Source organism: Periophthalmus magnuspinnatus, chromosome 22, assembly GCF_009829125.3.
Source record: "Periophthalmus magnuspinnatus isolate fPerMag1 chromosome 22, fPerMag1.2.pri, whole genome shotgun sequence".
Lineage (NCBI taxonomy): Eukaryota > Metazoa > Chordata > Actinopteri > Gobiiformes > Gobiidae > Periophthalmus > Periophthalmus magnuspinnatus.
The window spans coordinates 21,878,177-22,137,827 of record NC_047147.1 but is presented as its reverse complement, the minus strand read 5'-3'; the positions used below and the strand labels follow the sequence as shown (position 1 = coordinate 22,137,827).

The 259,651-nt window shown below is 40.4% G+C and overlaps 11 protein-coding genes across 21 annotated transcripts; 6 read left to right on the top strand and 5 right to left on the bottom strand.

Annotated features, from left to right (window-relative positions):
- Positions 1-12,553: 12,553 nt before the first annotated feature.
- Positions 12,554-72,585, top strand: luzp1 (leucine zipper protein 1). 2 transcript variants are annotated; one of them, XM_055231081.1, is made up of 9 exons: positions 12,560-12,934; positions 42,980-43,032; positions 53,411-53,546; positions 54,141-54,515; positions 55,731-57,891; positions 58,436-58,950; positions 60,344-60,493; positions 68,690-68,906; positions 70,260-72,585. In XM_055231081.1, exons 4-8 carry the CDS (start codon positions 54,384-54,386, stop codon positions 68,903-68,905), a joined length of 3,174 nt encoding a protein of 1,057 aa, XP_055087056.1. In that variant the 5' UTR covers positions 12,560-12,934; positions 42,980-43,032; positions 53,411-53,546; positions 54,141-54,383; the 3' UTR covers position 68,906; positions 70,260-72,585. The 2 variants fall into 2 exon arrangements, with proteins under 2 accessions (XP_033844302.1, XP_055087056.1); XM_033988411.2 differs by lacking the exon at positions 53,411-53,546 and having other exon boundaries at positions 12,554-12,934.
- Positions 72,586-77,081: 4,496 nt separating this feature from the next.
- Positions 77,082-100,809, bottom strand: kdm1a (lysine (K)-specific demethylase 1a). 3 transcript variants are annotated; one of them, XM_033988260.2, is made up of 21 exons: positions 100,755-100,809; positions 98,814-99,110; positions 96,963-97,131; positions 96,335-96,468; positions 96,174-96,252; positions 96,005-96,097; positions 95,371-95,477; positions 95,187-95,268; positions 94,056-94,150; positions 91,909-91,926; positions 90,554-90,696; positions 89,469-89,559; positions 89,253-89,387; positions 87,116-87,189; positions 85,445-85,556; positions 83,541-83,673; positions 82,508-82,695; positions 80,623-80,737; positions 79,752-79,879; positions 79,454-79,600; positions 77,082-78,662 (listed from the first exon to the last, which is right to left on the bottom strand). In XM_033988260.2, exons 2-21 carry the CDS (start codon positions 99,084-99,086, stop codon positions 78,453-78,455), a joined length of 2,526 nt encoding a protein of 841 aa, XP_033844151.1. In that variant the 5' UTR covers positions 99,087-99,110; positions 100,755-100,809; the 3' UTR covers positions 77,082-78,452. The 3 variants fall into 3 exon arrangements, with proteins under 3 accessions (XP_033844151.1, XP_055087109.1, XP_055087108.1); XM_055231134.1 differs by having other exon boundaries at positions 96,335-96,462; XM_055231133.1 differs by having other exon boundaries at positions 96,963-97,128.
- Positions 100,810-101,523: 714 nt separating this feature from the next.
- Positions 101,524-111,716, top strand: tmem30b (transmembrane protein 30B). Of its 3 annotated transcripts, XM_055231035.1 has the most exons (9): positions 101,570-101,650; positions 101,726-101,819; positions 103,457-103,658; positions 104,858-104,965; positions 105,792-105,899; positions 107,933-108,023; positions 108,112-108,249; positions 109,370-109,576; positions 110,373-111,716. In XM_055231035.1, the coding sequence occupies exons 3-9, from the start codon at positions 103,467-103,469 to the stop codon at positions 110,549-110,551; spliced, it is 1,023 nt and encodes a 340-aa protein (XP_055087010.1). In that variant the 5' UTR covers positions 101,570-101,650; positions 101,726-101,819; positions 103,457-103,466; the 3' UTR covers positions 110,552-111,716. The 3 variants fall into 3 exon arrangements, with proteins under 3 accessions (XP_055087011.1, XP_033844163.1, XP_055087010.1); XM_055231036.1 differs by lacking the exons at positions 101,570-101,650; positions 101,726-101,819 and adding an exon at positions 101,524-101,563; XM_033988272.2 differs by lacking the exon at positions 101,726-101,819 and having other exon boundaries at positions 101,533-101,650.
- A 797-nt stretch (positions 111,717-112,513) lies between these two features.
- dync1h1 (dynein, cytoplasmic 1, heavy chain 1) lies at positions 112,514-152,390 on the top strand. Of its 2 annotated transcripts, none has more exons than XM_033987906.2 (77): positions 112,514-112,784; positions 114,310-114,397; positions 115,265-115,438; positions 116,219-116,474; positions 117,064-117,250; positions 117,625-117,896; positions 118,036-118,263; positions 118,643-119,296; positions 119,538-119,960; positions 120,521-120,700; positions 120,945-121,094; positions 121,186-121,332; positions 121,404-121,544; positions 121,623-121,799; positions 121,882-121,992; positions 122,073-122,192; positions 122,274-122,513; positions 122,593-122,748; positions 122,832-122,945; positions 123,071-123,181; positions 123,258-123,467; positions 123,954-124,100; positions 124,172-124,338; positions 124,414-124,587; positions 124,660-125,014; positions 125,104-125,298; positions 125,395-125,677; positions 125,765-125,865; positions 125,946-126,105; positions 126,174-126,414; positions 126,490-126,673; positions 126,770-126,982; positions 127,506-127,744; positions 128,269-128,425; positions 128,817-129,041; positions 129,848-130,078; positions 130,729-130,869; positions 131,267-131,500; positions 131,899-132,105; positions 132,362-132,483; positions 132,552-132,717; positions 133,200-133,363; positions 133,607-133,736; positions 134,262-134,395; positions 134,783-134,897; positions 134,972-135,133; positions 135,614-135,828; positions 135,995-136,199; positions 136,273-136,446; positions 136,774-136,893; positions 136,980-137,100; positions 137,872-138,067; positions 138,325-138,442; positions 138,696-138,911; positions 139,350-139,562; positions 139,970-140,097; positions 140,507-140,807; positions 141,249-141,399; positions 142,025-142,278; positions 142,571-142,705; positions 142,786-142,880; positions 143,049-143,223; positions 143,327-143,402; positions 144,343-144,503; positions 145,077-145,188; positions 145,728-145,788; positions 145,870-145,993; positions 146,150-146,263; positions 146,652-146,822; positions 147,049-147,266; positions 147,569-147,672; positions 149,013-149,221; positions 149,767-149,920; positions 150,461-150,603; positions 150,712-150,880; positions 151,277-151,401; positions 151,980-152,390. In XM_033987906.2, exons 1-77 carry the CDS (start codon positions 112,535-112,537, stop codon positions 152,106-152,108), a joined length of 13,923 nt encoding a protein of 4,640 aa, XP_033843797.1. In that variant the 5' UTR covers positions 112,514-112,534; the 3' UTR covers positions 152,109-152,390. The 2 variants fall into 2 exon arrangements, with proteins under 2 accessions (XP_033843797.1, XP_033843796.1); XM_033987905.2 differs by lacking the exon at positions 137,872-138,067 and adding an exon at positions 137,624-137,819.
- A 2,428-nt stretch (positions 152,391-154,818) lies between these two features.
- LOC117390374 (uncharacterized) lies at positions 154,819-158,817 on the bottom strand. 3 transcript variants are annotated; one of them, XM_055231107.1, is made up of 5 exons: positions 158,642-158,817; positions 158,528-158,583; positions 158,029-158,103; positions 157,689-157,781; positions 154,819-156,888 (listed from the first exon to the last, which is right to left on the bottom strand). In XM_055231107.1, exons 1-5 carry the CDS (start codon positions 158,667-158,669, stop codon positions 156,394-156,396), a joined length of 747 nt encoding a protein of 248 aa, XP_055087082.1. In that variant the 5' UTR covers positions 158,670-158,817; the 3' UTR covers positions 154,819-156,393. The 3 variants fall into 3 exon arrangements, with proteins under 3 accessions (XP_055087082.1, XP_055087083.1, XP_055087084.1); XM_055231108.1 differs by having other exon boundaries at positions 158,029-158,100; positions 158,642-158,807; XM_055231109.1 differs by lacking the exon at positions 158,528-158,583 and having other exon boundaries at positions 156,192-156,888; positions 158,642-158,770.
- Positions 158,818-159,665: 848 nt separating this feature from the next.
- wdr20a (WD repeat domain 20a) lies at positions 159,666-166,370 on the top strand. Its single transcript, XM_033988093.2, has 4 exons — positions 159,666-159,950; positions 161,171-161,353; positions 161,421-162,746; positions 164,417-166,370. The coding sequence occupies exons 1-4, from the start codon at positions 159,687-159,689 to the stop codon at positions 164,468-164,470; spliced, it is 1,827 nt and encodes a 608-aa protein (XP_033843984.1). The 5' UTR covers positions 159,666-159,686; the 3' UTR covers positions 164,471-166,370.
- Positions 166,371-169,080: 2,710 nt separating this feature from the next.
- On the bottom strand, positions 169,081-182,304 carry LOC117390570 (MAPK/MAK/MRK overlapping kinase-like). Its single transcript, XM_033988330.2, has 12 exons — positions 181,974-182,304; positions 179,246-179,360; positions 178,220-178,309; positions 177,813-177,883; positions 177,516-177,594; positions 176,963-177,011; positions 176,381-176,559; positions 174,077-174,178; positions 172,626-172,799; positions 171,800-171,953; positions 170,679-170,867; positions 169,081-169,169 (listed from the first exon to the last, which is right to left on the bottom strand). Exons 1-12 carry the CDS (start codon positions 182,149-182,151, stop codon positions 169,092-169,094), a joined length of 1,458 nt encoding a protein of 485 aa, XP_033844221.1. The 5' UTR covers positions 182,152-182,304; the 3' UTR covers positions 169,081-169,091.
- A 67-nt stretch (positions 182,305-182,371) lies between these two features.
- Positions 182,372-206,394, top strand: LOC117390603 (ribosome quality control complex subunit NEMF-like). The gene is made up of 32 exons (XM_033988366.2): positions 182,372-182,550; positions 182,659-182,727; positions 184,258-184,360; positions 184,441-184,566; positions 185,355-185,503; positions 185,815-185,882; positions 185,995-186,084; positions 186,497-186,570; positions 186,642-186,712; positions 187,411-187,486; positions 187,956-188,096; positions 189,939-190,147; positions 191,328-191,486; positions 192,591-192,654; positions 192,779-192,867; positions 192,978-193,081; positions 193,604-193,666; positions 193,745-193,857; positions 194,945-195,002; positions 195,081-195,139; positions 195,538-195,661; positions 196,919-197,213; positions 198,805-198,847; positions 198,927-198,976; positions 200,169-200,322; positions 204,003-204,080; positions 204,512-204,709; positions 205,083-205,118; positions 205,232-205,338; positions 205,540-205,583; positions 206,094-206,173; positions 206,245-206,394. Exons 1-32 carry the CDS (start codon positions 182,492-182,494, stop codon positions 206,320-206,322), a joined length of 3,231 nt encoding a protein of 1,076 aa, XP_033844257.1. The 5' UTR covers positions 182,372-182,491; the 3' UTR covers positions 206,323-206,394.
- Positions 206,395-206,404: 10 nt separating this feature from the next.
- On the bottom strand, positions 206,405-216,301 carry klhdc2 (kelch domain containing 2). The gene is given in 15 exon segments (XM_033988205.2): positions 206,405-208,536; positions 208,538-208,628; positions 209,111-209,163; positions 209,264-209,351; positions 209,792-209,864; positions 209,936-210,045; positions 210,296-210,354; positions 210,428-210,508; positions 211,400-211,483; positions 212,215-212,296; positions 212,375-212,487; positions 212,962-213,079; positions 213,151-213,230; positions 214,527-214,821; positions 216,233-216,301. Coding segments are annotated over 14 exon segments (1,299 nt in total). The 5' UTR covers positions 214,743-214,821; positions 216,233-216,301; the 3' UTR covers positions 206,405-208,485.
- An 18,312-nt stretch (positions 216,302-234,613) lies between these two features.
- Positions 234,614-247,719, bottom strand: pole2 (polymerase (DNA directed), epsilon 2). The gene is made up of 19 exons (XM_033987767.2): positions 247,607-247,719; positions 246,689-246,789; positions 245,260-245,335; positions 245,102-245,179; positions 244,051-244,144; positions 243,902-243,976; positions 242,429-242,512; positions 242,300-242,356; positions 241,739-241,787; positions 241,117-241,189; positions 240,210-240,382; positions 239,287-239,376; positions 239,146-239,200; positions 239,015-239,074; positions 238,731-238,808; positions 236,206-236,314; positions 235,612-235,788; positions 234,803-234,870; positions 234,614-234,727 (listed from the first exon to the last, which is right to left on the bottom strand). Exons 1-19 carry the CDS (start codon positions 247,675-247,677, stop codon positions 234,709-234,711), a joined length of 1,587 nt encoding a protein of 528 aa, XP_033843658.1. The 5' UTR covers positions 247,678-247,719; the 3' UTR covers positions 234,614-234,708.
- Positions 247,720-248,120: 401 nt separating this feature from the next.
- Positions 248,121-256,474, top strand: LOC117390606 (kelch domain-containing protein 1-like). Of its 3 annotated transcripts, none has more exons than XM_055231171.1 (14): positions 248,121-248,240; positions 248,483-248,596; positions 249,317-249,387; positions 249,796-249,913; positions 250,279-250,391; positions 250,469-250,556; positions 250,630-250,713; positions 251,178-251,258; positions 251,331-251,389; positions 251,602-251,711; positions 252,406-252,478; positions 252,636-252,720; positions 253,794-253,846; positions 255,150-256,474. In XM_055231171.1, the coding sequence occupies exons 2-14, from the start codon at positions 248,489-248,491 to the stop codon at positions 255,286-255,288; spliced, it is 1,182 nt and encodes a 393-aa protein (XP_055087146.1). In that variant the 5' UTR covers positions 248,121-248,240; positions 248,483-248,488; the 3' UTR covers positions 255,289-256,474. The 3 variants fall into 3 exon arrangements, with proteins under 3 accessions (XP_055087146.1, XP_033844260.1, XP_033844261.1); XM_033988369.2 differs by having other exon boundaries at positions 248,480-248,596; XM_033988370.2 differs by lacking the exons at positions 248,121-248,240; positions 248,483-248,596; positions 249,317-249,387 and adding an exon at positions 249,551-249,712.
- Positions 256,475-259,651: the final 3,177 nt, after the last annotated feature.

Sequence of the window (259,651 nt, the reverse complement as noted above, 5' to 3'; positions counted from 1 at the left end):
ACCTGTGCTCTGGGACTATTGGCTTTGTAATGTTGCAAAGGATTATGGGATTAACCCTGATGAGGCATTGTGCATGAGCAGAATGGCACAATATCAAAGCAGCAAGACACTAGTCATACCAGCACTTCTAAAAGCATTAAATGGTACCGGGGGTGAGTCGGAGAATAAAGAGTACTCAAACATGCGTGCATCACTCTAAATACAACTTCAGCAGGTAAACGAGAAAGAAACAAGAACATGGTTAGCAATAACATCTGGATAAATTAAATTAGATGTTTTTAATGGTCAAAAAAAGGATTAAAAACATGAATCGTTATTGTGTGTCGGCTTAGCTCTCCGCAGAACTGACTCGTAACTTGGCCAGGTAACGGACAAAACAATTAGTACTTGCCATCAAAGGTACAAAAATACAAGAAGTAGAGCAAAGTTTTAGTGAGAATACCAAAGTTTGAGAGAAAGAATAGGGTTGGCAGTGCTGTCAACAAAGCAAAGGGTGGATACTTTGAGGAATCTATCTATTGACCAGTATAAAACATTTAGCGTTATTTAGCAAACGTCTGGAAACTGTGGTGGATACTTCAGTCACCATTCCATAGTCTGAGTATTTTCATTATATTACATTTATTAATTAAAATATACATAGTTTAAAAGTGTTGTTTAAATCCATTTTGTATTTTTTCTTGAGTTTTCAGATTGTCTTTTTTCACAGTTTGCTAATGCATCACCATGGTAACTGCTGAACATTCCACCATAGATATGCATGCAGAACACTTACTCACCAGTGCACAGCGTCAATTCCAGGCAAAACAACGTTTCCATGGAGATGAGAAGGTTTTGGGCCCCACACTAAAAACATAGTGCTGATTTAAGACGTCTGTTATTGAGACACATATTAGTTAATGTCTGTCTAAATACATTTACTTACACTTGTTTCTTTTGAGTTGCCAGATAAAAAAAACGGAGCAGGAGGAGGGACGCCCTTATAAGGACTTGGAAGAGCTCACCTGGACCAAGACTAATGTGGACCAAAACACTTTTACGTTTATTATTCACTGTTATTATGTTTTGTATAGTTGTAATTTTTTGTGTCATTATTACTTTGCCTAAGTTAGTAGTTGAAGTTTACCTTTCAGGGTAATACCTCCCTCTTGTGTTCATTTTGGGCTAGTCCTCTTGTATCTCTGTTCTTTTGTCTAGGACGCGCTTATATCGGTCCTAGTTTTTAGTTCTGCTCTGGTTAAGTTGACCCCAGTCGGTCCCATCTTTTTGTTCATATATTTTGTTTGTCCCTGCCTTTCTGTTCAGTCCATTACACAAACGATTAACAGTAAAGCGTAAGGGGGAATGTCTTGCCCAAGGACACAACACAACACCACAAAGGTTGGACCTAGGATCAAACTAAACTCCCCAATTTGAATGTTTTAAATCCAGGTACACAAACCCGTTGATCACATTTGAATTGAGCAGTGTGCTAGAATGTATAGTCTTGTTCTGTCTTGTTAGAATTTTTCTGTTCTAGTCCATCCAAAGACCTGGTTTAGTCCTGGAGGTACTTGGAACGCAAATTATTTATTTAATGAAGTAATAGTTTGGTATGAAAGGCAGTGTTGTAGATTTGTGTCAGATCCAAGAATCATAGTTTTGATTGTTTTAGAGGAGACGTGTCAGAGCTGGTGCCGAACAGGTATGTGGCGTCTGGAAACTGGGCCAAAATCCTTATAGTTTAAAGCGCTTAACCCAGAATTTTATGATGGAGTTTGCTTTATAAAGGTCTTATATTATGCAAAATTAACATTCGTGAGCTTTAAGTCGTGTTATAATGTTGTTACCTCCTCAAAAATATACCTGGAGTTGTGTTTTGTGTTTTGTGTGTCTAAGTAACACTTTATTATTAGTCTGTCTACATCTCCAAAGTTCAAAATGCTCTATTCCACCTTGTGATCTCATGAAGTGGTAGTTTTAAAGTTAGCAAGTACCGTTTATCTTTAGTTCAGTAGAGATTGGCAGTTTCACGACTGAAATTATCCAAATGATTCTAGTGAAGGTGTGTGGAGTTTAAAAACACAGTGGAGCACTTCCTGTATTACCACACAATGACATCACAAGGTGGAACAGAGTGTTGTAAGTTTGAGAGAAGAACTCAGCCTAAATATGCAGGGTTAAACATGTGAGAATGAAAAAAAAAACACAACTCCAGGTCTGTTTTTGATGAGGAAAAAACATTATAATACAGATCAGAAAATAGCATAATCTGGTCCTTTTTTAACTGTCAAACCGCACATTTGTTGACCTGGTTTATGGATAATATCTCTGTAATTACTGGGTCAATCCAAGCGAAACTAAAACTGGCACAAAGTTCGACGTCTTGTCCGTCAGTATAAATGAACTAAAGTCTTATTATATATTCACAATAGCTTCAGAAAGTGGTGCCATTCTTCAACCCCTAAAACGTGATTGTTGTCAGTTGAAAGGACTTTAAACCGTGAGATTAATGTAACAAGTTTGTGGATCCAATCCCAAACAAAATCTGAAATGACGACATCATCGAATTCTAAGACATGAACGCAGCTTATTAAAAATACTTAAGTTACATCAGACTGGAGGTAGGAGAGCCAAAAGCACCCCAGGACCTTCTTGCAGTGAGGTGAGAGTTCTAACCAGTCCTCACTCCTACACACACTTATAATTACTGCTGTGAAATGATGCGCCGCAACTAAAACACAATTCAGTCCATGTTTTGTTATATCATATTTTGAATTTAAGCCATTTAAACTTATGAACAAAGGTGTGTACTCAGACATATTTACGCAAAGTATTTTTTGACACAACGCTTCTACTTATTCTAGAGTAATATATTTGTTGGTGTTAAGGCACTCTTATTCGAGTAAAAGTTGAGGTGACTCTTTCCCACTGTCTTCCCAAGTCTACAAGTGTCAAAAGCTTTATGTTGACAATATGAAATGATCTATCAAATTATAAATCTGTTGCCGTGGATCCAGAATACACACTTTTCCAATACAAAGATGTGAGTCTGGTTACCGGTGAATCTCCTCATGATTGACAGGTAGATTAGATCAGTGACACGCATGGTCCGTCTGTACAAACAAACATGGCTGCTTACGAGGAAAAAAGTAAAAGAACGTCACAGGGGACCGAAAAACTGTGGATTTCTGCAGAATCAGTGAGTGATGACGAAATGATAGGTGGCCAATGAAATCTTTTTTTCACACGTGTCACTGAAATAAACCAGTTTGTAATAGTCCAGTGAGGTTCATCTGGTTTTACATCCATTTTCCAGACTAAGGTTTTGTTTGTTTTCATACCTGACAGTTTGGGCTGCTCACTCGCACTCTTCCACAGTGGTCATGTGATGTTGTTGTGACGCGTCCGGTCAGCTGATTTAAACAGGTTTTGGTGCTGTCTTCCTAGGACGACAGCGCCATCTGCAGTCCGATTTCTTCAGCACAGTATCCAAGGTGTGTGAGAGTAAAAAAGGCCCCTCGTCCCGGTTTATAGTCCAGTGGCTATGTTTTTGTATGTCAGTTGTCTCTTTAATCCAGCGATGATGTTCGTTGTCACCCGGGATAATGTCCTGAAGAAGTCGAACTGCAGATGGCGAGGTCGTCCTGCCTTTACCGGTAGGAAGACAGCGCCCAAACCTGTTTAAATCAGCTGACCGGACACGTCACAGCAACATCACATGACCGCTCCGAGGAAGAGTGCGAAAAGAGCAGTCAGGTATGAAAGCAAAGTCAATCTTGGTCTGAAAAAAGAATAATCAAAATAAATAAACAAATCTGATCGGGCGGTGACATTTGAGTCCAGCTCGAGGCGTGGCAGAGGGAGTGGTGACCAGACTGATGCTGCATTCATTTGATCTCTGAAAAAAAATCATAAGATCCGACCTCTGACTCGGAAAAAAACGAGCTTGAACACAACTCGTGGACGAAACACATTTATATATCCCAATTAAGTAAGGATTAAACAAGGAAGCATGCGTTAAAACAGTGTAACGCGCTGCTTTGAGTTGTTTAATCTGCTTATACCGTGATCCCACAAGGAAAACAGTTCATATTTAAACGTGACAACCTTTAGTCAGTTTAGTCGAGGAGTGTCAACCACATTTTCAACAAGGGCCATATCAGCAAAATGGCTGCTCTCAAATGGCCGGATGTAAAAATCAAAGTACTTTTTTAACTTTTTAATTCACTGTTTCTGTATATATAGCTTATTCAAGTTACAAATATTGCATATGTATTTGCCTAGATGTAAAAATATGGCTGTATAACTGTGTATCTCCTGATAAAATGACATTTTAAGACCATCATACCTTTAATTTACCCTGTTGGGGGCCACATAAAATGATGCAGAGGGCCACATTTTGCCCGCGGGCCTTGTGTTTGACACATGTGGTTTCATCCATGGATACAAAAGGCATTAGTTTTTTAGGTTTTAGATGAAGCTAGTCCCTCTTAATGGTAGTCTATTTGGTTACCTGTTGCTATGGTGATGCTCACAGCGTAGTGATATTGCTGGGTTTCAGACAATCACAACATTCTATAGGCCAATATGGGGGCAGCTAAAATTAATATTGTTAAAATGCAGCTTTTTGTTGTAATACAGTGAGTTCTTGGGTCTGGTCAGTAATAGAAATGATCAGGTTCAACATTTGTGAATTTGTCTTTTGGATATTTCAAAAGCTCAATGTAATCAATAGGGAAATCTGGGAGTATGAAGTCATCACGTTATATAATCTGTAAACGACCAACAGAACAGTGATTAATTGTTGACTACCTGTGCGGTTATATAAAAATAACGCATGGCAGTTAGCGTTAGAATTCTCACTGACCATGGTATAAAGCCAAATAACGGACTTTTATTTTAAGTCAAAGTGCGTTGGTTCTCCTACACTTTTTTTTACCTTGGATTCTTCACACTTACTGACCCATCGACATCTTTACCTTTCTCATTTGTTGAGAGGGATTTCTAACTTCTAACTTTTAACTTTTTATGTGGTAAAATAGTAAACGATCACATTTTTAAATCCCTTTTTTCCACGTTCAAGTCACTCAAAGCACTTTACATCAAGAAACCGTGCACCCATTCATATAGCAGCGTACACAGACACTGGGGACGAGGTGGGTTAAGCGTCTTGCCCAAGGACACAACAACAGTAATCGTCTGTGGGAGCTGGAATCGCACTGTCAACCTGAGGGGCAATGGATCTGACCGCTCTACTGAAGATACCAATGGAGCTGGATTCGAACCACCAACCTTCGGATCAGTGAACACTCTACCAACTGAGCTATTTCTAAGTAATTTGCCAGTAAGAAACAGCACGTTCACTCACATGATCCTCCCATCACAACAATGCAGATTTTATAGATCGCTCCAGTGAATCAAAAAAGAGAATCGGGTTGAAGGTATGCTGATGTTTGTTATTGTCGTTGTTGCTCGAGCGTTCCACCGCTGCTCTCACAAACACTCAGATTTTGGCAAGCCGGATCATCGTAGCTATCTCTGAGATTCTGAGATTACATGAGTGTAGTAGTTTCCCCAAACACTTCTACCTGAGTGATATCTTGGACTACTACTCTGTACTTTCTACTTGAGTAATATTCATTTGAAGTAACAATACTCTTACTCAAAGTGCATATGACTACTACATAACTTCACTGAAACATAGCTAACATGCTTATATTTAAGATTTTACTACAACTACTACAACTTACTTCTATAACATCTTGCTAAATTGTGGTGATGTTTATAATTGTACTTCCTGGTTGGACATGGGTGGCACATGTGACATATGTAGAGGGTATTCAATGACTGTTACCTATAGCAACAATAATGTTAACAGGGGCCAAACCTTGTGTAAATTGCACAATAGTTCGATCAAACTAAGAAAAATTAGAATTTCAAGTTGTATGTGACATCACACAGCACTGCCCTGATTATAGAAAAGGTGTGTCTGACTATAAACACCTAGCTAGTAAAGGTATCAAATAAAAATGTACTTAAGTAAAAGTTGAAAATTTACTGTAGGGGTATTGTAGTATTTCACACAAGTGTTTTAATTTGAAGTAAAAAGTGTAAATGCAGAGATACTGATAAAAAAACAAAACAACATCTTGGTCAACAGTTGCAATACAAATCAATTTCTTATTTTTTCTAATTTTTGTGTGAATTTTAAGTACCGGTATTTATTATTGTTTGCTCAAAGTCAAAGCTTGAACTCAAAAACTTTAGTAAAAAAAACAAACAAACAAACAACACTCAAATCATATAAAAAGTACATTTTACTTTTGATTGTTTATAGTTTTACTTCCTGGTTGGACACGAGTGGCAGATGTGACATATGTAGAGGTAATTCCATGACTGTTCCCTAGCAACAATGTTAACTAGGACCGAAACTTGTTAGATTAGATTAGACTAAAACAAAAATTTAATTTCAAGTATTAGGTGACATCACACAGGACTGCCCGGGTGTTTCTGATCACAAACACCTGGGCGGAGTTTGAAGCATGGATACCTGTTAGACAACTGTTCCTCATATGTCCAGATGCCGCTACACCTCCCCCCTCACGCTCCCTTTTAGTCCTTCAGATACTTTCCAGTTTCCCAGCTTTATTTGAAATGCAATTGTGGGCGGAGTTTAACTTTAAATTGCCTTTGCATTTTAGTTGGAATTTTCCGTGTGGATGACATGGATAGAGGTAGTCTGTTTTAAAACTCACCCCTACTTCCTGAATTTTTGTACTTTTCTTATCTACTTTCCTCCCCACAAACTGCCACTTCACTGATGTAAAAGTATGATAAATATTTACCGCAAGTACTGTCCCATCAAACAAAGTCATAATTAGAAAAACATGAAAACCTGTTAGATGCACTTTACTTTAAACTTGGCACTATTGACAAACGACTGCGGCTAACGACATGCCCACACACCGCCCTTCTGCACGCTGCCTGGACATGTCTGGCTGTGCCCGTAGACCGCTTCGTTTGGCGCTCCTCGTTGTCACTTCTCTACCGAGTCAAATCTCCTGACCGTAATCGCTGCTATCTGGTCGAGCCTGTTCTGCACTCAGGAGAAGGCATGGGAGCACTCATGTGGAATAATGCCCCACTGTGGGAATTTTCGCCTGCCTTTGTAACCGCGTCCTAATCCTCACGTGAGCGGAAACACTTTCACAACCAGCACCAATGTTTTGACACTGCAAAGATCTGAGGCTGAAGTGACTTTGGGAGAGTTGAGCCGATGTTGTTTCTTCCCGGGGAAAAGCTACGCTAACGCTACATTGTAAATACAGACAGAAAACATCAAATATGAAGATTTTCACTCCTAAACTGTGTATATGGTGTTTGAATAGCATTATCTACTGTTCCTAGTCATTTTTGGAGGGGAAATTTGGTGCAAACTAGGTACATTTGCAGCTTTGTGTTCAGAAATTTCAAGTAGTTGGTGACATTACAAAAGACTGCCCTGATTAAAGCCAGGCGTTTCTGATTACAAACACCTGGGGAGGAGTTAGACCAATCGCACTGTACCTTAGTCCCAGTCCCCGCCCCTTCTCCCCCATCGCTCTACCCTTTAGTCCTCAGTTTATCAGCTCTATTTGAAATGTGTTTGTGGGCGGAGTTTGGGCGTTTTGTCCCACTTTAACCAATGTTGTTTCTTCATAGGAAACAGCTACGCTAACACTAAACTGTAAATACAGGCTGAAAGCATCAAATATACTGTATGAAGTAAGATATGTGGAATTATGTAGCAAGGAAAAACTACATAAATAGATCTGTCCACGCACTACAGGATAATTTGCCCGATTTAGATCCTGATTTGCACGACTTCAGGGAGACTTTGGAGCCTTGTAAATGGTCAATAGTCACATTTTTATACAGCACTTTTCCAACTTCAAGGCACTCAAAGCGCTTTACATCAAGGAACCACTTACCCTTTCACACACACATTCATACACCAGTGTACGCAGACACTGGGGCGAGGTGGTTTAAGTGTTGTGCCCAAGGAGACAAAGACAGCATTCATTTTTTGGTAGATGGAATCGCACCATCAACCTGTAGATCAGTGGACCAACACTCTGTCGGAATTGTACTACTGTAATCTCTGCATCTTATTATGAAACATGATGTCAAAGCTCCACTCTGGTCTTTGAAAGTTGTGAAAAGCTCTTATAAACTCATCCTGGTGAATAATTAGGATGCTAAAAATGCATACGTTAAGTGAGGAACAAGTTTGAACCACTGCAAACTGTTTAAAATGAACTAGTTCTTCAATTTATGTCAGTAACCCAGAAGTAAAAGTTCACAATTGTAGGGTTTTAATATTTCTACTCGGGTGCTATTCCAATACAAAGGTCAAAGATCATGCTAACAGGCAGTCGCTGTTCCCCTCCCTCCTGATGATCTCAGAGCGGTGAATGGAGGACTGTTCAAACGGACACATTGGATCCATTGAGAAAAAAAAAAGTGAAACAGTTTAGACTTGCATGGTTCTTATCATAATCATAAACCCGAAACATTTTCACTAACATAGCTGAGTAATAGCCCCGCAATAAACCAGCAACACAATGCGCTTTTGTGTGGCTGGGTGAAGCAATGGTATATATGGCAGCTCTGGGTCTGTCGCACTTCAAAATGTGTTCAAAATGTGTATCACTGTGAATTGAGCTGTACACATTAGCAATCTGGAACGTGTCTCACCGAAAGCAATCAGAAAACGTGAAATATCATGATGATTATTTGAATGTAATTGGTTGAAGAGTCAAAACAGCAGAACTAGTGGAGCTTTTGTTACATTCAGCTGAGAGAAAAGCACAGACATCTTCCCTGTCCACAAATGCACACAGCTTCTGCACGTTTTTCATGAACAAAATACTCCACGTTGACACTAAAATGATTGGTTCTCGTGAGCAAATTTAGGCCTAGGTAGCCCCGTAGGATTATGTAGATTAAATAATAAAACAAAATAAAAGCTTGTTGGAAAAATCTGGGTTTTATTATGCTTTTATATGATTAATTTCGAGGCGGCGGGGAGTTCTGTCTCAATGGACAAGTTGAAGTATCTCAGGGGTTTTGGTCTGGTATTGAGTAAGACCTGGTTCAGTCCTGGTTTAGTCCTGGTTCACTGAGGGAAGGGTGCAGCGTGAGACTGACAGGTGGAGCGTCTGCCGTGATGCGATCGCTGTGTTGGACTGTTGTGGTGAAGAAGAAGCTGAGTCCAAATGCAAACCTCTTCATTTATTAGTCAATCTACCAGGTATGGAACAAGCTCTCCTGCCATAAGATCTCGTGAGACAAAATTGGCACAAGATTGAGCACACGAGGAATGATGTCAGATAATAAAAGGATTAATACTGGTGAGTTGCACCTGCTGTAGGACTTTGAGAGTACCTAGAAATGCAAAGTGCAATATAAATAAAATTGAGAAGTTGTGGTTTTAAAAAGCAGTGCAACAAAGACAGCAAAAATGTAGAAGAAACAGGCCAAATTATTCAAATTGTTAAATAATATTATAAATTATGATTCAACAGTACTGGATGAGGTACTCACTTGTTACTTAAGTAAAAGTACACATACAGAGAGAAAGAATTGCTCAAGTAAAAGTAAATTTAGAGTTAAAAGTGAAGTATTTCACACAAGAGATATTCATTTTAAAATGTTAAATGTAGTGATATTGACTAAAAATGACACATATTTTGGTCGACAGCAACAAAACGAATCAGCTTCTTCATTTTTCTTGTGAATTTTGTGTATTTATTTTTGTTGCTCAAAGTTTGAACTCAAAAACTTTACTCAGGATGTTTCCACGAACATGGTAAAAATAACCCCTCAAATCATATGAAAAGTACTTTTTACTTTTCAGGCCAGTTAAAAAATGTAGTGGAGTAGAAAGTACAGACACTGCTCTCAAATGTAATAAAGTAAATGTAAAAAGTATCCACTGTAAAATGTACTTAGGTAGATAGTAGATACCTAAAAATTCTACTTATGTACAGTACTTTACTACTTCCACCTTTGTGCTTCAAGTTAGGTTTTATAAATTGCTAATGTGTTTGCTTGTCTCATCTTGTGGGGTTTAGCTTGAAGCGTACAGGCCTATGTAGGGCAGTTAGTGCGAGTATGATAAGGTCTACGGGGAAGTACAGTATCTTTTATGACTCAATATTTTATCATAGCTATTTTAGAAGTTCAGTTTCATGACATGTGAAAACAAGTGGTTGCCATATCAACTATTAACCATAAGACAAATGAAAACTAAAAGAGGCGTGGTTGTATTGTACATGTGATATTGTGTGAGTGTGCTGGGGTCAGAGAGTGTACATTATGGATTCTTGCTTTTGTCGAGCGAAGTAATTGCATTATATAAATTATTTCTGTAAATCAGGGACCGCAGATGGAAACTAGCTCAAACTAAACTTTAGCCATAATCTGAAACAGGCCAGTTTTTATGAGCTTAAAGCAGACCTATTATGCAAAATCAACTTTTTCGAGCTTTTACCTCCATTTTTTCACTCAAAGTTGTATTTGGAGTGGTTCGTGCAGGTCTGAGCAATCTTTAATCGCTTATTTTCAAGACGCCAACCCGTTTTCATCGCCACCACGGCAACGCCAGCTCTCGTTGGGCACTGCAGTTTTCTGACGAGGAAGACAGTGGACTTGTTTCTTTTATTAAGCTGCTTTAGATCAATATTGCCTTTGTGGCAATATGTCTGCTTTAAAAACATTTATTTAGCATTTATTCATTTACAGTGCTGTTATTACACGGTATACCTTAGACAACATGCACTTTTACTGCGACTGGGCTTGCCTCTCCTCAGACCTGACCTGTCGTGGTGTTGGGGTTTCGCTTGTCTCCATGGAGATAGACAAGTTGAATGCCATATGGTGGAAGATTCTAGGTCAAGCAGTAGAGACGAGTAGGTGACATAGCTCCCACCGCAGTTTTGAAGCAACAAAGTTCTTTTCCATTAAAGCCACAGTGTGTTATTTTTTATCCAACAAAATAGACTAAAATGAAAGTATGTTTCTACAATTTCTGGTTGCTCTGAAAAACATATGTACTTATTGTGAATGGACTTGCATCTCCACAAACCTAACTCTTACTTGGTTTGCTTGTTTCCATGGAAATGTCATTCCTTTCGCTATAATATTCCGCAGTATGGCATAAAACTCATCTATTCCCATGGAGAATGTTCAAAAGTGTGGTTTTAACTTTCTGTTTCCATGGAATAATCCAGGAAGTTAGGCTAAAGGTGCACTAACTGCTGTTGGAAGGTACACAAGTATGATAGTGCTTTGCCTGGCCTGTAATGTTACACAGTGTAGCATTAAACATAAGCCATTACAGGTGTTTCATTGCGCAAAAATAGGCTACATTGAAGAACTTTTTTTTACAGTGAGCAGTGTCACCATTCCATAGATCTGAACCTCGGCGTTTCCTGCTTGTCTCCATGGTGATAGATAAATTAAATCCAGGAGACGCAGATAAATGGTTCCCAAACTATTTTGTTTTTCTCTTGCGTACCCCAAAGTGTTGTTGTTTTGTTGTTTTTTTTTCCTCTTACAGTTAATACCAACTATTCTTTTTCCTTGTTTAAATTTTTTCCCCCCAAAATCATCCGACATAAACATATCATTAGGAACGTTATAGATTCAAATACTTTTCAATTCCATATTTCTTTAAAATCTGAACTCATTCCAAGTGCCCCCTCGCAAGTGCCCTTATGTCCCAGGTCCCCCTACCCCTGATTGGGAAACACCGAGGCCTACCTGACAGAAAAGTAATAGCCACCCTACACCTTTAAAGGGCCCATATTACTCAATTTTCTGATCTGTTTTATATATAATGCTGTTTCCTCATCACAAACAGACCTGGAGTTGTGTTTAGTTTCCTTCTCTCAAACTGAAAACACTCGGTTCCACCTTGTGATGTCATGTGGTGATACAGGAAGTGCTCCACTGTGTTTTTAAACTCCATTCACTAGAAACATTTGCATGATTTCCGCTCTGGATTTGCCAATCTCAACTGAACTAAAGGTAAAAGGAGCTGTTGACTTGAAAACAACCGCTTCGTGACATCACAAGGCGGAACCAGAGTAATAATGCTGGGTGACTCAAACTTCTGACTCAACGTGTGAATGAAACAAAACACAACTCCAGGTATGTTTTTGATGCGGTAACAGTATTATAGCATGACTCAAAGCTCACAAGAGTCAATTAACTGTAATATAGGACCTTAAATGGCACTGTCCCATATTTAATGAATAAACATAAGCCTTGCCAGACATAAAGGTTACGCAGCACCTTACACCTTTCACACTAATATAGACCAAGTAGTTTTACTCCTAAACTTTCTTCTCTACTCTGCGTAAAGTTAAATTCTAAGAAATCCAAACGTAAGTCACTGCAGGCGCGTTTATTACAGGCTGTTTATGTAGGCGCACTATTCTCAGACCGCTATATTTGGACGAGTCTCATTGAAATTCAGCTCGAAAACCCGCTGCCCTCCGCGTCCAGGCCGCCTCCACTTCGTCCACAGGAGCCGAGCGAAGCGAGAGAGCCAGAGAGAGCGAGCGAGAGGGGCGGAGAGGCGGGCCCTCGCAGCCGGGAAGGGCGTTCTCTTTGCGGTCAGACCGGTCAGAGTCATCCCCAGGGGTGGGTCCTCCTCCTCCGGCAGCCCAGAAGGAAAAACCAACCCACCTTTTTTCATTGTTAAGAACGCGGTGGAATGTGATAGTTTGATGCGAGAAAAATAGCGGAGGTGAAGTGAAGTTCGCTTTGGGAACGGGGCAAAACCTGCGCTGCGCTTCGGGCCGCGTCGGAGGATCATGCGGCAAACGCCAATCCCGTAAAACTGCACAAGTTGTGGATTTACCGCTGTGCTGTCGGAGCTTATTGTTGGAGCAGCTAAAGAAAGGTAGAACCCTCGTTTGTTTTCTTGCTTTGAATAGCGGGTATGTCAGTGTTGGAGAGGGTAAGGGGAAACGCAGCGGTTTCCGTAGAGAGGGGGGACCGACTACTGCAGAAAGTCAAGCTGCGGCAAGTTTCCTCCGCCTCCTGATCGAGTCCGAGCCGAAAGAGAATGTTCAGGTGCTAGTTTTGTACAGGAACTTTGCCATTTTGTGCATACTTGTCGCTGCGCACTGGTGTGGAGCAGTGCGTGTGTTGCGCATCGACTGCTCACCAAAATTCAGGGATTTTACATCAGGAGGAATTAAAGGGATAGTTCTGATTTCTTTTATTTTTTTTATTTTTTTTTTTCTGGAAGTGGGTCTGCAGTACAGTTGGCAGCGCATATGAGCAGTTTGGAGGAGCAGACAGCAAAGTCATGTTCCTAACTGTGTCTGAAGAGCAGGGCTGCAACTATTATTGTAGCAGCACCAGTCAAACCATTATCTCTATTGTTAATTGAGACGTTTTAAAAGGCTACAAGCTATTTTCTGATCTATTTTAATGTTGTTTCCTCATCACAAACAGACCTGGAGTTATGTTTTGTTTCATTCACATGTTTAACACACAAATCTTGCGTATTTAGGCAGATTTCTTTCTCTTAAACGGAAAACACTTTGTTCCACCTTGTGATGTCATCATGTAGTAATCCAGGAAGTGCTCCACTGTGTTTTTAAACTCCACACACCTTCACTAGAATCATTTGGATCATTTCAGCCCTGGAATTCTTAATCACTAATAAACAAAAGGTAAAAGGAGCTGTTAACTTAAAAACTACTACTTCATGACATCACAAGGTGGAACTGAGCATTTTGAGCTTTGGAGATGTAGACAGGCTAATAATAAAGGGTAAGACCTAACCAAACACATGTGAATAAAACAGAAACACAACTTCAGGTGTGTTTTTGATGCGGTAACAACATTATAACATGGCTGAAACCTCACAAGAGTCGGTTTTGCGTAATATAGGACCTTTATTAATGCGGCAGTCTTTGTTATAAAAGGTATGCGTTTTGGAGTCTGCATAGTTCAGATAATGATTACAGTGCTCAAAATATGTTTACAATTATATTTTATGCGTTATTACTTCTTGTATCTGTACTGAAATGGTTATATTTGCTTTTTTGCATGTATGCTTATAATGTTACAGTGACGTTATCAAATGAAGTTGTGCCTATCTTGATTTCGTCAGGCTATCTTGGTACATTGTAGATAATTGACATTTAAAAGTTCCTTGTAGTCTATACTTGGGCAACACTAGAGCTGCTCTTCGGTCTATAGACGACTGTTAACTGTTGAAATTTTGCTTTAAATGCGTAACTAAGCGTAGAATTTGCAACATCTCTTGGGGTGGGTTTGCCAACTTGTCTTCATTGGATGTTATTAATGCCGCAGTGTGGAAGATTCCCGGCCAAGCATTGACATCGCCGTGGAGACAAGCCGGTGACGGACTCTCCACGTGAAATGTCAGGGTTTCGATACTTTGACAACCCTTATTTGATATTTGAAGATCGTCCAGCTTTATGGTAGACTATTTGTTGTTGAATTTGGTAACACAGCAGACCTACAGTTCTAAAAACATGTTTTTAACTTTATGGCAGAATCATTTGTACTGACTTTGGTCCTGAAGATTAGATTTGGTATCTCAATTGGAGGTCATATGTGCAAATTTTCATCTTTTCTTAAACCACATCTGTAACTTCTAACAGTAATTAGGCTGGTTAAAACACACCAAATTAAGATTTTTACACCTACAAAGCAGAGGTTGGAAGTACTAGGTTACATCTGAGTGAATTTGTACTTACAGTTAACCTACAAGTTGTGGTTACTCTTCCCACTGTAGGTTTTATCTTAACAACATTCAATTTGTTTTTTTTGTTTTTTTTTTTGCACCGCTCCTTCAGAGTTTGTCCTTCCCTCAAAAGCCTTTTTACTTTTACTCAATAATAATACTAATAATACATTGGGTGTATATAGAAAGATTTTACACTGCGTTATTCATCCACTCCACATTTGCTGCTGGTAAAATACTATGTTCATATAGCCAAGATCAGGACGGTGAAGTGTCTTGCCTCAGAACACAACAGCAGTCTGCACTAGAGCCACTGAGGCCACACTGAAGCACCTGGTATTCCCAGCGGTCTCCCATCCTAGTATTAACCAGGCCCAGCCCTACTAAGCTTCCAAGATCCTGTGAGATTGGGCATTGGCAAGCAGGTATGACCACACACGTCACATGAGTTATTTCTTGAACCACTACTTTCAGCCACTACTTAATATTATTTTGAAGTATCTCTTACCTAAAATTTGTGACTACTCTGCTGCTAGAAAGTGATGTAATTGTAAACATTCCCAGATTACAACCTCTGTACGTGCTGCACTTATGCCAGTATTATAGTAGTGTTTGTTTAGCCCCTGTCTGTACCTGTGCATGCCCGGCCTCAGCTCCTCCACACAGAGCCCCTTTAGCCCGTGCACTAACACACGGCGGCTAACACAGAGCGCGGTGTGTGCATCCGGAGAGCTAGCGCCAGTCGCGGTGTGCCAGGTGGGGCTCGTAAAGAGGAACAGGGAATGGACCTGCCCCGACCTGCCCCCAGCATGCAGCCGATGAAACGCAGTGCACAAAGTGGCTGATGGTTTTCCAGTAAGACTAACCCCTCCTCCTCCTCTTCCTCCTCCTCCTCCTGCTGCTGCTGCTGCTGCTGCTGTTGCTGCTGTTGTTGCTGCTGCTGCTGCTGCACACTGTACCAGCTCAGAGCTCAGGAGGTTTCTAAAAGGAACACTGCACTTTTGTAAATGATGGGAAACGTTTGATAAAAAAGTGCTTGTCTAATGCAAAATCTCACTTCTGCTGTTACAACTGTCACATCTGAACCTGTGTCTTAATGAGCTTTAACCTGCAGATAGAAACACATACAAGTTTCTCTCATTGTCAGTTTATGGACAGGCCTCATGTGAAACCTCAGAACCACCAGAATTCACTCACTGAGCTGCAGAGGCTGTACTAGCACTGATTCATGATTGACTGCAGTTGTTGGGGTTTAGGTAGTGACCATTCAGATCAGAGAGAGGCATTTTAGGTTTAAACCAACTAGATTTCAGCACTGAAACTGGCAACACAAATGACAGACTCATGTGAGGCTCATTTTGCCAACCAAAACACCAAATTATAACATCGTGTTCAATGTTTTTGTAATTAGTATTGGTAAATAGTATCGGTAAAATCTATATTGGATTTGAGCATGTTTACCTCATATTTGGGCACATAAATAGTTCATGATTATGGAATTTAAAATGTTACATACGGTTCCTTAAATTGTTTAAAGATGGGGATGGAGATGTTATACGTATTCCACAGTATGGCATTCTAATTTGCATTCAACCAGTTACACGTTTGTATTCCTAAAAAAAACCATTGATTCTTACTGTAAGCACGGTCACCTCTCCACAGATCTGACCTGTAACCTGGTCTGTCCACTTGGCCACTCTCCAGAAAATAGTCTGCTCCACTTTGGGTGAAACCAAAAGCTGCTCATTATGGGTGTCCGATGAGGGCTTAAGCAGCACAGCCGGATTATAGGGCCTGGCTAACAGACTGCACCAGAGAGGACTTTCAAATGTTTGTGGTGTGGAAAACCAGGGCAAAACAAGCCTGGGATCCAGAATACAAACTTCTCCAGTACTTTACCAAGATGTAAGTCTGGTCGCCGGTGAAGCAGTTCAGATGGGCGGGATTGACAGGTGGATTAGCCAATCAGGGACACACACGGTCTGTCTGTATCAAAACAAATATGGCTGCTTAGAAGGAAAAAAGAAAGGTTTGGTTCTGGCTCGAGACTTGACGGAGGGTGTGGGGACCAGACGGGCATCACTCTGTACAAAAAATACACAGAGATCTCAGCCTGGACTTGCCAAACCTGTCAGAAAGCTGTCATTGCTTCAGAATAATTATAGATATTTTATAGAGGAAATTATGGTATTTGAATATTTTTTTGGGACTGTTCCAAAATTACGTTTATGCTTCAATTTCAATATGTCAGGCCTGTCACGATAACAAATTTTGAAGTATGATACGTTGCTGAAGTAAATCTAGACGATAAATGATAATATTGAAACCATCATTAAGTAGAAATATCCTCCAAAAAGAGCAGCAATAAATAAAAATAAACAGAATGCAACACTTAAGTACCGTATTTTCCGGACTATAAGTCGCACTTTTTTTCATACTTACCAGGGGTGCGACTTATACTCAGATAAAAATGAAATAACTGAAAGATATAATTTCACATCTTTGTTATTGTCTGTATTATTATTGCATCTACTACTCCTGTACCAAAATTTCAACATTACGGTAATTTAAAAGACATCTGAGAAAGGCTGAAGAAAAACGCCTCCAAAAGAATAAAATAAATATAAATATAAATGTGTTACGTTAGCATGCTGTACAACTATTCAGCCTGTTGTTCTCTATTTTATTGTTATTATTATAGCTTACATTCAACAATAAAATGTCTGTTCTTCGTCTTGGATTTTGTAAAATAAATTTCCCCAAAAAATGTGACTTATAGTCCAGTGCGACTTATATATGTGTTTTTCTTCATTATTATGTATTTTTTGCCTGGTGCGATTTATACTCTGGAGCGACTTATAGTCCAGAAAATATGGTAGTTATTTTGTATAGGGTATATAATGAGTCATAGATGTTCATATTTTAATCTTCAGGGAATCAGGGAAAAAAAAAAAAAAATCCTGGTAGAAATAAAAAGTACCCACGATAAGTATTAACCCCCAAAAATTGTTCTATCTATCAAGTCTTTATTTTCTTTATATTTTATTTTTAGTTCAGTTTATCGATAGGCCTGTCTCGATAATTACTATATCAGAAAGGCACATTTTTCATATCATATTATAGTAATAAACGTGGTCAGTTACTATACCAAGATTCAGTGCAGCAGATCCCGGTCTGTAGGCTAGCCCGTCTGCGAGCTGGTGTCTGGGTCAGTCTACACTCCACATCCTGCGCTGTCATGAATCTATACGGGATATTTTTAGGCTGGGACTCTCCCTGTGGCCGCGGTAACCCCCCAGGCCTGGAACGGAGCAGAGAGGATGCAAGGCACACAGGAAGGGGACCGCAATGATGGTTAAAAATGCATTGTCAACACAAAATAGTTATAAACCTCAGGGCCACCACAGACTGTTCAGGAAAGATCAGATGTTAGCTCGTGTGATACTTTGGTTTAGCTTGTCTATTTGCTTATATGGTTTTGTGCAGTCCTTATCATAATGTTAACAGTGTCTCCAGGCGGAACAGCGGTGGAAAGTAGGACTGTCACGATAACAAATTTTGAAGTTTGATGCATCGCTGAAGTAAATATAGACGATAAACGATAATATTGAAACTCATTGTCATAGACGCAAAAACCCCAAAAGCAGATTTAAACCACAAAAACTATTCTAAATCTACAATATTGTTAAAAAATCATGAGCTGCAATAAATACACAGCAGAATGAAACACTTCGCATCTGTAATGACACATAGAAGTTAATATTGCAACCTTTTACAGCTTAAATCTTATCGTATAGACAAGAAAATAACCCAAATTTGGATGTAGCAGTGGCAGTCTGTGTGCTTATTATGGGATTTGTCTGTTGGCTAGAGCTGGAGAGACAGGAGCTAATGAACTAAACAAAGCCGTTTTCTGTAGGGACCATCACCACTGCTGAGGAGGTGCAGCGGCTCAGGTTGGATTAGAAAAGACTTCATGAGTTATGGAAGATAAGCACTGTTGCCATGTGCAGTTAACACCTCAAACCACATATTATATTCTGAATCGACAAAAGTCCTGAAAGTGTCACCTTTTAAGGACACACATTATGCATTATAGTGTTGTTGGCGTTTAAACGTGGACTTAAATAGGCTTAAAAACATTGTTGGGTGTCTACCCGTGGCGCAACAATCCTGGGAATATTCAAACCGCATATTCTCTGAGGATTACTGAAACCAGCATGAATTAAGCGAAATGCGACTCCAGTTTAGGGTTGTCAAAAGTATCGAAAATCAGATACTAAAACTAGAACTAGCTGCTCAAATTGTGGGTGTGTACTAGTATGTGTTAGCTGAAAATCGCATTCTATCGTCTAAATAAAGACGTTTTTATTATTATCATGGTATCAGAATCAATATTGAGCATCGAGTCTATTCCTTAGTATCAAGATTGAAAAGTTTGACATTCTAGTATCGTGACAACACTGGTCTAGGTATGTTTTTGATGAGAGAATATTGTTATAAGCTAAGTTGTTGCATAATTTTTTTAAACGGCAAGCTGTAACTCATGAATGGGTCGACCGCTCAGAACATGACACATTACCTTTATCTGTTCTTCCGTACACTCGTTATTTAACTCTGTCGAAACATGAGGGCCTTTAATCGTTTAGTCGTTTAATCGATTAATCGGTCAATGGTGTGTTAGTCAGCCTATATGTGTATTACTGGACCCACTGCTTTATTTCGATTATTTAGGATAATATGGACAACAGCAGAAAGGAGAAGTGAGTGAGTTTATATTGTGGTATTTACATGTAAAAACGCAGATTAAACTCATGATTCACAAGTTCAGTTTGTCTTTATAAAAATACATTGCTTCCTAGTACTTTTTCTGCATAAATAGTTGTTTTTGCATGAACTCCCCCTGCAGGTGTAGTCTTGTGAGTGCAGTTTGGGTCAGATACATAGTGATACATAATAGATTTGACAGCTTTTGCCACACCCCCTTTTTAGTTGACTAATCAATCGGCAGCACAGAATTTCTTTAGTCAAAATATACACGCACTAAAGCTAACAACCCAAAAAAGCGTGAATCATCGACTCTTTAACGAGGGGTATTATGCAAACTGTATTCTTTACGCTTTCTACCATGTTATAACCTTGTTCCCTCATCAAAACCATGCCAGAAGAGGACATTTTCAGCTGTTGAGTATTTTAGCGGTCTCTCTCGGGCCTACGTCATCCATACTCCCACATGACAATTCTTCATAAATATACAAAAACATGATACAAAACTGTACACAGCAACTTGACAAATTGCTACAATATGCAGTGTGTTAGCAGTTAATACCTCGTAGAAGCGTAATACTCGCTCTTTAAAGTGAAAAAGGGGCATCCTGCATAAAACTAATGCCATTGTTGTGTGTGAGTCTAGTCTGTATGCCCTCTTCTCATGTCTCCTGTCTGCTGCCTATCTCTTGTCCAGTGTTAACGGACTGTGTGGGAGCAGGTCTTGTCTCACTTGTAGTTGACGTGTCTCCTCAGTGCAGGCTTGACTCTGTAAGTGTGAGTGTCCTCTCCAATCTGTCAATCTGAGATCTCACTTCCCCAACTATAGACTGTATAAAGGAGTGGACTGAGGGACTGTGACATCACCCACAGCGTTCGGCTCCAGTCAAATGAAGCTCATCGAGGCTAGCAGCTTTAGGGGCGAATTTGGAGCTGAAATCCATATTTGAAACTCCGACCGCAAGTATCGTGGCAACCAAAGAGCCAATCTGGAGCGAGGCTGTTGAAGGTAACGGCCGTTCCCGCCCACACCGCTAGTTTAGCAGGAAGCAGGCACTTAGCGACAGGTTTGATTGACAGAATTGCTAACGCCAGCAGGAGCGACCTTGGGGAAAAAACGCACCTGATTTGTCGGTTATTAATGTTCATATCTGTATTTACGTACACAATAGCGAAGTAAAAATACGAAGGAGACTGCGCCAAAACCTGTTTAAATCAGAAATGTAAATCACACATCAACCAAGCCACTAAACAAAACTATAATTCATAAACGCTGCATGTCTGTGTTTGTCGTTCTGTTGTATAGGGCAAGTGCAGTGACTGACACAAGTTGCGACGAACCAGGAAGTTGGCAGAGAGTCTGGGAGATAATTTAATCTCTCACCAATGGAGAGCCAAGCAGCCCTCTGGTATTTTTATAGACTCTTATAAAACATGTGCTTATGAAATGACTCCTCTAAGAACTTTTGTCATATTTTTTATCATGTATGCAAAATTGTGATGTTCAATCTCGGATACGGAGGGAAAACCCCCGCTGTGTAACCTTTCAACCGATACACTGACGATAATAAAAGCCTTATTTCATTGCACAAGTTTTTACTGCTCAAAAGTACCTTAAAATACATCTACTCTTACTGTGAGCCCCTGCAGAGACGTGACTTGTAAATCGGATTTGAGAAATAAACACCTGCAATAAAATAAAGGCTTTTGAGAGGCGGAAAAGTTACGCAATGGGGCTTTAATAATGTTGGATCTTTTTGTGTTTTGTTATTAGCCATCAGCAACATTTGATATTTAAAAAAAAAAAAAAAAAAATTAATACAAGGTTATTTGGTAGCTGCCACACAAATAATTGATAACATATTCCTTGTTTAAAGTCACAGTATGTAACATTTTAGACGAAGAATAGACTAAAAATAGAACTGTTATTTGTATTTTTTTTATTGTGTTTTTGTTTATTGCACTAAAAACCAGAAAAAATTTGCTTCTTTACTCTGAGCGGGCTTGCATCTCCACAAACCTGACTGGACTAGAACCTCCTCTTGCCCGTTTCTATGGAAATGTTGTTCCTTTGACTATACTCTTAAACAGCATGGCCTAAGACACATCTATCTCCACTGAGAATGTTCCGAAGTATGGTTTTAACTGACTAACTTTCTGTTTTCATAGAATTATGCAGATGATATACTGACTCCAGAAACTTGCATAGGGTTACTTTAAGATGTAAGGTAAAGGTACAGTATGGAACTTTCTGGAGATAGCATGTCAGCTGCACCTGATTCCATGGAAACAGAAAGCTTCGGAACAATAAACCATATATTTTTTAGCAATTTTTGTGAGCTATACTCTTCAATTCACTTTTATGACGTTTTTACTGCATCGATATTATTCAAGTTTTGGTATTGAAAAAATGTGTTCCTTACTCAGCCCGACCCCTTTCATGTAATCTTGTGATTTTGATCATTCATAACGTCCTGGCTGTAATGCACAATTCATATTCCAAGAATGCGTGTACCTCCACCTTCCTGTCAGGTCCGAGAAAGTAGTACCGAGGAAACTTCAAACACAGTCCAGACACAGGAGGCCGGGACTCTTTTTTTTTTTTTTTTTTTTTTTTCCTGTAAATTCCTCCGCCTTGGATTTATTTTGGTAGGTGTTCTCATATTAGTGTTCGGGCCAAAACTTCCCGCCTGCATGCGATTGTTATCTTGTCCCCCTCCCTCCACCTCGCCGTCCCTCCTTACCCCTGTCTCTCAAGTATTTTTGGAACTTAATGAAAAACCGAAATCCAAAACCACGTATACCCTTAAAAGGCACGTCTGGGTCAGCTGGGTGGAAACTCTCGCTTATTAAACGTCCTTAACTGTCTCTCGTCTTTTTTTTTTTTTTTCGTGAGCGCAACCTTTCGGGCGTTCGGTACAGGAATGCGGTGGGTTTCTCAGGGGGAGGAGGAAGACGAGGAGGAGGAGGAGAAGGAGGAGGGGGGCATACTTGGCATAGCTCAGGAGCCATTCCAGTCTGGTTCAAGGTGCTTTTGGGAGCAGACGGAGGAGGGAGGAGGGAGGGCGAGAAAAAGTACTTCCTGTTTGGCATGTGGTGGAAGGGAGCTGGAGATCAGAAGTAGAGGGGCAGCAGCGGACAGTTACGAAGTGAAGATGTGAGCACTGTACTCCGTAGTCGTTAGTTATGTAATGGAGATACAAGGATTGTCAAATAAACAGGTATGAACAGGTGCTGATACGGAAAAACTGTCAACCCAATCGACAACTCCCGCAACTCCCTATTCCAATTTTATCACGATTCAAATGCACTTTGTATTTTTTTTATTGCCTTCAACTGGTAGATAGCGTCATTGGCTTCTTCTTAAAGTTCATTCTTCCCTCTGATTGGTTCAAACCAGCTGCCATTCACTCAGAGCCTAACCAATAGGAGGAGTGCATGGGAGGAAGTGTCTTGTGTTTGATTATTTTAGCTTTCAACCACGTTATAATGTTCCCTCATCAAAAACATGGCTGAAGAGATTTTAGATGTCATCCATGCATGTTTGAGTAATCTAGCAATCTCTCCCAGGCCATATTCGAACCCTCCGTACGCTTAGCTGCAAGATTCTGTGCAATACTCTGTTGTGTTAAGTCAGGGGTGCCCAAACTCTTTTCACTGAGGGCCACGTCATGAAAAATAACACGGAGGGCCACAGAGAAGTAGTCAATACAGTGGATAATTTAGATTGGTGCATTTAACATACTTTAAATAAGGCTTAAAATATTATTATTCGTCTGTATGACAATGCAATGTGATGTTATTTAGGTTATAGTTGTAGGATTACTGAAATTTGCTATAAAAAGGTACTGATTATGATCAATTGGGCCACTTAAACTGAAGGCGTGAGGGCCAAAAAAAATTGGTCTGAGGGCCGCATTTTGCCCCCGGGCCGTAGTTTGGGCACCCCTGTCTTAAGTCAACCAAAGATTTGTTTAGTTGACTACAGCACTACCTCTGATTTAGGTTTGCGATTTAAACTTTAATAATAGATTCTGTCCAAAGTTCACCGTCTGAAATATGAACTGACAAACTAAAACAAGAATCACATTTCAGAACATGTTTGTACACATCTAAACTACAGGGTTAGCATCTTTTTTTAAGCAGAATAAGCCAGGAGATTTAGTTGTTTGCGAAGGAAATTGTGGCGTTTCAAAAATGGCTGCGTTCACGATTTGCTAATTGCATCCATTTAAGTTCGATGGTGATTAATCTACGTGAACACACCTGTGAAATTATGTTTGTTTTGGATCTTTTGTACTGCCACAATAGTAGGTAAAGAGGACACTTCCAGTAACAGCTCACACACTGGACCTGTTTAAACAGTACATGACGCACACACACTCAAGTGGAGCCATTCACTCTTATAATTACTCAGTGCCAACTCTTTTAGTAGTAGTAGTATGTGTTCTGATATGCTCGGCCCTTTGTAGAACAATACTGCAAATAAAGAAGTCAAACGATGTATAGTAATGCCAAATGTGTGCAAATTTTCTATGCTATTTAAAAATGAAATGTTGATTTTAAAGGAAATACATGCAGCCTACACTTGGAATTTAAAAAAGTACTACTATCACAACAGTGTTTTTGTAATTAAGAATGAATCGGCATTAGAGTTGTTATCAGTAAAAGTTGTATTTCCTTTGAACATGTTTACTCAGACGGGCCAGTTGGGTCATGTGTATGGAATTTTAAATCTTACATACATAAAAAATATTAACGCACATCGTTTCAAATAATGTTTAAAAGGTTTACATCAATTTCCCTTTTTTTTTGTTACGTCCATTGTCTTATACTCCTATTCTATAACTTGACTACAGTCCATGTGTGCCCACAGTAGTACCAGCAGTAGTATTTGTGTTTGTTGGTCTCTGTCTCTAGTACTTAAATTGTACTCTGAAAGTTTCCACCTCCACAGGCCTGTCCGTGCGGAGCCTGTCATTATCCCCCAGCCGGCCCTCTTTCTGACGTGGGCTGGGATGGCACACGCGCAGGGTCAGCTGGAGGTCCTGGGTGAGTGCTCTGGACACACACATATTTTCACATTGAAGATGGAACAGTAACTTAACCTCACAGAATTATTGCAACTTCGTGTCACAGTCCAAAAAACATTGGACATGATGGCCAAGTTGTTTAATAATTATTGTAATTTGGGGTTTTGGTTCTCAAGTTTCTCATTTGGGTTGCCAGGTTCAATGCTGAAATCCAGTTGGTTAAGGAAGAGACTCCATACTCAATACTGACTCCGATACCACGATGATAATAAAAAAAACCTATTTCTTTAGGTAATAAAATGTGATTAAATGGTAGTACTTTCTTTTCTATTCCTATGTGTCCTTATATCTGTGTAATCCCTCAGTCGTCCAGTAGGTTCATAGTGGTCCATAGGTGTATACTAGTCTATGTGTCTTATACTTGTTCTGATACAGCTCAAGATCATTCTAAAGCTGTTCAGTAAAGGTTCATTTCTGTTCTGTTTTTGATTTTCGATACTTTTGACAACATACTGAGAATGAGAAAACGTGTATTAGTCCTCCGTCTGCCGGTTAAGGCTCTGGCAACACAGGTTCAGTTGTCATTGTAGTACTTTTTTACATACAGTTCCTAAGATATTTTGACTTGATTCAATGTATTTCTTACACTAAATTATTTAAATGGAGCAAGAATATTGTTTTATTGAGCGTGGGGCTGTGAAAAGTATAAAAAATTACATACATACTACGATTTAATGTTGAAAATTACATGCTATTGTCTAAAGAAAATGGTATCAAAATTGGTATTGCGTATCAAGTCTATTCCTTAGTATCAAAATTGAGTCCATTTTGACTATTTGAGTGTAGTTTTCTTGGTAAAAAACATTTTTATTTCTTCTCCTATACTCCATTCACTATTAGTCCACTGTTGTATTTATACACACTAGTCCGACCTGTTTTCCAATCTACAGGGCGTCTTAAAATAAAAAATTCCTGCACGCGATTAATTGTGTCGTGATCAGAAAATATGCATGTTGTCATAGAGGACTGCGTGGTCTCTGTGGTCAAAAGTATCGAAAATCAGACGCTAATCGCCCACGGACCGCTATGGAACCTACTTGGACGGCTGAGGGATTACACAGATATAAAACCACGTGCTGATACTTTATTACGGATTATTTATGTTGTGATCAGAAAATATACAGGTTCTTGCAGGGGAATGTGTGGTCTCCATGGTAACCCTACCCCCTCTCGCTCGGTCACTGCTCTGGGACAGGGGGGAGTGACGCAGATGCAGTTGTAATGTGTTTCTTTTTCCTTTTTGACCTTTCATCTGTCTGGCGTTGGTGTGACTTTCCACGGGACTACCCTTTTCTTTGCTTCTTACATCAGCTCTTGTTTTATAATGTTTGTGTTGGCGTGAAAAACAGCCAGTTGCGATTAGGTTTGCGATTTTATGTTTTTACGGTTCTGAAACGTGTCCAGGTGAATTGACGAAAAGGCTGAAATATGAACTGACAAACTAATACGAGAATCACATTTCAGAGCGTGTTTGTGCGGATCGAAACTACAGACTTTGCAGTTTTTATGCAGAATAAAACGGGAGTTTGATGTTTGTGGAGGAAACGATAAGCTCAGTGTGTCTCAAAGATAGCGGTCACTTTTACTAACATCAGAAAACATGAAATAAACAACCTATCAAAACTCAAATTAACAGGAAGTAGGAAGGACAGGAAGTATCGACGCTAACTCTTTCGATTTTACTAATTGCGTCCGTTGAAATAGCACGTTTTGTTTTGTTATACATTTTTCTGAGACTTTATTATTGATTCAACAAAATAAGGGCTTGTTCATATATTTTTATTTGTCACAATATTGCATGTGTACATTAGTGGTACTATGTGGTTGCTTGGTTATGGTTAAGCAATTCCCAAGTGTGATTATGAGTAAAAAAGTAAAGTTATAAACCTAAAAGAAAATGCCAAAGTGGATAAAAAATTTCAACTATAAAAAAAAATATATATATATATATATATATATATATATATATATATATATATATATATATATATATATATATATATATAATATTCTTCACTTGTTTTTAGTAAAATGAGTAGTGTGAGTAGTTGCAATTTTGAGTACTTTTTTAGTACTGATCTAGTTTGAATCCCGCTCTTGAAAACATAAACATTGTTACCACTTTTTTAAAGGCCCTATCACAATAATCACTATATCGACCTATCGTTCAATATATGAAACATGAAACAATATATTTTGGGGCTCAATATTTATCTTGTATACTGTTTCTAAAATAGGGAGATTTGGGGTATTTCTCTTGTAATACAATAAGATTAGTGCTGTATAGGGTTGAATAACTAATGTCAATGGCTAATTATTGGTTTATTCTGCCTTTTATTTGTTGCAACTCAGGCCTTTTGAATGATACGGTCTGGGATTATCTTGCATTATTATTATTGAGCCAGTTAGACAAAGTAGTTTCAATATGATCATTTATCACAATATTTTTCTGGCGCAATATATTGCGCTCCAAATTTGTTATCGCGACAAGCCTATGTATTTTTCCATGGCTGATGCCGATACCCCAGGGAAGACCCAGGACACGCTGGAGGGACTATGTCTCTCGGCTGGCCTGGGAACGCCTTGGGGTCCCACTGGAGGAGCTGGAGGATGTGTCCGGGATGAGGGAAGTCTGGGAGAACCTGCTTAGACTGCAAGACCAAGAACAGGACAGGAACAGACATTTTATCTTTAAAGGCAAGTTATAATAATAATAACAACAATAAAACAGAGAACAACAGTCTGAATACATGTATATTTATTCAGCAACATGAAGAATAGACAGAACTTTTTAACTTATTAACAGCATAAAAAACAAGCTAACAAGTTTACTCTGGATCTTACTCCAAATAACTAAATCCATTGAATTCTTCATCCTCTGTGTCACTTCTGAACAACGCCGCCAACTACAGGGTAGATGAAGTGTTGCTTCCACTCCCACGTGGCTGTGTTACTGATACACAAGTGCCCTCGTTCAGTTGTCAATGTGACAATAACGAAGATGTGAAATTATATATTTCAAATAATTCAACATATAAGTCGCACCCCTGGACAAACTAAGAAAAAGAGTGTGACTTATAGTCCACTTGTTATATAGATGGAGGCCAAACTAAATATCGACCTCTGTTGGAGATTTAAGGCCAATAGTTGATACCCTACAAAGTGTAAATATCGGCCTGATGTATCAGTAGTTATATCGATCTATCTCCAGTTCAGAATGCATAAGGTAAGTGAGGAATAACTTTGGACCACTGCAAACCGTTTAAAATGAACTAGTTTTGTTTTTCATCATTTTAAAATGGTAAAAATCAGGTGGGCCTACTTTTAAACGTAGTTGTCAAATATCATGTTATTTCTACTATCTTGCCACCCTAGTTGTAACCTTTGTAGACAATGCATTTCAAAGCCTGTCTGAACTGGGCTGTGCGAACCTGTCCTCCCACTCTTGGTTTTTACAGTGCACACAGACCCCGGCGGCAGTGCTATTTTTGGGACCCCCGCGCCCCCCTTCCCCTTCACCGGGCCCACTCCTCGGCTCCGGTCTTCCCATGATGCGTGGCTGCAGCCTGGGTGGACCCCGTGCCAACTAGGTCTGTGGAAGTCCTTCTCATGCTAGCTCCGTCTGCACCCAGAGAGAACAAAAACATTGGTTGGAAAAAAGTAAAGTTAAATTGTAGCTTGAAGCAGTGGGCTGGAAATGTTTAAGTTCTAAGGCTTGGTCCACACCTGTTACTGTGATCGTTAAATGGGTTTGTTTTCGTTGGCGCTAGGCTAGTCTCAAGTGACTGCAGGTTAAAGGGACTATCTGATTTTCCCCCCCCCCATGTATTTGAGCAAAATGCGTCTTACACCAGTACAGCTATATTGTATGAGCAGCTCTTGGACCTCTGCAAACTGTAGGTGAGATTTTGATTTAAAATTTCATAAACTTGACCTAACTGTGTCCCCAGATATGATAAACATCTTCAGATCAAATATAACTTTTACTGATAACAACTGTAATGCTGATTTATTCCTAATTACAAAAACATTGGACATGATGGCACATCTGAATAGTCACTACCTAAACCCTAGCACCTGCAGACAATCATGAATCAGTGCTAGTGCAGCCTCTGCAGCTCAATGAGGGAATTCTGGAGGTTCTGAGCTTTCACATGAGGCCTGTCCATAAACTGAGAATGAGACAAACTTGTATGTGTCCTCTGTCTGAAGGTTAAGGCTCTGGCAGCACAGGTTAAGTTGTGATTGAAGTAGCCGTAAAAATGGTAAGAGCAGGCTGTATATAGTTCCTTTAAATGTAACAGTCTTTGATACTTTGAATAACTGTTTCTTAAAGTGTTTTGCTTATGTTTAAGATTCATTTTAATATTTTTAAGCCATTGTTTACTACTTGCACAATGTAACCTTCCACTACTGACTATAGAACACAATATAGAATTAAAGTACTGTACTTAAGTAGAATCTTTAGGTATCTGTACTTTATTTAAGTAAATTTTATAGTGGGTACTTTTTACTTTTCAGTTCAGTTAAATAATGTAATGGAGTAGAAAGTACACATATCTGCTCTCAAATGTAGTAAAGTAAAAGTAAAAAGCACTTTTCATATAATTTGAGGGGTCATTTTTACCATGTTCGTGGCAACATCTTGACTAAAGTTTTCGAGTTCAAGCTTCGACTTTGAGCAAACAAAATAAATCCACAAAATTGATAAGAAAAATTGAGACATTGATTTGTATTGTTACTGTTGACCAAATATGTGTCATTTTTAAACAGTGTTACTACATTTAACACTTCAACAAATTAACAACACTTGTGTAAAATACTTTTACTATTTGCTCTTGAAGTACGTTTTTAAATGGGTACTTAAATACTTTTACTTAAGTAGATTTTTTTCATGTGAGACTTTTTACTTTTGCTTGAGTATTTTTTTACTTCTGCAGCTGTACTTTTTAAAAACTTTAGTAACAAAATTAAGTACTTCTCCCACCGCTATCTATTGTAATGTTGCTGCCTGATTCTTTTTTATTGTAATCTTTGAACTCCAAATGGCACAAATGTCTGGATGACTATTTGACCGTGAGAATCCATGGCATTATCCTCACAATTCCACTCATACTTTTACTTTAAATACATGTTCTGAAATGTGATTCTTGTATTCCTCAGTCAGTTCATACTCCAGTCTTTTAGTCAATACTTCTGGACATGTTTAAAATGTGAACTTTGACCAAAATCCCATTACTAAGAACACGTAGTCACTAACCCTGCAATTAAATATTTTCTCAGCCCTATAAGGAAGCAGCATTAATCATTATTTGTGTTGTTATCAGATGGGAAATACCCTGACTGTCTTCATCTTAATGTTTTATCTAATAGTCAAAAGTTAATATTCCAGTGAATGACTGAAGAGCTGTATCCTGTGAGTAAACCATGACATTTGATATGCTAACCAGGAGCACTAAATTGTATCAAGTGACCTATTACAAAATAATAATAGATCAGTTTTTTACTGTCAGATTGCAGATGTGTGGACCTGGTTTATGGTTAATATCTTTGCAATTACTGGGCCTATCCTATATACTGACGTTTTCTGTCAGTATAAACAATTACTATAGCAAAAGTGAAATGATTTTTTTTCATGGTAGCTTCAGGAAATAGTTCCATTATTCAACCCCAAGGACGTGACTGTTGACAGTTGAAAGGACTTGCCATGAGATTAATATGACAAGTCTGTGGCTTCAGTCCCAAACAAATTATCTTCCACTTTGACTTTTGATTATGATTAAGCACATGGCTCTTAATCTTGTCTCACAGAGATGGAAGTTGCATGTTCACATCTTGCCAGCTTTGTTGCGTCATAGCCAAAACTCCGAACTTCTACGCAGTTTTTAATCCCATAAACCATCACTGGAATCGCTCTACGGTCAAATTTAGTTCACGTCAAAGGCATGGCTGTGTTAGCAGAGTATTCTCAGGGTATAAGGACGTGATTTGTTTTGTTTTTTTAAGCTAGAACACGTGAAATGGTTATCCCAAAGTGGCCAAGAGCATGGAGCATGTTTAAAAGAGAATTAAAGCCATAAGAATGCAAGGGTTTCTTAAATATCAATACAAAATAGCCCAAATGTATTTAGAACACCAGATTAAAACATGTCATTCAAACTCATAAAATCTCTTTCCATGAAGTCCTGATTCTGATTCTCACCTTCAGGTTGGAATCCCTCTCTCCCAAAGTGCTCCACAACCTGTTATTGTGAAAGCCTTCATTTTCTCATGTCTCACATTGTCAAATACCACACATTTTTGGAGCCAGCCTTCCACTTTCTCTGTCTTCCTTTTTAAAGTGCATACGACAGGTTTTCATGTTTTTCGAATTTTCACTTGGCTTGGTGGGATATCAGTTAAGTGGCAGTTTGTGGGGAAAAAAAGTTGTGAGGAAAAGTACAAAAATGCAGGAAGTAGCTCTTAAACAGAATCTCTCTACCTATGTCATCAAGACGCCTTTTATTTTTATTATGTGTCCTTGTTTACATTGTGGTTGCTATTGGTAACAGTTATAGAATTACCTCTACATGCGTCGTATCTGTTGTCCATCTCCAACCAGGAAGTGAAATGATCAATTCGAAAAAACTTGGCAAAATATTTAATACAATCTTATATATAATGATGTTAAATGCACTGGACTCCACCAATGAAAACAAATTATTAACAAGCAAATATTAAGTTGACAAGACTGTGTCAAGCGTCATACTTTATTGGACTAAATCTGGATTAAAACCTGGTGCAGTGGTTTTATTTTATTTAATTTTTTTCTGTTTTAAATAATCGTAAAACAGAACAAGTTAATTTTGAACGTTTGCAGTGGTCCAAAGTTATTCCTCACTTACCTTATTCATTCTGAGGATCCTAATTATTCACCACAATGATTTAAAAAGTGCTTTTAACATCTTTCAGAGAGCGAGGTTTTGTGGTAACACGCTGATTCTCTGGCAGCAAACAGCAGACTTATTTTGACCCCAAGAGCTGCTTATACAATATATCTGTACTGGGGCAAGATGACTTTTACAGGCCTTGTGAGTATAATGCCATACTGTGCAACATTCCAGGCAAAATCCACCTTTTTAAAATTACATTCATATTAAAAAGTCATATATATTTGAGATGCATGCGTTCAATATTTTTCAGTAACAGTAATTTGGTTCTACATAGTGCAGACTGCCTGATCTGTTGTTTTTCATGCTTTGTGCTGACCTGATACTTTGTGTTTGTGTGTTTTGGGTGAAGCGCTAGTGTGTCCTTGGTCAACATAGCGCCCTCATGAGGTCGTGTTGTCTCTTGCGGTGAGATCCCAGCAACATGGAGCTACAATAGTACTAGGAAAGTTATACAAGTTAAACGGGTTGACGTGTTTGATGATGTCATAATTTCAGATGAAGGGCAGGGGGCTATAGAACTCTGCGGGAGATTCACTGTTTTGAAAGACGTAACAAGACACAAATGCTGAACCTTACCACACACTTGTCATTATTAATCTCATGGCTTAAAGTCCTTTCAGCTGACAACAATCACGTCTTTTGGGTTGAATAATCGCACCACTTTCTGAAGTTATTGTGAGTGAAGTATTTCTATTTTGTTTGTTTATACTGACAGATGAGGTTGAACTTTGTGCCAGTTTTTGTTCCATGTGGATAGGCCCAGTAATTACAGAGATATTAATCGTAAACCAGGTCAACAAATCTGCTATCTGACAGTTAAACAGCAAATTCCATCATAGCCCTCTGACCTGTCGCCAGCTCTGTTTAAAGTGCACATGACAGGTTAAACTACTCATCACTCTAAAACATAGTAAACAATTATATTTGAACAAAACTAGTTGTTTTTTAGTTTGACGGTTTTGGTGAAGTTTATATTTTTACTTCCTGGTTGCACATGGGCAGCAGGTATGACATATGTAGAGGTAATGCTATAACTATTACCTAGCAACCATAATACTAACAAGTGCCAAAACCTGTCTCAAATTGAGCAAGTGTCTAACTGAAAAACAGTCAGTTCTTTATGATCAGATTGTGTTAAAACAAAGCTCTAACTCGATTAACAGCTTCAGACAGAGCAGTGCCCATGGTTAGCGTCACCCTCCAGGGAATGTTGAATGTGGATTCAGCAACAAAGTATCAATTATTTTCTGTGTATGTCTGTTTTTGCATTTCTGCATTCTCTCTTAACCAATAATCTCACTGCACTGTTCCTCCTCAACTGTAGTGTACTGGGAGCCGAAGTGAGCCAGACCGCAAATTTCCCTCCTCTGCCCCTGCTCTCTGGGTGGACTTAAGTGAAGAATGCGGTTTGAATACTTGTACTTTTTATCTGCAGTGCCAGTCCCAGCCCTCTGCACTGCACCGGCTTCTCAACAACATTGACCTTAAAAGGAAACAATAGGCTGCTATCAGTTGACAAGTTTGTTCAGTGACGTAGTGAGGTACAATTACTTACATTTACCCGAGTTACTTTAGGAAGATATCGGTGGTGTCATATATGGTAGTTTTGTCATATTGATACTTTGCAGCTCATATCATCAACATTCCCTGGGGGTTAAAGCTAACTAGAGGCACTGGTTTCACTGAAGCTCTGTTACTCAAGTTAAACTTTAATATGAGCTTTGTTTTGACACAGTCTGATCAGAAAGAACGGACTTAGAGCTGCAACAGGTGAGCTGATTTGTGCTGTTAAACAAGTCCCTCTCAAATAACGTTACAGACACACTCTAGCTAGGACTGGCCAACAGTCTTTTTAGTTGCTCACCTTTTTTGCTGAAAATTCCTAAACAGGACTATGAACTCTCGTATTGATCACAAGCTCCTGAAAATATGTAAAATATGTTTACATCCATTTGTCTGTCTTGAGTTTTCAGACAAACTTATCAGACAGTGTTTACTAATGTTTGCATTGTGTTACCATGGTAACTGCTCAGGATTTCTCCATAGACATACATGCGCCGACCAGAGTGATATCATTGCAAAGTATCAGTTGTACTTGAGTGATATTGAGTTATTAAGTGATATTGATATTGAGTGATATTGAGTTATTAAGTTTCGATACACTTTTCTGGATGTTCCAGTATGTTCCCTCATTATTAGCTTACTCCTAGTTGTATTTCAGTGGATTTATGCTTCATTTCCTGCATTTTGGGCTTGAGTGCTCACTCTCTACCCCATACATGAAATCAGTCAAAATTTGGGTTCTATTCCATGTGTAAGAAGATGCAAAAAATTCCATCACACATATGAGGTATTAATTATGATTTGCCAGCATGGCACAATTATTCCTCACAAACACATAAAAATAGCTTCTACACTCACATTTTTTGTCTGATTGGATTGAGATTTGAATCACTATACTCGCTGCCACAATGGTACTACAGCTCCGCCTATAGGGATGCACAAAATCGACTATTGGGCGAAACTTTGACAAACAGATTTTCTGCATATTTTCCCTGACTCTAAAAGTTAATGAGTGCACTTACATGTGCACAAGTATCTCGGTTATGAGCCTTGTTCTGGATATGACGTTTACATGCGCTCAGAGAAACCAAGGCACTCACATCCCTGTATACACGAGGAATCTGAGTATCCTGATATTTACAGGGGTAACTATGGTTACTATGGCACAAGTATGGCAAGAAGATAAACATATAGCAACTTGGCTAACTTGGATTTTTAGCCTGTTTACAAGCACAAAAGGGTCTATATACCTACCCAAATACAGGCAGAACATGCAGAAACTCCACATACGCCATATCCGGTTTGGGAATTGAACCCTGGACCTTCTTACTGTGAGGCAAAAATAACACAATTTTCACGTAACAGTGTTGAGCCTTCCCGTTTGTGGTTGTGAGAAATGAACTCTGGGCTGCTGAAGACATGTGGCTGTTTTTATAAGTGCAGTTTGTGTGTACAGGACAGGAGCCAAAATGTCACCCCTGCCAGGTCACCATGGCAACACACCACGACTATTTTGTTTACACATATAACAAGTCTACTGTTTTATTTTACAGTCCCCAAGTTGAATGAAATAAAGTCCGGCCAGACATTCTCCGGACTAATTGAGGTAATTTTGGTCGTCTGGTCGTCTGGGAAATGCATCTGTGGAATTGGAAGCATGCATTCTTTAGTATGTATCGTTGATCAGCCAATAACACCATGTTCATGTGGTTTAGATGCTCATAAAGTCTTCATGACAGAGTACAGGTACATATTGTTTTGCAGATAAACCATGCAGCACAGTGTTGTGGGGGAATGTGCATTGTTTGATGGCTTTTAACAAATTGTTATATCGCTTTCTTACTAAAGCTCCAGAGAATGCATTTGACCCATTGACAAATCTGCCTGGAGTGGGCTACAGCAGTGCAGTGACTGGGCATCCATCTCCAAATCTTGAGCTAGGTTTGGTTAGAACATCCTGTTGTTCATGGTTCATGTGATAAAGGTCCCACCTCCTTGTTGTAAAGTATTTAAAAGGCTTAATATAACATGAGACACATTGCTTTTGAACTCCTTTTGACATGGAGGAGCAGCGGCTATACTCTGAGCTCCCCACCTGTTGCATCCAGCTACTTTGGGTGAAGGTATGTTTGACCGCTGGTGTTCAGGATCTCTTCCTCTCAGTCACACAGAGCTTGAGGTGATTTCATATTAAATATAAATTAAACTACAGCATGCTACAGTATGTATTCATCTACATACAAGATTATCTGAGGTGAAAATCCAGCCTCTTTTCTATTGGCACGGTTCACTTGAGGCCTTGGTGTGGGTCTGTTTGGTGTGGTTCCCTCCAGTCAGGTTGCGTTTCCATGCTCTGCGCATTGCTTCATCAAGGGGCAGAGCTCTGCAAGGTGAGGCTCTGACTTCACCCAAACATAACTAATGTTTTTTTAATAACAAAAATCAAAATCATCTTAATCAAGGTCAGTTTCAGAGATTTTGTAATTCCAAAAACATGCCTGGAGTTGTGTTTAGTTTTGTTTCATTCACACATGGGGCTGTTCCACCTTCTCATGTCATGTGGTAATACAGGAAGCGCTTTAATGTGTTTTTAAACTCCATAGACCTTCACTAGAATCATTTGGATAATTTCAGCTCTTGGAATTAACTTGAAAACTACAGTTTCATGACATCACAAGGTAGACCAGGGCATTTTGAACTTTGAGTAATCCTGTTATTAGTCCATCTATATCTCCAAACATGTGAATGAAACAAAACACAACTTCAGGTATGTTTTTCAGGAGGTAACAGCATGATAACATGGTTTAAAACTCACAAGAGTCAATTTTGCGTAATATAGGACCTTTAAGACCAGTGGAGACACATTCAGTTCCTATCAGGTCCAAAGTAAACCTCTAGAAACAAAGATAATGCCTATAGAGGTTGTGCTAACCAAAGCTAACGTCTATAGAGGTAGTGCTAAGGTTGGTTGAGGTAGTGCTGAGTTTGCAGAGGGTTAGGCTGCAGCGCTAAAGGGTTTAAGACAGGTTGGACCAGTTCTGAGTGAAATTAAAGCTGTACGATTTTCCCAAGTGACACCTAAAGACGAATGTTACTCCACCTTCACCAGATGCCGGAATGCAAATAACAAGCACAGGAATGTGGATTAAAATCATTAGTGAGATATCGCACAGACGGAGAAGGTAAGAAGGGCCATCTTGAGTAACATTAAGTGCTTTTCTATCACCGATTTCTAGAGCTGAACGATTGGGGTCATAATATCTAATTGCGAATTTTTCTGACAAGCATTGCGATCGTGATGAGATTTGCGATGTGTATGTTTGTTTATGGAGGATATTATGGTATGTTAAAAACTGCAGCTGTTTCACTTTACGATTGATCTTGTAGCCTTAACCATTTCTCCTATGTCTGGGTAAGGGTCACAGACATTTTGAGCTCTTAACAATGGCAAGGTTATGTTAAGTCATACTTTATTTTCCCCATAAGGATGTTTGCATTTGACCCATCATTCCATGCCAGAGTGGTAGATAAACTTCACAATACACTCTGTTCATTCAATAAATGCCAGTCAGTTGGAAAGTTTTAAAAGTGACAATCAGGCGATGCCACCAGACCAAGTTATAGGTCTGTTCTTGTGGAAAGGTGTGCACTCTAAGTAAGAATGCATGTACGCCAAGGTATTTTTGAGCAATAAAATCATTGTAAATGTGAGATAGATTAGACTAATAGCATACTGTGGACCATACCAGGCAAAACAATAACATTATGGGGGAAACATATTCATTCCCCTGGTTAATCTTGGCTTGTACATAATTTGTGTTGGACATTCCTTGACTTCCGAAGCAGACAAAACAAGGTGGGACCTCTGCATTGGACCTCATAGCACACACATACAGACACACTTACATGATGGGTTTCCATGCTTTCTGGGGACGTAACATTGACTTCAGTTCAATTTCCATGAGACTCATCCTAACCTTAATAGTCACTACAAGCCAAATTTTAACTTACACTCCTAACATAACCTGTTTTATTCCATATCTGAACTTTAAACTACGGATGCACCGATATGAAAATGACAGTGGTGGACCGTGGCCTCGGGACCTAGCCCAGCTGCGCATATTTACAGATATAACATACAGGTGCCAAAGTGACTGTATACAGCCTCTCAGCCCGTGTGCTCACCTCCGGAGGTGCGTTGGAGGAGGCGGGCCTGAGTTTAATACATGTAGAACACACACACTGCTGATTCTCCACAATATTTAGTGCTTTTGTTGACTAAGCTGGCTTAAGTTACTATTTTAAATGCATAAAATACCCATCACAGTGCACCAGCTGATTGATATGACCACAAAAAATGCACACGCCAAGTCAGAACACACACGCACATCACCGTCAACAACTGGACACAACTATCATGGATGTGTTTTAACGTTGTTTTCTCATTAGGCTATTATCCAAGTTACTGCACGTAGACCGTACACTAATACCAATGCCTCACTTACCGCTGTCACCATCCAATGGTTAATCCAACCATAGAAGTATAAATCCATGAATCCAACAGCCCCTTCACTCTGTGCTTCGTGCGATCCATGTGTCAGTAAATCCTTGACTAGTAGCTCGCTAGTTTTAGATTCTCTTCTGAACATTTCATGACTGGCTTGGGTAAAAAACATAAAGCCCCTCTTTGAAAAATAATCCCATTATTTGTCCAAAAAGAAAGTCCAAATGAAAGCATCTTTTTCTTTCAAACTCTGTCAAAAGTGAAACAGACTAAGCCAGCGCTATTCACTCAGTCAAACAAACATCTGTGTGCAATAAGTTAACTGTGTTTGAAGGAAATAAGGGCCATTTTCCATCCTTCCGCTGGTATTGGTTAATATGGGGTATTAGCAGATAGTTAGTCAGAGTATCAATATCTGTATGCGAATTGAAAATCAGGATTGGTGCAGCCCTACTTTAAACCATGTTGTTGATCGAATAATAAAGAATTTACGTCTTGGGGGCTTGAATTTTGTCCACATAAGTGAGGCAGGTCCCCATGATGTGAGTATGTGTACATATTTGAGCCTCCACAATGTGACAAATACCCGTCCGCACTCACACACAGACGGAGACCCTCGTAGCACACACATACAAGCGCGTACACACAGCCTTCTGCTAATCACACACAGGAAACGGGCTCCAGGAAAACAAGGGCTGAGCGTCTTCCAACATGAGGGATGTGCGTGGTGTAGGGTATCATGGGCTAAGTCAGTGGATACTCAGACTTTACATACCAAATACTGTAGACTGTTTCCCCAGAAAAAAATAAATATTTCCCAAGTATCATGTGTGAAGGACAAAAATGAGCCAGGGTTAAACCAGGGCAAACGACTCCTTTTTATGTAAGAGCTGCTACAAATGTGCAATTTTCCTGTCTTTGCACTGCTATCATGATTGTTGTACGTAACCTAGAGAAACCTTAAACACTTATTGTGCTTGTGTCTCCTATATAGCGTTAATCTATGCTGGACTTGTTTCTTTTATTAAGTCGTTTAGATGAATATTGTGATTTAAAATGTGCAAATTATAACATAATGATCCACAGGTGTCATAGATTATAACTATATAGCAGACACAAGTGCAATATGTCTGCTTTAAAAGTGATTTATGTAACTGATCAGGTGGAGATTAAAGGTGAAACCATTGCTCTGCCTCATGTGTTCCGTAGTATAGCATTAAACTTATCCACCTCCCTGGAGATGAGCAGGTGACACCAACAGAAACAGTTACAAGTCAGATCTGTGGAGAAGGAAGCCACGGACTTTAAGAATGCATGTTTTTCGTGTTTTTGTAGGCAATAAATATAAGATAGATATGTTTAATGTTATGCTGTGGAACATTCAAGGCAAGGCAACGACATCTCCAATGAGACGAGCAGGCGGTGGACTCCCCCATCAGAAAAGTTACATAGTAATTCTTAACCGTTTGCTTTGTGTAAAATCCAGATGTGATTTTCATTTTTGGCTTTCAGAGCTGTTGGTGAATCGAAGTGCTTAATGCTTGTGTTAATGTGCGAGTGCTAATACAAACAGGGTGAATATCAGGCGCCTTCTCTTCAGACTGAGATACAGGTGTAGAGCAGAAAAAGAGTTTATAGTGAGAACGGGAGAGGCTGAGTAAACTTAGTGTTAGCTCTTCTGCGTAAATGACATGCTAGCTCTGAAGCGTAGGAATGTAACGGGTCTATAGAATCTGAGCACTATATGTTTGAGTTTAAAGGAGCAGAACCAAGACTCAGCCTGATCTGAAAGTGATGCCGCCTCTTGCTTGTCTTAATACCACACCGTGAACCAGACCTATTCTGCAAAATCGACTTTTCAGAGCGTTTAACCATGGTATAGCTGTTTCCCTTCTCATTTCCCTTCTTGAAGTTGTATTTGGAGTGATCGTGAATCGTTAATCACTTATTTTCAAGACCCCATATACACACCCACTGCTCTACACTTACTTCGTGCTCCAATTATTATTTTTTTTATCAGTGATACTAGTCATTTTGGTACAAATGGGAAAAAAATGTGCTCCTTTATAGCGTGAGGGCCTGACATTCCTCTAGTCCAGGCATGTCCAAACTATGACCATTTTTCTTGGCCCTCAGCCTTTCAGGTAAATTGTCCCAGTAGGGTACTTGTTAAAATAAGCCTCTGGCCCTTAATTGGCCCTCTGCTTCGTCTGTGTTTTGATATGCGGCCATTGATGAAAAAGTTTGGACACCCCTGCTGTAGTCGAATGGTAATATATTAGACAATGTGAATGAAAGTGATTTAAAGATAGGATAGTATGCAAAATAATTTTTTTTGAGCTTTCTACCATGTTATAACATTGTTGCCTCATCAAAAACATGCCTGAAGAGGTTTAATGTCTCCCACACAGCAATTCTCCATAAATATAGAAAAGCATGATACAAAACAATGCTGCAAACTACAACTTCACAAACCTGATGCGGTGGTTTCATGAACATGTTAATACGTTCAGCCAATATGTAAATTTCAAAACAATGCTGATCTCAATATGGTAAGGATTTTTGTTCATGTCAAACAAGAATTGTACAATTGTATATCTCCTTTTTGTGCATTCGGTTTGTGAAGACTTCCCATGAGACACTGCACCCTGCCCATCTCCAAAACTTCAGTGGTTTCCTCCATTGTCTCCCGAGCTTATGTTATGAGTCAGCCTTGTAGCTGTTCACTTGCACTTTGCCCCTCACCCCTCCTCCCCCTCCCCAACCCAGTGAACACACACAAACATTATGGTCAGTCAGTGGTCAGCCGCGGTATCCTGTTCTATCCTTCTCCAGCTTTTTCCAGTTTCTAGTCCTACGTTTGCAAAGTCAGTCATTCCCAGTTCGATGTTTAAGAAAGCTTATTGTGCTTGTGTCCGCTATGTAGTTATAATCTACACACCCGTGGATCTTGTTATAATTTGGACATTTTAAATCGCAATATTCATCTAAAACGACTAAAAGAAACGAGTTTGCTGACTTCACTGTTAGAAAACCACGGCGCCCAGTTCGAGCTGGCGTCACAATTTGTACAAAAATGACTACATGACGCTGCCGATTCCTACACATGTCACAGAATAAGAAAGTAAAATTCAGGAACAAAGTAAGTACAGAGCAGTGGGCGTGTGCTGATAGCGGTGAAAATGGGAGTTGACTGGCAATATGGAGTCTTGAAAATAAGCGATTAAAGATTGCTCAAACGTGCACGAATCACTCCAAATACAACTTCAGAGGGTAAACCAGAAGAGGAAACAACTATAACATGGTTAAAAGCTCTGAGGGGTGGGTGAAGTGTCTTTCCTGAGGACACAAGGACAGAACTTGGCCCGAGCGGGAATTAACCAAGCCCAACCAATTAGAAAAACGTGGAAATGCGTCATCCGTGCATTTTGCTTGTAACACGTGGAGTGTATGTGGGCCCATAGCACAGTTGTTTTTTGTACTCAGCAGATCAATGTGTTTGGCCGTTGTACAAGGCTCTGGAACACCTCCTGACTCAGCACAAGCCTTCTGTCCATGTTTGACGCTCGTAATGGCTTTAGCAGGAGGAGGAGGATGGGAGGAGGGCAAAGGAGGAGGAAGGGGGGGATAGAGAGGGAGGAGAATGGGGACAGGGAGGGGGGAGAGCTGGAGAGATGGGGGGGTGAGGAAAAGAGGAGAAAAAGTGAGAGGTGAAAGGGGTAGAGAAAGGGAGTGGAGAGGAGGAGGGGGAAGAGAAAGGGAGGGAGAGAGGAAGGAGGGAGGGGAGTGGAAGACAGGAGGCGGCGGGAGAGAAGGGAAGGAGTGAGGAGAGTTGAGGGGAGAGAGGAAGGGAGGAGAAGAGGGAAGAGAGGGAGAGGGAGGGAGGAGAAGGAAGGAAGGAGAGCAGGAGTGAGGAGAGATGGAAGTGAGAGAGGAGGGAGAGAAGGAGGATAGAAAGAAAAAAGATGGCTAGACTGTGTTCATCAAGAGAAGAATGGCTTACAGATGTTGGTCTTGATCATCGCAGTCTGGTCACTCTGGAGTTTTTGATTTAGTTGATATTCTTAGAGCTACATTTTTGAAGTTCTAACTATGTTGTACTGCCGTTTCCTCATTTATAATGTATATAGAGAGGTCATGGTTCATGTGAAAGCTCAAAACCTCCAGAATTCAGTCACTGAGCTGCAGAGGCTGCACTAGCACTGATTCATGATTGTCTGCAGGTGCTGGGGTTTAAGTAGTGACCATTCAGATCAGAGAGAGGCATTTTAGGTCCAAACCAACTGTTCTGCAGAGTTTTGTGTCCGCTCCAGTTTACAGGAATGTTGCACCCCCTTCTCCCTCTCTCTCCCTCTCTCTGTATCTCTCTCTCTCTCTCTTGGTGTCTCTCTCTCCATTTCGCTTTCCTCTGTCACTCTTCTCCTTTCTCGTTATCTCAAACTCTTCCTCTTCATCCCTTCATCTGTCTTTCTTGCTCTCTATTGCTCTCTCTGATGTTCTCCATTTCCCTCACCTTCTTTCTTCCTCCCATTCTTTCTGCTTCCACAATTTCCCTTTTTCGTCCTCTCTTGTTCTCTTTCTACCCCGCTTCCTCCACTGCCCTATTTCCTCTCCTCTCTCACTTTCTTCCTCTATCTCTCTCTCTCTTTCTCTCCTACACATATCACACGTATCTCGCTTTGTCTCTCCCTCTTTCTCTTGAACTCTCGCTATCGCTCCTTCTCACTCTTTCTCTTAATCTCTCTATCTCTCTCTTTCTTTCCCTCCCTCTTTTTCTCTCCCTCTCCCATTCTCCAAATTCACTCCAGATTCGGCCCTTAAACCCGGCTTGCCCACATTCATCCAGACATATGGAATGCTCCTGTAGTGGAATTTTTCTTTCTTTTTTTTTTTTCTTAGGTTGGAAACACGCTGCCATCCCACCATCCTGCCCTCCATTTTGCCCTCCATCATTTTACCCCTATGATAATGATGATAACTCCTCTGTTGTATGGGAGCTCAATGGACCCTGTGTATCCTAGCCAAAGCGCGCAGATAGGGCAGAGCTCGTCCGGTGTTAGCTGTTACCGCTTACCGTGTGGCGGCCATTGTGAGCCCCGAGGAGAGGAGGGGAGGAAGGGAGGAAGGGAGGAGGGGCGTGTGGTTTGTTGGTTTTGCGGTCAGATGAGGGGGCGGCCATGTTGTGTATGATGAGCAAGGTTGTCAAAAGTATCGGAAATCAGATAATGGACCACTATGGAACCTATTAACCTGAGTTATTTTTGTATTGTTTTGTGTGTATTGTATTTTGTATTGTGAAAACACTAATGATGAGTACGATGATTGATATCTGTGCTAACCCATGTCCCTCTGGTGTGTGCAGGATGAAGGCGGGGCTAGCGACGGCGTGACCAGTGGAGTGAGAGGAGTTCAAATGTGAGTCATGTCTATGTCTGTTTGTTTTGGCTTCCTCAAATTATTGTACGGGAATATGTCTAACCCAATGTAGTGTTGTAAAATTTCTTACCATATAGTTTTATATCTGTGTAATCCCTCAGTGGTCCATGGGTGTATACTAGTCTATGTGTCTTATACTTGTTCTGATACAACTCAAGATCATTCTAAAATTACTCAGGAAAGTTTCATTTTTGTCCTGTGAAAATGTGACTTTTTTAGTATTGATATCTGCTCAAATGAATATCTAGTTTCGATATTAGTTTTAGTATCCTTCTCCTCTTTCTCTCTCCTTCTCACCTTCTCCTCTCCTCCTTCTCTCTCCTTCTCCTCCTCTTCTTCTTACCTTCTCCTCTTCCTCTTTCTCCTACCAGCTGATCTTCTTCACTCTTCTTCACCTCCTCTCCCTCTTTCTGTCTTATTTCCTCTTCTTCCCTCCTCCTCACCTCTTCTTCCTCTCTCCTTCTCCTCCTCTTCCTCTCACCTTTTCCTCTCCACCCTCTTTGCCTCCTCTTCCTCTCCTCTTCTCGCTTTCCCCTCCGTCTCTCTTTCTCCCCCCCCACGTTTCCCTCTCCACCTCCTCTTCTCCCTTGTCCTCATCTCCTCCTCTCCTTCTCCGTTATGTGTTACCCTCTCCTCCTCTTCCTTCCTCCCTCACTTAATTCTGCTCCTTCCACTCCTCCTCCCCCACCCCTCCCCCACCTTTCTCCTCCTCCCCCTCCTCCTCTTCCCCTCCCCTCCTTCGGCTTGCTTCCTGTAGCTGGACCCTGGGCGCCTCTCTTCCTTCCTCTGTCCTCTTTAGTGGCACCGACTTGTAGTTTTGTAGTGTTGTGTGTGCGTGTGTGTGCGTGTGTGTGTGTGCGTACGTATGCATATGTGTGTGTGTGTGTGTATGTGGGTGTGGTGGGGACATGGTCAATATGTGCCCAGGGCGTCCTATCGCGGTTTACATAACTTAATTAAACACTTATTATATTCTACATCCTGGCAATATCAATGGTTTTAGTGGTGATAGGCAAAAACGCAGTGTCGTTAAAACACATACCCGGAGTTGTGTTTTGTTTCATTCACACATGTCTGCGTAACACTTTATTATTAATCTGTCTACATCTCCAAAGCTCAAAATGCTCTGTTCCACCTTGTGATGTCACAAAGCCGTAGTTTTCAAGTTGTTCTTTCCATCATATACTGAACAAAGTTGATATAGTAATTATCGTGAATGACCTAGACAGAGACTTTGTTAATCTTAAAGGCCTGCTATGTAACTTTTTAAGTAGGGTTTCTGACACCTGCTTGACTTTACGATGCGGATGCTTGCTTTAGGAAAATCCCCAGAAAACCATGAATTGTATCGTAAGCGGGGTCACCTCTCCACAGACCTGGCCAGCAACATGGCCTGGTTACATCACCTGATACACGATAAATGTCTCTGGTGTAGAATATAAAGCCCGCACACACACACACACTCACACATATATACACACACACGCACACACAGGCTCCTCTCTGCTGCGTCACCTCTGCAGTAATCCACTCGATGTGTGCTCCAGACCTCTCACTCCTCTGCTCGCCCCATCCGTCACTCTCCTCTGGACACAGCAGTCAATGAGAAGGAGGAGTGCACGACGCAGAGTATATCGAGCGTTCTACATAAGTACTGCATAATACATGGATTAGTCGGACTCTAGATGTTGTGAAGTGACATGTGAAAAGATGATTGCGAATACAAGTGCGCAGGTTAAGAGGTTATCGCTTACGGATTCACTCGGAGCCTGCACTAGCACTGGTTAAAGAGGGGGTACTTTATTTCTCTGGCGTATTAACACATTTAGATCGCCATGTTACCTTTTATTGTTTTGAAAATGCTGTATTCACCAAAAACAACATATTAACATGTTCTATAACTTTCACATTTGTTTTTGATTTTCTGAATCCCTATTGCTCTCTGTGCTAAGTCACTCCCCCTTCAGTGCGGTATCACAACACAATCATCAGGGTGCATCCCGCTTATGAAACTTCTGCACATCACATCAGGTTTGTCAAGATGCTGCGTACAGCTTTGTATCATGTTTTAGTATATTTATGGGGAATTCTCGTGTGGGAGCATGGGTGATGTAGGCTTGTGGGCGGAGCTTCATATAGGATCTTGCAGCAACTCTGTACGGAGTGTTTGAATAGTGCCCGGGAGAGATCGCTGCAATACTTAAATGTGCATGAATGACATATAAAAACCCATTCAGGCATGTTTTTGATGAGGGAATGTTATAACATGGTAGAAAGCTCAAAAAATAGATTTTGATTGGCTGCAGGTGCTGGAGTTTGTGTAGTGATGATTCAGATCAGAGAGGCATTTTAGGTTTAAACCAACTGGATTTCAGCATTGAAACTGGCGATCCAAATGAGAGACTTACGTGAGGCTCATTCTGTTTCATTAACAACTTTACCCATCAACTTTGATTTCAAGTCACTTTAAATTGTATATTAAAGTGGGAGTAAACACCTAAACTCCTCCCACGACCACATTTGCAATAGATCTCCTGGAGGACTAAAGCATAGAGTAAGGGAGGAGGAACAGGGTCTGGAAGTATAAGAAACATAAGAAGCTCCACACCTACAGCCAGGTGTTTGTAATCAGAAACACCTGGCTGTAATTAGTGCAGTTTTGTGTGATGTCATATAGCACTTGAAATTGCAGTGGCCACGGGAGGCAGCACACTCTCAGTTTTGGACCATTTTTGACCAGAAAGTTGCAAAAAGTTTATTTAGGCTGTGTCCGAATGTCCACACTATTCCCTAGTTGGGGCACTTTTTAGGAGACACGCCATTGCCCAGTTGATCAGAAAATGGTGCACTCAAAATTTCCCACAATGCACCTTTGAAAAGTAGCGAGCGTCAGTGGTCACTAGATGGGTCAATGCAGACCACAATGAGTTGGAAAAACAGTGCAGCGACAGGTCTTTAACTGGACACAGCATGACAAAATAAAACCAGTCGTGTTGCTGTACCGCTGCTGTATAAAGTTGCTAATGTTAGCTGCTTACTTTAGCTTGAGCTGTTGGCAGAGCGATATTCCCACATCTCAGATTAAAAAAAGAATAATCTAGTCCGTTTACATGAAGTACAGCTTGACAAAAACGTGTATGGTTATTATTAGTCCATAAATAGTTGTGTGCCTGTCAAATCTGATCATTATTTATGACAGAAATCAAGTTTTGTCAGAGCCCACATCACTTTTTGCCACTGTTCAATGCATTAGAATATGAGTCTGTAGCTCTATCCAGCTCTGCAGCAGTCTGTGTTGAACCGCAGTGTGCTCCTAGTGCCAAGGCCGGTGCCAATGGAGCTGTCCTAAACTGTGCCAACTGACCAGCTTATCTCAAGTGCTGCCCTGTGCAGTGGAGGGCCCAATCAGAGGGGCGTAGGGCGAGTGTTGAGGGCTCTACGAGGAGGAGTGTGAATGAACAAGGGCACTTAGTCTGCTGTGGGGCTGTGTGAGAACTGCAGTCTAGCACCACAGAAGGGCTCAGGGGGGAGAGAGCAGGGAGGCAGGGAAGAGGAGTGAGAAGGGATAGAGAGAGAAGGAATAAAGAGAGGAAAAGGATAGAGCAAGAGAGAGAAGAAATGGAGAGGGGGTAGGGAGGGAGAAGGGATGGAGAGAGAGGGGATGAGAGAGAGAGAGGGGATGAGAGAGAGACAGAGAGAAGGGATGAGACAGAGAGAAGGAATATGAGAGGGATGAGAGAGAGAGAGAGAATGGATGGGTGAGGGAAGGAATAGAGAGAGAGAGGGAAGGGAGGGGGGTAGGGAGAGAGAAGAGACTGAGAGAAAGAGAGAAGGCGAGAGAGAGACGGGATGGAGAGAGAGAGAAGGGATGAGAGAGAGAGAGAGGCTGCAGGGGGGGTGAAGAGGAGTGAGAAGGGCTGGCGAGAGAAGGCATGGTGAAGGAAGCAATAGAGAGAGGGAAGGGGTGGAGAGAGAAAAAATGGCGGAGGGTAGGGATAGAGAAGAGATGTAGAAAGAGAAGGCATGAGAGAGGGAGAAGGGATGGAAAAGGCTTAGTAAGGAAAGGGGAGTAGGAGAGGAGAGAGGAGGTAGAGGGAATAAAGAGTTAGAAATAGTGAGGAATGAGAGAAGGATGAACAGGAGAGAGGAAGAATGAGTGTGTGGAAGATGGATGGATATGATGAAAAAATATTGGAGGATTTTGTCCTTGGAGTGTCCTGTATTGCAGTGAGGAGAACAAATACATGAAACCATAACTATAACTCATCTTATGTTGTGTAGCACTAGGGCCTATAGTGTTAAATACAGTACTGCAACTAATACTACTGCTTATTCTACTACTACTACTACTTATTCAACTACCACTACTACTTTCTACTACTACCACTACTGGTTAATACTGCTACTACTACTACTACTGCTACTGCTACTACTTACTCTACATATATTACTACTACTATTACTGCTGCTACTGTTGCTACTGCTATTACTACTACTACCCCCGTACTGGCCCCCCGTCCCTGTGCGGGCCCCTGGTCTCGTGTGGAAAAGTGTTGCATGTTTACAGTGTCATGACCTTTGACCCTCGGAGGCCGGGGGACACGCCGCAGAGGGATGAGGAAGCCATTCACAAACATACACACATGGGACCAGGGCTGGAGGCGACAAACACTATTTTACAAGCAGGGTTTTCTATAATTTAAATAGTTTTTTTTCTGATTAAATATAGCAGAATTGACTCTTGTGAGCTTTAATTCACGTTACAATGTTGTTACCTCCTCAAATACAGACCTGGAGTTGTGTTTTGTTTCATTCACACATGTTTGAGTCACACTTTATTATTAGTTCTTGAGAAAATGTCTGTGTAATCCCTCAGTCGTCCAAGTCTGATCCGTAGTAAAAAAGAACTGACGAAGACGGCTTGGATGAGCATCAAAATGTCTTCATTGCTCTTTATATCAAAGGCAGCGCTGCACACCACATGCTTTTTGTTTTGATAACTTCGCGGACTATGACGAACTTTACACATACCCACTGCGTGATGTCATCAGACGGCTCTCTCCACAAGTCCAGAAACGTCAGTCATGAGCTCACGTCTATTTTTACCTGTGAAAGAGGAGTCCATGACATCTTCAGGATAACGTTTGGACACTTTTAGCAGTTCTAATGATAGCGAGTGGTACCAGGCGTAATAGAATCATTTCTCCAGATAGCAGCTGTCTGTCGTCTGTTTCCGGATGCTAAGGGTTTTAAATGGAGAATCACATTTACAATATACACTACGCTCCAGGCTTCTGCTTTGTATCAACTGAACAGACAGCACTTCCTGTTGTCCCAGTACAGGTTTCTGATTGGCCATATTAAAGAAATTAAAGAGCATATGACACGTTTTCATGTTTTTCTAATTCTGACTCGTACCTGGGATAGTACCTGTGCTAAATAGTTTTACATCAGTTAAGTGGCAGTTTGTGGGGAAAAGTTGAGAAGCATGCAGAAGTACTTATTAGTCTAATAATATCTCTAGTGCAAGTTTTGGTATTATGTTGACATTATGGTTGCTAGGTAACAATTGAATTACCTTTGCATATGTCATATCTACTGTTCAACCAAGAAGGCAAATTATAAACTTCACTTTTCTACTATCTAGTGCATCTTTTTTAATATTATATATGTTAAGTATTAAAGACAGGGTACTTTACTTCTGTGAGGTATTAACTGCATATTTAGAGCACCATGTTACATTTTATTGTTTTGAAAATGCTATATTTGGGGAAAACAACATATTAGCATGTTTTTATAAGTGTCACTCATTTATGACACACTTTGATCCCTGCACTAAGTGACTCCCCCTTTATCACAATACAATCAAAGGATAAGGAGGATAAGGATAGGGAGAGTTTGAATAGGACCCGAAAGCGATAAAATGCTCAAACATGCATGGATGACATCTAAAACCTCAAAAAAGTTGATTTTGAGTAACACATCCTCTTTAAGTACAAGTATTTCTGAATCAAAATAACATAGTTCAATACTGTGAGTGAGGCAGTTCAAATGAGGCTAAAACAGTAGCTTTTATTTTATGACAACTTGCGCTTTTTTAAAACTTGTAATCTGGTACAGCGCCTTCAGCTACTATTATCAAACCGCTCTGATTCCTCTCTATCTTTACCATAGAAAACATGTGTTAGCAGCTCCGCCCTGTACATGTGCAGTGGGATGGTGGTCTGGTGGTTCTGTGATTAAGTTGTTTGGGTTCCCAGCGGGTGTTTTTCCAGCTCTGTTGGGTCCTGTTATTCCGGAGCGCGCTGGAAAACATTTAGGAAGCAACATTTTTGGGACTAATTGGACAAAGCCGACAGTCATAAAGAGCTGTAAATGGGATACTGGATGTTGTGCTGTAGGAACAATGGTAGCTTCCTGGTTATGGAAAAACAGAGCGTTTCTTTGGTGGTATCCATGGGTTTCAGAATGATGAAAATGTATACTTTAATTGGTATGGCAACAGTCCTGAAGTATTTGAGCAAAATGTGTTTTTCCCCCAGTACAGACATATTGTATAAGCAACCCTTGAGGTCAAAATAAGTCCACGCTTTACTGTCTGCATCTAATTACAAAGTGGAAGTGTGCAGTAGCATGCTAGTTGTTGTTGTTGTTAGCTTTACCATCACAGCAAAACTCCACTCTGGTCTCTGAGAGTTGTGAAAAGCACTTATAAACTCATCATGGTGAATTTAAAAATGTGAAAAACATTACGGTATGCGGAGACCAGAGCGTCACAGTAAACCTAACAACAACTAGCATGCTAATGATGCACTTCCTGATTATCAAACAGTTAAACGCTTTATAATTAGATGCAGACAGTACACAGATGACCTATTTTGACGTCAAGAGCTGCTTATACAGTATCAGGTTTGCGGCTAGGGGTACATATTTGGAGGATTATCTCAGTTTCAATGTCCTGATTGGGGAAACCAAAATAGAGTATAGAACATGGAAACTCCACACAGAAAGGCTTTTTGGGAATCGAACCTGAGACCTTCTTGCTTTGAGGCATGACCAATCATTATGCCACCATGCCATAATGCATTAGATCTAAAACTGCCATCAGAGAGAGTCATTTGTCCATTGTCCAGTGTTTGTTCAACCCCCCTCTTCCTCCCCCAGTCCCATCAGCCAATCAGGCGTGTTGATTGGCTTGGCACGGTCCAACCAAAATGTGCCGCACCACTTTAGCTTTGCACGCACACCCTGTATCTGCTCCTCTGACCCTCTCCTCTGCATCCTCTGTTCCTTTGACCCTCTCCTCTGCTTCCTCTGCTCCATCTGACTTTTCCCTCTGATTTTCTGCTCAATCTGACCTCCTCTACATCCTCTGCTCCATCTGACCCTCTCCTCTACATCCTCTGACCCTCTCCTCTGCATCCTCTGCTCCTCTGACCCTCTCCTCTGCATCCTCTGCTCCTCTGACCCTCTCCTCTACATCCTCTGCTCCTCTGACCCTCTCCGCTACATCCTCTGACCCTCTCCTCTACATCCTCTGCTCCTCTGACCCTCTCCTCTACATCCTCTCCTCCTCTGACCCTCTCCTCTACATCCTCTGCTCCTCTGACCCTCTCCTCTACATCCTCTCCTCCTCTGACCCTCTCCTCTACATCTTCTGCTCCTCTGACCCTCTCCTCTACATCTTCTGCTCCTCTGACCCTCTCCTCTACATCCTCTGCTCCTCTGACCCTCTCCGCTACATCCTCTGACCCTCTCCTCTACATCCTCTGCTCCTCTGACCCTCTCCACTACATCCTCTGACCCTCTCCTCTACATCCTCTGACCCTCTCCTCTGCATCCTCTGCTCCATCTGACGTGTTATAGCCATGTTATAGTTGTTTTCCCTTTTTCTCTCGGTGTATTTAGAGTGATTCATGGATACTTGTGTAATCTTTATTCTCCTGTATTCAAGACATCATTGCTCCCATCTACCCTGGTTTTCACCTCTACCAGTACACAGCCACTGTGACGTACTCAAATGAAAAAAAAATCCGCTATTCACTAGTGTCATTGTAGGTGCCGACAACTGAAGGATCTTTGTTGTGATGACATTTACTGCGATGTCAGCTTCCATTCCACCGTTTTCTAACTTATTTTCCTTTTATTAAGTCATTTTAGATCAATATTGTGATTTAAAATGTCCAAAATCTAACCTATGACACCCGTAGATCATTATTTTTCTAATCACTATACAGCAGACACAATATGCCTTCCGTAAAACGAGAAAATCCCAAGCTCAAACCACTAGCCCACCTCAAAGTTCTCAGCTAATGAAAACATGTGCTCGACACTTCATAAACTACTGTGCTTGTGTAGAGTGTAATCCTCCTCTGTGTGAAAGTAGACAGTTGGCTTCCTCTAAATCACATGTTCAAAGCTATAGGTCTCTACTTATTAACATGACAAGCTTTACGGGCTTAGTTGATCTTTTTACAACCCAAAATCTTATTACAAGTTATCTGACAGAAGTGGCTTGCAGTTTAAAGACTTGTCGACATGGCTCCACTGTTGTTTTTCAGTGAGCGGTGCAAAGTCATATTGGTTAGCACTTCCTCCTCGCAGTAGGGACGTTGCTGCTTCAATTCCATATGCATTGAAAGTATGATACAAAAATATAGGTCCATCTGATTATAAGAACCTTAAAGGACTCTCTGTGATCTGAATGGTCACTACCTAAACCTCAGCACCTGAGCACCTGAATCAGTGTTAGTGCAGCCACTTCTGGAGGTTCTGAGCTTCCACATGAGGTCTGTCCATATACTGAGAATGGGGAAAAAATGTTGTCTCTATCTGCAGGTTAAGACACTGGCAACCCAGGTTCAGTTATGGTTGTACCCTTTTTGGAAGAGCGCAGGCTGCATACAGTTCTTTAAAGGTTATTCAAGAAGGTTTTTTTCAATCTTCTTGACTCACACCACACATTTTTCATTAAAAAGATTCCACCCTCTAAAATATAACCAGATTTAGAAAACAATGGTGCAAAATCGTTCTTTCTATTTGGCAATGTTAGTTTTCTGCTTTCTCACCTGGTTCCGAAGTTGCTCAGGACACTCACAAATGGTATTATTTAATTCAATGCATGTATGAATTAACCCTGGCACACTGGGTCAAAATCAATGCATTTAGGTTTAAACCAACTGGATTTTAGCACTGAAACTGGTAACCCAAATGAGAGGTTAATGTAAAGCTCATTTTGCTTTCTAATTGGATTATCGTCTTGAGAACCACAAACATCTTGCCCAATGTTTTTGTAAATAAGAATAAATCAGTATTACAATTGTTATCAGTAAAAACTATATTTGATTTGAACATGTCTCGGGGAAACAGATGGGACACAGACCTCTTTTGCAAAATTGTTTTCCCTCACCATTTACTCACCCAAAGTTGTATTTGGAGTGATGCAGGAATGTTCGAGCAATCTTTAACTGCTTATTTTGCTGATCAACTCATGTTTTCACCATCACCGGTACATGCCCACTGCTCTGTACTTACGTCGTTCTCCAGTTTTATATACTGAATCGGTGATACGCGCAGGATTCGGAAGTAGTCAATTTGGTACAAATGAAAATTAAAAATCCGCTCTTTGCCGTGATGACATTTATGATAATGTCAGCTCACAATGGGCATCACAGTTTTCTACTGTAGAAGTCAGCTGGCTTGTTTCTTTAAGTTGTTTTAGATATATTTTGCACATGGCACATAGATTGCACATCAATTTGAACTATATAGCAGACACATGCACAATAGTTCTTCTTTAAAATCAAAATCTTGCATACAGTTCCAGTTAAAAGTTGTTGAGTTGTCATAGGCATTCTGGCTTACCCCATTAACCTAAAACATGCACATTGCACAATAGGCTAATCTTTCAGCTAGATACTCCCGACCAAGATCCTGGCTCAAGATCTAGAGATGGGACTTGTAAAAGCTTGTTATTGTTGTCTAAATAAACCAGCACAAAAGACCTTGACTTCCTGGATTCCTTTGTTTCACCAGCGTACAGAATCTTTGCTCTTTTCTGCGGTTGAAGTGGAGGTGAACTGATGATGTGTGCAGGTCTGTCTCCCATGGGTGCTCGTGAGTGTGTGGGGTCATTATTATATGGGGGAGGGGCGGAGATTGGAAGCAGGAAGTGAAGAAAGCCACATCTAAATCATGTATGAGGTCCAAGTGAGGCCATTAGTCTAGTCACGGTACTAAAATTTTCCATTTCGATATTGACGAAAAGGCTGTGATACTCGATATGGATTTCGAGACCGTATTTATTTATTTGTTTATTTGAGTGTTTTTCTTAAATATCTTATCTTGCTTTGAGCAGGCTTGCCTCTCCACAGCTCTGATCTGTAACTTGGCCTGGTTGAGTCACCTGTTTGTCTGCATGTACATGAATGGGCTGAATGCCATTCTGTGGAACCTTCCAGTCAAAGCAACACCATCACCATCTAGTCAAGCAGGTGGCGTACAATTGACCAGAAAATTTGCATAGTGTGGCTTTAAATTGCGCTTAAATTGTGATGGCAAAGTAAACTGTAGAAATCTATTGTGTGTCATTGTGTATTTTTGTTCTTTAAATGTCCGTGCTGTAGCAGGGTCAGGCAATTATGGTGAGGTTGTGGTTGCTATGGTGATGACTTTGTACACACATGGGGGTGTAAAATATGTTCTTTCAGCAGAAGGAGGGGCAGGGTGGATGCTGAGGGGGAGGGGGCATGAGGAGAAGGACACAGATCTTAGACTGTCCCCTCTGCATCCTCTGCTCCTCTGACCCTCTCCTCTGCATCCTCTGCTCCTCTGACCCTCTCCTCTGCATCCTCTGCTCCTCTGACCCTCTTCTCTACATCCTGTGCTACATGTGATCCTCTTGAATGTCTCCATTGTGAATTGGGTTGGTTCTTCTGGGTGCTCCGGTTTCCACCATCAACTTTAAGCTTGTACATTTAGCCATTCCTCCAGCTATGTACCCCTGACCAAACCTAGCTCAACATCTGGAGATGGGTTGTTTAAGCTCAAAGTAAACTATTTAACAGTGTGTCTTCTCTCCTCTCCAGATGACCGCCCCATCGCCTGTACTCCACTCTGAGGGACCTTCGCCTCACAGCCACACCCAGTAACAGAGGAGCAGCCCAGCAACCTTCATGTGGGACGCTTCATCTCCGTAACCAGGCAACACCACCACCCCCATGTGGACCTCCCAACCGCCCCGCACCACCTAACCCACGCAACACACCCACCACCTCCACCCCGCCTCCACCCACCCGCGCACAGGCAGAGGCAGGCCAGTACAGGGCAACATGTCGGAGCATAAGGACATGACCCACCGACACCTCCGGCACAAGCTGCAGAGCCTGGGCCGGCGCCTGGACGAGCTCGAGGAGGCCACCAACAAGCTCCAGAAGGCCGAGGATGAGCTGCTCGACCTCCAGGTAACGTGGGACAATCAAAAATGTTTGATATTAAAGGAACTGCATGCAAGGTTTTGATTTTAAATTTCATGACCTGTCTTTGTTCCCACATATGAGGTAAACATGTTCAAATCAAATATAGCTTTTTCTAATAACAAATGTAATGCTGATTTATTCTTAATTACAAAAACAATGGACATGATGACCAACTTGTTAATGTTTGTTTTTTTTGTTCAAGGAAAAAAAAACCTCAAGGCTTTAGCTGAATGAGAATGAGTTTCTCTTTTGGGTTGCCAGTTTCAATGCTGAAATCCAGTTAGTTTGAACCTAAAAGGAATTGTCTGCCAATCATTAATCAGTCAGTGCCAGTGCAGCCTCTGCAGCTCAGTGAGTGAATTCTGGAGGTTCTGAGCTTTCACATGAGGCCTGTCCATAAACTGAGAATGAGAAAAAAAAAAACTTGTATGTGTCTCTATCTGCAGTATAAGGAACTGGCAACCTAGGTTCAGGTGTGATTGTGATGTAATTTCCAATATTTCCACATCCTTAAATTTTATAGTACTTCAGGGGCCTTGAAACTCACTTTAAGAACAACTGCTTTATACCTTTTTATGAGAGCATATGTGTACTTGGATGACATCTCAGAATGTAGTAAAAATGGGGAATGGTAGGACAGGCTCAAGAATTTTGCTTGGAAATTCAACACAACTTAGCAGCTTACAGAGTCTGTTTTGGGTGATTTCATAATTCCCAAACACTTTCAGTTTAAAACAAACATTGTCCATGCAAGATATGAAAAAGTCATAAAGGGAATACTCATGGATACTGATTTTACCTTGTGTTGTATCTGTTTGGCTTTTCTGAACATGCAGTTAGACATACATGCACACTCAGTGAGAGAAAATATTTGCGTATTTACTGAGTGGGACCTGCTTTCCATGGAGATGTCGTTGTTTTGCCTGAAATCCTCAGTGTGGCATTAACTTGTCTATTTTGTAACTTGCATTAGTTGGGTATCCTCCTTAAGTTCATGAGATTTCAAAGTTTAATGTGATACTGTGGAACTTTCCAGGCAAAACAATATCATCTCCATGGAGACAAGCAGGTGTGGGACTATTCACCAGAAAAGTAGCATATAGCATAGCATATTAGGAAGCTATGTTTTGTATATAGTTTTTTTTTTGCCATTGGTTAAAAAAAAAATAAAAAAAATACATGTTTGTGTTTTGTTTGTAGGACAAGATCATTCAGGCTGAGGGCAGTAACTCCACCCTCCTCAGCGATGTGGAGACTCTCCGGAAACGACTGCTGAAGATCCAGGGCAAAGATGAGGAGGTCCGTAAGGCTGAGGACCTGTGCCGGACTGTCCGCGAGAAGCTGGAGGAGGAGGAGAACCTGACCAAGGAGCTCAAAGCCGAGATCGAACGCCTTCAGAGGAGGATGGGTGACCTGGAAAAACTGGAAGAGGCTTTTGGGAAGAGCAAGTCAGACTGCAGCCAACTCTGCCTCAGCCTGAATGAGGAGAAGAACCAGACCAAGAAGCTGTCGTCTGAGCTGGAAGCACTTAAGGCCCGTGTGAAGGAAATGGAGGGTTCTGAGACTAAACTGGAAAGAGCAGAGCAAGCTTTGTCCATGGAACTTGAGAAGCTTAAAGGATTTACTCACACATTTATGAGCGATCGTAAGAAACTTTTGGAAAAGCAAAGGGAGGATGAGAAGATAATTTTAAAGTTGACAGAACAACTGGAACAGCAGAAGATCCACTTGGGGATTTCAGCGGATTCTGGCCACCCAGACTACGTAAGATCTCGTATTGAAGATGAGCTCACCTCTACCAGCATTCTCACGAGTAAGCTAGCTGCACGCAAAAAGAGTCTGGACTACTTGAAGTTGGCAGACGGGAACATGGTGAACAAAGCACAGAATGAAAAGAATAGTTTAGAGGGTCCGCAGGAGGAGGACAACAAGGTCAAAGAGCTTACATTGGAGGTGGAGAGACTGAAGAACCGTCTCAAACAGTTGGAGATTGTGGAGGAGGACTTGAAGAACTCGGAGTCTAAAAACGGGGAACTTCACGAGAAATTTCAGATAGAACGGAACCGAACGAGACAGCTTAGTGAACAAGTGGAACAACTCCGGACCCAACTGTGTGGAAAAGGGCTTGGCAATGGAAGAGCCAACAGCAAAGTTCTGGAAAATGGCAAAGCTGAGAACGAAGAGATCATCAGTAAAGTTGGATTCAGACAAGAGAAACCCAAGTGTCAAAGAGTGACAACCGTTGCCGAACCAATGTCACCCAAACATCGCAACAGGGAAATGTCTCCTCAGCATAAGCGGGAAACCAAGCTCAAGAGCCTATCTGAAGACAATTCTCCTAAAGGTAGTAGGAGACCACAAAGCCCTCTGCATAAAGTGAGGAGGACCCCGAGAAGCCCTACCGTTACATCTGATAACGGCCTGAAAGAAAGTTCATCTAGACTACCCACGTATACCTCCATGAATACCTCTCAGAAAGTGTCAGTACTGAGTCGCTACCCTCCAGCCGCTAATGACCAGAAGCCTACAAAGTCCGGCTACAAGCAGCAAGATGGAGACGCCAAGAAGGTTCGTCCAGAGAAGTTTTCAAAGTTGTATGTTGGAAGTGACAGTGAATCGAACAACTCTGACATAGTAGCAGAAGGTAACGTTAATAGTAATGTCATGTCAGAAAAAGATATAGCCTCCGATCAAGAGTCTACAGAAACCATTCAGGAGTCTGTCTCTGTATCCCTTACGTCAAGCATGTCCAAAGCCAATGGGTCCTACACGGCCTTCCGATCACATGTTTCTCAGCTGTTAGGAGCGGATCAAGGTTCAGAAGGGCATTCATCTGCATCTGAAACAGAGTCGACTGGTTCACGACCCTCGGAGCCAGAACCAATATTGGAAGCCACTACTACCACGGTGAGCAGTAGAGCACCAACTTCTAAAATCTCAAGATACACCAACGACACACACTCAGAATGTTCCTCCTCAAGAAGTTCTTTTGACGAAGAGCTCCACAACCGCACCCACCTATCCGAGGCGGCGCCTCAGGGAACTCCACAAACCCTGTCAGGTATAGAGATCCAGAGGGTGTGCAGTCCCAGGGAGGCACTGCGGTCTAAGGCGGTGATCAAACCAGCCATCGTTGAGATTGACCGCAAGGAAATGCTCATCTCAGAACCGTACGCTGCGAACGGCAAACCCAAGATCTCCACCAAGCCAGTATTGACCTCCACCAGTAAAATGACTAGCAGTATCACTATCTACCCCAATGATCCCAGCTCATCTAGGACGAGCAGCCGCAGCAGTAGCCTATCCAGTGAGCCTATGCCCACCAAGGAGCGCCACACCTCCACCAGTAACTTCCTCATCAGTATGTTTGCCTTTTATTTATAATGTAGAATGCAAATAATCTTGCAGCCGTAGTGCAGTAGTTTACAAATTGTGCTACTTCCTGTTTTGTCCTTTTATAGAACTGGTTAAATTAGGGATGGGCTGATACTTTTTTGATAGTTCTGACAACAGTACTTAGCTTTTAAGACCTATAGCGGGGCCCACAAATTTATCTTCAGTTAACGTAACAATCACATTTTTCACTTTTGTAAAAATGATAATAATATATATTTTATTGGGATATAAAATAATTAGTTACATGTTTGTGTAACATACACCCATATAACGTACCATTTCCATTTTGACTCATTGTTCAAAAAGGGCACACAGAGATGGGGAAGTGCAAAAAGAAGGATTGACATCAGAAGATACCGATATCAAACTCATCAATTTCGACCAATACTGGAACCAATATATCATCCATCCCTAGTTTAAATCTAGTTGTACTTTGAAAAATCAGCATTTTATTGAGTCCACTACAGTTGTTGCCCTGATTGTTGTTGTCTTTATATTGTCATTTCCAGGCCCCAGCAGTGACCATCACGGCAGCATCTCAATCCCGTACGAGATCTCCATCCCGAAGAGCGACCTCACCTTACGCACCAGCCTGGACCAGGACTGCGAGGAACATGAGAATTCTCCTTCTGGATCCAAACCTCACAATACTTCTACCACCACCAGCCACAGGTGCTACCAACGCAACGCCTTCAGCCTGCAGTCCACGGACAGCTCCAGTGCAGACTTTGACTCTGACGCTTGCTTTGAGACCAGCAGCAGCAGCATGGTCACAAGCTGGAGGAGAATGAGCCAGGACACTCCACCAGACATGAAGAATGTGACTGTGAGGAGCACCTGGAAGAACAGGGGGTCAGGGCTAGCGGAAGAGGGCGGAGCTGGGAGAGCAAAGGGCGGCGTCAGAGGCATGGCGGATGGCGGATCGGAGGACGAAACCGAAGTAGCGACGTGGAGGGCGTACCGGGCAACTACTGTGGATACGGAGGACACGACACAGAGGATGGGCAAGCCTTCTCCTGCCGAGGTGAGAGAAGAAAGATGCTTAAAGCTGCGGTAGCCAGTAAAATTTGTGTTTTCTTCCAAAGAGTATATTGTAAAATACATCTGTCTGTAGCTAATAATAAAGCATTTTTATTTCTCATGAAACCGGAAGTAATACTGCATTCGTGTGGTCAGGGAACACGCTTCCACACCTGATGTCAGCTGCAGTGTGGAGATAGATGTAAATTATCTCGTGTCAGTTTTTCGTAAATGTTTGGTCTGCCATTTATCTCTATCATAAGAGCAACAGATTTGCACAAGAAAGACTACACATTAGTTACTATTTAATTAATTAAAAAGGGGGAATTGTGCACAGCTATTTTCTACCATGTTATAATGTTGTTCCCTCATCAAAAACATGCCTGAAGAGGTTTAAAATGCCATCCATGCACGTTTGAGTATTTCAGCCGAGTATTCTCTCTGAGGCTCTATTCAAACCGTCCTTATGGTTAGCTGTAAGATTCTGTACAAGGCTCCGCCCACAGGCCTACGTCATCCATGCTGCCACACGACAAGTCTCCATAAATATACAAAAACATGATACAAAACTGTACACAGTAACTTGACAAACCTGATGCGATGTGCAATAGTTTCATTAGTGGGATGCAGCTGATTGTGTTGTGATGTCACTGTGAAGGGGGAATGACTTAGCACAGAGAGCAAAGGGAGGGGAAACTCAGAGCGTCAAAAATGAAGTGAAACTTATAAAACATGTTAATATGTTGTTTTTGCCAAATACAGCATTTTCAAAACAGTAACATGGTGATCTAAGCATGTTAGGTGTTAGCAGTTTCCTCATAGAAATAAAATACCCCCCTTTGTTGTTGTTAACTTTTGACAAAGACAACAACAAATCTTACTGGTTAGCTCTATTAAATGCTGTTAAAGAGCAGATGAAGGAAGGAGTGGGAAGTGGGAAGAAGTGGGAATTTTGACTTATCACCTCAGAAACTTGAGCACCTGAGGACCACATGGATACAGTATAAGTGCTGGAAGCAGCTCTCTGATTCCCTGCACTTGGGCGGTCCACCTCAGTTTTAACAATGTGCCAAAGGGTTTGTGAGAGTTAGACAGACTTAAATACTTACTTTTTCCTTCTACTGTGTGAAAATCAGGTGCCCCAGCTTTAAAACAGATTTATTATGCTAAACTGTTTTTTTTAACCACATTAAAATAATGCCTCCTAATAAAAATATTACTTAAATAAATGACTTTATGTTTCTGTTTCTGAATATGCTGATCATCTATGAAATAAAATGTTAACTTTCTGAAGTATTTTGTTTCATCATTAAAGCTACCACCTGCCTGTTTGCATGGAGATACATCAGTTAAAGTCATATTGTGAAACATTTAAGGTCGTCTCTTCTGTGTGTTAGATGTACATGCGGAGGATCAACCATACTAAAGACCCAGAAGACCCAGCAGGGACCCGCAGAGCCAAGCACTCCCAGAGCTCAGAGTCCTCCCTGGGCCGGAGCATCCCCCACGCCCCTGTCACTGCTCAGTCCTGGGGCAGACCGCACACGGTAAGGAGCTCATGCATGATACTGCTACCAGGGAGGGTCTGAAATAGATTTTTTTGAGCCAATACCGATACCTGATATTTGTCTTGTTGCTGTGGGTGATTACCAATATGCGCAAAGCTTTATTTGAACACTTTAGAGAGAAGAAATAACAGCGCAAAACATACAGTCTCTTAAAAGTTTGTGGTGAAAAAGGGCTTTGGGAAAAGAAATGTAAATCGGCCCTACATATCGGCCTTAAAATATCAACAGAGTCTATTAGCCATCAGTTTCTCTGGTCTCTAAACAATCAGGATCGACTTCAGCCAGGAGAAAACCCTTATCGGTCAGTCTCTATTTCCGAGTGCTATACACAAATCTGGTGTGAGCTGGTTACAATCTGGAAAGACCCAGGAGTGTACAAAGACTGAATAAAATATTGGTGCTGATTTTTTTTTTTTTTTTTTTTAAATGATTTAGCCCTATTTCCTGGTTGACTTTCAGCTCTTGCAGATGAAATGAATTATAGTTGGACGCACACTCTTGTCCAGCCTGTGAATCTATGGACAAAACGCTGAGTAAGCATTCTCTTTATTAAGTTCTGTACCAAGAAAACTGCTATCTACTCCAAACGTGGGCCAAACGCTACAATGCCGACTAGTGCTAAGCTAAGCTCTGGCGTTCTCTTTAATGCTAGGCTGGCCCACTGGATGCTTAGAGCAGCAGTTTTATTCCTCTTCTGCCCAAAAGCACAGAGGGAGCAGGGTGGGGCTGCAGTGGAGAATGGGGCAGAAGAATGCATTAACAGACCTCAAGAAAGTAAAAAATAGACTCTGCACACTCTACTGCCCAGGGATATACGAGGCCAAATAACTATATGACTGTATGTATAGATATTAAATGTTTTATCAGAGTTTTAAAACAACTTGTGGCTTTCTTTGTTGGCGGGTTGGATGATATTGAATAAAAATCTGAAAAATATCACTTTATACACTTGTTTGAAAGATTACAAAGAAACTACAGAATAAAGGCTGGAGTTCTAACAAAGGATACATTTATTTACATCAGTACAGGACCCAGCACCCAGAGACATGAACCCCCAAGACACTGTGATAGTGTCCAATCTGGCCATTCTTCTGTTGTAGGGAGTATTATACCACTGATGATGCAGTGCTGTAGCTCACTACCAGCTCAGTGATGCATACTGAGCTGGTAGTGAGCGCCCTCAGAACAGCTCTGTTTTTACACCTTTTTAAATAGCTTATTATAGGCAATAAACATCTATTTTGTATATATTCAACTATATGTAGGGGTGGACCATATACCAAATGAATTAATATCACAATTTTCTTCAGTCTGTCAGAGTCGGTTTTATTTTAAGAATGATTCATGTAGACGTGGCATCTTTATATTGCTGTGGAGAGGTAACTAAAGGCATGTTCTGAAAGTTCACACTTCATTGCAATTGGTTGAATCCACCTGTCACATGATGAGGTTGACCATTAGGAGGATCCTCGACTTGGGGGTAAAAAGTGTCTGTTAGTACAGAGCTGTAGAAAATGCAGTAGAAAATGAGTGAACTACGATGTGACGATTTTATCAAAATAGTACATCCATATCACCATAGTATTCAGCCCTAATCTGTATGTTTCAATGCTGAAATCCAGTTGTTTTTAACTTAAATGCCTCTCTGTGATCTGAATGGTCACTCCCTAAACCCCAGCACCTGCAGCCAATCATGAATCAGTGCTAGTGCAGCCTCTGCAGCTCAGTGAGCGGATTCTGGAGGTTCTGAACGTTCACATGAGGAAAACTTGTTTGTGTCCTCTATCTGCAGGTTGTACTTTTGGGCACGTCAGCATCACTATTGCAGATATAAGTTAACATGTATTAAGTATATATAAAACAACAGGTCAGATTTTTACATAAAACTTCCTGTAGAGTGCGCTATTAGGACGGCAGCTGCCCCTCAAGATTACGGTGAAAAGTAAAAAGTTGAAGTGTGAATGCATTCTTAAATCCCCCTTAAACTTAATAAATTAAAGCGAGACTGCGTAACATTTTGGACCAGCCACCACCAGGGCAAGTTATGAGCCTGGTCTAGAAAAAGCAAGCCTGCTATTCATAATAAGGATGCATTTTCAAGGTATTTTTAAGTAATAAAAACATCCATAGTGAAATACAGCTTTTGTTATAGCTTTGTGTTTTTGGGGGGGATTTAATTTGGTGTTTATTTGTGTCTAGACAGATGGAAATAGCCCATTTAATTCTTCACATCACAAAAGATTAATGATTTGTGGAGCTTGCCAATAATTCGTCTTCTATTTCGGTCTGAATAAAACTTGGTGCATGTCAGGTATGTGCTGACAGTTTGATGAAGTAGTCAGTAGTATGGTAGGATGTTTATGCGTGATTGCCACGGAGACAGACGCACACATGCTAGCTGCTTTAGCGTCAGTCATCACATAGGGTCATTAATAATCCAGCTCTACTTTATCTGTAGCCCTTTATGTTCACAGATACTTGTATGCCAAACACGGAGGAGGCAGAATTCACAAGTACACCGTAAGAAATACCAACTATGCTTAATATGTCCGAGCTACACCATTCCTCATAGGACCATATTTTATTACAAAATCTATGGTTAATGCGAGATCTGTATTTTATTTAAAAGGTCTTTTTTTCTTTTTTTTTGGAAACACCAATTCAGACCAAAAAAAGCCAGTAACATTCAAACAATCTTTCGTGCATGTGTTGAAGTAGTTTTGTTGTCAAATGTCATATGCATCCTGGAGCTTTAGATCAATACTTAATCTACAGACTGATTGCTCTGGTCTTGAAGCAGGGTACAGCACCTTTAACATCCAGCCCTGACAGAGGTTTTTTGCGATGGTAAAGCTAACAACAACAAGCATGCCTGATTATCTTACAATAAAATGCTTTATATTCAGTTGCAAACAGAAGACAGTGGAAATATTTTGACCTCAGGAACTGCTTATACAATATATTTGTACTGGGGCAAGACCGTTTTTGCTCAAATACATGGAAAAAGTCAAATTCAGACAGAAGTTTCATAGACAGAAAGGCACTATGAGCTATTTAAGGACAACACATATATAGAAAATATTCAACATGTTTTTGGAAAATGTTCACCAAACCTAGATTATTGCACATGACAGGTTAATAATAATGCATTGGATTTATTTAGCGTCTTTCAAGACACCCTTTACAGTGCAGTATTCATTCACTCCACATGCGGTGGTGGTAAATTACTATTGAAGTGAGGCTGCCAATCTGCACCATCAGCCCCTCTGCCCACCACTAATCACACCACATTCATAGTAAGCAATGGGGGTGAAGTGTGTTGCCTAAGGACACAACAATGATTTCCAATAGAGCCACTGGCACCTGGTATTCCCAGCGGTCTTCCATCCAAGTACAAACTTCGAGATCAGGCTTTGAGAAACCTGTACTGCCATAAGGTTGTGTTGCCAAAATATTCATATAAATCTGAATATTGTGCTGTAAAGTGAATTATTTTCGAGGGTTTCTTGAAAAAGAGATGGTGTAACTCAAGGGGCCATCCACAATAAATGAATAAATAAAACAAATACAACTTTACAACCTTTTTTTTTTTTTTTTTTTTTTTAAATATACTGCCTCACTTGCAAACTAACTTATGATCATACCCAGGATTAAAACATGACCAGACCAAATATTAACCAAGGCTGTACTAGTTTTAAAATGCAATTAAACCAGATCTAAAGTAGGACTAATCCCCACACATTTAAGCGTAATGCCTCACCCATAGAGTATAATCAAATTCTACCATATGAATTTGTCCTATTTCCACACTTTGCCAATAATCAGTGGACATTTCGGATGAGGCCGTCCCTTTAAGCCCCTGCAGCGGTGTATTGATTATGTGTCTGTTTTTAGTGTCTGACGTCGATATTGTCATTTGTGCTGGTCAATAGGAGTCTTTGATCAGATAATGAAGGATCACAGTTGTAATAAGTGCCAATATCCAATGTTTCTGATCGCATCTAAGCGTCTAATGAAGGTGGTATTGGACAGGAGGACTGTGGGGTCACACTGTTACATTAAAGAAGACAGTGTGCTTTTTTATTATTATGTTATCCATATCTAGCCAGGTGAGCGAAGGGGCATCTAGGGTCACTTACCTGAGGAAAAGTTGTGGTTTCAGTCATTAAAACATTTGTGTTTCTTGCAGCGCTCCTTCAGATATGATTTAACTTGGCTCAATCCTTTGAAAATACCAGTTTGTGCATTATTTAATTTTGATTTTGATTCATACATGGACTTCCAATTATAAATCAGATATTACTTCCAGACAGTTACTTACAATTACTTTACCCACCTGTCTGCGCCTGTGATGGATAGAGTACTGAAAATGTGTACTTGGTCAAAAGTACAGTTACATTTTGTTCTCAATTACTATTACTACTGCCAAATTACATGAACTTCAAATAAAAAATGAGATGTAACCTCCAGACAGTTACTCATACAGTTATTTACTTGAGTAGTTGTCTCCCCAAATATTTTTTTAATTGCTCTGTCTACTTGAACGTGTGCTCATGTGTATTGTTTTGAAGTAACTTTACTCTCTACTTTACCCCCCCTTTGATTGTACCTTGGGTTGGTCCTGCTCAAAACCTAACTCGGAATTCAGACAGCCACATGTTCACTCTTCTAAACTCCACAAACCCGATCCAAAATGAAAATAAACTCAACATAGTGAGAGTTGGACGACCTAGCATTTCCTCAAACACACATGGCGGCTTCGGGCTTGTATAATGTCAGCTTTCAGACCATAATGAGTGACTGCTGCCTGGACTTTCCACGGCATTCGGCTAATTGCTTTTAATGGGGCCGTGCTGAGCTGCTCGTTTTCGGTCTCCACGGCGACAGGCAGGAAATCAGTCACCGGCTAAATCTGCCAAAGGGGCGTGACTGCTGAGGTCACTTCCTGTTGCAGAGCTGGAGGAAGCGTGCCATGTTGTCCTTTTATGGTAAGGCTGGGTAAAGCTGGAATTCTCCAAAGAGGTGGTTTAGGAGTGTGGAGGATTGACATGATGATGTAATGAGCTAAGTTGGCAACTATGAAGATGTTATAATTTAGTTTTTAACCACAACATTATGAGCAGCAAGAAAGTTCCAATTATAATTCCCGTTCCAAATGTGGGTGAAGTTTTGGGATTATTTAATTAAAGGAACTGTATGCAGCCTACTTACTTACTGTGAAAAAGCTACTGTAATCATAACTGAGCCTGTGTTGCCAGAGCTTTAACCTGCAGATAGACACACGTACAAGTTTTTCTCATTGTCTGTATATGGACAGGCCTCGTGTGAAAGCTCAGAACCTCCAGAATGAACTCGTTGAGCTGCAAAGGCTGCACTAGCACTAATTCATGATTGGCTGCAGGTGCTGGGGTTTAAGTAGTGACCGTTCAGATCAGAGAGAGGCATTTTAGGTTTCAACCAACTGGATTTCATTTTTGAAACTGGCAACACAAATGAGAGACTCATGTGAGGTTCATTCTGCTTTCTCATTAGATAATCGTCTTGAGAACCAAAACACCAAATTATAAGCTATATTTGATTTCAACATGTTTATCTTGTATCTGGGGACAGAGATGGAATTTAAAATCAAAATCCTACATACAGCCCCTTTAAAGAATCCTTTCTGTGTGGAGCTTGTGTGTTCTCCTTGTGTCTGGATGGGTTTCCTCTAGCACTTACAACTATAACTTTCAGGGATATTATACCTTTGCCTGGAATATTCCACAGCATGGCATTAAACTGATGTTTTTTTTTTGCCAGAAAAACATTCTTGGAAAATAAGTGTTCTTTCTGCCTCCTTGAAGATGGATATGTTTAACGCTATACTGTGGAATATTCCAGGCAAAACAATACCGTTTCCATGGAGAAAACCAGAACTGAAGAAGCGGCTTGGATTAGCAGCAAAACGTCTTCACTCCTGCAACGATTTGTCCAGTTGACAGATTTAAATTTTCGCTATCCACAGACAAAATTTACATAGTTTGCCTTTAATGACCTCAGATTTTTCAAGTCAAGCGCCCCCTACAGAACAGTGGCCCTCACAGCCCCACGCCTCGCTCTGATGATGTGTTTATGAGGCGTAATGGTACAAATCTTCTGCTGGTGCAGTTCTCAGCTCTGTGCCTGCTGTTTTATCGCTCCACTTAAAAACAAACACGGGCAGGAGGGGGCGTGGCTTCAGTTCAGAATGTTAGTCTGGGTTCATCCACTTCTAAACAAAAACGCAACATGAAAACGACTTCATGCAAAAACTGGAACTGGTTTTACGGGTCATATTATGCTATTTTCTGATTTATTTATTTATTTGATTGGGCTAATGAACAGATGTGATAAAATATGAATGTAAACGCACCGGATTATAGCCAAAGGGTAATTTCCATCCGTTGTCCCATGTTGTTGATCTGTGTTATAATGCTGTTTCCTCATCACAAATATGCCGGGAGTTATGTTTTGTTTCATTCACACATGTTTAACACACGCTCCTTGCAACAGAAAACACCCTGTTCCACTTTGTGATGTCATCTGGTAATGGAAGTGCTCCACTGTGTTTTTAAACTCCATACACCTTCACTAGAATCATTTGGACAATTTAACAAAAGGTAAAAAGTAGCTGTTAACTTAAAAACTACCACCACATGACATCACAAGGTGGAACAGAGCATTTTGAGCTTTTCAGATGTAGACAAACTAATAATAAAGGATTATTCAAATGTGTGAATGAAACAAAACACAACTCCAAGTATGTTTTTAACAACATTTTAACATGGCTTAAAGAGGGGACATTTTACTTCTATGGGGAATTAACTGCTATCACATAACCTATTTGGATCACTGTTACCTTTTATTGTTTTGAAGATACAAAATTTGCCAAAAACAACATATTAACTTGTTTTATACATTTCACTTTCATATTGACACTGAATCAAATGTCACTCTCCCTTCACGGCGCTATCACATTACAATCAGCGTGCATTCCACTAATGAAAGTCTTGCACATGGTACCAGGCTTGTAAAGCTTTAGCGTATTGTTTTGTATCCTGCTTTTGTATATTTATGGAAAATTGTCGTTTGGGAGCATGGGTGACGTAGGCTTGTGGGTGGAGAAATGGACCAATCTTACAGCTAACCATAAGGTGAAACCTCTTTAAGCATGTTTTTGATGCGGGACCAACGTTATAACATCGAAATAAAATAGATTTTGCATAATTCTTCCTCTTTAAAATTCACTATTTTCGTAATATAGTACCTTTTAAATCAAGCTCGATTTGGAATCTATTTTATCTCCTTTATATATTCTTTTCTTTTTTACATCGTACTCCATAGTCCCTGATCGGGTTGCGCTGTAGTGGTCCAAGCCGTGCTGGTTCATGTCAGGCCACTTGTTCCCCTCACAAAGGCTGTTTGAGTGCTCTCCCCTCAGCCGTGTCCGCACTGGGCCACGCCAAGCCGGAGTTTCACGCTTCATTCACGCACATTCGGAGCGCTCCCAAACTCACCGCTACTATCTGCGATCGTGTACAAGTTCCATCCAGAAAAGTCGTCCAAAATGTTCCGAGTCTCTGTGGCAGTTTGACAGGAATGAGTCCATATGAAAAGCAGCTGGTCTAGTCTTACAGGGGACTGGTGTTTCAGGGACAAGGCCAAAAATCTGCCTGAGTCTAGAGGTAGTGCTGGAGGTCTACAGAGAGAAATACGCTAATCTCAATGTGGACTGACATAATCTGAGGCTGTTTGAACACGGAGGGAAGGGAGGGGTAGTATGCACGAGGGTCCTTTACAGGTGGAGGGAGCATGCATGGGAGGAGGGGGAGAGAGCGTGCACGAGGAGAGGGAGTGTGAAGATTTTGAACTATGCAGGATTTGCAACGTGAAGCCTTCAAATGAAACTAGAGAATTTTGAACAATCGTGCACTATTATGATTACTATAATCATATCATTACTAGTGTGCTTCAGTTTATAATTTATACTCACAACAAGGTCTAAGTTATTACATCAGCATTAGTTGTGATACCAGACGTGTATAAAAAAAATAACACTCAGAATAATGCACAGTACCTGCACAAACCTAGATCTGTAACTATAGATGTTCATTTTGTATCTGCACATTCAATAAATAATAAAACTGTCTCTTTCAGCCTGCTGATGCACCCGAGGCCAGTGTGAGCGCCAGCCACAGCCCGGCCACCTGGAGACGACCTCTCCCCAGCACTGATGCACCTCCCCTGGGCAGCTCCAAGACGCCAGGGGCCCCCTCCTCCAGAGCTGAGCTGTGGGCCAGAGGTCAAGGATCAGGGGCCCGCACAGATGGGAGGGCCCGGCCCTGGAGCCAACGGCACACTGAGCATCATTGAGGTTGGTACTACTGACAGACTGCTTTAGACTGGATTTCAGGTGGTGCACAACATGACAACGTAATGTGGTGTTTTATTTAACTGACCAAACACATTCAGCAAAGTTATCAAAGTCCAAATGTGCCTCAAAGCTGCACAAGTGATATGAAGTTTAAGGATCATTTAAAGGTCCTATATTTTGCTAAATTGACACCTGTAAGCTTTAAGCCATGTTATAATGTTATCTCATCAAAAACATACCTGGAGTTGTGTCTTGTCTCATTCACACATTGATTATTCCTTTATTATTAGTCTGTTTATATCTCCAAAGCTTAAAATGCTCTGTTCCATCTTGTGATTACAAAACTAAATATGTGCAGGTGCCATAGGATAAAATCTGTATAAACATCAGTCAGATCTGACACCTTTAAACCATAGTATGTAACATTTTAGCCAAAAATAGACTAAAATATATCCATCTCCACAAACCTGACTCTCATTTCCTGTGGCCTCAGTTATCAGCCACAGCAGCAGGCCAAATATCGGACGTCGGTATCGGCCCATCCCGACGTGCCACCTCCAGAAAGATACATACTCTACCTTTTTTCGATCACTACTACTGTATTTCCTAGTAGAGTAAAATGGTTTGAAAGTCCCAGTATTCGTCTGACACACGGTCTGTTCCTTCCTCTGGACACTACAGAGTTCTTCAGACTGGATTAAAGCACTGCGGGTTATTTACTGCACAAAGCTACTCCTCTGTGAGCCAGCAGCGCTCTCAGCATTTAAGGCCTCACTCTGTCCAGTCGACACAAGCAGTATGCAGCTAACGCCTAATGAACACACAGCATGCTTTTGAGGGGATTCCAGGTAAAGCAAACCTCCATGTTGACAAGGAAGTGGAAGACCCGCCACCAGAAAACTTACATAGCATATCTTTAAGCAGTTAGCGGTTTGTCATATATTTCACAAAACTGACTCTTGTGAGCTTTAGGCCGTATTATACTGTTGATACATCATCAAAAACATACGTGGAGTTGTTTTTTGTTTCATTCACACGTTAGTCTGTCTACTTCTCCAAAGCTCAAAATGCTCTGTTACACCTTGTGATGTCATGTAGTGGTAGTTTTCAAGTTAACAGCTCCTTTTACCTTTAAGTCAGTAGAGATTGGTAATCCCAGAGCTGAAATTATCCTAATGATTCTAATGAAGTTGTATGGAGTTTAAAAACACAGTGGGGCACTTCCTGTATTGCCACATGACATCACACCACAAGAATGCATCATACATGTTGTTTAAACCTGATGGACATTTGGAAGCACAAACAGATAATATTACTACATTCCTTATAGCCATATTTTGTTTTCTCTTTCAGATCTCTATCCGTTCCTCTGTGGTAGAACATTGATCAACACGACTGTCTACACTCTCCTAATCTCCAGACATCTCCTCCTGGCCTGACCTGGACTTTGGAGCTGGACTTTGGAGCTGGACTTTGGACCTGCTCTCTAGACTTGAACAGTGAAGTGCCTCAGGACTGGCTCTGTCTCCTCTTCTGCTCTGTGGATGTATCATAATGTAACTCCAGACTGACAAGGGAGAGGCGGCACGCTCAACAATGCAAAATACACATCTGTACTCAAGCTCAAATCACTTGCATTCAGAATATTAGATTATTATTTATTTTCAAATTAGGTCTAGTTTTATTTTATTTCTTTCACTGTGTATATACAAAAAAGTGAAATTATCTCACCATACAGTTGGCTACATGTTCTTGTTTTAAGCCGAACTCTTATGCTGGGAAATAAAAATTATTATTACATCATGCAGATTTAACTTTGAACCACAGACTTTATATAGAAGTGGACTAAGGGACGCCATACTCTTCCAAGCCAGTCGAAGCGGGCCGTTATAGCAGCTAGTTTGCAGCCAAGCTCCATATTTGGAATTCCAAGTGCATGTTTCTGAAAAGGGCATGTACAGTCAACAACCTCGCTCCTGATTGGGTCTTTGGTTGCTATGATACTCGTGCTTGGAACTCCAAATATGGAACTTGGGTCCAAATTCACCTCTATAACTGCAAGCCTAACTGCTTCATTTGACTGGAGCCGAACACTATGGGGGATGTCATACTCCCTCTGTCCAACTTCTATATACAGTCTATGGTCCACACCGCTGGTTTGGCAGGAGGTGGGTGCTTAGCAACAAGGCGCAATTCATGGGTTTCAGATAAACAATTCCTTCCTGATTTGAAGGACTATGCGAGGACCTTTCCCCATTCATAAGACATTATATTTTGATTTAAATTATGTAACTGCTCCCATGCTATTTGTGGCTGTAGGCTAACTATGTCCACTTACATACAGTCTATGGTTTTGTCACAACTACTTAAATCAAGATTAATACTCTGAATACAAGTTATTTGACCTCATTTCCGTATGTCATTTTGCAGTGAAGATATTACAAAATCAGACTTGTGTTTTATGCTGAGAATCGGACCACTCGCCTTTACCCGCTCTAAAGGATGTCGGATGTGACCAAAAACTGCTCCCCGATCATGTTTACTTCGGAACATTTGAAAGGAAATGGATTTTTATTTTTCCTGGACGTCTCATGTGCATATTTTAATCTCTTTTAACAGTGTGGATAGTTCTGCAGACTGGATGTATTTGAATGTTGGGGAGATGTTTGCATGTTCCTGATGGAGAGCACTTATGGAGGACAGCGCATGCGCCTGGAGCTGTGGACAGATTTTAAAAGTATCTGGACAATCATCCATGTTCTCCCATAACTGCTGGTTTTATTTTTCTACTGTTGTTTTCATGTACAGATACTACACTGCAAAATATCTACAGGAGTTGGAATGACTTGGATTCACGATTTCTCTGGATTCGAAGAGTTGAGACGAGTGAATGGATTCAGGATTTTGGCATGGTAGATTTTTTTTTATTTTTTTTTGTGCCAAAGGAACAATATTCTCTTGTTATTCCAAGTGGAAAGATGTAGTATAATGACACCAGCCAGCAATATCTTAAAACAAGTAAAGTAAATAGAACTAGTCAAAACTACTTAAAATGGGATTAATTTAAGTTATTTTAACTCCTGTAAGTGTTATTTTAGCAATGTAGCTTGCACCAATCAAACTGCAATGTATAAAAAGCTTCTGCTTCCTGGTGCTGTGCCTCCTCACTCAGAAACTGAGGAGAACCTGACGGACTGTGGAGCTGCAGTTGCTCAGGGTGATGGAGTTGCTGCTACAGTTGTCCTGGGCTATGAGGCATCTACTGCAGCTGCTCTGGGCCAAAGGGTTTCTGCTGCAGTTGCCTTGGGCGATAGGGTAGGGTGTTGCTATAGTTGCTCTAGGCAACGGCATTGCTTCTGTGGTTGCTCTGAGCACGGGGGTGGCAACTGTAGTTGCCCTCGGCAACGGGGCTGCTGCTGTAGTTGCCCGGGACGACAGGGTGGCTGCTGTAGTTGTTCCGGGCAATAGGGTGGCTGCGCTAGATGCCCTGGGTGACACGGTTGCTCCGGGCAACGGGGTGGCGACTGTAGTTGCCCTGGGTGACAGGGTTGCTGCTGTAGTTGCCCAGGGCAACAGGGGTTGTTGCTGAGGCTTGTATCTGACGGGGTTCGCCGTGCGAATCTGCATCGTGTTTCTATAAAGGTGTATTATTTTATTAGAGCATTAAATATATCGACCTAATTGTTTGGATGTGTCTTTCATTTCTTCTGCAGAACATTCCAGGTCTTGTGTCCCAAGAGCCTCTAAACAGTCATAAAAGTCTGATACATAAACAAACATGCAGGGATACCTAACATGCTCCTAATGCCTCACCACACACCAGCTATGCTTGTCCTGCAGTGGACTGAGCAACGTGTCCAGCTTCCACTCTATCGTCACCATAGTCTGAAATATTAATGCACAACATCTGGTGTTTTCAAAGGATAGACCCAAAAATTTAAGTCATATTTGAAGGGGCGCTGCAAGAAACACACATTCATTTCATATTGTCAACATAAAGCTTTTGTCATTTGTTGACTTACTCACAGTGGGAAGAGGAACCACAACGTTTACTCAAGTAATTGTTACACTGCACAATATATTGCTCATGTAGGAGTGAAAGTATGCTGTTACAAAAGTACTAGAAAATGAGTACTACTCACTTCTGTCATCTATTCATTTTTATTCATGCCCCATTTGTATGTCCACAGCCAGATTTACCCACAAGTCCCTATGGTTTTGTTTCTGCAGTTCCCAGTTACCATTTCCGCACTAAGCCCTCGTCCTTATTCTACTATCCTTTTGAATTTTTTAAAGATTCTATGGGGATTGTGTAAAGTTTTACTGAGGTCCTGTCAGTGAAGTGATGGGCAGCTCCCTTGGCGGCTCTGAGGTCAAAGGTCACGGGCGCCATGGCTGCTCCCGACACGGATCTGGTATGTGCATTCTGAGCTAGCACGGATGTCCACTTGTGCTAGTTCTGGACGTGCTCAGATCACTTAGAATGTCAGGGCCGTTTTAGATCGGAAGTGGGTGAAGTAGGCCCCAGGTGCACCCCCTGACCCCCGACAGTGTCCCGTTCTGGGGGTCGGGTTTCCCACCGCCCCTCTGTCCAAGTGTGAAGGCCAAGAATAGACCTATAGTGCTAGCAAGCTACATATTCTGCTATTAGATTTTTTAAGCAATTTTATATTTCTCATTAAAACAATTTCAGAAGTTGTGCTTGATTTTCTCTCAATGACTGAATAAGATGAAAAATTAGGACTGTTGCCATAGCAATTAACAATATTAAGTTGGGGGGAAAGTAGCCTAATTAAATATACTCACATTATTGTAATTGAGTCGATTTTGGGGGATAATTTCACTTTTTGAGTACATTTTTAACCTGTACTTGTACGTAATTGAGTAAAATTCTCTCAAGTAATCCTAATCCTCATCGTTTTGTGTGAAAGCATGATATAAAATTACTCAGTAAAAGTACTCAGTTTTGTTACTTAAGTAAATGTACAGATACAAAGGTAATAACTTACCCAAGTAAAAGTATCACATGAAAATATCTACGTAAGTCAAACCTGTTTAAAAAATTATTTAAAGAGTAAAAAGTAAAGGTATTTGTAAAGTGTTGCTTGTTTATTAAGGTTTACATGTAGTGATACTGATTAAAAATGATACATATTTTGGTCAACACAATACAATACAATACAAATCAATTTGTTAATTTTTCATATGAATTTTGTGTATTTATTTTTATTTGCTCAAAGCCGAAGCTTGAACTCAAAAACTTTAGTCAGGATGTTACTACAAACATGGCAAAAATAACTCCTCAAATCATATGAAAAGTACTTTTTACTTTTCAGTCCAGTTAAAAAATGTAGTGGAGTAGAAAGTACAGATACCTGCTCTCAAATATAGTGAGGTAAAAGTAAAAAGCATCTACTTGCATCTAAAATGTTCTTAAGTAAAATACAGATACCTCAAAATTTTACTGAAGTGTAGTACTTTACTACTTTTCCTTCATTACGTTCCACTACTGGACCATTCACCAGAAAAGTCGCTCAGTTTACAGTTGTTCAGTAAAGTACACTCTAGGGAGAAACCTAAAATCCACTGATGACTGGATGGGCCCCTCAGACAAACATACGCTTTAACGACTGTACCTCGCTGTACCAGGCCCCAGGTGCACTCGCTTCAGCCTGGAGACCTCTTGCCTCCCGGGGGAGCGTGCCTGGATGAGTCCTTAAGGTGCTGTGTATATTAGTGGTATGTATATAACTAGTGGTGAAGACAGCTGAGGAGTGTTGACATGCAAATATGTGGAGATGGATATGGACGTGCTAAAGAGCTAAAGGGCACAAACTGATACTTCAGGAAGACATGACAACTATCTACAGCAGTAACTAGGTCTTTTAGATATGTTTAATGCCATACTGTGGAATATTAAAGCCAACAATAACAACCCATCTGTCTATATCTATCTCTCTATCTATGTTTCTATCAGACAGGTGTGTAATGTGTGCATAGGCCAAACATAAGGACCACACACACTGTTATGGAAAGTAACGTTCTCAGATTCATCATATAAAAGGCCTGATGTCTGCGATGTTCGGAGGAGTGTAGAAGATACGAGTGGTGCTATAATAAAACTTTTGTATGGTCTACATTTTTATGTGCTATTTTTCAGTAAAAACTAAAATTAAGATTTTACTTTCATCAAAATTTCATAGTAATAACAGACTATGGAGAAAAAACAACATAAAAAACAACACAAACAAAACAAATCCGGCATCTCCAGGTTTTAGTGAGAGGTAATAAAATAAAATAAAAGAGTAGAGAAAAGATTAGGTAATAAAGTAGATTAAAGGGCCCATATCACCCTATTTTCTGATCTATGTTATAATGTTTCCTCATCAAAAACATACCTGGAGTTGTGTTTTCTTTCATTCACACATGTTTAACACATAAACTCAAGACAAGATTTAGACAAGAGTTATTCTTTCAGATGGAAAACACTCTGTTCTTCTGTGTTTATAAACTCCATAACAGTGAGGTTGCTGGGCACTATTATGCACAGAGCCTATTCCATAACTGTATTTAGCAACCATAAACATGTCTAAATTGCACAATAGTTATGATTTGACAAATAAAAATAAGCCACAACACTTTTATTTTATTGAATGAAGGTTTAAACTATCAGAAAAATGCCTTCCTTGTGCATAAATTGTCTCTACTTTTTGAATAGAGTTTTCTGTATTGATGACATGGTATTCTGCTTTACAACTCAGCGCTACTTCCTGTATTTTTGTACTTTTCCTTTCAACTTTTCCCCCACAAACCGCCACTTAACTGATGTAAATCTATGATGAATAGTAACCACAGGTACTATCCCACCAAACCAAGTCATGATTAGAAAAACATGAAAACCTGCCATATGCTCCCTTGTATTCAGACTTTACAGTGACATTTGAATAGCATTATCAACTGTTCCTAGCCATTTTGGGGCAATTTTAGTGCAGTGTACGCCTTCAATAGCCTCTGCAATTTCAAGTAGTTGGTGACATCACATATGACTGCCCTGCTTACAGCCAGGTGTTCATAATTTGGCTACATCACACTGTTCCTTGTACTTCCAGACCTTGCCCCTCCTCTCCCCTCACTCTCCCCTTTAGTCCTCCAGGTACTGCCCAGTTGAGCAGCTCTATTTGAAATGTGGTTACGGGCGGCGTTTAGGTGCTCAGTCCCACTTTAAAACCCTGACTCGACATGTGGCTTCGCCCTGTCCCGGCGAGGAGGAGGTTAGACCAGCTGATATAGTGCACTATAAGCAGAACCCACAGGGGATAAGAGATGTTCAGGTACACCGCAGGAATGCTTCATCAGCACCCAACTTCTAATAAAACTCCCTAACCTGCTTTATTGTCCCTCCTGCAGCACAAATAAATGTTCTTAAAATAATACCTTACGAGGAGATTGGTCAAAGATTGGAGAACGATTTGGTTGCTTTCTAGAATCCAGAACGAATCATATGCTGTTATGTACAGCTAAAATGTACTGTTAAAATGCTACTTTCTGCATCTAATTTGAAAGCGTTTTATTGTACGAGAATCAGGAAGTGCGATTTAGCATGCTAGTTGTTAGGTTTACTGTCACGGCAAAACTCTGCTGTGCTCCGAAAGTTGTGAAAAGCGTGTATGAACTCAATTAGGATGTAAGGAGCAACTCTGAACCACTGCAAACCATTTAAAATGAACTAGTTCTGCTTTTCATTTTTTAAAGGCAGTACAAATCAAGTACAGTGCCTTTAATATATCAAATTACTGGGCCTATCCATGTGAAACAAAAACTGGCACAAAGTTCAACATCTTCTCTGTCAGTATAAATAAAAGTGAAATGATTTTTTTTCACAATAGCTTCAGAAAGCGGTGCCATTATTCAACGACTTGATTGTGTCAGTTAAAAGGGCCAAGCCATAAAAGTAATGACAAGTTTGTGGAGCCAATCCCAAACAAATAATAAGGTTCAACATTTGTGGATCATGAGTTTGGAGATTTCTTTCAAAACAGTGAATCTCCCATAGAGTTATACAGGCCTCTAAACGACTCATTTGTAAATTAGACGTCAGTGCTGCAGATTGGTAGCTCCTTTCTTTCTGTGCCCTTGAGCAAAACACTGTCAACTGCTTAGAAATTAAAAACAGAGCAGATTTTTATCTTTTAATAGCAAAACAATTGACAATATAAAATATCTGTGAAGACTTAAGACTTAATAAAATACATAACTGCTATAGCAACAAAAAAATTCACAGATCTTCCACACATATGTTCTTCTTTTCAGCTTGGAGCTATTTTCACTATACTCTTTAATCTAACATAACAGGGAAAAAAACAAAAAACTTAGGCTTTAAAGGTCCTATATTACACTAAATTGACTTGTGTGAAGTTTAAGCCATGTTATAATGTTGTTACCTCCTCAAAAACATACCTGGAGTTGAGTTTTGTTTCATTCACACATGTTTGAGAAATCCTGTTATTAGTCCATCTACATCTCAAAAGCTCAAAATGCTCTGTTCCACTTAGTGATGTCATGAAGCAATAATTTACTGAACAAAAGGTAAAAGGTAGCTGTTAACATAGAGACTGGCAATTCCAGGGCTGAAATCATCCAAATGATTCTGGCACACACAGTGGAGCACTTTCTGTATTACCACTTAATGACATCACAAGGTATAGTGTTTTCTGTTTGAGAGAATTAAGAATGAAATAAGGTCACTCCAGGTATGTTTTGATGCGGAAGCAACATTATAGCACAGATCAGAAAATGGCATAATATGGGCCCTTTAAAGGACACATATTATGCATTATTTGTTTTGTTACCTTTGCTTTGGACATTATTTTAAATTCTAAAATATGAAATGCCAAGTATAAAAGTGGACATTATGTTTCAGCTTCAGCGCTCCCCATGGTAACTCCCTCTGCTGCCAGTAGATGGAGCTGTACATACTTCTGGAAGCAGAGCAAGCGGTCACTGTTGGGTTGTGTGATGTCACGTCTCGGTCCAACGCTAATGGAAAAAATGAGATATGTTTACAATTTCCCCTTTTAGTGACAGCGCATCTCGTGTTACCCCAACACGCTAATGTAAGCACACAGTTGTAATGAACCAGATTTGATGGCATAAATGCTTCAAACAGCAATGATTTATGGACTTAAAAATGGTGCAGGGTTTGTACCTGTGACGCAATAATCCAGGGAAATTCAAACACTTATTTTCTGATACTATGCAGAGGATTACTGAAACCAGCATGAATGAAGAAAAGCACAACTCCAGGTATGTGAACAAGGGAACAATGTTATAACATGGGTAACAGTTCAAAAAAGGTCAATTTTGGATAATATGTGTCCTTTAACATCCAGCTAGAGTTCATAGTATTAAGACAACCGAGAAGGCCTCTGGAGCCAAAACAACCCAATTGTAATGCCACGCTGAGGACAGGACCATTCACAAGTTCATTTTATGTTCCAGTCCATAGATGGAGTTTGAATGGTTAAGTCTTTTCCAGTGTTGTAGGTGTTAAACAGCAGGAGCGGGTGGAGCTTGAGGAGGGTTGGCTGCAGCGGGGGCGGCGGTCGGCGTGGCTTGTCGGGGCAGGGTGTACATGGCTCCCAGGAACTGGTCAGCGATTCGACCTGCCTCCCGGAGCCCGCTGAGCAGAGCGCCGTGCACTGTGGCCGGATAGTTTCTGATGGTGTGCTCCCCTGCGAAGAAGAGGCGCGGTACGGGCTGTAGGGAAACAGAAAATTATGAGCATATACAATATTAAACTTAAGTGCAATTAAAAATATTTTATTTAAATAAGAATAATTTAATTACACCTAAAGCAGGCCTATTCTGCAAAATTGAATTTTCGGAGCCTTTAACCACGTTGTCGTTTGGAGTAATTCGGGCATGTCTGAGCAATCTTTAATCACTTAATTTCAAGACATCATACTGCTGAACAACCCCTGTTTTCACCACTACTAACATAAGGCCACTGCTCTGTACTTTGTTCTCCAATTAGATTTTTGTTAATCTGTGATGCGAATTTGGCAGTGCCGCACAGTCATTTTTGTACCAATGGAAAAAAAAAAAAACTCAGCTATTTTCTACTGTGATGTGCAACTATCCACCACTGGTGCACTTTGTTGTGATGATGTTTACGGCAACATCAGCTCTCATTGGGCACTGCTGTATTCTAATGCGGAAGTCAGTGGACTTGTTTCTTTTATTAAGTTTTTTTCAGATGAGTATTGCGATTTAAAATGTGCAAGTTAAAACAATGATGCACGTGCGTCATATTATATTATAACTATAACATAGGCTTGAACAATATGTTTTCTTTAAACATAGGCTTGAACAATATGTTTTCTTTAAAGAACACATAGAACTCTTAGGAAACATAAATGCTAAAAGAGCCATGCATTTGTTGTGAACACAATTTAAAAGCAGAACCAGTCCGGTGATGGAAGTCCATATTTTTACGTGTAACGCAGCTGGCAAAGAATCCCGTGGGGTGTAGTGTAATAGTGTCATACCTGTGAGGCCCCTGGGATGGCAGGCCCCGGTGTGATAGGCTGGGCCATCAAGTCGTAGTCGTTGCCAGAGGAGCCCGCTGCTACGTACGAGTAGGACCCCCTTGCCCAGGGGTCTGCACGCCATCGGGTCACCACTGTCTCCTTAGGCTGAATACACAGAGGTAATGCTATTTAAGGGCACAATATAAAATGCCATATGTGGACACAAAGTTAACTAATCATAAGACAACAGGACTAAGCAGGCAAGGTCATTGTGCAAGGTATTTGTAAATAATTGTTAGTGTCACATAGAACGTACCTGTGGCACTGCACTGCTCCCGAAGATCCCCTTGAGAATGGCCAGACAGCGGCCTACGATGACATCATCACTGATGTTCTCCATGATCCCAGCCGCCTCCCCTGCCATCAGGGCCAGCAGGATGGGAGCTGAGGAGGAATAAAACGCAAGGTTACCCATAAACCAACAATCATAACCTTCATACCCCAACACTACCACCACACCATCAGAGCCAGGAGGATGAGAGCTGAGACAAGCTTTATCCATAACCTGTTACTAAGTGATCACCTTAAATTTATAAAGCACTTTTCTGCTTTCAAGGCACTCAATGCACTTTACAATGCACCACTCAACCATTCACACAACAGTGTATGCACTGGAGGCGAGGTGGGTTAAGTGTGTTGCCCAAGGATACAATGGCAGTATTCATCCGCGAGAGCTGTAATCACACCATCAATCGGTGGGTCAGTGGATCTACTGCTCTACTAATCATGTTTATGTTAAGAGGAGAATTTGAACCCCCAAACTTCAGATCAGAGGACAAGCACACTACCAACTGAGCTACTGCCTGCGGACTACTGTTAATGACAATACACATGCCACCTTTGTCAGAAATATCTTATATAAGCTGTTGTGTCCATGTGACACAAACCATCAACAGAGATGAGGGAGCCTTTAACTTGGCTCACACATGGGACCCACCTCTCCAGAGACACCACATGGGGGCAGTGGTCAGTCTGATATATGTGCCAGTCTGTCAAACTGACCAAGCCTGGGAACAACAGCTGATAAGAGGCACATCACCGATCAGGAGACACCTTTTGCAGTTTTGTCTTGTTAGAAGGAAACAGACGCGCTACCATCTTGTTTCATTCATGCATGGCAGCTATACCTTTGTAGAGGTTCCAGAAGAGGAAGAGCTCTCCTCGGCTGGCTGTTGTGGAGCCCACATGTCCAAACAGGTTCACACTGGGGTCCCAGAAGACACGGTCGAAGCACAGCACCACCTGCACACACACACAAGTTGGGTTTCAATGCTTCTCAGGTACATTACATTGACTGATCCTAACCTTTAACATAGTTGCCACTTGCCTAATCTTGACCTAAACCATAACCCATTATAACCCATACCTGAACTTTAAATCATGCTGTTGATCTAATAAAAGATTTGCATCATGGGGACCTGATTGTTATACACATTGTGGGGACACACCAACACCAAGGGGACGTGTGTGAAAGGTATTTTTTCCACACAATATTCCATCAGCATTCTTCCCATTCAAATCGCACTGTGGACACTAGAGTGACTGAGCAGTGCGGTAGAGCTCCCTCTGCTGGACCTGACGCCACACTTTAGATTGTATAATGCTGCAGTAGTCAGGGAGATGGAGGGCAGAAGTGACGCAGGACAGTCTCCCAGGACGCACATGCACGCACACACGCAGAGAGCTGTGGTACATATGTCTGAGAATAGCAGTGTAAGAGGCAACGATATCCAAATCTCATGGTACAATATTATTTCAGTATGAACCTCACGGTACGATATTTATGGCGATATTGTGGGAATGCTCACGGTATCATAGAAGGGTAGAAGGGTGCTGCAATGTGAACGGCCTGATGTAGTTAAAATTTAAGAAAAAAGGAACTAAAATGAAACTAAACTAAGTTACGCTTACTTGTGTTGCAATTTTGTAGTTTTAACACTTTTTCTGTAAAGCACAACACAATGTCTTTATTCAGTTTTATTTATTGTGTAGACAAGGGAAGCTTGCCTGTATTTATTTATATTATAGTTATTTTGTCAACATCAGAAAACACATGAATCTTGCTCTGATCTGCAGCATACTTGTACAGCGCCTTAACTGGACTCTATTTTTGATGAATTTGAACTTAGGGATGTAACACTTGCTTGGCAAAATTACTATTTATAAATTGGATCAAAAGTGATACCCACATACTAATCGATATGAAAAAAATAAATCTCCCTAGTTTCCATTCTAGTTATCAACACTGAAAAAAAATCAAATAAAAAATAAAAAATGTACACAGTACAGATGACAAAATTTGACTATTCCTGAATAGTTTGTAGTAGTTCTGAAATGGTTCTAAGAGCAATATAGAAATAATACAGTTTGTGTTGAAATTTAAGTAACATTCCATTGCCAAAAAGTTTTTTAATGTCATTCTGGTATGAAATTGGTATCAAGCCTTAACAAAGTATTAGCTCTGGTACAAAAACTAAAGCCAGCTGGCACCCCTGTAGCTAAGCGTAAGTGCTGAATAAGTGGGTTGTTGTAATAATGATTTGAAGGAGAAGTCATTAGATTAAATGGTTCAGAGGTCTGGCATAGGTCCTGATCACTGCAGGTGTCTGAGGCATTTAGGGTTAGTTTTAGAATACTGCAGTAGACTGAGTATTGCATCTTGAGAAATGCATTAGTACCAGATTTGCGGTGCAAATAGGACTGAGAAATATGAATCACAATATATGTTTTGATTATCCTGATGAAAATATTCAGACAGTATTATGGCAGTCCATCAGAAGATGGATGAAATTTGCAGAATCAACCAAAAATAAATAATGAAGTGTAAAATGAACCCCAAAAGAGCAGAGATATGACTTTATATCCTTGTGTGGGAGATTACACGGTGGCTTTCTGTTCTTTATCAAGTATCTTTATTTAATAGTTTTAATATACACTTAATGTCCCCTTTAGCACATCTCAAACCTATAGCCATCCATAGTTTGTATCTGGCCCACACATGTAGAGTCCCACCTTGTTGAGGTTGCCGAAGCCCATCCTCTGGATAGCGGAGGTCTTCCATTCGGGCAAGGGGGGCACAAATTGCACAGCGGGGGGCTGCTGTTTGAGCACGCCTAGAGGCAGTGTGCACAGGACCGCGTCACACTTGTAGATGAAGGTCTGAGTGGTGGAACGAGTGTTCACTGCGATCACCTCACAGCCTGCACACAATAAGTCATACATTTAATGTTCTCCATTAGACCTGTCACAATAACACAATTTGAAGAACAATATATTGAATGCAATTATGCCACTGACATGAAAACCCAAATGCAGGATTTTCCTCTAAAAAACTATTCTATACACAGTATTGTTAATGAACATTAATTTTATTGCAGTATTGTTAAACACTTAAGAGTCATAAGTTATTTAGTCAACCCTCTAAATCTGAAATCATAGCACAGAAATACAACAAAAAGTTCCCCACTAGTACAAAGAACAAGTACCAAAATATTGACCCCCAAAAAGTATTACTCTATCTCTCTTGTATTGAACATGTTTGACTGGCCTTGTCCCAGAGCGATTCAGCGATTCACAAAAAGATGTTTACTAATTCCAAGTTTGTGGCACTGTGAGACGAGGCCAAAGCTAGCGTAAACACAAACCTACGTCCAGTTTATAGTCAGCTTTTTCTACATTTATTTCACTTCTCTGCACTTCAAGGCCGCGTGTCAGCCAGTCTTTATGTGGGTTTGGCTTCCTTCCAGGGTCTTCAAACGGGCTGGTACGATTCACTTTAGACAGTTGAGAGTGACACTTTCAGACTCCAAAGCATGCCCATGGTAACGACAACAGAATGTTATGTATAAATTCTGCCAACGCTGTAGTTTAGACATCAACAAGATGTGAAATCTGAACTGCACAAGAACTAGTACAAGAATCCCGTGCATTTCAGAACATGTTTACAGAAGTCTGAACAACAGGGTTAGCAGTTTTTACACAGAATAAGAGCTCATGAAGACACAGGAAGGGCATCTGACACAGGGATCTGGAGAGTTGCACTTACCAGAGGCAGTGTATCGGACCTGTCGTACTGCTGTGTTCAGTTTGATGTCCAGCCCCTCGGCCAGGGCCACGGGGACACACGAGTAGCCGTTTCTAACCGTCAGGTGGCTGCCCGTGAACTCAAAGTCATCGTCCTGAAGAGAGGAGAGGACAAAGGAAGACACAGGATTTTGAGTTTGAATAGATAAGATGCATTCATGTGACATCACAATACTGTAGAATCTCTATGGTTTAAACAGAGGTGGAGGACATGTCAGAGGTCTATGACAGATAGCAAATTTCACCAGATTGAAGATGTGTTGACCTGGTTTATGGTTAATATCTCTGTAATTACTGGGCCTATTCACATGAAACAAAAACTAGCACAAAGTTCAATGTGTTCTCTGTTAGCATAAATAAATAAAAAAGTTAAATGACTTTTTCATAATAGCTTCAGAAAGTGGTGCCATCACTCAACCCCAAAGCTGTGACTGTTTTCAGTTGAAAGAACTTTAAACCATAAGATTTACATGACAGGTTTGTGGAGCCAATCCCAAACTAATAATGATAAGATTCAACCTTTGTGGATCATACGTTTGGATATTTCTTTTAGTGAATCTCCCACAGAGTTGTAAAGGCCCCCGCCCTCCAAACTGATATATTAAAATTTGATGATGTCATAATTTCAGATGATGTTGTATGAATAATTACGGTAACAGGTGATAGCTATATAGAAATGATCAAGTATATTCATAATAGGGTTCTCAAAAGTATCAAAGTCGGATACGTATCAACTCATTTGAGCAGGTACTAAAAGTCACATTCACAGGACTGAAACAAACATTTCCTGAATATCTTTAGAATGAACTTGAGCTGGATCAGAACAAGTATAGCGTAAACACAGACTAGTATACACCCATGGACCACTATGGAACCTATCTGAACACTGAGGGATTACGCACATTTAAGGCCACATGGTAATATAAAAGAAAGTACTATGATTTAATGTTGAAAAACACATTTGATTGTCTAAAGAAACAGTGTTTTTATTATTATAATCATCATCTTGTATCTGTATTGAGTATCGAGTCCATTCTTTAGTATCAATATGGAGTTTAAAATTTTAGTATTGCGATACCCCAGTTCATATATAGAAAACAACGAAGTTCAAATCTGTCAACTGGACAAATTGTTGTAGGAGTGAAGACGTTTTGTTGCTCATCCAGGCCGTTTCTTCAGTTCTGGTCAGAATGCTGGTGGCCACTGCCTTATATCTATCTCAGGGAAGGGGGCTAACTACACTGAAACTGTAAACACCTATTGTCTCCAGTTTCATCTGAAACTGTCCTATTCAGCCCTTAACGACCCTGCTATTGTTCTCATTGTTCTGGGTCTGAGGATGGAGTTATAGATGGGGGAGAGATTATGTCTCAGACCCCCATTTCTGTTTAAGGAAGGATTCTCTTTCCTAACAAAAGTAGCCAGAGAAAAGAAATGGTTTGAGAAAGGAGTTAAAGAAGCTAAGATCTGAACTTCACTATCTTCAAAGGAGTGGTTAGTGGCTTTGAGATGGAGACGTACGGCAGACTGAGGTCCAGAGGAGCTCTCCCGCTGGTGTTGGTACATTCTCTTATAGAGTAGCTGTTTAGTTTCTCCAATGTAACGCTCCCTGCACTCTTCACTACACTGAATGGAGTAGACCATGTTGCTTGTTTGTGGCTTCTCTCAAACTAAAAACAGTTTCTGTGGAGTAGACTACATTACTTTGTTTATGGCTCGGGGTTTTGTCCTTAGGGTGTTCATATAGAAAAAAAAACAAGACTGGAAATGGAAATTGTGAACCATAACAAAAAAGATTTCCCATGGATTTGTCTGAAACCCAGAGCGCGGCATGCTGGGACATTGGACAGTTGCACAAACCCGTACCTGGTCCCAGTGTTTGAGGGAGAGGGTGGAGAGGGGCGTGGCGTTAGCAAACTCCAGGTTAGCAAAGTGCCAGTCCAGGATCTGTCTGTCCCGCGACGACAGGTACACATCACTGAGGCAGAGGAGAGGAGAGTTAGACTGGTGTGTGCAGGTAGAGCAGGTCATTTTTTTCAATTCTATTCATTCATTTTTGTATTGATAGCTTCACCCCTCAAGGGATGTTTATGACACCTGAAGACACTGCTCTGTCTGAAGCTCTGTTACTTATGTTAGACTTTAATCTGACCTTTGTTTTAACATAAAGAACTGACTTGGCTGAAACAACAGGTGAACTGATTTGGGCTGTTAAACAAGCAAAAAAAAAAAAAAAAAAGTTACAAGCTAGTAAGCATTAGCCAACAGTTTTTCAGTTACTTACAAAATGTCTTATTTAAATCCATTTTGTGTCTGTCCTTGAGTTTTCTAAAAACATATTAAGCCGTGTTTGCCAATTGTGTCACCGTGGTAACTGCTGAACATTTCCCCACAGACATACATACAGCCTCCCGACCTCTTTTGCAGTCTAGTTTTATTTTATTTTTCACCTTGCGCAATAGCATCTTAATTTAAGTAACTAAAAACCATGTGGAGGATCTGCAGATTTGAAGTTGCTCTTTTAAAAGGTAAATGCAGTGTCTGATTCACAAATAGATGAAAAAACACCAAACACATGAGCTCCACAGGACATACTGCTCTGTGCACCAGAGCGTGACCTGAGTGCATTGGTCAAAGCTGCTCAGACTGGCTTTAGTGGTCTGGTCAGAGGTGAGGGGAGAGTGAGTGAATTAATGCTTTTTCTTTTAATTGTAAATTAAAACAATCAGTTGGTGTGTTCTTTATCATTTAATCCGTGTTTATAATGGGGAGAGATGACACATGAGAATGTAATGGGGATCTGGCAGGAATGCCAGTGCCCAAGGAAAATTTTTAGGCACATGTGTATCCAAATTGTTCACACTCTGGAGCCCTGAGGATTATAATCATGTAGAATGGTAACAATTTTGGATATTTACAAAAATTTGGCCACAACAGGCTACATGGTTTTATATATGGGATTTTTAACACTGACAACAGAACTTTGCAATTGAATGTAAAGATTCGAACATATTAAAAGGAGTTTTTGTAATTTAAAGTGCATATCCACTTATTTCTAATTCTGACTTGGTTTGGTGGGATAGACCTGTGGTAAATATTTATCATAGTTTTACATCAGTTAAGTGGCAGTTTGTAGGAAAAATGTTAAGAAGAAAAGTACAAAAATACAGGAAGTAGCGGTGAGTTCTAAAAATTCCATCCAAAATGCAGGAGCGTTTCATATGCAAGGAAGGCAATTTTCTGACCGTTTAGACTAATGAAAATAAATGATAACACCGGTATTTTGTTAAGTTAAGCTTAATCTTAACTTTTGTGCAATTTAAACATTTGGCCCTTGTGACAAATGTTAAGTTATAGAATTACCTCCACATCTACTGCGCATGGCCAATTAGAAAATAAAATAAAGACTAGGTAAATACCTAAAGACTATGTTTGAGTGAAATGAAAAGTCTGTCATGTACACTGTAAGGTAAATTGGAATAAAATGTAATTGCCTGATTTTTTGCAGAATAGGCTATAGATGAACCCTGGTGTTACCTGGGGGGGTTGGCCTCCAGCTCCTGCAGCTTCTCCTCCAGCTTGGCCTGGCTCTCCACCAGCTCATCGTACTCCTGCACCGTAACAGACAACACAGAAGATCAAAAACATGCTTATGTGCAACTATGTGCACTTAGTGAACTATACAATAGATAACATATGCCTTGGAAGTAGTACAGTTATATATTTTATAGAAGATCTCGTGTTTGTGTCTGCTTATAATCTACAGGCATACCCCTGCATCACTGTGTTATAATTTTTATGTTTTAAATTGCAATAATCATCTAAAACGACTTAATAAAAGAAAAATGTAAAGTAAGTAAAAATGTACCAAAATGACTATACAACGCTGCAGAATCCTACATGCATGACCGATTAAGAAAATAAAAAATTGGAGAACAAAGTAAGTTCAGAGCGGTTGGAGTATGCTGGTGGCAGTGAAAACGAGAGTTGATCAGCAATATGGAGTCTTGAAAATAAGCGATTAAAGATTACCAACAACCACCAACTGATTTGTGCATGTTTGAGCAAAGATCTAAACTACACATAACAACGCATCAAGTATAAATCAGATACACACACAAACACCTTTATTGGTTAGCCATTTTAAACTGACTCCTAAAATGTCAATGCTCAAATCTACAATGATGTAATGTTGTCATCATTAAAGAGCCTGTACCTGATTTTTTCCTCATGTATTTGCACAGAATTAGTCCAGCCCCAGTACAGAAATATTGTATAAGCTGCTCTGGAGGTCTAAATAAGGCTGCTGTGTGCTGCTGTCTGCATCCAATTATAAAGCGTTTTATTGTCCAATTAGGAAGTGCCGTTAGCATGCTAGTTGTTGTTAGCTTTACCCTGAAGTAGTGAAAAGCGCTTATAAACTCACCGCAGTGAATAATTAGGATGCTCGGAAAGCATTAGGTAAGTGAGGAATAACCACCACTGCAAACTGTTTAAGTTTTTAAGACAATAAAAATCAGGTACAGCGCCTTTAAGTGGCTTAGTCGCTCCCATAAAGCAATCCACACACCTACGCAAAGTTGCCCACCATCAAAATATTTTATCTTTGAGTTGTGCTTAAACCTACGCGCCACCATATTTAGTCTTCAAATATAACACAGAGGCTACACATTCCTCCACCCTCTGACAGTGAGTGTGGATGGAGCCGTGGTAGCTCCAATAGCAGCTGCCTGTAGACCTACTCAAGACCTGGATCCAAAATACACGGCATGCAGCAGTGGAGGTGATTTATATGCTCCAAAAATAAGATGGTAAACCTCATTCTAATAATACGCTGTAACCGCATTAAACCACTTAAACACAGGTTGCCAGCGCTCACATAGCTTTGACCCAGTGGCCCATTTTAAACCAGGGACTGGAAAATAGGCATTCTACTAGGGAGTAATTTGAATTTAAGACTTTTTTTAATGCGATGTAAGATGGAATTTTGTTTGATGCTCTGATTTCCCAGCTACCTTTGCTCCCTGTGCTACATCAATCCCCCTTCAGATCACATTATCACATCCCGCTAATGAAACTACAGCACATTGCATTGGGTTTGTCAGGTTGTAGTCAAGTTGTAGTATTGTTTTGTATCATACTTTTGTATATTTAGGGCTGTGTGAGAGGATGAGTGGTGTAGGCTTGTAGGCTGAGTTTAGGTTAGGATCTTAGTGCTAATGATAAGCAAAGATCAAATAGGGCCCGGGAGAGATTGCTACATTACTCAAACATGCCATCTAAAACCTCTTCAGGCAAAAGGGGTATACTGCAAAACTTTGTGAAGCTTTCCACCGAGTCAATAATCTACATAATAAACAAATAAATCTAGTTTTAAATGGTGCCATGTTGCAACAGGCCAACTTAACTTGCCAGCACCAGGCCAAGTTACATGTCGGATCTATGGAGAAATGACCCGGCTACAGCTGTATCGTACAAGCAGTTCTTGACGTCAAAATAATTCTGTTGTGTTCGAGAAGAAGGATGTGCACTGTTAGCTTGCTAGTTGTTTAATTAGAATGCTTAGAATGCATAAAGTGAGGAAGAACTTTAGACCACGGCAAACTGTTTAAAATGAACTAGTTAAGTTTTATACCAAATGATTTTCTAAAAAACATGTACTCAAAACTCTTACTTTGCACAGTGCTGTGAGGTCGCGGTGTTTGCTCTTCACCAGGAACTCTGCGGTGATGTCCCGGGGAGGCTTTACCTCGCTGGCCTCTTTGTACTGCTGGTGGAGTTCTTTGACACGCTCCTTTGTGGACACCATCTTGGGAAGGTCACAGAATGCAGGTGTTAACATGAGTCGATAAAAAAATCTATACAAGTGTGTTTAAAATGGCAGACTGACTTTGTTGAGGAGGTCTCGCAGCTCCTCCTGTGTTTTGACGATCTTCTTCCAGTGCTCGATCTGCTCATCTTTGACGTGTTTCTCTTGGAGTCTAAACAAAACAACAGCAACAAATACCTGCTTGATTCATGCGTTATCATGTTGCAGTTAAAGGTTTACGGTGTTACTTTCTGGGGGTATCTCGGTATGGCATTAAACACATCTGTGTAGCGTGTAGTTCATTTTGAGCTCAAAGTTGCTCAAAATGACCTTGAAAAACATTAATTCTACTATGTGTAAACACATCTCTCTGCAGATCTGAACTTGGACTAGTGGAATGACCTGCTTGTTTCCATAGTTATGTGGTGCTTTTAATGAAGATTTTTAATGCATTTTAGCATTACTGCCTAGAATTACTGTAGTTACAATGTAGTTTTATTATAACCTGTTTTTTCATACACTTTCTTGTGGTAGTTTGACTTCTCATTGTTCATTGTTCAATATATTGTATTTTAGCAGCAAAACTTCTCATATTCTCCATTTAAATGAACAGGATTAAAGTGCATATTACAGGTTTTCATTTTATTCTAATAATGGTCTTGGTTTGGAGAGTTAGTACCTGTGGTAAATATTCATCATAGTTTTACATTAGTTAAGTGGTAGTTTGTGGGAAAAAGTTGAGAAGAAAAGTACAAAAATACAGGAAGTAGTGGTGAGTTCTAAAACAGAAGCCCTCTACTTATGTTATCAACACGGGAAAGTCCATCCAAAATACAGAGATAATTTACGCACAAGGAGGGCATTTTTCTGACAGTTTAAACCTTCATTTAACAAAAGGTGTTGTAATTAGACTAATAAAAGTTGGGTAATTTAGACAAGTTTTGGAATCATCTCTACGTATGTCATATCTTTTGCCCAATTCCAACCAGGAAGTGAAATTATAAACTTCACCAACATAAAAATGATGTTAACCATGTTTTCATGAAATGAGTAGTCTGTCATATGCACTTTAACTCACCACAACAAGTGCAGATTAGAGGCATTTAGAGGCAAAAGCGGGTGGGGCATAATGAGATCAACAATGAGGAGAGCAGAGTGATACTGACTGGATGACCACTTCCAGGGCTTGCCCCAGAGATACGGGCTTGTTGTTGAGGAAGTTGAAGTCCAGTTGGTGGCTCAGGTAGGACGTGGCCTCGAGCAGACGGTTAAACTCCTGCTCCACCATCTCGTCCTTCTCCTTGGGCACCTGAACACAGCACACACTATCTCGATTACATGGAAAAGATCAGAGGAGATGAGGAGAGGGAGAAAGAGAAGCATGTCACACTACAGGCTAAAGCTAGCATGTTGTTAGTCCAGGGTCGGAGGAAATAGACACGCTGGCTGAGGATGAAGAAGGATTTGATTGGCAGAGCTGTAAAGATGGGTGTTAGAGACAGTAAATGATAGAACGGGGAGTTGGCTCAAAAATATTTAGAGGTAGGCCTAAAAAAAATCCTCCAGTAAAACATATTAATGAATATGGAATAAGGTACATTTGATTCATATTTTGTTTGTTGTTTTCCTGCAAGATTAGCCGCAATAGAATTAAAATCAGAATGGATGCAATTAGCTAATCTCAAAAGCTACAATACCAAAGTACCAAATTTTCCTCCACAAACCAAATATCCTGCCTTATGCTGCATAAAAACTGCTAACCCTGTAGTTTTCTTGTATTGGTTTGTCAGTTCATATTTCAGTCTTTTTCAACTTTGGACAGAATCCTATTATTAAAAACCACAAATCTAATTGCAATGCTTGTCAGAAAAATGCAATTTTATATTTTTCCAAAATAGTTCAGCTCTGGTTTGTAGATATTTAAATCACAGAGACTTTCAAAACTGACAAAAAAAATATTACATTATAGTAAATTTAATACATCAGTTTTAGGTTATCGACCCTCAACCGGAGCATTACATTGTGAACGCATATTATAACGATATTCAAAATTACAGTTACAAAACTCCCTGTAAATAATCATAAAAATACAGAAATGTATGATATGAAACAGAAGAGTCAGTGCAGATATGTGAAAAAACAATATCTGTAAGTGCCATATTGATCAAATAACAGTTCCATAGAACATTTTATGGAAATTTCTTTCCGAGTTTGAATTGGTGTACCCCAGCAACGAGATGCAATATGGCTGTTTGGTCTCGCAATAGGATGCGAGTGCCATTACATAATGTAGTTCAATGTATTTAGTATCATAGAACTGTGTGCGTGAAAGGACAGTACAGTGGTAGCAAGTCAGTTAAAAGGAATTATCAACATTTATGAAAAATCATGAGAAATACATATGCAGCTGTGTAATGAGCGGGAACTGCATGGAACTGGCAAGATGATGGAGGGATGAGAATCAAATGAAGGGATGAGAATCAGAAGGACGGTAAAATAAGAGAAATAAACCCATACATACACTGGTGCACCTTTCCCCCTTTAGCAGTGCACCCACAGATGAACACGGAGCCAGGGGAGAGAGACAGAGAGAGACACATAGGTTAAGTACACACATCTAGACTGGATTTTCATGCATTCAATATATTTCATTATATTTTTAGACACCTTATCATTAGTAACATTCCTGCAGTTGTATTTTGTTCTACTTGCGCTGTTCAGTTTGAGTAGGCCTGCCAGTTTAAACCAATCTCCCTCTAGAGCTCAAACTGTTTAATCCCACTTTATGATGTCATCAGGTGATAATCTAGACATGCACCTCTGTACATTTTAAGTTTGCACTCCAACTCACAGCTAGCTAACCAATGTCTTTACTAGCAGGTATTGCTTTGTCCTCATTTGAAACCTTTCTGGTAGAGGGTGTTCATCTTCATTACTTAGAATGTTCCACAGTATGGCATTAAACTTGTGGCTCTCTCTCTCCATGGTGACAAGCAAAGGTTATAGGTTAGCTCTGTGGAGAAGCAACCCCACTCACAGTGAGAGTGCGCCTGTGATCAAATGAACTAGACGGATACTTTTAATGCCATACTGTGGAACATTTTAAGGAAAAAAATAACGTTCCCATGGAGACAAACCTCCCGCCAGAAAAATTACGCAGTCCCTGCCATCACATATTCTTTTACCATTGCATAGACTTTTATATGGTTATGGGTAATTTTTCTCAGTAAAATACACTGCAGTTAGCTTACATGCCATCAAATGAAACATGCTAATGCTACCATACTAATAAATAGTGCTAGCAAACATAAACTGCACACAAAAAAGTCTAAAGGCCTGACCTAAATTTTTCCCCTTGTATCTGAGCAAAAATTGTTTTCGCATCATTACAGATATATTGCATAAGTAGCTCGTGATGTCACATTAAGTCCGTATCCAATTTTAAAGCTTTTTCTAATAATCAGGAAGTGCACCATTAGGAAGCTAGTTGTTAGCATTACCATGGTGGCAATGATCTCTGAAAGTTGTGAAAAGCACTTTAGAACTCATTGCTGTGAATAATTATGCTCTGAATGCATAAGGTAAGTGAGGAATAACTTTGGACCACTGCAAACAGTTTAAAATGAACTAGTTCTGTTTTTCACATCTTTAAGACGGTGCCTTTAATCATGTGTTCTCTACTGCTGGAGGACAACTACCATTTTCCACAGCAAATTTGGAGAGAGAGAGAGGGCACGAAATGTCTGCTAAATATTTGGGACGATGTAATCAGTTGCTGGTAGGAAGTAAACAACACCAGGTCCTAGTTAAGCGTGAAACGTAATATGGCCGCACAGGAAAACTGAACTCCTCACATTCCATTAGGCTCCTGGGAGAAAAACGTGCCTGACCTGAGTGATTTGGACAATTAGGCAAATAGCTTTACCAGTTAACAAAAAAGGTTATTCTTGGATAAAATGCTCAATGTTGTTTTAGCTCGCTGCGGGAGGACAGCGGCGACAGTCACTACGGTTACATGCACAAAACTCCAACTATGTTTACTGTCTGATTATTAGGGCTGCAGCAAGTGATTTAACTTTTTTTTATAAGTCAACAATTGTTAATTTTGATCTGGAAAATGGTTTTATCCTTAAGATAGCATCAATATTTTTCAGGGATTCATTAAAAAATGTGGAAAACAGAGTTTGCAGTGATCCAAAGTTATTCCTTGCTTACCTTGCATTTTGGGCATCCTAATTATTCACCATGATGAGTTTATAAGCACTTTTCAATACTTTCAGAGACTGGTAATGCTAACAACAACTAGCATACATTATATCTGTACAGGGGTAATTTGTAAGTTCTCCAAGTCACTTTTGAAATATTTATTGGACTAGTCAACTTACATTTTTTTTGCGAAGTTCTAGTCCAATTTCTTGTCTCTACATGCAGGTTTTAAATTTAATCCCAAACTGAGGAACATACCAGGTAGAGTAATAACATCTCTGTAGAAGCAAGTAGGTGGCAGACCCTCCATTAGAAAAGTTACAGAGTCTTTTAATTTGTTTTTTTTGAATATAGGAGGACCAAAATAATGAAAAACAAGCTAGAGTGTATTGTTCAGAGTAGGTCAGTTCTCCCGTCTTTGCCCTGCATGTAAACAAAGTGAAGGGGCATGTCTGTCCTCACCGCCTGTCCATTGGCTTCATACAGGGGACACTTCTGCTTGATTTTGGCCAGCTCCATGTTGACCTGCTTGCTGACCACCGCCATGGGGTTTCCTCCTGGGTCCAGAGAAATAATATATGAGATTGGGTTAGGATGAACCGGTTTTGCAGTATGAAACATTGCCCTCTACAGGAGGATGTGCATATTGACAGACAGAAAATCAGTTCAAGTGTCAACCTTGCCTACAGTTACATCTATTACCCTATAAACTAAGACAATTGTTCTATAGTTTTACAGAAATTATGTAGACACAAGAAGCAAAATTTGGGTTAGTGTACCAAGGTTCTTTACCCTTTAATGGACTGAAAAGTCAATTTAAGGGTAGAATAGGTTTAACCACATTATAGTTGTTTCCCTTCTCATTTACCCTCTTGAAGTTGTGTTTGGAGTGATTCGGGCAGTGAACAATCTTTAATAGCTTATTTTCAAGACGCCATTATGGCAATCAACTCCTGTTTTCACCACTGGTACACACCCACTGTCCTGCACTGACTGCATTCATGTTTGTTTATTTTACATAACTTCTGGCAGCATTGTGTAGTCATTTTGGCAAAAAAAAAAAAAAATCCACTACTTGCTAGTGTGATCTGCAGCGATCCATCAGAGGTGATGACAACTACAAGGCTCTTTGTTGTGATGTTTACAGTTTTCCTTTTTTCCGAAACTGAACTTGCACCCTTTAGCGTCTCTGCTATTGAAGCACAAATTCAAATTTTTCACACCAAGTACCACCAAAGAAAAGATTTGCCTATAACAGGACTATTACAGGTCTAATCTAGGGGTAAACCAGGTCTAAAAGTGGACCACAAAATTTCCACTGTATTTCTAAAGAAATGATCCAAGGAAGGACAAAACGTTATTAAAATTAACTCTAAATTAGGCAAACCCAGAAAATGTCCAAGTACAACCAAAAGGAGCTCACGTACCGCCAGTGTAACACAGTTTGAATGCACTGTGACACTAATTAATGAACCATTTTATGAATGAAGCAGAGTTTGATATACAAAATCACTTGTTCCTCTCTTTTCAAAAATTGAACTGGCGTACTTCAGATTCAATACTATTGAAGTACAAACTGAAATGATTTCTTACCGAGCCCAGTGACCACCATGGCTCCCAGATCAGCCACATAGTTTCCCTTCCTGAATGTGGCCACTCTGCCTCCCACACGATCCTGGCATAAGAGACAGAATTTTGATTTTCTGTATATTCCTCTATAAAATACTCATAACGATAATAAAAAATTTCATTATAATAGTCTTGTTTGACTTCTTACTCTGGCCTCTAGGACAGTCACATCCATCCCAAAACTTTGGAGCTGTCTGGCTGCAGCGAGACCAGACACCCCTCCTCCAATCACAATCACCTTTCCAGTCTTTTTAGCTGTGGGGGAAAAAAAAAAAAATGTATAAAAAAGTTATGATTAAAAAAAGGGTATTCAAAAGTATATAAATTCAACTGAAATATTCAAATGTAGGTCAAAGACACGCTTGAATAATCAGGAGGTTTGCTGAAGTTGTAACTTGACCATTGTGTTACATTTCTATGGGGTACCAATTGCTAACATGTGACATATTTAGATCTCCATGTGACCTTTTATTGTTTTGAAAATGCTATATACAAAACATTAAAATGTTTAATTAGTTCCAGTTTTTAATGGTCCAAGTCCCCTGTCCCCTTTCTCTCCATGCAACCACTTCAGACATAACTTTGGTGAAGGAACAGTGTTATAACATGGTAGAAAGCGCCAAAAAGTTAGGTGTAGGTTATTTTAATAGTGAAATTATGAATAAAAGTCTGGTTAATGTAAACAAAGAGAAGCACCTTCATAAAGAACATGTATAAATGAAAGAAAGCACTATCCTGGTATGTTATTAATGATACTATAACATGTTTTTCAGGGAACTCACTTGGCAACGGCTTGACCCTTTTGTAAATGCCAAAGTTGATGAGTCCATGCCTTTCTAAGTAACTGTGTACCCTGTGGACCAATACTGCATCACCTGGAATCAGACACAAAAAACTTTAGATTTAACCAGATTTACTCCGTCAAATACACAACATGTCTAACTGTCTCACTGTTGTATGGAGCCTCGAGCTGCTGTGCCGTAGCCTCAAAGGTGAGTTGGATCTTCGGGTTGTCCAGCCACAGTTGAAGCTAGTGGAGATCAGAAAGTTAATAACAAAATGAAATGTCAAAACATCATTAAACTCATCCATGTGTGGTACAAGTGACTGACTGTGCGGTTGCGGATGTACAGGAAGACTTTCTGCGTCTGCTGGGGTCCGCTGATGATGTCCGGGAAGCAGGCGGCCTCCTGGGACGTCATGCGGTCATGGGGCAGGCGGCTCTGGAACGCAGCGCCTTCTACACCTGACCGGACAGGGAGCTTAGGAAAGGCTTGGGAGCGATTATGTATACCCCGTATTGGTATGAAAATATCCCAAGGACCCACTGGTTTCAACAACAGCATCACAGTAAAATTCTGAAGTTCAAAGCACATTTATAACTAAATCTGGATTATTTTTTTTGTTTAGTTCCCCCCCCCCATTAGTCACATTATATGTTTGGACTTGTATATAAGAAGAAACTGTATCAAGGTTGCAGTCAAAGACCCTTGAAGACAATTTGAAAAGATTTTTGGCTGATTTCAGTGCATTTGACAGTAAAATCATGGTAGAATAGATTTTCTTTTTTATATTTCAAATGCGAGAGAAATAAACCTCTACTTGTATTATGGAAATAAAATGGCTCTAATCATCAAAAACAACTATGTAATGTCTTCTTTAAAATACATTGTAAAAAAAAGGAAGCAGCCTTCATTTCAAACATCCTAGTCTAGGCCAGTGAATACTTGCCCCACTCACCAGACGGCTCCTCAGGTTCGCTGTCCTGCTCCTCCTCGGGAGGGGGCGGAGGGGGAGGCACCACCTGCTTCCTCTCCTTCTCTGCTTTGGCGTTCCTCTCCTCCTCAGAGTAGTACTCGTCCTCCGACAGATTGGCCAGGCTTTCATCCATCTCGCGGTACTCCACCTGCAATAGGAGGCACAATAAAAGCAACATTAAAACCAGCGATGTGGTGCTACAAGCGCCCCCTCCTTGGGACACTGTTACTGACCACTAAAGATCAGGGGCACGACATAGGAGCTGCACACAACAAAGTTGTCTTGTGTGTTGTGAAGCAGCAGTTGTGAAGCATAATCGCAAATCTTATATCTCATGAATAGTACTGTTGAAATAGTCACATAGGAGTAGCCTGGCTAAGAAAGACGCATTTTGTATACAGTCTGATATACAGCTGATCTCAGCATGGACCCCACCCTACAATGCAACCCCTGAATGGGACTAATAGCGCCGCAATAATGCTTGCCTATATTTGCAGTGATGTATGAAGGCATCATAACCATGCATAATGGTCAAGCAAAACTTCCTCACTCAGAACAATCAAGATGGTGTCCATCAGGTAGCTCACTCCTCTCAACTCTCTCTGTTTAAAATTGTATCCTCATAATATATAATATTTATTTGATAAGAATAGATAGATACAATCAGCATAGATTAACAAGTGCTAATCTGAAGGCACAGTGTCTTATTAGGGATGCACCGATCCAGCTTCTGCCAATACCCAATATTATTCTATAGCAGTGTAGGGATGGAAAATGGTACTTATTTCCTTAAAACACAGTTAACAGTTACACAACACAATTCGATCTCTTGTGTAATAAATTATTTACCCTTCAAATCACTATTGAACAGCTTTGTATTAATACAAGTTCAAACATTATCAGATAGTAAGAAACATTTTTGTAATTTTACATAGTAAAAGAAAGTTTCAGTTATGTCTAGCTGACAGAATTGCTTTCTTTTGCTATGGACCATACCTGGATGACTAAGGGATTACACAGACATTATCGGATGTTCTAGGCCAAAATCTGCATATATAATAATAATAATAATATCCCATAATTTCCAACCTGTATTTTGGCTGATCCCATTTTATTGAAACAATATCCGATAGAGCTAATTTTTCAGTATCAACCCGATATTTACTTCCAGTATCGGTATCGGTGCATCCCTGGTGTCTAGGCTAATTTATAACCCCTAGACGTGATACTAGTGAAATGACTAAAGAAAATTGAAATCATGCCGTTACTTGTCTGATTGGCTTACTCCATGTACGTTATCCCACCTGTGGAAAAAACAAACTGAAGAACAGCATTTCATAGGAGGGCGGAACAGGTAAAAGATGTATCATATTAACAACTTGCAATGATCAAACAAAAAATTCAATGAATAAGGGAATTAGCTGTTTAATTCATTGTTATCAAAAGTATAAAAAATACCAATCAATACCAAAACTAGTATCAAAACTAGATACTTATTTGAGCATGTATAAATACTAAAAAAAAAATCACAGAACAGAAATTAACCTTTCCTGAATAGCTTTAGAATTATCTTGAGCTGTATCAGAGCAAGTACAAGACCAAATAAACCACATTATTGCCCATGGACCTCTATGGAAACTACCTGGACGACTGAGGAATTACACAGATATAAGGCTACATGGTAATATGTACTAAGTACTACCATTTAACGTTGTAAATCACACCAAATCTATTGTCTAAAGAAAGAGTGTTTTTATTATCATTTTAGTATCGGATTGGGTATTGTCCTTCCTCTCCCTGACTGTAGGGGCAGTAGAAACCTAAAATGTTTACTTTTGCTCGCTTCCGTCGGCTGGTTCTGCGGACTTCGGCGGCCTCGAGGTCCGCCGCACTGGGCCCCCCCTGGTGAGCTCCAGAGGGGGGCGCTCCGGGCTCTCCGCTGGGGGAAGAGCGTTCCTTCTTCTTGACCTCCATGAGCCCGGCAGAGGAGGCGGAGGTCCCGGTCTGTGCGTCTGAAGTGGGGACTCGCTCGGTTCCAGATGCCCCAGCAGAGGAGGAAGAGGAGGAGGAAGAGGAGCCCGCATCAGACTTTTTGCTAGAAAGCATAATGGAGGATGTTGGAGGCCTCTCCTGAAAAATATAAAATGAACCATTTAAGACAGATCACACGTTATTTTCAACTGTAAGATGAAAGAAAAATGAAGTTAGAAAATCATACTAAAAGAAAAATCCCTTGGAATACTATGAGATGACTATGGGCTAATGATGCCTGTGCAAGACAAATGCAAGATCTACAACAAATGTACACCTTTAAGAACAGCTAGTAAAACTGTAACATCTATTTATTTAAATGGGAGGATACATCAAATTTTTATTTTTATACATTTCACAAACATTACCCATTTGTGTTCCCCAGATGTGAAAAACATTCAAATCAAACAACTAGAGTGAGTTGTTATAATTTGATGTTTTGGTTCTCATGATGACTATTCAGTAAAAAAGCACAATGAGCCTCATACGAGTCTCTCATTTGGGTTGCCAGTTCCAATGATGGAATCCAGTTGGTTTAAACCTAAAAGGCCTCTCTGATCTGAATCATCACTATCTAAACCCCATTACCTGCAGCCAATCTGTGCACTAGCCTGTGCAGCACAGGCTAGTGCAGCCTGTGCAGCTCAGTGAGTGAATTCTGGAGGTTCTGAGCTTTCACATAAGCACAGCCTGTCCATATACTGAGAATGAGAAAAACTTGTATGCATCCTCTATCTACAGGTTAAGGCTCTGGCAACACAGGTTCAGTTGTGATTGTAGTTTATTTGTTACCAGTAAGGCAGTCTATATACCCTCCATTTAATGTATTGATGCTTCATGATGAGCGTATCTATCTTGAGAAAGTGATTTAAGAAGTTGTTGAATGAAGAATTTAAGTATGTTTATAATAAGTAGCTAGGTAAAAACATAATTAAAAACTAAATAAATTTCATCATGCAAATATTTCAACATTCATTTAGTTAGCAACAAAACGTAGAAACGTTGAATATAACGTAAACATTTAAGAATTCAAATCAAACCAATAGGCACAATCTGCTCTTATTTATTCTGAGAAAGATCTACTAACACTGGACACCAAACCGTGCATGAGTGTTTAATGTTCATGACTTAATGAAATGACTGCTGCATGGTAAAGTAACCTGGTTTTTACCCATTTCTCCGTGCACCGTGTAATATCCATTCAAAAGCTAAGAAACGAAGACAGAACCACAACAGGGATTACCAACAACACCTATATTATATGCACAAAACGCAAAAAGACACAAATTACTCTCATTATTACACCAGTCACATGCAGACCATTCAAGTAAAGTATATGAATGGAAGCTCCATAGCAAGTAGTCACATCATGTTAGCATTTTAGCAGCAAACCGGTGTAGCTTTAAGAAATCAAAACGATAAATAAAAGCAAAAATAATGTCTAAACCTTAATCATATACAAACTATTTTCAGCTATAAAGGTTGATTGTTTTGTGCTACCGTGTTAGCTTCGGTTTGGTTACTTGTTTTGAACGCGCTAAGCTAAACGAGCTAACAATGCTAACAATGAGCTCCAGTTTAGCAGAACAGCAGGAGCAGGTGCGATCTGGAAAACGGACTATTTTTCTACGCCAAAGATGGATTTATACGTAAAATACGGGTGTGACTACACGATAGACATCAGTACATAAACATCTCTTAAACGGATTGTGCACTAATAAAGGTGAAAGATGACTTTGTTACCTCTTTGTGCCTCGCAGATGTCAATACAAAGACGGCGCAGTTACGAGACCCCGGAATGAATGAACTCTGCGCCTATTGGTTAAAAGGAACGAGTTGTACGTAAGCACGCTGCGCAGGGATTGGTTGGATTTGGGGAAAAGGGGTGTTTCCAGGCAGATTTTGGTCTGGTCAATACAATAAAATAAAAAAAATTGGTAAATGAATATATTGTTTTACAGAAATTAGATTCAAATTCTTGGTTACGAAAAAAATAAAATAAAATAAAAAAATAATTATAGTTTATTTATTTAATTTTAATTCCATGTTGTGTGACACATAAATTATGATTTATTTATTTAACAAATATGAATATAATAAGAAGAAACACACAATATTAGGGGGGATACAAGGCTACGAAACCTAAACCTAAACTATATGAGATGGTCTGAAAGATGTACTTAATTTAGCCTAATAGGCCTACTTTCTTTGGTGATGTAAAACCCGTGCTATAAAAGTAGGTCTATCATTTGTGGGCATCAATTTACAGATACATGTAATATATATGTATTCAATTTAACTTACTTGAACCATAGTTGATCTACTTTCACTGAAAGCTTTAGCGCATATTCTGCAGGTGTTGTATATTTGTATATTGCATATTTGTTATATAGTTGTATATTTTGTAAATATTCAGTCAAATATATTCAACAACACAAAACAACACGTTTCTCATTGGTCCGTTGCTGCATGATGACGTAGGCAGAACACGCTCGCGCACAGAACCGGTTGAGCAGGGCGCGTGGCTGCTGCAGGGCGTGGAGAGTACACAGGTAAACTCAAGGCGCTCCAACCCTCGCACTATCATCAGGGAAGTCTCTAGATTTATCCACTGCTACTACTGTTTTAGCCCTCTGCACGTAAGTAGATTTTACAATGAAAAGGCCTATCCGTTGATTTTTGCTGTTAAATGTGGCCCAATCCCTCTTATGTAGGTTCGGTGAGCTGCTGTTTGTTTGAGGTAACATTGTTGATCGCCAGTCAAATTGGATGAGGTGTCGTGTATAGGTTTGCCATCAACATCAGGAAGTAGGTCTATGGGTTTCGAATATAGGTTTTGAAGTAGTCTAAATTTTGAATGGTTGAATGTTTCTCTCTCATGAGGACTTTATGGATCTGGAATGCTCAAGTTTAATATTTTTTTAGCCCATAGAACTGGTTGCTTACTGTCTTAGACATAGCCTGTTAATCAGATGACTTTCACTCCTGGTTTGGAGAAGCAGTTACATTAAGATCAGATTAAGATCACAGGACATTAAAAACTAGAACATTAAAATTAGAATGTGAATCTTTTACAGAGTAATGTACTGGATCCTAACTTTGTACTGCTTTGAGATAGACTGACAGCCTATTTACGTAAAATGAAATGTAGTCGTGTGTGATGATGCCTATGAGGGTAGATTTGGTTAAAGGCCCACCATATATATACATTCCCTTGGATTGCACTTTGAATTGGAAAAAATATCAAGTTTTATTAGATCTAATGCTATTAGACAAAAACGTGAATAGACTGTGCTTTTCTGTGTGGAGTCTGCATGTTTTTCCTGTGTATAGGTGGGTTTCCTCCAGGCACTCAGGTTTCCCTCATCAACCAAAAACATGCACAATAGGTTGTCCAGACTCCCTAGGGAAGTGTTTCCGACCATGTCCCACTGGGAGGAGGCCCTGAGGAAGACCCAGGACACGCTGGAGGGGCTATGTCTCTTGGCAGGCCTGGGAATGCCTTGGGGTGAGGGAGTCCCTGCTTAGAATGCTGCTCCCATGACCCAGTCCCGGATAAGTCAAAGAAAATGGATGGATAGTCCAGACCAAGACAAGTTCAATTCATTTAAACCAAATTTTGGTCTGAAAATAGAATCTGCTAGAATACATTATTGGAAGACCAAATGAACCTCATTGGACAAGACTAGCTCAAGATCTGGAGATATGTGTCCAGACGTCAGATCACTGCTCCTGACAGGTCGCCCCAGTGGCACTGAAGTGAATGAATTTCTCTTACGAGGAATTAATAAAGTAGGGCTAAACCCTTTGAGAAAAAAAAAAAAAATGAAATTTTTCTGACAAGCATTGTGATTATGATTATATTTAATAATAGCATTCTGTTCAAAGTTCACAGTTTAAACATGTCCAAAAGAAGTGACAAAAAGACTGAAAAATGAACTGACAAACTAATATAAGGATCACATTTCAGAACATGTTTGTACAAATATAAGATACACGGTTATGAGTTTTTATGCAGAATACGACACAAGATTTTGTTTACATCAAAAACTGCAGCCTTTATAATTTGCTAATTGTGTCCATTCAACTTGCAAGTTCAATGTAGGATGCGATCTTACAGTTTGAAAAAATTACAACTGAACCTGTGTAGCCAGTGGCTTAACCTGCAGATAGAGACACATATACGCTTTTTAAATTTAGGCCATGCCTTATGTGAAAGCTCAGAACCTCCAATATGGTGTGTTAAAAATAACTGATTAAAGATTGCTCAAACATACACAAATCACTCCAAGTACAGCTTTGAGAGGATAGATGAGAAGAGGAAACAAGTCTACCATGCTTAAAGGCTCTAAAAAGTAAAATTTGCATTATAGGTCTGCTTTCAGAGTAAAAGAAAACTTATAATAGACTTAATAAAACAAACAAACTCCCCTGTATCTCCACAGAGCAGGGACCATGAATAAGAAGGAGAAACCGGAGGCAGAGAACCGCCCAGACAACACTGCGTTCACGCAGCAGAGACTTCCAGCATGGCAACCCATGCTATCAGCGGGGATTGTCATCCCCCTCTTCCTCATCATTGGCCTGATCTTCATTGGCATTGGGGTGGCTTTGTTTGTCACATCCAGGGACCTGCAGGTTCTGGAGGTATGAGAGCTATTAGGATACATTACAGTGTAAAGGTTATTGTGAAAGAAACAGTTTAGATGGAAATGTGATATACTGAATTTGCTTATCCATGCTGTACATTACTACAGATATTATGTGATCAGCATTATAACTTAGGATTTATGACTGAAAACAGTGATTTTTAGGTTGGCCTGTATTATGTTCCTGAATGGAGTAGGCTCTGTGTACTCTGTGTAACTTTAAATCAAGTGGTAGTGAAAATAGTGACAAGAATGTATATTTTCAAGTTTAAGCAAAAACATTGGTGAAAAAATGTAAAAGGCTACTGACGAGAATACATTCTGATAGATTCCAACAGTATGAAATTAGACAAAATCCAAACTAAATCATCACTGATGTTGTAAGAACAGCAAATATTCAAATCCTGGACTATTGTCAAAACAGACCTTTTGTCACTAGATTAAGCAGTGTGTTGTCAAAGCATGGATAGCTTTGGAGAAGGCAAAATGTGTTCTTGACAAAATATGGAATTATATATAATGTGGAATAACATAAATATAAAGCATAAAGCTACAATATGTAACTTTCTGGAGGTGGCACGTCACCCGCATGATTCCATGGAAATAGAAAGTTAAAACCGTAGTTTGCAACATTCTTAATGGTGTGGAATACGATAGCTAAGGGCACAAACAAACAATATGGAAACAAGCAGGAGGAGGAGTTAGGTTTGTGCAGATGCAAGCACACTCACAGTGAGGACACATTTGGTGCAATAAACAGAATAAAAAAAATACTATGCCTTTATTTGAGTGTGTTTTTTGACTAAAAGGTAAAATGCTGTGACTTTAAAATATCCATTGAACACACTATATTCTAATAAAGAAAATGCGTATTTTGGGCAAATATATATTTACTTAGATATGTTAGTGTCATAGAAAATCTTGAATTTGGGTATTCAAATTGAACTAAAAGCAATAGATTGTATATGTTGAAACCTGCACAAACTGACTTTTAACAACACCATCTCCCTGACCTGTATATCAGCAGGGCTATAACTGAGAACAGGTGTCACGCTCTGGTGTCAGACCTGCCCCTGTAAAGGATACTACCATTGTGCTCCTATTGTCCTGGCTCTGAGCTGTCAGACGTGAGGTGTGAGGTGTGCGCCTACAGTACAGCACAGTTTTAATATTTCATGTGTGCCGTTTCCACGTCAGATGGACTACACCGGGATGGAGCAAAACTCGCCCTGCTTCTCCTGCTCAGATCCAGACCAAAAAAACTGCAAGTGCACCCTGGACTTCAACCTGGACAAGCTCTTCGAGGTTGGTGTTAAAAGCAGGTTCTTTTCAAAATACGCATTGCAGTTTGTCTGGTATTTTGTGATATTTGTAATACACACGAGTCAAGCAGATGAATGCCTTTAACATGGCTATGACAGCAACCAAACACCTTTTGATGAAGTGTGGTAGTCAGTGTTCATCCTGCTAATGAAACTACTGCACAGTGCATTAGGTTTGTTGAGTTGCTGTGTACAGTTTTGTATCATGTTTTTGTAGTTGTATGGAGAATTGTCATGTGGGAGCATGGATGATGTAGGCTTATGGGCTGAGAACTGCACAGAATCTTACAGCTAATCGTAAGAAGGGTTTAAATAGAGCTCAGGAGAGAACGCTAAAATACTCAAACATGCATGAATGATATCAAAAACTTCTTCAAGCATGTTTTTGATGAGGGAACAACATTATAACATGGTAGAAAACTCTGAAATATTTTTCCATAATAACCCCTCTTTATTCTGCCTTTTTTACAAATAAATACGAAAAAATACCATATCTACTGAAGAATCAGCCACTGATTAAGAAAATAAAATTAGAGAACGAATTAAGTACAGAGCAGTGGCCTTTTAAACCGTGAGGGTAAACAACTATAACATGGATAAAAGCTGAAAAGTTGATTTTGCAGATTAGGTCTGCTTTAAATTTTTGTAACCTGTCCATCACAAACTGACATTTGAGCACTCCTGCCTCCCATACAGGACAACACATGATTATACGTGCATCAAGCCAAATCCTCTGAGTGAGCTAATGATGAGGGAAAAGTAATTTATTACTAGTCATTTTCATGTAGTATCTGTTTTTGTCTCCACAGGGCCCAGTCTTCTTTTATTATGCCCTGACCAACTACTTCCAGAATCAGAGGAGCTATGGCGTGTCCAAAGACGACTATCAGCTGTCTGGAGACTTGGATAATTTTAAGGTAGTGATGTTGTACATTCAAGTAGGACCGAAGAGTAAAGATTCACTATTGAAACTTTGCTGCAACATCATGGTGGGGATGTTCTACATGTATGCCTGTGGTGAAATGTCAACTGTTACAATGCACACATTAGCAAACATTGTCAAAAAAGTTTAAGATAGTTCTTTAAACTCAAGAAACATACAAAATGGATTTAAACAACGCATTGGTTGGTCAGGTCGTGGTAAATTAAAGCTTAGATTAAAGTCTTATTTGAGTAACAGCGTTTCAGACAGAACAGTGCCTCCAGTATGCATCACACCTCCAGGGAATGTTGATGGCATCAGCTGCAAAGTATCAATATATGTTTTCCGGTTTTCCTGGAATGTTCCACAGTATGGTGTAAAGCTGTCCTCTATCTGTGGAACATTCCTGACAATTCAACATCTCCATGGAGAAGGTTCCAGACCAGTGCATAATTTGTAAAAAGTGGCTTTGGGACTGGTGTCCATACAAGGTCAAAACTTGACCAGAATGCACATAGGGGTGAGCATTCATCTTATTCCAGAAGTTATCGTGGGCGCTGCCATTACTATTCATATTGTAGTATTCTGCATGTGGCTGCCAGTCTTGGCAGTAAATAAGTTCTATATGACTACAAAGCTGTTTTAAAGCCTCCCAGAGAATCGGTGCATTGTTGACTTGTTGTTGCATATAAACATTGTTACATTTGACACAAATCAACCTACTTTATAACAGATTTTAGCGGCAAAATATTTCCCAAATTCTCCATTGAAATGAATGGAATTCCCACTTAACTGGAAGTGCCACCACAAAGAAAGAAAGCGCAGTTTAGTCAGAAGAAGGTCAAAAAGCTCTCAGAAATGCCAAAATACAACAGTCGGCTGTTTTGCTCAATTCTAAACCACATAAAAGGCCATTTTATTTGTCGGAGTGCGTTTTTATACATGTGTTGCACCTGGATGTTCATTCATTCTGACTCAAGTCTCAGCGGCACCTGCCACTTTAACCACTCTGTCCAGATGCCCTCGCAGGCATTCGCTCCCCGCTTCCCTTGCCTGCGTCCTTATTAGCTCAGTTTAACTCTGCTACAGTTTGGAATAGATCTAGTTTAGAAGTTGAGCAATGTAGCATTGTAAACAGCCTTGTGTGAATGAGCAGTCTGACGGATGCCCTCCCACGTGGTCACTCCCCGACCCTGCGTCAGCGCAGCCCTCCCTTCTTTTGCTCCTGGTATCAACTCAATCTGACACTGATCTACAGTAATTGGAACAAAATGCTGTACAAAAGCTACTCATTCAAAGCTGTTCATACCATAGCCTAAAGCATGTGACTTTCCTCACATACTCGTCTGCCTTCTCTGTCATCAAAGGACATTTAATATTGTGAACAAATGAGTCCCATTTTGCCGCTTTGGGACAGTGGCGTGGCTTCAGGCTGTGGGACGGCTCAGGGCTGTGAGAATGGAGGAGATGAGATGTAGCCTGACTCACAAAAATGTGAGTTTATTTTGTCTAAAACACTAACGTCTGTGTTTATATTATACAAGACCATAAACTTAAAAGTTTAACTCCAGTCTAGTTACCAGATCAACAGTTGGCAGAACGCTCTCTGACAGTTGCCAGGTCCTCTCCACCTAAAACCTCACATAGTGCCCCATAGTATTTTAGTGTTGTATTTGAGATTAGATTTGCAATTGTTGTACCTGATTTTTACCATCTTAAAAACATGACAAAACATTTTAAACAGTTTGCAGTGGTTCAAAGTTATTCCTCATAGAATATACAATACAATATAGCTGTACTTGACACATTTTGCTTAAATACATGGAAAAAACTGACAGCGTTTGATACACAATACACAGAGGATGTTGTATTTCCTAAATAAATGCAGACCATTCAAATTCCAAGTGAGATTCAACTTGTAGCCCTAATGTAAAAAACAATATCACATAGGCTTCATCAAAACATTTGGAAAATAATCTTGCCCCCTGACATTTGTATCCAATTATATTTTTGTTCTTCTGTCAACAGGATCCAGATTCAACTTGTTCTCCATACCGATATGACTCTAACAACAATCCCATTGTACCCTGCGGCTCATTAGCAAACAGCATGTTCAATGGTGAGAGCACTTGAAGAACACATGAAGACCACGTGAAGGTTGTGTGCATGTTTGGACTCTACACGTTACATATGTACTCTGTCCTCAGATACATTTAAACTTTATCAGCTGGTGGCCGGGACTAAAAAGGAGGTGCCTTTGGATGGAAAAGGGATCGCCTGGTGGACCGACTACAACATCAAGTACAGGAACCCATCTGTGACTCCACTCAAGAACGCCTTCAACGGTAACACAGGACAGACTATGCTTCTGCAGGACACTGTTTACCCAGAACAAGATTAATCCTAGTGATATTTCTGAGTTCACTCTCTCTCAAGAATATATCTAGAACTGCTCCCACTGTTGCATTTGAGACCATAAGCGGTTTTCACAGTTGCTAAAAATAGATTGTGACATCACATCGCAAAACATTATGGGATTGCCCTTTAGACAAACAAACCCTACAGCAAAGCCATGTGTCGGTTTGTCTAAAGGTTGTGACATCATCTGTAAAGTAATCCATTGGATCAATCACAGAGCAGCACTGTGGCTCTGAATGTTCTGTTTTTCCGGATTGCTTTTAACTGGAGTAATCTCACAATAAGTAGAACTCTGTGAATATAGACATACATATGAAACACACATCAATGTGGCTTCTGGGTTAGAGGCTTTACAGTATATATTATTCATTCACTCCACACTCAGTAGTGGTAAGCTATACTGTAGCCAGAGCTGCCGTGGTGTAGACTGTGAGGTTGCCAATCTGTGCCATCAGCCCCTCCGATCTCCATCAACATACACACCACACTGATACAAGGCAAGGTGGGCGAAGTGCCTTGCCCAATAAGTTTCCTCTACAGTCACTACTGCCCCACTGTGGCATCTGATATTCCCATCTAACCAAGTACTAACCAGGCCCAGCCCTGCTTAACTTCAGAGAATCAGATATGTTAAGGCTTTCTCAAGGTTGTATGATGTACTGTTGTAATCTATAGCTTTTGACTGATACTTAGTTTGTTTCTTACCAAACATGAATCATAATATATCTAAAGTACAATAAGGGTGCGTTTACACTTGCACACTGACCACATCTAAACTAGGACTAAACCTGAACTAAACCTAAAAGTTAGACCAGGACTAAGCCAATACTAGAACAAAACCAAACTAAGTCTATATTAGGACTAAACCAGGACCATATTATTCAAGTGTGAACGCACCTTTTAAATTACAGTTAAAAAGCACTTTTAGATTAGATCTGCACACACCTAAAATGTACAAACAAATATAAACTACAGGGTTAGCAGTTTTTATGTAGAATAAGGATATTTTGTTGTATGTGGAGGAAATAATGGTACTTTTCCTTGCAGGTACTGTGAAGCCCCTGTTCTGGCCCAGGCCTGCATACGAGCTGGACCCCACCGACCCGGCCAACAACGGCTTCATCAATCAAGACTTCCTGGTGTGGATGAGACGCGCCGCCCTGCCCAACTTCAGGAAGCTCTACCGGCGAATTACTGAGGGGGACTACAGCACGGGGCTGCCCGAGGGGAACTACTCTCTGGAGATCAGCTACAGTATCCTTTTAGTTTATTTATGTTTATAAAGAGGGAGCAGAGGAGAGGGTCAGACGGAGCAGAGGATGCAGAGGAGAGGGTCAGGATTATTCTATGGATTCTACATTCTTTAATTGGCTGCATAGTTTTGAAGGCAATCCACCCACATATTGGTTGAAGCAGTTTTTCCTCTGAAGAAGCAGGCAAATCCTCTGCTGTATAAGGAAATAAGCCCATCAAATCCTCTGTCACGTGATGTTTTCATAGTGAAATGAGATGGAAAAAACAACCTTATTTCAGTGGTACATTTACATGGCCAGTAAATATCTGATCACTACAACAATGAGAGAGTCCAGTAATTAGGTCAGATTGTTAGGGTGTGTTTACATGCACACATCTTTTTAAACCAACCACTCAGCTGCAGAGGCTGCACTAGCATTGATTCATGATTGGCTGCAAGTGCTGGGGTTTATATAGTGACCATTTAGATCAGAGAGGCATTTTAGGTTTAAACCAACTGGATTCCAGCATTGAATTTGGCAACACAAATGAAAGACTTTCTTATTGGATAATCTTCTTGAGAACCAAAACTCCAAATTAGACACCTTGACCAAAAATCTTACATATGGTTGCTTTTAATCAGTGTATTTTGAGAGTAACTTTTATGTGCAAGTCGATGCGTTTAGAATAACTCTTTCAATCTTGAACATTTAAAGGAATCAGATTACTTGCATCAGACATAATTATTTACATGACATTTTAATAATCTGATTTTTCATGTACTGATGTGTGCTTGAGTCCATAACCCTGCACCCAGACTACCCAGTTCTGAACTTTGACGGGAGGAAGAAGGTGGTCTTCACTAACGTCTCATGGATGGGGGGCAAAAATGAGTTCCTGGGTATCGCTTACCTGGTGATCGGCTCTCTGTGTATTGTCATGTCCGTGGTCATGCTTATCGTCTATGCTAAGTTCAAGTTTCCCGAAGAAGATTAGAAGTTTAAACTGCCAATGCACTCCCGGAATAAAGCCATAGCGCATATAATTTTTATAATTATAATTTTTTTTTTTTTTTTTTTTTTTTTAAGGATTCACATATCAGCCTAAAAATAATTTGTCAATATAAGTAAGGAATGAGTGACTTGAATTCAGAATGTAAATGCATATAACAGGATTTTATATTCTCTAATGTTGGCTTAACAGGTATTATGGTGGGATAATACCTGTTGTTAATAGAAATTATTGTTTTACACAAATCAAGAAGCAATTTGAAAAATATGTTGAAAATTACAGGAAGTAGAAAGTTCTAAAATCTATTCATGCCATGTCTAGGGAAAATTCTATCCAAAACATACTCACACTTTACACAAAAGAAACACATTGTTTTTAATACTTTAAACATTATTTCAACAATTTATATATTATTTATTATTTTTATTTGTCATATAATAATTTCTGTGTAGCAGAGTTTTGTCCAGGTGTACAATATGGTTGCTAGGTAACAGAAGATTTATTATTCCTCAGTGTGTTGATTGATTTCTAATGAGAACGTAGCATCAATCACCACCTAGAAACTACCAAACTGGGGAAAAAAGTGAAAGTTAGTGCTAAATCTTAAATATAAAAGCTTAACTGTGTTTTAGTAAAAGGAGTACCCTAACCTGTCATTGATACTTTAAGTCATGACTTGAGAAATTTTGAACTATTTTAGAGATTGTTTTTTGCAGATTTATTAGGTATTTGTCTTCATTCATGCTTCAAGCTAAAATAGTCAGTAATGTTTTACCATTTAGGATAAATCAATATTTTGAAACCAGCTAGAAACACATTGAATAATGTCAAATGTCAAGATAAATAATTGAATTTATTATTATTTTTTTTGTAATTACTGAATGCTTGATACAGAAATCTCAGATGCTTCAGGTTTAAGCCATTTTGTTTGTGAAAATGTGAAATATATAAAATGAATAGGCTACCAGGTGAATATTTGTGCAGGCTCTTTCTCAGGATCCACCGTGCCCTTTTGTGCCACAGGATGCAGCCATGACAGGATCTGTGTGTAAATGATGTACATGTGTATAGCTCAGGGATATTGAATTGGTGTTAAATGATTGTGTCATTTTATTCTCTATTTATTCAATAAAAGAGTGTGGAAAGTACAGCGTGTCTTTATAGTGTTCTTCTGGGTTTTTGTTTTTTTTTGTGCAGTGGGGGGTTGTGAGGGCCAGTGTACTGGGGCCAAAATTATTTCAAGATATTTTTTGAGCATGACAATGGATTAATTTATTCTGTGGCACAGATCCAAAGTCTTGTGTGATTGCATGAGTTTGCAGATGGACATACTTCACAGCTGCCCATGCATAAGACAGCCCCAACACCAGAGGGAGCCAGAATCTAAAACAACAACTGCACACACCAAAGGCTCTCTCACTTTTAACAAGACCATATTACAGTAAATTAAGTTGGTGATGGGCTATAGATGTAAAAGCAGACTTAATTTGTATTTGCTGATAATCACTGTAATTATATGAATGGCCATAAACCTAATACAGACTAAAGGAAACCAGAAAACTCAGATTCTGAAGATGATGGCACAGGTGTACAGCCTCTCCTGAGCAAGAGTACAGCACAGACATATGGAGACTGAGCTCAGATGATACATAAGTTCTGTTACTGCAGAAAAGTGCTGTGTTGGAGACCACTCCCTTCCTCCCTCTGGCCGTCACACATGCAGCAGTGCAGAAAAAAGATTGGCCGAAATGCATTATAGGTATTGTAGTTCTTTGGACAGTTGAACGCATTGTTCTTGTTTCTTCTAAAACTACGCTGCCCATAATCCTGTGCGCGCATAAACGAGCGTGTTCCGTTGCGGCGCTTTGACAGCGGCAGTCTGTCTCTGAGCTCAGAGACGGCACCGCCTCAGCTTTCTTTGTTCTGTCACTACAACCACAAACCCCCGACTCCAGGACCTGTTTCAACATGTCTGACGGCGGAGGGACGGAGGAGAACTCCGGCACTATGGAGGTGTCCACGGCCCAGACCGTGGCGGACATCTCGGTGCTGCAGAAACACATCCGTAAACTGGTCCCGCTGCTGCTGGAAGATGGCGGCGAGGCCCCGTCCTCCCTGGAGAGCGCCCTAGAGGAGAAGAGCTCCGTGGAGCAGATGAGGAAGTTTCTCGCAGACCCGCAGATCCACACCATCCTGGTGGAGAGGAGCTGTCTCAAAGGTTTGTCCCGTTTTGTCCCTGTTTGTCCTCTGCGGAGGCGTGTTGGTTCTGCCCTTACACCGCTATGACCCACATATGTAAAGCCCATGACATGAACAGTTGATGGTTTATTATTAACCCACTGGAGCACGCGCCTGATGAAAACTATGATAATGTTACAAAGGGTTTATCAAGATGATTCTTTATAAAACCTGCTGACGCACTGTGCCACGCCCGCGGGTTTACAGCAGTAAAGTGCACAGAGGATGAGCATGGAGCTGTCTGATGTGCACAGAGGATGAGCATGGAGCTGTCTGATGTGCACAGAGGATGAGCATGGAGCTGTCTGATGTGCACAGAGGATGAGCATGGAGCTGTCTGATGTGCACAGAGGATGAGCATGGAGCTGTCTGATGTGCACAGAGGATGAGCATGGAGCTGTCTGATGTGCTCCTCCTGAGGCGGGCTCAACTGCACCCTATAACCTACTACAGACTTAAAGGGCCAGTATTACGCCATTTTCTCAGCTATATTATAATGTTTTCCTCATCAAAATATACCTGGAGTTGAGTTTTGTTTCTTTCACACATGTTTAACACACAAGCCCTGCATATTTGGGCTGTGTTCTTCTCTCAGATGGAAAACTCTGTGTTTCACCTTGTGGTGTCATATTGTAATTCAAGATTCTACTGAAACTGTATGGAGTTTTAAAACACAGTGGAGCATTCACTGTAGAAGGTTGAATTATGAACATGACTCATTATACACAAACAAAGTACTTAAGTGTTGCAATCTTTATTGCAGTTCATATTTTGAAACAATATTTTACATTTAGAATACTTTTTGTGAATAATTCTGCTTTATGGTTTGGTTTCAGTATTATTGTTTATCGTCTAAATTTACTTCAGCAGTATATCGAACTTATCAGACTATTAATAAAGGATTACTCGAGCATGTGTGAATGAAACAACTCCAGGTGTGTTTTCAAGAAGGTAACAACACTATAATATGGCTTAAATCTCACAAGAGTCAATTTTGTGTACTATAGGAACTTTAAATACTTGCATTTAAATACTCATAGCATGTACTCATGTTCTTTAATCTTGGATAATCTCTTGGCTAACAAAGATCTTTTTTGCACTTCTAAACACCTTTAGCTCACTGAGTCATGTGGGTTGCCTTGTTTCAATAGACCCATTCTCCTCCGTTCCCCTCGGGTCACTTTATCTCCACTGTAGCGGGAGGCCGTCTTGTTTTACCCGCTTTGGCTCCACACATGATGCTCCGGTGGCTCTGTGCTCTGGGTCAGTCTTGGCTCAGGTCTGGAGCTTTGGGCTCTAAAATAGCACAACAGTACACAGTAGATACAGCGACATCTGCTGTTGTGTTATGTGAACCGTGACTTGTGTTGTCTTAATGGGTGTGGTGCAATGTGACTAGACCAGGACAGAATGCAGATCAACGATTACAAAGAGTAATGATGTTATTATAAGGCTGTTAACTTGAGTGCATTAAAAACTGAACCCTTGTTGTTTTTTTTCCACAGAGGATGTTGGAGATGAAGGAGAGGAGGAGAGGGAGAGCATCAACTACAACGTCAGCATTGACATCCACTATGGAATCAAGTCCAACAGGTATTTAATTTGACCTTCTAAATGACAGAAATCCAGATTGGTCCTCATTTCACCAGCTGAGCCGTGCACCTTTGCCAAAATCTTGCACATAATTGAAAACCAATAAAGAAAACATATTATGCCCTTTTTTAGGTATTTAGGATTTGAAATTTTGTTCATTGTAAACTGCAGTATCGATCCAAAAAAGCTTCATAATAGAAACAGTCCACTGACCTGTTCAAAACTGCAGAACTTTATTCATGTTTTTTCACTGTTGAAAAATGTATGTGTAACCATTTTGAATCCTACATGTTTAAAATGATCCTAACTAAGTATAGAAAAGTAGACAGGGATAGGGCGTAGATGAACAGACATTTTTCGAATGCCCAAGCCTTGAATGCAAGAGGATACCGAGTTACTGAAACATGATTACTAAAACTAAAGAATTGTTTATAAATAAATGATCAGAAGACCAAATGAGCCTTGTTGAACTATGATTATCAGTCAATCACAAAACTTTATAAAGGTGTGTGACTCTGGAATCATATCCTGCTTTCGCGATAGACAAGCAGATTGACCAATTAGAGAAAGTTATACAAAATTATACATTTTGTTCTGATAAAGGTTTGCTGTTCTTTATGGTCCGATTCCAGTTCCTTCTGCATTCAAATGGAATGTAGAAGACTCGTTGGTCACGCGACAAACGTACACAAATCAATCAATTGAAAAAGAACTTTGACTTGGCTCATGATGAGGTAACACATTTATAACATGGTTAAAACCTCCTCAGAGTCTACTTTATGTATTATGTCCACCTTAAGAATTCGTACAGTAGGTTTGGCACTACCTTGCTGCAGGTGGTTATAATCTCTCTTGTGTCTCCTTTAGCCTGGCCCTGATCAAACGCACAGCGGTGGTGGATGCAGACAAACCCATCTCCACCCAGGTCAGAGTACTGACCCTGAGTGAAGACTCTCCCTATGAGACCCTGCACTCCTTCATCAGCAATGCAGTCGCTCCCTTCTTCAAGTCCTACATCCGCGAGTCTGGGAAGGCCGACAGGTAAAGGGTTTCCAGATGGTATCTAAGAACGTTCAGTCATGTAATGGAGTACAACACCAATCAGGTTATACATTATTTTTGCTTCAACCTTGAAGCTTGGGAAATGCTTTGGAATTCATTGGGAAAAATGCATGTTGTTTATTTTTGGTTTGCATTTATTGCACTGAAAAAATGTGTCCTTACTGGGAGCAGGCTTGCATCTCCACAAACCTGACTTTTATTTGAGAGAGGGCCTCCTCCTACTTGTTTCTATAGAAATGTTGTTCCTTTGGCTGTAATATTCCACACTATGGCATGAAATGTATCTGTCGCCATGGAGAAGTATGGTTTTAATAATTAATTTCTATTTCCATGGAATCATGCAGGTGGTGTGTCACCTCCAGAAAGTTACATACTGTAGCTTTAATGAAATAAATTAAAGGTACATTACATAATCTTCTGGTGAAATGTCCACCACCTACTAGTCTCTAAAAAGGTGTTACCTTATTGCCTGAAATGTTCCACAGTATGACATTAAACATCTCTTCAACATTTTTATATTATTTATTGCTAAAAGATGCCATGAAAAAATATGCCCTTTACTGTGAATGGGCTAGCCTCTAAATTCAATTAGTTTCTTAAAATATTAAAAGTGGGAATCATTCAGCTGAAGGATTTCTTACAAGTCTACAGCTGTCTGCAGATGTGCAATATAAGATATTAAATAGTGGAAGCAGCACATTGTGTACAAAAGAGAACTAGAATGGAGCGCTCACCCTCAGCTTGTCTGTCCCTCCTCAGAGATGGGGACAAAATGGCTCCCTCAGTGGAGAAGAAGATCGCGGAGCTGGAGATGGGCCTGCTCCATCTGCAGCAGAACATTGAGATCCCAGAGATCAGCCTGATCATCAACCCCATCATTGCCAACATTGCCAAGCAGTGCTACGAGCGCGGAGAGAAGCCTAAAGTGTCCGACTTTGGGGACAAGGTGGAGGACCCCACCTTCCTCAACCAGCTGCAGTCTGGAGTCAACCGCTGGATTAGAGAGATTCAGAAGGTCAGACAGAAAGAGTTCACTCTAATAGCCTTCCCAACTTTTTGTGTTTTTGGTCAACTTTAGGAACCCCATTATTGGCGGATGATGGTCAGTGTATATTTAAATCATTTTGTGAAAGATGTGCCAACATTTTTTTCAAATTTAGAAAATTGCCTCCAAGATGCAAAAGTAATATTTCCTGACATTTGTTAATTCTAATCTTTACAGTGAATTCCCTTTTTAAACCTACATACATTTAGAAACAGACTAGCATGATACTTATTTTAGATTAATGGCAAATATATTTGTACTGCTCTAATAATAATTCCAAGTTTTTTCAGCTGTGCTTTCTCCTCATCCTTTGAATCAATAAGAGTATTTATTTTACATTCAAATCAAACCTTATGTAATATGTTTCACCCAAACTTGCAATTTCACAAAGAATTTCTCATTCTTACTTTTTTTTCTTCTTACTTCTTTTAACCTGTTTTTGTTGTTTGTTTGTTTTTTTGTATAGCCATAAACATTCAAGGTCAACAAAGATGATCAGTAACAACATGTGAAACTATACTGTGAATCATCAAAATACAACTCAAATATGTTTGTGTAGGTCACCAAGCTGGACCGGGACCCAGCCTCTGGCACAGCCCTGCAGGAGATCAGCTTCTGGCTGAACCTGGAGCGAGCTCTGAACAGGATCCAGGAGAAGAGGGAGAGCCCTGAGGTGCTTCTGACGCTGGAGATCCTAAAGCACGGCAAACGCTTCCACGCTACAGTCAGCTTTGACACAGACACAGGTGAGGCCCCAAGTCACAGCACTGTCAACACATGCTCCTGTCATGTCTCCGATAAACTCCTGAGCAGAGCCTGATTCAATGATATCGAGATGGATTCTATTAAGATTTTAATGGCAACAATTTTAATGTAATGTAAAGAAAAGAAAACATCTGTAGCCCCACCTATTCCTGATTGATTGTTTCAAAGCTCCAATGCAAAGAGCTAATTTCCCAATAGAGACTGATGGAGACGATCAAGTTATTAAAATGTCACTATTATTTCAATTAAATCAGTGCAGTGTAGTCAACTATAGATTATACAGACATCTTAAACACACACGAAAGGTGTTCACCTCCTCAGATTAGACTAACCCTCTTGTGTCTATATTATGTAGGTCTGAAACAGGCTGTGGAGACAGTGAATGACTACAACCCTCTGATGAAGGACTTTCCTCTCAATGACCTTCTGTCCGCCTCTGAACTGGACAAGATCCGCCAGGCCCTCATGGCCATCTTCACCCATCTTAAAAAGATCCGCAACACCAAGTACCCCATCCAAAGGGCGCTGCGCCTGGTGGAGGCCATCTCTAGAGACCTGAGCTCACAGCTGCTGAAGGTGTTAGGCACCAGGAAGCTCATGCACGTTGCCTATGAGGAGTTTGAGAAGGTCAGGGCCTGTAACTTGTTTTTGATGTCTCAATTTTTGTAAAATACACACATCCAATGTTGTTGTTTTTTTTTTTATTAAAAAGTAAAGACAAAACCAAATCAACTGAGCATCTTTGTTTCTCCTCCTCTGTGTACAGGTGATGGTGGCCTGCTTTGAGGTGTTCCAGACTTGGGAGGACGAATATGAGAAGCTCCAGGTTCTGCTGAGGGATCTGGTGAAGAGGAAACGTGAGGAAAACTTGAAGATGGTGTGGAGACTCAGCCCCGCCCACAGGAAGCTGCAGTCCCGCCTCGACCACATGAGGCGCTTCAGGCGGCAGCATGAGCAGCTGCGAGCAGTCATTGTCAGAGTGCTTCGCCCACAAGTACAAGAAAAGTTTTTTCTATGCAGTTATGGAAGTAATTGATGGAGTAGCAAAAATGTATGGATTTCATGCCTACATAAAGTGAAAATTTGTGAAATGACAAGCTTTGGTTGTTATGTGGGTTTCCTCTGGTGGTGCAGTTCAGTAGTTATCTAAGTTTTGGCTTAGATTGGCAGCTACATCATCATCGTCTGCCACAGGGCAGCTGTAGCTACATTAGTGTCATCACATGCCATCAAACCTGATTCACCATTTTAATTTGAGAAGTGAATGGTAAAATGATTATATTCAGTTATAAATGAGCAAACCCAATCCTTTTTTTTTCTGAAGATAGATATTTTAGCATGATCCTGAGCACCTGTCTTGAATCTGTGTTTAGGTGACCGCAGTGCCCCAGCATGCCCCTGGGGAGACGGTGGAGCCTCAGGACATGAAGGTGGCTGGTGTGCTTTTCGACGCAGCCGATGCCAACGCCATCGAGGAAGTGAATCTGGCCTACGAGAATGTGAAAGAGGTGGACGGCCTAGACGTGTCGAAGGAAGGCGTGGAGGCATGGGAAGCTGCCATGAAGCGCTATGATGAGCGTATCGACCGTGTGGAGACCAGGATCACAGCTAGGCTGCGCGACCAGCTCGGGACTGCCAAGAATGCCAACGAGATGTTCCGCATCTTCTCCCGCTTCAATGCACTCTTCGTCCGCCCGCACATCCGAGGAGCCATCCGGGAGTACCAGACGCAGCTCATTCAGCGCGTGAAGGATGACATCGAGTCTTTGCATGATAAGTTCAAAGTGCAGTACCCTCAGAGCCAAGCCTGTAAGATGAGCCATGTGCGAGACCTGCCTCCCGTGTCTGGCTCAATCATCTGGGCCAAGCAGATTGACCGGCAGCTCACCGCCTACATGAAGAGGGTGGAGGACGTCCTGGGAAAGGGCTGGGAGAACCACGTGGAGGGCCTCAAGCTCAAGCAGGATGGAGACAGCTTCAGAGCCAAGCTCAACACGCAGGAGATCTTTGATGACTGGGCTCGCAAGGTACGTTTACTGTTGTCATGCAGCTGTGCAACACTACAGGCTGAGCCAATTTTTATTTTTTTTTTTCTTTCAAGATTAATAAACATTTACTAGAAAAAAACAAAAACAAAATTATAATTGTGTTCTACTAAAGCAAAAAATTAACAGGAACCTGTGGAGATTGGCTGGCATTTTTCTAGTTATTTCTAAGAGAAATTACACACTTTCTTCAGTTACAAGTAGTTGATTTGTGCTCCTGCAGGTGCAGCAGCGTAACTTGGGCGTATCTGGGCGCATCTTCACCATCGAGACATCCCGTGCCCGCGGTCGCTCGGGCAACATGCTCAAGCTCAAGGTCAACTTCCTCCCAGAGATCATCACCCTGTCCAAGGAAGTGCGCAACCTCAAGTGGCTGAGCTTCAGAGTGCCCCTGGCCATCGTCAACAAAGCCCACCAGGCCAACCAGCTCTACCCCTTCGCCATTTCCCTCATCGAGAGTGTGAGGACCTACGAGCGCACCTGCGAGAAGGTGGAGGAGCGTGCCTCCATCTCTCTGCTGGTGGCTGGGCTGAAGAAGGAGGTCCAGGCTCTCATCACGGAGGGCATCACCCTGGTGTGGGAGTCCTACAAGCTGGACCCATACGTGCAGAGGCTGGCCGAGACAGTCTTCAATTTCCAGGAGAAGGTTGGTTCTGAAGTTTAGTTGGAACAAGTTTGCAATTTCTTGATACATAAAATACACACAATTTAATACAGAGACATTAGAAATCTAATGGTGCCTTAGACAGGTTGGACTACTCATTTCACTAGCATTGTAATTTATAAAAATAAAAAAATAAAAATCTTGGCTAGTTTGTTTGCTCTAGTTTTTCAATTTTGGCAATGTTTCTCATTTCGCAAAATCGGAAAGACTTTATTTATCCCCAAGGGGAAATTCTGAATATGTATAGGTACTTCCATAAAATAACAACCACAATGTAAACAATGGCCAATGTCTTTATTACACAATAGTTATGATTAGACCAATTTTGTTTAACTAAAGTCCCAATTCCTGCATTTTGGATAGACTTTCCCATGTGGAAGACATAGAGGTATTCTGTTTTAGAACTCAGCACTACTTCCTGTAAGCAATGGCATGCATTTCAGAGCAGGTTTGTAGAAGGCTAAACAACTGCTACAATTGCAATAGACATTTTCTTGATTTATCTAAATAGTTGTGTGTTAACATTTTCGTTGTGTGTGTAGGTGGATGACCTGTTGCTGATCGAGGAGAAAATTGACCTGGAGGTGCGCTCTCTGGAGACCTGCATGTTTGACAACAAGACCTTTTCCGACATCCTCAACCGCGTGCAGAAGGCTGTGGACGACCTTAACCTGCACTCATACTCTAACCTACCCATCTGGGTCAACAAGCTGGACATCGAGGTGGGCATTAACAATACAAATAACAAGCATCAACATTGTAAACAATCACATCAAAATGCCAAGACTGGGGGTTTAGGAGGATTGAAACTACAAAATGTAAAAAAGGTTGATTTTCATCCCTCCTGACTGCCAGAGGGTGCTGGTGAAAGCACTGAATGTTCCTTTCATACATGCACAGTGACAATAGTGGCATTCATAACTTTCGATTGATGTGATTATGTAATGAGGCTTTCTTTGTTCCTAGATTGAGCGCATCTTGGGAGTGCGTCTCCAGGCTGGTCTGAAAGCATGGACCCAAGTGCTGCGAGGACAAGTGGAGGACAAGGCCGATGTAGATATGGACACAGAGGCTCCACAGGTCAGCCACAAGCCCGGAGGAGAGCCCAAGATCAAGGTGAGGAATCAAACTACAGCTAGACACTTCCTCTTACATGTCTGTAGTGGTTTCAATGTTAATCAGGCTGAGCTGGCTGTGTATCTTCTAGAATGTGGTCCATGAGCTCAGGATTACCAACCAAGTGATCTACCTGAACCCACCCATCGAAGACTGCCGCTACAAGCTCTACCAGGAGATGTTCACGTGGAAGATGGTCATCCTGTCTCTGCCGCGCATCCAGAGCCAGAGATATCAGGTCTGTGGTGGAATGCAGTAGTCACTTTTGTGTAATTTAAAAATATTAAATTACTTTCTTTCATTGTCTAGGTGGGAGTCCACTATGAGCTCTCGGAGGAGGAGAAGTTTTATCGGAATGCCCTTACTCGAATGCCAGATGGTCCTGCTGCTCTGGAGGAGGCCTACAATGCTGTGGAGGACATTGTGGACGAGGTGGAGAAGTATGTGAAGGTAAGTCCTTTTATTTTTTGGTTTAATAAAAGTTCAAATGTTTTAATGACAGCTCACTGTGCTCCCTTTGCATTCTAGGTGTGGCTGCAGTACCAGTGCCTGTGGGACATGCAGGCTGAGAACATCTATAACCGTCTGGGAGAAGACCTCACAAAGTGGCAGGCTCTGCTGGTCCAGATCCGCAAAGCTCGCGGGACCTTTGATAACGCAGAGACCAGGAAGGACTTTGGGCCGGTTATCATCGACTACGGCAAAGTACATCTTTTTCACATGACTTGGAGACATCTAGACTTCACCATATACTTTTTAGTAACATGGGGCCCATTCTGTTGAACAGGTCCAGTCTAAAGTAAACCTGAAGTATGACTCCTGGCACAAGGAAGTACTTAGTAAGTTTGGTCAGATGCTGGGCCAGAATATGCAGGACTTCCATGCTCAGATCTCCAAGGTAAGGCTGTGGAGCATAGTATCAGATCTTTCAGACATGTTGGTATGGCGTCACATGTTTATTTTCTGTTTTCATTGTAGTCGCGCCAAGACCTGGAGCAGCACTCTGTGGACACAGCCAGTACCTCTGATGCAGTCAACTTCATCACATATGTCCAGACGCTCAAGCGCAAGCTCAAACAGTACGAGAAGAATGTGGATGTGAGTCTTTGTATGCTCAGTAATCTTCTATCTTCAGAACCAGTTAATGCTTCACTTATACATGTTCATCTTCTGCTACAGATGTTCCGTAATGGTCAGCGGCTGCTGGAGAAGCAGAGATTCCAGTTTCCTCCCTCATGGCTCTACATCGACAACATAGAAGGGGAATGGGGCGCCTTCAGCGACATCATGAAGCGCAAAGACACAGCCATCCAGCAGCAGGTGGCCAACCTGCAGATGAAGATTGTCCAGGAGGACAAGGCCGTGGAGAACCGCACCACAGACCTGCTCAACGACTGGGAGAAAACCAAGCCTGTTGCTGTGAGAACCACACAGCTGTGCTATTACTTGTCTTGTTAATGTAATATGAGAGGGTGAATCCTGCCTGTTTGTCCATCAGGGTAACCTTCGTCCTGAGGAGGCTCTCCAGTCTCTGACCATCTATGAAGGAAACTTCAGCCGGCTGAAGGTGGAGAGAGAGAAGTGTGCCCGCGCTAAAGAAGCTTTGGAGCTCACCGACACAGGCCTGCTCAGTGGCAGTGAGGAGAGGGTGCAGGTAAAGTGGGCACAGCCTTACCCAGCTTAGCTTGTTCTTTTATTATCACACATGCAGTACATTAAACTGGTAGTGGTTCACAGGTGGCTCTGGAGGAGCTCCATGACCTGAAGGAGGTGTGGTCAGAGCTTTCTAAGATCTGGGAGCAGATTGATCAGATGAAGGAGCAGCCCTGGGTATCCGTGCAACCTCGGAAGGTACAAAATCACAAATGAAATTTAATTCAATTTGTTTGAACAAATTGGATTCAATTTGTTCATGCAGATAAACATTTCTAACACTTCATTCATTCATTAAAGTTTACCTTCATTTGCTTCTTTAGCTTCGTCAGAACCTTGATGCTCTCCTGAACCAACTGAAGAACTTCCAGGCGCGACTGCGACAGTACGCCTCCTACGAATACATCCAGAGGATGCTTAAAGGATACCTCAAGGTGTGGGCCAGCTTGCCCTGATCTTACTTATATTGGTATAAGCTAATATTTTGCTGACTGTAATGTCTGTGAGTAGGTGAACATGCTGGTGATCGAGCTGAAGTCTGAGGCTCTGAAGGACCGGCATTGGAAGCAACTGATGAAGCGTCTCCACGTGAACTGGGTGCTGTCGGAGCTGACGCTGGGCCAACTGTGGGACGTGGACCTGCAGAAGAACGAGATGGTGGTCAAAGACGTTCTGCTTGTGGCACAGGGAGAGATGGCCCTGGAGGAGTTCCTCAAGCAGGTACAGGAGCCAGAGACTGAGAGAAACGGGGAAAAAAAAAACTTTGTTGAAATCTTAAACAAGTTCCTGATTGTTTTTGGTAGTAGTTGGATAAACCAATTACTATAGCTAAAGTATGAATTGGATATTTTTTCATCATTAGAATAGGATGTAATGAAATTGGGTTCTACATTTGCATTTCACATTCCATTTATTGGTATTAGATGACATCACAGCATTCTATGCCAATAATAGTTCATACACCTGCTGGCAGCTAAAATTAAGGCTTATTTGTGTTGTAATACAGTGAGTTCTTGGGTCTATAGAAATGATCAGATTCAATACTTGTGAAATTTTCTTTTACATGTGTCCCATATAAATTAAATGCAATTAATATGGAAATCTGGCTATTGTCCCCATTTGAGAATGTGACAGGCTTTTGATTTTGATAGAATTGTTCTTTGTACTGTGACATCCTTATGACAAACTTCTGTTTGCTCTGGTCAGATCCGTGAGGTGTGGAACTCATACGAGCTGGACCTGGTGAACTACCAGAACAAGTGTCGTTTGATCCGAGGCTGGGACGACCTCTTCAACAAGGTCAAAGAGCACATCAACAGTGTGTCAGCCATGAAGCTCTCGCCCTACTACAAGGTCTGCTCAAACACTCAGAACATACTAGAATACACAGAAGTACAGGGACCATCAAATGTTTGTGTATGTAGGTGTTTGAGGAGGATGCCCTGAGCTGGGAGGACAAGCTCAACCGTATTATGGCTTTGTTCGACGTGTGGATTGATGTGCAAAGGCGCTGGGTCTACCTGGAGGGCATCTTCACTGGCAGTGCTGACATTAAGCACCTGCTGCCTGTGGAGACCCAGAGGTTCCAGAGGTAACGAAGAGCAACTTTTATATGGTTCATAATGTAATGAATACACATGTGAATATGTTATTTCTGGATTTTTAGCATCAGCACAGAGTTTCTGGCTTTAATGAAGAAGGTGACCAAGTCTCCTTTAGTGATGGATGTGCTGAACATTCAGGGAGTGCAGAGGTCCCTGGAGCGCCTGGCTGACCTCCTCGGGAAGATCCAAAAAGCCTTGGGAGAGTACCTGGAGAGGGAGAGGTCGTCTTTCCCCAGGTACAAGAAGTGGAACATGGTTTAATTGTTTAAGATTTTTCTTTTCTGATTTTGTTTTTCTTTCCTTTACAGATTCTACTTTGTGGGAGATGAGGACCTTCTTGAGATCATTGGAAACAGTAAGAATGTGGCCAAACTGCAGAAGCACTTCAAGAAGATGTTTGCTGGAGTGTCTAGCATTCTGCTCAATGAGGACAACACAGAGGTGCTGGGCATCTCCTCCAGAGAGGGAGAGGAGGTACTGTACAAGACTCCTGTCTCCATCACGGAGCACCCCAAAATCAACGAATGGCTCACCCTGGTGGAGAAGGAGATGAGGGTGACTTTGGCCAAGCTGCTGGCAGAGTCTGTAACAGAGGTCACGACCTTCAACCAGGGCACAGCTGTGGACCTGAGCCAGTACATCAACTGGATCGACCGGTACCAGGCCAGTAAAACCACTACCCACCCTAGTATACAACCCTAGTATACAACATGCCATGTATTAGTATGACTGACAGAATCCTCCTCTCACAGGCCCAGCTGGTGGTGCTGTCCACACAAATCGCCTGGTCTGAGAACATTGAGTCTGCGCTGACCACCATCTCTGGAGGAGGGGACATGAAGCCTATGCAAGGCGTACTCTCCAACGTGCAGGCCACTCTAAACGTGCTGGCTGACACTGTGTTGATGGAGCAGCCCCCTCTGCGCAGGAGGAAACTGGAGCATCTGGTCAGTGCAGTGTGTGTGTGTGCCAGAGTTGTACAGTGTGTGTAGTGTGGGCCAGAGGTGGACCGAGCTCTTTCTAACATTGTGTTGTTTTCTCAGATCACAGAGATGGTGCACCAGCGTGACGTGACCAGGACTCTGATAAAGAACAAAATAGACAACCCCAAGTCCTTTGAGTGGCTCAGTCAGATGCGCTTCTACTTTGACCCCAAACAGACAGACGTGCTGCAGCAGCTGTCCATCCAGATGGCCAACGCCAAGTTCAACTACGGCTTTGAGTACCTGGGCGTCCAGGACAAGCTGGTCCAGACCCCTCTGACTGACCGCTGCTACCTGACCATGACTCAGGCCCTGGAGGCTCGCCTGGGAGGCTCCCCGTTCGGTAAGAAGCTGTTGTTAGTGACTTCTGTAGGTAAACTGCATGATGATGAAACAGTTTAATATAACTGCTGATGACTCTTGTGTGTAGGTCCTGCTGGAACTGGAAAGACTGAGTCTGTCAAAGCTCTTGGTCACCAGCTCGGCCGCTTCGTCCTGGTCTTCAACTGTGATGAGACCTTTGACTTCCAGGTCTGTTCCTGCATTGCTTTTCTTTTTAAGCCCTGTTTGTGGTATATGGACTTGTTGTAACCCCTGGTCTCTGTGTGCAGGCCATGGGGCGAATCTTCGTGGGTCTGTGCCAGGTGGGTGCGTGGGGCTGCTTTGATGAGTTCAACCGTCTGGAGGAGAGGATGCTGTCAGCCGTGTCTCAGCAGGTGCAGTTCATCCAAGTGGCTCTGAGGGAGCACAGCAACCCCAACCGGGACAGGAGTAAGTCCTCCATCTTCCTGACATCCATATGATCCACAGAGCATATTTCTGACCCTCTGCCTCCTCAGGTGTCCCAGTCACCACTGAGTTGCTCAACAAGCAGGTGAAGGTCAGCCCCGACATGGCCATCTTCATCACAATGAACCCTGGCTACGCCGGCCGCTCCAACCTGCCCGACAATCTGAAGAAGCTCTTCAGGAGCCTGGCTATGACCAAGCCCGATCGCCAGCTAATCGCCCAAGTCATGCTCTACTCCCAGGGCTTCCGCACTGCTGAGATCCTGGCCAAGAAGATTGTGCCCTTCTTCAAGTAGGATCTGATTCTTTTTTCAAATGATCCTGTTTTTGTAATGTCCAAATGTTCTTACTGTACCTTTTCCTCCAGGCTGTGTGACGAGCAGCTGTCCTCCCAGAGCCACTACGACTTTGGACTACGTGCTCTGAAGAGTGTGCTGATCAGTGCGGGTAATGTCAAACGTGAGCGCATCCAGAGGATCAAGAGGGAGAAGCTGGAGCGCGGAGAGGACGTGGACGAGAACGAGATTGCTGAGAACCTCCCAGAGCAGGAGGTATGGCTCCCTTGATGCATGTGGCTCTTATGGCCACTCCATGTGCATTTGAATAGAACAAGAATGACTCTTATTACATGTTTTTTCCCTGGTCAGATCCTGATCCAGAGCGTATGTGAGACCATGGTACCTAAGCTGGTGGCAGAGGACATCCCCCTGTTGTTCAGCCTGCTGTCTGATGTGTTCCCCGGGGTGCAGTACCACCGCGGAGAGATGACCGCTCTGAGGGAGGAGCTGAAGAAGGTCTGCTCTGAGATGTACCTGACCTATGGAGACGGAGATGACGTGGGCAGCATGTGGGTTGAGAAGGTACGCTCTTGAGATGGAAAATGAAATGTTCTGAGCACTCAAACCAAACAAGGTTATTCAACCATGCAAGATTCTCTCAATATAAAATTGTGATTATGTCAGTCATTCTAACATTATACAAGCCTCTAAAAGTCTATTTTACATTTTAACGCAGCCCTGAGAACATAACGGCCAAGGATGGGTAATATTTTCCCAAGGACCATATCCAGGCATGAGGGCCAGTTCATGATTAATGTGATCATTGGTGTAACAAACGTTAATAATTATCAAATCCTCAGGCAGTTTGTATTTTTTTTTTTGTCTGTAAAAGTATTTTTATTGACATAAGCAGTTTATTTCACAATTTTTCTGAAAACTTTGAAAAATAACTTTGACAATTATGCTATGAGGCTAACCATAATATAATGGTTGTGTATGGCCCATAGCTCTGTTGTACTTTTTAACTTAATGTCAAAGTACTCCAAAGTGGGTTGGTACTGTCCAGTATTTACTAGTAAATATATGTAACTTGTCCCATGTCCAGGTGCTGCAGCTGTACCAGATCACTCAGATCAACCATGGCCTGATGATGGTGGGCCCCTCGGGCAGTGGTAAGACTATGGCCTGGAGGGTGCTGCTCAAAGCCCTGGAGAGGCTGGAGGGAGTGGAGGGGGTGGCCCACATCATCGACCCTAAAGCCATCAGCAAGGACCACCTGTACGGCACGCTGGACCCCAACACGCGAGAGTGGACCGACGGTCTCTTCACGCATATTCTCAGGAAGTTAGTGCACACCAGTACCCATTCATTTTAAAACAAAGCAGTTTTTACCTTCTGCTGCAAGTTTGTATTGTACAAAGTTAAATATCATAACAATCAAAGATCTGTCTCATGTTGCTAAACCAACTCCGCTCTCCTGGCTCCATGGGCCGATGATGTGGCAGTATTCTCTTAAAGACCCTGTATCCAAATTTTTCCTCATGATAAAAGTGTTAATTAAACGGTCCTGTACTCAAATACATTTGTTCACAACCACTCCTAAAAACCAACAGGCAAAATGCACCACATTGCCAGATTAATGTATTGACTATAGCAGCCTTAATAACACCAGTAGTGTCATATGAACCATTGTTGAGATTGACTGAAGCAAGCTGCCCATCCAGCTGTACTCTGAACTCTTTGAAAAGGACTGGTCCAGCTGTGGTCATTTTGTGCGCTCATGTTGAATTTGATTTTAAATGACAAAGCCTTAAGCAATTTTATCAACAATTACCTTTGTAACTATTAATCTTGAACTTGTCCTCCAGGATCATTGATAACGTGCGTGGGGAGCTGCAGAAGAGGCAGTGGATCATCTTTGACGGTGACGTAGACCCTGAGTGGGTGGAGAATCTCAACTCTGTGCTGGATGACAACAAGCTGCTGACCCTGCCCAACGGAGAGCGCCTCAGTCTGCCACCAAATGTATGCCCTGGGGTTTACTTTGGCATTTAATATTTCACTTTTCTCTCAAATGTGTGGTTGAGTTAAAAATGTGTTCTCTCAGAATTCTACAAATTTGCAAAGTTTCAAAAATTTCTGTTAGTTGACTAATTTTATTTTGATTATACGGAATTATATGTACAACAAAAGTGAGAAGACAAGGAGTAGATTATCTGAAGATCTGGGAGCGAATCCCGTGTTAAGCCTTTTTCCATAGATAATCTTTTTTCCCTAGTACTTATGTGTGTAAATATTGTCAAAATATATACAGATTATGATTAGTTTTGCAAGCTTTTGCCATGTCCCCTTTTTAGTGAACTGTTTGATCTGCAAATATTTATAAAGTGTATCCTAAATGTTTGTCTTCTTCCAGGTGCGCGTGATGTTTGAGGTGCAGGACCTGAAGTACGCGACCCTGGCCACTGTGTCACGCTGTGGGATGGTGTGGTTCAGTGAGGACGTTCTGAGCACAGACATGATCTTTAACCACTTCCTGGCCCGCCTCCGCAGTATTCCACTGGACGAGGGAGAGGATGAGGCCCAGAGGAAGAGGAAGGGCACAGAGGACGAGGACGAAGCTGCCTCGCCCATGCTGCAGGTGAGAAGAGCCACTAGGCCACTGGAGAACAGTTTACTTTATTGGGATTGGGTCCACTATCCCAATATCTAAATAATATGGTCATCATCAAAGGATTTTTGGGTCAAATGACACAAATGGCTGAAACAGGGACTTGGTCTGAGCCTTCTAATGGATTAAAAACGCATGAGGGACAGAAACTGTTTCACACTGAATATGTGTGTGTGAAGCCTTTTTTCAATAAAATTTTTAGACTCGCGTGATGATGGGACTTATTTATGTCAAATAATTATCCCACTGAAACCCTAGATCAGAAAAATTGCTTTTTATTTTTCAAAACCCTGCTCTAAAATGCCTCCATAAAAAAATAAATGCCACTTTCATCTTTGTAGGCTCTAAGATTTTTGACCAGAATGTTGCTAGTTAATTGTTTTAACAGTTTTCATGTCTTTTAGAGTTGTCAAATACAAACATGGGCTGGTATTGATGCTGAGAAAAAAAATGGGACAAAATTGGATCTTTCTTGAATTGTTTATATCAGAACTTGTATAGATCACATGGTGAATAAAGCTACTAACATTTTTTGATGAAAATTTCTCTCAGTTGTTTCTAAAAAGAAATTGTGTTTATAATAACTGATACAGAAATGTTCAGTTTTTAAAGTTTCAGATAAAAGACCTCTGGAATGTATGTATCCCTAACCTAATAAATTTTCAGTATAACCCATCAAGCATTGCATCATTGCTCGTAGGAGGACTTGACTTATTGGTGCTCATTCTGTCCCATAATAATGATACAGATGTAACCTAAATATTCTCTTGTCTCAGATCCAGCGTGACTCTGTGGGCATCCTGCAGCCGTACTTCACCTCCACGGGACTGGTGATCAAAGCCCTGGAGCACGCCTCAAAGATGGAGCACATCATGGACTTCACACGTCTGCGCTGCCTGGGATCCCTGTTCTCTATGCTGCACCAGGCCTGTCGCAACGTGGCCCAGTACAACAACAACCACCCGGACTTCCCCATGCCCATCGACCAGCTCGAGAGATACATGCAGGTACGGACTGGCACCCACACAGTCACTGAGAGGGTAGTGCAAGCAGCCGGAAAACCCCCTGTGTGATATTTACCCAGTACACCAATGAAAAAAAAAAAGCCCCTTTTAGTGTTGTTTTATTGCCTTCACCTACTGTTTCACTGATCAGCCAGGAAGCCGCGAATTTCAAATCTCATTTACTTGCATATTTAAAAAAGAGAATTCACGACTCTCGGCTGCCCTCTGTTGTTTCTTCAATTTCCTTTTTGAAAAGAGCTACTGGAGGAATCTGAAAATGTTTAACTGCTAAAACACATTCCTAGTTTGTGAATTCTGTTTACAGACGATGACCATAACTAATTATTTTAAAATAATATAATAAAATATCTATGGATGGTTAGGCAAATTTGGTTTTAGTTTTTCTTTTGTTTTGGAGCAATAAAAAAAGCTTCTGAATTCAAATGATTTTAAAGCTCCATTTTGTGTTTGTGTGTCTGTTTATTTTATTTTTTGCTGTTTTCATTGCTAAAAACAAACACAAAAACTGCAATAACCTCTCCATGTACTCCATGTACTTAAGTGGGAGAAGTCCAAAGTACACCTTTCATGTTTATAAAGGTATAGAAAAGCATAATGCCTCTCATTAAACCATTTCCTACGTCTTTGTGCAGAGATATCTGATCTATGCCGTTCTCTGGTCCTTCTCTGGAGACGGTCGTCTGAAGATGAGAGCAGAGCTGGGAGAGTACATCCGCCGCATCACCACTGTGCCCTTGCCCACCGCGCCCAACGTGCCCATCATTGACTACGAGGTACAGATAAACTTCATATAGAGGTTATGCACTGTCTGTTTATCCGAAAAATTATGCTGAGTGAGTGAGTGACACTAAGGCACTATGGGCAGCTCAACTGAAAAAATGTTTCTTTGCATTTTTTTCTGCCTTATGTTTATGAGACTGTATTGAGGAATTAAATTGTCGAAAACAATGGCTCCACAGAATAAATATTTTTTAAGGAGAGAAAGGTTCATGTCTCCTCCCGTGCCCTCTTGTTTTGCCTTTGAGTCAAATTGTGCAGATTTAAGTCTCTCCTTCCCTCTTTCTCTGTGTGTGTGTTTTTACTACCTTTGAATTTGGTCCTCTTCTTCTTATTGAAAACACAAACTATGTTGGCAGTAGTTTACATTTTTAAACCCTTGCCTGTGTGTAGGTATGCATCTCCGGAGAGTGGCAGTCATGGCAGGGGAAGGTTCCGCAGATTGAGGTGGAGACCCATAAGGTGGCTTCCCCAGACGTAGTGGTACCGACTCTGGACACGGTGCGTCACGAGGCCCTTCTCTACACATGGTTGGCCGAGCACAAGCCCTTAGTGCTGTGTGGACCGCCTGGATCTGGAAAGACCATGACCCTGTTCAGCGCACTCCGAGCTCTGCCTGACATGGAGGTATACATGTATAGTAAAATTACATACATTTCATGAATTCAGTTGATTTTAAAGCCCTATTATGTATTTTTGGGTGTATTCATTGATAAAAAACAACACAAAAAACACAGTAGCTAATGTGAGTGACTGTATTGTAACAAGTTTGTGTCAAACTCGGAGTTCAAAGAAAACGTTCCTGAGTACCATCAGATCTAAACCAGGTCTATACAGGACTATTCCAGGTCTAACCTAGGGCTAACCCAGTTCTACGTGTGGGCTACATAATTTCCACTGTTCTAAAAAATAAATTATCCAAAGGAGGACAAAAAGTTGATAAACTTGAAAGTAGGCAAACCCACAAACTGAAGAGCAATCGAGACAGTGCCTTTGGGATGACTGTTTTGTTTTGTGTTTCTCAGGTGGTGGGTCTGAACTTCTCTAGTGCCACTACCCCCGAGCTGCTCCTAAAGACATTTGATCACTACTGCGAGTACCGCCGCACCCCCAACGGGGTGGTGTTGGCCCCTGTGCAGCTGGGCAAGTGGCTGGTGCTGTTCTGTGACGAGATCAACCTGCCAGACATGGACAAGTACGGCACGCAGAGGGTCATCTCCTTCCTCAGACAGGTACTGTCAGATTGTGCAGATAGTGCTAGTGCAGCCTCTTTAGCTCAGTGAATAAATTCTGGAGGTTCTGAGCTTTCGTATGAGGCATGGCCTGTCCACATATTGACAATAAAAATAATTTGCATGTGTCCTCTATCTGCAGTTTTAGGCTCTGGCAACCCAGGCTCAGTTGTGATTGTGATATATGATATTTTTTTTTTTACTTTAAGAGCGCAGGCTACATATAGTTCCTTTGAACTTGATTGTGATTCTGCAGATGGTGGAACATGGAGGCTTCTACCGCACCTCAGACCAGACTTGGGTGAAGCTGGAGAGGATCCAGTTTGTGGGAGCTTGCAACCCCCCCACAGACCCTGGCAGAAAACCCCTCACACACAGGTATAGTGAGGCAATCTGGAAGGCCATTTTGTCATTACATTATGTACTGAAAAATTGCTGTGTTGCAGGTTTCTCCGTCACGTCCCTGTGGTGTACGTGGACTACCCAGGCCCGGCCTCTCTCACTCAGATCTACGGCACATTTAATCGGGCCATGCTGCGCCTCATCCCCTCTCTGCGTACCTACGCCGATCCCCTCACTGCCGCCATGGTGGAGTTCTACACAATGTCTCAGGTGTGCACGCTATTTAGAGACAAGCCAGGACTAACAATATGTCTATACTGCAATATATCTCATTCGAAATCTGTGTAACTAGTTCATTTTCAACATTTTTTTTTCAAACATTTTTGCTGTGGCCTTATGCATTTTTAGCATCCTAATTATTCACTGCGATGAGTTTATAAGAGTTTTTCACAATTCTGAGACCAGAGCGGAGTTTTGCCATCGCAGTAACGCTAACAGCTAGCATGCTAACAACACACTTTCTTATAATCAGACAGTAAAGCACTTTATAAGTAAATGCAGTCAGCAAAGTGGACTTATTTTTTCCTCAAGAGCTGCTTATAAAATACATGAAGACTCATTCTCCTCATGGGTAAAGGCCCTTTAATGCCTCTGGAGTTCAAAATTGTACAAATCCTTTTTTGTGTGTGAGCCATATTCTCACCTTTTAAATTCAAATTCTGATTAAACCATTGCTTTGGTTCCCCCTGTAGGAGCGCTTCACGCAGGACACCCAGCCCCACTACATCTACTCCCCCAGAGAGATGACCCGCTGGGTGAGGGGCATCTTTGAGGCCCTCAGACCCCTGGAGACTCTGCCTGTAGAAGGGCTCATCCGCATCTGGGCCCACGAGGCTCTGCGCCTCTTCCAGGACAGGTCCGCAACACTCACAAAATACATTCATGTCTACAGTTTTGATGACAATATTAGACAGCTCACTTATTAAAATGAAAGAGAAAATGTTTAAGATTGAAAGAGTTATATTAATACAAAGTACAATGGATTTTAAAATAACGGTTACTCCACTGATTCACCGACACATGTCACCAGATCTAATTATTGGGCTATCTGATTATTCTAGTTGTGTGTAAATGAACCACTGCTCTGTTTTGTCTTCAGGCTGGTTGGAGATGAGGAGAGGAGATGGACGGATGAGAACATTGACACCGTAGCCCTCAAACACTTCCCCAACATTGACAAGGACAAGGCTTTGAACAGACCCATACTCTACAGCAACTGGCTCTCCAAGGTTATACTCTCCTCCTTTTTACCATCCCAAAAATGTAAAAAAAAATCAGAACTAGTTCATTTTAAAAGGTTTGCAGTGGTCCAAAGCTATTCTTCACTTGCTTTATGCATTCTGAGCAACTCTCAGAGGCACAGTGAAGTTTTGCCATCACCGTAAAGCAATAAGACACAATGAGACTCCAAGATGCAGACACTACTCAATTATTGCTCAAATATTGAAAAAAATCAAATACATGCTCTTTTAATCGTATGGTTAATTTTTTTTTTTCAACTGACAACAGTCATGTCTTTGGTGTTGAATAATGGCACCACTTTCTGAAACTATTGTGATTAAAAATAATTTCTCATTTATTTCATGTGTATAGGTTCAGTAATTAGAGATATCAGCAAATCTGCAATCTGACAGTTAAACAGCAAATTCCACCACAGAATTCTGACCTGTCTCAGGCTCATTTTAAACCATAGGGATTCCACAATGTTCTGATGTCACATGAACACATGCCCTGACCTGTGTGTGTTTCTGCAGGACTACGTGCCCGTGGAGCAGGAGGAGCTCAGGGACTACGTGAAGGCTCGTCTGAAGGTCTTCTATGAGGAGGAGCTGGACGTTCCTCTGGTGCTCTTTAATGAGGTGCTCGACCACGTGCTCAGGATCGACAGGTAAGACATGGGGGTCTACTGCTTTGTTTAACCAAACCTGCATCTATCAAGAAAAGAGCCAAGAATCAAATGGTCAAGTCATGTTCAAATAGATTTATTGCGGTATGAAATTATATAAAATGAACATTTCACAAAAATGGCAAAACGGTTGTGTTTGATTGTTGTTATGGTTGATTATATACAATACTAGAAACTTCGTAATTAATTCTGCTGTCATCAAGTTAACAGTTCTAAATGAAGGTAAAGCACTTCTTGGTAGTCATTTGAGCTGTTTATAAGTATTTATTAGATTTATAAAACTTAATTTTGCCTAAAATGAATCTCATAATTTTTTTATTAAAAAAAAATTTGATGTTACATTTTCTAAATGAGCATGTGTCTGTGTAGAATCTTCCGTCAGCCTCAGGGCCATCTGCTGCTGATTGGAGTGAGTGGAGCAGGGAAGACCACACTGTCTCGCTTCGTGGCCTGGATGAATGGGCTGAGTGTCTACCAAATCAAGGTACCAGAGATTTAATAAATAAAAATCCTTTCTACACATCTAATGTCTAATGTACTGTTGTTTTGTCCCTTTAGGTGCACAGGAAGTACACAGGTGAGGACTTTGATGAGGACCTGCGCACAGTGCTGCGGCGCTCAGGCTGTAAGAACGAGAAGATCGCCTTCATCATGGACGAGTCCAACGTGCTGGACTCGGGCTTCCTGGAGAGGATGAACACTCTGCTGGCCAACGGAGAGGTAAATGTCCACACTTTAGTCTATAGATGCATTTACAGTGTTTAAAAGAGCTGTACCTGATTTTTACTACATGAAAAATAGAACTATTTCATTTTAAACAGTTTGCTGTTGTTTCTCACTTGCCTTATGCATTCCAAGCATCTTAATTATTCACCATGAGTTTATAAGCACTTTTCACAACTTTAACAAGCCACAGTGAGTTCACTGTCACAGTAAAGCTCCAGCATACTCCTCTATAATTAGAACTACTAATACATTATAGTACTAACACAATATATCTGTACTATGGCACAGCAGATCTTACTTAATGAAAAAAATCAGGTACACCCTTTTAAATATTCAATGCAGATCAATGCAATGTTGTCCAAAAGCTTATCCTGGTTGAAATTGATCTCTTCTATATAATATAATTGTTTTTGTGCCAAGATTAGTTTAGTTTATTGGAGCTCATGCATTTTGTCCCACCCCTCCCCACCTCAGGTGCCTGGTCTGTTTGAGGGTGATGAGTATGCCACCCTGATGACCCAGTGTAAGGAGGGTGCTCAGAAGGAGGGGCTGATGCTGGACACTCATGAGGAGCTGTACAAGTGGTTCACCAGCCAGGTCATCAGGAACCTCCACGTTGTCTTCACCATGAACCCCTCATCTGAAGGGCTGAAGGATCGCGCCGCCACCTCCCCCGCCCTCTTCAACAGGTCAGCTCTTGCTCTTGACTCATCACAGAAAATATGGAAAAAATGTCACATTTTAGACTCTTCAGACAAAAAAAAATTTAAAAATACAACATGTGATTCTTCTCATTCATCATTGCCCTAAAATTTGAATTTGCAACTTATTTTGTATTTTATAACTTATTTTCAGGTGTGTGCTGAACTGGTTTGGAGATTGGTCCACTGAGGCGCTGTACCAGGTGGGCAAAGAATTCACCAGCAAAATGGACCTGGAGAAGCCCAACTATAAAGTGCCTGATTACATGCCCATCGTGTACGACAAACTGCCCCAGCCGCCCTCACACAGGGAGGCCATTGTCAACGGCTGTGTGTTTGTGCACCAGACTCTGCACCAGGTACAGAACGCTTTTAAATCATCTTTCAATTAGCTCAGATAGAATATTAACACAGTGTATCTTCTCCACACAGGCTAACAACCGCCTAGCTAAGCGTGGCGGCCACACCATGGCCATCACGCCCCGGCACTATCTGGACTTCATCAACCAGTACGCCAACCTGTTCAACGAGAAGCGCAGCGAACTGGAGGAGCAGCAGATGCACCTTAACGTGGGCCTGCGCAAGATCAAGGAGACAGTGGACCAGGTAATGCCGCTGTCTGTTGTGGAGTCAAGGTTTAGAAGTAGAAATAGAGCTCTTAGCCTGTAATGTGTTTATAAAGATGGATTGTTATATGGTCGTTAACTTTTTTCTTTGCTACAATTCTATACATTGTGCTTCATATATTTGATGTCTTCAGTTTGTATGTGCAAGATAGTAAACCTGAAGAAATAAACATTAAGGTGTGTCACTTTTTACCATGAGCATCCTGTGCCTTTACATTACATTACTTTTAAATTTTTTTGTTTTCTGGATTTGATATTTGATTTGCCAGTATTGCCACATCTCTAATGAGTCCATGTTGTGTACCAGGTGGAGGAGCTCCGACGTGACCTGAGAATCAAGAGCCAAGAGCTGGAGGCCAAGAACGCAGCAGCCAACGACAAGCTCAAGAAAATGGTGAAGGACCAGCAGGAGGCTGAGAAGAAGAAGGTACAGAGGGGCAGGTGGTGGTTTTAGGCAGTTACGGTGCGGTTCTAGGTTCATAATTCTTCCATACTTTGGTGCTATGGTGGTAGGTGATGAGTCAGGAGATCCAGGAGGCAGTGTACAAGCAGCAGGAAGTGATCAAGGACAAACAACTGAGCGTCAAACAGGACCTGGACCAAGTGGAGCCGGCCGTCATCGAAGCCCAGAATGGTAATACACTTTAGCTATTCTACATTTACATCTTGCATTATCACTTTAGATAGTAATCACTAGCATATTTTGAGTGGACTTGTTTTAGCAGTTTTTTCTTATTTTATAAACTTCACCAAAATTTAAAAAATGAAAAAAAAACCTCTTTTTTTGTAAAATCCTAAATATAAATGGTAACTATGTATTTAGTGAATCATATGCAATCACTTGTCATATGCACTTAGATCAATAGTCCAAACATTTACCCATTTTCACATTTACATCACTACATCTTGCTTAATCAATCATTGTTATAACGTTTCATTCAAGTCCATTTTGCATAATATTCCCCCTTTAGATGGTAATCATGGGCATATTTTGACTGGAGTTCTTAACTCCTTGTAATCCTAAATGTTTGGAGGCCTTTTGAGCTGATCAATTTAAAGTGAATATAGCTGGTTTTCATGCTAACTGTATATCCTCCCTCACCCTCCTTCACTGCCCCTCCCTCACCATAATCTACTCTTACACTGTGCGCTCATAGCCGTTAAATCCATAAAGAAGCAGCATTTGGTGGAGGTGCGTTCCATGGCCAATCCCCCTGCTGCCGTCAAGCTGGCCCTGGAGTCCATCTGCCTGCTGCTGGGAGAGAGCACTACGGACTGGAAACAGATCAGGGGCATCATCATGAGGGAGAACTTCATCCCCACCATCGTCAACTTTTCTGCTGACGAAATCAGGTGAAATCTTGTTTTCTAAAATGTTACTAAATGCTCTTTTCTTTTGTGCTAGCTGTGAACTCGATAAAGAGGCAGCACCTTGTGGAAATGCGCTCCATGACCAACCCTCCGGCCCCGGTTAAACTGGCGCTGGAGTCCATCTGCCTCATGCTGGGCGAGGAGACCAGCGATTGGAAAAAAATTCGACAAGTTATAATCAGGGATAATTTCATCAGCAGCATAGTCAACTTTTGCTCAGACGAGATGAGGTAACCAGGAGGGAGCGTCGTCGTACTGAATGAAATGGAAGGACAATCAGGGAAATCATTATACTAGACCTGGAAAACGCACCTGTTGATTTTTGAATAATCCCACAACAGCTTTGATTTGGTCCCAATTCAAGGATATATCAAAATGCAGACACTTCCCAAACCAAATCCATCAATAAATGATTTTGCTTCTGATTTGAACAATTGTCTGCATTGCATGTTGCGGTTTCTCATGAGATGCTTGTTCTGCTGTGTAGTGACTCCATCCGTGAGAAGATGAAGAAGAACTACCTGTCCAACCCCGGCTACAACTACGACCAGATCAACAGAGCTTCCCTGGCCTGTGGGCCTATGGTCAAATGGGCCATCGCTCAGGTGAGAAGAGAGATGTGCATAAATCAGTTGCTATCAGATCACTTCTTAGAATTTTTTATAAACATTACACATTTATCATGAGACAATTTTAGTGAGTAGAAAAATTATTTATTAAAGAAATAATAATATTGATATCTTCTTCCTATCCACACAGTTTAATAACAGTAGATCTAGCAGCAATCCAAGGAGTAGAAAGGAACATTAACATTTTTTCTAAAATGTAAACTAAACTAGCCCTCTCTCCCCTCCTCAGCTGAACTACGCGGACATGCTTAAGCGCGTAGAGCCGCTGAGAAACGAGCTGCAGAAGCTGGAGGACGACGCCAAAGACAACAAGACCAAAGCCGAGGAGGTGGAGCACATGATTAGGGAGCTGGAGGCTAGCATCGCACGCTACAAGGAGGAGTATGCAGTACTCATCTCTGAGGCCCAGGCCATCAAGGCTGACTTGGCTGCTGTGGAGGCCAAGGTACAACATTTACCACATGTTGTAGAATGTTGATACTAGGGCCGTAAGCCTTTTGTCAATAAGTTGGTTGGTGGGGTCCTAGCCGACTAACATTTAAAACGATGAAATTATTATTTTGTTGGGTTTTATATGGGCAACAGCAGAAAGGGATGCCTGGAGTGACGTATCTGGAGTATTTTGAGTTAACAATTTAATTTCTCTGTTTACACATAGACACTGTTTAATAGTGTAGTTTGATTGTGATTGAATGCATAAGCTGATGGGAGATGGCTACATTTAAAAAAAATATTAATAACAAAAAAACATTTTTTAATCTTAAAGGCAAATTGGAATTCAGACCCTTCTCTTAACTTAAAATATATACAAAATTAACCCTTTGACTCAGTCTTGTCAGTGGTGCCCACCTTCCCCCATGTAAGTCCATGTTGCTGTTCCCAGGTGAACCGCAGCACAGCCCTGCTCAAGAGCCTGTCTGCAGAGAGGGAGCGCTGGGAGAACACCAGTGAGACCTTTAAGAATCAGATGTCCACCATCGCTGGAGACTGCCTGCTCTCTGCTGCCTTCATCACTTATGCTGGCTACTTTGAGCAGCAGATGAGACAGAACCTGTTCACCACCTGGTCCCACCACCTGCAGCAGGCCAACATCCAGGTAACACAATTCTCACCATTTGAAAGTAAAAAAATTCTCATGAAACGGGTCGTTCTGAGAAATGCGACACAAAGGCGACAGGTCATACTATTAAAAGCAGGGCTCCTCTGTGAATGGTCCACTGTAAATGTATGATTGACAGGCTGAGCAGTACCTGTCAATCCAGTGGTTTCGAATAAAATAAATAATATACTTTAATTAATTCATAGGCCTTTGTCAAGTCTTTTCTGAACAGCTTTGTCACTGTAAACATGTTAAATTTATAATTTTTTTGCACTTTGTTATATGTCTAAATTACTTGCAATATATATATATATATATATATATATATATATATATATATATATATATATATATATATATATACCTATACCTATACCTAAATCATCTTTGCGTCTCTTCTCCAGTTCCGCACAGACATTGCCAGAACAGAGTACCTGTCCAACGCTGATGAGAGGCTGCGCTGGCAGGCCAATTCTCTGCCCGCTGACGACCTGTGCACGGAGAACGCCATCATGCTCAAGCGCTTCAACAGGTCTGTGCTGTTGCGGCGTACAGTGTGCAGCTTTAGTCCTAATGCTACAAGGATAGAGATTATATTTTATCATTTTTAATTTCCTTGGTTTAAAAGTGTAAATATCCCTTGAGGCACACAAGTAATGATCAACTAATCAAAAGTCATAGCAGATCAGTCCACTACCAAAATACTCAATATTATATAGACATTAAATTGTTATTTAATATTAAACATTCAATATAATATCAATATATTTAATGTCTAAAATATACATTAATTTTCAGATTGCACTCTTTATGTATTAAACCAGCCACACAAATGACTGATTATGTACAGCACAAATGGGGTTTGTGCTTCATTTTAAATTTTAAGAAGTAAGTAGAAAATGCAGTCTTTCTATGTGTAACTTTGTGTTGTTGCGTGTCAGATACCCCCTGATCATCGACCCGTCGGGCCAGGCCACAGAGTTTATCATGAACGAGTACAAAGAGCGTAAGATCACCAGGACCAGCTTCCTGGACGATGCCTTCAGGAAGAACCTGGAGAGTGCTCTGCGTTTCGGAAATCCTCTGCTGGTGCAGGACGTGGAGAGCTACGACCCCATCCTGAACCCCGTCCTGAACAGAGAGGTGCGGAGGACAGGAGGCCGTGTGCTCATCACCCTGGGAGACCAAGACATCGACCTGTCACCATCCTTTGTCATCTTCCTCTCCACCAGAGACCCCACTGTAAGATACACTACTGTTCTAATACACACAGATGAGTCTGCTAGTCCTGCTTCTGCACATCAGATATCATTGCATAGATAATTGGGATTTAATAAAGTATATTGATAATTAATTTTATTTAATTTTTAGTTCAACAGTCCCACACACTTCAAAGCTCATTATAGTTCCGGAAATAAATTTCCCATTTATTTTTCCTATAAAAATTTAAAAAAAATATATATATTTATGGTTTAAAAACACAACAGAGGCTAAGCAGCTGCATAGTAATTTGTGTTTACATGTAAAACCTAAAATTTGTGCGTGGAAAATATGAATCATTTCTAAATTATTGTGCAACCAGTTAGATTCAGTCATTTATTGATTATATAGAATTTATGTAAGTGTAAATTGAAGTGACTTTACAGTAGATCTTAACCTTGGCTCCCTCTCCTTCCTCTTAAGGTGGAGTTCCCTCCTGACCTGTGCTCGCGGGTGACCTTCGTAAACTTCACAGTGACGCGCAGCAGTTTGCAGAGCCAGTGTCTGAATGAGGTGCTGAAGGCAGAGAGGCCTGACGTGGACGAGAAGCGCTCTGACCTGCTCAAACTGCAGGGTGAGTCAGAGGCACAGGCAGTGCCCGATTGATGAGTTTTTTTGGCCCCTATATGATGCTGATATAAGGGGCTTTGGAGGTGCCAGATATAACAGATATATCTGGTGGTGTAAAAATTCACTGCAAATCTTCAAGTCATTATAAAATATGGGCTGGGCTTTTAAGTTGAGTTTATTTTAGTCTACTGTAAAGAGGCAGAATAACAGTAAATTTAAAGACAGTAGATAGGTTAGTCTATGGAAAAGAGTCCTACAAAAATACTATAAGCCTTCCACTGAAGTAAACGAGTAGTAGGCGTACACCCAGCGGTAATTATATGCGTAATGTCAACGATTGACACCTCTTCACAGCTCATTTACATATCAATGCAGGTCCAGTAGTGTATGACACTCTACAGTTGGCCCATGTAAGATAAAATGGGCTGTTTGTGTGGTACTTCACTCATGAACACTGATGACGCACCAGATATTGGGACATTTGCCTCTCTAAATTTGATTACTCTAATATAATTCAATCTTGAGAGCAAATTGGCCTCAACCAATTAATTAAATTAAATGGTTCTATGTGTAGTCATATAGCTAGTTTAACATACATTAAATAAGTAAAAAACTGTTTCCCTGTGCAGGAGAGTTCCAGTTGCGTCTGCGCCAGCTGGAGAAGTCCCTGCTGCAGGCCCTGAACGAGGTGAAGGGTCGTATCCTTGATGATGACACCATCATCACCACACTGGAGAACCTGAAAAAGGAAGCAGCCGAAGTCACCAGGAAGGTGGAGGAGACGGACATCGTGATGGCCGAGGTGGAGGCAGTGTCCCAGCAGTACCTGTCCTTGTCCTCCGCCTGCAGCAGCATCTACTTCACCATGGAGGCCCTCAACCAGGTAACACAGGGGAAATAGTAGAAACTTTATATGTCCCAAACTGGGGAAGTTGCAGTTTTACTGCTGCTGCATTATAGACCTTTGTAGTTGCAAAAGTATAAAGAATATTAAAGGCAAGAATTAAAAATGTGCCCATTTATAATTGGCATAAACATATTTACTACAGTATCAAGCTATACTTTTTAATGAGCTACTACTTAGAATAAATACAAATCAAAATTGTGAAATAAAACGACAAAATAAGCTGGTGGAATTGAATGTGCACATTTTAACCAACTTGTTCCCCTTGCAGATGCACTTCCTGTACCAGTACTCTCTGCACTTCTTCCTGGACACGTACCACACTGTCCTGTATGAGAACCCCAACCTGAAGAGCGTCACCGACCACTCCCAGAGACTGGCCACCATCACAAAGGACCTCTTCCAGGTTGGACCCCCAGAACCAGACTGTAACCATGCATTACCACACCTGTACTCCACTCACAAACTCTTCTGTTGTGGTTTTAGGTGGCCTTTAACCGAGTGGCCCGGGGCATGCTTCACCACGACCACATCACCTTTGCCATGCTGCTGGCCAAAATCAGCCTCAAGGGAATGACCAGGTTAGAAAAGTCCATAGAATACATTGAATTAGATGCCATATTTTCAGATTATGGACAAGGGCCTATGTAACTCTATGGGACATAAGAAATGACCAAACTTGCAATGCACAAATCATGAACCTTCTTTGTTATACATTGCACATTAACTTATGTCTTGGGTTGTTCCAGCGAGCCTTCATACGACTCCGAATTCCAGCACTTCCTGCGGGGTAAGGAGATGGTTCTGACCGGTACAGTCCTGCCCAAAGTCAAAGGCCTGACCACAGAGCAGACCGAAGCCATGGTCCGCCTCAGCCGGCTGCCTGCCTTCAAGGACCTGGTGGACAAGGTGCAGGCTGATGATGTAAGTTACTCTGGTTTGAAACATAATATTCCTTTTTAAAGGTAAAGACAAGTTTTTAAACATGTTTTTTTTTTTTTTTTTTTTTGTTGTTTTTTTTTTCCAGCAAATCTTCATGTGGCTTGAGAGCAACACTCCGGAGCTGGCTGTGCCCTACCTGTGGACAGAGGAGAAGCAGTCCAGTAAGTGTACCATATTCTAAAAAAATTGTCTCTCAAATGTCCTGTTACACCTACTGAGGTTATCCTCCATAGCTCCAGGAATGCTCCTCCATGTTTCATGTTTCAAGTAAATATACTTGACCCTGATTATTTTAGATTTCAGATTGTCACCATTATAAAGTATGTTTCTGGTTGCTGCCTGCTATTATTTTTAGCTTTATTATATTGACTTCACTCCAGTACATTCAGCCTCATGGCTTTTTTTTTCTGCAAGACAACAGTGGCAACTAAATCACTTCTCTTTTTTTATGTGTATATAATTTGACACAATAAAATTTGGCACAGAAAATGTAGGGTTTCCAATGCAAGACCAAGATACCTAAGACCAGGTACTAGTTTATGAAAACTATGCCTTAATTAGCCCTAATAAAGCATGAGCAGAGCCCATTTGTTCATAATGAATAAATGGGGTATCAATAAAGTAGTTACTAAGCAGAGAGATATAGTCTGTCCAGCTGGTTCCCAGTCTTTCCCGGAGTCTCCTCTTGGTGGGGCATGCCCTTAACACATCTCCATTGAGGTGTACAGGAGGCATCCAGAACAAATGCCCACTGCCACCTCAGCTAGCTCCGTTCCATGTGGAGGAGCAGCGACTCTATTCAGAGCTCACCACCCTTTAGGGAAACTCAATTAACCACTTGTATCCACCATTTTGTCCTTTCAGTCATTACCCAAAGCTCATGAACATACTAACTCTTAATCACTTGCTTACATATTCACTAAGCATGAATCACTCTTGATAAACTATTTGTTCATTATGAATTAAGAATTTGTTCATGCTTTATAATAATTGCGCTATTTACAGCCTTAATGAAGATATACCTTTTCTAAAGTACTAGGTAATATGCAGTGTTATTACTGCTCCACCCTGACTGCATCCTGTCTCTTGTTCTGCCTACAGCTTCCATAGGTCAGGCAGTGCACCAGCTGCTGTTGATCCAGGCGTTCCGTCCTGACCGGCTCCTAGCCATGTCCCACCTGTTTGTGTCCAAGGTGCTGGGGGACACCTTCATGAGCATCATCGAGCAGCCACTAGACCTGGCCAACATCGTGGACAGTGAGGTATGGACCGCCCCTCTCAGTCACAGCATGTAACCGCTCTTAGCTTATGGATGACAGATTGGTTGGATAAGGAGATGTAACATTAACTTAAAACAGCTTTCATCTTCAGCTTTAGTTATAATAATTTTGTTCTTTGTAGGACACTGCAGAATGCTTTCTAGCAATCAAGGCTAGGGATGGGTAGTAGATCTGTTCTTGATCTGATATTTGGTACAGATATTTTTTTGCACTGTCCCATTCTCTGTGCCCTTTTTTAAATAATGTGAAATGTAAAGAATAATGTGAAATGGAAAATAGAAGGCTGCATGTTTACACAAACATGTAACAAATAATTTTATGTTCCAGATAAAACAACATAATAAAGATCAGAAAATGACAGAATATCGGCCCTTTGGATGACAATTCTCTGATGCATTAACCTTTGAGACAGTAGCCCAAAAAAAAGCATTTATATTGATTGTGAAATGCAATACACTTGAGATAGGGAAAAACAGAAATGTTACAATTACCTTTAAGTACAATGATGAAGAGCCAGCCTAATTGAATATTTGACCACTTTCCTCCTGTGCCTAGGTGAAACCCAGCACTCCAGTCCTCATGTGCTCTGTACCCGGGTATGACGCCAGCGGCCTGGTCCGAGATCTGGCAGCAGAACAAAACAAGCAAATCACATCCGTCTCTATTGGTGAGTCAGTGCAGATGATCGTTGTTGTGACCATTGATTAATGTGTCAGGGGCACAACCAGTAAGATTCTACTACTGTTTTGGTCCAGAATTAGCAGAAATTTACCATTTCATTTACATGTCAAACTCATCTATATTAGGGCTGCAGTATTAATCAAAATCGCTATTTGAATGGACACAATTGGCAAATTGCAAAGGCTACAGTTTTAGAAGCACCATAATTTCCTCCACAAACAACAAAATCTCCTGTTATTTTTACATAAAACCGCTAGTTAGCAGTTTTTATGGATTTTTTTTTTTTTAAGTCTAGGTAGCATAGATCTGTACAAACATGTTCTGAAGTGTGATTCTCGTAATAGTTTGTCAGTTCATATTCCAATCGTTTTGTACAGTCATGTTTAAAATGTGAACTTTGAACAGAATCCTACTATTAAAACATAAATCACAAATCTAATGGAAATGCTTGTCAGAAAATGCAATTACATATTTTTTTCCAAATCATATGACCCTAATGTGTCTATTGTTTATGGCTGTTTACAGGTTCAGCTGAGGGCTTCAACAAGGCCGACAGGGACATTAACACTGCGGTCAAATCTGGCAGGTGAGTCGTTGTATTATGATGCATGTGATGCCCATATTAGTTCCCACAGACTGAGCGTTATCTCCTCCTGCTCCTCCCCAGGTGGGTGATGTTGGAGAACGTGCACCTGGCTCCAGGCTGGCTTATGCAGCTGGAGAAGAAGCTCCATTCAATGCAGCCCCACGCCAGCTTCAGACTCTTCCTCACCATGGAGATCAACCCCAAGGTACACAACCACCGATACTTAATGTTATAACAGTAATATATGCAAGGGTTAAGAACATAAAAAAGAAAACTATTCTGGTTGGAACACATTCACATCATTTCAGGCTCTGTAATGTTCCTAATGCTAATCCTGTTTAACCTCCCTGGTCCTCCTCAGGTGCCAGTGAACCTACTCCGGGCTGGGCGCATCTTTGTGTTTGAGCCTCCTCCTGGCGTCAAGGCCAACATGCTGCGTACATTCAGCAGCATTCCTGTGGCCCGCATGTGCAAGGTACCCTCACCTCACTCTCTACCTTTACAGGACTGCAACATTAATCGCAATTGAATCGGAATCACAATCAGCAAATCAGAAAGGCTGCAGTTTTTCAAATACCGTAATTTCATCCACAAACATAAAATCTCTCTTATCTCTGCATAAAAACTGCTAACCCTCTATTTAGATCTGTATAAACATGTTCTGAAGTGTGATATGTGATTCTTGTATTTGTCAGTTCAGATTTTAGTATTTTTTTCTGGATCCGTTTAAAATGTGAACTGAATCCTATTTTTTTTAAACATAAATCACGAAGTCGGTCAGTAAAATCACAGTTGGATTGGAAAATGGCTCAGCCCTTGTCCAAACCCTAACCATGGCTCCTGTTGTCTTCTGGTGTCTATAGGCGCCAAATGAGCGCGCCCGCCTGTACTTCTTGTTGGCCTGGTTCCATGCAGTGATCCAGGAGAGGCTGAGGTATGCTCCTCTGGGCTGGTCCAAGAAGTACGAGTTTGGAGAGTCCGACCTGCGCTCAGCCTGCGACACCGTAGACACATGGCTGGACGACACCGCCAAGGTACAGGCCAAAAGCAGTCATAAGCATGAAAAAAAGAGTTTGTAGTCATGTGATGCAAAATCAGAATCAAAGATTGAACTATTGCCAACCCAAGGTTAAATAAAGAGCACACATCTTTGTAAAAGTACATTATAACAAGTTTTTCATCTGAAAATGTGGTGTGAAGCCCTAGTTGAAAGAAAATCTACATTTGAATGAATTTGACTGAAGCTGCTTGTGTGCACAGGGCCGTCAGAACATTGCTCCGGATAAGATCCCGTGGGCGGCTCTGAAGACCCTCATGGCCCAGTCCATCTATGGAGGACGCATCGACAACGAGTTTGACCAGCGCCTGCTCAACACTTTCCTAGACAGAATCTTCACCAAGGGCAGCTTCGACAGCGACTTCAAACTGGCCCTCAAGGTGGACGGGCACAAGGACATCAAGATGCCCGATGGCATAAGGTACAGTGGGCTTTACACTTGGGGATTCACAAAGCTGAATTCGATGTGTTGGGACCATACACTAATCCAAACGGTCTCTGTGCAACTGAAAGCCATAGGTCAGATAACATACATGTGGTTTCATACACATGCATTACTTACTCATAGTTACACTTTTGTTTTGTAGTAAGTAGTGCATGTCATGTCTACCACTGGGTGACGCTAAAAGCACTAAAGACCTTTTGCCATGGGTGAAAGAAGTGTGCAGGGTGTTTATAATACTATGATTGTGAAGTGTAAATGTTTGTTTTCCTGTTGTCCAGGCGTGAGGAGTTCATGCACTGGGTGGAGATGTTGCCAGACACCCAGACTCCATCTTGGCTTGGTCTGCCCAGTAACGCTGAGAAGGTCCTGCTCACCACTCAGGGTGCGCTCATCTTCATTACTCCTCACAAATTCATAAGCTTGTTATTATATTTTCATATATATATATATATATATTTTTTTTTTTTTTTTTTTTTTTTGCATTTATTATGGTGATACTAACCCTTGTTTTTGCAGGTCATGTCTTGGTATATATACTGTTTCAATTAACTGACACATTCAGACATTACAAACTACAGAGAGCCCTAATGCTCCGGTGATCTTAAATGAACGGTTGATCTCAAGCTTGTCCCTGTGCTGAGTGTGTTCACAGTGAAGTCTCCACTTAGGCCTGTTCCTGTAGTGTCCTGTTTTGTCCTGTAGAGGCAGTGCTCCTCACCCTCCAGCAGCTGGACTTAGCTGTCATCATGTCACTTCCCCTTTACCCATGCCCTCATACAGCCCCTGTAGCCCACCCACACCCCCAGCTCCTCCCACCTCTTCTGCCCTCCTATGGTGTTGCATTGTAGCCCCACAATACACACCAAACACATCAACAACTTGAATATTTCCTGATGATACCCTTCCCCCCTTTCCCAAACCCAGACTTTCCCGATGACCACTCCACACTTCATCCCTGCTCCAGTGGTTTTCAGAGTGCGACTGTGTCTCAAATACCACTGTTGGCTTCTTTTACTTGCCTAGGTTTGGACAGCAATGGACTGCAAAATGACCAAAAAAATTACTTTTACTACCTACATAAGTATGGGGAAAAAGTTCAGATTCTTGGAGGATAAAACACACTATTGTCATCAACATTCCCACAGACACTGCTCTGTCTGAAGCTGTTCAAATAAATCTCAGATTAAAGTCTAATTTGAGTAACAATCTGACCAGAAAGCGCTGACTCAGTTGGAACTACAATAGGCGAGCTGATTTGTGCTCTTAAACAAGTTTTGGTAGTGTTTGCTAGTCTGTGCATTGTTTCCATGGTAACTGCTGAACATTACACCATAGCGATCCATGTAGAACACTCCCAGCATGATGTCACTGTAAAGTATCAATAGACAGACTACCTCTAGCTTGGATAGAATTTCCTGAGGTGACTACTAAGCTGTTTGAGAACCACTGTCCCTCCTCCACTCCCATCCCACATGAGTTCAACTGTGCTTTATCGGATTATAAAGGCCTGAAAATATACAGCCATTTCCTCATTAACATTGTTTGGATGTTACCTGCCTGCAGCCTTGTTTTGTCCTTTACCATCTTCTCTGTGGCCATGTTCCACCAGGTAAGCTCTATCTCTTCTTCTGGTATTAATATCTTGTACCCCATTGCTCTGCCCCCTCCCTTCCTCCCTCCCTCTCTCCCTCTGCTCCTCCTCTTCCTCCGTTGGCTGCGCAGGCACAGACATGATGGGTAAGATGCTGAAAATGCAGATGCTGGAGGATGAGGATGACCTGGCATATGAGACAGAGAAGAAGCAGCGCACTTCCTCCTCATCAGATGCCCAGCCCGCCTGGATGAGGACGCTCCACACCACCGCCGCGAACTGGCTCCAGCTCATGCCACAGACAGTCAACCCACTCAAGCGCACTGTGGAGAACATCAAGGTGTGGAGGGAAGGAGGGGGAGACGGGAGACAGACAGGGGGAGGAGGGTGATAGTGTATCAGAGTAGTAAATAGGGATGTCAAGAATATTCGTTAATCGGTGACTGCAGCATAAATTGGCCTTAAGCCTGCTCCTGACCAGGCTAAGGCTGTTTCTCAAATCACTTACCTTGCCTTGACCTGGATGCTTTTAGATCAGACAATCACTCACTGCCCAAGTCGTGTTCTATTCCTCCATGTCCTTCGTTTGGTTAGCATGTGGCTAATGGGCATGGATCTGTATTGTATGCATGTTAGCTGAAGTTTATTTGTATATTTGAGCCTAGATTACAAAGTAAGACAGTTTTATGAAACAGCCCCAGAGGACACCAAACATTTCAGACCATGTGAACAACTAAAAAAAAATCTGTTTAAATAAAATGTATTTGAACTTCAATGTTATTAAAGCCATCAGAGTGTTGTCACCACATTGAAAGGCTCTTGTTTGCCTTTTGAATTTTTCTTGATTTATGCCATTATGTATGAAACGGGTGCTGCCCCCTACAGGACCCTCTGTTCCGCTTCTTCGAGCGCGAGGTCAAGATGGGAGGAAAGATGCTGCAGGAGATCCGCCAGGACCTGTCCGATGTGGTGCAGGTGTGTGAGGGCAAGAAGAAGCAGACCAATGACCTGCGGACGCTCATCAGCGACTTGGTCAAAGGTAACACTATATCACAGACACTGTAATAACAGTGTGCCACTCAACAACTCATACCACAAGTGGAAAGCCAACTTTGTCTTGGATACCTTATTTATCATACAATTAAAGAATGTATTTTGATAGTCGATTGCATGATAGAACATTCCATTGTCAAAAACATGCCTAGGGAGGTTTTAGATGTCATTCATGTATATTTGAGTATTTTAGCTATCTCTCTCCCAGGCCCTATTTGAACCCTCCTTGTGGTTAGCTGTAAGATTCTATGCAGTGCTCAGCCCACAAACCTATGTCAGCCATGCTCCCTCACGATAATTCTCCATAAAACAATCCATGCTGATAGTGCTCTTAAAGATGTTAATTTACTCTGTTGAAAATGCTAAGAATAAATAATATAATAATATTTAGATGTATTAAATACATTTGTGTGGAAGTTCACTCAAGTTGGACTGCATTTTATTTATTCGTGGGTCAAGGTAATTGCAGTAAAGATGATGCAATGTAGTACAATCCTCATACTGACTTGAGTGCGTATACTTGTAGGTATCCTCCCTCGCAGTTGGTGCCGCTACACTGTCCCCGTATCCATGACTGTGATCCAGTGGGTGGCAGACTTCAGTGAGAGGATCAAGCAGCTGCAGCAGATCTCCCAGGGAGCAGCCAGCGGGGGCGCTAAAGAGCTCAAGGTACTGCATTGTGAATCTGGGCCCACCTAAGACACACAGTTATGCCTTGTACCATCTAGTCTGATGTTGGATTCTCTTTAATGAGGCTTTGTGTTGTGTCCTGTCCAGAACATCCACGTGTGCCTGGGCAGCCTGTTCGTCCCTGAGGCGTACATCACTGCCACCCGTCAGTATGTGGCTCAGGCTAACAGCTGGTCTCTGGAGGAGCTGTACCTGGAGGTGAACGTGACCACAGCACAGGGAGCAACACTGGACGCATGCAGCTTTGGAATCAAAGGTCACACACTACTGGACACAGTTTACCTTACTCAAACAAGATCCTTATCATTTGAATCTACATATATTGTTTATAGTTTTGACAGTGACTATGTTTACGCACACACAAATATTTGATGATGATCTGATGTCTGGAGTTATCAGGGTGTGAGTACCGGTAATCTGATTTCTTTCTGCTTGCTCACACCTGCAGGTCTTCCAAATACAACACTTACTACTGCACTCAAAATCTGATTATCGTTAATGGAAATGTAATCTGATTTTTTTTTTCTGATCATGATTCCTATAAAAACTCCAGAAATCCGATAATGCATTTTAGAGTAACTGGCTTTTTTCCATAAATCTGATAGTAAGTTGGATGTATGAGAATGTCTAATGCTTGAGTGCTGTGCTACAGGTCTGAAGCTGCAGGGGGCGACCTGTGCCAACAACAAGCTGTCACTGTCCACATCCATCTCCACAGAGCTGCCCCTCACCCAACTGCGCTGGGTCAAACAGGGCAGTGCTGAGAAGAAGCACCAGGTACGACCACCATTACCACCAGCACAACTCACACATATTTGAAAGAGTGTAGCAGGTATATTATCTGTTCTCATGGCTTCAATTCAAACCACCATAATTGCTCAGAGGAGGGCACTTAGCAATGAGGCATAGTAGCTGTCAATTTAGCCTTTTTGCTAACGCTAGCGGGAGAGAACTCAGGGAAAGAAGGCAGCTCATTGGTCTTTCATTAATGTTCAAATCTTGATTTAGGGACTAAATCATTCAATAAATATCCCAGGATCATGTAGCACGGGTTAAAACCATCATTTTAAGATTAGTTTTAAAGCTGCAGATGCAGAGATGGGCCACGATTTTTCAATAGAAAGTGAATTGGTGCAAATTGGTACTGTATATTGGTGCAAATTGGTACTTATATTGATGGATAGTAGCCACCGTGTTACAAATACAACATACAGTCTATGGTGCAGTTTTTTATACACATAAAAGTGACAATGGAAAAAATTTACCTCAAAAGTTCAACTATTTCTAGATTTTTCAATATCTCATTTTTGAAGTGCCATCACCCTGCGCCTCACCCACCTGTGCTTTCCCCGTAGGTGACCCTGCCCGTGTACCTCAACTTCACACGCTCCGACCTGATCTTCACCGTGGACTTCGATATCGCCACCAAAGAAGATCCGCACAGCTTCTACGAGCGCGGAGTGGCCATCCTGTGCACGGAGTAGAGCAGTCACACCCACTACTCATGTCTTTTATTTACCCACTACATATTAATCAGTAGTAGTTGTAGTTGCATTCTAATGTTAACAGTAAGAGTAAAAGTGTAGGGATTGTAACCATAGGCCACAGTCATGTAGAAGAAAGGCTTTGGAAGTGACTAGAGGGTGAACAGGAAGTGGTACAGTTTGGTACAGGCTTATGGAGAGTTCAGATGGGGAAGAAATGTTGAAATGATGTTTTTAAATGAAAGGATTCAATGCAATTGGAATAAAGTACATTAAAATAAATATTGAGTTTTTTGTATTTATTAACATATTTTTAATTAGATGTGTCGAAGTAAAATGGTAGATTCAAGCGCTAATTAAAGGTGCTGTTCTTGATTTTTACTCTTAAAAATGTGAAAAACAAGAGCATTCTGAGCATCCTAATTATTCACTATGAGGTTTTTAAGCACTTTTTACAACTTTCAGAGACCAGTTGACCTGCATGGTAACAAGCACTTATTTTAGTGTAAAAAGGCTTTATAATTGGATGTAGGCAGTGTGGACTTGTATTGTTTGTACAGCTCTTGAGGTAAAAATATCTGCTGTGGCAAGACATGTTTTGCTTACATTTATGGGTAAAAAAATCTGATACCGTTCTTTAAATGTCTGCTAACAAGTGAATTAGATATTTGTGGTTAATATTGCACTGATCTGATACTGGTGTGGGATATTTCGTTGCAGATACTGAAAAATGTATTGACTCTCAAATATCGGTTCAGCAGATATCCAGGTTGGAGCTATAAATTGATTTAATAAAACTATTTGCTGTTCTGAGTTTGCCCAGAAATAATGTTTTACTTTTAGAACTAAGCTGTTCTGTAGTTACTTGAAAGCTAAATAACAGCTACATTACACATTTGAAGCGTTTTTTGTCTTTGTTTTAAGGAAATAAATGCTGTTCTCTCTCGACTGGTATCGGCTGATACCCGGTATCGACACTTAAAGCTATAGTATCAGAATCGGTGTATCCCTAGTTAACTATGTAAATCTAAGGTACAAGAGACTGTATTGGACCCTCCAGCTGGACCCTCCTGGCCCTGGCTTCTCTCACACTGGAGGATGGGAGTGGGACACATGCACAGGACTCATTTGCCTTCAGAGAGGAAGATGCAGATAAGAGATGTACACTGTGTTCCATAATATGCAAATTATATTTTTCTCTGGTTTAACCAAATTGTCAATATCAATGACATTCATAATTTTCAAGTCATCAACCTTTAGAGAACAATTCAAATGTTATTGAACAAACCTCCCAATGATAACAGTATTTTAACTAAAAACTTAAAATGCACCATTCCAAATTAATATGCACAACAAAATAATTGGAACAAATGACCATTTTCAGTTCTTTGTTATTGTAAAAAACTGAAAATGGTCATTTGTTTATTTTTCAATTAGAAGCATTAGCATATCACTGAAATCAAAGCTATTTCAATCAAAACTTCTTCACAGGTCAAGTTACATTTTAACATAGGACCCCTTGAACTTGTGAGTTTGTGGAGAGTTTCTGCTTGAGTTTCAGGATGTCACAAAAGCCTCCCAGAGCTGCTGTTTGGATGTGAACTGCCTCCCGCCCTCATACATCTTTCGCTTGAGGATGCTCCAAAGGTTCTCAGTAGGGTTGAGGTCAGGGGAGGATGGGGGCCACTCCATGAGTTTCTCCTCTTTTATGTCCATAGCAGCCAATGATGCAGACGTATTCCTTGCAGCATGAGATGGGACATTGTTATGCATGAAGGTGATTTTGTTATGGAAAGAACGGTTCTTCTTTTTGTACCATGGAAGAACATGGTCAGTCAGAAACTTCACAAAGGTCATTTTCAAACCTTCAGGGACTCTAAAGGGGCTGACCTGCTCTCTCCCAATGATTCTGGCCCAGATCATGACTGCCACCTCCTTGCTGACATCGCAGCCTTGTTGGGATATGGTGGCCGTCCACTAACCATCCACCACTCCATCCATCTGGACCGTCCAGGCTTGCACGGCACTCATCAGTGAACAAGAAAATTAGCCTTAATGTATTTCTTGGCCCACTGGACTCATTTCTACTTGTGACCATTGTTTAAGGTTGGCCGAATAGAAGATTTATGCATAATTGCAAATCTCTGGAGGATCCTACACCTTGATGTTCGTGGGACCCCAGAGGCACCAGCAGCTTCAAATATCTGTTTGCTGCTTTGTAATGGCATTTTAGCAGCTGTTCTCTTAATCCAATGTATTTGTCTGGCAGGAACCTTCCTCATTGTGCCTTTATCTGCACAAATCCATGTGTGCTCTGAATCAGCTACAAGTCTCTTAGTAGTATGATGATCACGCTTAAGTTTCGTGAAATATCTAAGGTTTTCATACCTTATCCAACATATTCAACTATTTCATGCTTCAGCCCTAGATTCTTTTTCTTTCCCATATTGGTCCCATAATAATATTTCCCATAATCTTGGTCTGCTTAATAATGTGGAACGCCCGTCTTAAGTAGTTTTCCTTTACTTGGACTTACCTGGCAAACTAATTGGCACAGGTGTCTGAGATTGATTTCATTGACCCAAAGAGCCCTGAGACACAATACCATCCATGAGTTTCACTGGAAAACAAAAAAAATGTACTACTTGGGCAAGAGTAAAAAAGTATTTGGGAAAGTTACTACTCCAGAGTAACTGCCGAGACGTAACATCCGACTTATAATTTATAGTTAAAGTAAATGGAAGGACAAAACATTAAATAATGCACAAAATCTGTTATTTTCAAAGGATACACACAAATTAGACAAACTAAATCATATCTGAAGGAGCTGCCACAAACACAAATGTTCAAATCATTTCACATTGTCAACAAACATATACAAAAAACAAACATATATTGCTAGAAAAGTACTCTGAATTTCTTTACAAGGCTACTCCAGTAAGTACTACCCACCTCTCTGTGTATCTCATAGATTTTATGTGAAGTTAAAAAAGTCAAATGAGATAAGAAATGACAGTTCAATTATTATTAACAAATGTGAATTTAGTCTTTTTAACAGACTTTCAAATGTCGTAGTGTGGATAGGCTCAGGAACACAGATTTTAACCACAGACTAAGTTAAAACTACCTTTTAACGGTTGAAGTCAATATGCTGGTAAATATTTACTTAATGTCCTGATTACGCATATTTGCGGCAAACCCAAAAACTGCTATAATTAAAATTTCTATGAACTTTATTTTGGTATGATATGTAAGGAGGCATATAACAAACTGCTGCAGATTTTTATTTTGACCCAAGTCGCTTAATTTTGGGAATTTACAACAGTTGTATAAAAAATTCCTGAAGCTTTCTTTTTTTTCAATGGGCTCCTGCAGCTCCTGCTCAAACCTGCCCCATGAGAAACGAATTATAGAAAATTAAATAAACAGTGGAGGAATAACTTTACCATGTTTGTTGTACTGGTGCATGATTGGGTTTATTTCAAATAAGGGACACCGGGCGTTACCGGGTTAAAATGAAAATATGAAGTGACTTAAATATTCCAGAAGTTCAATTTGAATTATGAGATTTTAAATGTAGTTCTAGCATAATCCAGATTTGGTTCTGGTTTAGTCTTGGATAGTTTTTGTCAAAGTTAGACTTGGACCTGTAGTTTATGAAATGTACAATCTAAATCGTACATAAAATGATAATTTAAATTGCTTGTTTCTATGGGGGTGTTACACAATATGGAAATCTATATGGCAATCATTTAATAACTAAAAAGATATGTCATACACTGAAATATTTCTCAAACAAGTCACTTAAACTTCTAAACCATCAGCTAAAAATGTAACTATAGCGCCATCTGCTGTTAAATTTTTGTAATGGGGACTGCGCAATAACGGACACAATTGAGACATGCAAAAACACATGGTAAACTAATTCACTTTCTTGTCACCACGGATATGCCTGGAATGTTCCACAGTATGGTAAAAAACACATTCGATAACGTGGAGACAAGCATGTGAATTCCAAGGGTTAAGCAGCAGGTCAGATCTGTGGAAAGAGGACTAATGGGAAGGGGATTAATGCAAGATATATAGGTTTAACACCATACTGTGGTAAATTTCAGGCAAAGAAACATCTGCATGGAAAAAGCAGGTGACAACCCCCTTACTAGAAGTTACTTTTTGCACCTTTTGTGAAGTGTAATTTTTTTCTTCTTCTTTTTGTTCAGCTCATTTGCTGGCTTGACTATGAGGAGCCAGCATAGTCTCATTAATGGAAAACAATGAATCCAAGTTAATTTTTTTTCAACACAGTTTCTTCCAATTCCTCCTCCAGTTCCATGCTAACCACGCACTGCCGCTTCCTCTGTGTCCGATCCACCAGCTCTGCCCCGGGGAGCCCACACTTTCTCTTATGGAGGTTGGATGACGGGCTGGGAGATCTTTCATAAGACCTGTCCATCATGTAGGACCACCCAGACTTCAGGCATGGTCCTCCTCCGTCTCTTCCATTCTGCTCCGAAGCTAGCGAATCTTCCCCGTCGCTAAAAGACATGGTTGCATGGAAGTTGGAATTTTCGTCATATGAAAGTGTATTGTTTTGCTTGTCCGTATTGCTGGTTTTGATGGGGTCTGCAGCAGGTTGGTGGAGGGGTTGCTGGTTGAGTCTCCGGTTACGGCCCAAGCACCAGCAGAGGGAGCTCTTCACAAACTGTCTGGTTCGTCTGCTGCACTGGACATCCATAGAATCATCCGAGTCCTCCGAGCTGCCGTCGTAAGGGTCCAGAAACTGCAAAGAGGAAAAAGAGGATTAAATCAGCCCATTTGGCACAGCATTTTGGAAATACATCACATTATCCGTTTGGGCCTAGTTTAACCTTTATGTGTTCCTCCCGCTGGTGTTAGAGTGGAGTTTCTTTGGGGTCTTTTCTAACCCTGTTTTGCTTCTCATATTTCATGTATAAAGTAAAAGGAATTAAAAAAAAAAAAAGTTCTGTTCTATTTAGTCTGACTTCAAAATACTGCACACCAAAATTACCTTAGATTTAATTTATATAATTTAGTGCCAAATAGGCTTTGATTATGTGAAAAAGTGCATTTTATAGGCCCTATAACAGTGGAATATTTGCTGAATGAGAAGGTGGGAGTGGTCTACAAATGTGGAGCAAAAAGTGACATTGAAGTTCCTTGGGGTCAGTTATGTCATTTTTCCAGTCATTTCCATGGCTTGAGTGACTCCTGCTTACATTTCTGTGTTTGGCCTTTCATACCAACTTCATTCAAACTGGTTTTAAAGGCTCTGTCTAATACAGGATCAAGAATAACACAGGAATCAAATCTCACTGTAAATATGTGACTGGAGCTTTAGAACAATTAAAAACGCACAATAGAAAAACTCTTATTTAATAGGACTGCACATCCTGATTTAAAAAACACTCTCGCCTTAGAGCAAGAAGATTCCTGGTTCAATTCCCAGGCTGGGTAAGAAAATTTGCATGTTCTCCCTGTGTCTGGGTAGATACATTTAAAACATGCACAATGTCTATACCTCCACCTAGGTACTTCTGACCAAACTTGTGTCCAGATTACCACAGAGTAGCAGCCGTGTCTTCCTGTGGACTTGGGCACCAGGGGGAGGGTCTGGGGAACACAGTCGCTCTCTGCTGCACTGCTGCCACAGCCCTGAGCACGAAGAGGAAAAGAGTTATACAGTTACACACCCAAGCTGTGTTTGCTGGGGAGCAAGTTCTATCGTAGTACTGGATTGGTGACATGTGCCCAGGTGTTTTTGAAAATGTGGAAGGAATTGAACCATCCTACACTAAAAATGTGTAATGAGAGAATGATGAATGGTGCTCAACATGAGAATTTTGGGTAAGGTCAATGAAAAATGCCACACAGGACTTGAGAGAAAGGTACAGGGACATACCATAGTGCTGGTGTCGGACCACCTCAGGCTGACCTCAGACTCCGAGTCAGTGCTGGACTCCACTTTACACATCTCCTGATCCAACAGCACAGACCGGGATATGCACAAGATATTACATTAAAGTGCATATGGCAGGTTTTCATGTTTTTCTAATTCTGACTTGGTTTAGTGGGATAGTACCTGTGGTCAATATTTATCATAGTTTTACACCAGTAAAGTGACAGTTTGTGGGGAAAAAAGGCAGGAAAATTCGACCCAAAATGCAGTTAAGACATTTTCCTGACAGTTTAAACCTTCATTTAACTAAATAAAGTTGCCATTCATTTTTTTATTGATCTAATCATAACTATTGCACAGTTTTGAGAGGTTTTGGTCCATGCTTACATTATAGTTGTTAGTTAATGGTTATGGAAATATCTCTACTTATGTCTAATCACCATGTCAAACCATAAATATATACTACACCTTTCTTTTTAAAGGTAAAATATTTACTTCTCACCATGTACTTGAAAGCCAGGTGGTCCACATTATTGGGGACATATCTGCCTCTGGGATCTAAGAAAATTGAACTGGTGAAATGTAGGGGACATGACATAAACTTGATATAATTTACCCAAGTGTCTCCGTTTTCTCCACGCCATGAGGACATCTGGAGCTTCTAACTTCTACTGCAGGAGTCCAGGGGATCTTGGACTAAGCGTGTCGAGCTTCTGATGCGCCAAACCATGCGGAGGGAGAAGCACATGAGGGGCCTGACGCGAGATTTGAAATCATCGCACAAGTCCGATCAGCTGTTGTTCTACCTTTCAAAATAAAATGACTGAATAAAACGAGTCCTCAGATCAGATGCGATTCATATGTTTTGTAAGATATGCATTATTATTATTATTATTATTATTATTATTATTATTATTATTATTATTATTATTATTATTATTATTGTTATTATTATTATTATTATTATTATTATTATTATTATTATTATTATTATTATTATTATTATTAATAATAATAATAATAATGATGATGATGATGATGATGATGATGATGATGATGATGATGATGATGATGATGATGATGATGATGATAATAATAATAATAATAATAATAATAATTATTATTATTATTATTATTATTATTATTATTATTATTATTATTATTATTACATCCGGATGGGAATGATGATAATAATGATGATGATAATAATAATAATAATAATGATGATGATGATGATGATGATGATGATGATGATGATGATGATGATGATAATAATAATAATAATAATAATAATAATAATAATAATAATAATAATAATAATAATAATAATAGGCAAGTTTATTTGTACACAGTTCATACACAAGGTAATTCAAAGTGCTTTACAGAATAAGAAATAGATTAAAATCGCAATATAACCAATCAAAACATAAAATAACAATCACAAATAATCATCACAAACTTAGCATTTAAAGGAGAAAAGTGCAGAATAAAAACCTTTTCAGTCATATAGTAATAATAATAATAATAATAATAATAATAATAATAATAATAATAATAATAATAATAATAATAATAATAATAATAATAATAATAATAATTTTTAAAAAAGAAAAGAAAAGCGTGGCCGCTCCGTCACTTCCGGCCGGAGGGGACAGGAATGAATGTTGATTTCAAAGATGGCGGCGGAGGGAGGAGGGAAGGAGATGAACGAGATCAAAACTCAGTTCACCACTCGGGAAGGCGTCTACAAACTCCTCACGCACTCCGAATACAGCCGCCCCAACCGGGTGCCTTTCAACTCGCAGGGATCCAACCCCGTCAAGGTCTCCTTCGTCAACGTGAACGACCAGTCCGGCAACGGCGACCGGATTTGCTTCAATGTGGGCCGCGAGCTCTACTTCTACATCTACAAAGGCGTCAGGAAGGTAGCTGCTTACGCCCTATGACACTTACACCACTAGGGTTACAAAATCTAGGTTGTGATCTTTGGTTTGTGTCGCGGTAGCGGGCGATTGCCGGTGTAAATATCTCTTGACAGGTACTTGACTTTGAAATGAGCTGACAGCTAGTTAGCTTTAGCCCGCAGGTTTCTTACTAGTGAGCTAACCAGCGCTACTGGCTAACGAGAGGCTAATCAAATGGTTTTACAGAGAGATTGGGCGAAACACAGCAGCTCGGCGTTAGATCGGCGGTGTTTACGAAAGTGTTGGGCCGCAGTTTGGTCAGTAAACAAACGTTAAAGTGCCGTGATTGTAAGCTGTCAGTCGTGAAACTAGCCTGGAAGCGGGTAGTGCACAGTGACAGCCGCGGTTAGCACCTGTGGAGGCTCTCTGATAGATGCTAATGAACCAAGAGAGTGACCGCTTTGCAAGATTTTGTGGGTGTTTCAGATTGTAGTAGTGTGTTAGGTGCGGAGCTACACTAAACCAAGAGATCAATGCAACTTCTTCAACTTCCTGAGAAATTGATGGATAAGCGACGGCGAATGACCCATTAGTGTTTATGTTTATGGCAGACTCGGTAGTAGTAGTGTCCTGTGACTTATCTGACATTCAGGTTTGTCATGTTTGGAGCATATGGGACTTACTTGTCAATATCATTATCGTGTCTTTTGAAACAGTTGTTGGTCGAGCCATATACTCTCATTGTAGTGTCAGTCAGTCAGTGCAAGTTACTCCCATCTCACTGGATCAGCTGACCGCTAATTGGTCATAGTCTTTAGTGCTGACTGATAAGTGTAAGCACAGATGACTACAGAAAGAGCAGATCCAAATTTAAAACACTGATAAAATGCTAGGTTCAATGAGGAGAAAATATTAAATGAAATGGGTTTGACAACTAACTGCAGCTGTGCGTCTGTCTGGAGTCACTGTTACAATGTGATCACTTAGGTGTAGTCTGTACAATGAAGTGTCAATGATTAACACAGTACAGTTGTAATGGTTATCTGCAGTTCAGTCTTGGCACCACAGCAGAGTTTAGACTTTAGAGTTTCAGGAAATGGGCAGCACTTTTCCCATTAGAGTGAATCACTCCTCCCTGGTACAGTTCATTGTGGTCACAGACAAGGAGAACTGTTAGACTGTAGGAAATAATGCCCCATCTTTTTCTGTTTCCATAGTCCTGAAATGTGTTATGTTTGCAGGCTGCAGACTTGAGTAAGCCTATAGACAAGCGCATCTACAAAGGAACACAGCCCACGTGTCATGACTTTAACCACCTAACAGCTACCGCCGAGAGCGTGTCTCTGCTCGTGGGCTTCTCTGCAGGACAGGTCCAGCTCATCGACCCCATCAAGAAGGAGACCAGCAAGCTCTTCAATGAGGAGGTACTCCCACTTCACAGCCACACCACTCATGTACGCTCCATGTTCTAACAGTGTGTTCTCTCTGCAGAGGCTCATAGACAAGTCCAGGGTGACGTGTGTCAAGTGGGTGCCGGGCTCTGAGAGCCTGTTCCTGGTGTCCCATTCCAGTGGAAATATGTACCTGTACAACGTGGAGCACACGTGTGGCACGACAGCCCCTCACTACCAGCTCCTGAAGCAGGGGGACAACTACTCTGTGCACACGTGTAAGAGCAAGTCCACCCGCAACCCCCTCCTCAAATGGACTGTGGGGGAGGGGGCTCTCAACGAGTTCTCCTTCTCTCCGGATGGGAAGTTTCTGGCCTGTGTAAGCCAGGATGGCTTCCTCCGAGTCTTTAACTTTGATGCGGTGGAGCTGCATGGCACCATGAAAAGCTACTTCGGGGGCTTGCTGTGCGTGTGCTGGAGCCCTGACGGGAAATACATCGTGGCGGGTGGAGAGGACGACCTTGTGACTGTGTGGTCATTCATGGACTGCAGGGTGATCGCCCGCGGGCATGGACACAAGTCTTGGGTGAGTGTGGTGGCCTTTGACCACTACACCACCAGTGTGGAGGAGAGTGAGCCCATGGAGTTCAGCGGCAGTGATGAAGACTTCCAGGATCAGATGATCCACCTGGGCCGGGAGCGAGCCAACAGCACGCAGTCGCGCCTCTCCAAACGCAACTCCACGGACAGTCGGCCCGTCAGCGTCACCTACCGCTTTGGCTCGGTGGGACAGGACACTCAGCTGTGCCTCTGGGACCTGACCGAGGACATCCTTTTCCCCCACCTGCCCCTCTCACGGACACGGACTCACACTAATGTGATGAATGCCAGCAGCCCTCCAGGGGGTGCTCCTGTCATCACCACTACAACCACCACCAATGGAAACAACAGCGGTGCTAACACGCCCGCGCTCAATTCTGTGTCCAGCTCACTCCCGCGCTCCAACAGCCTGCCGCACTCCGCCGCTAACACTGCTACGGCTAACAGCACCAACAAGCCCAGCGCGGGCACGGGCACAGGCATCATGGACAGTGCCATTGCCACCGGGGTCAGTAAGTTTGCCACGCTGTCTCTGCACGACCGCAAGGAACGCCACGATAAGGACCACAAACGCAACCACAGCATGGGGCACATCAGCAGCAAGAGCAGCGACAAGCTCAACCTGCTGACCAAGAGCAAAACAGACCCAGCCAAGACTCTGGGCACACTGCTGTGTCCGCGCATGGAGGATGTGCCTCTGCTCGAGCCCCTCATCTGTAAAAAGATAGCACACGAGAGACTCACCGTACTCATATTTTTAGAGGACTGTTTAGTGACTGCATGTCAGGAGGGATTTATTTGCACATGGGCCAGGCCAGGCAAAGTGGTAAGTTCTTTTTAACACAAGGAGTTGACGAAAGAGCCAAACACTCTGAAAAACACAGTAACAAAGTGAAGCTAATGTAGCCAAAAGCAGGTGTATGTGAGTGCGTGCAGCGTTTGTCTGTCAGACTGGAGCAGGCACACACTCCTCACACGCCTGATCTGTGGAGAGGTCCAGGCATATCCTCTCTAAAGGTCACATTTCATTTAGGAAGCCAGTTAATACAAAAGACCACACTTTGATTATAATGTTGTTTTGCATTTAGTTTGAATTCAAACCTTCAAATGCAAACCGTGCCAGTAGTTCCCCAAAAGACCCCAGTATTTCCTGCTCAGTGGAACCATTCTTCTGCCTCTCATAAGTCTATTTAAATACATTACACTAACACAAAGGCATCATTACCTGTCTATGATAGAGTTTTGCCCCTGTTAGCTTAATTTGATAGAACATTAAATGCATTGAAGTTAATAGGAACAGAATATGTCTAACAGTAGGGCTGTAACTGAAATAGCTATTTTAATAATTGTAAACCATATATTGGTCATTTAAAAACAAAACAATAAACAAGATGTCCCCGTGTCTCCATGAGGTCTTATCCTAAAAGCTGCTAACGTTGTAGTTTAGACCTCTACAAACATATTCTGAAATGCATGGAATTCTTGTTCTCTTCTCTCAAATGATAATGCTCCTAGACCTGTTCAAAAGTGCTCTGTGAACTCAATATTATATGTTTTCAATTAGTGTCAATAATTAGTCATTAAAATAAGATTGCAAAAATATTAGCTTTAACAAAACTGACTTAATTAGAATTGTACTGAATGAAGTTTGTTCCTCTACGTTTTTCTGGGTACCTGAGATTAAAACATTTTCTCCTTGACGGCACTGTGCAAAACAGAACTAGTTAATTTTAAAAGGTTTGCAGTGGTCCAAAGTTATTCCTCCTTTCCTTACAGATTCAGACCCTCCTAATTATTCACCACGATGGGTTTATAAGCACTTTTTACAACTCTAAGAGACCAGAGAGCTAACAACAACTAGCATGTTAACCCCTTCTCTGATGATAAACTCTTTTTTATATATATAATTGGGTAGAGACGGTACACAGCAGACTTATTTTCACTTCAAGAGCTTCTTATATAATATTATACAAATTTTCCTCGCATACGTGGGAAAAATCAGATACAGAGCCTTAAAATGGTCACTAAATAACAACAAAATACAAAATTCTTACTCCATGGACAATTATTTCTGCTAGAAACAGAAAATAAAATTGAGATTAATCAGAAATGCCTTGAAACAACAAAATCTAAGAAAAGTAGACCAAAAAAATGAACTAATCAATATTACTCAACTATAATTATTCTGAGTTCATGTGATTTGATAATTATTTTATAGCAGTGTATTAAATGTTTGCCTCCTCTTGCTGCTGTTGGCTTGACTCGTGCCTTGCTGTTAGCATTAGCATTAGCTTTGCTCCTCTACACCTCCCGTCTTCTGCTATTGCTCCAAACTGCAACCAGGCTAACTCTTCTTCACTTTCTACTTGTTGCTTGATTTAAATTTTTTTTTTTTAAATTCATTTAAATTTTTTTAAACGTTCATTTCTGTTGCTCCAGTATGTGACTCTCTTTCCCAACGCCAACCTCCTTTTGTTTTTTCCTGTTTTTTTCCAGGGTTTATTGTCATCCCAAAACCAGGCCAGCTCCCCCAGCGGAACAGTAGTATAGCCACAACCAATAATTGTGCTGCTAGCGACAAGCCTGCGACGTCCGATGCTGCTCGCTCGCCACCGTCCGCAGTGCAAGTTTTTCTGTTCACCCTTCTTCTCCTCCTCCTCCTTCTCCTCTTCCTCCTCCCTTTTTTCTTTCTTTCGTTCCTTTTGTCCTTTTTTGTCGTTTCTTTCCCGCTCTGATCTAGAGGAAGCAACACGACTGTGAGCGGTTGTCCTCTGGAGTTTTAACACTTTTTAACAGTTTTAAAACTAAAGACCTACCCAACTGTTTTTTGTTTTGTTTTTGGAATTATGGCTTATCAGACGCAAACTGTGACTTGAGATTATTATTATGAGTTGGTGATTCTCGAAATGTTAAGTGAAGTCAGTGGTGAAGTTGTAGGTACCACATTGGCGAAGGTGAAGTTGATATATTTGGCACCTGCGCTAAGGCGTGACCTCATCACAAAATGGTGGGCACTTGTAATTTATTACATAAACAATCAAACAAATTAGTGAATCGAGGCAGTGCTCTGGGTTCAAATCAAGCCAAATCATCAAAGTCCCTTTACCAACTCTTTAAAAAATGATATACACTACACTACTAGTCAAACGTTTGGACACACCTCATTTAATATTTATTTTTTATGACTTCTGTATTGTAGACATCAGATATATGAAGCAAGATGTATGGAATGATGTAGCAAAAGAAAAAAAAACTTGTTTTTTTTTTGTCATTTTGATTCAAATGCTCAAAGTAGCCGCCCTTTGCTTGTTGACAACACTGTAAACCCTTGACCTTCTCAATGAGCTTCATGATGAAGTTTCCTGAAATGGTTTTCACTTCATAGGTGTGCCTTGTTTGGGTTCATTGATGGAATGCCAAGATTCCAAGTTGTGATCAAAGCGAAGGGTAAAGAATTTAAAATATAAAACATGTTTTGAGTTATTTCACACTTTTTTGTTTACTACCTTCCATATATGTTCGTTCATATTGCTGATGCTTTCATTGAGAATCTACTAGAGTTAAAATTTCAAAGTGCATTTCGATATTCCATATTCAATATTGCCAATTTCGATACCAAAATGATAAAAAACTTGGACAACAGAATGTAATTTTCAGCACAAAATACCTGTGCTTCTTTCAATTACCATACTGGTACTGGTACTGGTGTTGATAACGTTCAAGCTCACTCTAAAACTAGACATGTTTTGGGGATTTTTTTTCAATATCGATACTTGTTAAATTAACTATTCTCAACACTCCTTTTAGTATCAATTAGTATCTGATTTTCAATACTTTTGAAAACCCTAGAATCTACAGTGTAAATAGTCATAAAACATGAAATGAAAAAGTGTGTCCAAACGTTTGCCTGGTACTGTATATTTCCCATGGTTATCCCCGTGCTCAGTGTGTTACCTACAGCGCCTCCTGGTGGCTCTGCTGAGAGCCCACGCCTGGCTGTTTCCCTTCTCCTTTGCACTGACTTCCTCATGTTTTCTAACTACTCTAATAGAACAAAGAGGGTGAGGACTGCCGCGTTGCACCCGGCTCTATCCTCCCTTCTGGAATTCTGAATCTTGGAAAGCTGGATGCTGCAATGCTAGTCTTTTGAAAAGATGTTTGCACTTAAATGAGTTTATTAGAGAAAAGGCTTTACGTGTTTGGGTGTGTCACAACTCACAGACTGCTAATAACAGTAGGCAAAGATTAAAACCTTTATCTATTGAGCATTTATTTTAATATGATTTCAGATTCAAATCTGCTCTGTATCATAATGTGTATAATGTAATTAATTGATTTGATGGGGGCCTAAGCAAACTACCATTACTCCAGTGGAAGTTTTGTCATTGATAGTTATATTTCTAAAGCCTAAAGTATACATATTAATAATATTAAAATAATCTTGAATACACTGCTTGTCTCTTGTTTCAGTTTGCAGATTACACTACAGATTTAAAGGAACTGTATGTACCATTATGATTCAAATATTAGTCCCTGGATATGAGGTAAACATGTTCAAACACTGGACATGATGGCCAAGTTTTTTGTTATATTTTTTTTATTTGATTCTCAAGATTATTATTGAATCAGAAAGCAGCAGAATGAGCCAGTTTCAATGCTAAAATCCAGTTGGTTTAAACCTAAAACGCCTCTTTCTGATCTAATTTGTCACTACCTAAACCCCAGCACCTGCAGCCACTCATGAATCAGTGCTAGTGCAGCCTCTGCAGCTCAGTGAGTGAATTCTGGAGGTTCTGAGCTTTCACATGAGGCCAGTTCATAAACTGAGAATGAGAAAGACTTGTGTGTGTCTCTATCTGCAGGTTAAGGCTCTGGCAACATGGGTTCAGTTGGGATTGTAGTATTTTTCTTTTTTTTTTAACTGTAAGAGCGCACACTACACACAGTTCCTTTAAAAGAATCTTTTGATGAACAATGTACCTTATGAAACTTGCACATGTTTTTCATGTATCTTTTCAACATGATTTATTGCAGATGTCATGAACCTCAAGGCCAGACAATTTTATTTATTCACTGCCTTACTTTAAGATACAAATTTATAACTGGTAAAAATGAGGCACCAGATCTTTATTAAAGCTTTGCTCCTCAACAGGACACAGTAATATTTTATACTGGCTTTATCAAGGCAGATTTTCACAAACTTGCAGTAAAAAGTACAGCTTACAGTCATGGGCCAATTTACCTGGAAGCCCAAAGGCCACATTTGACTCCCAGACAATAGTTTGGACATGTCTGATTTGGGTTATTTTTCATGAAACTACAGTAATCTAGCTAGAATGAATTTAAAACTAGTCATTTGAGTAGTTTTGTGTACATTTTAAACTACTACATTTTTAAAGTAGTACATGTGACTGACTTCTGTAGCCAGATTGGTGGTTTTCAGATCTGTAATGTGATGATGAGACAGATTTTCGCATTACACTTTACATTGCCATGAAATATCCAAGAGGTAAATACACAAATGTTTAACCTGATCATTTCTTTTCGTAACACATAACACATTTGCATTTTAATATTAATTTTAGCTGCCCCCATCTGAATTAAATATTATTGGCCTATAAAATGTTGTGATTTCATCTGAAACCCAGCAATAACTGTACTTTTAATTCAAGTACTTTTTCCACCACTGTTGAAATCTTGACGTCTTTCTGAATGAACCACAAACATGAGTCAAAGTGAGTGATTTTAATGAGTTAAAGTCTGCAGTCACAGCTCAGACCAAAGGAGGCTACATTCACAACATTCATCTGCTCCGGGACTTTTTAGATGCTCCCAATCTCTTTGTGTTGGACACTATATACACTATACAAGGCTCAGGGTACTGTCAGGATAAGGACAGTACTGCATTACATGATAGTGGTATGATTATTATAAATACACCATTAGTTTACAGGAAGACAGTGCTCAGGAATGCCATTTGCTCAGAGCTAATTCACAGTATTAAAATGAGCAATTATACAAAATGCACTTGTGTACTACTTAAGCCATTCATATACCATTACTTTTCAATATCTAGGTTCTTAAAGGTCCTATATTACACAAAATTTACTAATACAAGCTTTTAGTCATGTTAAAATGGTGTTACCTCATCAAAAACATACCTGGAGTCATGTATTGTTTCATTCACACATGTCTGGCTAATCCTGGATCATTAGGATGTCTGCATTTCCCAAGATCGTTGTCATGTAACGGTAGCTACCTTTTACCTTTTACCTTAAGAGAGATTGGCAATTCTGAGGCTGAAATCATCCAAATGATTCTACTGAAGCTGTATGGACTTTAAAAACACTGGAGCACTTCCTGTATTACCGCATGACATCACAACTTGGAGTGTTTTCTGTTCGAGAGAAAAACTCAGGGTTTGTGTGTTAAACATGTGTGAATTAAACAAACCTTCTGATATGTTTTTGATGAGGAAACAACATTATAACACAGATCAGAAAATAGTGTAATATGGGCCCTTTAAGTGTGTTTTAAGTTTGGTTCTAATTTCTATTCCCTCAATTTTTAAAACACCACAATGTAGCGTTTAGGGAAGGGTACTCCATAAAATGTGCTCATGTCATATTCACATACGAGCCTAGAACTCACTGTATTATAACAAAAATCAGCATTTTAACAATATTAATTTTAGCTGCTCCCATCTTTATTAAATATTATTGTCCTATAGAATGTAGGAAATTCAGCAATGGTCATTGACAAAGTGAATACATTTAAAATAGAGTACCGTAATGTCAGACCAGTGGATTCCACCTTACGAGACATAATTTTAAGTACAACTGCTTTGAATATTAATTTTGGAAGTAGACAGGACTGTGTGGATTAGATTTTCATGATTTGTGTAGTTACATTGTGTAATGCTTTAATGTCTTTTTTCTCATTATTGCTGATTGGAAGTGGGTGATGCAACTATATCCTTACCTGCTATGCACAAACGCCAATCTCCTTTGAACACTAGCACCAAGTTCAAGTCAGTCTGAGATGCACATTCAAAATGAAAGACCAAGGTACCAAAAACATGATGTGAAAACAGTGACAATCCGTAGACCATAGTCCTGGGTATAGTCCAGTTTCAGGTGAGTGTCTTGTCTGTGGAGACTCCGGGGCGCTCTCAGTAGGCTCCACGTTTGCGCTCCAGAGGGGGCATGTAGTACGTCTTGTAAGCCGCTCGGTGTGACTCATCCCTGGGCTGTGGACAGATGAATAAACCCTAAGGTCAACATAAAGGAAAATATAACTACTGTATTTTCCGGACTATAACCCTAGAAGTTGCTCTGGAGTGTAAGTCGCACTAGACAAAAAACACATAATAATGAAGAAAATAAACATAGTCACAAGTCGCACTGGACAATAAGTTGCATATATTTTGGGGAAATTTATTTTAGAAAATCCGAGACGAAGAACAGACATTTTATCTTTAAAGGCAAGTTATAATAATAACAACAAAATAGAGAACAACAGGCTGAACAGCAGTACAGCACGCTCACATAACACATTTATATTTATTCAGCTACATGAAAAATAGACAGACCTGATATCTGTCTGGTATGTTAATGTAAGATATTAACAGTTAATCAGATACGTTAAAAACAAGCTAACACCAACTCTTTCCATGTTTTAGCATTTAGCAAATGTGAGAAATCAATGTGTAGAACCCATATTTTTTGCTCTTAGTTAAGAAGTGGACTAAGGGAGTGTGACGTCACTCACAGCATTTGTTTCCAGTCACATGGAGCTCATCGAGGCAGTTATGGGGCAGATTTGGAATTCCAACCGTGAGTATCATAGCAACCAAAGAGCCTATCCGAAGCAAGGTTGTTGAAGGTAACGCCCCTTCCTGCTCGCAGCGCTGGTTTAGCACAGAACGAGTGCTTGAATTGTCTGTTATTTATATTCATATCTTGATTTACGGACACAGAATATAAGTAAAAATACAATACATTTTATTACCAAAATGACGAGGCTCACTGCAGCAAGAGAGGGGTGACTGTTTTTCAATGTAAAGTGAATTGGAACCGATGAAGCCAGAAGTGCACCCATGTTCACTTCTATATGTAACACGGCGGTGAGCTTGTTAGCTATGTCCACTTATATATACAGTCCATGGTTACACCAGACTGGACTGGAGGCAGGTGACGTGTATTGCCAAACAACACAATGGCAGCAAACGCTGCCAATAGCTGGAATCAAAATGCTAACTAGTGGCTCACACCCAAACAGACTATTAATAATAAAAAAGACAATTATACATTTAATAAAATCTGTGCAATTTAATTTGCATGTGAACCAATTTGAAGTTGAATGGTATGTTCCTATGACAGGTTTTCATGTGTTTTCATTCTGACTTGGTTTGGTGGGATAGTACCTGTGGTATTTATCATAGTTAAGTGGCAGTTTGTCGGGAAAAGTTGAGAGGAAAAGTACAAAAATACAGGAAGTGTTCTTCCAAAACTTTTGGCCCTTGTTAACATTATGGTTGCTAGGTAACAGTTATGGAATTACCTCTTATGTCATCAACTGCCAACCAGGAAGTAAAATTATAAACTTCACTAAAATAATACAAAACATAAATAGAAGAGACTCTGCAAGACTTTTCAGTAAAATCTTTGAAATTATATTTGGTGAACTGAGTAGTTTAACCTGTCATATGCACTTTTGTAAATCCTTGTTGTGAACGGGTAGGCCAGTCTGTACTTGCCTTGGCCAGGCGGGGGTGGCACTTCTTGGCGGTGATGGCTGGCAGTGTGCCACGGTGGGTGACGGTGTAGGCAGGCATGGTGGACATGGGGAAGGAGATCTGGGGCACGACCAGGCTGAGCTTGGGCAGCTCTGTGGAGTAGTGTGGGAGGTTCCGTCTGAGGGGCTCTGCTACATGCTTCAGGTTGTGCTGGGGAGAGACAGAGCGGCGTCTGGTGTTAGCGATCAGTAGAAACACTTTTTAATAAACTGTATTTCACTGGGTAGTTTTCAAACACTATAGACATTTTTGTACCTATCCCTTGAAAATACCGGGGTTTGTGCATTATTTTTAATGTATTGTTTGTATTTCAATTATAAATCAGAGGTTTCATCCAGATAGTCAACCGAATACTTACTACTTGTAATGGTAAATGGTCACATTTTTATATAGCACTTTTCCACCTTCAAGACACTCAAAGCGCTTTATATCAAGGAACCACTCACGCAGTCCCACGCACTTACATACAACAGTGTACACAGAGACTGGGAGCGAGGTGGGTTAAATGTCTTGCCCAAGGACACATCAACAGCATTCATCTACAAGAGCTGGAATCACACCATCAACCTGTGGGTCAGTGGATCTGACCGCTCTACTGATGATTTTTATTTCGAGAGTGGCATTTGAACCACCAACCTTTGGATCAGTCAACACTCTACCATCTGAGCCACTGTCGCCCATGTTTTGTACTTAACTTTATTAATATTAGTGTTAATATTATTTTAGTAAATGGATTCTTACTTGAGTACAATGTTTGGCTACACTACCCACCTTTGCACAGTATAAGATACAGTATTGTGGAATGAACAAAATAGTTTGCTTATCATTTATAAAACTATGGATTTTATTTACATTTCAAATGATCCATAATTGTCATATTGTATTATACACTGTAGGTATTAGTTTTACTGTGTGTTTACTGTTGCTATAGTCTTTCATTGCACTATTTTGGAATGTTTATTAAGTGCACTGATACAACACATTGTACACTGTATTATTGTGGATTGACTTGTAATCTGACGTGTTTGTAATCCACGTGTTTATGTAATGAGGACATGAAGCAGAGCTGCTATTGTCCTTACACTGAGAGCGGTCTGCCTGGTGTGGCGCCCCCGCAGAGGTCGGCCCAGTCTGGTGGGACGCCACAGGTGCTCCAAAGAATTATGCACCCCACTGCTGTCCAAACTGTCCACATTTCCCACCCGCTGGAGGCTCTCAGCTTTCTTCTCTGCAAGTCTGAAGAGAGACAAGTCAAATACACTGTTGTTTAAAGCAGACATATTGTGCATGTGTCTGCTTTATAATAAAATCTATGACATTTGTGTATCGTCATGTTATAATTTTGGCATTTTGAATCACAATATTGATCCAAAACAACAATGTAGCACATGTTGTTGGTGAACTGGTGAAGATGTCAACTGGATTTAACAAAACGCTTCCCTCTGCATGTTTTTCATTAACAAAATCATCCATATTGACACTAAAATAGGCTGATGTACTTCTGTCGGTGTCACCATGATTGTTTTGGTTCATCTGCTCTGTGATTGGTCCGACTGCTGCTAGGCAAATTTGAACCTTAAAGCTGGAGTGTCTCTAGACGGATTTGTGAACTCATAAATATCATGAGAATCCATCTTGTTTTGCAAGGTTATCCAGAAATTAGATCGTGATCAGATTTTTGGTGTGCGTATGAACATAGCCTATGGCACATTGATTTGAGGATTCATTAGAGGTGTTTTAGCTGCTGCAATTCAGTTTTCAAACAAATATGATTACATGCTGCATACAGTTGACAGACCTTGACAAAAAAAAAATTATTTCTCAAACTGCTAATATGCGCTCATACCTGATATCTCTAAAGGACATACGGCTGTGTACCTGATGTCTCTAAAGTACACGTGTTTGTACCTGATGTCTCTAAAGTACATGTGGCGGAGGGCGGTGTCGGCGCTGATGCGTTCGTCGGGGTCGTAGGCCAACATCTGGTAGAGCAGGGACAGGGCGGGGGCAGGGCAGTTTGGGATGAGCCGAGACAGCCCTGTACCTTTCTTCTGAGGGAAGTTAAAACGCATCGCTCTGGACCTGCAACACACCACAAGGGTTAGCACATTCACCTGACAATAATATACAATGCATTCCACTCATTACTCATCTATGGTGATCTCTAAGTAACTTGTGTGGTACACTACAGTCAAAGGTTTGGACACACCTCATTCTAGGCCTGTCACGATAATTACAAAATTGATTTATTGTTCAATATATGAAAGCTGGAACAATATGTTTTGGGGCTCAATATTTATTGTGTGTACAATTTCTTTGCAAGATTTTTGCAATCTTTATGTATTTTATGTTAGTTTTGCGCTGCAGAGGGCTGAATAAGTAACTTTTGTAGCTAATTGGTTATTTCTGACACCTACTTGTTGCAGCCCAGGCCTTTTAATGATACTATTTAAAAATCTGTTTTCCTGGGATTACCCTGCATTGTGTCATAAAGTAGTGTCAATATTATCGTTTATCGCAACATATTTCTGTAGTAATATATATCGTGATTCAAAGTTCGTAATTGTGACAGGGCTACCTCATTCAATGTTTTTTATTTGTTTACTACTTTATACATTGTACATACAAACTGAAGACATCAAAGATATGAAGCAAGATGTACATGATTGCTCAGAAAAGAAAGTAAAATAACTCCTTACAGTAGCCACCCTTTCCTTTGTTGACAGTGCTACAAACCCTTAGGCTTCACAGCTTTGCCTTGGCAGAGTTCATTAGTGGAATGCCAAAAGTCCAAAGCAGTGATCAAAGAAAAGTGTAAAAGCAATTTTAAAGAATCTGAAAGAATTATTTCACAATTTGTTGTTTACTACATTCCATATGTGTCATTCATAGTTTTGATGCCTTCAGTTAGAATCTTCAATGTAAACAATCGTGACATTGAAGAAAAAACATTGGGTAAAAAGTGTGTCTAAACGTTTTTTTTCTTTCTTCCTTTTAAAATACAATACAAACAGAAAAACAAACACAACAAAGAAGTATGAGTCCAAATAAAACATTAAAAACAGGTGTGTGTTTCGAGTGTAGTTTTTAGCACTATAAAACAACCTCCTGAGACAGACTCATGACAAGTTGTGCAAATCTTAATTATTGCATTATTATTTGCCCTTTAAAAAAACAAATAATGATTACCAAAAATGTAATCAAATATTGTTTGAAGTGAATTGAAATGGGTGTCAATATGAGACTAACATATTACTGTATTTTTTAATTACCCCCCCCAAAAAACCCACTGTTCTCTGACTTATCTGCTGGCTCTGAGGAGTCCTAGTATGAATAGTGTGAGAGAGCAGTGCACGTACTGCTTAAACTTGTGCAGGACGCTCTGGTCCGGGGTCCCCAGCACGTCGTGGATCTTGGCAACTTGGTCCAACTCATTAGTCCCAGGAAACAGAGGGTTCAGGCTGGAACACACACAGGGAGAGGGTCAGCTGACACCACAACAACATAACTTTTGTTGAATTATGAAATAAGAAAGTGGATTTCCAAGTTACATCAATACAGATAGATGGAGATAAAATGTGACGGAGGAGTTGCGCTATCTGGACACTACTCCTACTGGTGGAAATACTCAGAACGACATAGCACTTATCTCACCACGTCCATACAGGCACACAAAAGTGGACTGAGCCTCCATTGTTGCCTTGTTTCCTTCATGTGCAATGGGAATTGTAGTGAATATGACTTGCTGAGTGGGACATTGCTCATGTCGTATTTTCTACAGGAGAACTGGGAAATCATTCTCATGCCTGAGTCATTGAGATGAAAATAACCTAAATAACCTTTGACCTCTTACCATGGTGGACAGTAGTGTTGTTTCTTTTGCCTCCATAATTATGCAGCATTTACAAGTTTAATGCACATTTATAAATACTAAGTGGTAAGTAGCAGTAAAGTAGTAAAGTACTGTACTTAAGTAACATTTTAAGGCATCTGAACTTTACTTAAGTAAATTTTAAAGTGGATACTTTTTACTTTGACTTACATACTTACTTACATTACTTAATACATCTGAGAGCAAGTATCTGTACTTTTACTAAACTACATTTTTCAACAGGACTGAAAAGTAAAAGTATTTTTCATTATTGTTTGAGACCTGCTGAAAAGGCTGAGAGGTTTATTTTTAACACATTCATAATCTGAGCCAACAAAAATATAACAACAAATTAAAAAAAACAGGTAGAATGTTGAACAAAATTCAGGACAAATCTATATCAAAATCAATACATTTGAATCATTATTACATCTCAAAATATGCACAACATACTTTACTTTTTACTCTTGAAGTACACTATACAGGTACTTTAATACTTTTACTTAGAGTAGATTTATTTTTTCATGTGATATTTTTACTTGAGTATTTATTTTGCTCTGGTATCTATATTTTTACTTTATAAAAGTGAGTACCATACTTCTTCCACCGCTGTTCCTACTTAAATAAAAAGCAGGTATTGTTTTCCCTTTTTCCTGAGCGATCTGTAGGCTACTGTCTTCTGTAAATTTACTTGTTGACACTGTTTGCATGTATTCAAGAAAGAGTGTTTAATTTCACTACGAGCACAAAAGCACTTGAACAAAATGCACTCGTAATTTCCGGCTCACAAGTAGAAAGGATCATCTTCTCCACAGCACATTAAGTCAACATAACTTCCTCGTTTTACATATCAAATTATTTCAAATTCATTTCTTATCATGTAATGCCATGATAATTTCATATAAAGCTTTGACGTGTAATTTCATGCTGGTTTCATGTTAAAATGTGATACTGACAGTTTTACACATGCAGGAGACTTCAGAGACTTTTTTTTGCCGTATAACATAAATTTGATACTTGAAAGACAATGCATGTTTTCTCTGGCAAGTTGAAACCATGTTCTTTTGTCCATCTAATATGACGTGGTAAAAAGAGTGGTATGAGATAGAGGATGAACACATTTTCAGAAGCATTCAGAGCTGGCCGTGCCAACTCTGAATCTCATTGTGAAAGCTGAGCCTGTGTGTTGCCCTGTTTGAGAAGGATAATCCCTATCTCAGGTTTAAACTGTTCTCAGCCACTCCCCCCTCTGTTTCCCCATTCAAATGTGTCTTTGTGTATAAACGGGTGAGCGGAGTGTGTACAAGTGCCTCATGATCTCAAAGTGTGTACAAGTACAACATGATATTAAAGTGTGTACAAGTACAACGTGATCTCAAAGTGTATGTCATGATCTCAATGGTCAAATGATGTGTAAAAGTATCTTGTAATCTCAAAGTGTGTACTGATGGGCAACAATAGTTCAGTTGGTTGTGTTTGCCCACTGATGATCCGAAGGTTGGTGGTTCAAATCCCGCTCTTGACATAAATATCAATGGTAGAGCGTTCAGTTCCACTGACCCACAGGTTGGTGGTGCAATTCCAGCTCCCACAGATGAATGCTGCCTTTGGTTCCTTGATGTAAAACACTTTCAGTGCCTTGAAGGTGGAAAAGCGCTATATAAAAATGCGACCATTTACCTCATGATCTTAAAGTGTGTACAAGTACTTCATGACCCCAAAGTGTGTACAAGCACCTCATGATCTCATAGTATGTGCAAGAGTCTCATGATCTTCAACTGTGTACAAGTACCTCATGATCTCAAAGAAGACACAGCCTGCGCTCCAGATGTCCATCTTGAGGCTGTAGTATCCGTCAGTGAGGAGGCACTCTGGAGCTCTGTACCAGCGTGTGGAGATGTACTCTGTGTGAGGAGGGGAGGAGTACACGCTGCGACACGAGCCAAAGTCACCCAGCTTCAACACATTTTGCTACAAGAAGAAGGACACGTGGGCAGCATGAGGGATACGGCAGAGAGAGTCAAAGCGTTACTTTTGTTGTATATGACAATAAAAGGTGAACACATATAGAAATAATGGTCATATTTTTCATCATAATTAATATTTCTTGAGCTATGGATTCTTATTCTTGAGTCTGAGTGGGCTTGCCTCTCCACAGACTGGACCTGTCACATGGCCTGTTGTTGTACACTTGTTTTCATGCCATCAATGAAATGTTTTTGTGACAGTTGCAGATGTAAATTGGCATTAACTACATTACAGTATAATAAATGGCAACACTTATGGATGGTTTCTGGGCCTTCTGAGTTTTATACTTTTTTGTCAAATTTTGTTTTTGGCCAAATAAATATCACTTATCATAAAACCATCTGACCTTGATGAGGATGTTCTCAGGTTTCACATCTCGATGGAAGATTCCACAGCTGAAAAGAACAAAGACGCACATGAAAACCATCCCTGGATAGACTGCTTATTCAGAGCACTATGGAGCTCCACAGTCCCACCCACTTTGAAGTTCTCTCCAGTTCAGAAAATAACATTTCCATTGACTTTTGGAAAAAATCTATTCTAATTTAAAACTCAAGATTTGGTGAAATATAAAGATGAACCTTTATATTTCACCTAATGAAAATTTTGTTAGTTATCATGTATCCGCTTAGTCCAGGGTAAGCTTTCCAACTTTTAATATAGATATTTCATCGAGAAAAACTATGGGAAAAATTTATAAAAACTGTACTTACAGAACTGAGGGGTGGGTCACTGTTGAGCTCCATTATGTTATGGTATGTAGGCCTACCTGTGCATATGTTCTGTTGTAGAATGATATGATGTAGGCTTACCTGTGCTTGTGTTCTTGTGCATTATATGATGTGTAGGCCTACTTTTGCATGTGTTCTAGTGTACTGTGACCTGACGTGTAGACCTACCTGTGCATGTGCTCCAGAGACTTGCACAGCTGGTACATGTAGTGCTTCACTGTGTGCTCTGGTAGAGGAGTTTTTCTCCCTGCAGAAAAGAAAACACACACAAATCACTCACATTTTAGATAGTGCTGTGACTTACATTCGTAGTCCCTTTACAACTCATGCATTATTCGGTTTGTCCCCATATTCAAGTGGCATGAGCTTGTGCATGAATAGGTGAAACAGAGCATTTTGAGCTCTGGAAATGTAGACAGACTAATATTAAATAGTTCTAGTACTACTGATGTTATATGTACATACCCTGTATGTACTCATAGATGTTCATCTCCATGAGTTCACAGATCAGAGACACTGTTCCGGTCTCTTTGTCGCTGCACAAAAAAAACAAAAAAAAACCCATTACCATCACATGGTAAACATGATGAGGTGTAAAAAGCTCTGAAAGACATGATAATTATTTAACGCTGCAACGCTGTATCTACTTCTTACCACTGCAACAGCAGTACTCTCAAGAGTGCATTCAATACACAACTATAGTTCACATAAATATTGAAATACTATTATACTACTATTAAATAGGTTGTGTTCTTGTGTGCTTTAACAGTTTTGAATAGTTAATTGACATGACAACGGTTTTCCTCACTCCAAACCCCATGCATACACCATATTCCAGTATTGTTGCATCGTTAGAGCTTTGTAGTACTCACTAGATGAGCTCGTGGAGCTGGATGATGTTGGCGTGAGGGCTCAGCCTCTTCATGGCCTGGACTTCCCGCAGGTTGTTGGCTTGTTCCAGACTGAACAGCAAACACAAGAGACATTAGGCACATGTCCTTGTGAATACAGTGATAGTACAGCTGTGAATGCCATGCATTTTTTTATATTGTCCATGCAAACATGTAGTCAGAGTATGATGATAACACCAGAAAATCACATTGTCAAAGGGATCAGAGCATGATTTGTTTTTTATTGCCACATTGCCCAGCGCTACATATGTCAACACAATCACTTTCTTGATTGAAATTCTTGGTCGACTAAAGTCGTGCTATTGATTGATTAGTCCACTAAAAAGGGGGCATGGCAAAAGCTCTCAAAACTATTATGTATCACTATGTATCTGACCCAAACTCACTCAAGACTACACCTCCACAGGAGAGGTCATGCAAAAACTTTTTATACAGAAAAAAAGTACAAGGAAAATATAGTAATTAATCATGTAGCCCTACCCTTTTGTCTAAGAGACATACAGACCAATAGAATGTTGTGTCGTCTGAAACCACTGCTGATGAAGGTAGTGATTTGCATCCCTGTGCTCCGACACTTCCCCTCTCCTATCTTATCTCCGTTCACCTCTCTCTCTCCTCCCTTTCCCTCCTCTCTCTTCCCTTCTCCTCTCTTCTCTCCTCTCTCCCGTCCTCCTTCCCTTTCCACTCCTCCTCTATCCTCTCCTCCTCTCTCCTATGCTCCCTTCTCTGTCCTATCCTCTCTCCTCCCCTCTACTCCTCTCCCCTACCGTGCCCTGTCCCTTCCTTCCCTTCTCTCTCCTACTACCTCCTATCCCCTACTTACCTCTCCCCTCACCTCCCCTCACCTCCTCCTCTCTTCCCCTCCCCCCCTGTCTGTGGCACCATTACGTGTCAGTGGCCTGTACATGTGTGCAGTCTCACGCCGTGGTCTCAGGTATCACCCACACATGAAAAGCAGCTCGCTAATTGTAGGGACAGAATACATACGTGCTAATGGACTGCTTCATGGTTTTGCAGGCGTAGAACTTTCCATCTTTGAGGCTCTGGGTTTTCACCACTTCCGAAAACGTTCCCTCGCCGATTTTTTTGATTATTTTGTAGCCTGGAAAATAAACAAAAAAACAAAACAAAACAAAAAGACAACAGCTGAATGAAACCGTATCCTTCATCTGTAATTACTTCCAGGTCCAATTAGCTGATGACAGTAAATAATGGAACTAATTCAAACATTAAACGATATTGCTTATTAATAACTACATGCATGGAGGTCGAAATGTGATGCCACTTAAAGCCACAGTATGTAACTTTTGCCAAAAATAGACTTAAATAAATGTCTTTTGTTTTTTTTCTCATTATGGATGTTTTTATTATGCTGAAAAACAAATAAAAACAGGCGTCCTTACTGTGAGCGAGCTTGCATCTCCACAAACCTCCTCCTCCTGCTTGTTTCCATGGAGATGTTATTCCTTTGGCTATAATATTCCACAATATGCCATAAAACGTATTTATCTTCATGTAGAAAGCATGGCTTTTTACGTTGTATTTCCATGGAATCATGTAGTTGAGTTTCCACTTCCAGAAAGTTACACTATGTGCATTTAATAACACAGGAGTTCAAACATATCAAATTTATATAATGGATTGAATGTACTATGGGTTTAGGTATGTTATAGATGCCATTTTTTATTGCTAATTGCTATGAAAACGGTCTCACTTTCATCACTCTGAAGCCCATGTGTAGTCCATGTTCATGCGTTATAATAAGCCATTGTAAAATAAGTGATAAAAACTTGGCCGTGTAGAATTGGTAAATACAGAAACATTTAAACGATGTACAACGCATAATGATATTTTAATTAAAGATGCACAATGTAACTTTTCTGAGAGGATAACTTCTCCATGAAAACAAGCAGGCAACAACATAAGTTAAAGGTCAAATCTAGAGGTAAGCACCCAAATAAGAATACACACGTTTTACACAGTTTTTTGATGTACTCTTTTCGCAATATCATTGTCTATAACTGAATAAATGCAAGATAGATATGTTTGTTTAATTAAAGGTATTTAACATCCTCAGAAAAGTTAAATAGTGCACCTTTAACTATCTGTGAATTTACAACAAAATAGCCTATCTTTTGAATAGTAAAAAAAAGAAAAAAAGAAAAAAAAATACATGTAACCGGAAGCTGAAAAATAGCTTACTAAAATAAATACACAAATCAATAAATAAGCATATGAATAAATAAATAGACAGAATTTGCCTTTTTTTTTTTTTTTTTTTGTATTTCTGACAATTCGTCTATATTGGCAACAGTACTGCTCTTCAAAACCATGCTATTACACAGTAAAATAAGAGCAAAGCAGCCTCTCCAAAGTTTCCATCCTCATGCAAAGTGCGCTCCTCCAAGGTTAGAGCGAGACCCCGAGCCTGCCCTGCCCGCGCAGAGCAACCCCAGCCCCTGCTCCACTCACACTGCATCCCGCTGTCCCTCCGCTGCGGCCGCATGTCTGACGCTCGTCCGCTAAGCCCATGTCCAGAGAACGGGGGGATTCTCGGCTTTTTCCCACGGCATTCTGTCTCTAAAAAAAGCTAGTCCTCATCGGAGCTGTCTGGAGGAGTCGCTGGGGTTAGCTTAGCCAGTTAGCATGCCCTGTCAATACGGTCTAAATAAAGCTAGAGGGACCGTAGCCGTGGTAACCAGTAACAGTTGTATCCGCCATGTCTTAACTCCCAACTGCAGGATTCTACTCACGATTTCAAGCAAACTAATGGGTTTCAAAATGATGAGAGATTGGGACTGTTACCATAGCGATTAACAATTTTAAACTAAATATTATATATTCTTGAATGGGAAAAACTCTTTAAAGAAGCCATTGTGCTTGTGTCTGTTATAAAATGTCTACGGAACCCTAAGCTTATCACCAATTAAGAAAATAAAATTGGAAAACAGAACGCGGGTTGACTGGCTATATGGAGTCTTGAAAATAAGCGATTAAAGGTTGCTTAAACATGCACAAATCGCTCCAAATACAACAGAGGGTAATGGCGAGGGGAAATAGCTATAAAGTAGTTAAAAGCTTAAAAGCTGTAGCACCTACATACACCAAACTTTACAATCGTGTACTTGAAATTTGACAGATCCTACCTAAGTATTTGTTCATATATAATTGTAAATCTGATTTATTAAATTTTCTACCCCAAACAATAAGGTGAAATTTGATTAGGTTACTCAAATATCCAAAATCCACTGTTAATTTATTTATTTTTGCATCTATATCACAAAATGTATTTCCACATGTAATCATGCAAATGTGAAAAATTCAAAATTTTTGAATTTTTACTTTCTGTCCCTGTATTTACATTATTTAGAATAGAATTTTGTTTTTCTCGGAGTCACAAGATGGCCGCTGCAACTACCACGGAAAGACTAGCCATGGTCCCTCTAGCTTTTACAAACACAATCATAGCTGCCCCGTTAGCTGCCCGTCGCCTTGGTAACGGAGCACGCTTCGCCCTGCGCTCTGACCTGCGGAGGAACCCGAAACTGCAGCTCACGCTCCCGACTCCTCTCATCGTCCTGCCGCTAAAAAACACTCCGCGTGACCAGGGCAAACCTCCACACAAGCCCGGCACGTCTGTCAGACTGTCTGGAGAGCTGAATAATTAGCTACACGGGCCTTGGTGGAGGTTTTTTGTCTCGGTTTACCATCTTACCTTCCGTCCAGAGGTGGTTGGTCAGCTCGGGGTTCTTCTCACTCGGCCCCTTGTCGCTGTCACCGGGCACATCTTCCACGCTCTCCCCGCTGTTGGAGTCGCTGGTCCTGGGTGTTTTGCACGCATTTCGCAGGGCTGCACGGTTTTTAATGTCAATCAGCCACTTTGAATAGTGCATGGTTAATGCACTGAAGCTGTTACAAAGCACGACATAAGGTTCTTATTGTGTAAAATAGCCCATTCTCATACGCGGTGACTGCTATATAAGTGATATTTCTTAAAAAATCCTGGTTAAATATTCCATCAATCAAAGCATCTGTCCATTCTCCTCCTGGAGAAAAAGGCGTGGATCTGACACTGTGGCTTGGCCCCTGTCAGCTCCCGTAGATAAATATTTTGGTGCGCATGCGCGGAAAACTGGTGACAGTAACTTCTTTTCAAACAAATGTGCTCCAAATGTGATCGTACATGCATATGATTGATTTTTTGATGTAATTGTAAAAATATAATAAACGATCATGAAGAGCAGGTTCACCACGGTGGATATCAGGGCTGTGATTGCCGAAATAAGTGCAAAGTAGGTGGCATGTGTTGCACTTCTAGCTCGGATGCTAATGTAGCTTCATACATTTTTGGATAGCTTATGAAATACACATTCATACATATTTATATATATGTTTTACAGTTACATTGGGATGAGAGTATACAACGTGTACGACATCGATAACAGGACGTACCTTATCCGGCTACAAAAGTAAGGATTCATTTGTAAACTTTGGCTGATTTTCATGCTAATATCTTTCTTTCCATTAAATTCATTTATAGAAAGAGATATGCTTTAGATCTTTCTCATTATATTATTGCCTATGATCTAGCTTAAAGACAATAGTTGTCAGTTGCCTGTAAAAAGAACATAACTTAAGATAGGCTCAAAATGGCATGACTTGTCAAAATAGAGTGTTATATTTATTATATTCATATAGCATAAGGCAATATAAAACATGTTTAAACCCCCATGTTTAAGATTTCAGAAATAAAATCATTTATTTAATTATAGGTGCATGCTGTCATAGCAATTAGCAGTTCAAAACAAGATTATCTTGTTATTTAAATGGTTAAAAGTCCTTAAAATGCTGCCTATTCATGGGTTTCAGGCAAATGATTTCTTCCTGATTTGAAGGATTTTGTGAGGACCTTTCCCCATTGAAAAGATATAATAATTTGATTTGAATTGTGTTATTGCTATAACAACAGAGGACTATTGCCATGTCAGACCCTTCAAATCAGGAAGGAATCCTCATGCCTGAAACCCATGAATAAATGGGATGCAAAAAAATGTGGCATTTTGTCCAAGAACACGATTTGAAATTCTATTGCAACCATGATAACTCACTTTTATACTGTGTTTTCTTATTCACCTGTGCTGCCAAGGCTAAAAGTTGACTTTTTGTCAAAACAGTGTGAAGTTAGACCTAAAATTATACCAAAAACACAACAATTTTTTTTAAATTTAATTTTATTTTATTTTTCTCAACCGGGTTAGGATCATGGTTAGGTTTAGGAACAGGTAGGTTTAGAGATTTGGGATAGGTTTGCTAACCGGGTCTTCATCAAACTGAGCTATAATTTTTAGACAAAAGAAAATTACAAATAAATAAAGTAAAATCGACCGTCAATGTTGCTGAACCATAATATTTCCTGTATTGAGATCTACTGATTATGAACTGAAGTTATTCTTCTGGAAAATACAGCACACAGCAGTTAGTTAGCTTTGACTGATGTGGAACGCTAAGCCCCACCCTGGACGATGCCAAGAATTTAGAGACTCCCATGAATAAACAAGAAGCTGACTTGTAACTTTTCTAGTGAAGACTTTGCCACCTGCTTGTCTCTGTGGGTATGTTCTTGCTTTAATTGAAACATTCCACAGAATAGCATGAACATTTCTCCATGAAGGGTGTTCTCCCCGAGTCACAGATGGGATGCCCACCATCAGAAATGTTATATACCGCCGATTTAATAAAATCTTCTCATCAGTTAAGTACAACTGATTAATATGTTATTACTCCTTAATATTTCATAACATTAAAAAGGATTTTTTTTCTTTTCTAAACTTTATGTGCTGACTGTGTCCAAGTAATCCATCTGTCCATATTCTTCACAGTATCCACAGTTTAACTGTCACATACTATACTGTATTTGTACTGATCTGTTTCTTTTATTTTATACTCATAAAACTCTGTAGATAATTCCAGCAGATTTTGAATGTGGTTCTGTTTTGTAGGCCTGACTCTAAAGCTGTTCTGCTGATTGAGTCCGGGACACGGATCCACTCCACAGACTTCGAATGGCCCAAGAACATGATGCCTTCAGGGTTCGCTATGAAAGTGAGGACTGTGTGACCTCCATGTCTGTATGTGTGCATTTATGTGTTGTTGTCCATTTGTCATATCCCTGTGTTTGTCAGTGCCGGAAACACCTGAAGTCGCGGCGGCTAACCCAGGTGAAGCAGTTGGGCATGGACAGAATAGTGGACATCCAGTTTGGCTCCGACGAGGCTGCCTACCACCTCATCATTGAGCTCTATGACAGGGTAAGAGCCATTACTACTGTATGTATGTAAGATTTTGATTTGTAGATTTTATAAACGTGAATTACCTGTATCCTCAGAGATGAGGTAAACATGTTCAAGCTTTTACCAGAGGTGGGTAAAGTAGCCAAAAATTGAACTCAAGTAAGAGAAACGTTACTTCAAAATAATATTACTAAAGTAGATGTACAAAGTAATGGGCAAAAAATTACTCAAGTTGGAGTAAAAAAGTATTTGGGGAAACTACTACTACTCAAGTAAGAGAAACTCAAAGAGCACTGTATAAATATCTGATTTATAATTTGACGCTAATGTAATTGGAAGGACAAAATATTAAATAATGTACAAAACTGTGTATTTTCAAAGGATAGAACAAAACATAAACTAAATCAGGTCTGAAGGAGCGGTGCAAGAAGCACAAATGTTCAGATCATTTCATATTGTCGACATAAAGCTTTTGTTACTTGTTGACTTACTCACAGTGGGAAGAGGAACCAAAACTTAAACTCAAGTAAGAGTACTTTTACTTCAATAAAATATTACTCAAGAGGGTAGCTTGAAAAATACAATTTCTTCAAAAGGTTACTCTAGTAAAATCTAGTAACTGAGTACTACCCCCTCTGGCTTTTTGATAATGATTGTAATGCTGATTTATTCTTAGTTACAAAAACATTGGACGTGTTGGCCACATTCTTTGTTATAATTTGTTGTTTTGGTTCTCATGACGATTATCCAATCAGAAAGCAGCATGCCTGTCATGTTTAATATCTGGATGTGTTGCTTGTTGCCAGGGTAACATCATCCTGGCAGACTATGAGTACACCATTCTGAATCTGTTGCGGTTCCGTACTGCAGAGGCTAATGACGTGAAGATTGCAGTGAGAGAGCGCTACCCTGTGGAGAAAGCACGGCCTCCAGAACCTCTCATCAGCCTAGAACGGTACACACAAGCACCAGATGTTTCTCCAAGTGTGGGGGGCATCACACATATTCTTGAAGTACTACACATGTCTTTTGTGGGGCCACAACTACCACAGAGGGGCTGATGGTGCAGATTGGCAACCTTGTTTCTGTCAGTCTGCAGCTGTGCCTACAAGAGTGCCTTAGCACCACTGTGTGTGGAGTGAATAAACAATTCACAAAATTGTAAAACTAATGTGAGAGTCCGGAAATGTGCTATATATGACTAATGCATTATTATTATTATTAATAATGCTGCATCATTAATATGAAATTTTCTGTTCTATACAGACTGACAGAAATTCTGAGGGAAGCTCCAAATGGGGAGCAAGTGAAGAGAGTGTTAAATCCTCATCTGCGTAAGTGGCCTTTTTAATATCAAAATAATAATAGTCATTATTTATGGTGTAATTATATGTAGAATTTGTATTATATTTATATTATGCACATATTTTTATGTATTTGTTGCAGCCTATGGAGCTACCCTGATCGAACACTGTCTTATTGAAGCTGGACTGCCTGGCTCTGCTAAAGTCGACAACAAGGTGGATGCGGCAGAAGGTAGGCCAGGGTTTAGAAAATACCTCTTCAATACTTTACAAAGATATGAGTCTGCTCACCAGTGAATCTCCCCAAGTTCAGATGACCGTGACTGACAGGTGGATTAGCCAATCAGGGACACATGCTTATCATGAAAAAAGATGGAAAGAAAGGTCACAGGGGACTGAAAAACATGTTGGATTTCTGCAGAATAAATTCACCTTTCAAAATGAGAGGTGAGCAATGAGCTCCTTCATTTCACACACGTTCCTGAAATAAACAAATCTGATTGGATGATCATGTTTGTTTCTGGCTTGAGACATCTTGGATTGAGTGGTGAGCAGACTGATATCTGTCTATATAAAAATACAGAGAGAGATCATAGTGGACTTGTCAGGCAACATTTGATGTGTAATGCTCCCGTTCTATTTAGTGGCTCCTACAATACTCAGAGCTCTGGAGATGGCAGAGGTCTACATGGAGAAAACTGCAAACTTCAATGGCAAAGTATGATGTATGTTTTATATGGGACAAAGTCAGGTCACCGGAAATGCTTATGCCTTTGTTTTGTCTTTAAGGGTTATATTATTCTGAAGACTGAAAAGAAACCAAGTCTGACCCCGGGTAAACCAACTGAAGAACTGCTCACGTGAGGAGTTTAAAATGCACTACTTTATCCGTCTGTGTCATTATATGTTTTGTACTTTTGCCGTATTTCTTTTATTTATTCAGATAGAATCATTAGCCAAAGCCAGTAATGAAGTAACTGGCAAGGGGTATTTTAAAATTGATCTGTGAAACTTTGCCTTTAATAATGTTTTTTTTTTTTTTCTCATTGAATATAGCCAGACAGAACCTCTAGAATTCACTCACTGAGCTGCAGAGGCTGCACTAGCACTGATTAATGATTGGCTGCAGGGCCTGGGGTTTAGGTAGTGACCATTCAGATCAGAGAGAGTCCTTTTAGGTTTAAACCAACTGGATTTCAGCACTGAAACTTGCAACCCAAATGAGAGGCTCATATGAGGCTCATTCTGGTTTCTGATTGGATAATCTTCTTGAGAACCAAAACACCATTACAACATTAACAAATTGGCCATCATATCCAGTGTTTTTGTTTTCTAAGAATAAATCACTAACAATTGTTATTACTGTAGTAAAAGTTCTATTTGATTTGAACATTTGCCTTGTACCTGGGGACACAGATAGGTCAAGTAAAATGTCGATAACTAACTGAAGTTTAAGTAAATATGAGGGGCATGATTTGGCACTGGTAAGCCACAATCCCTTGTTTTAATGGAAAACACTAATCATTTGTGCATTTATAATAATTCTATGACCTTTCAGATATGACGAGTTCCACCCATTTCTCTTCAGCCAGCAAAGACAGAGCCCACACCTGGAGTTTGAGTCTTTTGACAAGGTCAGCACTCACTTCGTTGTCAGTTTTCAAACATGTGAAGCGATGATGATGATTAGGGATGGTCCAATATAGATTTTTTTAGCTGATGTCCGATATTTGACATGCTGTTGGGACCGATAACCAATATTTGCCGATACCTCTTAAGATTTTAACATTCCTAGTAAGAACCAAAATATATTTTAAATTTCACAAATTAGCTTTTTTTGCTTTTTTACAAATTAATCACAAAATGTAGTTATCTAGGATATAAAACAATTACTTGTATCTTTGTGTAAACATACAGCCTAATGTCTCTTCTGTTTCCATTTTCACTTATGAGCCTGTTCAAAAAGACAAATCTGTGTTGAGGACTAATTGATACATGGGTACACAAATTGGACCAATACAACAGCTAGAAAAATCACTGATATTGCTGATAACCCCTCCCTAAATTAGTGCTGAGAATGTTTTGGGTGTTGTGCTGTGTTAGGCGGTGGACGAGTTCTTCTCTAAGATGGAGAGCCAGAGGATTGACATGAAAGCCCTGCAGCAGGAGAAACAGGCTCTGAAGAAGCTGGAGAACGTCAAGAAGGACCACGAGCAGAGGCTGGAGGCTCTGCACCAGGCCCAGGTCAGAGGAGCTTGTATGAGCACGGCTGATGACATATTAAAGTGGAAATGAACACTAAATCCGCTTTTGTGTTTGAATAGCAAAAATGTCTAGATCGAAGTGTGTCCCCTCTGCAATTTCCAGTAGTTAGTGACATCACACAGGACTGCCCTGATTACAGCCACGTTTCTGATTACAAACACCTGGCTGCAGGAGCCGAGTTTGAAGCATCAATGGCTTTTAGACCAATCACACTGTTCCTAATAGCTGTAGCTAATAGGTGTGCGATTAGGAACTTGTGCAATTCTGCAAAATATGACTCTGGGACAGTTCACACCTTAGGGTAGTTTTAAATAAAAACATACTACTCACTGTAAACACCTAAGGTGTGTTAGTTTCAGTGTAGTTAGTGTTCCTCCCTTTCGACAGATATAAGGCAGTGACTTACCAGTATCCTGTCAGAACTGAAGAAGCCTCTTGGATGAGTCTCTGAAAAACGTTCAGAATCTACCTGGACAAGACATAGAACAGCTCATGTGTACTCAGATGCTTGCTGCATGTAACCGTGCAGACCGGTTTACATTAGGCACAGACTAGGAGAGGCGTTCAACTGCATGGGGTAAAAAACAGCCAGGAAAATATTAGACATATGTTCAGATGTGTACTCACTCATTTTAGAGCAGCAGCAACAACGAACTACAGCTTCTCTAGTTTATCCGTTTTTGCCAACACTGAGGCTATAGTGATGTGTATTAATAATTAGACTATAGCTGCAAAGTTTTTGTGCTAACGCGAAATTACTAGACGCCTCTGAACATCTTGCAGCCCCTGTTTGCACCTATTAGTTTGTTTGACCTGTTGTAGACTATACTCTGCATACAACAGTGAAGAGGCTCAAGAATAGCAGTTATAGTAGTTATTGAAAAGAGACCACACTGCGCCTACAGGCAAATGTCTCACCCAGGAATACAGCTCTCAGAAGGGGTTCACAGCCCCAGCGGCCCTTGGGTTAGCTGGAGACTGCTTACCCACTGTTCCTCCTCCATTGCCATAACTCAGTTGGCTGTATACTGTCCCAATGGGAGACAAGACAAAGCTTTGTGTACCCATTCAAATGTCTGGAGTTCTCTATTCATACATTGCCTTTAGTTCCTGTGGGTAATCAGTTCTGCTTGTGTCCTGGACTGACTGGGGACAAACACATCCAGAGGGAGGCATCCAGGCAACCGCACACACAGGCTCAGGACTCACTCGCTACATTTGCAGTCACAGAGAACTCCGAGTGTGCTAAACCACCAAATTTAAAACGTTTTTTGCCCCAAAACGTGTTAGTCTTGTTTATTATCTTGTATCTTATTCCAAACTAAAGCAGGTCAAAGAACTAAATAGGTATGGACCACTCCTCTAACCACTGAGCCACAGTAGACCTACTTCCATATTTACTACTATATACATGCACTCGTCACCTGCCACACTCCAGATATAAATTGGCTTCTAATACCTGTTCCTTCATTTGCCTACAAAAGTCCTGGGTGGCAAAAAGTTCTACTGAGCTTGCACGACTTAACTCTGTGTGGGTATTTCACTTTAATTAAAGATCTTACTTTTTAGCTTGTAGGGTTCTTCAAAAAATTAATAACCAGATCTATGGAAAGTAGATGCTTACTTGAACAGGTAAAAGTCATATAAATAAGTCAAGGCTGTATCTTAGCTGGATTGTTTTAGAATGGATTTGATGTTTGTCAGAGCTACTGTAAGATTATACATAATGTGGGTTTATGTGTACACTACCAGTCAAAAGTTTGGACACACCCACCCTCACACCCTTGGCCTTCTCTCTTTAAACAGCTTCTTGTGTTGCAGGAGGTGGACCGTGTGAAGGGGGAGCTGGTGGAGATGAACTTGCCCATGGTGGACAGGGCACTGCAGGTGGTGCGCAGTGCTCTGGCCAACCAGGTGGACTGGACTGAGATCGGAGCCATCGTGAAGGAGGCGCAGGAGGCTGGAGACCCTGTAGCCTGTGCTATCAAAGAGCTCAAACTGCAGACTAACCACATCACCATGATGCTGAGGTCTGTACTGACAGTCCTGCTCAACACAGAGACAAATATGCATACAGCACTATGGGAAAATGTATAAATATAAAATTATATTTATAGTATTAACACTTTGCAGTTAATGTCAGAAACCTTCCCTGGGGGTGTGATGCCAACTAGAGGTTCTGGTGTGTTTTAGGCTGTTAGACTTTAATCTGAGCTTTAGCTGGAATCACCAACAGGTGAGCTGATTTGTGCTGTTAAACAAGTCCCTCTGAAATAACAGTCACAAGTTAGTTTGCATTAGCCAACAGTCATTCTCTCTTTTTTGAATTTTGATATTTAAATCCATTTTGTTTGTTTTTTTTGTTAGTTGTCAATCTTAAAACTTATTTGACAGTGTTTGCTAATCTACACATTGTGTCTCTATGGTAACTGCTGACCATTCCACCATAGAGGTACATGTAGAACACCCTCAGCGTGATGTCACTACAAAGTATCAATATGAAACACATTTGTACCTCTTTACAATAACTACAACTTAATAAAGAATAAACAATAAATGTAATATGATGAACTTAATAAAGAACTTTATATAGCCCACATTCTTACTGTTAAAGATACTGCAGATAGAAGACATATACAAGTTTTTGTCATTCTCAGTTTATGGACAGGGCCTCATGTGAAAGCTCAGAACCTACAAATTTCACTCACTGAGCTGCAGAGGCTGCACTAGCACTGATTCAAGATTGCCTGCAGGTGCTGGGGTTTAGCGAGTGACCATTCAGATCAGATCCTTTTAGGTTTAAACCAACTGGATTTCAGCATTGAAACTGGTAACCCAAATGGCAGACTCATGTGAGGCTTATTCTGTTTTCTGATTGGATATCCATCATGAGAACCAAAACACTAAATTATAAACTAAAGAAATCCGACATCATTTCCACTGTTTTCGTGATTAGGAATATCAGCATTAGAATTGTTATCCGTAAAAGCTATTTCATGTGAGCGTGTTTGTCCTATGTAGGTACATACAGTTCCTTTAATTCAATATGAACAAGCAATAAATAATAGTTTATTAAGAATGGTTTACTTAGTAACATAACTGAGGGGTTAGGAGTTAGTTTAGGGTATTAAATAATTACTAAGCCCTTAATAAAACAAAATATGCAGTTGTCAGATCAGAGTTATAGTAAATTAACAGTTGTTTTTGCAGGAACCCATACATAACTGAGGAGGATGAAGAGGAGGAAGAGGAGATTGTGGAGGAGAAAGGGAAGAAAGGCAAAAATAAGAGTCAGAAGAAACTTCAGAAGAACAGACCTGTGCTGGTGGACGTGGACATCGGCCTGTCTGCCTACGCCAATGCCAAAAAGTACAAAGATTTACATGTATATTGTGTTTACTAAAGATGTAATGTTCAGCCGGTCATGAACCAAATGCTGCCACCTTTAGTGTTTTAGACATTTAGCTGGGAATCAAAGGTACCTCACGATTTGATACAATACATGATATAAGGCTCATGATACCTCAGTTGGTGTTTGTCTACTGACCCACAGGTTGGCTGTGCGATTCCACTCATTCATACACTGGTGTATGAATGTGTGTATGAATGAGTGAGTGGTTCCTTGATGTAAAGCGCTGAGAATGCCTTGAAGGTGGAAAAGCGCTGTATAAAAAGTGACCATTTAGCATTACCAAAACTGAACCTGGATTGTCAGTGCCCTAACCTGCAGATAAAGCAGTGGTTTCCAGCTGGGGGTCGAGAGATGATTTCAAGATATAATTTGAAGATATAATTTTTATATTGTGAACATGTATTTAATTCATTTTTATTTTAGTGAAAATTTGGCAAAATAGCATATATATATATATATATATATATATATATATATATATATATATATATATATATATATATATATATATATATATATATATATATATATATATATATATATATATATATATATATATATATATATATAAAAAATTAATATCATTAAGTCCAATTTTAAAGGGTGCATATTATTCTATTTTCAGATCTATGCCTCATCTGTGTTGTTTCATCATCACAAACAGATCTGGAGTTGTGTTTTGTTTTATTCACACATGTTTAACACACAAACCCTGCATATTTAGGCTGTGTTCAATCTGAGAACACTCTTGTGATGTCATGTGGTAATACAGGTCAACTCAACTGTGTTTTTAAACTCCTTATACCTTCAATAGAATCACTGGGATCATTTTAGCCTTGGACTTGCCCCAATTTTTACTGAACTGGTAAAAGGTAAGGTAAAAGGTAGCTGCTTACTTTAAAACTACCGCCGTTTATGGACAAGCCTCATGTGAAAGCTCAGACCCTCCAGAATTCACTCACAGAGCTGTAGAGGCTGCACTAGCACTGATTCATTATTGGCTGCTGGTGCTGGGGTGCAGGTAGTGAGGACTCACATAACAGCACCTCTATTTGTGTTAGGTACTATGACTTTAAACGGACTGCCCAAAATAAGGAGAAGAAGACCATTGAGGCTGCAGATAAGGTCAGTTTGTCATGCACACATCGGTATATATTATTATTATTATTATTATTATTATTATTATTATTATTATTATTATTAATTATTATTATTATTATTTATTTTGTTTGTTTGTTTGTTTTTCTAGGCCATGAAATCTGCAGAGAGGAAAACCCAACAGACATTAAAAGAAGTTCAGACAGTCACCACCATTCAGAAGGCCCGGAAGGTGTACTGGTCAGTTCATACATCTATTTATTTTACTTCATTTTATTTTACACATTTGATTTACATGCCCTTACTGTAAATAAACCTCCCACCACCCCACTGTCTCCCTCTGGTGGCAGGTTTGAGAAGTTCCTGTGGTTCATCAGTGCTGAGAACTACTTGGTGATTGCAGGCCGAGACCAGCAGCAGAACGAGATGATCGTCAAGCGTTACCTCAGGGCTGGTCTGACACTTTTTATTAACTCTTCAATTAGACATTTAAGCTATCACACTGAGATTAAAAGTATATTTTTTCTCCAACTGAGATGTAAGCATAAACATAATGGGAAAACTGTAGCCTGTTATTCAGTAATATCAACCAGTGTTTTCATCAAAATCACCCTTCAGCATTAGGGGTTACAAAAAGTGGAATCTGATGTTTCATTGCAGTTATTCAACATTCATGTTTATACATACGGCACCTATTAACTTCAAACATTTTATTCCTGATTTCTTGGTTAATGCAAGATCCACAATCCCCTCCCCTATAGTTCAAGAATTGCCCAGAATGGCAGCAAAAATGTACAAAATGTACATTAAAGGTTTTAAAATATGGTTTTGATCCAATATATATTTTTGCATAATATGATTACGACATAATTTTTTTTTCAACATATTTTCCATTATAATCTGCATTAAAACAAAAATGTAAACATTAAAACAAAAAACTTACTGTATCTTGTCTTAATCTAATTGTATTTGTCAGGTGATGTTTACGTCCATGCTGATCTTCACGGAGCCACGAGCTGCGTCATCAAGAACCCCACAGGTGACACATCTGTGGTTGTGCTTTAGACAGGAGCAGGAGTCACGTCCAATCATTATCTCATTGTGGCCTGTTGTCCAGGAGAGCCCATCCCCCCACGCACCCTGACTGAAGCGGGAACCATGGCTGTGTGCTACAGCGCTGCCTGGGACGCCAAGATCATCACCAGCGCCTGGTGGGTCCACCATCACCAGGTAAAACTCTCCCCAAGTCTGCAGCCAGGAATGCTGTACTTCTGTACAGTTTTCTCCTTTAGGACTGAGAATCACAAAGTTCTACATGATTTGGTGTGATAACCAATACAAGACGTGAGATACTCATGAAATCACAATAATAAATAATAAATAAATATATTATGTATCAATATTTATATTATAAAAACACTATAGATGATCTAATAAGCAGCAGAGTGATAATGTGTTCCTGGAGGAATTTATATTTGTGAAATACGCAAAATGATTTACAAAGCATAAAGCTGTTTTCAATAACACAATATCAGTCTTATATTGCAGTAATGTAGAAAAGGTTTGAAAGGTAGTCCTTGGATTTCTCCTGGATGAATGAAGGATTACACTGTCTCACTTTTATTGCAGTATAATAATACTCTATTTCACTGTATCTGAAATATTTCAGTCAGCATATAGCAGGGGTGTCAAACTCATCTTCACCGACGGCCACATCAACAAAATGGTTGCTCTCAAACGGCCAGATGTAACTGTAAGATAAATGTCACCACGTTTTAATCTTGTTAATTAACCGTTTCTATATTTATTACTTATTCACGTTACAAATATTCCATATGGATTTGCATAGATATGAAAAAAATGGCTGTGTAATTGTGTATCTAATGATAAACTGACATTTTAAGACAGTCATACCTTTTAATTTACTTTGTCACGGGCCACATAAAATGACGTGGCGGGCCGAATTTGGCCCACGGGCCTTGAGTTTGACACATGTGGCATATAGCAACACATCACACAATTCAATCCTGTGATGTGGTTTATCTTATCTTAAACAGCACGACAATGTAAATCTGTGATCCTGCTTGTTACTTTCTTCTTTTGTATCAGAATCAGTTTTATTGTTAATGTTAGTAAATAAAATTCTCAAAGTAGGAAATCAGCATTCTGGTACAACATTAAATAAAGAATTATAATAGTAAATATAAGCAAAAATAAAATAAAACCAAGACCATGCATTAAAATAAGGTGAATAAAAATAGACTTGATACTAGACTTGATGTGGGCATATGTGTTCTAATGTTGTTTCGTCCTCCAGGTGTCCAAGACGGCTCCTACAGGAGAATATCTGACCACTGGAAGCTTCATGATCAGAGGTCAGTCCACACGACAGTCTGCTTTCTCTAAATGCATTACACAAAAGGTTATATTCCTCTGTTTTTACATGTTTTTAGGCAAGAAAAACTTCCTCCCTCCATCTTACCTGATCATGGGCTTTGCTTTCCTCTTCAAGGTAAAAAGAGATAACATGGATGTGGCTTTGTGGATGACTCTTTACATATTAAAGGTGCACAATGTAACTTTTCTGGTGGAGGGTCAATCTCTTTGTTTCCATGGAGATGTTATTGTCTATCTCCATGGAGACAAGCAAATGACCCCACCAGGTCCAGTTACAGGTCAGATCTGTGGAGCTCACAAAAAGAATGCATGTATTTTATTTAGTTTTATTTCATTTTATTTTAGTTATTTTTGGGTTATTTTTTGTTATTAACGAACGCATCAAATTTATTAACTGTAAGATGATGGGACTAATGTCCTACCCCAGGCAAGCAATAAGAGACAAGTAGGCAGTAAACCTTCCACCAGAAAAGTTCCACAGTGCACCTTTAACACCCATGCCCCCGTGTGCAGGTGGATGACGAGGACATTGTGCGGCACAGAGGAGAGCGTAAGGTGAAGACTCTGGAGGAGGATCTACAGGAGGTCTCATCCAGGACTGAGGAGCTTCTGGAGGAGCAGGAGGAAGAGCTGGACGGTATGACTCTTCAAATCTTCAGTGATCAGCTTGTGGCTTTTTAATCAACAAGTTTAAGCATGTTTCAAGTAGTGTTTTTACAATATTGAAATTTCAAACTCAATTTCAATACCAATTCTGATTCCACGTTCATAAAAAAAACGCTCTTTATTTAGGCTATCATGATTTTCAGCATTAAATGGTAGCATTTTATTTTCTATTTCCATATCGCCTCATACCTGTGTAATCCCTCAGTCGTCCAGTAGGTTCTATAGTGGTCCATGGGTGTATACTAGTCTATGTGTCTTATACTTTTTCTGATACAGCTCAAGATCATTCTAAACCTATTCAGGAAAGGTTCATTTCTGTTTTGTGCATGTGACTTTTTTTAGTATGCTAGTATACTATAATACTTTTGACGACCCTAGTTTGAAGACTTTGGAGGAATAGGTATGGGAATAGGTCTGTGTAAAATGACACCAGATGCATTTCAGATGCTGATTGTTAGCTTCTGAATTCCCTCTGTATTTGTCCAAAACAGTGCTATTTCCAGACCTTAAAAAACTTTCAAAATTCCCAAATGGGATTAACCTTAGTATATCACAAAATCTGAAAAATCCAGGTGGGATGGCACATGAAAACTGCTCAGATACATGTGAGAGATCAGAGCCTGGTCTAGATACATTTACAATTGTGTTTTACATCATTAGTTTATTTAAGAGAAGAAAAAGGAAAAATCCAGAGTTTAAGGTTTTAATGGTTAACCACATTTTTTCCATCCTTCTTAAATGGGGTGTCATGCAAAATCATTTTTTTAGTCTTCTACCATGTTATATTGTTGTTCCCTCAAAAACATGCCTGAAGAGGTTTTAGATGTCATCCGTGCATGTTTCAGTAATCTAGCGATCTCTCCTGGGCCCTGTTTGAACCCTCCTTACAGTTAGCTGTAAGATTCTGTGCAATACTCAGCCCACAAGCCAATGTCATCAATGCTCCCACACGACAATTCTACATAAATATACAAAAGCAAAACAACTGAAAGTTATAAAACATGTTAATACATTGTTTTCGGCAAATATATCATTTTCAAAACAATAAAAAGTAACATCTAAATATGTGATGTGTTACAGTTAATACCTCAGAAGTGTAATATCAACTCTTTTACACAGTATTGGTGTCTAATTTTTGTTATAAAGTCTTAAAACCTTTAGTATTTAGATCTGATGACATAGGATTGTAAAGGGGCCATAGAATTGTAATGTTGTGTTGGTGTTGTAGGTGGAGACAGCAGTAATGAAGAGCAGGAGGAACAGAAGGAGACAGAGATGAACACTGAACCAGGGGGCAACTCAAGTGGAGAGCTGGCGGAAGTCAGCCAGAGGGACAGAGAGGAGGTCGGAGAGCACGCCAGCGAGGAGGGAGAGGAGGAGACGAGCACAAAGGACACAGAGGAGGAGACGAGGACAGAGGAAGCAGAGGAAGCAGAGGAAGCAGAGGAGAAGACAAGGGGGGAGGAAGAAGAGATCAGCTTCCCAGACACCACCATCTCCCTGTCACATCTACAGCTCAACAAGTAAGGACTTCTTATATTGACATAAAGACATCAGATCATAGACATACACATAGTGGACTGAAGGATGCCATACTCTTCAGCTCCAGCCAATTAAACAAGGCAAGTTTATTTGTATAGCACAATTCTTGCACAAGGTAATTCAAAGTACTCCACAGAATAAGAAAGACATTAAAATCACAATAAAACAAATCAAAACATGAATAATCACAAATAATCATTATAAAATTAACATTAGGCAAGGCAAGGCAAGTTTATTTGTATAGCACAATTCGTACACGAAGAAATTCAAAGTGTTTTACAGAATAAGAAAGACATTAAAATCACAAAAATCAAAACATAAATAATCATAAATAATCATTATAAAATTAACATTAAAACACATCTTCAGGAAGACTGTTCCAGGTTTTAGCTGCATTAAACTGAAACTCTCATTCCCCATGTTTAGTCCTGACTCTGGTTCATGTGGCTCTAACATGTGGGAGATGTACTTTGGTGCTGGTCCATGGAGAGACTTGTACTTGAGCTGCTTTAAAGTCTATTCTCTGAGCCACAGGAGCCAGAGACCTGAGCACAGGACATGTGTGAAGTACTTCCTGGTTCTAGTCAGGACCTGAGCAGCAGTGTTCTGGATGTACTGCAGTTGTCTTAACACTTGTTTGGAGAAACCAGTGAGCAGGCCGCTACAGTAGTCTAACCTACTGGAGACAAATGCATGGATAAGTCTCTTCAAGTCTGATTTTGACAGTATACCTTTGATTTTTGCAATGCTTTTATATGGTAAAAAGCTGCAGATGTTATTGAGTTGATGTGTCTGTTAAAGTTCAAATCTGAGTCCATTATTACCCCAAGATTTCTAGCCTGATTTGAAGGTTTTAGAGAACAGTTGTAGCGGCTAATTTGGAGCTGAGTTCCATATTTGGAATTGCAAGCCGATCAGAAGCGAGGTTGTTGAAGATACGCACCCCTTCCTGCTCGCACCACTGGTTTTGAAGAGGGTGGGTGGCTATTGCCCTGTTTTGAACCTTGCCCAATGTGGCACCATTTTATAAAGTGCACATGCTCGTATACCATATATTTGTTACAAGCACTGAAGTTGCTATAGTAACTGTAGTTTGGACAAAGTAAAATTTTGAGATTTGTTTAATCAAATTTCCTCCTGAAATATCATCTATTTCCTGAAAAATACTTGCCCAAAGTCTGAAAATTCTGTTTTTAAACAGTTAATAAAGATTAGAAATGGTTATGATCAAATACAACAGTTTTAGTATCTATTTCTATGCCAAATCGGACCAGGTACCAAATCAAGCAATAACACCGTCACTTAGCAACAAGTTAACAGCTATCTCACCTTGTTGCTAACTCTAGCAGGAACCGATCTTGTGGAAAGAAGGCACCTGATTGGTTTGTTATTATTGTCCACAGAACGATAGTCGATGGAGCGTATACACAGTCTATGCATCAGATTAAAAAATGACAACTGAAACCTTTACTTTAAAAACTTAATAGAAGTATTTGATAAAAGTAGGACAATATACAATAGACATTTGTGGGAAATACTTTTAAAATGTCCAATATATTCTTATATTTGCAGAAATGTGCCAAACCCCAGCTTTAAAGCAGAAGCTGTGTCTAAGGTAAGAGGATGTGGTGGATTGGATGAATGCTAATACCGAATGAAAGTAAAATGTTTGTGTTTAAATATTATACTTTTAGGTTGAAACTGACTCACAAGGAAGAAAACACATGACGGCCAAACAGAGGAGGTGAGAGAGCTTATGCATCAAATCAAACTGCTAATTAACTCTCCTTAGATATGACATGTGACCTGGTGGTGCCAGGTCACCATGGTCAGATCTCCATGGTGATAGACAAATTTAAACCAGCTTTACACCTTTTATGACCATGTATTTGAGCAAAATGTATATAGATATATTAGCAATACTTTATATATATCTATATAAAGTTATATTGTATAAGCTGCTCTTGAAGTCAAAATAAGTCCACTGTGTGTTATCTGCTTCTAATTGTAAAGTGAATGCTCTGAGGATCTTTAAGCATGTTAGAAAATGAGGGACTGCCTGGTGACACCATGTGCTTGTCGCCATGGAGATGGACAAGATTAATACCATACTGTGGAACATTCTAGGCAAAGCTGGCAACAGACCCTCCACCTAAAAAGTTACATAGTTCACCTTTTAAAGTAACATACTAATCTGTGTTAAGTATTGAAAACAAAATGTGGCTACAGTTTAGTTATGAGTGAACTTGTTTTTGTGGCATCTGTCATGTCTGCTCTGAGAATGTGTGGAACGCACTGTCATGAATTGTGACAGTGTTTACTCAAACAGTATCTGTTCTACCTTATGCTGATTCATAGGATGACTTCACTTGACACTGTAACAATCCAAGAGCCGATAGTTATAACTGAGCTGGAGGCAGTGGAGAATTCAGTGGCAGAATGACAGTAAAAATGCAGATGTGTTGACCTGATTTATGGTTCATATCTCTGTAATTACTGTTCCTGTCCACATGAAACAAAAACTGGCACAAAGTTCAACGTCTTCTCTATTTTTATTCTTTTTCATTGCAGTAAAGCAATGTATAGTGGCATCATTATTTAAACAGCTAAAAGGACCTTAAAAGTGCACTATGTAATTTTTTTGTGGAGGGTCCGACACCTGCTTGTTTTCAGAGAAAACTAAAGCTATCCAATTACAGGTGTTTAAATCTTATGTGACCTGTAACTTGACCTGGTTGTGCCACCTGCTTGTCTATATAAATATAAACTTTTAATATCATACAAGGGAACATTCTCCACCAGAAAAGTTATACACCTTTTAATCCATAGGTTCAATATGAGAAATTTGTAGACCCAAACAAAACTCTATTCCAGGTTTAACAATTGTGTATTTTAATTTTTTTTTCACCCAGTCACTGTATTATTTGATTGCTCAGGGAAGAAAAGAAGAAAAAGCAGAAGCAAGACTGGGAGGATGTCGAAGTGAAAGAAAGGAGCGAGGGATCGACTGGAGAGAGGAGTGAGGAGCGGAAGGAGAGAGGAGGAGGAGGAGGAGGGCCGTCTCAACAGCCACTCAAACGGGGGCAAAAGGTAAGAGACTGTACAGGAGCAGTGAGTGGTGTTATTGTCTTTTCCTTTAACATAAACATTTTAACAAAACAAATGTTGTGTCATTTTAAAATGGCAAAAGAGTTGTCTGGTCAGTAAATCAACTGTCAAGCTGATACTTATACGCCTCTGTAATTTTCACTGATACATTTAACGCAGAGTAATTAAATTTCAAACTCAATTATACCGAGGAATAGACTTGATACTCAATACTGATTCTGTTACCAAGGTGATTATTAAAAACTCTTACTTTAGACAACGGAGTGTACTTTTGAAAACCCTAATGCAGAAACTAGTAAAAAAAAAAAAAAAAAAGCTAAATCAAAGCTTTTTCAGTTCCGATAAAGATTTCAGTGCTTTCTAAACTATCTGCTGATACCCGATGTTGACCGATTTCAGTGCCTACTGAAAATAGCATTTATTTGGCCTGTCTGCGAGTGTGTCCTCTGTTGTTGACCTGGCTGTGTCAGATCATTTCTGTGTGTTTTTTAATATCACTGGTTTTATTCAGCGGGAGACCTCTGTGAGAACTGTGAGGAAGCGTCATCTTACCCCTGAAGTGGCTGCAAATTTTATTCAAATTTTAGAGAACACTCCTCCAATTGTTTTACCTGCCTCCTGTGATTTTATTGTTGATGATTTTAACAGCAAACTTCAATCCACTTTAGATACAGTTGCTCCTCTTAAATTAAGCAAGGCCCCCCCCAAACCTGCAGCACCATGGAAAACTGAATCAATAAAACAACTTAAACGAAACTGCAGAAGGGCAGAAAGAAAATGGAGGAAAAACAAAATCACAATTAACTTTCAAATGTACACCCAACATCTAAAAACATATAATAACGCCATCAGAAACAATAGAAACTCATATTTCTCCAAACTAATCACAAACAATAAAAACAACCCCAAAATTCTTTTCTCCACTATCGACCATCTCACTAACCCTGTTCTTAACAACTCCAAACTCCCTCCCACTGACTCCCTTTGTGAGCAGTTTGCAGACCACTTCATGGGAAAGATAAACAAAATCAGATGTGACATTTTATCTAACCAAACCACTGTTTTTAACACATCTGATTGTTTGTCTTTACCAGAGGAAACACTGGACAGCTTTGTCCTGGTTAATGCTGAGAGGCTTGATGAAGTTTTCTCCTCAGTGAGACCCACCACATGTCTTGTTGACCCCATTCCAACACGGTTCTTCAAGTCATTTTATGAATCTTTTAGAGACGAGCTTTTAAACATGATGAACTACTCTCTTCAGACAGGGGTCTTTCCCACTGCCTTTAAAGCTGCAGTGGTGAGGCCCCTGCTGAAGAAGAGCAATTTAGATTTGAATGATTTTAACAATTACAGACCAGTGTCTAACTTACCATTTTTAAGCAAAATTTTAGAAAAACTTGTTTTTACCCAGCTTAATTATTTTTTAAACACACAGAACATTCTTGAAGAATGTCAGTCTGGTTTTAGAGTAAACCACAGTACAGAGACAGCCTTGACAAAGATTTTAAATGATTTTAGACTAAATTATGATTCTAAACAGGTGACAGTGTTGGTTCTACTGGATCTAAGCGCTGCCTTTGATACAGTAGACCACATTATTCTTTTAAACAGACTCAAACACCTGGTCGGCCTCTCTGGTACTGTACACAAATGGTTTACTTCCTACCTCACAGACAGAACATTTATGGTAAGCTTAGACACCTACTCCTCTCAGGTTCATAAAATCACATGTGGTGTGCCCCAGGGTTCCATTTTAGGTCCTATACTTTTTAACCTGTACATGCTCCCTCTTGGTGATGTCATCAGGAGACATGGAATCAGCTTCCACAGCTATGCAGATGATACACAGCTTTACATCTCCATGTCTCCTGATGACACCAGCCCAGTGGATGCTCTTTTTAACTGTATTTTAGACATCAAATCCTGGATGGCAGAAAACTTCCTCCAGCTTAACCAGGACAAAACTGAGGTTTTAATCATCGGTCCTGAGGCCCAGAGAGAGAAACTTTTACCCAAATTACAGTCACAGTCTTTTAATCCATCATCACAAGTAAGAAACCTGGGCGTTATTTTTGACTCTGAGCTGACTTTTATTCCACACATTAAAAACATCACAAAAATTGGTTTTTACCATTTGAAAAACATAGCCAGAGTCCGTCCCATTCTCTCTCGGGCCAACACAGAGACGCTGATGCATGCTTTTATCACCAGTCGTATAGACTACTGTAATGCCCTGCTCTCTGGTCTTCCCAAAAAGGCGATTTCAGGTCTACAATTATTACAAAATTCAGCAGCACGTGTCCTGACTAAGACCAGGGGGCGGGACCACATTACACCGGTATTAGAATCCCTGCATTGGCTCCCTGTGTGTTTCAGGATCGATTTTAAAGTTCTTTTACTGGTTTTTAAATGTCTTAATGGTCTTGGGCCTTCTTATCTTACAGAACTGCTTTTATCCTATGAACCCTCGCGGCCCCTGCGCTCCTCCGGCAGCAGGCTCCTAGTCATTCCCAAAGTCAGGACACACACGCATGGAGAGGCCTCTTTCCAGTTTTATGGCCCCCGTCTATGGAACAGTCTGCCGGAGGACCTCAGGGCCGCAGAGAACATTCAGGTTTTTAAAAGCAGGCTCAAGACCCATCTTTTTAGCATAGCTTTTGATTAGTATTTATCATTTTAGTTTACTTCTCTATTTATTTAGTCTTATTTAGGCTGGCTAGTGTGTTTATGTTTTACTTATGTTTTATTTACTTGTTTAGTTTTGACTTATTTTATTATTTATTGATTATTTTATTATTTATTGGTTATTTATTTTATTATTTATTGACTTATTTATTAGTTTTGACTTATTTTATTATTTTTAATCATTTTAGATTTGCCAGTGTTTCCTCTGAGGAGCCCTCTGCACCAGGAGCTGTGGTTGGCTGTGGCTGCTGGGCCCTGGCTCGTGGGCCCTGGAGGTTTGGTCTTGACCTCATCTCTTCTCTGGGCCCTGGGCTGGTGTCCTGTGGCTGTGGGTGACCCTGTTCCTGGTGCAGATGGTTCCTCTGGTGGTTCTCTCTCTCTCATCTGGTTCATCTTTATCCAGCCTGTTCCACTTAAACATATTTTAAATGAAACTGAGGTATTTTAACATGTGTTGAGGTGGGGGGTGGGAGTGTGTGTTGGGGTGGGGGGTTGTTTGGTTATGATTATTGATGTGTTGGGGTTGGGTTGTTGGGCTGTCGGGTGGCTGGGTGGGTTTGGTGGGTGGGACTGATTTTAATGCTTTGTAAAGCACTTTGTGTTACTTTTTTTTTGTATGAAAAGTGCTATATAAATAAAGTTTGATTTGATTTGATTTGATATTTCCTTAAAACAGAAATGACGCAAGACAGCTGATCCAAATGTGTTGTGTAGCTGTAATATAGAACAGAGCAGCTTTGTAAGTTCAAATATTATGAACCGGGCCAGCATCAGCTAATTAAAAAAAAAAAAATATATATATATATATATATATATATATATATATATATATATATATATATATATATATACACTATAAATTCATAGGTCCAAATGAATCGGCGCAAATATCCGATATCAGTATCAGTGTATCCCTAATTGAAATGACCTAGTATAATGATAGTAGTCTCATCAGTAAACGTGTCTCTGTGCAGAACAAGCTCAAGAAAATCAAAGAGAAGTACAAGGACCAGGACGAGGAGGACCGTGAGCTCCGGATGCAGCTTCTGGGGGTGAGGCCTGCTGTCTGTGTCTGTGTGTGTACTGCTATCCAGGCAGTCAAGACTACTCAAAGGGTTAGGCTACCAATTACACTGCAAAGAGTTTGGCTACGAACTATCATTCCAAAGGGTTAGGCTAACATCTAAACTGTAAACGTTTAGGCTAACATCTACTCTGCAACGGCTTAGACTAACAACCACACTGCAACGGGTTATGTTAACAGCTACACTACAGAAAGTTTGGCTAACAACTACAATGTAAAGGGTTAATCTTGCCTCAGATCTGACCACTAGGCAGACAAGTTTAATGCACGGGGATGAGCAGAAGGCAGATCCTCTACTGGAAAAGTTGCATAGTGCACCTTTAAATGTTAGTGGTGTTATAATAATGTATAATGTTTTGGGGCATTACAACCTGTACATGTGACTCTGCATGTCCACAGTCTGCAGGGAGCAAGGAGGACAAGGACAAAGGAAAAAAAGGTAAAAAGAAGGACGAGCCAGTGAAGAAGGGACCCCCCAGGCCTCCTCAGAAGCAGCCCCCTAAAGCCAGAGGGGGAGACAGTAAAGTGAAGACTGAGCCTGGAGAGGAGGAGGGGACAGGGGAGCGACAGGACAAACAGGAGGAGCAGGACGACAAGGTGAGCCTGGTCTACTGCCGTATTCAGTGTTTCTTCAAATGCCATTTTGAAAATGCATCTACACGAAATACACATTTTTCATAAGGAAAGCCATTTGAGTAACTACCGGTATATGACTCTTTGGGATGAGAGCTGGTTGGCTGTCCTAGGGTGATCCACCCTGCTTCACTAAAGCTGTCCTAGTCCTAGTGAACAAAAATCTCATGCATGTGCTCATGGTCCTGTAGTTCCCTCTGTAGAAATGCATCAGGTCTAGAACAGAAGCTTGGTTTTAGATAGAAGTAATATGATAATACATGATATTTTTTCACACATAACTATTTTGTCTCCTGTTTCCTACTGGCATTATTGTCTATTTTATGCTTTTTTTCAGGAGGATGACGTGGACCAGGACAACCCTGGAGCTGAGGTAATTCCACTGAAATTTAACGTGCAAAGAAGCAATTATGTCATGTCCTTGCCTAATGTGCACTTATGCTGTATATAAACATATGTAAATATATTGTCCTGTTGTGTGAGCAGGAAGCTGAGAGCCTGCTCACCTCTCTGACAGGACAGCCCCACTCTGAAGACGTGCTCCTGTTTGCTGTGCCCGTGTGCGCCCCCTACACCGCACTCACAAACTACAAGTACGTCACATGAGTAAAAGGACACGCGTCTCAAAATAGTAAAGATTCTCATGCACCATGGTTTTAATTTAACTTTTATGTGGTTCAATATATTTAAAATGTTTAACGTGTGCTTTTTGCGTTGTGATTAATCATAGTTGAAATAAAAATGGACCCAGCAAAATTTGAAAAGTGACTAATAAAGCTGTTGTTGTTGTGCAGATACAAAGTGAAGCTGACCCCAGGGACACAAAAGAAAGGCAAAGGTGAGAAAAGACACAATCTCTGTAGACAAAATATTCGATCTGTTATTTACCTATGAAAATCATATTAAATACATCGTTAAGGACTGTTTGACTGAGATGTTTTATCATTTTCTGAGCGCTCATGCTGCGTTCTATTCTTGGAGGTTGGATTTTTTGAGTTCCGACTAGTATGTGAAACTGGAATGCCTCATAGTCTTGGAATTACTATAAGTTAAAATATTGATAGTCTAGTGGAAACACTGTCCTTAGGCAAGACACTTCCCCCAGTGTCGTGTATGAATGTGGTGTGAGTGTTGGTGGTGGTTGGAGGGGCCGATGGCACACAATGGCAGGAGCGTGGAGTGAATAAATAATGCAATGTAAAGCGCTTTGAGTGTCTTGAAAGGCATCATATAAATCCAATGCATTATTACTCCTAGTTACTCCTTACGATCGTGATTAAATTGTAATATTTAACGTAAAATTAAGAGATTTTGAGCTAGATTTTAGAGTATTTGTTCTCCCCTATAGCCGCCCGCACTGCAGTTCTGAACTTCATGAAGTCCAAAGAGGCCTCGCCAAGGGAAAAGGACCTCTTCCGCAGTGTTAAGGTAAAGCCTGTATTATCAGCCATATTAAATCAGATTCTTGAAACTTCAAATTCCATATCCCATTATTCCAGGATGCAGACCTATCTAGAAACATGCCGGGCAAAGTCAAAGTATCCGCACCCAACCTCCTTGCTGTAAAGAAGAAATGAAAAGTAACAGTATTTTAAAATATTGTAATTTTCTTTTTGTTCATAATAAATATAATTGAATTGCTGATGCCAGTCTTGGTACAGTGTATTTTTTATTCACAATTTCAAAAGTCATTGTGCAAACCAAGCAAATCAAAACATTGGGATTTCAGTGCACTTGTAGCTCTTAATTAACTGTAAAATAGCGTTCTAGTGGAGTAGCCAATTTGAAGCATTTAAGACACACAGAAATCACTTTAAAACAAACACACTTTTATAAATAATAATCGTACATATTTACATGTTGGATTCAGAGGTTAAACGCACATTTTGTATAGTTGTGATAGTAATTTATAATCATCTGAATCTTTTCATAATATCAATAACTGAATTAGCCTACAGAATGTTTACTCTGATACAAGTACTGATGCTTTGTAGATTCTATGGGGGGTGGTGCTAACTGTAGGCACTGCTCTGTCTAAGATTTTAATCTGAGCTTTGTTTTAACACAATCTGACCCTAATGAACTGCCTTAGTTGTTGAGCTGATTTGTGCTTGAACAGAACCGTGAACGCTCGTATTGATAAGTGGCATTTAAATCCATTTTGTATTGTTTTAAGTTTTTAGATTTAGTCTGAAATCACAGGCTGTGTTTATGTCCTGTACACTGTGGTGGAATCTTCTGTAGATACATACCATGGTGACATACACATACATGCACCACCCCCAAGACAAATAATCCATATTGTACTTTAAGAACACATAAATCAAACGTAATTAGTTAAATGCAAAATAGCAGTTCATTGTTAGTGATTCAAAATTAAAATTGCTTGAACTACATTTTTCTTTTTTCCACAATATCGCAACAGCTTAAAGGTCCACTATGTAACGTTTCTGGCCACCTACTTGTCTCCATGGAGATGTTATTTCTATGCCTAGAAAGTTCTATATTATGGCTCATTTGTGGAGACAAGCTGCAGGCAACTCCACTAGACCAAGTTATAGGTCAGATCTGTGGAGAGCTGACTCCGCTTAATGCATGTTTTGCCATGGCATTTTTAAGCAATAAAATGTTAAAACATCTGTGACAACATAAATGCAAGATGGATAAGTATAATGTTACACTGGGGAACATTGCGGGCAAAGCAATAACATCTCTATGGAGACACAGGAGGCAGGAAGCAGGACTCCCGCCACCAGAAGAAAGCCAATTCCAAAATAACAACAGATGAAGGGCCACTGAGTGAAAAGAAAATTAAATAAAAAATACTCCAACATATTATAAAGATTGTCCTGTAGTTTAGACCTCTACAGAAATACCACTTGAAACATGCTTGTGTTTAAAGGCAATTTTTCACTCATATTTAATTATAGTCAGAAAAAAACAATTCTCCTGTGTTCAGATTAGCATTAGATTAGCATGAATGGGGCTAGCTTGCTAACGTAGCAACTTTCACCCTCGCTTACCTCACATTAATATTGGGACTAAACCCGGACCGAAACCTGGACTAGAACCGGACCAAACCAAGGCTACATTCAGGACTTAAACAGGACTAGAGTGTACACAGTCTTAATCGTGTTAATCTTGTTAAAAGGGCTGCGTACCCGATTTTTTTCCATGTATTTGCCCCAGTGCAGATAATGTATAAACAACTCTTGAGGTCCAGATAGGTCAGCTGCGTACTGCCTACAACCAAGTATAAAACATTTTATTGTCCAGTAATAAGGACGTGCACGTTAGCATGCTATTTGCTGATGTTGCTAACGTAGTTTTCTTTTACCTACAGAGCAAAACTCCGCTCTTGTCTTGAGAGTTGTTTAAAGCACTTCTAATTATTCACCGTGATGAGTTTATGATGCTCAGAATGGACTAGTTCTGTTTGTCACGTTTTTAAGACAGTAAAAATCAGGTACAGTGCCTTTAAAACAGCTTTTCTTTCGACACTAAAGAAGCAGCCCACAAACTCCCAAACACATGACAATCTAGACTCCTCTAATTTGACAATCCAAACAAAGATCAATACAGTTTCTCCCCTCGTCATAGAACCTTTTGCACCCTCTCTGATGGCATCCACACTTCCGCCTTGCTTTACTTGCGTTGCAGCGATACACATATGGATTGAACAGACTAGCATATCCTGTACACCCATCAGGACTACAAAGATGGCAGCGGTTCTGTAGTCCTCAGGAGCCCAGTGTGTTGAGCAGACTCATCCTCTTGAGGCTTGCTTGAGGCTTGCTTGAGGCTGTGCAGCAGGTGCTTGGGCAGACAGTCCCAGGAGGCAGACAGGCATTCGCGGTGCTCAATGATGGACTCCATACAGAACCTGGAACACAACAGGGATTATTTGAGCGAGCAAAAATCAACTGAAGTTGAAAGCTCCTTTTTTAAGGTTGGACTGTCTGAGCTGATGGGGCTCTACTATCTCCACTTCCCAAGAAGTTTAATATTGGACTTTTAATCCCTTGCCCAGAGCAACTGAACTGTGTAACATTTGTAAAGTAATACATTTTTGCTTGTTGATTTTGCATATTATTATTGCCAGTGTCAATATGCAAAACCCAAAATTGTTAAGTTTGCAAATTAACTTTTCACTGTTAAGTATAATTACCAGTGGTAATATGATATGGATTTGAACCTGGGACCTTTTTCAAGACAATAGTCCTGACCGCTAGGCCGCTTTGGGCATGCATCTGCTGCTTTTAACTTTTCTAAACTATACATTTAATCATTACCACAGTTGGATGACAGCCCAGTAAAGACCATTATGAAAACACTGAAGTTGCTCTCATAATCTCTTCTCCTCACCTGAGCAGGGACTTGGGCTGAACGTTGAAGATCAGTAGTTTGTTGCTGTGAGCCTGTGGAGCGCACGCACACACACACACACACACACACACATCAGCACTGGTTTATGTGTGACTGTTGTAATGATGATAATGATGATGGTGTCTCTCTCACCGCTCTCTGGTGGGACAGCAGGTTGTTGGCACAGCCTCCAAACACAAAGACTTCTCCATCAGGCCCAGGACACGCCGTGTGCCACAACCTAAAACAGGCACCACATAACAGTGTAAGCAGCAGGGACATGAGAGGAGAGGCACTGTCCTCAGTTTAAATAAATGCAGAGAGCGAGGGAGATGTTTATACAGTGGGACCAGTGTGAGTAGTTTCAAATCATTCTTTAAAAGTTGTAGTCTCATTCTGAGTCATTATTTTAATGAAAAGGCTTATTAATATAAACATTTGAACAGATTTATAATCTAAAAAAATATGTTATTTATATTTTGATTTAAATTATATGGGGGGGGGACAAGCAGCTGATGCCACTAGGCAACCCCACTCAGAGTAAAAAAAAGATTTCTAGATTTTTTTTTTTTTGCAAAAAATAAACACATAAATAAAAAAATAGAAATGCCTGTATTTGACTCAATTTGATGCTGCAAAGTTACCAGAAAAGTCAAACAGTGCACCTTTAATATAGGTTACCTTGGATTTTCAGTGTGGCTGTGATTGAACGGCTTCCACTCATTCTTGCTGACACAGTACAACCAGGCATCACCTACACACACATGTTACACACGTTACACACAGCAGAAGTATGGCCATTTTGTACTCATTATAGAGTCATACTGAGGGTGTCGCGCTCTGTGGTGAAGCCTCCGAACAGGAAGATGTGGTCCTGGGACACAGGGGTGAAGGAGTGCCACGACCGCCCCACTGGCCCCCCCTGTGGGACACTCCTGATGGACACACAGGAGAAGAAGCCATCACAGTACAAGAACAACCACAAATACTAAAGGGCTTGTACCCAATTTTTCCAATGTATTTGAGCAAAATTTCCCCAGTACAGAAACACTATATAAACAGCTCGAGCTTGAGGTCAAAATAAGTCAGCTGTGTACTGTCTGCATCTAATTATAAAGGCCTTCTTTTTTGTCATATTGCCCAGTTCTGGTATGAACCCCCCAAAGTTAAATGTGTAGCCCTTACATTTCATGCCACTGCCATGTGTCCAGGTCCAGGTAGTACAGGTCATTCAGTCTGAAATTCTGTGGGTCACATAAAGGAAAGTCAAAACAAGCTTAAAACTGCAAATCCATTATACTACTGTCACCATCATACTTTATATCGTCCTCCAAACACATAACCTCTGTTTCCCACTGTGGCACAGGCGTGAGCAGCTCGAGGAGATGGACTGTTGCCCTGGAGACACAGGAGTATAAACACATGTATGTAAAGCCCTCATACAGTTAAGAAAAGTCATACTAAGTTTGTTCTTACACCTGGAGCTGTAAAACAAAACAACATCATGTTGATCTTACAGCTCCTGTATGACATTTCTATAGATTGTTCTCGCCACATCCACAGAGGAGAACTTTGTTGCAAAACTCCAACCCATGCTGGGTTGGAGTTTTGCTGTGATTGGTTCGATTTGTGAGCGTAGTTAAATTTTAAATCCATACCTCTTTTTTTAAATGCAGTCAAAAAGTTTAATTTCTGCCATTATGATGAATATATAACATGTTTTACATTTTGCAGCTGTGCTGCCAGTTGCTTGAGAAGGAGGCAGTGTGTGGTTCTGCAGCAGAACTTCTAAATGTATATTAAATATCTGAGCTCAAAGGTTTGGTTTTGTTCTTACAGATCCAGGTGCAAGAACAAATGTCTTGCTTCTGATGAAGTATGAACTGGCCTTAATTGTGTACATTTGTACTGACTGTGGTGACTGACAGGGTCTCATATTAGTGCTTAAGCAACAGTACTGACTATGTGTTAGCATTAGCAGTGACTGTATATTATATATTTGTGTGTTAGCATTAGCAGTGACTGTATATTATATATTTGTGTGTTAGCATTAGCAGTGACTGTATATTATATATTTGTGTGTTAGCATTAGCAGTGACTGTATATTATATATTTGTGTGTTAGCATTAGCAGTGACTGTATATTATATATTTGTGTGTTAGCATTAGCAGTGACTGTATATTATATATTTGTGTGTTAGCATTAGCAGTGACTGTATATTATATATTTGTGTGTTAGCATTAGCAGTGACTGTATATTATATATTTGTGTGTTAGCATTAGCGCTGACCGTGGTGATGGGCTGGCTCCAGCTCAGGGTCTCCAGGTCTAACACATGGACGTGGTTGTTCCAGCCTCGTCCTGGGCTGTCCCACTAGAGGAGACAGAGCAACAGCATATACTTATGAGGAAACATTTATTTGTGATATTTCTGATGATTTATTTTAGGCAATGTTAATATTTCCTAACACCAGAGTAAAATAGTATGTTTGTGGTGGAGATGTCTTTGCTTTTCCTGGAATGTTATACAGTATGGCACTAAACATGCAAATCTTTCTTGGGCCTAGAAAAGCATAGATTTCAATTTCCTGTTTATAAGCTTAATTTTAAAGACTTCTTCCCATTCAAAAGATGTATTTTGCTGTGAATTGTTTGAATCGCTAGGACAAGTGTAATTTTACATCTCGAGAAAAGTTACATAGAACATACCTTTAAATTGTTTATGTTCATGAAAGGTGATTATACTTGCTCCAGTACAGATATATTGTGTAAGCAACTCCTGAGGTCAAAATAAGTCAGCTTTGTACTGTCTGCATCTAATTATGAACAATTTTATTACATACAATTTGTATTTTGCGCTGCTAGCATGCCATTTGTTGCTAACTTGACTCCACACTTGTCTCTGAAAGATGTGAAACACACTTATAAACTCATCGCAGTGAATAATTAGGATGCTTAGAATGCATAAGGTAAGTGAGGAATAACTTTGGACCATTGCAAACGGTTTAACTTGTTTCAACTGTTTAACTGTTTTAAAACAATAAAAATCAGACACAGCGCCTTAGAAATTGATTTCAGGGCGATCTAGATGTTGGTGAGCATTACCATGAGTGAAGAGGATTCGTCATATTCAAAAGTTCCTCTGTGTTCATGAGCAGCATAGCCATAGCCGCCAAAGTACACGATCCTGCACAGAGAACCACACATTAGACAGTTATACCACTCCCCCTCACTCTGTAGATTCTATGGACTGCTGCCGACGCACTTGTTTCTGTAGACCCAGCAGCCCAGCTTGTCCTTGGCTGAGGGAGGGGTTCCTGTGAGCTCCCTCATCTCCTCCCAGGTGAGGGTCGGACCACGCAGGGGCAGGCGGTAGATCTGCAACAGGCACATGTTAGACCAGAGACACACAGGAAACAAAGGAAACGCATGATATGAGAGAACAATGGAATTCATCAGTGAATGTGAATGTCCTATAGGCTTTAAAAATAAACTGTAAGATTTAGATTTTAAATTAGTAATTATTACCTAACTGTGTCCTCAGATATGAGGTAAACATGTTAAAATTAAATATATCTCTTACTAATGTAATGCTGATTATTCTAAATTACAAAAAACAGTCAGTTCACTTCAGTTTTGGAGGTTCTGAGCTTTCACATGAGGTATGGCCTGTCCATATACTGAGAATGAGAAAAACTTGTTATGTGTCTTTGTGCAGGTTAATAGTACCTATTTAAGCAAGAGAGAGCGCAGACTATATACAGTTCTTTTAACTGTACACCACGATATAACTGTACCCCCATTATTTATTGTTTCATGTTGAGTAAGAACTAAGAAAAATATCAGACTTACCCTGTTGGTGTTGCCTCTGGCGTGGTGGCCTCCGAACAGGTAGAGTACTCCTTCCACACATACGGCGCAGCTGCCGGACATGGATGTGTGGAGGTTTCCCCCAGCCAGATGCTTGGACCTGAGGCACCAGGACAATGAGGGACTGTCATGGTAACCACATGCTAACCACACACTAATGCAAGTGCTTACCATTCTCCAGTCTCCATACTGTACATCCAGATCTCATTTCGGGGCAGGTAGAGGTCAAAATAGCCATGGTTTTGGGCATTCTGGAAAGAAAAAATGTAATTAAATAATAGTTTGTACATACATTGTCATCTTTGTTTTGTGTGAATTTCACAGAGTTGTTTTTTAGCTCCAGCAGAAATATAATTCAATGTTTTCCCTCGGCCATCTTAAAATTAGGGCTAGGTGACCTTTACAAACCGCAGATTTTAAAGCCTCACCACGGAACATTTTAGCCTAAAAATGCCCTACAATAAATGCTTGTTTTCTTTTTCATTATTGGAATAAATCAGAAAATCTGACAATAAATCAATACTAAAACTAGTATAAAAACTAAATACTCATTTGTGCAAGTATTGATACTAAAAAAAGTCACATTCACAGGATCTTGATCTGTATCAGAACAAGTATGGACCACTATGGAAACTACCTGGATGACTGAGGGATTACAGATATAAGGTCGTATGGGAATATAAAAGAAAGTATTATGAGTGTTATGTTTTTATGTTTTATTATTATCGTGGAATTGGCATTGAATATTCAGTCTATTCCTTAGAATCAAAATAGAGTTTGAAAAGTTAGTATCATGACAATATTAGTCCTTACTGTGAATGAATCTTCAGAAACCTCCAATCCAACTTTATTTATAGAGCACTTTAAAAACAGCTGACCAAAGTGCTTTGTGAAACCTGATTTGACCTCCATTTCCTTGTCTCCACTGAAGTGTTGTTTTGGCTATAGTGTTCCACATTATGGCATAAAATGTATCCATCTCCATGGAGCATTTTGAAGTATGGTTTTAATGTTTTTCTTGCAGGTGACGTAGCACCTTCAGAAAATTACATGGTGTTGTTTTACATGTATAAGCATTAGATGATAGATGCACAAATAATAACAAGAATTTGACAATAGATGAAAACTAGCCTCTTGGATAATTATGTCATATTATTCAGTAGACCTGTATCTCAAAACTATTATTTATCTCTATGTATCTGACTCAAACTGCACTCACAAGACTACACCTATAGGGGAGTTCATGCAACAACAACTATTTATGCAGAAAAAAGTACTATGAAATAATGTATTTAAATAAAGAGTTTAATCTTCCTTTTACATACAAATACCAAAAAATTCAAAATCTTCAGCTAATTCATTCACGTGTCATTTCTGCTGTTGTCCCACATAAATCTTTTCTAATCTAAATTAAATAATTAGTCGACTAATACATATTTTGGTTGACTAATTGACTAAACAACTAAAGATCTACAGCCCTAGTCAATATGCGTTGGCCATGTAATAAAAATAATAATAATAAAAAAAACAACCCTGGCTTCACTCACCTTGTATCCGCCCCACACATACATAGCACTGCGGTCCACCACAGCCACATGTCCGCTCCTCTCCGCTGGAGTGTCCAGCTCAAAGGACTCCGAGGCCTCAGTGTCCAGCAGCGGCTCGTCCCACACCTCCACCTGATCATCTTCAGGAGGGAAGGCATCGGGGTCCTGATTGAGGACAGCTATCATCTCCTCGTCCGAATCCTCATCCCACTCCATGGCTCCTCCCGTCTCCGATGAGCAGAGGAGCACAGAGGACCAGAGATATGTGGAGAGCAGAGCACGCTGACTTTTGCCTCTGAGGAGAGAGGATTAGGTCAGTTGACTGCCAGGAAGTGCTCTTGTAAAGTAGGCTAAGAAATTTACTAAGGTTGTAGTTGACTAAAATGGTAAACAGTCACATTTCTAGCGCTTTTCTACCTTCAAGGCACTCAAAGTGCTTTACATCAAAGAGACACTGAGGGCGAGTTGCGTTAAGTGTCTTGCCCTAGAACACCACGGCAGGATTCATCTGTGGGAACTAGAATTGCACTGCCAACCTGCAAGACACGCGTTCTGACCGCCTAACCATAATGTTTAATTTGAGAGCGGGATTCGAACAGCCAACCTTTAGCAGATACTGCTGCCTGGAGTCTACTACGATAGGTCGACTAAGAAGGGAGCGAAAGTAAGGCAAAAGCTGTCTACTATTACATATCTCACAAAACCACAACTAGACAGGAGTTTATGCTAAAACTAATATACAGAAAAAGTACTAGGAAACAATGTATTTCTATAAAGTCAGATTAAACTTGAATCGCAAGTTTAAAGGAACTGTACTAGATTTTTGCTGTCTTAAAAAGCATGTAGCTTCTTGGACATATTATACAGTTGGGCTGCAATCTAATTGAAATCGCAATTTGACACAGTTATCAAATGTCAAAGGCTGCCATTTTGAAGTACCATAATTTCCTCCACAAACTACAAAATATCCCATCTTATTCTCCATAAAATGCTAACCCTGCAGTTTAGATCTGTACAAACATGTTCTGAAATGTGATTCGTGTATTAGCTTGCCAGTTCACACTTCAGTATTTTTGTCAATTCTTCTGGACATGTTTATAATGTGAACTTTGAACAGAATCTTGTTATTAAATCATAAATCGCAAATCTAATCTCAGTGCTTGTCAGAAAAATCGCTATTAGATATTTTCACTAATCGTTCAGCCTTACCACTAATTAAACATGAGTTAACTCGAATTTAGCTGAAGTAGACACACCCAGTCAACATGAAACCGTTGGCTGTCTGCTATTAACGAAAGAAAAACAATAACGCAATTTTAAACAGTAAAATGCTCTGATCATTGCAAAACAACTCTTATTAAATGAAAGTTAGTAGCTGAGCATTTATCAGGACTCATCCATTGTAATTACCCGCTGGCTGACCCACTTCTGCGAGCTTTCACTATTTAGGTTATCAAGTAACAACGTTAGCTTTAGCCCCCGTGTTAAACCAAATGCTATAATTAATCCGGATGCTGACGGTGTAAAAGCGTTGCCACAAACCGTTAAATAAACTCTTTGCGAATGTTAACGGGCAGAAATTAGCATTGACCGCCTTATCAGCTGTGCAAAGACAATAACAACAGGAGCATGTGTCAAAAGCATTAGAATGGCGCTCACATGAGGCCATCGGAAGAATAATGCTAACTAAGAAGATGCCAACTTACCTAAAATGTGAAGTTAAATGTTCCCAGAGCGCATTTGTGTTGATTTGAAGCGTCGGTTGTCGTAAAAAAAAAAATAGTTTGTTTCCGGATGTTTCTCCCCAAAATTAGCAACAGTCTATTGTAAATGAGGTCACGGTGCTACGTCATCAGCAGTGGACGCTTAAAACACACGCCCCCACGCACGCTGCCATGTGGACACGCCCCTTAGCAGCAGGAAAGTAATGTGGGGAAAGTGTTGGTGTCAAAAAAACCTACCTACATCTTAAAGCGTCACTGCTCCTGTGTCACATTAACAACACTGATTATGACACAAACCTCTGTTACATCTGCTGAACGAAAGCTGTGAATGCTCATATAGGGATGAACAGATACCACGTTTTGCAAAACGAGTACGAGTACTTAATTTTGCGTACTGATACTGAGTAAAAATACCGTTTCCAGACATTATTTTTAGTTGTGTTTCAATACAGTGGTAAATCTAATTGATTTCATAGGATTGTTATAGTATAGCCACTTTTTCATCTTAGAATTCTTATGGTATGTACTGAAATCATTGTAGTTTGGTATAATTCAAATATATAATTTATTTAGATTTATTTAGATTAATATTTACCACTTCCTCTTCACAGACTGCGCCCCGCGCTAACTGCTAATGAGCTAACTGCTAACGAGCTAACTGCTACTGAGCTAACTGCTAACTCGTCTGTTAGCATAACAGTGACTGTTGTGTTACTTTTACCACGGTCACACTTTGTCCAATATGGACATGTTATACGTCTTTTAAAAGCTCTGAACCCGCTCTGTTCAGTGCTAAATGTGTTTGTTAATTACAATAATTTACAATACAACACAAGCAAATAAATTTATTTTTGTTGTTTTCTATGACAATTACAATAAAACTTGTTTGGCACAGAGCAGCTGTGACTAGAGAACGTAGTTTACTACAACTGAGCATGAAGTGGATAAATTATGACTGGTGAGAGGCTTGTCAACCTTGTTAACCTTTATTTTTCTCACTTGGAGCTGTGATACTGGCCAACCTGGGTCGGGCCTGTGGGTGTGAAGGGCGTGGAAGGTGTGCAAGGCAGGACCAGCTCTCTGCAGCACCTGGCACAGAGCCATGGGCCAACATGTGAGCATAGCAGCTCTCATCTCTCCCTGAGTCAGCCTGTACAACAGTCCCTGAGTCATACTGTGTGCGCCAGAGCCTCTCAATGTGTGGGCCTGCGCCTCTGAAAAGACTCCAGCACTGTATCACTGTCTGTAAAACACATGGCTCTGTGCTACAGAAGCAGAAACACACATCACACATTAAAAAGTATATTAAAAAATACAGAAGGATGCAGTCTAGTTTAGTTCAGATTCTAAACTAGTTTTATTCATACTGGACCTTCCTTGAATAGTTTATACTGGTCTTCATCTATTTTATATCAGAATTACATGACACCATGTAAAAGTTGAGATCCTCACTGAGCTGCAGAGGCTGCACTAGCACTGATTAATGATTGGCTGTAGTTGCTGGAGTACTGTGAATCTTCTTCAGAACCAAAACACCATTTATTTATAAATATTACACAAATGTGTATATTTATAATAATGTATAACATACCTAATTTAGCCATCATGTCCAATGTTTTTGTACTTAAGAATAAAACAGGATTAGAATTGTTATCAGTGAAAGCTATATTTGACTTAAACATGTTTACCTCTGGGGACAGAGATAGGTCAAGTTTATGAAATTTTAAATCTTACATATTGTTCCTATTATGATTGTATTTATTTTATTTTTTTACATAATTGCCAAGTTGTTTACGTTATAGATGTGGCTGTGAAGATGATTAGGATGTGATCTTCAGAGTCACTACCTAAACCTCAGCACCTGCAGCCATCATGAATCAGTGCTAGTGCAGCCTCTGCAGTTCAGTGAGTGAATTCTGGAGGTTCTGATTTTTCACATGAGGCCTGTCCATAAACTGAGAATGAGAAAAACCTGTATGAGTCCTATCTGCAGGTTAAGGCAACACAGGTTCTGTTGTGATTGTAGTACCTTTTTAAAACTATAAGAGTGCAGGCTGCACAGTTGCTTTAGGAATCAATCAACATCACAACAGTTATCAGCAAAAGCTATATTTGAACTTGTTTACCTTGTATGGGATCACAGATAGGGCAAGTTTATAACATTTGAAATAAAAATGGAGCTGTTACCCTCCCTTTAGATACACTTTACCACATCCCTCTGCTGTGGATCCTTCCCTGTATTGCCAGGAGGAGGCGCTCTTTCCCTTCCCTTTCCTCTCCTCATGTAGTGTTTAGGATTCTTCAGTGCTGAGGTATGTGGCTCCTCTGATTGGGCTGCAGCTAAATGCAGCTCGCCTTTCACTCTTTCTTATTGCAAATAGGAGCTGCACCTCTCCGTGTCATGTTGACCCAGCTAGCACACTCCAACTGGGAATGTTTTGGAAAACTTTGGAAGGCTGCTTCGATTTGGGACTACTTTTACCTACCACATTTGAATTCAGTAAAAACAGTTGTTAATAAGTGTGTCCAACATAAAATTCAAGTCAGAATGTTATGTTTGGAAAACTCTGGGCTGCAGCTCCAACAAGCTCCTCTCACATTGCACAATTTGATGAAATCATAAACATAAATGGTGACCGGGGGCCTATATAACTCTATGGGAGATTCACAGTTTTGAAAGAAATAAACTTTGCCAAAATAAAAATAGAAAAAATAGGCCAATTATCTTAAATATTTTGTTGTATATTGTTTAGTTTAAACTTTAAGCACTGTAGAATGTTGTAATGTGACATGAACACGACGGGTTTTGTCCTATTTTTATCGTTCCAAATCAGATAAGTCGAATTGAGAAGTTTTAAATGTGCCTTTTAAGCGGGTGCTATGGAGTGTGAATGAGCTGTCTGTTTGTGAGGCTTGGGAGCTCCGCGTGCAGGTGGAGGTGAGGGGGTGGGGAGGCAGAGGCTTGGATTTCCAGAGCTCCCTGGGGTATTTGGCAGACACAGCCTAATTTGTAGTGAAATATCCAACTCAGTATGTTTTGCAGGTGCCTGAGAATGAAGGCAGGGCATGGTGCAGAATGAGAAAAAGGCAATTTGTGACATGAGAATGTGCAGAGGAGCAGAGCCAGAGGAGAAGACAGGAGCAGAGCCAGAGGAGCAGAGCCAGAGGAGCAGTGCCAGAGGAGCAGAGCTAGAGGAGCAGAGCCAGAGGAGCACAGCCAGAGGAGCACAGCCAGAGGAGCACAGCCAGAGGAGCACAGCCAGAGGAGCACAGCCAGAGGAGCACAGCCAGAGGAGCACAGCCAGAGGAGAAGATAGAGCTGTGCTAAAGGAACAAAGTCCAGAGAAGCAGAGCCAGAGGAGCAGAGCCACAGCAGAGCTAGAGGAGCAGAGCCAGGGGCCGTATTTGTGTTGCTAAGGCCCGCCCTGTTCCTTATGCTAAACCCCGCGTTGCTCCTCCCGCTATGTCCCTCCGTGGTGCTCGTGCCATGCCCCTCCCCACTGCTCATGCTATGCCCCTCCCCGCCACCACCGCCTTGCCCACCTCCTCCACTCCCACCATGCCCCTCCCCACCGTTCCGACTATGCCCTTCCCCGCTGCCCCTGCCACGCCCGTTCCTGCCACCCCTGCCATGCCCACCCCCATTGCCCCCGCCATGCCCTTCCCTGCTGCCCCCTCCATGCCCCTCCCTGCTCCTCCCACTAAGCCCCTCTGTATTCGTCTTGCTAAGGCCCGCCCTGTTCCTTATGCTAAACCCCATGTTTCTCCTCCTGCTAAGGCCCTCTCTGCTCCTCCTGCTAAGGCCCTCTCTGCTCCTCCTGCTAAGGCTCTCCTTTCTCCCTTTGCTATGCTTTCGGCTGCTATCGCAGGGGCCCTCAGATCATCCATGTCCCACATTCTATCATTTCTGACCTGGGACTCCACAGATGCCAACTAACTATGACACTGTATGATAATATCCATAGGTGTTTTGTTGTAAATAGTGTGGTTCTTGTGTTTTAGTGTGAAAAAAACAAAACAAAAACAATTTTAAGAAATCTGCAAAAATATGCCTGATGTTAAGTATAGTGCTGTGTGTATTCGTGATCATTCTGTGATTCCTGTTGTAAATAGCCTGTAAATAGTGTGGTTCTTGTGTTTTAGTGTGAAACAAAACAAAACAAAACAAAAAATGTTTTTTTAAGAAATCTGCAAAAATATGCCTGATGTTAAGTATAGTGCTGTGTGTATTTGTGATCATTCTGTGATTCCTGTTGTAAATAGCATGTAAATAGTGTGGTTCTTGTGTTTTAGTGTGAAGCAAGCAAACAAAAAAACATAAATAAAATGTTAGGGATCAGATATTGTGTTTTCTGCTCCCACTCTTCTTGTGTCTTGTGTTTGTTCCCACAGAGCTGGTGGTGACGAGGGCTCCTCCTGCAGAAGACCAGACCAACCAAACCCCCCTAAAAAAATAAATAAATAAATAATCTTTCAAATACAATTCTTGAAGCCAATTGAGTGTTTTTGTCCTTTCTGTTCAATGCTTTTTTCAGTGGAATAGTTCTTGTGAAATATATATAACAGTTACAAACTAATAACACATTAACTTCCAGTACCTGTTTTTCATGATTAAGAGGTCACTATTGTAGCATTTGTGTACACTGCACATAGAGCTTTTATGTGTGGAGTTTGCATGTTTCTGCCTGTGTCTCGGTGGGTTTCAATGAGCAGCACACTAAACTTTGAGGTGAGAGAATTTTCCTTGTGTTCAAATTGATAGGTGACCAATGAGCAAGTTTGTTTCAAGCATCACTAAAATAAACAAATCGGATTGCACTGTAGGAGTAGAGACCGATATCCTGTTTAAAAATACAAAGGTATTTACTTTGGATTTGCCAGGTGACTAGTTAATAGTAATTCCATAGTTTCCATAGTCCTCCCTGTGTTTGTGTGTGTGTGTGTTTGGGGGTGTGGGTGTGTGTGTGGGTGGGAGGTCTGCACAACATCTTCATGAGTTCAGGTGCATTCCATAGGTGTGCGCCCCCTGGTGGCATGTGTCATTTACCTTCACATTAGTAAATCAAGCTTGATTTACTAAGTTTGATGTAGTGCTGTACTGCTAGAAAATACCTTACAAAAATAAAATGAAATAAACTGGCACGGCATAGAAGGTAAACAGCGCCCGCTACTGGTATTAAAGTGGTTTAGCCACAGATCAAATTGAACCTTCCCAAATACCGAATCATAAACTACAATATCCCACTTTATGTACAACTAAGCAGTGTTTATAGACTATCTGGTTTATAGACTATGAATGTAAAAATGACATTGTTACCTCTGTCTCTGTTATTACGTTTTCACAAGGTATATTTTGTTAAAGTTATGAAGTAGCTACAATTGAGAAAAACTCACTTCGAATGTTATATTTGCCTATTGATATTCAATCTAAACAGAAATAAACAGCTGCGACGAAATAATAATAATTAAAAAAAAACGTATGTAATGCACGTAACGTACGCGCAAAGACACCGATGGAAGTATGGTCCGTGGTGTAGGCATGTCCCATTTCGACAAGATGGCGGCTACAGTGAGGAGTACACATTTTCGACCGGGTACTTCGATCGGTACTTAGGGGAGTACTTCGAATGGTACCTTCGAACGGTGCATTTGGCGAATTGAGACACAGCCCTAGAGTCATAGATCACATACATCAGCTCCCAGGAGTCCAATGGGAGCTCTCTTAACAGCATCACAACAAAGTGCCTATGCTGTCAGAATAGCTGCAGACCACGTTAGCGAACAGGCTTTTTTAATTTGACGAATCTTATGTGTATCACTGATTAAGAAAATAAAAGTAGCTCATTCCTCCTCTGTAGTCTGCAGCAGAGAACCATCCCGTCTGCACAAAGAGTGAAAGTGTGGGAACGTTTAGGATGTGTCCAAACCGGTTCTGGTTTGAGCCCTGTTTCGTTCCAGGATGTAGACTTGGTTTAGTCCTGGTTTGGAATTAACTCTGCAGCCTGCGCATCCATGAGTGTGGAGCTCTCCTTCGCTGTGGTTTTCCTACAGATTTTACTTTTTCACACTTTTTTTGTTTTCTTGCTGAGGGGGAGGTTCTGAGGACTGGGGATGCTCTGGGACAGTTTACAAAAATACACTGGATTGAATTAAAGGTTAGGGTATTTAGCCTGAACTCTTGCTGGTTTAAGTACTACAATCACAACTGAACCTGTGTGTCCAGAGTCTTAACCTGCAGAGAGAGACACATACAACTGTTTCTCATTCTCAGTATATGCAAAACTCAGAACCTCCAGAATTCAGTCACTGGACCAACTGGATTTCAGCATTGAAACTGGCAACCCAAAGGAGAGACTCTTGTGAGGCTCATTCTCCTTTCTGATTGAATAATCGTCTTGAGAACCTAAACATCAAATTATAACAGAACGTAGCTATCACATATGTTTCTGGTAAGTATAAATCAGCATTATAATTGTTATCAGTAAAAACTATATCTTATATATCATGTTTATCTTGTTTTTATATTTGAAAACAAAAAAATGTCATATTCTTCCTTCAATCAAATAAATAAATCATATCTAAGTATGTTACATTCACAATGGTCTCAAATCACTATTACTATGTTACTAACCATTACTGAATCGAATGTCACTGCTAATATACAACACTATAAAATTCAAACCAAGACAACGTATAAGTTCTAGTGTTATTTTTATGTTATATTTATTGCATAGTGGAAAATAGTTTGGTTCAGCATTACAGGCAGGTAGTGAAATACTTTGACGTAATCTGCTTAGAGGTATACATGGGAGTCGTGAACTAAAGCGATAAGGCATTAAAGTGACGTGTGTCTATAGAAAAGAAGCTTGAGCATCAATACATTACACGGTCGTTAGATTGTGCTTTGAAAATAATTACAGCTAAATCAGAGATGAAAAAAGACATTCAGGAATAAAATATTTAAAATGCATTTGAGAGTTTAAAATCTTTAGCACCATTGCAGCACAGAAGTCAAAGTCTGTCATACAAATGCATAAGGATAATAAAATAGCACTTTTGATTTAAGCTTCTTTATGTGTACATTCAGTCTAGGTTTATCAAGTTTTGTGGGTGGATTTTCGAGATGGTGAACTGAGGCGTTTCTTCAGGCCATTTTGTTCTTGATTGTGAACAGTTGAGACGCGCACTGCAGTACCCACAACAGCAGAGAGAGGGAGACAAAGGCCTGCCAAATGAAGACAAGATACAGTTACACAGGGCACAGCATTTACAGTTTAAAAAAGCAATAAAACAAAACTAAAAATTAATTGAAAACGTATCTAAATGTTTGATACAGTTCTGCTCGTCCCTAATTTGCAGATATAGGCAGAACTCATTTACATTGACTTGAGTAACCTTTTTGAGTCATATTTTTTATTGAAGTAACAGTACTCTTACTTGAGTAAAAGTGTTGGTTACTCTTCCCACTGTGAGTAAATCTACAAGTGACGAAAAGTTTATGTCGACAATATGTGTAGTATGTTAATGCTATTGGAAGTATAAATATTTCATTTTAACTATAGCAAAACATGAGCTCCCAACCAAACCAAGACAACTGTAAACTCCAATGTTGAAAACACACTTAACATTTTTATTATAAAGCTCTGACTTGTTTTATGAGTATAAGCCATTGTGTGAAGCTTTTGCTGTGCACTGAGTGAGATTGTCCTACTGTGTCTGGGAGACAGTCCGGTAACTCTTTTTCAGTATATGACACGATCATTTGATTTTTACAACTCATAAACTAGTGACAGTATCAATGACCAACACACACTGAGGGGAATCTGTATCTGCACAGCTGCTCTATTACTGTACATTTACATAACATATCAAAACACAATATAAAATGTGTATTTGTATATTTGGATATAAAATATAGTCAAAACGAGTGGTATGGGTCAAAATAAATATATATTTACAAACCACACACTGCAAACAGTGAACAAACACACACACACTTCAAAATGTGTGCTAATGATTACGCGTGATATATTTGACCCACAATTAAGTCAATAGCAGAATAAACCACACTTACCGATCAGGAACAGCATCCAGTCCATCAGCACATAAGGCCCTCTGCTCCTGAGTCCACCATGAGATCTTCACTCGGTTCCACGAACCGCTCCGGGTCCGAGATGCCTCTAGTTTAACTTGTACAAACATCCACAGTGTCCTCGGTCGCGTACTTCTTTTGTTTTGTCCGTTTCGTCATATTTAAAACGCAAAACTGCTGCAAAACAGTGCGTAACAGTGCGCCCGAGGGCGGGCCGTCGGAACGTTAAGGGGATAAACACTTAGCATCATTAGCATCATTAGCGAGTCTTCACTCCACATCGGCTAAAACTCTGGTAGCGGGACATGAGGAGCCTGTCAATGACGTGGATAAGCTGCGCAAATACGTGTGTGAATCACATAATTGGCTGGAGCAGCTCGTCCCCGGTCACACTCACTGAATCACATTTAAAAATAGCGCAGAATGAATCGTTGTGTGTTTATTTTATTTTCAATTCCGGTTCGATTTGTTTGTGCGCAGCACAGATTTTCTGTGCGAGGAGACCGTGTCAGCAGTGCGCCATTGCGCACGCGCGCAGTTTAGAGGGAACAGTGGTCACAGCTCTAATCCTCTTATCATTCACTCTATGGTACTATTATTCCTGATTTATGTTTATTTATTATCCTTATTATATTTATTCCATTCTAGGGCATGTATCTGCGCCACTTTCACTTGGGCCTACTGGAGCAAAGAGCAGTAGTCTAGATGAAAGTGGACTAGAAGCAGTTAGTAGTGACAGTAATCCTGTGATAACTAAATGAAATCTTAGTTTGGTTAAAAAAAACAAAAACCGCTAAATCGCTAGATCATATTTTACAGGCTGTTATAGATGACGCAAAGATGCGCGCGTGCTGTCAGTGCGCACATGCGTGTTGTTGTTGCCAAGCACGCGTTTCTAACACTCTCGTATCTATGCAAACATTGCAAACCGGCTGCGACCAGAAAACTGTTTTTACGAACTTTTTTCGACATTTTCTTCGGAAAGAGAGATAACTTTTGAACATTTTCACCTACACTTCTGAACATTTTCACCTAGACTTCTAGACTACAAGACTTCTGGGAGAAAAAAACGTGAGGTTTGTGACTTTCCACATTCACGTTCGGGGTAGTTATTTCACAGTGCTTTTCTAGTAGCATACTTTTACTTTTACTTTACCTATTATTGAAGTAACAGTACTCTTACTTGAGTGAAAGTTTTGGCTACTTTATCTTCTCACTGTGAGTAAGATTACAAGCTTTTGTTGACAGTACTACATTATTTGAACATTTGTGTTTCTTGCAGTACTCTTTAAGATATGATTTCGTTGTGCTATTTTTGTGGTCTGTCATTTGAAAATACCACTTTTTATGCATTATTCAATATTTTATCTTTTAAAAAAACAAACAAAACAAAACTATTAACCTTCTGGATTTAACCTTAGACTACCAGAAGACTATATGTTTTCACCTACTGCTTTTTGCATTGTTGCCTTTCAGCAGCTGAGAATACAGTGTTGTACAGGACACTTTAGAGCAGGGGTCCCCAACACTGTGCCCGCGGGCGCCATGTCGCCCCCAAGCCCCACATGAGTCGCCCACAGACCGGTTCTAAAAATAGCACAACTCACTAATGAGCTGCATCTAAAATTTTATTTTATTCTGTTGCTATTTTTTTAATCACCCTTGCGTTTATATAGATTTAAAAATGACAATATCTTAAACATATGTTCATTATACGTGAAGTTTAGATAAGTTAAGGTGAACTTTGACCTACTCACTTCAAAGGTCAGTATTGTGCACGTGACAAAACCAGTGCTCCGCTCGCGAGCGCTGTGAGGATGCGCTGAATGCAGTTTCTTTGCAGGTACTGGGTACCCCTGTGCATAAAAGCACTGTAACATGTCTTCACTCTGCAAATATAGTTGACCTAAAACATGACAAATTCACTATATTAGTTCAGGGTAATACATTAGAGTTAGATAAATAATCAAAATACTGTTGATCAAAATCACTGTTGATCTAGTACTGCAGACATGTTAGACACTGAGAGGCCAGAATAACTGGGTTAAGCCAACTACCAATGTATTATTTCAAAACATTCACATGCATTTGGGTTTATTAAAACATAACAAAACAGTATCTTCTAATTTAACATGTATGCAAAGAGCTCAACAATTGCTGTTTTGCCATGTGCGTTCAGCTTTTGGCATAAACTGAAATTTTAGAAACGAACATGAGAAGCGTTTTGGTCTCTACAGTTTTGTCATTTTGGTTCCTTCTGTTGGGTTTGCTGTATTCTTGTATGTTTGTAGCATCAGTGTCTGACACAAATGTTTCTCTCCACAGATCTGTGTGAGACAAAGCCCAGCTCTGCTCCGGACGTCCAGACCTCCTGCACACGTCCTCACATCAGGAGCTAAGTCCTCACACACTCTTGCACATACAGACATACACATTTACACAAATACACACACACGCCTCCGCCTTGCCTACCCCCGCCGTGTCCCTCCTTGCTACCCTCGCTATGCCCCTACCCGCCACTTCCGGTATGACCCTCCCCGCTACCCCCGCCATGCCCACCTCTGCTGCCCCCGCCATGCCCCTTCCCACCGCTACGGCTACGCCCCTCCGTGCTGCTCGTGCTATGCGCCTCTCTACTCGTGCTAAGCTGCGCCGTATACGTCTTGCTGAGGCCCGCGTTGCTCCACATGCTAAGATCCACCCTGCTCCTTTTGCGATGCCCCTCCCTGCTCATCTTGCTAAGCTGCTCCGTATTCGTCTTGCTAAGGCCCCCGTTGCTCCTCCTGCTAAGGTCCTCCCTGCTCATCGTGCTAAGGTCCTCTCTGCTCATCGTGATATGGTCCTCTCTGCTCATTGTGCTATGCCCCTCCCTGCTGCTCAGGTGATCCGTATTCATGTTGCTAAACCCCGTGTTGCTCCCCCTCCTGAGGTCTTCCCTGTTAGTCCTGCTATGCTCCTCCCCGCCGCTCCCGCCATGCCCACCTCTGCTGCCCCCGCCATGCCCCTTCCCACCGCTACGGCTACGCCCCTCCGTGCTGCTCGTGCTATGCGCCTCTCTACTCGTGCTAAGCTGCGCCGTATACGTCTTGCTGAGGCCCGCGTTGCTCCACATGCTAAGATCCACCCTGCTCCTTTTGCGATGCCCCTCCCTGCTCATCTTGCTAAGCTGCTCCGTATTCGTCTTGCTAAGGCCCCCGTTGCTCCTCCTGCTAAGGTCCTCCCTGCTCATCGTGCTAAGATATTCTCTGCTCATTGTGCTAAGGTCCTCTCTGCTCATCGTGATATGGTCCTCTCTGCTCATTGTGCTATGCCCCTCCCTGCTGCTCAGGTGATCCGTATTCATGTTGCTAAACCCCGTGTTGCTCCCCCTCCTGAGGTCTTCCCTGTTAGTCCTGCTATGCTCCTCCCCGCCGCTCCCGCCATGCCCACCTCTGCTGCCCCCGCCATGCCCCTTCCCACCGCTACGGCTACGCCCCTCCGTGCTGCTCGTGCTATGCGCCTCTCTACTCGTGCTAAGCTGCGCCGTATACGTCTTGCTGAGGCCCGCGTTGCTCCACATGCTAAGAGCCACCCTGCTCCTTCTGCGATGCCCCCCCCTGCTCATCTTGCTAAGCTGCTCCGTATTCGTCTTGCTAAGGCCCCCGTTGCTCTTCCTGCTAAGGTCCTCCTTGCTCATCATGCTAAGATCTTCTCTGCTCATTGTGCTAAGGTCCTCTCTGCTCATCGTGATATGGTCCTCTCTGCTCATTGTGCCACGCCCCTCCCCGCTGCTCCCGCCATGCCCACCCCGTCCGCTCCCGCCATGCCCACCCCCATTGCCCCTGCCATGCCCTTCCCTGCTGCCCCCTCCATTCCCCTCCCTGCTCCTCCCTCTAAGCCCCTCCGTATTCGTCTTTGTGAGGCCCGCCCTGTTCCTTATGCTAAACCCCGCGTTGCTCCTCCTGCTAAGGCCCTCTCTGCTCCTCCTGCTAAGGCTCTCCTTGCTCCCTTTGCTACGCTTGCGGCTGCTACTGCAGGGGCCCTCAGATCATCCATGTCCCGTTTTCTGTCATTTCTGACTCCACAGATGCCAACTAACAATGACATATGACTGACTAACTATGACACTGTATCATAATATACATAAGTGTTTTGTTGTAAATAGTGTGATTCTTGTGTTCCGTGTGAAACAAAACAAAAAAAAAATAAAAAAAAAAATTAAGAAATCTGCAAAAATATGCCTGATGTTAAATTAAGTATAGTGTTGTGTGTATTACTGATCATTCTGTGATTTATGTTGTAAATAGCATGTAAATAGTGTGTGTTTAGTTCTTGTGTTTTAGTGTGAAGCAATCAAACAAAAAAACATATAAATAAAATCTTAGGTATAAGATATTTTGTTTTCTGCTCCCCCTCTTCTTGTGTCGTGTGTTTGTTCCCACAGAGCTGGTGGTGACGAGGGCTCCTCCTGGAGCAGACCAGACCAACCCCTCTTCTCTGTTTTTGTGTTTTTGTGTTTGGGCAGCACGGTGGCAACTCTCATGCCTCACAGGAAGGCCTGTGTGGAGTTTGTCATGTTTCTCCCCGTGTCTGGATGGGTTTCCTCCGGGTACTCCGGTTTCCCCCATCAACTAAAACATGACACCCCCCCACCCCCCCCACCCCCCTTTCAAATCTTTCAAATAATATAATATTCTTAAAGCATACATGTTGTTTTTGTGATTCTTGTCAAATGCCAATTGAGTGTTTTTGTCCTTTGTGTTCAATGCACTTTGTTCAGTGGAATAGTTCTTGTGAAATATATATAACAGTTACAAACTAATAATACATTAACTTCCAGTACCTGGTTTTCATGATTAAGAGGTCACTATTGTAGCATTTGTGTACACTGCACATAGAGCTTTTATGTGTGGAGTTTGCATGTTTCTGCCTGTGTCTCGGTGGGTTTCAATGAGCAACACACTACATTTTGAGGTGAGAGAATTTTCCTTGTGTTCAAATTGATAGGTGACCAATGAGCAACTTTGTTTCAAGCATCACTAAAATAAACAAATCTGATTGCACAGTAGCCTACTGTTTGGCTCGAGACATAACAAGGGAGTGGTGCCAGGTAGAGACCGATATCCTGTTTAAAAATACAAAGGTATTTAGTGTGGATTTGCCAGGTGACTAGTTAATAGTAATTCCATAGTTTCCATAGTCCCCCCCTGTGTGTGTGTGTGTTTGTTTGGGTGTGTGGGTGTGTGTGTGTGGGTGGGAGGTCTGCACAACATCTTCATGAGTTCAGGTGCATTCCATAGGTGTGCGCCCCCTGGTGGCATGTGTCATTTACCTTCACATTAGTAAATCAAGCTTGATTTACTAAGTTTGATGTAGTGCTGTACTGCTAGAAAATACCTTACAAAAATAAAATGAAATAAACTGGCACGGCATAGAAGGTAAACAGCGCCCGCTACTGGTATTAAAGTGGTTTAGCCACAGATCAAATTGAACCTTCCCAAATACCGAATCATAAACTACAATATCCCACTTTATGTACAACTAAGCAGTGTTTATAGACTATCTGGTTTATAGACTATGAATGTAAAAATGACATTGTTACCTCTGTCTCTGTTATTACGTTTTCACAAGGTATATTTTGTTGAAGTTATGAAGTAGCTACAATTGAGAAAAACTCACCTCGAATGTTATATTTGCCTATTGATATTCAATTTAAACAGAAATAAACGGGTGCGACGAAATAATAAAAAATAAAAAATAATGTACGTAATGTACGCGCAAAGACACCGGTGGAAGTACGGTCCGTGGTGTAGGCATGTCCCATTTCGACAAGATGGCGGTTACACTGAGGAGTACACATTTTCGGCCGGGTACTTCGATCGGTGCATTTGGCGAATTGGGACATGGCCTATGATTCATCATACGGACTTCCACACTTCAAACTTTGTTGGCTGTAATCAGGGCAGTGCTGTGTGATGTCAGATAGAAAAAAGGAGTCAGAACAGTAGACCATGCTATTAGAACACCTTATATACAATTTAGTAAAAAAAAAAAAAAAAAAGCAAGTTGATTTAGTGTTTCGTTCACCTTTAATGCTATTCATGAAATGTGGACTGTGTTGGAATGCCCAAAAGACCACCAAAGACCACTGTTTCCTCAATGCTGTTTTCAACATGACTTTACAAAAGTTAACAATGTTTAACAATAAGGAACCTTTTTCTAACCTTAACCTTCACAGATTTGTGAAAACATGTTTAAAGTTGATGATTTCCCTACACAGAGTAGAGCAGAGACAACACGAGTCTAGTTCATTTGACAGTGATAATTAGTTTATTTCGAGCATTGATCTTGGATCATTTTTCATTCTTGTCCAAGAAAAAAATAAAATAAAATAATAATGCATGAACACATTTTAAATGCGTCCCATTTAAAACTCTAAAGTTTCTTTGCTCGAAAAGGGAGAGGGTGAAGTTATACTTATTTATCCTCACTCTCACGGGTAAAATACATTTCTAGTCTGCTTCCTGTACATATATTATTGTCATATTAATCTTTATTAACCTTAAACCAAGTCAACAAAAGTACAATCCTCCACAGCCCATAGAAAACACACCTGATATGATGAAATATTTATTCTATAAACTCGCAAATATACTGCAAACAGAATTATAAGGCATCTATTTTCTCTATTTCCATCTATTTCCTATAGAGGAGTTTATGGAAGCCTATTTCCGCCATGAAAAAAAGAATAAAAGCCCCACAGAAAGTCGAAATTACGAGTTTTAAACTCGTAATTAGTAGTTTTAAACTCGTAATTAGTCGTTTTAAACTCGTAATTAGGAGTTTAAAACTCGTAATTATTAGTTTAAAACTCGTAATTACGAGTTTAAAACTCGTAATTTCGACTTTTAAAACTACTAATTATGAGTTTAAAACTCGTAATTATGAGTTTTAAAACTACTAATTATGAGTTTAAAACTCGTAATTAGAACTTTTAAAGTCTTAATTGAGCTTGTAGCACACTGCAACTGAGTGTACAGAGCAGAGGAGACAGGAGGAGGACTGTTATGTTTATCACCTACATACTTTTAAAAAATGAATAAATTAAGCTCCAGTAAAGTTTCTGGCGTCTTGAACAAATCAGTGGGCCCTGAGTGCTGTTCTGACCACTCATGAGCTGTGCTCTGTGTCTGTGAGCGCTCGTTTTCCTGGTCTGAGCAGAGTGCTAGCTGGTCACAACCCCGCTGGTTTATTGAGGAAATTATTAAAATACCAAATTCATTTAATCAAAATTGATAAGGTTCACTTTTTGTGAATGTTACATTCCCAAAATTACGAGTTATAAACTCATAATTCATACTTTTAAAAGTCCTAATTACGAGTTTTAAACTCATAATTAGTAGTTTTAAAAGTCCTAATTACGAGTTTTAAACTCATAATTAGGAGTTTTAAAACTCCTAATTACGAGTTTAAAACTACTAATTACGAGTTTAAAACTCGTAATTTCGACTTTCTGTGGAGCTTTTTTTTTTTTTTTTCATGGCGGAAACGGGCTTCCATAGGAGTTGATCCAAATGAGACTAATAAATATCTACAACTGTGCGTGCATCATGTGTCCAGGAGAGGGCGACAGAGGCTGAGACTAGTTGTCACTATGTGAGGTGTGTATGTATAAAGAAGTGGACTGAGGGACTGCGATGTCTGCAGATATAAGGGCGAATTTGGAGCCGAGTTCCATATTTGGAATTCCTACCACGAGTATCATAGAGTCCATCTGGAGTTAGGCTGTTGACAATAACGCCTCTAAGGGGGCATTGCTAAGTGCCCACCCCGCTGCCAAACCAGTGTCTCAATCAAACCTTTACCCTAGGATCATGTAAAGTGGATTAAAACCAACACTTTACAAACAAAATGACAACTCTCATGACAAAAGTTACAGAGAGAGGAGATGAATTTGATGGTGATGAATTTTCAATAGAAAGTGAATTGGAGCCAGAGTCCAAGTGCACCCATCCTCACTTCCTATTTGAAATGTGGCAGCTAGAGGGTCATCCATGTTCATTTATATATACAGTTTATGCAGTAGATTAATCAAAATAGCTCTGGACACTAAAAGTTAGCTTAATGTTAGACAGTTAGCTCCAAAGATACAAAGTTTAGGAAAAGAGTAAAGTCATAATAAAAAGTATTTTGTTTAAAGTGGATATGACAGGTTCAGGGTTATGGTTTCTTATGACTTGGAGTATTTATTATAGTTATTTTGCAGTTTGTGGGAAAAAAGTAAAAAATCTAAGTACAAAAACACAAGTCATCAACATGGAAAACTCCATCCAAAATACAGAGAGACAATTTACACAGAAGGAAGGCATTTTTCTGACAATTTAAACATTCAAGCTTTGCTGTAAACAAACATGCCTAAAAAAGTATTTAACTGTCATTTAAATATATATATATTACTAACTGTACCCGGGTTATAGGTGCTTTTACTTTTTTAGAGACCCTGAGTGCTGGATTTTGAGTGAAAAACATCTCTCTCTTTGATGTTGCACCATGACTGAGAAACAACATTGTTCTCAATTGATAAAATCCCCAATTTGATTAAACTGTCAGCCTCTAGTAGTTGCTTCTATATGGTTCTCATTCAATAAAATGCTTTTTATAACATACAGACCGATCACTGAACCTGGAGAAAAAGTCATGTAGATGCCCTTTTTAAGTTACACTCATAGACTGTATCATAGAAGTGAACTGAGTGTGACGTCACCCATAGATCAAACCTGTTTTTAACACTAGGGACGGAAAAGGGCACCTCAGGGCTGGCCCAGCCTATAAACAGACTAACCAGCTGCTTAGGGCCCCAAGGCCACCAGAGGGCCCCCAAGAGCCCATACAGTTATATTGAAGTTTTTTATCTGAAAACTAAATGTCCCTCAGGTGTTTATACTAATCTACATATACCTCTTAAATTATTAGATGTGTTTTATTTCCAGTAACTAAGTATGTGATGCCTACATTTTTGAATTGGGCAGTGGTGTTCAGTTCAATTTATCTAAAGTACAAAACAATGTGTGAAGAGCCCAGAGGAAGATCGTTTTGGGAAAGAAAGACTTTTCAGAGAAGAAATACGGGACACATGAGACACACCTCAAAGGGACAGAGGACAGACAGGACACACCTCAGAGGGACAGAGGACAGACAGGACACACTTCAGAGGGACAGAGGACAGACAGGACACACCTCAGTGGGACAGAGGACAGACAGGACACACTTCAGAGGGACAGAGGACAGACAGGACACACCTCAGAGGGACAGAGGACAGCCGGTGAGTTTGTTTATTACACTGTATGTTTTTGGTTGTGTCTGATCCTGTTGTCTCTAAACATCAGATGATGTGAGTGAAGTTAAGTACCAAAGTTAAGTTCTTATTATTGCCTTGTATTTCAGTTTATTATGAAATATAGGACTATTTCCATTACAAAAGGTTTAGGTTGTGTGCAGTCTACTTGTAATGTATTGCTCTGCCTAAGAATTATGGCATATCCATCTTGCATTGATTCAATTACAGTTTTTATAGGTCAAAAATCTTAATGTTCCCGGGTTCCCCTCCACAGACCTGACCTGTAACTTAGCTTGATGATGCACCGGCTCATTTTAATGGAGATATGTTAAATATCGTACTGGAAGTGTTGGGTGTAACTAAGTGACTAATGCTTAGTTGTTGCAATCAAAATTACTTTTAAAAGTAACTTAGTAGTGCAAAGCATTACTGTGAAAATATTTATAATTAAATTATTACTTGCTACTAATAAAATACTCATTTAGTCACTTTCACCACCAAAAATGTTTGACAAGAGCCTGACCTTCCTTTGCAGCAGACGTTTGTACACAGCTTAAACAAGGAGCATGTTCAATGTGCTAAAAGTTATGCCATGTGAGCCAGTTTAAGTAACTCATCTGTTGTTTACCTGTATTTAAATGTATTTAGTAAAACAGAAGCATACATTTGATTCATTTATACAATATTACAAATGAACTAATGTAACCAAGATACTTTCTTGAGGCAGTAACAAAGTAGTGCAATATATTACATCTTTAATAACTAAGTAATGGTAATGGGTAACTAATTACATAATTTTCATAGGAACTTCCCCAACACTGCACACTGGCAAACATTCAGACCCACCACTTAAGTTGCATAGCGTACCTTTGATAAAAGCAGTGATTTCTTAAAAGCAAAATGACAAAGTTGTTCATTACAAACAATAAACATTTATTTAACACATTTTACAAAATGATTTAAAAGACTACAGTGAACAGTGAAACCTCATACAAAATACAGCTTACAAAACAGTCCATGACCACTTTTATTTACAGGCAGAGAGTTATTTTAAAGCTCTTGAAGTTTGCTGCAAAAACAAAAATAGTTATTGTAGTTATCTATGTTATCTAGTTAGAATGTTTAAGTGAAACGTGTGCTGTACCTGTCTTCCACAGTTTTGCTGGATGGGTAGTACACTTTAAATGTGAAGCCACTTCTTGGAAATGAACCCTGTAAAACAAAAGAATAAATCCAAAGAGGTTCACAGAAAAACATAACTCAGGGGTGAACAAATTTGGCCCTCAAAGTATTTTTTTAGTGGCCCTGAAGCCAATGGTAAAATGGCCCAATTAGTCTTAGGCATAAGTTTTAACAGCAAATTTAAGTAATTTTCTGGCCTTATTAAATATAAGGTGGCTGTGTCAAAACTACGTAAAATGTGTCAGTTGCCTGCCGTGTTGCCAGCTGCTTTAAATGTGATGTGACCCTCTGTGAGAAAAGTTTGGACACTCCTGTTCTACTGTGATGTAGTGCCTCATCTCCTCCTGTTGCCACAAACCACATGCCTCTGCAGACTGAGGGCAAGGGTAGAACTGTACTGTAGAGCAAGACAGAGCTGAGTTGCGTTCCTTGTAAAATAACATTGTATAAGACTCTTCTTGAGCTCCTCAGGGCTTGCAGCCCTGCGTGACACAGCTGTGAGGAGGTGAAATGCATTTAATGTGTGAGGGTCTGCACCCTCAGTCGCAGATGATTCAGTGGTGTGGAGCAGCGAAGTGGAAGTGTTTTATCGGGACACTGACCACCCCGGCTCTTAGCTCAGTGCCATACTTTTCTCGTCTGTGGGCTCACTGGCGTCTGAACCTCTACAGAACAGTTTGTCTGTGTGGTGTCTTCTTTTTAATGTGACCCATGTCTGTCTGAAGTAAAGATTTGATGATGATGATGATGATGATGTAAGCAGAGTCTTACCGGGTTGACACAGAGACAGTCTGTGTTGGTGATGCTGAAGGGGTCGTACTTGTCTGCAAACACGATGACGTCAGGGAGAGGGTACACGCGCAGAGAGTAGTCATACGCCCAGAACACAGGGCTCACGTAGAGAGGCAGAGGAGCCAGGTGGGCCTGTGACAGGATGCTTTTCACATACTGAGAGGGAGAGGAGCACATGTCAACACTATCGTACATGCAGGTATGTGCAGGTATTTATTACATTGTGGGGACTAAGACCTGTACACACTCACATCATGAGGACCTACTTCCTCACAGGGACACAAATCAGGTCCTCATTATTAGATATAACCAACAGTTCAGATTTGGTTAAGCTTTAGGTTAAGGTTAGGCAAATGATGACTACGGCTAATGTTAGGATCAGTCTCAAGGAAATTAAAGAGGGGCTATTACACTTCAATGGAGCATTTACTCCTAACACAAAACACTTTTAGATCACCATGTTAACTCTCACCATGTCACTCACAATACCTCATTTTTAATGCAAGTTAGTGTAATGTTCCAAAGCAAAAAGCATGCAAACCAAACATATATGAGTGAGTATGAGGGACTTGCATGGTTGGGAATGTCCAGGTTGTTGTTGGGCAGCCGCACACAGTTCCGGCACATCTTGTTGACCATGTCCTCCCTCAGGATGACTATCTCCTGGCTGCAATACTGAATCCTACACAGAATACAGGGCCACAGAGACCAGTGTAGGTTACATTTATTGTTGCCAGTTTTCATAACATATCTTATGCATTCCAAGCAATCCAATTATTCACCGCCACAAATTTATAAGTGTTTGTCACAACTCTGAGCCCTGAGCAGAGTTTTGCTACAACACTATGCACTTCTGATTCTGGTATAATAATAATAATGGTAAAATGCTTTCTAATTACATTTTACCGTTATTATTATGCTTTCTAATTACCCCTCCCTGAACCGCCACCTTAACGTGGTGAAGGGGTATGAGCACCCAAATGATCCTGGGAGCTATATTGTCAGGGGTAGGGTCCATGCCCCTTGTATAGTCACCCATGGCAAACAGGTCCAGGGGGATGGGTCAGACTCAGAGCAGTTCAGAAGCCCTTTATGACGAGTGCACGACCAAGGTTCGCTCGGACCTGAGTCACTGAGCCACCAGGCACTCGCTGAGAGCGAGTGCCTGGTGGCTGGGCCTTTCCCCATGGGGCCCGGCAGGGCTCAGCTTGAAGGAGCGACGTGGGGCTGTCCTCACTTGGACCCACCATCTGCGAAAGGATACGTAAGGGGCCGGTGCAGAGAGATCTGGGCGGCAGTCGAAGGCGGGGGCCTCGACGACTGGATCTCCAGACATGGAGACTAGCTCTGGGAACATGGAATGTCACCTCGCTGGGGGGGAAGGAGCCTGAGCTTGTGCAGGAGGTTGAGCGCTAGATATAGTCGGCCTCACCTCAAGGCACAGCTTGGGCTCTGGAACCCAACTCCTTGAAAGGGGCTGGACTCTCCATTTCTCTGGCGTTGCCCGCGGGGAGCGGCTCACTGCCCCACAGCTCAGTAGCCATGTGTTGTAGTTCTTGGAGTTCACCCCGGTGAACGAGAGGGTCGTGTCCCTGCACCTTTGGGTCGGGGACAGGTCTCTCACTGTTGTGTCGGCCTACCGGCCGAACAGCAGTGCAGTGTACCCTTCTTGGAGTCCCTGGGGGGGTGCTAGACAGTGCACTGACGGGGACTCCGTTGTTCTCCTGGGTGACTTCAACGCCCATGTGAGTAACGACAGTGACACCTGGAGGGGCATAATTGGGAAGAATGGCCACACTGATCTGAACCCGAGCGGTGTCCCTAACGAACACCATCTTCAAACACAAGGGTGTCCATCAGTACACGTGGCACCAGGACACCCTAGGTCGGAGGTCTATGATCAACTTTGTTGTTGTGTCATCTGATCTCGGGCCTCGTGTCTTGGACACTCAGGTAAAGAGAGGGGCTGAGCTGTCAACCGATCACCACCTGGTCGTGAGTTGGATCCGCTGGCGGAGGAGGAAGCCAGATAGACCTGGCAGGCCCAAGTGCATCGTGAGGGTCTGCTGGGAATGTCTGGTGGAGCCCTGTGACAGGGGGGTCTTCAACTCACACCTCCGTTAGAGCTCCTCCCGGAGGTGTGAGTTGTGGTCTTAAGGTCTGTGGTGCTTGTTGCGGCGGCAACCCCTGTGGGTCTGTCTTTGCTGACACATCTCTACAACATCGTATGGCAGTCGGGGACAGTACCGCTGGACTGGCAAACCGGGGTGGTGGTCCCCCCTGTATAAGAAGGGGGACCGGAGGTTGTGTTCCAATTATAGAGGAATCGCACTCCTCAGCCTTCCCGGTAAGGACTACTCCAGGGTACTGGAGAGGAGAATCCGACCGATAGTCGAACCTTGGATTAAGGAGGAGCAGTGTGGTTTTTGTCCCGGTCGTGGAACACTGGAGCTCTATACTCTACAGCTCTATACTCTCCATCGGGTCCTTGAGGGTTCATGGGAGTTTGCCCAAGCAGTGCAGCAGGCACCGGGGTAGTTTGCAGCCGAGTGTGAAGTGGCTGGGATGAGAATCAGCTCCTCCAATCCGAGGCCATGGTTCTCGACCGGAAAAAGTTGGCTTGCCCTCTTGAGGTGGGTGGTGAGTCTCTGCCTCAAGTGGAGGAGTTCAAATATCTTGAAGTCTTGTTCACGAGTAAGGGGGGAATGGAGCGTGAGATCGACAGGTGGATCGGTGCAGCGTCTGCAGTGTTGTGGCCACTGTATAGGTCCGTTGTGGTAAAGAAGGAGTTAAGCCCGAAAGCAAAGCTCTCGATTTACCCGTCAATCTGTGTTCCTACCCTCACCTATGGTCATGAGCTCTGGGTAATGACCGAAAGGACGAGATCGCGGATGAAAGCGGCCGAAATTGGGTTTCCTCCGTAGGGTGGCTGGGATAAGGTGAAGAGCTCGGTCACATGGAAGGAGCTCGGAGTAGAGCCGCTGCTCCTACATGTCGAGAGGAGCCAGTTGAGGTGGCTCGGGCATCTGCTCAGGATGCCTCCCGGATGCCTCCCTAGGGAGTGACTTGACAAAGCTAATGCTAACATGCGCTCTGACCTGCAGGGGTTGGTTGTGAAGACAGAGAAGGGCACCCTTTGTCGAAACTCTTCAGTGATGTGATCAGCCAAAGGAGGCCTACAGGAAACAAGAGGCACTCACATAATACACTGTTACACACATACACATATTTTTATCTACATGCTAACACCAAACCTGGCAACACATAGTTCTATAAAAAGGTAACTGCTATATTCATATATTCATTTATACAGTCCCTATTAAATCACACTTTGAGAGAACAGTGTTTTAAGTGTAGTGAAATATAACATAACTTTCATTACCTCGGCAAGATACTGGCAGGACCAGGGTCTTCAGGGCCAGGGACAAACACAAAGCGACTCCTAAAGATTACACAGACAATTCAAGTCAATACCACACCATACTATACAGTGACATGTATGTGAGCACGTACCCACTGTGAATGCTGGGGTAGGAACATATGGCATCAGCGAGAGCCTTTAGGGATTCTGGGAACAAAGTATAGATGATAGCATTGACGATTAATTAAATAAACATAATTACATATATGTATACAAACAGAACTGAGTGATACCTTTGAGTGATTTGATTTGTGTCTTTCCATAAGGAGCTGAAGAGAAGTTTCCACAAAAAATGAAACAAGTGGGAGGCATCGTGGCATATCCTGAAAAGGTTAAATATGTTAAAATGTAAATGTGAATAAAAAATATCTAAAAGGTTGTATTTAAAGCAAACTGATTCAAAGCCAGTGATTTCAAAGATGAGTGTGCATAATAGGCCAAAATAAAACTAGATTTTACCATTTTAAATGTCAGGCGAATCACTAGATTAAAATGTTCAGTGACAAACAACTACATTTTATTTTGTAATTCAGAATGTTCTTCTAATTAGACTCCATCCTTATCTGGTCTAAGGATTTCATTTGTAACAATTATATTTAAAAATAAAGGGGCCTCATTGCTGCTTGTATGAGAGTACACCCATGGAATACCACATATTTGGCTTATAATGAGAAGGAGCCATATATTATAACATGTCAACATTGCCTGGAGACGTTGAACCAGATTTTTAAAACAGAACTGGTTTGTTTTAAATGGATTGCAGTGGTCCAAAGTTATTCCTCAGTTACAGTCCAAGCATCCAAATTATTCACTGCAATGAGTTTATAAGCGCTTTTCACAACTTTCAGAGACCAGAGCAGAGGTTACCGTCATGGTAATGCAAACAACAACTAGCATGCTAAGCACACACTTCCTGATTATCGGACAATAAAATGCTTCATAATAACTGGATGCAGGAAAAACCTCTGGTACGGTGCCCGTAATCTTCGTGGAGACACTGGAGACAGGGTGACTCCACCAGGCCAAATTCACAGATTCACAGTAGGAATTTCAAGGTATGTTTGAGCCATAAAAATCAAATGTAACTGAAATGAATGCATGATGGTTCATAGCTTCATAAATAAATGTATTAGTATTAATGTTGTTGCAGCTGTACCAGAGAACATGAGGTTGAGCTTGTCCATGACCTCGACACTGTCCAGCCACACGTCGGACACCAGCACAAACATAGCGTCCTCGTTCTCGTCCTCCAGCTGCTTCAGTTTAGCAGAGGCCTTCACTGACAGGTTAGAAGGGCCACCGAAGAAGTTGATGTCACCGTAATATGCCCTGAGAAAAAGGTGAAAATAAATATTTGGGGCAAAATGCATCTGATATTTTCCTAATGTAGCTCAATTTTTTGTTAAAATTTAAATACACAGAATATATATCTAGATTTGTAAATACACATCTAGGGCTGGGTGATATGGGTCAATAAAAACAGTCCACCTACCAATAGTCCTACTGTAATTCTGTGTTTCTCTGTTTAATACCGGATAGACACTATTTCCCACCCACTCTTTGAATTGGTCGGCTCCATCATGCTCTGAATGAGTGACTGGTGGATTTAACCAATCACAGTGCAAGGAGAACAGAAGCAGTAGAAAGATTTAGTTACACTCGCACACACACCACATTCACATTGTCAGAGGCATTTTGGCTTGATTGTTCCTCCTGCCTCTATGTGGCACTGTAGCTTTTAGTTTTGCCCACCTTTAAGTTCCCACCTGTTTAAGGTGACCAGATGCTATGAGGAGCTGATAAATGGAGGACAGTTATTCTTGATTGTGTAACATGTAACCGTGGAAACGTGGATTGGTTTATATGGACATTGTGGAATAAATATAATAAATTATAATAATAATTGACCCTTTTACTTGTGGAACACTTGTCAAAACCTTACATTTATGCAGCCACCGTGTCAATGCTGGGTGTACTGCCACAACACATACAAACAGCATGGTACTAAGATGGCAGTGACAGGGTGACGGGGGGAACAAGGGACAAAAGGAAGCAGCTCTGACCTGGTGGCAGAGGAGGGTTCTGTTGGAGGAAAGCCCACACCATTGACGTGAAACACTCCATCTTCATACCAGCCTTCAAGAGAAAGACAAAATCTTCTGGTTCATCTTATATAACACATATTGTGCATTGATTGTCTTGTTATTGGCCTTTAGACATGCTCTTGAGTACCTCTGCTTTGGAATTTCATGTTTTGCAACTTAAAATAACACAGATTTTTAGAATGACACATTACTTTCTGCACCATGTTTGCGCTTCATTATCAAGATGTGGGGTTAGCACTCCATCCATTGGCAGCAGTGGGAATTAAACTAAATTTAGCTATTTAGGCCACGTGACCACATGGTAATATAAGCACACAGTTGTAATGAACGTGATTTGATGGAAGGAATGCTTTCATCTGGTGATGATTTATAGACTTAAAAACTATCTCTGGTGTCACAATCATGGGAACTTTGAAACTGTGAAATAAGGGGCTCAGAGAAAGTAAACAGGATTAATTAACAAGTGCGGATGAAACCAAATACAGTTTTGCATATGATTTTAATGGTGGAAACATGTTATAATATGGTTAAATCTCAAAAAAGGTCTATTTTGCATAATGTGTCCTTAACTAAATCTCACCTTCTGCCAGAACAAAGCAGGACTCTGTGTATAGCCCATTGTGAAACTGGTGAGGAGCAGTCAAGGACCAGCACAGTGTTTCCATATTTTAAAGACCACAGTAACATGTTCTCTCTTTCATATAAATACACTCTCTAACCCATCTTTTTTTTAAAGTGGTTTCATCCACAACTTTCCTCCACAGCAGCAGAACCACCAGTTCACCTCGCTTTTCCACTCATCACATCGCTACTCGCTATTTATGTCACTTTTCTGCTTGAGGGTCCACCACCTGTTTGTCTCTATGAAGACATCAGTGCTTTGCCTGGAATGTTTTACAGTGTGGCATTAAAAAAGCAAGTGACCAAATTATAGGTCAGATCTGTGGACACTTGTGCCCTCTAACAGTTTTTGAGCAATAAAATCACAAAGATTGAGAGTTTAATAACATCTCCTTTCAAACAAGTTGTGGACCCACCCTATTATCAGAAACATTATAAAGTGCGGCTTTAACACCTCACTCATGTGTCGTTGAATGTTTCTACAAATTGAATTGTATTTTGTCAAACACAAAAAGGATATTGCTTTGGACATGTCGAGCTGCACCGTCCCGCTGGGGTCCTCCAGGTAGAATTTACCCTATAAAAATGAAAATGTGCTAAATTAAAGAAAACAAGTATACATATAAATACATCCAGAAAAGTGTCTGACCTCCTTGAGCTGTGAGATCATGCCCAGGACTATGACCTCTCCCAGTTTGGCCGTGCTGCCCAGAAGAGCCTCTATGGTTTTCAGCTTAAAAGGAACAAGACAGACAACATATCAACAATGTATCAATACAATTGGTTTCAATTACTATGCTCTTTTATTAAAGAACACTCTCAAAGTGAATTTCATTGTATTTTTACAAGGACTATAAAATATCTACCTATCAATCAATATTTCCACATACTTTAGCATACTGCACATTTGGTGATACTTTATAATCAGATTTTGGTGCAGGTGAACAAGGCCAGTGATACGGTTCATCTGATCTCTGGACAATTTAAATGACACATGAACAGCAACATCTGATGTGAGTAATCAAAGGGACCACGATCAGAAAGAAATCTCATGATTTTGCATTTTAATAGCTTCATAAGTCCATAAACCTGATGATAATCTGATTTTGAGTGTGCATGTAGCCACAGCCACTGACTTGATACTTGAATAAATGAAATCTGCAAATATAAATCATTTATTCATTGATTTATTAGGACCACATACAATTACATAAGCATAAAGCAGAGATGCTTGTACCAGATTGTAGTTTTACAGCTTATTTCCATGTGTAGTCCTCGGGGGGGAGGGGTCACACATTAGACTCATTCACTATCACTTTACAGACAACTGTATAACTGCTGTATGTGTGTGAATAAGGTTATTTAGCATAGCATTTTATTAAGAAATGTACATTTTATATGTGGTTTAACCTAACTTATGCAGTTCAAGCATACAGTCAAAAGTGCAGACATCTACGTGTTTCTACAAACCAGACGTTTACTTCTTTAGAGAACGTTATAACGTTAGCTAAGCTCATCAGTTCTGGGTTGAGCTTATTCCACTACTGAACATCCCTAAATCTGAAAGCAGACTGGACAAATGCTGTTCTACATTTAGAGATGTCACAGCGCCCTCGAATGGTACCTCTGGTTAATCTGGTAGCTGCATCCGCTGAAAAATAGATGAAATATTTGAGTGGAGGTGGGGTCAAGTTCTGCAAAATCTTGGTGACCAATTGAAGACCTTTTTGAAATATACAAAGTATGATTGTATACACTTCAAAAAGCCTCTGCAGTTCTTTGATTTCTTAACTGCTTTTTATCAAAATAGTATTATTAAAAATGTTGTGATTTTACAATCACTAGTAAAAGCTTATAATAAGCTCTAGTCACTTCAAAACATTCATGATCAACTATCACCATTAGGTTTGTATTCCAGGCCGTTCCAGAACTGTTTCATCTTATGCTGTTTTTGTAAATCTTGCTCTGTATTTGGCCCATAACCCTGGTCAAACAGTGAGCAGTTAACAAACACTTAGACCAGGATTAGTCAGGAGCCCCTAACTGGAGTATCACTTTTAGGTTTTGTGTTGGACAGAGTGGGGTAACACATATGTTATAGTACATGACATTTGTCCCATACCTGAAACTTGTTCTGTCCCTCTTCCACCACAGCGCCGATGGCCGGAGGAGTGAACAGCTCATGTCTATGTGTGCGCTGGACACAGGCAGAGGTCAGGTCAGGTAATGCATTTTGGTCTCTACACTTCTAGTTTAAATCCTTAACAATACTTGTTGTAAGATGGTGTAGCGCTCTCTGAACAGTTCGGCTTTGTCTCGGGCCTGTCCACACAGGCTAGGGGAGGGGTGGCTCGTCATCTTCAGGCTAAAGAACCAAAAATCAAGTGCCAAGTTAAGTTTAGATTTGTGCCAGTCATTTAAAAAGAGGCTATTATACATCTATAAACTGCTAACACATATGAACTAAACTGCTAACACATAACATATTTAGATCACCATGTTGTGTTTTATGGTTTGCTATATGCTAAATGCTGTCTTCGCTGAAAACAACATGTTTGGGTCTCCCCTCCCTTGGCTCTCACTCCCCCTTTAGTTCGCCATCACAACATGTGTGTATCCCACTAATGAAACTAATGCACATCGCATCAGGTTTGTGAAGTTGTTAAAAGTTTTGTTTCATGCTTTTGTATATTTATGGAGAACTGTCATGCGGGAGCATGGGTGATGTAGACATATGGGTGATGTAGGCTTATGGGCAGATAATTGGACAGAATCTTGAAGCCAATTGTCAGGGTGCAAATAGGACCCTGGAGAGTTTGCTAATATGCTCAAACATGCATGGATGGCAGCTAAAGCTTTTTGCAGCATGTTTTTGATGAGGGAACAACATTATAAAAAGAAAGCTAAAAAAAACTAAAACAATTTTGCATAATTTTTGCATAATACCCTCTCACAAAGAAAGAGCGTTCCATTAAATTGCGAGAAAGACCCGAAAGGTTTGGAGCAGTGGTGCCAAAAGTTGGGTGCTGAGATGTCTAAGAACTATCTATGTTACAAAATAGAATAGAAAACCAAACCAGTCTGCCCCCCTAAAAATGTCCCATAACTGAAAACAGCTAAATCAGAAATACAACAGCTCCATGGAGACAGGCAGGTGGTAAGCAAGTTATATATTGCACTTGCTTTTTAGTTCATCCTTTTTAAGCAAAATATGCAGTTTATGAGAGCATAAACAGCACCTTGAATTGTAAGAAAAAGTATTTAGCATCCAGATGTTTCAGTTATGCAATACTTTAGGTAGAAGAATACTTATTTTTCTTACGGTATAAACTTCTTCCGCTCTACACTGTAAATATATCTTGGTATGTCATATGCTCCGATGATGTTAAACACGTTGTCTCTGAAAAAATAAAATATGCAGTCAGTATGGTTATTGTTATGGAAAAGTTATAAAGAAACACATGAATAGACAGTTCTTACATGGCTTCATTACAGGACTGTGTACAATCCTGCACTGCACTCTCCAGCACCGACAGCTCGATCATACTGGACAACACTGAAAGGGAATTGAAGAATAGATTATGGAATATTACTGGCAAACTGTGACAGAAAAGCTAAAATATTCAGATTTATACTTCTCTACTACAGAAAACACTCTGTTCCATCCTTGTGATGGCATGTAGTAATACCGGAAGTGCTCCCCTGTGTTGTTAAACGCCATATAATTTCACTAGAATCATTTGAATATTCAGCCCTGGAATTGCCCAGTGCTACTGCTACTACTACTACTGCTACTTCATGACATCACAAGGTAGAACTGAGCATTTTAAGCTATAGATATGTAGACAGACTAATAATAAAGAGTTGCTCAAACCTGTGTGAATGAGACAAAACAGAACTCCAGGTATGTTTCTGAGGTTAACAACATTGTAACATGGCATAATGCTCACAAGAGTAAATTTTGTGTAATATAGGACCTTAACTATTCAGAAACTACTATATATTCACGTTTTTAAATACATATTTAACCAGATAGAGGTGGTAATACGGTGACATCGAGATAGGGAATAATAACAAAGTGTATATTACCTTGTGAGCTTTAAGCTACGTTATAATGTAAAAATCAAACAAACAAAAAAAAACAAAACAAAACATCCATCCACAAACCTCAAAATGCTTTGTTCCACCTTGAGAGATTGGCGTTTCCAGGGATGAAATTATCTGAATTATTCTAGTGAAGGTTTACAGAGCATGGAGTTTAATAACACAGTGGATCACGTCCTGTATTACCATATGACATCACAAGTTGGAACAAAGTGGTTTCTCTTTGAGAAAACTCAGAAGAACTCAGCCTAAATATACGGGGGGGGGGGGGGGGGGGGGGGGGGGGGGTTAAGTGTTCAGCATGTATGAATGAAACAAAACACAACCCCAGGTTTGTTATAATTGACATAATTGATCAGAAAATAGCATAATATGGGCAATTTTTTTAGCTTATGTTTTTTCATATTTTTCAGTGCAATAAAAACACTCAAAATAAAAAAAAACTTTTATTTGACTTTTTTTTATTGCTAAAAAGTTACATGGTGGGGCTTTAAAAAATGCTTATTTGGGTAATCAGTTGTCTGTGGAAATTCAGCTTTAACACAAATCTATCTCAGAAAAGATGACCAAAAATATCCCTTGTATCCCTGATGTTACTCCAGTGAAATGTCCATGCTCTAAAATTAGGCCTGTCACAATAATTATTATATCAAATTAATTTCATTTTTATTTATTGCAGTTTTTTTGTTTTGTTTTGTTTTTTACCAGTATTCTACATTTAGAATGATGTTTTGTGGATAATTCTTCAAAATTAAAAACTTCAAAATTTCTTATCATGACAGGCCTATATAAGAGTGTTACATACGCGGCTGCTTCTCCACTGCGTCCAGCACCCTCTCGATGACATCATCCAGTTCTGACATGTCCACAGACTCCAGCACCTCCACCAGGTACCTGCTCGCCTCACTAAGGACAACAACAGAGCACAAGCATGAGATCTCATTCTCAATATTTTTTTTCTATATGACAATATCAAGTGTCAGAAATACCATAATTTCTTTTACAAACAACAAAATCTCCTGTCTTATTCGGCCCTACTTTAAATAATTTGGAAGTTTACGGTTTACAGCCATGTTATAATGTTCATGAAGTGGTAGTTTTCAAATTAACAGCTCCCTTAGTTTAGTAAGGGCTGGCAATTCCAGGGCTGAAATTATGATTATAGTGAAGGAGTGGAGTTTAAAAACACAGTGGAGCATTTCCTGTGTTATCACATGACATCACAAGGTGGAACAAAACCAGGTATATTTTTAATGAGGAATCAACATGACAACATAGAGCAGATAGATCAAATAGTGTACCATTGGCCCTTTAAAGTCTATCCACAACCTAAGAATACACCTTTTGAAACTATTCACATTTAAAGGCGGCTATGAATAAATACGCAAAGTTAAAATTCTAGTCATTATTCATGATACAGTTTATACATTTATCTAATGACAAAGAACAAAACGCATTTCAAAGACAGCATTCATATACATTATTACACAACAAAATAAAAACTATTTCCACGTATTGACCACGTATTATTGTGGAAGTGCAATTTAAAAAACTTCCCCATTGCAATTATTTGTATCTATATTTTGATAATGAAACGCAGACTGATCATGAAGTCACAGGTCGATGACAGTGGCTTTCTACTAAACACACGTAAATCAGACTTCTGATGCACTTGTCTTGGCATCATAAGAAAAACTTAAACGACGACAAAGATAATACGTACGGGCGGAGCATGAGGCCTCGCATATTGAATCCTGCAGTAACTTTATTCTTGATTTTCCGAGCTAACTCCATGTTTACTGTTGTGTGTGTGTGCAGCTCAAGCTTTGGCGCTAAATGACAGCCCTTCTTCCGCATTTTAGACGTCACTTCCGCTATTCATAAAAATAGTTAAATATGTATATTAAATGCTTATTCTTAAGCTATTTGTGTTTATTATTAATAATAGTAATAGCATGTTTTAAGTATAGTATAATTCTGAGAAAGCGCACTTAAATTCAACCAATTTAAGTCTATTTTCCTTTGTATTATACCACACATTACCAAAATAAAAGTATGCCCTGTATTTTGCATAAACTGAGTGCAACAAACAATAAAATAAATATAACTGTAAATATAGAAGTAAATAATAAATGAACAAAAGTGTTTTAACCGTTTTCAGTAAATAATATAACAAAATATTGCAATTTAAATCGACCAAGGATTTATTTTGAAATGACGCAGAGCGGAAACAGCCCGTGTTGACACTGCATTTGTTTACAATTCGGGTACAAGGCTTTTCTCGCACTTTTGACTTATTACACTGTTATGACACGGGATTTGAACATGAAATACTGACGTACTCTTCCATTTTACGCGTGAGTATGTGTTTCTTATTGCATGTCACTGTTTCATTAGTGAAATATGCCGCGGTCGCTGTGACAAATAAAAATATGTCGAAAATAAGATAAGTGCCTGCTTTGCAAAAACAACTGCGGGGAGTGGCTGTCAGGGGTCAGGACATATCTGTGTGTTTGTGATCGAAGCGTAAAACTAGTGACATTTTTAGACATGTGGGTTAAATTAAGCACTTTATTTTTTTTCTGTCTATATTTAGCAGCTCGCCATGGACCGTGCGCTGGAGAGGCAGTGTTTGGAGCTTGTGGCCCGAGAGAGGAGCGGACACACGGCTGTTCTGCACAACAACCTGCTCTATGTGTGGGGAGGATACATGGTAATTGGAGTATATGAAATCAGGACTGTCCTGAGATCTGCACCTTTTTATATGCTTGAATGTAGACTAAAGACTTAAAGTGCACATTTTCAGTGTAATTTTGTGTATTTTATTATTTATTTTATTGTAGATAGAATATTCCTTTTCTTAGCGCCACCATTTCCTAAATGGTTTCACAACTTTAATACACAACATGCCACTTGAATGTTGTAAAACTTATTTACCACAGGCACTATCCCACAAACCATTATGTCTATTTATGTCTGACTAAATTTATAGCTTGATTTAGCTCCTATGTGTTCTTTTTTTTGTTTCCTTTGGCTTCATTGGATTTTGAGCAGGTGAGGTAATACCTTTGATTTTGACATAAAAACAAGTCTAAACTTGTCTGAAACAGCTCTGAAGACTAGGACTAAACCAAGATAAACAAACAAACAAAAACAGTGTGCTAATAATACATTATGTCAAAAATTGAACTGTAAATGTTGTCACTTACATACCTACATACATACTCAAAATGTATTTAAGCCCTGATATGAACCAAGACAATCATTGGTGTAGCAAATTCTCACAAGCAAATTTTGTAAATATAAGCTGCTGTCATTTATTATTATGCTATTATATTTATTATCAAAAACATAGAGAGGACAGTTTTAAACAAGCCCAGGTCTGCTGTATGGACCTGTATGAACCTGTAAGAACATGTGTATCTGTCCACAGTCAGTTGGAGATGATGAAGTCTTCCTGCCCAATGATGAGCTCTGGGAGTATGACTTAGAACGAGGCGTGTGGTAAGTACCACCATAAAAACAACATTTCTAATACAAATGATCATATATCTATCATGTTCACCTTTCAGTCGACAGTAATACGAAAAAACACTACTAAGCATGTTATGATATAGCTGTATGTTGTAGTTTGTTTTAATATATACTTGAATTTAACTTTGTAGACGCCTGGTTAAACAGCCTTCTGACAGTTGGAGGAAGGATCTTAGACGAGACTGTTCACAGGACCATGTTGCTCAGTATAGCACCATCCACTTATGTGTCTAGTTCAACCAGATTCTCCAGACAAATACCTATAGGTGAAAAGACCGCAGCAAAAAACTACATAGTAAGAATATAGTGTCATTTAAAGTATTCATAGGATACAGTACTGTGGGTGGACATGTACTTTACACTTGGTCTTGTGTTTAGGAGAGTCTTGCACACTACAGGGGACGTCCCACCTTCCATGTCCGGGAGCTGTGGCTGCTGCCTCAATGGAGTGTTGTTCATCTTTGGAGGATGTGATGACAATGGACAGACCAATGAGGTCAGTCACTCACATTGGTTATATCAGTTTCACAGTTATATTTTATTTTAAAGGAACTGTATGTAACTGAGGCTATATACAGTTTCTTTAGCTAGCTAGTTGTGTATCCGCTCCTCACATCTTTTATCTTTCATTATTAGAATTTTTGGCCCTCTGCATAGAGTTTAAGTCACTCTAGACTTAACATCAGCATTAGCCATGATCTCTGTCTGGCTCCCCTCACATCTAAGAGGAAAATCAGCTTCTTAATATCCCAAATTTCATATAACTTGTATATGAAATGTATTACAATACATCACCAGCAATATGATAGGCCTCAGTTATATCAACTTACACCACCCTCCTCGCGTGTGTCCTCCTCATAGCTCTACAGTGTGGACCTGACTGATGGCACCTTCACCTGGAAGAAGATTATCCATGTGTCTGGTGCTCCACCTTCTCCCAGGGACAAGCTCTCCTGCTGGGTCTACGATGGAAAGTGAGCACAATACATTCAGATTCTAGTTATTCTCATTTCAGATAGCATGTTTACAGGAAAATAAAAATATGTTACAGAATCATTTACTTTGGAGGATATGGCCACAAAGTTCTCAGTGACTTGGACAGCCGCAGCAGGAACTTCATAGTGGATGAAACCTCATGGGTATGTGCTTGTTCTTAGATGTTGTTAGAACAGTTCATAATAATATTGCTGATAATGTGTTGTTTTGTATTAGGCTGGAGAGGTGTTCTGGGGATGGAACAATGAAGTGCATGTATTTGACCCAAAAGACTTGAGCTGGAGTCAACCCCAAACCTTTGTGAGTTGGTCATTGATTTACATTCAGTAATTCATTTAATTGAAACTATGGCTGTAAAAAAGGAGCCACATGATGCTGAACTCTAGGCCTGTCACAATAACACATTTTGAAATGATAGTATTGAAACTACTACCCTAAAAGTAAATAATCACAGCAAATGTTTTTTCCTACAACAAATAAAAGTTGAATGACCCACTGTTTATCTGTTTATCTATATGTAAGTCTCTATAATGAGCCACAGAAGTTACATGCTTAAATCATATTTTAATACAAAAGAATAACAAAATGAAAAAAATCCCCCATGAAAAAAGTTTTGCTCCAAAAGTTTTCCTGGGATCCAGAAAACAAACTCCTCCAATACAACACAAAGGTGTAAGTCTGGTCACCAGTGAATCTCCCTGAGTTCAGATACAGCATTTCTAGCAATAGCATAATGATAATGGAAGCCCATTTATGCCCCTCAGGGCCGAGCTCCAGCCCCACGAGCAGCACATGCCAGTGCCTCCATTGGATCCAAAGGCTATATCTGTGGAGGGCGAGTGATGGTACGTGTGCTTCATATGAACAGTGTGGAGTGCCTGTGATGGTTCGGTCTGATATCTGTGTTTGAAATGCAGGAGACCAGGACCAGCGACATCCACTGCCTGGACCTGGAGACTTACACATGGACTGAACTGTGAGTATTCATCCTACCACACATCAGAACACTACTGCTGCTTTACCACTGCTAAGCTGCCTGCTAAGTCTAAAGTCAATGTATGGTGTTGTGTCCTTGGGCAAGACACTTCCCCCACATTGCCCACACACTGGACTGAATGTACACATTACTCATTACTCCTCTTCTGCTTTGTTTCTTTGTACAAATATACCTATTCATTTCATACACAGGGTCCCCTCTTCGACTGCTCCGGTGGGGCGCTCCTGGCACTCCCTCAGTCCAGTGTCAGACAGCAGGTTGTTTCTGTTTGGAGGACTCAGTATGGAATGTAACCCCATGAGTAAGACCTCTGCACTATTTACTACTGTTTGGTTGCCAGGGTGTATTCATTTTCATAATTCAGAGACAAATGTCCCAACAGAGACAGGTACTGCATTATTATTACATAAATACACCATTATAGGTCCTTTTTAACACTTTGATCAATGCGTTTTCAAGCCCTATTTTAACATTATTTTCTAATAATAACAGTGCCTTATATTTGTAATGTGCTATACAGGTTTGTCAAAGACTCTCAAAAGCGCCACACTGTAGTCATCATTTATTCAAACCAAGTCATCATTTTTCAAACCATACACAGCAGTTAAAAGCTACTATTGTAGCCACAGCTGCCCTGGGACAGACTGATGGAAATGAGTCCGTCTTGCCTAAGGACACAATGACAGATCCTGGTCCAAGCGGAAATCGATGCTCTTCCTACACTCACAAGATTGCCGTCACCATTGCCACAGCAACCAAACCCAAATCACTCTACCTTTCTTAATACCTTTTAACTTTTTCCTAACCACACCTCCAATTGGTCAGATTCTATAAGGCTCCAAGTGAGTGACAGGTGAATTTAACCAATCAGAGTAAAGTGTTATCTGTTAGAAGAAGCAGATGACTTTAAATGCAATCTCAAAGCAATATTAACATACAAATTTTACTTGTGAGTGTCTACGTTTAAGTGTTTAAGATCATGTTCTTTCCTGTAGGTGATGGCTGGGTGTTTGACACTGGAAGCAGAAAGTGGACAGAAGTGGAGCATCCCTTTAAGAACAAACCCAGGTGACATGTTTGATAGGCTGTGTTCACGTGACATCACCACATTGTAGACTCCCATAGTTATCTCAGCTGGAGGTCACAATTCTATGGTGGAATCTGCTGTTTCAATCTGCTGTCAGCATTAGCCTTCACATTGACAGTGATGGTTGTCTCTCCTCAGGCTGTGGCACACGGCGTGTCCAGGCCGGGACTCAGATGTCATAGTGTTTGGAGGCAGCTGTGACTACATTCTGCTCGTGGACACTGTAAGTGCTTTCACACTACTTTAATATAACTCAAACCTCAGTTAAATTGCGTATGTTTTTCTAATACTGACTTGGTTTGGTGGGATAGTACCTGTGCTGAATATTTATTATAGTTTTGCATCAATTAAGTTGCAGATGTGGATTTACCAAAATAACAGTGTTGTAATTTATTTTTATTAGTCGGATCATAACTATTGTGTAATTTAGACAAGTTTTGGCCCTTTTTAACATTATGCTTGCTATGTAACAGAACTGGAGTTACCTCTACGTGCGTCACATGTGCTGCCCGTGTCCAACTAGGAAGTAAAATTATAAACTTAAGAATTTTTAAAATAGGTGAAACTAGGTACGATTGTTAGCAAAATCTTAAATATAATTATGTTAACTATGGTTTGGTGAAAAAGTACTGTAACCTCTCATATGGTTTGGGCACAATATGGCTACCTAATAAAGACTAAACCAGGACTTTTAAAAGACTGATGCCTTGTAAGAAACACAATGTCTCAATCTTATATGAATGATGAGAACCTTATGTTGCGATCTAATCCAGTTTATTTTTTACTTGAGTTTTTTTTTTTTTTGCTCCAGTATCTGTACTTTCACTCAAGAAACAAAATTGAGTACTTCTCCCACCACTGTACACCTTTGGCCTTATTATCATAGACATGTTCATTCATTAATTAATTCATTAACCAATTTTTGGCTTTTGGCAAAATACAGTCTACTTTTAAGCTTTATGTAAGAGCCATTTTGAGACCCTTTTGTATGTTTGCACTGCCAGCCACTGACACTGCACTTCCTGTTTGGTCTTGCTAGGTGTGCCCAGGTGTGCCCATTTAAGGGCTAATTAAGGATGTGTCAGTGCTACAGAGTAGAGGCATACAGTTTTTGAGTGTGGTTGTGATAGTGTAGTGTAAATGGCAATAAAAGGATTCTTCACTAAACACATGAGCATTGGGCTCTTTAACCACGTGTTCTAACACCTTTAAATTCTGTTAGTCTCGTAGCTGGTGGCACAGGGTCGCTGGCCGCTACACTATATATATTTATGTATTTTTTGTTTTGTGTTTTAGGGTCACTGTAACGATGCCTTAGTTTTCCAGATGCAGCCTTATCCCCTCTCCAGGTAAGAGCAGTCCTCAGGGAACCTCACATCTAGGGTCATGCTCATATCAAACTTCAGCTGGGGAGACAGTAGCTCTGTTGGTGCAGTGCTCATCAGTCAGAAGGAATAATACATTGTTTGGTGGAGCGGTCAGGTCCACTGGCCCTCAGGTTGGCAGTTCAAACCCAGCTCCCTCATTTGCAGTTGTGTCAAGACTCTTAACCCACCTTGCCCCAGTGTTTGTGCACACTGGTGTATGTGTTTGGGTGGTTCTTTGATGTAAAATGCTTTGAGTGCCTTGAGGATTTATGAACCAATAAACAAATCCATTCTGAATTCTGTAATGGAGGCAAAAATATAATATATATATGAATGATCTGGATGTTTAAAGACAAAAGAAAACATCTCAGACACATGTGAGTGATATCAGAGGCTGGTTAGAAAATGTAAACAAATTTATTGTAGGTTATTTATTCAGCAGTGGTGGAATGTAATGGAGTACAAGCAGTAAAGTACTATAAATACAAGTGTTTTTTTTAATTTAAAGTACATTTTAAAGTGGATACTTTTTAATTTTCACTCCATTTGAGAGCAGGTTTCTGTACTTTCTACGCCACTACATTTTTTAACTGAAGTGAAAAGTAAGTGTTGATGGTTTGAGGCCTGCTGTTTGTAGTTTGCAAGAGTTAACAAGAATATACAAATAAGTACAGATAGAAAAAACATCAATTCAATGGTTTCTGTTTCAAAATTCAGCACAAATCTTTATCAAAAGCAATACATTTGAAGCTTGATGTTATTGCTTTGTTGGAGTAATGTCACTCAATTTTGATGCCAAGGAGTAGACCTGATACTCAATACCGATTCTAACACGATGATAATAAAGAAACACTTTATTTAGACAATAGCATGTGATTTTCAGTATTAAATCATAGTACTTTCTTTTCTATTCCCATGTGGCCTTATATCTGTGTAATCCCTCAGTCGTCCAGTAGGTTCATAGTGGTCCATGGGTGTATACTAGTCTATGTGTCTTGTTCTGATACAGCTCAAGATCATTCTAAAGATATTCAGGAAAGGTTAATTTCCGTCCTGTGAATGTGATGTGTTTTTTAGCATCGACACCTGCTCAAATAAGTATCTGGTTTCGATATAAGTTTTAGAGTTGATTAGTGTCTGATTTTTGATATTTTGACAACCTTACATTGGTGTATTAATGTGTTTGGGCAGTTCCTTGAAAGGCATTATACAAAATGAAGTATTTATCATTTGCTGTGTGTGTGTGATCCTGAACCACGACTGTCTTTCTCTTCTGTCCCTGAAGGATTTGTGAGGACTACATTGCCAGAACAGTACAGGGCTGTGACTCTCTTCGGACCCAGGTGCCTCTGCTCCCAGCCAAACTGCAGAGTGCTGTCTACACTCGCATGTGCTTTTACAGGCCCTCCAAGAAGCACCAGTGACTGCCATGGTTTTACACTCACACAAGCCCTGCTTTTAAAGGGGATGTATAGTTTTTTTTTAAAGTCCATATGACAATTTAAACCACTCTTTTCACTAAAACATATTTAACAGCATTATATTTAAAACTCCTATATTACACAAAGTGACTCTTGTGAGCTTTTAGACATGTTATAATGTTGTTACCTCATAAAAATATACCTGGAGTTAAGTTTTCTTCATCCATACATGTTTGGATATGTAGACAGCCAATAATACAGGATTACTCAAAGTTCAAAATGCTCTGTTCCACTTTGTGATGTCATTAAGTAGTAGTTTTAAAGTTAACAGCTCTTTCTAGCCTCAATTTAACTGTTTTATTTTACAATACACTAAAACATCCTTATTGACAACTTTTAAAAATGTACAATTGAGATTACCAGTAGAAAGTATTTAATATTTGATGGTGCACTGAGGAGTGAAGCACTTTCAATAAAGCTAAAATAAAAGCTGTAACTTCAAAGTTTGGCAAATCCATGGCCAAAATTATCAAAAGACTCTAGTTTAAATACACAGTGGAGCACTTCCTGTATCACCACATGACATCACAAGGTGGAACAGAGAAAACTAAATATGCAGGGTTTGTGTGTTAGACTTGGAGTTGTTTAGTTTCATTCGCACATGTTTGTGAAAAATGAATGAAAAAGAGCCAGATCTTCCAAGGAGAACTCTTCGGGTGGCGTGTGCCATTTTTGCAAGGCTGGTTTTCTGCACAGAGACAGCAGAAGGAGATGACAGACGCTTCAAGCACCACAACAACACAACACACATGTAACCATCACAGGGACTAGGGGAGATGTTTAATGAGATCAAATTATTACTTAGGTTTGGTTTAACATTATGATTGCTTGGTAATGGTTTGGAGTTACCTCTACATATGTCATACCTGCTTCCCATCTCCAACCAGGAAGTAAAATGATAAACCAAAATGTAAAAACGAGACAAAACAAGGCAAATTTGTACTAAAATCTTAAATGTGATTATCTTAGTAGTTTAACCTGTCAATGACATATGTACATACTGTTTCTCATCTCACCATGATACAGTGTAATGTTTGACCTTTTTATTCTGCTGTGTCTACACTTATTTGAAAATGTAATACAGGAGTGTGGTTTCTGTAAATGATTATAAATACTGAAAGTACTGTACCTGCATTTGTTTACATTGTTTTGTGTAAATTGTAGAGTACTGTTCAACATAAAATGTATTTAGGGAAACTGCTACTCTACTACTAAGAGTGATTGTAAGAGCAGCTGTCTTGGTGTAATATTTGACAAACTCTGGTATTTTCTAAGGACAGACACAAAAATGAGCTAAACCAAATCAGATCTGAAGGAGCGGTGCAAGAAACACAAATGTTCAAATAATTTCACATTGCCAACATTAAGCTTTTGTCAACTTACTCACAGTGGGAAGCAAAACCGAAACTATTACTCAAGTAAAAGTACTGTTACACTGTACAATGTATTACTCAAGTTGAGATACAGTATGGTGTCTGAAAACTAAATCTTACATTTATAGAATGTTTTGATATTTTCCAGCGTAATGTGAAGTAGTGATGTGATGAAAAGAGAGAATAATGCATTTGATGAAGCAAATTCCCTGGTGGTGAAGAGGAGATGGAGAGGCTGAGGAGGCTGGTGGTTTTGCTGTTGCGGTGGAGATGAGGGAGAAGGACGGATGCTGAAATAGCAGGAGAAATACTGTTTTAATTAATGAAAAATCTGGATGCCCAGTGACTGTAGCTGTGACTGTGTCTGACATTGAGAGAAAAGTAAAAACGGTAAACAGACAAAAAAGTGTAGAAATACATAAAATAGGTTTACGATTACTATGTTAATATATCAACTTTATATACAGGTACAACTGTATAAAAGAATACTGACACATACATAGACTCAGTGATGAAAAAGTGAAGTCATCAGTTTTATTTGTCCTGTTCTGTATTCACTGTAAAAACTTGTACATAATGATTTTTGAATATCTGTGTGGCCTGTAGAAACATCATGTATTGAAAATGGTGACGTTTATTGTATTTTACTGCTAATATTAATGGTGAGCTAAGTCTTATAATGTAATTGTAATGTTTTTTAATTAATTTTAATTTTAAGAACAAAAAAAACCTAAAATATGACAACTGACCACATTAATCAAGCAGTCAGAACTATTACTCCCCACAAATTACAAAAAGTGAGTCCACATAAAACTGCATGGAAAGTAGCAGTAGCTAAACCTGGTACAAATCATCTTTTCTTTTGCAAGATTAATGAGTTTGTACATGGTCCCTGCTAAATATATAGAGAAAGAAAGTTTTATTTTTACAATTATTTTACAAATGTATATGTTTCTTTGTTCTATAGTCTACATAGGCTATATTTAAAAGCAGTATCACGGTTTGTTTACCCGTGTGGGGCAGCAGGTGGCAGCACGGAGCCTCATGTCTTGTATGTGCACAGCTGCTCTCATGTCAGTGCATTCCTGTGCGAGGCGGGCGTCCAGAGGAGCTGTGGTCAGGAGCAGGCCAGAAACACAGACCACAGCTATGCAGAGAATAGTGCACAAGATGTCCTCCACAGTTACAACTGTCGGTAGCCGTTTTAATAAAGTACTGGAGTGACCAGACTCACACTGTTGAGGGTGGATAGGTGCATTGGAACACGTTGGGCAGAGTTGCTACAGCCTGGGCAGAGGTCAGAGGTCAGCTGAACTCCCTCTCAATGCGCTCCATCAGCTCCTCCTCTGAACCGTTGTACTGAACAGGTATGGCCAACAGAGTGCACCCGGAACTCCCACTGAGGAGGAAAAAGACAAATGATACAGAAGCACTTAATCAAACCCCAGCACCTACAGCCAATCATGAATCAGCGCTAGTGCAGCCCCACATCTGAGCATCAGTTCTTCCTCACAGTTGTAGAGGTGTGATCATGTGACTTCAGTGTAGACAGTTCTTAATGGGCAGTTATTACTGATAACAGTATTCACCTGTGTGTGTGTGGAGGAACATCAGACTCTGCAGGGGAGGACAAAGAGAAGGAGCCTTCTGTGGGAGGGCATCTGAGCAGAGAGAGCTGAGAGGAGGACCACTGAAGACGTAAAAGAAAAAAATATCAGTTTCTCCATTTATTTCTTATTCATTTATTCAAGTAAAAATACAGATATAAGGACAAACAATTACTCAAGTAAAAGTAAAAGTATTACCAAAAAAAATCTACTTAGGTAAAAGTATCAACGCCACATTTAAAAATGTACTTTAAGAGTAAAAAGTTCAAGTATTTCACTTTGATTTTGAGAAATATTTTTGTTGTTGACGTTTGGTAGCAATACCAACTCATTTTATATTTGTTCTAGTAAAGTTTATGAAGGCCTATATAACTTTGTTTGCTTAAAGCTGGGTACTCAAAGCTTTAGTTGGATGTTACCATGAACATGATAAAAATAATCCCTAAAATGTAGTTCAAGAAAGAAGATAAACATGTTCAGCTTTTACTGATAATAACTGTAATGCTGATTTATTCTTAAAAACATAAACACATTGGATATGATGCCCATTTATTAACGTTATAATTTGGTGTTTTGGTTCATCCAATCAGAAAGCAGAATGAGCCCCATGAGTGTCTCATTTGTGTTGCCAGTTTCAATACTAAAATCCAGTTGGTTTAAACCTAAAATACCTCTCTCTGATCTGAATGTCACTACCTAAACCTCAGCACCTGCAGCCAATCATGAATCAGTGCTAGTGCAGCCTCTGCAGCGCAGTGAGTGAATTCTGGAGGTTCTGAGCTTTCACATGAGGCCAGTCCATAAACTGAGAATGAGACAAACTTGAATGTGTCTCTATCTACAGGTGAAGGCTCTGGCAGGTTCAGCTGTGATTGTAGTACCTTAAAAAAACTGTAGCAGCTCATAGGAGTTCCTTTAAGTAATAAATTGATCCTTAAAAAAATTCTACCCTGTGCTCAGCGCGTGCGTGTCCTCTCGCGCTCACGTCCTGTCCTCCTCCACGTGGCTCCGCGGGCCCCTCCTCCGTGTCTTCGTTTGTGATCCAGGGTCTCATCACGGCGTCTGTCCTCCTCGTCTCCGGCTTTGCGGTGTCGTCTCCAGCTGCGTGTTCTGTCTCTGCCTCGGGACGGTCCTGTGGCGCACGGTTACGCACGGCTCTCAACAGACCGTGGATGGACAGCGGCCTGAACAGCGCGCCGTGTTTGGGTGAGGAGGCGCTTTTGGAGTGGTTCGCCGCCTTTACGCATTCCGGAGATACTCTTTTGCTTCGACTCCAACTTGTTCCCATAGTAACACCAAATTTGCATAACTTTTTCATTGACGCCA

Coding starts and splice junctions, on each gene's coding strand:
- LOC117390570 (XM_033988330.2), bottom strand. CDS start 182,151: ATGCACTATTCAAAGTGGCTGATTGACATTAAAAACCGTGCAGCCCTG. Junction 178,310..179,245: donor ATGAAGCAGTCCATTAGCAC/GTATGTATTCTG, acceptor TTTGCTGTTCAG/TCTGGAACAAGCCAACAACC. Junction 177,595..177,812: donor CATCTATGAGTACATACAGG/GTATGTACATAT, acceptor TCTTTTCTGCAG/GGAGAAAAACTCCTCTACCA.
- wdr20a (XM_033988093.2), top strand. CDS start 159,687: ATGTTGATTTCAAAGATGGCGGCGGAGGGAGGAGGGAAGGAGATGAAC. Junction 159,951..161,170: donor TCTACAAAGGCGTCAGGAAG/GTAGCTGCTTAC, acceptor TTATGTTTGCAG/GCTGCAGACTTGAGTAAGCC. Junction 161,354..161,420: donor GCAAGCTCTTCAATGAGGAG/GTACTCCCACTT, acceptor TTCTCTCTGCAG/AGGCTCATAGACAAGTCCAG.
- LOC117390603 (XM_033988366.2), top strand. CDS start 182,492: ATGAAGAGCAGGTTCACCACGGTGGATATCAGGGCTGTGATTGCCGAA. Junction 184,361..184,440: donor CTTCAGGGTTCGCTATGAAA/GTGAGGACTGTG, acceptor TGTGTTTGTCAG/TGCCGGAAACACCTGAAGTC. Junction 185,504..185,814: donor CCTCTCATCAGCCTAGAACG/GTACACACAAGC, acceptor TGTTCTATACAG/ACTGACAGAAATTCTGAGGG.
- tmem30b (XM_055231036.1), top strand. CDS start 103,467: ATGAATAAGAAGGAGAAACCGGAGGCAGAGAACCGCCCAGACAACACT. Junction 103,659..104,857: donor GGGACCTGCAGGTTCTGGAG/GTATGAGAGCTA, acceptor TTTCCACGTCAG/ATGGACTACACCGGGATGGA. Junction 105,900..107,932: donor GAGACTTGGATAATTTTAAG/GTAGTGATGTTG, acceptor TTCTGTCAACAG/GATCCAGATTCAACTTGTTC.
- kdm1a (XM_033988260.2), bottom strand. CDS start 99,086: ATGCTTTCTAGCAAAAAGTCTGATGCGGGCTCCTCTTCCTCCTCCTCT. Junction 89,560..90,553: donor GCCCTGGAAGTGGTCATCCA/GTCAGTATCACT, acceptor TGTTTTGTTTAG/ACTCCAAGAGAAACACGTCA. Junction 82,696..83,540: donor GGTCCGATACACTGCCTCTG/GTAAGTGCAACT, acceptor TATTGTGTGCAG/GCTGTGAGGTGATCGCAGTG.
- luzp1 (XM_033988411.2), top strand. CDS start 54,384: ATGTCGGAGCATAAGGACATGACCCACCGACACCTCCGGCACAAGCTG. Junction 54,516..55,730: donor ATGAGCTGCTCGACCTCCAG/GTAACGTGGGAC, acceptor TTTTGTTTGTAG/GACAAGATCATTCAGGCTGA. Junction 58,951..60,343: donor GCAAGCCTTCTCCTGCCGAG/GTGAGAGAAGAA, acceptor TCTGTGTGTTAG/ATGTACATGCGGAGGATCAA.
- pole2 (XM_033987767.2), bottom strand. CDS start 247,677: ATGGAGTTAGCTCGGAAAATCAAGAATAAAGTTACTGCAGGATTCAAT. Junction 240,383..241,116: donor GAACCCTCCTCTGCCACCAG/GTCAGAGCTGCT, acceptor CCTTTTTCTCAG/GGCATATTACGGTGACATCA. Junction 239,075..239,145: donor TACCCCAGCATTCACAGTGG/GTACGTGCTCAC, acceptor TGTAATCTTTAG/GAGTCGCTTTGTGTTTGTCC.
- LOC117390606 (XM_055231171.1), top strand. CDS start 248,489: ATGGACCGTGCGCTGGAGAGGCAGTGTTTGGAGCTTGTGGCCCGAGAG. Junction 250,557..250,629: donor TAGTGGATGAAACCTCATGG/GTATGTGCTTGT, acceptor GTTTTGTATTAG/GCTGGAGAGGTGTTCTGGGG. Junction 251,390..251,601: donor ACTTACACATGGACTGAACT/GTGAGTATTCAT, acceptor TTTCATACACAG/GGTCCCCTCTTCGACTGCTC.
- LOC117390374 (XM_055231107.1), bottom strand. CDS start 158,669: ATGGCGTGGAGAAAACGGAGACACTTGG. Junction 158,584..158,641: donor GAGAAAACGGAGACACTTGG/GTAAATTATATC, acceptor CAATTTTCTTAG/ATCCCAGAGGCAGATATGTC. Junction 157,782..158,028: donor GGTCCGACACCAGCACTATG/GTATGTCCCTGT, acceptor CTTCGTGCTCAG/GGCTGTGGCAGCAGTGCAGC.
- dync1h1 (XM_033987906.2), top strand. CDS start 112,535: ATGTCTGACGGCGGAGGGACGGAGGAGAACTCCGGCACTATGGAGGTG. Junction 117,251..117,624: donor CAGCTTTGACACAGACACAG/GTGAGGCCCCAA, acceptor TATATTATGTAG/GTCTGAAACAGGCTGTGGAG. Junction 147,267..147,568: donor AAGATGCCCGATGGCATAAG/GTACAGTGGGCT, acceptor CCTGTTGTCCAG/GCGTGAGGAGTTCATGCACT.